Below are 258802 nucleotides of genomic sequence, written 5' to 3'. Positions count from 1 at the left end.
TCCCGTTGCGATATCTACTTGGGAATAAATTTTACCTTCAGACTTTACCGTAGATAAGACCACACATGGCAGAAGGCATGAAGAACAAGCTCCCAGATGTGTTTGAGTCTTCTCCTCTCATGAGTAACCAGCTGATCAGATGCTGTAAGGGCAGTTCCCCCAATTCCTGCTCCTCACATAACTGGGGGCAGCAGGGATGCAGTCATTCTTACTGAGAGAGGAGCTGAAAGGGAGATTTTTATGGTCAGCCTTCTGTAATACATGAATATCCTTCCACACTCCCAGAAGAGAGATAAACTGGCTGTACAGCCACTTTGCACCAGACCAGAACAACACAATAAATCAGAAGTGCTCTGTCAGGGCTGGGGATGTGAACTGTGGTACCTGTTTCAAATGTTTTTCAGCAGCTTTTGATATAATATGTAAAGAAATTACCTACCTGAAGATGCATCTACAAAGCCAGCCAGTTTGTTACCCAGGGGAAGCAGGTACCTTTCATATCACCCTTTTTCCCTTCACAGTGCTTTGGTTTTAGTAGTATGCGAAAACATCAGACCCATCTATATTCAGGCACAGCTTTTGCATGGAAATCTTTGCATAGTGGACAGTTTTCTGGCTTGTTTTTTTGTCGCAAATCTTACAGGAGAAGAGCAGCAGTTTCAAAGACTTTTACAAGGAAGCCTCAGGGCTTGTTTGCCAGACTTCAATGGATATGTTTGGAGCATGGTATATGGAGGTTGAACTGCCCGACTCCCATTAACATTAATAGAGTCAGGAGGCTAAATGCCTGTGCACCATGCTGATGACGTACCCACAGCATCTGGCAAGTAGGCTGCTCCCGTTTCTAAGTCCCTTTGGATAGGATGCTTCCCTCATCTATATCAGGGTGGCAAAGTAAAACAAAGAGGGACAGCCTGGTTTCCTCCATCTAAGACATTCTGCAAAGTACAATAACTGTGGGGGTTTTGCCTCAATTTTAATAAAGAACCTTCCGCTTGCCTATAAACTTCCTTACGTATAAGGTATCTAACAGCATCACAAAAACTAATTTAAAAAAAACATAGCAAACACAGACAACAAACTGCTAGCAGCCTATTGGTTTAATATAAGAGTAGGGTAGTAGTTACATGGGATTCATGGTCCCATGAAAATTCTAGCATATTTGGATTATGTGTGTTCCTTGAAAATTATACATAAAGGAGGTACTTTTCCAGGATCAAACACGAGCCTGTTGCACAGCTGAAACAAGTAGCTAATTTAAAATTTAACCTGTATTAAAAAAAAAAAAAGAAGTTTTGATCCTTCGTTCTCTGTTTATGAACACCTGCAGTTTATATCACACACATTTTCATTGGAAACAATCTGTTAAATCTATAAAATTATTATAGTGTAGTCCCATAGTATGTCAGACTGTGGCAGTACCTTTGATCTCAGCCCCTGGGAAACATTTTTTCATGTGGGCAGCAGCAGCAGCTGTAAATACAATGTTAATACTATTGGGGTATTAAATTTCCCCTTTATTTTGCTGGCTGAAGTCTGAGGGCTTATGCGGTACTACACTTCCCATATAACACGCTTTCAAGTTTCTGAAGTTTCAAGATAATCTAGTAAATGGACCGTCTTAGATACTTTTACAGTGGTGTTACAAGTGAAAAAAGGACCTCTCTGTTTCTTTCAAATCTGGGAAAATATACTTTGGTGATAAATCTTAATCTCTCAACATCTTGATCCTCCCCTCAGTTGCCTCACAATTCACAGCTTTTGTGCTTTAACCTGATTAGAAAGAACCTGTTGGCTAAATTACTCTGTTACAACCTACAGATATCCTGTATGTTTGAGTTTTTCACATGTGTAGTCCCACTTTAATGAAAAAAGTGTCTTTTAAAAATGTTATCTCTGTCCCTGATGGTTGTCTCATCACAACACTAAAATTCTAGATCATATACTGACTTTGCCATGCACAAACAGCACAAAAATCTGCCCTTAGCTTGCCACAGTGTTATGTAGCCTATCAACTGCCAAACACCCATCCCGACTATATCTGAGGTCAATGGTATAAAGATTAGATAATGCTCTGAGCAGTGTAAAGAGTAACTTGAGCTAGCCCTTATTCAGAGAGCTAGACTAATGCTACTCTAACCCCTACAATTCTATTCTGATGTAGCTGCTTTGCAATCTTACTTGTTCTAGTTTTATACTGGGAAAGTTACAAATATTAGGCACTTCTTTTATCTTCCATGTACTGAATGTATATCTTTAGTACGAATATTTATTAAACCACATTAAAAGAAAGCAAACAGCACACAAATTCTGTTAAGCAAAAAGTTACATTTATAGACATATCAGTAATTTAAATGCCTTTTGCCTTTCAAGAACACTTCAGTTAAAAAGTCTTAAGAAAAGTGATTCTACCAAATGCTATGCAAACACTCTGAAGTGTCCAAATTATCTTGATTTAGCATCTCCCATTCACTGCTTTGCATTCTGAATGAGATACACAAGCCACAAGACCTGTTCTTCTTTGCGTGCTCTGTACACACTGCTGTCAAATGTGCATAACGACATCCATTTTTGCTCATTTTCAGATACCACTGTAATAGCCAGTTGTATGCACACAAAGCTTTTTAAATGCATATGCAAAAGCATATGCTGGGTTCTGTGCCTTAGGGCAAATCTCATTTTATGTTCATTGGTATCAGTATGGTTTGGGAATGCAAGGACTGAAGCCTAAATTCAGGGTCTAAATCCAGAAAAAGACATAAAAGACCTGTTAGAGGGAGGGAGGAAGAAAGGCAAGCAGGCAAGTACACTTCCTACCGAGTCCCTTTCCTCTTCAACCTGTGAGTAGCATTAGGCATCCAGCTGAGATTTACAACAGCCAGGAGGCTAACGTTCATGAATTTTTTGTTAATCAGTCATCAGCTAAAGCTTTTAAATAACCACTAGCAAAGATTAGAAGTCAGCCCTCTCTTTTTCCCAGGCAAGAGCTCTAACTGCCCCAGGACACCAAAATAACATGACTATTCTGGCACAAATTCTGTGCACACTCCTCCCCACCTCCTTCCATTTACTTATGGAAATAAGTACATATTCCTTTAAAATGCAGAGCTGTTTCACAGAGAAAAGGCATATTAGAATAGCTTTTACATGTAAGATTGGGGCGAAAAGTGGGCATAAACCCCTTCTGCCGGGCAGAGATTGAACCCAGGCTGCCCACATTGCCTACTCATACTGCTGTTGGAGGAATGAATGAGGACTTCCATCACCTCCTTCTGCCGCTGTACTTCATGCACAGGCTGCACCATTAGTCATGCTAAGAGCATGCCAGCTGGATAGAACCCCTCGGGTGAAACAGACTGAAGAATGCCTTGCTTATGAACCCAAATTAAGCTTAAATGTAAATTACGGCTGGGCCACTCCACACTAAGATAGTTCTGGGATGCCCAGGAAAAAAGAATTTAAAGCCTTCAGGAAATACTGGGGTTTTTACACGGATGGGTGGCTAAAGACAGCTGCAGGTTCAGTCCGCACTCCCTCCAAGCCAATTCCACCTACGCCTGCTCCATTTGAGACGCTGGACAGCCATGCCAGCATGGCAACATGCTGAGGGCTCAGAAAAATCCACAACAGGTAAAGGATTCAGGAGGCTCCAAAGTTACGTTGCTGCTTAGGGGAGTTATAAAGGCTGCAGTTTGGGACACAGAGCCTTAAAGCAAGTATTAGGTACCTTTCTTCTTTCAGATTTGTTCTCTCTTGACTTTCTTCAGTTTATTTTTATGTTGGAAAATCCTGGTAAAAATAATTCAAAATTTTAGGGAGGAAAATTTCATATGACTTTAAATAACTCAGAGGGAAGAATTACATAATTACACTGCAAAAGATGGTGGTGCATAAGAGAGCAACCTGTCAGAAGTGAGCAAAGAATGGAAAAGAAGGAGAAATACAGACTTCTGCAATGAAGTGACAGTCTAAAGTCTAAACAGACTCCATGTAACAACTTACAGGAGAACGCCTGAAACACTACAGAAGACTCAGTGAAAGTATTTCATGGAATCATAGAATCATAGCATCATTTGGGTTGGAAAAGACTTTTAAGATCATCAAGTCCAACCATTAACCAAACCACTACCAAGTCCACCACTAAACCATGTCCCTAAGCACCACATCTACACGTCTTTTAAATACCTCCAGGAATGGGGACCCAACCACTTCCCTGGGCAGCCTGGTCCAATGCTGGACAACCCTTTTGATGAAGAAGTTTTTCCTAATATCCAATCAAAACCTCCCCTGGTGCAACCTGAGCCCATTTCTTCTTGTCCTATCACTTGCTACCTGGGAGAAGAGACCAACACCCACCTTGCTACAACCTCCTTTCAGGTAGTTGTAGAGCACGGTAAGGTCTCCTCTCAGACTCCTCTTCTCCAGGCTAAACAACCCCAGCTCCCTCAGCCACTCCTCATAAGACTTGTGCTCTTCACCAGCTTCCTGACTCTTCTTTGGACACGCTCCAGCACCTCAATGTCCTCCTTGTAGTGAGGGGCCCAAAACTGAACACAGTATTCAAGGTGCGGCCTCACCAGTGCTAAATACAGGAGGACGATCACTTCCCTAGTCCTGCTGGCCACACTATTCCTGGTACAAGCCAGGATGCCATTGGCCTTCTTGGCCACCTGAGCACACTGCTGGCTCGTGTTCAGCCGGCTGTCGACCAACACCCCCAGGTCCTTTTCCACCGGGCAGCTCTCCAGCCACTCTTCCCCAAGCCTGTAGCTTTGCATGGGGTTGTTGTGCCCCAAGTGCAGGACCCAGCATTGAGCCTTGTTGAACCTCATACATTTGGCCTCTTCCCATCGATCCAGCCTCTTCAGATCCCTCTGTAGACCCTTCCTACTCTCCAGCAGATCAACACTCCCACCCAACTTGGTGTCATCTGCAAACTTACTGAGGGTGCGCTCAATCCCCTCATCCAGATCATTGATGAAGATATTAAACAGGACTGGCCCCAAGACTGACCCCTAGGGAACACCACTTGTGACCGGCCACCAACGGGATTTAACTCCATTCACCACAACTCTTTGGGCCCGGCCGTCCAGCCAGTTTTTAACCCAGCGAACTGTATGCCTGTCCAAGCCATGAGCAGCCAGTTTCTCCAGGAGAATGCTGTGGGAAACGGTGTCAAAGGCTTTACTAAAGTCCAGGTAGACAACATCCACAGCCTTTCCCTCATCCACTAAGTGGGTCACCTTGTCGTAGAAGGAGATCAGTACAGTTTTGCTGAGTATTTCCTCACTCTTCTTGCTATACTAGATAGAAAGAGAAGAAACACTGTGCTATTTACTATATAGAAATCAACTAACTGCATTATATACAACGTGCAAATATCTGAAATTACTTTTGTTAAAGTCAATATTTATGGATCTGTGACTTAAAAACATTGGAATATTGTTTAGTAAAGAGTTTTTTCAGTAGTTCAGAAATATGGATTCTGGTCAAAACAACACAGAAGTACTCTTTGCTTTCCCACAGCATCCTGGTATCTGAGTTGGAACATTATGGATGGTGGGTCTGGATGGGTGGTCTACTAGATGAGTGAAAACCTGTCTGGGCCCTGAGGTGCATGCTCTACCTGGAGGCCAGTTATGATTTTTTCAGGGCTTTACCCTAGGACCTTCTTTGTCTAATATCTTTTACAGTGACCTGGAAAAGAGGTCAGAGTTCACCTTCATTGAACGTTCACATGACACCTAATTGGTGCATGCAGTCAATCCACTTGAAGGCATGGCTGCCATCCAGAAGCACCTAGGCAGGCTAGAGGGATGGGCTGACAGGAACCATAAGAAACAAAGCAAAGACAAATGCAAAGTTGTGCACCTTGAACGGATGAAACCCTTGCACTGGTACAGGCTGGGGACCGACTGGCTGTGGAGCAGCTCTGTAGAGAAGACACTAGTGGCCCATAAGCTAAAGATGAACACGCTCTGGCAGTAATGAAGGGTAGCAGTGTTTGGGTTGTACCATCAGGAACATACACGGTGGCAAGGGAATTGTCTATTCCCTTTACTTAGCGCTGGTTAGATCATATCTAGGATACTGTGTCCAATTTTGGGCCTCTGAACAGGAAGGGAAGACATTGATAAACTGGAGCAAGTTCAGTGGAGGGCTGCCAAGATGGCTGGAGGCTGGAGCAGGTGTGCAGGTGTTGTGTGAGGAGAGGTTGAGGTTTGTTCAGCTGGGAGAAGGGATGGCTTCAGGGGGACCCAACAGCAGCTCCTCAGCCCCTACGGTAAGTTTAGCAAGAAGATACAGCCACAACAGTCTATGGCAGGAGGGTGAGATACAACAGGCATAAACTGAAACAGAGGAGGTCCCACTGGAAACAGGAAAATACTCTTTTACTATGATGGCAGTCAAGCAGTGGAACAGGCTGCCCAAAGAGGCTGCGCAGTCACCAGCTTTGGAGGCTTTCAAGACCCAACTGTATCAAGCCCTGAGCAGCCTGGGCTGACCTCAGGACTGACTCTGCTTTGAGCAGCAGGTTGGACTAGAGACCTCCTGGGGCCATTTCCAACCTGAATTAATCTATGATTCATTATACGTTTGAAGACCTTTCCTGGAGCTTTCTAATCACTACCTTCTTTGACTTTCTTTTGTTGGAGCATGAAAATCTTTTAAACTATTTCTAAAAGTACATCCCTTGAAATAACTGTTCTATTCTAGGTAAGTACTGTCATCATATATACATATATATATATATATATTTAAATTCTGAATACTGCAGCTTATTTGAAGGCCTCTTCATAAAATAATGAAAGCAGAAGCAAACCTTTTAAAATGAAATCTAGATGAGCTATGTAGGAAGGAATTAACGCCTAAGGATATTCTGTCACATTTAAACGTAGGAAAGTATAATTACAAGTGCTACAAGTAGAAAACAGAGCTTCTCAGATAGAGAAATTAAGACTTATTTAAGAAAAATAAAAGGAACTGCAAATGCCTGGGTGTCTTAAGTTTCCTTCTTTTGTTACCATGGCTACAATAAAGAATTACCAAAGGAGAGAATTGGATTGGTACGGTATAAAAGATTTGGCATGCTAATTAGTATTCTCCTTTTATTACTCTGATAGCTGCATAATCCAGAGCCATTTCTTCTAAATCATTTAACTTGGAACACTTTTTAGCATTGTTTTGCAAGTAAATGCCAACTCTATTTCTTACATGTTTGTCTGTATTTTTAAAAAAAAGATCTGTTTCAGTTAACATACTTCTGAGGTCTAGATTTCGTCATTTTTTAAACACTGCAGACAGCCATTTATTATCAGCTTTTTAGTGAAAGTATTTTCTTTTGCACAGGTATATTATACAGTATGTTTCCTTTGATATATAACCAGTTCTGTGATGCATCTACACTTTTGGCCACAAAAAACTGTATGTGTATTTGAACACAAGCTTTCTCTATTGAAAAAACAGCCTTTTTAAACTGAAACACATCCAGTTCTTATACCATTTTAATTACATATTTTTATCTTATTTTTCTCACATTATAAAAATACCTTCAAAGCCAAGCTGTCTTTTGTGTGCCTGAAAACTGACACACTGCATTTTTCATCTGAACACCTATATTCCTGTCTTATTTTGTAATCTAAGTTTGCAAGACGTACACTCACAAATAAAACCAAAACCAAGCAAAGCTGTTTACAAATTTAAACAAATGAGAGAAAGAAATAAAATACTTTTCTTGGGCACGGTTATATATTCCAATGTCAAACTGGTTAGTGAAAAAGAACACTAAATGGAAAAATCAAGAGATGAGTTATTTCTATGTGTTAGTCACTCAGCTTGGATGCAGATTTTGATTCATTCTTGGCTCTGTCGCAGACTTGATAAGGGACAAGCTATCTAATCTCTTTTCTGCCTGAGGCAGTAGTTCCTAAAGCTGATTTGCCTGCTGGCTGCCTCAGTCCTGCCATCCTCCCTGTCTCAGCTCTGACCCTGGCTGAGCCATTTCAGTATGAAAAGCCATATGAAAGGATTTTGTTCTCCTCTCTTTGCTTTTCAGGTTAGTTTTCTATAGCTTTAAGGCACTGAAACAGCCCAAAGCAAGGTTGGACAAACGTTAGAGTTAAAGAGAGGATTTCTGGTTTGCCAGCAGAGACGAACATCAACAGCAACAGCCCTAAGTGAGACTTATTTACACTGCATGGGACAGCAACTTCAGTTTCTCTGCCTGTAACATTGACTTAGTGTTGGTTCCCCTCTCTCTTTCTTCCTTACTTACCCTACTTTGTTACCTGTAGGTTTTATTTTTTTTAGCAGTGAGCCGTCTTAGGTTAGACCTGAAAATATTTGTGGACACTTATTAGCTATACATAAAGACCCAATGCATAAAAGCACTAAAGGAATGATGTTAGAGGCAGCAAAAGGAGGCAACAAATGGATTTCTGCCAATAATGTATTAAAATTAAAGGCTTCTGGGAATGTATTTCAGCAGATGTGTAAGAGTATGATAAATATTTGAAAGCACTGGAGGACAGTTAGACTCTTGCTCTTCGTCATTACTATTAATAGGTATTTTTATAGATGCATTAACAGCACAATCTGCAATATTAGGACTAAGCAAACCACAGGGGCTTCCTTGAAAACCTTACTGACCCAAAGACAGAACTAGGGGTCACCAATGCTTGGCCACATTTTCGTCACAAAGTGATTTGTTTGCTGTTATGTCTGGTCTGGAAAGAATATTCTGCTCCAGAAATGGTAAATTGGACAAGTTTATCCAATCAATTCTGCTTACTATTTGAGCAGACAATAATTGTATCTGGCTGCGCCTAGATGACATTAACATTTTTTTCCAAAGCAAAAGGAACAATTGAGGATTTGACTGGAAAAAGGGCCAAACTATCTTTGAATAAGTTGAGAGTTACGAAACTTTTGTAGGGGAAAGAATTGGAAAAGATTTAAATCTGAACAAAACCCCACTGGTTCCCAAGAAATAATGGGACAGAAGATACTCATATTTCTCCTTTTGTAAACTGTCTAGGGACACCAGGCATGAGGTAGGACAGAGCTACTGATCATGTGTATTAGCAGAATGCTAGCTTTTTAACACAGGGTGAATAGGTGCAATTGCCTAGAAACCCCCCAAACCAGTGGGCATGCACGTCCATAGTATGTGTGATCTGATAATAGTTCTTAACAATGCCCATCCACCTTGCAGAGCTCACTGAAATATCTGAACAGCAAGGGGACACATCTCACTTATCTGCATGGGTGGACAAGACAAAGATCTGTGTGAAAGAGCAAACAGACAACGCTGAGTATCTTACAGTAAGCAACGTGAGCCAGACAAGCTCCCCCACAGCAGCAGTCCTTACAAAGACAAATGTTGTGTATAAAATCATATATATATATTCAGATAATTTGTAAGTAACCTTCTTCAAAAGCTTATACAGGCACTTCATGTACATAAGAGGTGTCATTGACTACAGGAGGACTACTCGTGTATGTTAAGCTGAGCCCAGCTGTAAGCTTTTGCAGAAGAAAGCTCTTGGCCCATATGTGAAATGTGGCGGTGACAATGAGCTGCTGACAGTGAAGTTCTTTAAGAAACTCAGATCAGAACTGAGCATTAGGAGAGACTCACTGAGGAAAGGACTGGTGACCAAATGCCGTACTACCCGTACTACTATGAACTTTTGCATAAACAGCAATGACTTCATATGAGAGGTATTTTTAATTTCTTCACAATTTGCTAGTAACTTACAAACACAGAAAAAGCCAACACTTGATACAAAAGACAGGTATTTGGCAGTTACTGCTGTAGCGTCAATCACTTGGCATGCAGACTGAAATATCAGAAGGACACAGAGTAGACAACCTTGAAAATATATTCTTCTATTAATGGCTTTATAGAGCTGACAGAACTGAAAGAATTCTGCAATATAAAGAAAGAGATTCACTAAAACCCATACATAATCCTTACAAGGAACTTAAAACCAACCTGGGAAGTTTGGTGTCAGTGGCTACCTTGAATCTCGTCCACCTCAGGATAAGCAGCTACAGAATCTTTGAAGAAAACCAATGAATATATTAGTAAAGCACTAGAACTGTGATCCTTAGGGAGACTATACAAGAAACCAAGGCGAATTCATTGTTGTTAGCACCATTGTCAATACTCTTGTGTGCAGGGGACAAAGCAAAGCCTCTGTCAGAGGACAGCAGGCAGATCTAGACCTGACCATCTTTAGAAAACATTGCACAGCCTTCTTTGAAAAGCCTTGACAACATCAGTGACACTCACAATTCAAGTACTACCTTTATTACCACCATGTGACAACCCTGTCCCCCTGCCCTATGAAAACAAAGTGAAAAATGACAAGTAGAGTTCTGGAACTGTCAAGAGTATTTGAATTATTTTAAGGTCCATGTAAAATTTTCCTATTAATTTTGTGTGCAAGACGCTCCGGTGTTACAGGGATGAGCTACAATAAAAAACCCAACAAACAGTCTCAGATAAACTTCATTTTAGTGACTTACAAAATAACAATACCACCACCACCCTGACACAAATAATCCTAATAATTTTCAATGTCGAAAATAGATGTAAAAAACCAAGGATTTTGACTCATCTGATGACACATCACATCTTAAAGGGATGTGAATAACTGTTTCTTCAACAAGCAAACATTCAGTCTTAATTTGATGCTACTGTTGAGCATGAAATGGCACACAAGCACAAACATGATAATTGTTGTGTGGCACTAATTACTTATATCACATATTGATGTTCTCTAGTACAGAAATTCAAGAAACTCAAGTACAGATTCTGTGCTTGCCATCCAATTTCCTCAAACCCATGTAAATCTGTAAATAGAACTGTGGAGGAAGTATTTGCATCTAATGCCTGCTTTTCATGGTTATGAATGAGTCAGATATTCTATTAAGTCTTTGGTGTAGGTGGGATTTTCAATGTCTGGGTTGCATATTGAAATACTGCACTCAGAAGAAATCAGTTGTCTCTGGTATAATCACTTTGACAGGAAAAAGGCATTGGCATGGCACTGATGTATCAGGTAGGCACAGCAGAATCTAATCATAACTCTGAACAGTTAAAGCATTTTTCACTCCTGAAGCTAGAAGGTCTTACAATTTGGTTTTTCTCATCTCTAAATGTAATTTCTCCTAAGGAGTGATAAAAAGAAGTGTGAGAAGAAAGGAAAAAATCTATCATAAATTCTTATCAAATTCTTGTTTGCAAGTAGAGTTTTCAGGTCAAAGTCTATAATAATTCCAATCTCTTCACAACATAATTGAATGAGTATTGATTCATTTTAGAAAAAAAAAAAAATTCCTCCATTTCTCTTAAGACTTTTCCCATAGCTTATTTCTGAGTAACTTTTCCATTTTAAGCAGAGAAAAACATATTGGATATATTAATAGGTAAAAAACCATTAAATGTAAATAAATCAAATATAAATACTAAAATCTTTATTTCATGATCACAATTACAACATAAATTATGTGTGTGTTTTTCAGTACCAGCCTATTCTGATTCCTTACAAAAGGAATGTCACTTCTTTGGACATAAAATTATGAGTGATAAGAACTTCTGCAAACCACATTCACATGCATGCTTACCTAAATAATCTATTCAGCTATAAACTTACTGAATGTCTCTTAAAAATTCCTAAGTGTTCACTCATCATATAAATTATTAAAATATAATAAAGGTGTAAAATTGATCCTATATATTTTACTGTCATTTAAGTTTTCTCTCAGTTGCCTTACAGTATCAATCTCCCCTGTCCCCCTAAACTCATTATTTTCTCTTCAAAAAGGGCAAACAAGTAAACAGAAAGAGAATCTGACATATGCATTATTCAGTCAGCTTCCTGTGTTATTTCTTCCTGTAAGTGGCTCACTGAAATATGCACCACAGTGTGTATCAAGGTTATAGCACCTAGTCAGAGAAAAAACATTTCTTAAGAGCTACTATTTTTTTCCCAAACTTTCCACTGAGACCTTTCTTCACCTGAAATAGTTTGCATTCCTAGATTTTATCTTTTTAGTCTAATGACCTATAAATTTCCTAAAATATAGGCAGATGAGCAATCAGTCTTAAGAAATCTGACAGTATAACATTCAGGTGCAAAAATGGCACATCAATGACTCAGTCTCCAAAGAGGCCTCGTCTTAAGTATCTTTAAGGGTACTGTTATAATATCACTGTATTTATTAATAAACTGAATACATTGATTGAAAATACCGTGTTACTTTCAAGCTTTAGCACATGTTAAACCAAGAACCTACATATTTAAGTACCGTTCCCTGAAATTTCAGGACTATAATATTAGCAGTTGATAAAAAAGAAACATGAAGAAATGCCCATGGAAATATACTTGCTGGATGTTCTGCTGGTTATTATTCTTCACAGTGAAGTCGTGTCATGCATATTACTTATGGTGTACTTTCATTGTTCAGTTAATGTGTCTGCACACGTAAATGGGCAAAGGATCTGTATTATGGAATGGTGGAAGGAGTACTGTATTTGCCAAGTTGAACAAATACGAGTGCTATTCAGTGAGCTAAAGATGGCCTGCATGTACAACTCACAAATTGTCAGCTGTCTGTCCCTAATTAAATTCAGCCAACTCTCACAGCTTGGAAACGAAGGCTTGAACAGCTCCAGTATCAGACCAATCATCTAAACATCTAGTCGCTCTTCCCTCTTCTTGTATCCTAAGTGTAAAAGAACGTTATTTATAGCCCAGTACTCCCTGAGTCATTTCTTGGAATAACTGCTAAAAAGGGAACTCTGGGAATTAAAAGCAGCAGAAAAGGACACTTCACCCATCTCCCCTCTTTGTACAAACTTAACCCTCCCACTTGTTTAACAGCCATAAAAAACAGAATTCCCACTGAAGAGAGAAGCTTGCCATGGACTTCCATAGGACAACAACTTGTGCTGTCACCCAATGCTGCATTTAGCATCAGTACTCTCCCTTTCTCTTCTGACAGGGTTGTCACCACAAACACAACATACTTTTACATCCATTAAAGTGCATCCAAACAGTTCCTCTGTCCTAATATCTTGCCTTTTCTGCCTAATCCACCAGATTCCAAGTGGATGCTTGAGTTACTTCAAGGACACCCAGTACTTGCAGAAGAATAGTTAGAGTTTTTGTGAAGTAAACACCTTAAATGCACAGTTTCTTAACAGAAATTTCATATATAACTATATAACCATACAAGAACAATAAAACCTGTCCATCTTGATCTTCCTGCTAGTATTTGTGAGACACCTGAGGTTTTTTTCACATTTTCTGTGAGGATTCAGGCTTTCTATTCCTTACAATAAAGCTTCTCCTCTGGTCTGCTCAGGTTTGGCAACTGAAAAGAACCTACAGAAAAATAGAGAAGAATCAATTATTCAGTTCAGCCTCTTTCCTATAATGTCAAGTAAAAGACATGTTAATGAATGTCTTGTATGATTTTCCGCAACTGCTTTCAGACAAGATAAGAGACAGTTACTTCTAGCAAGTGACAATTCGAAACACAAAGGGTTAAAGCTGTAGACAGGGCTAATATGTGGGAGTCGCTTCTACACATAGTGAAATTCTTTGTGAGTGAAAATGCGTATAACCCCTTCAAGAAAGTGGTACACCCTGATTTACACAAGAAAGAGGGCTCACAGATCGCACCTACTGGAATCCGAAAATAATAAAAAATCAGAAACATGGCTCAGGTCTCACATATTTGTGAGATAGATCAAAAGGTGCCATTCAGAGAAGGCTTTTGTATCTTTTTTCCAAAAAACTAACAATAGGATTATATCAAATTGATTTTCTTTTCCAAAACAAAGACAACTTCAAACAAATCAAGTCATACTGAAGTCCCAACCTTGATTTTATTTAAAGTCAATAGACTTTAGGACATGCCTAAGATTTCAAAGCTTCCAGAGACTTAAACAACAAATCTGTGCAGCACCATACAGATTTACTAGCTGAGGCTTGGATGCAATACAACCGAGGCCACACTGTCTTGTTTCTGAGCTAACCAGTTGAGAGATGGCACTCATTACTTCTCATGCAGCACTATGCAAATGTACTCAAACTACACCTCCCATCAGCTACAGTGTCTTCTCACAGCTTTCCCCAGCGCTTTCATTTCCCAGTTTAAAGTGGCTCGATGGGATCATCTCAAAACCTCCACCCCTGCTGACTCAGGCATGTCCTTAGGATTTTGACATACTGGAGACTCAGATGTACAAAAGTGTTTGGCTTGCTAAATGCATGGGCTGGGCAGAATTTCCGTAGCTAATTACAAGAGAGCAATTCACACAAAAAAACCTTGCCTCCTACTTGGGCAGGGGAGAACCTGGAGAACCCGAATTTTCCAGCACCCCCACTGGGAACAAAGACTGCAGGCTCAGCCTACACCGCAGTCAGTGGGACACGCACAGTGGCAGAACCTGGGGTGTCCCTCTCACACAGGCCACACCAGACTCACAAACAGGGGCTCTGGCTCCTCTGCTTTTCAGAAGGCTCAGCCTAGCAGGGCTGCGAGGTGCACAGCCTGCTTTGAGGTGAGAGAGTGATTTCACAAAAGGCTAAAGGCAAAGGTCCAAATCCAGGACTCCCACCTTCCTAACTAAACGTCCCCACTGTTGCTCTTGTGTTTAGTTTTACCCTGTAGGCCATGAGTTTTTTCTTTAATTGAATGGGAATATAGATTCAGCTGAAAAAGCAGAATGCAACTTCACCCTGCTTTTGCCATTAGCCTAGGGATTTAGGGCAGCATCAGAGAAGCAGGTAGATAAGGAAGCTGAAATCATTCATGTTTAGGAAGATGTGGGATCTAGGCTCTTATGATTTGGTTGAATGACCTGCCTTTAGTCAAAAATAGTATAGCCATATATCAGCATGGCCCTGTTCCTAGCTAATAAGCCCTGCCTCTGGCCATATAAGCTCAGATGTCACATTAATGTAGTTACACTGCTTCGAGACCCAAACCAGTGACTGCACTGACATATGGCCAGTTAGGTGCTAAATCAAACCTAACTGGACTTTTTCCACCATGCCCCATCACAAAATGGATGGGTAACGTCAAGTAACTGACAATGGGGACCTGATGCTGAATCCTTTTGTGGATGTGGCCTTATACAACTTCTGAAAGTGGTCTGGTTCACTTCAGTCTTTGGAATTTACCTTTCATCAGCTTCCTAGTACAAATGTGAGCCTCATCAGTCAAACAACAGATAAAAAATATATGCCTGGTACCATATTAACTTAGCAGACTCACTTGAATGTTCTTGAAATTTCTATTTTTCTTGCAACTTAGTGAAATCACCTAGAAAATTTCTTTATATATGTCTGTTTGACAATGAGTTCAAGGCAAAACAAGTGGGGGGGAAGAATGTCTCCTGAGAAAAGAAGATTCCTTGAAACAAAAGTAACACTCTCAAAGCATATGCCACTTTTAAGAAGTAATTATTGTGAAGAGTTTGTGTGATAGTCTAGTTATTCTTTATTTCATTTGCTTTCCAGAAACTCCTTAGTCTATAAAAGGACTGGAAATTCCTATAGTTAATACTATAATGGAATTTATTATGCCAGCAGTATTAAGCTTGTGTCAACACTTCCATTATAAAATCTTGTTTTTAAGAGTTTGTAACTTGTCTCTATAAATACTGCATGCCCCACTTTATTTCTGAATAAGTCAAAATACTATTGTCTCACAGCGTAACATTGTTGCAGTGATATTACTGATTTTAAATGAACAAAGGTCCTGATTAACAAAGATGAAAGAGGGAAAATAACCTTATTGCTTTATCACTGAACTGTTTATTTTTGCAACAGTGCATTTGAATTTTAAAACATATAAGATTGGCTTGAGGGTTTTTTTGTTTGTTTTGTTTCCTTTTATAATTTAACGGACCACCACTCACATTCCTTCTGTGGAAGAAGACTAGGTTGGTTTTCTGTTGGGTTTGTTTTCTTTTTTTTTTTCTTTGCCCAAAACCGTGTCTGTTACAAAATTATGTTTTGGTCCCAATTTAAAAAAATTGGACTCTACAATTAGCGTGGGGGATGAAGGAGAAAACAGTCCTCATATATCTGCAGAAGCAGATTAAATGGCATAAATAGTGTGAGAGTGGATGTACCATCCTTTCTCTGTTCTACCATACGTGCCTTCTATTCATGGTGACAACAGCAAATCTGATGTTGCACAGGAAGAAAACAATGTTCAAGGCTTTTGAGTTAATACTTGCTGGATTTATGGATTTACTTCAGAAATCTTGACTTTGAAAGGAGAGAAGAAACCAGATGCTGTATGAGCTATAAAGCCCATGGTAATTAGACTGGGGGTAGGGAGCACCTTTCCTGTTGTCACTGAGTGTAAGTGTAAAATATACAGCACTGAAGGCTTCTATGTTTGAGACATTATTTTCTGCGTAATTTGCACTCTTTACCAATCATTCTTTTGTTAATATTTATATGCTTTTTGTTTTCATGAAGCTACCAACATGATAGCAATGACAGCATAGAAAATTAATAAAAATATTGAATGCCTAATGTACATTACACACAAGAATATACAGTAGGAAGACAGAGCTAATTTCATGTAAAAGGTAAAACAGCTGAAACAGACATACTTGCAACCAGGTATGTTTTTATATTAGATGAACAAAGTTTAGCCGATGAATGCACAAATAAGGAAACGCACATATACATATAAAGTAGTATCAGTTTTCATTTTGAAACATCAATACTAGACCTCAGAGATTTTCAATAAGCCAGTGCCAATCTGAAGTTACATTACTAACTTCATGTTATATTTAAACTCAGTGTAGTTTTAGGCCTTTTTTGAATTACACCAATTTAGATAATCAGCCTCAAATTTTATATTCTTACTGATAAGCTTTTACATTTGTAGCTGCCAAAAGAAGTATAAGTTGGGATTTCTTGAAATATGAGTGAGGAAGAAGAAAAAGACATTCAGAAAAACATTTGGATACTATAAGATGTTTTAGGTTAGAAAGAAGCATTTGTCATATCTATAAAGTAGACTAAGAAGTATAAAATTCTCCTAGTTACTTCAGAAACAGTCCTTAAAAACAGAAATAAATACCATTAGCAACTTCAGCCAAAAATTAAAATGGCTGGTAGTGAAATATTGAACATCGATTTCTAATACATGAAAGATGTGCTAAAGTGGAGGACAGACATCTGACCTGGCTTGTATTAGGATTATGAGCAACGATCAGATGAGAAAAACAGCTCATTTCAATCCCATTAACCCTCACATGTCCAAATAATCCATAGACAGTAAAATGATTTCCTTATTATCCTTCTAGCTATAGGTGGCAAGAAAAAACCACAAGGAAGACGCAACCACTGAAAGAACAATTATTCCTGAAGTTCTGGCTTTTCAGGTAATACATGTTGTAAAACCCAGTCTTTGCTGGGCTATATTGTCTCTGAGGCAGTGGAGACACAGACAAAAACACAAATTGTGGAATCCGTTGTATCTTTAAATGGCACAGCACTAGTCCTGCTGATTTGGGAAGGAAGTTGCACTAATGAAGGTGTGTTTAAAAAATCCAGCCAAAACAGTAAAGTATTACATTTCTGGTTTAGTGCATGCCTGGGTTAACTGTGAGAAAGCAGAAGCTTCAATGTCACAAATGCTGCATGCATCATCCCAGCACTTTGTGGAATAATTACCTGAGTGAACCACAGTCCTCCCCTTCTGTGGCAATGCAATTACATGCCAAAAACTTCTACAATACCATTTATTTTTCATTCTGTATACCCCTGGGTTCATCTACATGGTATTATGCCACAAATAAAGTTGTATTTAAAATTGCATTTTGTGTTCCACATTCAGAATTCAAAGTGCCTTGTAAAAAGAAGGTACCATCACCTACATCCAACGGGGTAAATTAAGAAAGGGAGAGTGACTTGCTCAGCATTACATTGGACATCAGTGGCAGCGCCAGGATTATAACACTGATTCCCAGTCCAATAGGTTACCAACTTGACGGAAGGGGAGGAGGAGATGATGTTATTATGTTAAACCTGGAAGCATAGTCTTTGCTTATAATAGCACAAAATCTGTAGTTCAAAATAGCAGCCTCGATTTCTCTATTTTCTTGTAATGCGTGAAATCCTTAGTGTTCTGGTCTGAAACAAGGAGGAGAAGCTTTCCCATGTAAACTGAAAGAGAAATTCATTACTATGTAATCTATTTATCTGTCAGTTCATTAAAGGTGATTCTGGAATATCACAAGATATAAAATATCCACACATTTTAGTTTAGAATATGCCTCTGTCATCAAAGAAAATTCAGTTTTCAAATCACTTGGAGCTCATAATAATCTAACTGCAACCTTGGCAGAGAGTACATTAAGCAAAGATCAGTATTAACTTGGACCATTCTTCCTTTTTCATAGTGGTAAGAAAAGGTTACCATTAAAAGGAGCTCTTTGTAACAAATATTCATACTGGCAGTCTTCTATCTTTTGTGCACATACATTCGTGAAGGAGCTATACAGGTGTAGCACGACGTAAACAGTGTGATCTGCTGTACACAATTTGTATGTTTAGGTATTTATATGCATTCCTGTTTCAGAAGTGCACTCCTGCTCTAAACACTGTGCAGACACATCCATAGAAGACCATGTGAGAAACCGAGCAGCTGACAGACTGTTTGATGGGACCCCACCCACTTCTTAAAAACAGAAGAAAATAAGATGATCTGGATATCTGCACATTAGGGAAAATGTCAATCTAAAGGGGCAGCAAAATCATTAAAAATGGAGATGAAAGGTCTCCAGCCCAGCTCTCCCAGACTGAAGGAGCGCACGGTAACAGCACTAAAATTTCTCTTTGCTTCAGTAGCGTCATGCACTAGAGGTGAAGAGGTGCCTGAGTCAGGCAGCACCACACAACACACAGCGCTTCCCTCGGTGGTTCCCCAGTGTGCCTTTGTGCCTACCCAGCAATAAAGAGGGTCTGTTTGTGTTTGCTATTGGGTGAATGAATCTCATTTTCATATGGCTGATACAACTAACCTGACTGCCGATGTACTTGGAAATGGCCTTAAGTTCTCTTTTACTGTCTTCTAAAAGGACAAAGGTATAGGCAAAAAAACCAACCAAACAAACAAATGTCAAAAAGTTTTCCAACTTTAGGTAAAAAGCTGAATATTCCACAACTAATAAAAAAATAATTTTAAACAACTCTTGCAGAATGAATGCATCACATTATTTTCCTGTTCTTCCCACATGAAGCAATTTATTTTACCCATGGAAAGCTCAGGAAAATGTACTTCACAGTATGTACCTCTGGGAAACAACTTTGCTGGAGCTCCAATAAAAAGAAAAAGTTTAAAACAGCAGAAAATTGAATATAATGCCTCCGATTACCGAAAGTACTACACCCACAGTAAAAATGAAATCAAGCACAACAGGCAAAGGGAACACCAAGGAACTTAGCACAACAAACAGAAGACTAAACTTTCAAAGATATTCTTGATTGCACAGTGGGAGAAGATTGCTAAGAGATGTACCCAAGCTAGTTTTTTAAAAATTAATTTCTGCTTGCTAGACTTGAGTCTCAAAGTATTTATGTCACATAAATGGCAATTGCAGCAGCTCTCTCCAGCTGCAGAGGTTTAGGATTTGCTGACTTAAATAGTAAGAGACTGGAGCTGAAGAAGACATGCTACAAGAATTAGGAAATAGCCAATATATTCAAACTTTTTTTTTTATTTAAAGCTAAATATTAGCCAGTTTCTCAAGTCACAGTAAACTTATATCACAGGCCTGATCCTAAGTTTTTATGCATATTGTATCTTTTAAGCAAATGCTGTCTCTTGAAGTCTTCCTCAGCCATGTGCAACTACAACCAGCTCTTGTCATTACATTCTTGAATGGCTTTTCAGAAAACAGCAGACAGCCTCTCCAAATCCCTGCTCCACCTTGCAATGTTTTCCTCTATGCTTTGCAAATAATAGGCAAAACACAACATGAAACAGGAACAGTTGGGGTATTTGGTTCATTGAATTTAAACATAATGCATGTCTCCTTTTAATCTATTAAATGCACGCTCCACAGTCAGTTTGAATCTGCTACAAAAGCTGTTCATTCTTTCCTTGCTGCAGTTCAGGTACCCAGTATACAGCTTTCCAAGCTAAGGAAACAATACTTGGGCCAGGCCTCCAAGAATTACATCTTATCCGCTCCAAAGTAAATCTGCTCACTCAGGACAAAATGTTTCTGCTCAGCGGCTGTGAAAGCTTTATGCCTACAGACATCATGAACGCTCTCTACCTCCTCCTCCATAACAACATCAGTAATAAAACCCATAGATCACACAACGTTGCTATAACTATAGAAAAGTTCACTTTTCAGTTTACACTGTCAAAAGTCAGGTTCAGCAATCAAAAATCAAACAATAAATTTTGTCTATAATCCCACTATATAATCCCAGAGTCAGAAGCTTGCGTAATATGAAAAAATTGAGTATTTTCAAGTATCCAGGTGGTAGTTAACTCCCACTACTACATTTCTTTAAGATAGAATAACCATCCACTGCCTCACGGATGGGGTGGCACTTCCAGGGTGCAGCCTTCCCCTCCACACTCTTTCTCCACAGTCTCACTGACTGATGTCTCTGAGCTACAAACTTTGCCATTCAACTCCAAAAGCGGTTGTCTTCCTGACAGGTCTCTGAACATGTTCCCCCCAATAGAAGTTCACTGCAGCTTAGTCCCACCAAAGCCCCCTTCCCTTCACTGTCTCAAGAGTTCAGTCCCTCCATATCCAAGCCTGCAATTGCCAACAGCAGATAGTGGTTGACAGGCACTCTCTGCATTGCCCAGTCTTCCTCATGCACTCTATGCTGCCTTTGAAAACAACCAGGTTTTGGCAACTGAACAAATTACCAATGAACAAATTAATACCCATCAACTGAGTTATAATGGACCCTGGATGCAGTCGTAGCTAGCACCGATGCAAAATGAAATGCACGAGCTTGACCCACCATTACGGCTGAGGCCTGCGACTAGTAACTGCAGCTCAGACCAATGCTGTACTCTTTCTGATGGCAGGATGGCAAAGACAGTAAAACATACAAGAAAAAGAAAAGGATAGGAAAAAATTCTGACAAAACCTTCTACTTCTCTTATGACTTGACAAAGTAATGATGACCAGAGAGAACTGTGGGAGCTGAGTTTCCTTCCACAGCCTGAGACAAGCCATTCCTCACAACACATTCAAAAAAACAATGCACAAGATAGCACATTTGGTACCATGGTGGGAATGCATGGCAGATCTCTTGCAGTACAGTATATTCTTTGCCAGGATACTCTCTGTCCCTGGGGGCATTCCTGGGCAAAGCCAGACAGGTCAGTCAGGAGTGCTCCTGCCTTAGTGGCCTTTGCGAAGACTCTTACATAGGCACAGGTGAGCCCCCTTCAGCCTGACAGAGTCAAGGTGCCCATTAACAAGCGGGTCTCTGCCACGCTTGTTTTTAGCATCTTACGCTGCCAGGCAGACTCAGAGCAGTGTAAAGCTCGGCTCATCTGACTGCAGTTGAGACACACACCCTAGCCCTCCAGAGCGCCTCCATGAGTGCCATCAGTCCCCAAACACGGCTATCTGTAAACATCACCTTTCGCCTTGCGCTTAGTTTCTTCAGTCTTCCCACACCTGGCTCCCTTTTCAAAGATATGTTCCTGCCCTCATTTTCCTTTTGCTCAAAGGGGAGATTCTCAAAGACAGTAAAGTCAGGCCCTACAGCCCACTGGCTCCCAAGAGGTCCTAGGTGCTTACCTTAAATTTGTGTCTGTAAAAAGAGTTTCTCTGGCTCTTTCATTTTTCATCTGTAGAGATCCCGAGCTTTTTTATTTGCACAGACTAACTGCTCTTCTCCGCTTACTAATTCTATTGCTTAACTACACTGACACTGATCTGAAACATCCAAAAAGACTGAGTGTTTCGACTTTCTGGGGCCCATTATCACAGCTTGAAGGCAGGGAGAAAATGTATAGGCTCAGGCAGTCCAGATTCACTGCTTGTATTGCAGAAAAGAATATATGAAAGTGAATAAAGCTAAATATTAGATTATAGGATCCTTATTTTAATCTTCTTACATTTTCCTGTGAGACGGAAGGAAATTTAAGTTTTAAGAGACAAAATAATCCTAGCTGAGGAATGGGAGTCCCCTTTCTGCCCCTCTCTACCCATTTTCCTGAAACTTAAAAATAAATCTGCACCTGGCCTCTTCTCTTGCATTTAAGTAAGAGTGCTTTCATGACCTCACTGCTTAAAAATGTCCCACAGGTCACTGAGAAGAAATTTTTCACTGCAGCCATCACTCAAAGCGACCTTCAAGGAGACTACGAGGAGAGCCAAAATTCTAAAATCCGTTAAGACTACTTAAAATAGTTGAATACTAAGCTACCATATTTAAGGCAACAATTTTACCCCACCACACAAAGTGGTTTGACATGATCGAGCGTTGTTAGTATAGCAGTGATATGTTAATGCGGGTATTTATAGAGTAAATTATTCACATAGAGGATCTTGTTCGCTGCTTTTACACTGGAAAGAATGCTTCCCTTACTGATTCAAATGCCACCCTGAAGCATAGGTAAGGGGAACTGCAGCATTGCTTAAATAAATGCTCTGTTTGCTGTTTCACATTCCCATGGGGCAAAACAAATTTATAAGTATCAGGATAGTTTAACTAGCTCTTAATTCCTTTTTTTCCAGGAAGGGACTAGGATGATGTCATTTGCCTTTACATATTCTCTCAAACAGAATAACAAGGACAACTCAGTCTTTGAAGAAGTGGATCCTTTCCACAGTTGACTCCCAGGGGTACTGGTCCCCAACCCTGCATCCTGTGGGTATTTACATACTGGCCTATCTGTGAGCTGGTGGCTATCGTCGTCCTGTGTGGCACCATTCTGGCATTGCTGCCTCTGGACAACATGCCGTAAAATTGCTCTGATGTAATTTCCTAAGTGACTAGCAACTCCAGATCTCTGTTTGCACTTACGATATACTTTTTGTCAGGGCAAAGTACCATTAACAAGTTTGAGAGGAAAAAGGCTATGGTCTTACGCGCTGTGTAAAGCAAAATTGAAATGCAGAAGGACTATTGGTTAAGCTATTTGGTAAGAGTTCAAAGGCTATCACTTATACAAGAAACTTGATCTTACTTGAAAAATAAAGGTGTGATTTCACACAGGATATTGGCCTAAATATAGGCCTTTTCCTATCACATAACAAATGATTATTTCACATCCTTATCTTCGGTTTTTAACTTTAAAGGAATGATTAACAAAGCAGATATGAACCCTTAGAAGCCTATTCTGGGAGAAACTGAAGTAAAAGAATTTGTCATCTATCAGATCATAAACATTACGAGGCAATTCAATACTTAGGTATATCCTTTATGGTGTAAGGAAATACTTGACTCTGTGCTTATTAATTCCTAGTTCTATGACAATTTGAATATCGCAGTGTAAAGATGTAGATTTAATGTTGGTAGAAATTGTATGTGTGCTAATCACAGGATGGCTGAGGTTGGAAGGGACCTCTGGAAATCATCTGGTCCAACCCCCCTGCTCAAGCTGGGCCACCTAGAGCCAGTTGCCCAGGGCCGTGTCCAGACAGCTTTTGAATACCTACAAGGAAGGAGACTCCACAATCTCTCTGGACAACCTATTCCAGTGCTCAGTCACCCTCACAGTAAGAAGGTGTTTCCTTATGTTCAGAGGGAACATCCTGCTTTACAGTTTATGCCCATTGCCTCTGGGCCTGTCACTGGACACCACTGAAGAGAGTCTGGTTCTGCCCTCTTTGCACATTAACAAAGCATATATAGCACATTAACAACGCTTTGCAAAAGAACAATTAGTAACTTATTTTTTATCCTTCCAGCAAATAAATAGTCTGTATGACACTACTGCTTTTAGTGAACACTTCACAGTGCACGCAAGAAGTGTGTTCCTTTTCCTGTGTAAATCATCTTCATTATCCCCCTGCCTTTTTGGTAGTGAAATAGCACATCTGCCCCTTTGGAACACATTAAGCTCAGGTGTGGCAATGGAAACCAAACTTATAACATGATAACCATCCCTCTGTTAGGCAGGGCCTGTACTGAATCTCGACTCTCTCTGATCACATCATACAGAAGACACATTCATTTATTTAAACATGCTGTGATTTACAGCTGCTGCTGAGGATGTTAAGGCCTGTAATTCAAACTCTGGCTAAAGGAGTCCCAAACTACTGATTTCTGGAATTTGGAAAGTGTAATGCCCTTGTACCCTTTCATGAACATCAACCATCACCAGGAATAGAGACAAGAACGCTGAACTAGATGAGTATCTGGTCTGAAGCAACATAGATCTTTCACTTGTTTTCTTATTCACGAACTCCTAATTCTCCATAATCGACAACCGGTTTTCTAAGTGGAAGCCAGCCTGTGGCCAAGGACCACATGCAGATCATGTCTCTCAGACTGCTCCCCAAAGAGCCAGATGCCATAAAACAGTTAAGAAAGGATGCCCTCTCACCCTACCCCCACAACCAAGAGGTGATTGTTTCTGCCTATATCAGAAATCTGTGCTTAAGCTCTGAGATTTAACTACATAACATAACATGAAATGAGACTGTTGTTATGGTTTACTGAATGAATCAGAGCTCTAGTTTCTTAAGCCTCTGGATGAAAAAGCTTTCTTATAGCTCAGATATACATTGTCTTTCAACATTATCTTCAACATGAGACATGAAAAGTAACTAAGTGGGTCACAGGTAAACAGATTTATCTTTGAGGCTTTGAACATGGGGCGTATCCTTTCTGGAGTACAGTGGTGGAATTTGGTACATTTGAATTCCATACGCTCTTCAGCAATATAAAGCCTGCTATGACTTCACGATAACATGAAGCCCTCAAAAAAACCCATTTCTGTCTAGCACCTCCTCACTGTAGCTGTATCAAAAGTCTGCTTAGCATCTTTAAGCAGCCACGCAAGCATAAAATGCTATATGGTAGACACGTCACCTACTTTTCCTCACTGGATAGTATATTAGTCACAATATGATGTCACCTCAAAGGCAGAAATAACTGGGGGGTCCAGCCTTTTAACACTTGAGGACATAGAGAGTTATGTGTTTATTTTACTGTTTTTGAGGGAAATTACTCAACTTGTGACAAAAGGATACACAATAAAAATCAATTACTGAGGGTGAAAAGTAGCCCCTCTTCTGAAATTGTGAAAAACTTGAATGAAATCAAAGCTTAAAGATTATTTTCTTTTTGTCAGTCTCTCAATGAAGCATTTTAAACAAAATGATGCAGCTCATTTTACAATCTTTCAAGTCACAGAGTTGCTAATTGTACTGATCACTGTGTCATGCTGTTCTTCAAAAAAGAACCCTAAACATCATGGCCTTCACTGGCCTACTCTCTTAAATGAGTTTCATGTAGGTGCTGCCTGAGATCCCAAAGCACACCCTGCGGATATGACTGCAACAGGACAAAGTGAGACAGATGATAAACAAGTTTTCTTGCCAACCTTGTTAACTTACCAGGATTCTGCACAGTGAAAGAAAAGCAAGTGTACTAAGAGATACGTGGTTTATCACCCAGTCTGAACAGGAGAGACACGAGAACCAAGCTGGTTTGGATCTGCCTTCAGCCCCGCAGGATCTGAGGAAGGCAGAATGGGCTTGAGTTGAACTGGCACTTCTGCCTTTACTTCACTAGGCAAAATAAAATCTTGCCAAATCAGCTATACAGAAAACCACTCCAGGCTGCAGAACTTCTTGAGACTCTTAGTTGAGAAAGATATGTTTTGTTCAGAAAATAGGCCTGTAAATGGGGTATTCCCATTGATTAACCTCATGCATCTAAGAGAGCTGCCTCAACTGTGAGGGCCAGGCTTTGACTATACTTGATGAAGACAGATGAGCTCAATAAAGACTGACACAGAGCATGATTCAGAGCAGGAATCTAGCTTACATGCTCTGAATCACACTTTTAAAAAAAACTGTCATCTTTCTCCCATGACTGAGCTGTAAACTTATTTTTCTTTTAACAATCTAGGGGTGTTCCAGTGAGGCAATAGGCAAACTGTCTTCTCTGAAAAGCTTTGTCCAATTTCTGCTGAAAAAAGTAGCTGTATTTTTACTCTGTGATTTTGGCAGACAAACAAACAAAACCACTGTCCCTGAGTTTAAAAGGTGGACGAAAGGAGTTTGAAAGGCAAATTGTCTGATAAAGCATCCTGTGCAAAAAACGATATGAAGAGCAAATTTACTCAAACTAATTTAAATATCGTATCACAAGCAGCATCAGAAAAGTAAGTTGGTCTACTTAGCTTCAGAGCTTGGTTTGAATGAGAATCTTGCAATCATGATTCTTTTAGCATCTCTGCATGAGGTTTTATGAGAGAGCTTTTAACAGTAGCACTACTACTGTATCTTCAGAAGTCAAGCAGAAACTAAATGTTTCCAATTTTTGTTTCCAGAGTTTGGTGCAATCAAAATGAGACTATTTAAGCAGCTAGTATCTGAATTGCACATTTATAAAAGTTTCAATATGGTCCTCCGTTAGAAAGGAAATGGGGTAACAGCTTACATTAGCTGATGCAGTAGCTACTAAATAAGGTAGCTTTGTGCCTCCGTCTGTCTTTCCCCTCCACACACTCTGTTGTATCAATCATCCACATTTTTTTTTTCTCCTCTTCTGCTGAAAAGGAGCTGTGAGCCTGTGCAACTGGGCCAACAAAGAGCAAGGAAACTTAAAGGAGTTTAAGAGCCAACAGATCTACGGTTAACGCCCTTGGTGACTAAAGTTTTGGTGCCGCTCCACATCACTCCCATGCTGGCCACGGCTGACAGGAGGGTTCCAGGAATGTGAATATCTACAGAATCCATAAAAACAAGGCTCACCATCGGTCGGCAGCTCCCCACCTATTCCTCTGGGGGGAATAATTACTTTTAGCTGAAGCCATTTATTGGGAATACGATAAAACCTACAAAATGCAGCCTACGTTATTTGGATTTTGTCTGTTTACAGGAGCTACTGTATTCCACTCAGCTGTTTCCACTGCTTAGGCCCACTGGAAACAGCCATTTCCCTCTTTATTCCCAAACATTGATGCTTACATTAATGTAGTTCGGCAACTCACGGCTTAAAACAGACAGCAACAATTTTAAAAAATCTCCACAAAGATGTAAGATCAAAGCTTGCAACTTCTGTTCCACATTGAAAATCATGGGCTTTCTAACCATTTTTGTCAACCTTTTTCTACACGTACGGCATCCTTGGCATTCAGCTGCGATAACCTGTAACTGTGAAAGGCACCGTTGTTTGCCTGTTAGTAATTCATGATTAATATCTTCAGTTAGTTTTTACCACACTTTTTTTTCTTAGAAACAACAGAACATAAACAATAACAATGAAACAAAACCCTCAGAGGAGCGTTTCCTGAATGCTGTGTGTAGCTGTGGGTATAACAAGCCTTGGCTCGCCTCGAGGCCGCAAGAAGTTTATGCTCCTCAGAACACCTGACTGAAAAATTTCATCTTTGGGTAAGAAAATCTTTAGAGGGAGAAATTAAAACCTCTCAATGGGGGAATTTTAAGCAAATTAGGAGAGGTAGAGTTAGGCAATTGTTTCTTCAAGTATAGTGTGAAATAATCCCTTTATGCTAAAACTGTACCTACCATAATAAGTACATTTCTTATGTGCAATTCTGAAGTTTTATATCAAGTATATTTTTGAAAGTTTAAGACCAAATACCAGCAATGTTCAAGGCATCCCAATTAAACCCAGAGCTGTGTGTGCCCCTGTTCCATCCCTTCCGCCGGCTGGCACCGTCCCCGCACCGCCTGCCGAGCAGCCTTGCACCTGGGGCTGACGAAACCTCCCAAGGGAGGAAGGTGTCAGGGAGCTACAGGCCTCACCGCAGGGGAGCTGTCAGCAAATTAGGAGACCGCGGCCATCAGCACCGTTTCTCTCTTGCCCTTTTCTGCTGTATTTCGCCCCAGCGGCCCTGGCCTGGCCCGGCCCACTCACACCCCCTCACCTGTCTTTGCCTCATCCCGCATATTTTACCTCAGCTCAGCCTTTCCCGCCAACAGGAGGTCACCAACATGATTTGTTGTTGTGACAGCAGCTCCCCTGCGCTGTCAGAAGGATATCTTCAAAACATTTTAAGACTCTTCAGGATGCAAAGACCACGTCGAACTCGGCAGGATCTCTAGACCAAGCCTACAGCACCCAGGCAGGACGCCGCATGGGTGTGTCCCATCAGATCACCAGCAGAAGTTATCCGCTGCCGCGGGGCAGCTGCTCTACCCAGCAGGACAGAGGACATGGGCACAGAGCGGGAAAACTGCACCCTTCATTGCTTCGCTTGGTTGGTATCTTTCCCAAATCCCCTCCTTTAAAACGACTGATCCCATCGTCCATGGTCTTTAAACTAGGGAAGAGGTGGAGTGCTAAATCCCCTGAACATCTGAGGGCAGGTGGAAAAACAAAGCCTGGCCAGTGGTAGTGAGAAGACACAGCTTCAGCACAGAGCCAAGGAGGCGGGAAAGAGCTTAACAATGCTTGGCAAGAGGATGGCAAACAAGAGGGATGGTGATTTTGGATCAGATGAGAAAGTCAGCACTGTGAAGGGGGAAGTAAAGAGCAAAGGGATAAGGAGTTCAAATGCAGGTCTATAGCAAGCAATTGGGAAGGAAACCGGTGCAAGAAATGGGCAAGGAAGAAAGTGAGCCAAAGCCAGAGGGGGGCAACAGAAGAAATACTTGTGACTTTTGCAAAACATTACCCTCCATACCCTGTACAGTTCTAGAAATTCCCCATTCTTCCGCTGCCATCAAATACCTACCCCAAAATGCATGTCATGCCTTCTTCCACTAACGAGTGTACAGAGGATGAGGCCTTCTGCATTTCCTACAGCAGAAATTTCTGTAACAGAATGACACTTTTCAATTCTTCTGCTGAATTATGGTGCCAGAGGCTACGATTTCTGTTTTTATCTCAACTTGCTTTTCAAAAGCTCTTTATATCACAAAAAAAGGACAATATTAATGCAAAAAAATCCCCAACATCCCTGCAAAACACTCTTTATTCTGGCCAAAGACTCAAAATTCAAGTAAACCAGGTTTCTTGTGTGACCATAATTCTGCATTCTGAAACAGGGTTAATGTTCAGTCTGGATAATTATATGCCACATTTACTCCAGATATTTTTCTTATTCAGTAGGAGGTTGAGGGTGGGGCAAAACAGACCAGCTAAGACAGAATCAGAAGCCACCTGAGAATTTTCCAGAACTGATATCAGAAAGTCATACCAACTTGCAAAACCTCCACATTTTCATCAGAACTCATTTTCATGATGGAAACAATAACAGAAGATGTTATTTCAATTTGATGGCTTCACATCCACAAAATTTTGAACATTTTGAATGTTTATACAAATAGTACCACATTCCTTCTTTTCTCTTTTTCTTCTTGTAGATTTACAGTGAAACAGAATTAATAAAGCAAGTGGAAGTCTTTGTAACAGAAGACTTTTGTTTTCATAACTGACTTTCAAAATGGTAAGTAGAAAATCACCCTCTTTAACTTTTCCTGTTATTGTCTATCGAACAGATACAAATACGCAAACACACAGAAACATGTATTCTCCCAAAATTAGCATTATTACTTTATTTGGTGATTCATTACAATCTGCAAATCCAATAGTCAAAAAAATAAACTAGGCATAATGTTAAAGCATTTTACAAGCAAAATACTTTACTGTTTCCTTTTCAATTTGCATAGGGTGGGATAAGTGTATTGGTTAAAGAATATAATGTACAGAAGAACAAAACCATAGTTCATCAAACTGTACTGAAGAGTGTTACGATCCAGTGAGTGAACAGTAATTAAACAGCTATAACCATCAATGGAAAACCATACACTTCAACATTAACAAGGCTGCCTTCCCAGGACCATGATGCATCATGAAGGCTGCAAGCCACTGGGCTGCTTTTCTTACGTTGCAGATCATCCTACTTTAAAGAAATCAAAGAGTTAAACAAGCCAGAATGCATCTATCTATGCTCATTTCTTTTCTACCAGAACAAAGGCCAGAATGGTGAGCGGGAATTTTTAAAGTCAGCTTCTGAAACCACTTACAGTAACGTCTGTCTCTCATATTTTCAGTGTCATGGAGCTAGCAAGCTTAGAGCTTCATCCACAAATCTCGGTTTATTATTACTGTGCATCCAGGTAAAAAATTGTATTTTTTCACTGCATAGCAACAAACTGCAAAGAAATCATGCTCCTTTCCCATTGTAACCACATCTCTGTTCCTCCAACTGTATAAATCTGGCTTTAAAGTCTCACAAAACTAAAAAATAGTTGATCTAGGTTGTAATAAAAAAAGAATATTAAATACCTTTGGTAAAAATAGATATATTTAACAAGTTTAGAAAAGCAAATAGTTATATTGTCAAAAGGAGAGTATAAAAATGTACACGATAAAAAATAACAAACAAACAAAAAAATCATCAGCCATAGTAGTAAGAATAAAGGCGCTGTTCTTTTCAATGTTTGCTTCGTTAGCTCACGTTATTGTCCAGTCTTCTTTCTAAAAGGCAGGAGCTTTACTAGAGCATATGGGAAAATCCAGTCCTTCCTACCAGCGTTAGACAAATTAAGTTTAATTCGGAACAAGACAGTCTGTTTTAACCCAAGTTTATACAACAGATAATGCTTCGATTTAGAGTACATAGGAGTAGTTGAACACAGAAAGATTGATTTCAGGTGTTTTCAACCAGAGGCCAGATGTACTGGAGCTGTAGAAATGAGACAGCCAGCAGGATCGAGTCTCCATGATGTGAGCCTTCTAACTTTATTTTTACTCCTAAATTATAAATCCATGTATTGTCAAGAAAATTGTGGGGGACAAAAACAATACATATATTTTAAATCCCTCATTGATGCCTTTCTCCCATCCTTTCACTGGGCCTCCAAATAGAGCTGTCACACAACATATAATCCCAGTTTGGCTTCTCTTCTTTTTAGAGCTCACTGTAAATCTTGAAGATGGAAGATCCCCAAAGCAAACAACTGAGATTACAGAAGGAGATAATGCACAAGCCCCATAATAGAATCAGCCATTGATTGAATGTGCTTTGAAAGAAAACAGCACAATTAAATCACGTTTATCCTTCAGTATTCCCTTTGCACACACAGTCACACTCCTCATGGTGTTCCAAGGGTACATCTGTCAATGACTTATGCAATCCCCGGACGCCAGTCCTTGGCTTCAGCTGAAGAACCTGAAGGAGAAGCAGCCAAGCATCAAGAAAACGGCAAGTGCTTCATCACACACCTAGACTATGAGCTAGCTTGCACTGGAAGCACACCGGATGACAGGAAGCCTATTAAAAGAAATAGGCTTTCCTCAGTTGGATGTCTTCATTTATTCCACTCACTAATTATTATTCTTGCTTTTAGCTCAACCCTTTACAAAATTGGTTAAAACATGCTGAACAGATACTTGCTTTTATCAAAGAAGAGATTCTTACAGTTTCATATTTCTACTTAATTTTATTTAAGGGCTGATACTATAGTTAACCCAATGGAATTATCAGATAATTATATAATATAAATCTATAGCTAAAATTATTTAACAATGGAAATGGACAGATATCTGTTCCTTCATGAAGTTCACATCTACCACTAGAGAAAGCTGAACAAGGAGGTATGGTTGTGATGTGTCTGAACTGCACCAGTAAACAAATACCTGAGGAATGACTTAATAGTTCCGCAGAAAAATATTTTAAAAAGAAAGATATTACTTTTTTACGTAACACCTCATTAAAATGGTAAAAAAATATTTACTATAAATGCAATACATAAAATTTTAAAATATTAATATTGGTGCATTCCTATAGTAAAAATAAATTCCTTAATTGGCTTTCAGTATTTCCAAACATGCAAATGTAAAAAAAGTGCGTACCTCATGGTATTTTTTGGTGACCTTTGTTGGTACACATTGGCACTCATTGCAACTCTGATGACAACAAGCACAGTTTCCACCACAACGTTTAACCAGAAGACACAATGGCCAGAAGATGGTGTCAGTTCGCTTCAGCTCCTCCCTCAGTGACACTGAGAAGTTGCGAGGAGTACAACTATATAGCCGCACCTCCTCCTTTAGGAGGTTGAGATCGACCACTGCAAAAAGACAAACAAACTGGTGCTTTTCTCATTCTTAATCCAACTTCATTGGTGGTAAACCAACTTCAGCAGTGCAGACCCCTTGAGGAAAGTTCATTTTTGTGCAGGTGGTACAGGTTTAGCACACAAGTATCATACTGCAGTTATATGAATACCATGAAACCTAAATGGAATGATCGTTGTATAGGAGTATTCACTAATTATTTTATAATTCTGGCAGAGTTGGTTTAAATAAAACAAAGCAAGCTTTGGCTACTATGTTCCAATAAATGTTTTATCAATTCAACTCTAATGGAGTTCCCTTTGTTCACGCTCATACTCTGAGCTCTAGTGTTGCTATTCTGTATTAATTTTGGATTGGAGAAACACACACAGCAATTAAGAATCCTGCAAACCTCCAAACACATTTCTAATTCATTTGCATAAAGCATTCAAACTTCTTCCCTATTAAAATTTCAATCATTGCTTTGCAAGGGCGATGTAAGTATAAAAAAGAATCAAACCATTTATTTCTAAGAGGAACTCACTTCTATGGACTAAGAACTTCAAGAAGTTCTATCATTATCAGTGAATACTGTACAGACAACAAATAAGTGCATGAGTATGTGCATCTATATAACTATTAGTAGACTCCATTTTTCCCCTCCTCCTTCATATAGCAGCACATATATGAATTTCTGTTGCTTCTCTAGGTTTCATTTTCACTTGATGTGTCTTAAATAAAATACAGCTTCTCCTTGTAAGCATCTAACTTGAAGTGCAAGTTAAAGATATTAATATTTGGGAGCAGTTTCCCTATAAAACGCTTCCACTGTATCACACTAAAGTTTCACTATGCCAATGGTTGAACAGCAAGCTCATGAAAAGATCCGAAACAGGGCAAGCTCCTTCAGGTTTCCCTTAGCTGCATAGCCAAGAAATAACAGGCCTTGAAAGAGGCAGTTAAGACTGGAAAAAATGAGATTGGTTTAGTGAGAAAATTAATACATTTTTTACTTTGGCAAAAAGCAATGTAATTTCATTTATTTCAGAAAAGCCAGAGTATAGTGATCACAATCTGGGACCTTTTGTCTGAACGGTTTCTCTCCAAACCTACCACCATTAAGGAACAGAAGTAATGTCTAATTCACAGGGGTACTCTATCTGGTAAAACAAGAAAAAAAAAAAAAAGAAAAAAAAGAAAAAGAAAACCCTATGATAATATGGCTACTGAGATGACTGAAATAGAGGTCTCAAGCTAAGCAGCAAAGAGCTTTAAACCAACTGTTTTTGAGCTAAATAAAGAAGAAACTACGGAAAAAAATCCCAGTGCATTGATATTACTTGACAAATACTTTATAGTTATTGCTAGCAGTTTGTAAATAAAAAGCTATAAAATAAAGCTAAAATATGTTCCTGATCTGAATCACCCTCTAGAGAAATACCTGTTTTCCCCTCTACTGGCTATGTAAAGAGCCTCTAGGTCACCAAGGAGAACTTCAGCCTATCAAGGCAAGATGATACCTTTCAATTCTATTTAAACACATAAAAAATAAAGAGAATTTAGAAGCTGCATTTCTTTAGCAGAAATGCTCATTAGTACTGTCCCAGAAGCAGATCTTTGGGCAGCAATCTCATTCCATGTTTCTTCAAACATTTCTTTTGCAGACCATATCCATATACCGGTATCCCTAAGTAAGGGTTTATTGTTGTGAAAGGTCAGTTAAACACACTGAAGACTTTTCTCTGCTTGCACTTAGAGTAAATGCCAAGCTAGGGCACTTCATTCCATCACTATCAGGTTAACACAGGCTCCTAAATAAACAATCTGATTTTTAAAAGCAAGGAGTGTGTAATAACTCCAATAAAGTTACTGATAGGACGCCAGCCTGCCTCCCACGCTGCAAGAGCATTCCTTGGAGAAAGCTGAGAAGGGAGCAGAGGAAAAGAGAGACAAAACTTCCGGGGGAGAGATTCACTGTGAGAAATTAGAAATTATTTAAGCTCTTCTGATCAGCTAATAGCTCTAGGCTGAGTCATTTAGAGGGTGGACATGTCTACTTCCATTAATCAAGGACTGTGGATAGGAATGGAGTACTTCTTTCTCCTGTTACTTTTTCAAACATATAAGTCAACTGTCTGAAGGAGGATAAAATACTTAAAACACAATGAGAGAAATGCTAGCTCTGCTAATACTTTCTACTGGTAGATTTCTACAGAGACTGACATGCTTGGTGCAGTGACTTTCAAGAAGCTAAGCTTATGCATCCTAACACAATTGCTGCTCAGCCCTTCACCATGAGAAATTGAACATGGGAGCTGGGTGCTGATACCTCTTCCAGCAAGCCCACCCACCAGTGGGGGAGAGATGCCTGTGTGGCTTTGTGCTTCTCTGTTACCTCCTGCCTACTGAGAGCAGTTGAGGAACGCATCCCTTTCCTGATACTAGCTGTAGTTATAACATAGAGGGAAGGGCAATGCACTAAAAGGAGCAGCAAGTGTATTACACATTTTGTCACAAAATTGGAATGAATTTGAACTGAACCCCTCAGACCTGCAGACCCAAATTTTAAAAAGGTTCTGTGGAAGAACACATCATCACCTCATGGCAGACAGATTTTAGTGTGCCTTAGTGTTATAACAGGCTTCAGGAGAGATGAAAAATGTCACGTTTGGTTTCCATGCTTTACAATGTACTAAGGTATATTGCTATTATACCTCACAATGAACCCTTGCCCTACCTTATGTAATTCAATTTCATTAAAAGGTCTGTGGCAAATTTATCTAGTGCTTATATAATCACTTCTTTGAAGTGTGTGAATGAAGCTGTTATTTTTTCAAAGAGTATCTGTCTGTCCAAAATTTATTTTAACGCACTGTGGGCACAAAGTTAGATGAGAGAATGTATATATTCCCTTAAAAGTGTTTACTTAACCACAATAAAAGGTTATGTGGATTTCCCAAGTGCACTGAGTTACAGTACCTGTTACAATGTGAACATTTAAACACTCCTTCAACTTGGCTTCCACTCATGTATCATGTTTGACACAACAGTCAAAGTTCTTTTGTCTAGCACTAGCTCAGGAGGAATGGAAGTCTCTGCAGTAGCACATGAATGGGAAACACTAAAATAAAAATAAGGGGAGAAGGAAAAAAAGGGGAGGGAAATGTAGATGCAGGTAGGTCTACAATAAAGTCTATTTCAAAAGCCTGCCTTCACTGGCACATACAACTGAAGCAACCCATGTTCACACCAGCCTGAAAGTAACTGTTCTGCATCTGGCAACGCAACTGTCTGGCATCTTCTGGGATGTTATCAAGTGCGCTGGGGAACCCTCTTTCCTGAAACATTTTTCCAGCTGGATGCTGCTCTCAAAGTCAACAAAACAAATTAAATTCTGGTTGAGGCACTTGTGTGTCGGCACAGATAACAGCAGGATGGTTTTCATTTCTAAGCACCATGGAGATGTATACTGGCACCTACAATAGGACAGGGCTCTTACAAAACCCCAAACGAAGAGTAAAAAAAAAAAAGTCAGATAACTATACAAGACAAGTATCTACTAATGACTACGGTTGGATTGTGACTCTTTTCTTCTTAAGCAGGCTTCAGAATATGGTCTAATGATTATACATAGATTTCTGTGGGAAGTGATGGGATCATTTTTTTGCACAATAAAACATTTTATTTTTAAGTATGTTTAATATTATAAAAGAGTTTAGGACTATATTTAGACATCAAAGCCTCTGAACTTGGTGTTTCTTCTTTCCTGGCTAGAAGTTTTTGGAAGCATTTTATCCAGAGAAAACATCAGACACAGAAGTTCTGTGGAATTTAGGTTGTCTAAATATAGTCTTTTTCATATGAATTATTAAGTAGGAGTAGAGGACAATATTCTTCTCTTCTCTATATAAAGTAACATACACTTAATTACATTTTCATTTAATCTAGATGTAAACTGATGTTTGTCTATGAAAGCAGGACAGTAATTTAGCTTTTACACTGAAATATTGCAAAAATAAAACTGGTCTAATTATAGAATCAGAGAGTTTGAAAAAAATCAAACATTTTAGGTCTGCACTTCTCCCAAACATTTCTTAAAAAGGTTTTTAAATGCAGCAAACTTACTACTAGAAGGAATAACATTTAAAAAAAAAAAAGAAGAAAAAAAAGGAAAAAAAAAGGTTTGCTTTCCCTATCTATTGAATAGACCTAACAGTTAATACTATGTCATCTCAACTGGACATATTTTCCGCCTCAGGCTATTACATTACACACTCGGTAATGCAGTCTGAGGGTGGTCCCTTAAAGATAAATGTGGCAATACCGTGATATGTTTATTCAGTGGAAAAATCTATTTCAACATCTAATTAGTAGTCTTTAAAAGATTTACTCTGATAGTTTCTTTCTAAGATATGTCTTGTAGGGAGCTGCTTTTGTCTATATAGATGTTATCCAACACCTGCATTTTAGTTTATGTAAGGCTTCATAAATTACATTTTGTTTTTCTCCCACTTACTGTAGGCTTATGGCATAGATTTGGCAAATACTGAATCTCTTTAATTAGGATAGTGTTAAATGAATATCTGAAAGGCATGGTCCATTCCTGAAAGCTTTTAAAGAGATTTCCTCCTCTTTGACTCTTGATTTAGTTGCTGTGTGCATAGCTGTAGCAATACAGGTAGGGTAGAAGGGTTGATTTTTAGGCTCCGATCCAAGAATTAGCTGTCAAAAACTTAAATTTGAGCTATGAAAGGTTTTACTTCATCCGTTTCCTTGCTGAACAGATGATAATCTAGTTTACGACTGTCAACACAAGAGTCTATTCAGTTATGCTCATATGTTTCATTTTCATGCTGTATGGTGGGCAAGGAAGGAGGTATTGCCTGCATACTATCCATCCACATGGAATCCATAAACATGAAATAGTGGGCAGCATCTGGATGATATGTGTTAGAAAATTCATGAATGTCAAATGTAGATGGAAGAAACTGGCTTGCTGAACAAGAAATAGCTCCACAAGTCTTGAAATACATAATCTACTTTACATCTCATTAAGTTGACAACTGCATGATCAAACTGGACATGGACACAGGGATTTCATGGGGTATCATGGAAGAGAAACAATTAGCTAATTGCTCTCAATTCATATGGTGTAGAGACTGGAACAATTCTAAGGAAATAAACCAATTGTTCACATGATACAGTAAGTGTAAGAAATTACCTACCCCAAACAAAAAACAAAGTTTTTGCCCTCTGTAAAAAAAGAAACCCACAAAGTTAGATTATGTCATGCAGCCAAGGTTCCCTGCTACTTTGTGGAAATAAAGATCTCCCAGGTTCCCTACAGAAAACTACCCCGTCTGCTTCTATTTTTTTTTTACCCCTTTGTTACTTTATCCTGCTAAATTCCTTTGAGTTCAGTTACTGTTCTTTTTCAGATAATATAATGGTGAAAATAGCTAACAACAATGATCTCTGCTGTATTTCTAACATATTCCTTTCTTGGAACTAAAATTCAAGGTGAAGAATGCTCTTAGTTACTGTTTCTTTGTTCAGAAAACACACCCACAGAAAGCTGCAAGGCCAGACAGAAGAGTAATTTACCTCTTGATTTCCTCCCATGAATATACGCCTTTCCAAGAAGTTGCCACGTTGGCCTGTACAAATCTTCCAAATCCAGTTGCCACCGATCTGGTTCAAGGTACCGAATAAGTTCTTCCACAGTACTAAATCCAGCAACGGCATTGTTTAATACATCTAATGGTAAAGCTGATGGGGGTAGCAATGACGGGCTAGGTGCTTCTGTGTGGTGCTGCAATCAAAGCCAAGAGAAGAATATCAGTCAGAGGGTTAATGGATCTGCTTTGATGAAGTGCTGTACTTTATGAAGTTACACAGCTGGGAAAGTTTATAAGTGGCTCGCTTCTTTCCAATGTACAGTTTACCTAATAAGAAAAATGACAAAAGTCAGAAAGTACCTAATTATTCTTCAGCGATAAGTGTATACAAACTTCCACTAGACAGTTTTCCCACTTCTTACATTTCTAGTCTTTAAGATAGCATGCCACTATACCTGTTCTTTGAAGAAGTTCACTGAGTGGCGGACAAGTTTTTAGAAATAGAACAAGGAGTGATTTGAAAATATGGTCCCATTACAGGCAATTACTGTAATCCTCTAGAAATCTGAGGAAACACACATTTCACATGCTGCCTTTCCTATGAAACTTAGCCACAGTCTTTGTCTCTTGTCTTTTAGTGTGAAATATGAACATACCAGACTTCTGGTTTTGCTCACTCTACAATCTGTTTAAAAATTATGCATTGATTTGTATTTTCGAAAGCATAAAAAAAGGCGGGAAGGGAAGCCTAAGCAGGAAGCTGCTGCTGCTCCACCGTAAGTTTCTTTAGGCTTTTATACAGGCAGACATCACTACAGACATTATGTCCACAGTACTACACTAGAGCATGTAAGAGGGATGAAGAAAGATTTGAACACATTGCTGATTTAGGGGATGGGAAGGACAAGAAATCTCGAACTTAAATGTGCAACGCTACATGCATCACTGCTCTCAAGTGTGGTCCCTGTAAGATTTCAGGAAAATTTATTCAATATAAGTACAGTCAGGTTTTGGAAAAGTTGCCCAGAGAAGCTGCACAGTATCCATCATTGGAGGCTTTCGATACCTGACTGGATAAAGCCCTGATCAATGGTCTGACCTCAGAACTGACCCTACCCTGAGCAGGAGGTTAAACTAGAGACCTCCTGAGGTCCCTTGCTGAATTTGCCTACAACAATCCTACAACATAATGTTAAGATCGAAGGACTGAATGTTCCTCCAATAAGTGAACTAACATGTTTCTTGTGCCTTCCCTGCGCAGTGCCTGTTACTACTGCACAATACTTACATACATATGTTTATATACTTATTTATATTTATAAATATCTATTTATATATGTATTTATATTTATATATTTAAGATTCCTCATTCCACTTAGTGACAAAATGGCACTCTCAGTATTCTAATGTGAAGTGTATACATACTGTAATTTTTCCCATCTATAATGTCAGATCAATTGTATTCATTTACCTTTTCAAAATAATCAGACACATTGATGAGAAATGTAACAGTTATGCAGGAAAAAATCATTTAATAGAATAATCCTTGCAACACTACATACTAAACAGCAGTTTTCTAAAATACATATGTTTGTGATAGCCGTATTTCATACCAATAATTATATTTTCCTTTCTGTGCTCTCAATTCTATTAAATATGCATTCTTGGTTTCAGCTAAATGTGTGGTTGAAAGGGCAGCAAATGGAAGTAACCACCATGCCCTTCCTATTTTTTGCTTCAAGGGTTTTTCTCTCTCCATCTTCAAGAAATGCAGTCACTAGAATGATTTCCGCTGCTTTTTAACTGAGAGTCTTGCAAAGGTAATACAAAACATACATCTAGTGTGCTGCTACTATTAACTTTATCATATTTTCATCTTGCTAATCTAGCAGCATTTCCAATAGAGTGAGTGAAGTAGTTTCTTCCCATTCTGGATGAATGTGGATTTCAAAAGTTAAAATATTTCTTTTCCTCTTCTCTCCACTGGCCACATTAAAAATAATAACATGTTGATCCATATATTAGGTTATGATAATAAAGCAACAGATTCTGGTCTATAATTTAAATATTTGCTCTTAGAAAAACATGCTACTCAGCAAGTTTGAAAATAGTGCTGCGACACTATAATTCAGATGGTCAAAAAAATAAATATTCCAAAATTTTTCTTCCTGTTTTTCTCCACGATGATGTATTTGTAACAGTCACATTTCCCGGTTTGAAGGGGTAGGGTTTTGCTAAGGTGAAAAACAAAATAAGGATCAAATGGTAGAACTAGTAGCTGAAGGAAAAAAAAAAAAAAAAATCTCTTCTATCTTGTTTCCAGCTAAAGAATTTACTTCAGTGTCTCACTTCTACTGGGACTTTTTGTTGCCAATGAAATAGATGGATTCCAGATGAAAATCCATTGGTCTAGAATCTATTTCCACATTTACAACTTAGAACATGCACGCTTAGCAATACATATATAGGAACCGACCCATCGACTTATGTTATTCTGGATTCAGTACGCATTTGCCTGAGTTAAAATGTTATGAGGAAATGTTGAATCATTGCTCTTAATGGTAACACAATTAAAGTTGTCATCACTTTCTAATCATTCTTACAGCAAACCAAAACATAAAGAAAAAGCAATTGAAACAGCAAAATTGCACATCTTTGAAGATGAACATTTTAGAATATAGTAGTTAACATCTCAAGATTAAGAATGTTTTTCCCAACAACTTCTTAATTTAGTCAATTTAAATGACAGTTAAAATGTACCAAAGATAATTAATAGATAAATCAAAGATAATTGCTACCATAACTCTATAAATGCTGTAATTTATATTTATAACATAATAACCTTTATGAAATCTCAATTCAATAAAATGTTTACTATAAATGGTAATTCAAATTATACTCTACGTTGCTTTTACTTGCTAATAGGTACTACTTATTTTATAATTTAAACCTTTTGGACAGAATGTTCAGGGCAGCATAATTGGTGCTCCTTCCTTTGACTAAAATTATATCTTGGAATTTTATACAATTTATAATTTCACTCGGTTTTCTCAAAGTTTTTTGTTTTGTGTTCTATAGGCAATGTTTACACCTGCAGTAAGGTTTTACTCTCAGAGAAGATAAGAGGAGAAATGACTTAATGCAAACAATTAAAACTCAACTTCATTGATGGGACATACCCTTTAGAACAAGCAAAATACAAAACTTCAGCATAACTCTGAAATGTAGCATCATAGTTGCAACTTCAAAATGCTGAAATGCTCCTTAAATGGAGTTTGCCTGATTTTATAGCAAGTCCATCACTTCTATTATAGTTCCTTCCAATTAAATAATCTCAGATAAAAATCCATTTGCCTAGAATTTAATCTACATCTCTCTTGACACTTCTACTCTGATCCTTGCTTCCCCCTGCATGCCTTACACAAACTGATGTGAAGCCACTCTTCATGCAGCGCTACTGACGTCAGTACACAGTAGGTCTGAGAGATGCCATTTCACTGCAGAACAGTGATGTGAAAGCCTCACAGGAGAACCACCAATAAGCTCGAGCTGTTTTGCTGCACAGTGTTGATGGAGACAATGATCTTACAAGGAAGTAGCTATCTGTCAACTGTACATCTCTTCTATAGCTGGCATCACCTAACTTACTCCACAGACTATATCGTGTCTCCCCTAACGGATCAGCTAGCACATAATCAGCCTTTGATATAACAGACATCTCTTTATCTGACAGGGGAGACATAACCCAAGACAGCAGACGCTTGCTTAGGTATAGCAGTTATCCAAAATATCTTTCCTGATGGAGACCACTTACTGGGAAGTGATGTTCTCCAAGCTTTTCTACAATAAATACTAATAGACAGTAAACACTTTTTCTGTCATAGCAGCACATCCTCAATTAATACCATGTTTTAGGCTTGACACCACCTTTTTTATTTTTTTGCCTGAGCATGAACAATTTCTGCCAAGACAGATTTGAAAAATACATCAACAAGTTCTGTGTTTTAATGTGATTCCTCTAGTGAACAAAACACTCTATGGTTTTTGTTTTTGTGCCCAGGAAGCAATTTCAATTTACTTTAATAAGAATAAACATGTTTAAAACCAAGATAGAGCCAAACAGTTGCATCTTTACGGTTAGTTAAAATGATTCAGGATGAAAACCAGAGCAGAAAACATAGGGCTTCTGCTGCCCTGTACAACAGCCAAGACTGACAATTAGTGTTGGATCCAACAGAATTTTTGTTAGGTCTGTTTATATTGTATTTCTGTATGTATACTTTACTCTATCAAAACAAATACCTTACAGAATTCCCCTAAGGTGTTTACAAGTGTAAAAGACAGGCAAATAGACCAAATTTAGGCAACAGTTTAAAATATGGGCTTGGAAAAAAGGAAGGAAATAATATAAAGACTAACTTCACAAAACTATCCAGCCCTGAAGATTACATCCCACAACAGAACCCCAAAAGAAACTTTGGGAGTAAAATGCATTTTAGGGTGCTCACAATATTAGTTGTGCCCTATTAAAGGAATCAAAGCTATTCCATCTAGCCTCTTTCTCAAAGGGGAAAGGGTAGGACACACTGATGTGTAGAATAAGGCGGCGACCATCAGTGAAGCGGTAAGTCTAAACAAAAACTGCAATAAATGAATTTGAAATTACCTAGTTGAAGCTCAAACCTAAAGGCTGAAATAGTACATAGCCTAACTCGAAGACTTGTGATTAATTTCTTGTTCTGACACACGTTTCCTGTGTGATCCTGAGCATACTATTTAGGCCATAGCTTCATGGTGTAAAGCATCTGGCAGTAGCACCTCCTTGCTACGCCAGCATGACTGTGTATGTGGCTGCATCATAAACAAGAAGTAATCTTTCTGAAAATGAATATTTCTCATTTCCTTTTTTCTTTAACCGCAATATTATTCACAGCACAGACCTCCAACAGCTAAGCCATCACAACAGAAAGCACAGCGGCCGCTAACACAAACATTTTTAGATTCATTCTCGCACCAGGAATGTCATAGCATGGAGGTTTGTAACACAGCCTTATCAAATCTGTAAAATGAGCATAAAGGCCATTCCTTGATCTCACAAGTTCTGTGAGAGAATGAATACAACAAACATTTATTAGATGCTCATTATTGGTTTACCTGAAGAATCCAGAAGTATTTTAGACAAATAAAGGGTAAAACTTTAGATATGAGACTGTATGCTATAACCCTTCCCGTTCTGCCACTATCCATCTGTTCTTCCCTTGCACTGAACCTGCTCCAAGGATATACAATTCAGAACAAAACAGCACTCACCTACAATCTACACAAGATCCCCTCTTAAGCACCATCGTGATCTAAGCAAACCCTTCCTTTTGCTCCTGTCTCATAGGATAGGACTGCCAAGGTACTGACACTACCCTCTTCCAGTTAAAGGAGGGTCAAGAAGTCATGTTGTTAGTTTGCTGTAGCCAGGAGTGAGGACTTTTATGTTTAATAACGCAATCACTGAGTTAAGACTGGAACAACAAAAACAAGTGAGTCAAATACTTGGCATGACAGGACACTTAAAAGTAGTGAATAATATGTCTAAAATAATTCCCTCCTCACAAAAGAAATCTCCATTTTTTTCATTCCTTGTCTTGAAGAAAACATTATCAAGCAGTTTCTGAGTGAAAACCCATTCAGTTGGCACAGTCTGGAGAAACTATTAAACATTGGTATGGTTTGATCAAACTAGAAGGGACTCTGTAGCAAAGAAAACCTCAGAGGAACCTCCCCTCCTCCAAAAACCAACTAGGATCAGTACTTTGAAAGAAATAACATATTTCTTCTAAAGAAATAGCCTTGCAGCTTTTTTTTTATTATTATACAGGAACACTCCAAGTCCTACTTAGATTTAGAGATATGCTCTTGAGACTAATAGTACATGCACATTCTTGTAACACTCACAATAAAGAAAGCCTATTTTCTTCCCTTATAATCACAGGTAGCCCTCCTATTAGCACCATTAGAAGCTATGAGGGAAAGCAGATACCCAGCTCTTTCTGAGTTTGCCCTGAGGACATAGAAGCTTTTTGACATGACAACAGCTCTTTCTTTTCTCCCATAAGTCCATGCAGTAATAACTGTGAAAAGCCTCTAGAAATCCTGACCTACCTGAAAAAAAGCAAAAATTTTTACTTGCTCACATGTATGCAGTACAAAAAAGCTAATCCATTTGTGAAAGTCTGTCACTTGTAAGGACATCTTCTCTATGCAACATTAACCTGCACCACTGCTATGCAAAATGTTAGTCCTGTTCAAGTAGCAACGTAGAAGAAAGTGGAGATGATCAGTAGCTGGGCCTGTGCACCGCCACCTAAGCAGAGAAATCAAGTTCCAGGATCCTCTTCTTGTGCCTCCAGCAAAGGAATGAAAAAAAGAAGGAGCAAAGGCAGATACTCAATTTATACTGTCAAAGCTGGGGAATAAGGCAAGGATGAAGGGGATGTTTACTTCTGGAGATGGAAGCCAGGAAGGCCAGTGCAGCTCCCATCCATTGCAGCACTTATTTCTTTAGCTGAAGTTACTGTCACAGCAGTGAGGATGGTTGCATGAGAGACGACAGGAGCTCCAGGGCTGCTAAGTAGGTAGTCTGGTAAATTAAGCTCCAGTGGCACTGAAGTAAACATGCATCTCGTTCAGCTATCCTCACTTCAGGGACGTAACTTCTGCTGGTCAAATGACATACAGGTAGGGGTACCAACCCTCCTCAATTTAATCAGCTACTGCACATGAGATCCAGAAGGCAGGATGACAGGCCCTTCTTCCCTTACTGAGCCTCCAGCTCTCTGCCTTTCACAGGCTCCCTAAATTTTCTGTTCTTATGTTGTGCTACAAGTGCTTATCAAAAGCTTGTCCAGCCTCTCTTCGTATGCCTGCAAGGTTTTCCTTTTATCTCACTGAGGACCTCATTTGCTGAGTATCCATGTGTGTGCACCAATTTGCATCTTAAAGCCAGACAGAGATGCCTTTCCAAATTCGACATCGGCATTTTTGTTATGGCACTTTGAGCATCGCTTCCCAAATTGTGCATCATTTCTACCCTCCTTTCCATAACCACCAACAGGAGAAAGGTGACAAGGGAAAGTGAATGCGTTTGTGCCTTTCTGTCTTTGCCTGTCACAGGTGTGAATAAAGGAATAAAGATGTGTAAAAGCGGTGTTGGGAGCAGCCTAACACTTCCTCAGGTTAAAGTTTTGAGATAAATTCTATTATTTTTAAAGTTTTAAATATTCCCCCAGACAGAGTTTCTGTGCAGTTCACAGAGAAGGCCTGGAATCCTAATTGTGCTGGAAACAACAGGGGGATGCTCTCAAGGAAATTAGCAGCATGAAAATAGCACAGGATGTCACTAATCATCAGCCTTCGCCTGGCAAATTGCAGCTTTTTGCCTGAAGCCTGTGCACCCTGACACCCTTTGAAATACACAGCATAGGTGTGAGAGGCACTCTTGTGAAGACAAAGACGACAACATATCTAGAGCAAATTCATAAACTCTCAGTGGATGGCATCAATAGCAATAACCTCTGGAAGCCATTTTAAAAAAAAAAAAACTTCAGTCATTTGGTTAATTCTTTCAAAAAATTAGTTATCTATAATCACATATATGTGTGTGTATATATGTATGAGAACATATTTTGCTTTCTCCTGTGATCACATGTATCGGCAATAATCCACGCTACCTCACTTTACAGGCAAAAAGAAGAAAACTAATGCTCACAGTACCGTATTGCATGGAAGACCTTATTGTCAATACGCTTCATCATGGTAGTTGTCGTGTTTTCTATTCCTAAGAAACACATTCACATAGAGAACGATCTTTACTGGATGCAGTTGCATGGAATTATGGATTTTTTCAGTGCATCTGGTAAGTCTCACAGAAGCAGCGCACACAACCTCTTCTGGATTTCATAAGCACTACAAAATTACTAAATTTCTCTCTCCTGTCCTCCACTGAAAGCATTTGTTATTTTACAAAATGATCCAGTGATCCTTGTATTCTTTTGGGCAAGAACTTTCATTCACTGATTTATTCTTTCGGTTAATTAAGAAGAGAAGAAATATAAACAATTCTGCTTGAAAGCTGTGTTGCCAGCACCTCTGGCAACAGCAGAGGTCTCAAACCATGAAGTGTGCAACCCCTGCAAACCCTAGAATCGATAAAGTTTGGAGATCCAGCCTGATAGCTATGAGAGGACTCAAGTTTTGATGTTTTTCTACCTTTGCCATGGGTTTTTACTATATTTGCATACATTAGGAATTTATGGCTGTTGTACTGAATGGTAAGATTGTAAATATCAAACTCAAAGAAATGCAAGACCTCTCATGACTCAGACATACTGTGACTCAGTGGCCAAACACTCAGCCTTATTCTGAAAGCATGTCCTGATGTACAGAGTTGAACAGGGAGCATTTAAAAACAAACACTTAGTCTGTAATGAATCACATCTAATAGTATAGAACAAGCCATGGCATAGACTATCTCCATGGCATAAAATTTCAAAGTTTAATCATTATGTCAGTTTTCATCTAGAGTCCCTTCCTCAAATAACTTGTCTTTTTTGTTGTTTTCAGATTACTGTAGATATGCAAACTGATTTTAGGTATATAATCCCTGGGTTTTGGTTCCTATAAAGTATACCTGTAGCAGAGTAATATCAAAACCATAACTACTTCCAAAACGTTAGTTTTTAGTGAGCACTATCTTCTTGTTTATACATCTCTCTCTTCTAAATGAGGCTTTAACCAAAATTTAGAGAGCTCTCCACCCTTCATACTAGTGTATATATATATATATGCCTGAAGAAAAACTGAGTCTACCTTTTTTATCCTAGTAACAACCACAAAATATTTTGATTTCTGAACTTCAGAGAAACTTGCATTATAACATTCTCAAACCAAACATACGCAATACATTTAAAACTAACTCGATGTTTATTTACCTTATGCATGTGCACATAGAAGGACTATAACTGCAACTTAAAAAAGTTAAAACCCAGTAGATAATTTTCTTTCTTGTATTATTTGAACACTTAATAAAAATATTTAGTCTCATTCAGACCATGGGCAATACTAATATCTACATACACATTTTAAAGAGTCAAAGGGTGTGTGTGTGTTTATACAGACAAAGTACCTGCTGAAAACAACTGAAAATAGACTGGGTACAGGCAAAATGATGTCCCAAAATAATTTACTGAAGTACAGTTTCTCTCACCCCAATCTCATAAAGTCTTTGGAGAAAATTGTGCAATGTGTCTTTTGCTTGCAGTATGGCGCTAAAACAAGCAAAAAACCCGACGTCTAAGAAATCATCATCCCCAAGTCTGATAGCATTTTTTTTATATTCACAGAACTGTCCTAAACAAATTAACAGCTGCAGTGAATCATTTCAACGTGTTGACTACGCGAGGGAATGCGTGTCCTTTACAAGCATTTGCTAAAAGTTTGGTTGAATCACTTGTAGCGGACATCGTCAGCAGTCTTCTGCCTTGACGAACCTCTGTTCAGGACGGTAGGTTAACACACACACTGTACTGCTTCTGATTCCTGGATGCTAAATTTTGAAAACACCAAATATTTTCCTAAATAGTAACTCTGTCCTCCCTATCTTAGCATCTTCCTATCAACTCTTCCTTACTATGCAAATTACTCATCATAGTATTTAAGGACATTTAAAGTTTATCCTCTGCTTATCTATCATCTCTCATTGTTAAAGGCCACCTGCAGTCTCATACCTATTTACAGGGCAGAACTCTGTATTGATTACTTGCTCTTTTCTCCTCATACTGCTCTCACCGAGGAGCTAAAGTAGGACTCTACAGAGACTCTTCTAAAACTACTTCTTCACTCTGTCATTGCTTCATGGCTTTCTGTATATATCCACTATATCTTTTTGTATTTCAACTCTAAGCTCCCGAGGTAACTTGTTTTTTGTTTTGTGCTTGAATTGTGCTTGTGATTAAGGTGGTAGGGTACTTCATGACTGTTTATAACAGTAATATAACACTTTGCACTAAAATATTCTTTCACGGACATCCAAAGATACTTGAATGCATCTATGAGTAGACAGCTGAATAAGAAGTGTTTTTCAAACGCTGGCATAAATAAACCCTTTACCTTCATTTTGTGAATATAAACTTTAATGCAAAAATGTGTAGGGTCAGTAACAGACATGCATAAATATCATTATATAACCTATGAACACTTAATTCTGTTGGATGAATCTGATTATTTCTTCTTTATATATAGTACAGTAGCATTGCAATTGATATATTTTTGCCCATTAAATGATATTTTCTAGAACTTCCTATTCTGACAAATATTGTGTTAGACCTGCAATTCTGTTCTAGAAGGGAAACCTTATAAAGAATTACATACCAAATACTGAGAGAGAGCAAGAAGGAGAATCTCTCTTCTCAGTATTTATAATGAGATCCTAAAAAAATTTTTTACGGTTCAGATCAAAAGTCATATTTAGTGTACAGAAACCCCCGGCTCCAAGACTTAGCTCAGCTTTCGCAGAAAGGGAGAACCAAAAGAATCCCACCACAGATTAACTTCTTTCACTGAAACTCAAGTTCTGTATACACACCTGTTGTAAGCTGAAATGTAGAATAGCTTTTACTTCAGTTATGAGAAGGATTTGCAACAAAACAATCTGAATTATGTTTAAAATGTGAAATTATTATCTAAAAGGAGGAATATCATTGTAATTGGACGAGCAGTAATGCAAGAGCCTCAGTGCACAAACGAGTCAATGCAAAAAGAGATTCCCACAATCAGACGGCAGTGAGCACATGGATATAGTACAATGAATGTTTGCTCAAATCTTATTGCAAATGTTACCGTGATTATTAATCACTTCATTTATATACACCCCCAAAATTTATACAGGAAACACACTTGCATCTGTTACATTTTTGATTTGCAGAAGGATTTTCGTACACAAAGCTCTAGTTCTTACTTGACAGACAGTAGTTTATAAGGAATAAATAGTCAACATAAGTGCAGCTGTTCTGAATAGAAAAAAGTTTTTGTACATTCTTCTACGACAGAGGATGTGGCCAGCCATAATTAAAGGACATCATGTTTGCAGACCTTTTTTTAAATTACTCATTTTACTCAAAATACGTGAATACTTATAAAAAGCTTAACCAAATGGAACAACAGCAAGTGTTTGGAGTCAGGGCATGAACTGCTCTTTAAAATCCCTCTAGGTGTTAGAAATGGGTAGCTGTTGTTAAGAAAATGTTTACTTATCCCAGTAGGTTCACAGGAGGTTCATCAAACATTAAACACTAGGAATGACTGTTTATTACAACTGGAAAGTGTATTTGGCAAGGACGATGAAAATTACTTCTACAGTACATGCAATTTTCATTTCATCCTTCGGTATACATGTTAAATTGCATTCCACAACAGGTTTCTGTTCATTTCATATCACAATAAAAGGAACACACCCAACATTCCTGTACAGCAGACACTGCAAATCAGAGCTTGTCCTGCCCTGAAGGCAGAAAGTCCTTGAACAAAACATTACTTTGCAGGGAAGGAACCTCAGCTCTGTCCTCATGTATCACTTCTTAGTGTCATCAAACATGTTAGAGATTGACCGTATTTTAAGATTTGTGAAGAAAAATATTTTGTATTGTTTGTCACATTTAAATTTGCTTTCTATGTAACATACACATCACAACCCAAAAAGCATGGTAGAGACTAAGGCTACATTGTCCATGTAAAGATTCTCACACCGTTTGAACAAGCTAGACTTAAAATTTGTGAGCTAGCTTTTATAGCTCTGTACTGATAACCATAGCGTTGTCCTGACATACTCTTAACGTTCAGCTGTATCACTTCTACCTACATATGTTCCACTATCTATACCTCTTAATTCCCATCTCATGTTACCTCATTATACTTTCATATATATTATACACACAAGCATTGTATATGTGATTACACAACAACTAAAAGGCAAAACTAATTGGGAAAGGATGCTTAATACAAGAAATTTAAGAAAAACATTCAAAACCCCCTTGGATTTAGGAGTAAAACATTAAAAGCATAAATGCAAAATCGTAAGTACAGAAGTCCTGAAGTGGAATAAACAGAATTACAGGGGACCAAAACCTGAACAGGAGACATTGTGATCCTGTTACGAAAAAGGCAAATCTCATTCAGATATGTTCAGAGCCGCACCATAAAGCTAGACTACTGAGCTGCCAGAGAGGTCTCAGCTGAAATAGCGTGTCCAGATTTATCTCCAGCACTTGTAAGATATAGGCAGAGAGAAAGAGAATATTCAGAGGAAAAGGCAAGACGGAAAGGAAAACATGAACTATGATAAAAGATCGAGTGATACAAGTTTCTTTAATCTAGACAAGACTAGGCTGACAGAAGATGTGATAACAAACATGTAAGAGGGCGTCAGATGATCAGCTGTTCCCTAGTCCATCAATGACAGGAAAGATTTATGTTACGTGTTAGAAAAAAATTTCATACTATGTAAAGCAGTGCAACAGATGATCGGGGAAATCTCTGAAATGTTCATCCCTGAACTTCAGGAACAGTACAAATATCTAGCAGGAATGAGATTGGTCTACCTACTCCCGACTTAGAGCAGGACAATGGCTCAGAAAAGATCCCACTGAGTTCCCTTCCAATCTTGCATTTCTGTGATTGCATTGCACATCATTTATCTGGTAACCTCCCTGTTTCTAGAAAACATGTAAAATTATGCTGAGAGAAATGCTGAATTCTAGAAACAAATTAATTCTAAATCATTCTAAAATCTGCGCCATTGACTAGCTATGCCCCAAACTCTTCTGTATACATAACCAAACTCTAATACACCTTTTTCCTCAGTGATTTGTACGTGCCACCATTTGTATGTTTTAAACCTTTGGATTTATTCTATTAATGCTGTAACAAAAAGCAATAACTGCATACCTGTATACCTAAATATAGAATATTTGGTAGAAAAATATGTGATTTTTTGTTGTTGCATGTCAACCCACAAGCCCTTAACTCACATGAGAATGTGAAAAACTCTAATTTTTTACTTTAATTTAACTACTTTCTCATGAAGAAAAGTAGGGAGTCCCTGGTTTTTAATATAATTTGGTTCCTTAGCAGCAGCAGTAGTTGCTTTGGCAGTATCATTTACAATTTCTTTGAAGCCTCAAAATAGTATGTAATATAACCCATTTAAGAAGATGGTTTTAGCATCAACTGTAAAATAAAAGTAGATGTATTTCTGCCACGCTCTACTTTTTCAATCTCTATGGCCCCTATTTAAAATGGATCCTTCAAAGACGGTTTGAAAGCAGGCTACTTCATTCTATTTCTAGTAGGCTCCCATGAAATCTTGTGCTGCTTACAGCATGAACAAATCTATAAAAATAGAATAGCTTGAATTTTAAGGCACCACTACAACTAACTGCCTCAGCCTGATTCTTGGTGTTATTAAAAAAATCATTGAAACAGTCTAATTGTTTTTATTATAATGCATAAATATATAATGTTTTCCTTTATACACGCAATTTCTTCTCAGCCCTTTCCTTGACACACGTAAAAAAAAAAAAAAAAAAAAAAAAAGAAGAAAAGAAGAAAGATGACACCTTCCAAGCAATAAACCCATAGCAGTATCAAATCCAGTATGTTGTAGAGCAAATCTTATTCTCTTGAAGACTGCTAGTAAATCAAGTGACTTCCATTAAGCCTGGAAGAGCTTTGGTTATAACACTGTCACTGTCCACAGATGTGGCCGAAATTCTCTCTAACTGCTCTGGTCAACTAGATCAAGTCTTTTCATTTATATTTTTTTAAAAATTACATTCATTAGGGCTTGCTAACATAATATGAGTAAGGGTGGCACCCTCTGTAACAGAAATGATGGAAAAACCATGGTGACTTACGTTCTCAACCAGGCCATTAATCTTCCTTGTAATGTTTTAAACAAGTCTATTCAGGCATTGACAATGGCCCCGATCCTGCAAGCAGGACTGCTAGCACTATCACCCTGACATAAAGGGATCTCCCTCTGCGCGCACGCAGCTGCATCTCCCTTCACGTTACTTCTGTTCTTGCACATTCACCATGCTGTAAAGCTACAAAGTCAAAATGTTTATCTGCACAAAAAAAGGAAGTGCCACACGCTAACGCTGCACTAAGCTCATTTACAGGGTACTGTTCTACCTGTCACATTTAAAGAAGGCAAGTATTTTTTTTATTTCAAAGGCATAATTTTAAGAGAGTTGTAAAGCCTGCAGAGGCATTGCTCATTCTATTTCTCACATGTACCCTTTTTATAAAAGGGTTTTTAACACCCAGTTGAAATGAATATTTACTCACCAAAACATACTTTTTTTTCTTGTATGTATACTTCAAATACTTTCTCCCTTAGTCTCTTATTTTTCTGATTCAGGAACACTGAGTGTTTCTGATGATTTCATGTACAATATATGGAACTAATTACAGAACACAGACATCAAAACCTGTGGTTTTCTAAGCTTTAATTAATTGTGGTTTCACAGGCTGCTATTCATTGCAATCTCGGAAGTGGTTAGATGTGGGGTTTATTATCAGTTTAAAATAAAGAGCCAAAGTGTGAGGCATTGGTTCCACCTGAATTTTCCAGCCCATAAAAAATATGATTTTCTGTGAACTGCAGACATTGTTTTCATTCTGTTGAACCCAACATTACACAAAGTTATTTGCTGCATTAACCTAGCAGACTGAAAGATACTGGCTAACCACAAGTTTATCCTTTGATCAAGACAGAAAGTGTGCTTCAAAACCATATGATTGAAAATGCTCATTCGAATGCTTGACAAAGCACTGTTTCACAAATAAGCCAAATAAGAAGATAAATTAAGATGATATTAAAAAGGCATTATTTACAAGAATTGATCACTGAGCATATATCTTAGTATGTTTTTTCCTGGACATGAGGACAGACATTATGATCTGCTGCAGAAAAGGGGAAAAAAGAAGGGGGGGAAAAAAGCAGCTTTGCAAGGAAACACTGGTCAACACCACTCCCTGAAGGGATCTGCGTGGCTACTTCTGATGGGGTTTCTTCCACCTGCCCTGCACAGTGAAGCCCCATGAGATGACCTGTTTGTTTAAATAAGAATAGAAAGCCATTCTGAAGGTTCTCAATATCAAAAATGAAACGTAATTGAGATGCACTGCATAAATTACACTTATGAAGCAATGTCAAACAAGTTGGGTAAATTGACCGTGATGACTGTCATGCTTTGCCGAAGAAAGAGTCAGTCTAGTACTTGGAGAAAATATTTTCTGTTTTTGTAAACAATTATACATTTACGATACCTAATTGCCAAGAAGATAGTGTTATGTTCTTAGTCTTCTTCCACTGTTTACTATTTAATTTGAGGCTGTTTTGCATCTTTCAGATCATCTGTGCAGTCCCACTGGACAAACATGAGGATTTGAATGAACAAATTAGGATGTGTGAGCACAAACCACTTGTGGAATGGGAGGGAGACAAATTGTCATTTCAAGTACATCACCATAAATGTAATGTAATTTGACTAAATTTAGATGAGTAAAAATTCCCTTTGTAAGTTCATATTCCAGTTAAAAAGTCAGAAGAGAACATTTTGCTATTTAACAATTAAGGTTATATTCTCTCCTCAAACAATATATTATTATTAGATATGGGTTACCTTAGCAACTATTATGTGTTGTAAAACAGAATTTGGAGAAACGAGGATGTTTTAGTAAGCAACTAAAATACTGACACCTCTTTTCCTTTTTTCTCCCACTATTCCACTTCTCCCACAGAATATTAAACCAATTTTTTGAGATAAGAATTGAGTGTGATCTCAGAATGATAACATCAATACTGTTTTTAACACAATTACCATCAAAGTTAAGTTCTTCCAGGCAATCTCTACTTCATTGCTGAAACTGGTCCATGGGGTATAATTCACTTAATTAGGAGAATAGAGGAATAGGTAGCAACTGTGAAATAAGATTTCACTGGGCAGCACATTCTTTTCAGTGTAATAAATGCATATAGAGAAACAATTATTTGCCAATTAATTTATCAATATACTTTAAAAAACAATAATCTATTTAAACTTGCATAATGTGACCATTATTTTGATGATGCGGCCATTGTTCTTCAGACTCCAATACCTAATATTTCCTGCTGAAGGCAATGGGAACTGCTTGTTTAAAAAAATCTGTCTGTCATCAGTCACACTGTCTGTATGACAAAGAAGAACTAGAATCAAAACATCCAAAGATTTCAAAAGCCTATAAATTGGAAAGTATAACATTATCTATTATTGCAATTTCAATAGTGTGCTTATCACTATGTGAGTAGAAATAATGAGTATTAAAATTGCATGCAATAATAAATCCAAGTTGATGCGTTGTTAGAATAACCTTAAAATACAATTATTCCCCTGACAAGACCTGCAGGAATACTATTGGTAAACAGAATGATCCAACCATGACAATTTGGGACTATAACTATTGCCAGTTACCCCTCCTCTGGTAAACTGACTATTATTTTCTCTTTCTCCTCTAAACCTCAATACATGGCAGAAAACAGTAAAGAGCTGCCATCCTTTTCCTGCAGCAGAAAATATCAGTGGAAGATACAAGTGCCTTACTGCAAGGAAGCCATGGCCTATGACAGACTGTTAGTGGAGACAGAACACTGTCCGTGACAGACTCAGAGTGGGGTATAAAATATCCACACTGCAAAGTTCACACGCTGTGCCCTGTGCAAGATGTGTTCCTTCCTGGTGCTCTTTGGGGATTCTCTAATTGCTTGATTAGGACATCACTTTTTGTAAGTATTTAATTAAATTGAGGACAGTGTGGAGTCTTTCATAAGTAAGTATACTCCCATACTTTATTAGGGAATTAGATTTAAAGAAAAATTAAGAATGGAAAGTAATGTTTTTTTCTTAAAACTGTGTTATTAAAATGATTTTCCTCTGGTTTCAGATTTTTATGATGACATCACCTTAGTATTTTGCCACTCTTCCAAGTATTAACCACGAAATTTATGCCAACCCCTACCTATAAATTATCCACTGGCATTTTTGTATGGCACTAGCTTTGTAAATTATAACTTTGTATGGTTTGCTGAATGATGTTCCTTAGGCTTGCATAATTGTTTTTAAAATTATCATTAACTTTTTTTAAACAGCCTGCAGAGAAAAGCTGGTTCTGTTCACACTTGGGCAGCTTTTCATTTATTGATTTTCCAAATACCCCTACAATTTGTAAGAGTTTCAGGTAATGAAATATCAAACATTATCATGGACATTTTATGATTTTTTTTTTCTTCTTTAACAGCATGACAAGTCTCTTTTCCAATTCAAAGAAGCACCTTCCCAATGCAGTTTTTAAAAATATTAGATACACTAGTAAGACATACATAGTTCATAGAAAAGGAGGCAATAAATGACAAAATATAAGGAGTGCGTGCTTAAAACAATGGACAGCAACAACAGTCTCAGAAAATAATCACAAAAATCCCTGTAAGTGTACCTATTATCTACATGAAAATCTGCAAAACCCCCTCACTATTTAGTAGCACTGTTGCATACAAACATTAGGTGATAATTTCTCTTCTGTTTAGTCTTAATTCTAAGAAAACGTATAAATAAATCCTTACCTACAGAGAGGTATGTGCTAGTAGCTCGCAAAAGTAAGAGCCGATTTTGCTTTGCTCTTCTTCTGTCACAACATCACCTCAAAGGTGTTCTTAGGCTTTAAATGAAGTAGGAATATAGCGCTGCTCTGCAATACATACCCAGAACAGTTTGGTTTACTATGGCAGAGCAGAAGGCTGCTGCGGGGCTGACAGTTGCTCAAAGACCTGCACTTGTGCTTCACTTCTGTACAGCGGGCCTTGCACAAGGTTCAGGTTCACCTGTCTCTCATGTTTGCAAAATATCGGGCATTCAATCTGATCACCTCTATCACATCAACGATGTGCAGGTTTGTTCCTTAAGTTCTAATATTTTTAGATATGTTTTGTTAGCAAAGTAGTAAATTACTTCCAAATTTTATATTGTCTTTCATCCATGTAAACACCTAGCTGTAAAAGCAACTCAATTTTGGTTTTAATGATGATTGGCAACATAATTGAAAAACCCTCTGACAATTTTTTCATTTGTCTTTCTACTGTTGACTTGACCAAAAATCTTTGATTTTTGGTGAAAAGCTGGGCTGTACTCTCAAGTGTTTTATACCAGCAGTTTCAAAACACTCTGATGAACCTTAATTCTACATTTATGTTGCATCGAAAGATGTACTGCTATTTTAGGCACCTAATTGCGAGGTTTTTTCCTATGTGAAAGGTGCTTACGACTTTCTTAAGCAGAAAGGCAACTAAAAAAAGTAAATACAGTATTTAAAGTTATAGACATTGACAGAACGCAAACAAGAAGAGGTCAACGACAGAATTTACTTTGACTAAAAGACAAGAATTCCAAGCCAAAAAGGCATTATACAGATGACTCAAGAACAGGAAGAATTTTATTATTAACTTTTGATTACCCAGAACACCTCCCACTGAAAAGCCCGAAGACAAATATGCACACACAAGTCAGAAGAGTTCAGAAGATCAGAGTGATTTTCAGAAGATAAGCAAGGGCAACCTTATTAACAGCTTACATATTAAAAGCCTACATATATGTGGCTAAATGTACTGACAGTTATCAAGTCAAAAATGATTTGCCATTTGGCCCTTTCCCCCAAGTAATAGCAATGATGACCGAGTGACTTTGATCATTTGGCTCAACTCAGTCATCTTACTCTCCTCTGGCTCCCTAGTCATTTTGGTCATGTCAGCCAGCAGGGAAATTCAGGGTCAGTTGCAGAGTTAGCAAAATTTGTCTACAAAACAATTTTAGATTTTAGATGTTTTGAAGTTTCAAAAATAGTGACCTTTTTACATTCATATGAAGGAAAACAAGAAAAAGAAAAATACTGAAAATAAAACATTCGAAAATTCAAATTTAAGAAATTGTATTTACTATGCCAACTATTCACAAAACCATTGAAGATACTGATTTCTAACAAAATTACCTTAGCACAGCATCTGTCTTGTTAAAGACAGTCATGCTGTTTAAAGGGTATTTGTCACACTGTTAGAAGAACATTTAGAACAAGAGATGTCTACCAAGAAGCTCTTAAGTTAACTATGTGCTACCAAAAGACACCAGGGCTACATACTGGACAATAAAGCATCATATTGATTTAATTATCTACACCACTACACTGAAATTCCCCTAACCACCTGACAGACTTACTCAGATGAGAGCTGAGAACTGTTGTATGTGGTGTCAGGGTAGAGTTATTATGGAGTTGCCCCAAGGAATCCTTTTGCAACTGAAAGGGAAGGCCTATTAGGAACCACCAACTTCACAATGTCTGTAGGATTACATGCAAAATCTCTTCCAAAGGCTGTGCCATCTGCTTTCACACCTCCACTTTTCAAGTGCCTTTGAACCTGGTCTTTTGTGCACTAAATCACTCCCTTCAATTTGAAGCCCAGCATTTTATTTCTCCTCATAAATGATTCTTATTATTTTTCTTCCTACGATTTATTGCCTAGCTCAAAAGCAGAGCGAAATGAATAGTCAAGCAGCCTGAGCCTTCTGCCTCTGGAGATGCCTTTTGCCAAACAAATTGCCCTCCATTTTCACATGCAAGGTTTTGTTTCTTTCATTTTGGTTTTTAAACAATTACAGTTCTTCAACAACATACACCAGCTCTCAGGAGCAAACATGGAAGCAACCCTCCTGAATTCCTTCTCCACCATGCTAGCCAGAGATAATTGAAAGAACAGATGCAACAGCTTTGTGATTATCTAGACTTTCCCATGAAAGCAAAACTGAAACCTTTTCAACAAAAATTCTGGCTTCTTCAGCCAAACCTTTCATCATCATCATTAAAAAAAAGTTTTGAGTACTTATGAGAAGCTAACAAATGACAGCTCGTAATCCCCATCTGTAACACCAGAGGCCAGGTACTGCAAAGACAAGACAGGTGCAAATTTTGGTATTCCCATAGTGCTTATTATCTATCCCTTTTCAGAAACAAAAGGATTTCTCTTAACACCATTACCAATACCCCACATTAATCTTTCCACAAAGAAAAACTCTTACCCTGAAGCTACTATGCAGTGTTATTACTCTGTCAAGAATTTTTCTCCTGAATTTAAAGAGATGCTTCCACCAGTCTGCGGAGTTAGACTGTGCAGTCATCTACAGAAGCTGCTCCACAGCTGATTTGATCTCAAATGTCTAGAGCTGCACCCAGCATTCCATTTTCTCCATGCAATTCTGCTGTTCCTAAGAGCCCTTCAGATCTGGACCACATGTAAAAAAAATAGAGAAGTTGCACTGAGTAGCTCCGTTCTGTCCCAAGTTCTTTCCTTTCATTCCTGTTTTCATCTTTTCCTACCAGACTTATGGTAAGAAAAATTAGGACAGTATACAACACTCGATAATTAGTTACTGCCTGTTTTGTTGGGGTGAGGCAATGGATAGGACTGTGGCATGACTAAGATATTCATAATAGATAGGGACATGACATGAATGCAGCTAAAATAGCAAAACTGAAAATTACGGTGCTGCCTGAAACCTAATATCAAATGTACATTTGCTTACCTTTTTTTCCACTAGCAAGCATGTCAGACACAACGGCTCAGTATTTGAAAGCACAAAAAATCTAGGACTGTGCCAGTTACACAGGGGATTACTTTGAGAATGGGACAGAGTCACTTTGCTTTGGAATTTGTAGAGAAGCCATCAGCATGCTTTCTCAAAAAGCTGTGAATAACATGTTGATCCTGGAAATTGGAAAAGGGACAGTCAACTAGACAATTATGTAATACTTAAAACATAAAAAATAAAGGTAGCCAAAAAAAGAAAAAAACAACAAGACAGCAGAGCTAAAAGGGACCTGGGAGAACAGGAAGGTGGTGGTGGTTTTTGTTTGGGTTTTTTTGTTTGTTTTTTTGGTTTTTTTTTTTTGTGGGTTTTTTAACCACATATATTAAGTGAAAAGTAGCTTATATAATATTTAGGAAAGGATTAAATAAAAAAAACCCTCACACAACTGAGACGCTGCACTCTTTAGAACAGATATGATCAATAAGATTGAACCATGTTATTTGAACCAAGTTATTTGAACCATGACTACAGAATAATTTTAAAAGACGAAAGGAACATTTAGACATCATTGTGGAATATTTGTGTTGAGGTAGCACCTAACAGCTCCAATTACATGTGGTCAGTGAGTTTACAGTTTAAGAGTGACACATTTTTATATACATCTATATCCCTCTGAAGTAAAGGAGTTGTTTGAAGTTTCTTTTCTCTGAGGTGCCTATACTATCTGATTTTAGCAAAGGAAGTTGTGAAGGCATGAAGTTTACCTGGGTTCAAGGGGTACATGGACAATTATTTGCAAGGAATGTCTGTTACAGATTACTAAATAGACAAAGCACATAGGCTCAGGGAATCCCCCTCTTCTCAGAAAATAGTTGGTAAGTGGAGGAGTACAGGAGGGATGAAGAACCACATCTGCTTGACTTCCTCCTAGTGCTCCCTGCCATCCATTTATGACCACCACTGGTTGCAGGCTCCTGAGCTAGACAACCTTTAGCTTGATTCAACGTGGCCTGACATTTGGGAAACTGAGAAGGCAATTGGAAAGGCTTAGAAACTTGACATTACTGCTAAGTCTGTTGAATAAGAAATTTTCAAATTCACATGCCGATATACATAACACATTAAATGTTTTAATGTGTTAGTACTGACCGATAAAGACTAACCAGCTTGATTTGATCTTCATTCATTTGTAAAGAACTGTTTTAGAAATGAGATTTTGAGAAGGAAGAGAGAACCTCTTTGAAGATCAGTTAAAGGAAAGTTAGTACAAGTAGACAATAACATATTTTAGGCTAATATTCATAGTTGTTACAGAGTGGCAGTATTATTCTTTTGTTACTTTCTTCTGTGTAATTGCTCTGATTACACCTAGTTCAGTCCTTCTTGAGCAAACTTAATGAAAAAACCCAACCAAAAGACTCAAATACTACTTGAAAGAAAAGTTTATCAGTTAGTATAATGGTAGCCATTTAACTAACGTGAGTAAAACACAATATGAAATGTTCTTCAAACTCTGATGTCAAAATGCAATAAAAGACATTTACTTATTTTAAATCTTGAGTTTTGACATTTAACTGTGTTTTACTACAAGGATACACTCTCATAATGAGGACTCCCAGAATATTCTCAGGACTACAATATTAAAATGTAATGGCTGAAAGTTATTTCTATTAGTGATGTGTTCCCTGCTCACTAGCAGGTGTAAACTTCGATGTCTATGAAGTCAAGTTGAATGACAAAAGTAACACCAAAGGTAACTGCTGTGGTAATCCACAAGGCTGGTAACTCACCCCAGTCCACCTTCCCCGTGTACCATGTATTCTCTTCTGTGCATCATTAATGCAGATTGGATTTTCCACATGACTATCTTTCCGGGATTTGTACACATTTTTTTTTTTTCTATTTTCTCATCAGTTGGCAAAATATAGTTCTTTCAGATTGTTCCCAAACAGAAATAATGTTACTTGAGATCCCACATACACCAGCCAGACCACTCCCAGAGTCGTGACATTCCAAGAGGCTTTTGAAATTGTTCAAGACAAGGCAAAAACACTCTTCTATCTTTAACTTCTCTTGTAGACTTTTTGAAAACACACTTTTTGAGCACACAACATTAAAACTTATATATGGAACATTTGTTGCAAAACACTACAATAAAGTAAATGATAGACCATGTAAAAGTAATACTTACTTTCAAATTAAATAAATATGCATACATAAACTTCCAATGAAAATGCTGAGACATACTAAATAAAGTTTCCAAATAATAAAAGAGTCCCTGACAATATAAATATTTATTTCTAAATGGAAGCCTAATAAAAGCCTTTACTAACTTACAGAAATTAAAGAAAAGAAATTGTCTCATGTATTTGAAACAATTTTCCAATGTGTTTTCTAAACTTTCTCACTTTTTAGGGCATTTAAAGAGGTTAAACACTGTTTGCACTGAACCATCCTATGATCTGCTTTCATGTGGGAGAAGAGGGTTAATATGCGATCAAAGACATAATCTGGGGAAAGGAGCAAAAAGGGCTGCCTGTTTTTTCCTGAGAGTTGCAGTACCCCATCTCTTGTTTATGGCAATAATTTCTGCTTGAAACACGTTGCCAGAGTGACCTAACTTGTACATAATGCTGTTGACGACTAAAAGGAGAGCAGTTTTCCTAAGCTCTTCTCCACCTCACGTGTTTTGATTTCCCCTCAATAGTGTCTTTCAAAAATACAATTTTAAGCCTTATGCTTCATAACCAGAATCAGTTACTTTACTTGTTGAACACTCCTGAAAATTTCAGGAAGAAGTTCTACTGAAGTTATTGAATAGAAAAAAAAACAAACCAAAGAATGACTTTTGAAGTGTGGTAACATAATTGCATTTACTTTTGAAATTATTGTTACTTATTTAGAAACAAGAAAATCAGCTGATTTTTTTCTATCTTTTGCCACAGTGAAACAGGGTGGGATATACAATAAACTTCCAAAATGAATGAATTTTAGTCTTAGTCAAATATACAATGAATTTGTAAAAAAAAAAAAAAAAAAAAGTCTGTCCAAGAAAACAGAATTACTTTGTCCTACAAATAGTCAATGAAACAATTTCTGATTCTTTTTAGCCTGAGCCACTGTAAAAAAGAACATCACAGAAAAATACAGAAGAAATGGTATACACTACATTTACTACACGAGAAACTACATTCAAATTTTGGCCAGAGGGAAAGGAACATAGTCCTTCAGAGTACAAAACTTGCTATCATATAAGCATATTCATTCCTTTTAAGAACTAAATGACAACCTATTTAGTTCAAAATGTCTCTCTTCCTTTTAAAGTCTCAGAAAATCCACACTGACATCTCAGGTTGTGAAGGTCAAGGACACACTTCCATGGACTTTTGTGTAGGCCCACAATTTTGCCAGATTCATTTCTAACCCTGTCTGCAAGTCTGCTTCACATACACAGATTTTTAAATTTTTTATGATGTCCATGTGACAGAATGAGACATGGGTCACAGGAAAACAAGATCTTGTAATTTGATTAGGAAATATCCTTCAGAGATTCCTTCTGCTTCAAAGGTTCCCCCCCCCCCCCCCCCCTTGTAGTCCCAGGTATAATAGCCATCCTCAGATTTGTACTTTTTGTAGTTTTTAAATTAACCTGAAGCATGTCACTCCTATCTATGTATTTTGGGGTGTGCTGGTTTTGGCTGGGATAGAGTTAATTTTCTTCATAGTAGCTAGTATGGGGCTGTGTTTAGGATTTGTGACCAAAACAGTGTTGATAACACAGAGATGTTTTCATTACTGCTGAGCAGTGCTTACACAGAGTCAAGGTCTTTTCTGCTTCTCACCCCACCCCACCAGCGAGCAGGCTGGGGGTGCACAAGAAGTTGGGAGGGGACACAGCCCAGACAGCTGATCCCAGCTGACCAAAGCGATATTCCTCACCATGTGACATCATGCTCAGCACATAAAGCTGGGGTAAGAAGAAGGAAGGGGGGGGCTGAGTTATGGCGTTTGTCTTCCCAAGTAACCATTACACGTGATGGAGCCCTGCTTTCCTGGGGATGGCTGAACACCTGCCTGCCGATGGGAAGCAGTGAATGAATTCCTTGTTTTGCTTTGCTTGTGTGTTCAGCTTCTGCTTTACCTGTTAAACTGTCTTTATCTCAACCCACGAGTTTTCTCACTTTTACTCTTCTGATTCTCTCCCCCATCCCACTGGTGGGGAGTGAGCGAGCAGCTGCGTGGTGCTTAGTTGCCGCCTGGGGTTAAACCACAACATGGGGTGATCTTTAATGTTCCATTTAAGAAATTTAAAAGGAATTTGTCTTTAGACCTCGAGCACAAATTTAATGCAATATCTCATCTCCAGGGAAAGAATTAGTCCAAAAACCTCTCTGATTTACAATGAATTTTTGCCACACACAAAAAAAGAACTGAATGATTGAATTTGCATGCTGGAGCATCTTTAGAAGTTTGTTGATTTATTCAGGCTTAGGTTTCACTATACCTAATCAGTGGAAACTCTGAACACAGAAGTTTTGTTTGAGTCCTTCCCATCATATGAAGGATTTTCACAGTCCTTTTTCACTTCATGTGGCATTGCAAAGCGCTAAATAACACTCATACACTCTCCTGCTGCTTCATACCACCTTGGCTTAAACAACCCTGAAATCGTGTTATTTCCAAAATCTTTTGATTACTTCTTAAGAGAGTGTAGAAAAACCTTTGTTTAGGAGATCAAGAATGTCCTTTATGTTTCTGGATGGATTTTCAGTTATTGCAGCCAAAGTTAAGCCTCTCCTGGGCTTTGGTACTGACATGCAAGATACACACCTGATATCTGTGAAATCTGTGGACTTTTGAAAGAAAGGGAACACTAGGTAAGAGCTTTCCTTTCTCTATTACTATGCACTTTTTCTATTAGTATTTAAATTTTCTTTGCCTTTTTCATCAAACAAGCTCAATTAAGAAGGCTCCACAAACAAAATTAACGTGCTCAACCCTAAAAGAGAACAGCTTAGCCGATTTGGATGAAATAAAGGAACAATTATTAGATAGCCCTAAACAGATTATCTGCACAGTATTAAATTTAGTCTTCATTACTGTTAATAGCAAGAGCACTACTAACAGCATCTCTGCATCAAAGGAAAAAAAAAAGCCTCTCTTGGATTGAAATCCAGGTAGCCATACAGGTACTGCACCAAAATCACAAAACACCTGCCAAGCCACTTTTAAACCAGGTCAGTCATTAAGCAGCTGCTTGGGTTTTCCTCTTCATCTTCACTTGCATAGAAGAGGGTTAAGTCTGTTCTTTGCAAAGATCTTTGGCATGATCTTTGATGACAAATGACATGCTACCATATGCCAAAAAAGAAGGGGAATACAGTCACCCCCAGCTTCAACTTTAACTGGAGCTGCTTTGTTCTGAGTGCCCTGAATAATTAATAACTACTTTGGCAATCAGTCATGCATTCCTTAATGGCACCTCAGGCATCAAGTATCCCATTCACCCGCTCCCCAAGTAACAATGGACTTTATTACATCAAGTTTTCTCTGCCAAACTTGTAACTGACATAATTTAAACTAAACAAGTCACTAGGAAGACTGAAGCCCAAACATATATTATAAGAGTTTATAAGGTTTCCCTCAATTGCATGTGGCTACTATATGGATTAGAGCTGTAACTGAGGGCAAGTGAGAAGAAGGGGAAAAGAAATGAAATATGGATTGTTTTTGCAATAAAGTTCTAGGAGGGTTTAGGTGGTATTCTGCTGCCAAAAAACATGACTTTTAATAAATGCATAGCTGAACAGTCAAAATGCAGAACAACCGCTAAGCAGCCCTCAGTGAATAAAGCAGCTCCCCAGTAAGCACAGACTAAGTGACAGGACAGAGCATGAAAGAGCGACTAAGAATAACAGCTGTGCTGAAAGTAGTATAATAATTTTGAAATAACACAAACTACATTTTCTTCGTAAGAACAAGCTTTTTCAACACTTCCTTCCACTTTACGGTATTCCAGACAAAATTAACTTGCAACTATAGAACAGAGGAAAGAAAAGTGGAGTTAGACCAGAATTATAGAAAGTTCTAGATGTACCCAGGGTACACAATTTAAAATGTAAGAAATTCAAATAATTAAACGGTACTTAGCTAGAACCCGAAGAAAAGCTTCATGTTTTTCTCGGGGAGCATGCTGCCTGTATACAGTACGTGTACTGTTTTTATGCGGTGCCTCACAATCCCACGGTAAACCTCTCTAAAAAATGATGTTGCATCTATTGACAGTGGAACTGCTGCGCGTCCTTTTGAGTGACTAAATCTTAGAAGTAAAGTAATCAGATCAATAGTCGTTCTCCCCCTACATATTCATCATGTGAAAAGTTGGTTTGAAATATAATATACAAAGTAAAAATATATATATACGATAAATTACAGCAGATCTAAACAAAGCCATTTCTCTTGCTCTTTAAAAGACCTGAAAATGTGTCCGGTGCCCCTCTCTGTGTGTGGCCTCCAAATACAGAAACAAGCTTGCACTGTTTTATTTCAGTTTTGCTTCATTTCTCCCCAAACAATCTCTCATTGCTAGTCTACCAGGCATCTCCCCCTCCCCCTCTTGTCAAAAAATGAGGGGAAAAAAAAAATTAACTGTTTAGGACCAATTTATTGAAGTGAATCACTAAGCGAATCAGTTATGTCTTTGCAATAATTATTTAAAATTTACACTCATTCCTATAGCTGACATCTTTTTTGCGGGAAGGGGGGCGGGGGGGGCTGTAAGTTTTAGTTTCTCCTGAAATGTTGGATGAGACAGCATTATAGTTTTAAAGAAAAACACATTTTTGGCATCAGTTTTCAGTTCCTTTAGGTACAAGAAGCAGGTCTAATCCTGAAACTCAGCAATATAGATTTCATTTACAATCTGCAGTCTGAAATGTGAAATTGTATTTTGCATGGCTTATTAAGATAGAATTTTGATGAAAAAGATCACAGCCCTTTTAAAGAGAGATTTGGAAATTAATCCTCACCAACCAATAAGCAGTTCTTATACTGCACCTTTTGGGGCTAGTTCTGAATTCCTACGAGATGAAGGGGGCTGCTCTTGCCTGTTACATATGTGAGAGATAACATGCTTGGTTTCTAAAACAGCTTGTATGTATACTTCTTATGGTATATGAGCTTTGTTAATGGAAGAAAATGGGAAACTAAAAAAACAGAGCTGACATCGTAGGATGCATTTTTCTACTGAGTAAGTGATGTAAATATTTTGAAGACTAAAGAATAGTTTTGCAAGTGTTGATAACTTAAATGCTTTAACACCAGTTTTCCCCATAAAATGTCATGGAATAAACTCAGTCCATTTGAATAGCATGACATCAAGATAATTATACATATACTCTGGTATTTTTAGGTGCCTTTGTTTAATCCATTCCACAGAAATTGGATTATACATAAGTCAGATATGTAGCAGGTAGAATGTAATACTAGAGCTGCAACAACAAAATTTGGCATCAGCCCACAAATATATTTAGGGATTTTCTTCTACCATTTGCTAAAAGCAAACGTACTTACTACATTCTGCCCTCAGGTGTATGAAGGTTTCAACCTGGGCATATTTCAAGTTGGTTTGGAGACTGATTGACATTTTATTTAATTTCAAAATTCATCGTTATCAGGTCATACTATTCTACTCACAAAAGGGTCTAACTCACAGAAGAGTCAAATATGTAGATCAAACCTTCAATCACTTTAGAAATAGTTCTTAATTAGGCCTAAATATTTAAAAATACTTAAGAGAAAAACAACAGAAAATAACATGCATATATATGTGCACACACACGCACGCTACTACACTTCACTGACATAATCATCAGTATGCTAAATATGTAGAAGTTTACATATTGTTGAAAAGAGAAGTGAAATTGTTCTTTGCTTCTTCTCGGTAACTGAAGTTTTGCAAACGGGGAGAAGAGGCAAAAATGGCAAAAGCAATAAGCAAGCCAAATGCATTTTGAGTGAAGCGCATGTCAGTGGGGTTACAACATGGATTCTTTCGATCAATTTTTATATTGAGCTTGCAGATATTTTCCACGAACCAAATACCACAGACCACAGGACTACTTAGGAGATTCACAAAGTGAATTATGAGGAATTTAACAAAAATACTCCTTACTCTCTTTAAATATGGAATACCTATTCTAAAACAAGTCAACCCCTGTTCTGCTCCACGCTAATGTTTCAGAACATTATCTCATCCTTAAAAACCTATAAACATCGTTTTGCTATCACAGAGCTTTCATTTGGTGAAAAAAGCTAACAAAAATCTGTTGACAGTGAAAATAGTCACATTTTGGACAATGACTATTGTTTAATACCTGCAATTTACAAGCATTAAGCAACATTCAAGAGAAGTCTAAAGTACAGTTTCCAGCGAAAATGCAGTGGGAAATGAGTATTATGCATTGTCTGCTTTGTCACTATAATAAAACAATCCAGAAGCATAAGAACTTCTCTGTTTTGGAACTAAGTATAATGATTTGGCTGTGTATGTCTAATAGCAGCTGACTAATAAAAATATTAATTTCTTCAATCTTCTTTGTAACTTCCCAATGCTCTTTCAGTGTCACACAGCTGATACTTATGCTGATTTTTCTTCTTCTCAAAGCTAGAAAAAAATTTTTTTTCACAGTACTGTATTAGGAATGCAAACATTTTCTTGAAGTTTCCACACAAACAACCAAGCCCACAACTTCCCAGTCCAAAGCCATCCAAGAAGAACCACAAGAACACTCAGTTAGTTAAAAAACAGAAACAAAATGTCCTATTCTGGAAGACAGATTGCTCATTATTATCATTAAGAAATAAACAGTAATTAATCCTAAGCTATTAAAAGATTCTTTTGAGCTACCACTTCAAAGATTTTGTTTTCTTGAAATGTTCCAATCTGAAACATGTTACTTACTGGCATAAGAAGTGTATAATGGATGCAGAATCCAGGTTCAGAAGGAAAATATTCATCAGACACAAATCTTATTCTGATCTGGTTTCCTTTGGAGATTTGTCTGCTTGGCACACTACTGGAACCACACCAGCGCCCTAAAACAGTGCCATCACTAGGCTCTTCAACTTCTACAAAGTCATACCTGAACAGAAAAGAAAATCAAATGTTTATTTACTGATAAAATTTCTACAAACTTCCTGCTTTAATCAATGATCTGACTCTGCAGTTTGCAACTTCTTTTTTTTTGTTGTTTTTAATGCTAAAAGTATGCTACCAAAGCCAGCTATTTTAAACTTAGCTTCCAAGTTGCTACTGGCTTAAATACATAATAAAATCATGCAGTGAGGTTAAAAAAATAAAAGCAGAGTTAGCATTTTGAAAAGACCCATGAGTATAGTTTTGTTTGCTCCTTTTATGGAAAGCAATTACAACATGTGGGATAGGGCAGAATAAAGTCAGAGAAAAAAAGACTGAAATTGCCTAAGTGTGGTACAGTAACTCATACTGCAATATCACTAACGGTATACTGCGTGTCACCAGTGAAAGTTCAAGGGCTTTTTGGTATGGAAAACTTGCCCTCTTGCAATACCAGTGGTGAATAAGCCCCTGAAGGTTAAGGTGGCTTAGGGAAACTTGGAAGCACATTTATGAGTTTATGCATATCCCAATGAGACATTTGTTGAGCGAAGACCTAGACATACTGTGTGTCAGAAAGAACCCGATATTCTGGTAATATTGACAAGAGAGATATGGGTTGGGAACTTCAAGAGAATGACCCATATTAAGTTTGATTTAGTTTCATCGGTTTTTAATGTGTGGTCTGGGTATCCCTGGGGATCTGTGAACAACTTGAAATAGATCCATGAAAGGTAACTAAGAAACACCAGCCAACTGGCATCAATAAGCTTCAATATGCCACACAAAGGTCCTTGCTTCCACTGGAAATGTTTAGGGGGTTCCCAAGTCATAAAAACATTGAAAGCCACTGCTCTAGAAGGTACGTCTGGTTGCAGGGCTTTAACCTGTTTCATGTCAGTTCCCCAGCTGCCCACTGACAGAATAAACACCAAGCATTTCAGCTGGGTTTCCCCTGCTGCAGCCTGAAACCCTCCAAGCCCCAGCAGCAGCACAGCCCGCTGCTTCGGGAAGGCGAGAGTGCACCGGTTAAAGCACGGCAAGCATTTGGAAGTTCACAGCTGCAGCTTTCCGAGTCATTGTTTTACTTTTAAACCACCACCTGTATTCTAAGCACAAGCATGACACACCTCTGAGAAAGTTTCAAGATTTCTGATATTTTTGTTCTCTTACATGTGTAGTCATATACTAAATACGTCTCATGGAAATCTAAACTGGTAAATAGCATTCAATCCTTTTCAAGGGCACAAACAGTCCTACCTCTGGCAATAGCAAATACCCATATTTTAAAAAACATGCACACACACTCTACCAAATATGCCAAGCAATATTTAATGTGAAAATTATTACCTCATAAACATTTTCTACTAAAGCTTTTTCTGGATTTTTTTTTTTTTTCAGTAAAGCTAATCTTTATAATGATTCCCAGCTCCCTAGTTAGACAGCAGGCAATAAATTCTTGTGTTGCATGTTTGTGCAAGACTGACTTGCACATTTATTATCTCCGTTTAAAGGACCAGTATTTTCTCCACTTAATTAAAAATGAATGCAATGAATATGCTCATTAACTGTGTTCAAAATCCATTACTGCCATGTACCACAGTTTTAAATCTTTGCTAAACTTATGATACTAATTACTTTATCACCATCTTTTCTTCCCCCAAACAGTAACTAATTACTTTAACTGATCTATCAGTGTTTTCACTTTATGATCAGGTATACAACTTCTTACAAAAACAATGTGTACATTAATTGTACTAAGACTTTAGGGCTCAACACATTTATCAAATTGCTTTTGAGCACTGAATTTTATTTTTTTTTAAGATTGGCTTATGAGGTTTCTAAAGATAATCTTTTTTATTTTTTTAGTTAAGAATATGAAATAATTATCTACTTGTCTGATCTGCAAAGAGTGAAGAAGTCAATCATTATATTTATTGACTTAAGCTTAAGACGTCTGGGGGGTCAGGCATAGTATAGGTGTTACTGCTTCTATATAACTTACAGAGTACTCTCTATCGCACCTTTTGGTCTCCTGGTACCTCTGAAGTAAAAGAGAAACTCAAATTTCACAGTTTAAATCCTAGACCCTTAAAATAAATGCTAATTAATTCCATTACTTGAGAGGTAAAATAGAGGGGAAAAAAAGTATTCAGAAAAACCCAAATAGAATTCAGCTTTCTGATATACATGACAGATCCAGATAATTCTGTTTGTCGGGGTGTTTCTTCTATATTCAATTCCTTTCTCCTTGATCTTTGTATGTGGTATTTCTAAACACGCTGTCATTTCTAATAAAAAAATATTTCTGATTTTTCTGTGTGTTATCAGTGTTACCTTGATTGAGAGGTTTCTCAGTCACCCCACCCTAAAACCATTCTGATCACCAGAAATCCACTTGTTTCCAAGCAATCAATCTGGAAACGCTCTAATTGTTACATAGCACTCACTAGGACTGCACTGAAGTGTGCACAATTACCAACATCACTATTTAAGGGATTTACTAAAACCTATTTTTTAAGCCAATCGAATGCAACTTTCTCATGGCAACATGGTACAGTACATACAGCACAGTTTATAATGATTACACCCTTTCTGCAATGTCTCCCTCAGGACCTGTAGAGGATTTCTGTTCTTTTATGTTCAACAAACAAGCCTGGTGCTGTAGACAAAAATTTCTGTTTCCAAAAGCAAATATGAGATATGAGTATTGTTTTTTTTACGGCTCAACACAGATGTAGGTGTAGCTCCCTACACAACATAGATATTTCACTATCAGCAAGGGGAATCATTAGAAATTCTGTTTACATCAACAGAAAGAAGTCCCTCACATGTTTCCTGGACATAATGACATTTTTAGCCAGTAACTTTATTCCTGTCAGTTATCTGGGCTGAATGTGCTGCAAGAGCCTGCCAAAAGAATCTTCTGTGCAACTAAAATTCCTTGCATTGCACATCTGGACTGAAGTCTGAACTTGCTGTGAAAAGCAACAAAACAAAGTGGTTCAGATGCTTTAGCATTTACAAGATTGTGCTACATAATTCTGCAGCTTCACGTCACAGGGCTGAAGAACAGCGGGGACAACAGCATAGCCATCCAAAATTATTTCTCCATCAAGAGAAGCTTGTACTTGAAATGCAAGAAAACTAGGATAAATAACCAAGAACTGAGAAGCTATTTTCCATCTGTAATGGAGTGAAAAATGCTAAAATGCATGCTGAACCAAACAAAGAATCCTTCTTTTTTTGTGCATTGTACAAAGGAGAAAACACAACCCTCTGACAATGGCTAAAGAAATGCTCTGGTGCTGTAGCTATGTTCAATACATTATTTAAATATTACTAAGTAAAACTGATGACAAAGAGGTAGTCCAGTCTCCTTTCCTGGGATGAAAGATGCTTTTGCCTTTAGTCATGATGCTCAAAATGCCTTCCCTTATACCCGCTGCAGAACATGTATTCCTCTTCCCTATGGCCTAGGTGCCTGGGACCGTGGATTGAATTAACAACCTGAACAAAGACAAGTTATTGGAAAAGAGCAAGGATGTGATGTAAGCGACTCTAAACTTCAATGCCTTTCCAACCAGGAAATGTATTTTCCAAGGGAATAGGTTTTCCTCTCCTTTCTATACATTTTCTGTGGTTTACACTGTCATTTGCTAAACAAATTCTGACAGGCTGTTTACCTTGGCTTGCAGTTTTGTGACCTTTTTGTGGCTTCCCTCTGCCTTCGGAATTCCACAAATACATCAATGAATGTAAGAAGCAGAAACCCATGAGGTAAAACGCTTTGTCCTATCAGTGATGTTAGACCTTTCCATCTCTATATAGATGTGTGCTAGACAAAAATCTAGCACACCCATTAAAACAGTTTGTGAAAGGCGAAGTATATTTTCCCTTCCCCCTTTGATAAGAATCTGTTTCAATTTATTTATTTATTTATTTATTTAAAATGACGAAATAGGAAGTTGATAACAATCCCTGTCTTTTTTTTGACAGTGTCCTGCGGGATGCTGTAATATTTCTGTTCCAACTTGGTTTAAAGCACGTGGGATTCCAAGGTTTTCCTGGTGCCAGCACAGCACACCAAAATACCTACCTCAACTGCAGACCAAAAGCATTCAAGGTCCCCTCGCAGATCACCAGACAAACTGTTGTTGAATAGAACTTAGATGGTTTATATTTGGACAGCTTCAATTCTGGAAACATTGGAGATTACTAAAAACTCTCATCATGAAAATGTCATTTTGATGTTTTTCTAAACAAAATTTTAACACCATTATTCTAAAGGAAAATCTCCTCTTCCACCTCCATTGAAATAATTTTCATTTTGCTATATTTAAATTTCCTATGGAAAAAAATTTTGGGTTTCCACCATTTGACTTAACTGTGTACTTGTATAGACAAAACCGTAAGGGTATTGGCAACACCTTACATAGTCTTCACCTCTTAGATCACTTTTACATCACAGCTGTAAGTAATCATATTGCTCTTTGTGAAATAAACACTATATTTACATACAGAGGAAAGTAAGACCAAATGTTCAACTTGAAGACATTTTATACAATGCTTGCCTGCCTCACTTGCAATAAATTCTGGAGGCCTCCTCCAGTCAACGCAGCTCTCCAGTAATGCTCTGATGGGAAGATTCACATTTATCTGGGTGGAAAAGGGAACGCTAGAGCATGACAGAGGCACTCAAATCCATGGTATCTAATGGCAGACCCAATCTGTTTAACCATCCTTGTTATTCCCCACAGGTCAATGTGCCATACAGTCTCCAGCAAATACGCATGACAAGACAAGGGGAATGCAAAGCTTATGGACAAAGGGAAGAGCCCAGGAAGGAAGAAGGCAGAAGAGGAGAGAGCGGCATGCTGGATTAGAGGAATAAAAGCGGATTTCAGGCAAACTACAAAACCTACAGATGTAGCAACAGTTGTAAAAAGAAGAGTGTCCTGCACCATTCATTCAACAGGTGGAGAACTTTCTTCTTTTCTATTACCAGTACTGCCCCCCTCACTGAGACTAAAGTAAGTTTTCCTCAAAGACCAAGGCACAGAGCTACAAGACACATCATGTGAGATGACAATCAAAATGACACAAAAATTAAACAATTGGTAATAATGAAACTGCAGGTATTTATGCACTATTTTTTAGTTTATGTAAGAGGAAATATTACTTTTGTTATTTTTCTTTCCCTCCAATACGGCCAGGCCAGGTAGTACAACCACCCAACACCCAAGTTTGTAAGCTTCAGAAGAGCTGTTTAATTAATTTATTTGCTTTTCAAATGCATTAATTTACTTCATACTGTTTTGTATTTGTTGCCAGACAACAAAATCTACATGAACCTCAGACTGTAAAATATTGGTCCATTCAGTCCAGTCCTCCGTTCAGTCTGGTAGACAAAAAGTTCCTGAAATCACAAACCACTAGCAGTGCGCATCAGTAAAAATTAGCTATTAATAACTCCACTTGCCAGCCAGGCAGCAGAGAAAAAACTCAAATGATACAGAAACAAATTTCCTGGAGGAAGGGAAGGGAGAAGGCAACTTGGCTGAAATGGTGACCCTGCGGCAGCACCAGCAAATACTCTGTGCAGGGTAAAAGTTCAATAAAAATGATTCTGCTCAACATTATCAGAAACATTTGACTGGGGCTACTTTGAGTGACAGTAAAGAGAAAATGCTGGAAGAAAACTGTTTCTAGAAGACTACCTGATACAAAATTTTAAATATTTGAAATATTCCCTCTGGATTTTGTCTTTCCAAAAGGAAGTTCTGAAACAAGTTACCCAAAATCATTTGACTTCAGTTCCTGAGGCTCACAGCATGGGCAATTCAGCCCTAGCATTCATCTTCTTTAGGAGGGCTTGGCAGTGCCTTCAACTATAAGAGGAAACTCCTTTGGATATCATTAGAGATTATCCAACAATTGGAAAGAAAAAAAAAGAAAAGAAAAAAAAAAGAGTTATGTTCTACAATGTCTGTCATGTTTGATGTTTTAACATAAAAAGAAGAGAAAAGATGATGGAACAGCAATGACTTGACATGAAATAAATTTCCATAGTAGTACCTGTATCTGCTGATTCTACACATAGCTGTGTTTTAACAGTCACTGGAAAGAAACTGCATATTCAGATACAATCCAACTAAATAACTGATGAGGTCAGTTTTTTGTACTCAAAAAATGATGTTTAATTATACACAAATATCACTTCCAGCAATAGACATCACTTCCAGCCAATACTGCAAATGAGCATAAAAACCCCAAGTATCCTGCCATGTCTACATTTTCCATGAAATAAAGATACTCAAGGTATAAACAGAGAACATTTCTAACTGCCATTCACCAAATATGGATTGTAGTTTCTGCGCCAACATACTTTGAATACATCTATTTTAGAATATGCAGTACTGTACATTAAGAACTGCCTTATGGAAACACAGATTCATTCACAAATGTTAGATGGTTGCCATGGCACTCTCATTTAATCTTTCCTCATACTGATTAGTGAGGCTTCTAACACAACCGCACAACTCTCTCTGTATTTCTACCTTGTTATTTAGGATAAATTAAAAAAAAAAAAGCTTAATCCTTGGATTTCAATCTTCTTCCCCTTCATTCACCGTCAGCCACTTTGATCATAGATATACATTTACAACACTGCAAGTGAAAGAGAAAAACAAGACAGAGCTCAAACCCCCAGATTCTACTCTTCAAACATTTGAACACTTTTCATGAAAAGAAAAGGATGGTTTGGTTGTTTGATTTAGAGACATTAACTGTTGCATTACCATTCTCCAGTCTACCAGAAAACATATTTCCATTTTCTGTGGATCTGCTGAAAATTTGAGCCATCACGTGAAGCTGAGACATTTACATTTTGTGTAGTAGCTTTTGTCACCTAGTGAACTAGAGTCAAAGTACTTAATGCAAAAACAACTCCGAAGAAATGCATCTCTTCCCTCTCCTCCCCAAAACCCTCCTTTGTATCAAAAGCTTATTTCAGTGCCAACTGATAAACTGAGTATTGCTGAAAACATATCTTTTCCCTGATGACTATTAAATTGGCACACAAACACCTCTAGCAAATAAATCATCATGACTGGTACCTAGGCACACTGGTAAGTACTTAAGGATCCCATCTTAAGCACATGAATATCCCATAGTCTCTGAAGGCAGCTTCTGCCTTGTGGGGAGAAAAGGGCATTAACTTTTCCACAAGAATGAGAATTGTAAACAAGATACATTGGTAACTGTACTTCAGGCTCTAAAACAAAACAATTCTATATTCAGACAGCAACGCTGTGATTATTTAAGCATATGTTAAACTACTGATACAGATAAAGCATGTAAGTAAGTATTTTCAGGAATAGTGCAACCACAGAATTCAGCCCTAGATAGTCCGTGCTACAAACTAGTATATACTGGTATAACTAACTTCTATTGACAGAGTATTTCAAGCACTTGAATAAGAATCTTATAGAAAGAGACACTATAATCCTGCAGATCAAAAGCGGAGGTAAGAAGGAAAGAAGATGATTTCCCCAACTCCTCCTTTTAAAAGGCCGATTACCGAATTTCTTAGAAGCTACCTACACATATCCTCTTTGTATCAAAGAACGTCAGGTATTCTCAGTGCCAGTCAGGATAAGAAACATGTTTAGCTCTCTTTAAATAAGGATTAAGTTTAATCTAAAAATGGCATGTTATGAGTAGAAGAGAGATACAAACCAGAAAAGTTAATGAAATTTCATATCAACAGTACTACTACTACATATAAAAGGCAAAGATGAATTTGAGAAAATTGGAGAGCTTGAAAAAGACATACTAACACTTGTGACTCAGCTTGCAAATGATGCCCCAGTCCATTTACTTACCTTGGCCTTTATCTTAAAATCCAAAGGAAGAAGTTCCATGGGGAGCAAGTCTCCATCGCTCAGGGTTTCTATGCTATGCTTACCTTTTTCCTATTTGACTACAGAGTCTCCTGTAGCCATATGAAATACAGTGAGTAAAAAAGATTTTCCACAAAACTAAGAAGTCACTTGGAAAGGTTATTTTTCAAGGACTAGAAAATGGTTCACATCTACATGAAACATTTCCTTGTACTGTTTCACCTCCAATCTGTCTGCTTTCTGCCACAAACTTCATGTGTGGACCACAGATTTCTTTAGTACCCTGCACAAGTTATGAATTGAAATAATAATGCATTTAACAAAAATAGTAATAAGATAGAGCATCCTTATTGTGCTGCACGCTAGTACTATTCTTCGCCCCCTGCCCCCAAAAGGAATCCCCACAAAATTTATTATTATTATTATGTACTTATGGTACACCACCACATGGAAATGGCCATCAGAATTCAGGGTCCTACTGCACTGGACACTATACTCTCCAAAGCACATTTTCTTTCATAAAGAGGCAGCCCATTGCCCCGGACAGCGTACCAGCTCAGTATGTATCCTACATCATACAGTACTACACTCTCCAGATTTTGGAGAATGAAATGCTTTACCAACTTTTTCGCAGTACTTCTCTGTAAACTCTGGTATATTTTATCTTGGGAATTACAGTGATCATGATAAATCACATGTTCCTACTGTACAGATCAATATTTTGGACAAAACCAAAAACATCAGGGGAGCTCAGTGTTCACATCAACAGCCAAGGCTGTAAAGCATTCTTTCTAATCTACCATAAAATTTCTACTTCTACTCCCACTGTTCACAGTGGTCAGTGTATCTGTTTCAGCTTCTGTGAATCAATAATCATGTTTTTACCATTGTTTTTCAAGCAGCATTTTAAATACTTATTCTAGTATCCCAAATGGTAATTTTTTTCTTCATGCACAATCCTTATATCCTGGAATGTAGCTATGGCTCCAGTCAATGATGTGAAAAATACTGGCTAAGCAATTTCCCAACAATATTCAAAAGCATATTTTAGAAAAGAACAACAAAAAAGTTCCTAAAGGGCATTTTGAGCATGTGAAGATTTACCAAGGGCAGTGCAGGCAGCACCCCTTTCCCTCAAGCACCTTCTGATGATACAGCAGCATTACACGCCTGGTCAGGTTTCCCCTCTTCCTCTCCCCTCCTTCCTGCCTACCTCAATGGAGGCTGGGGCTCTATCTATGTTTATTTAAATGAAAACATTTTTATTTCTTTAGATCGGCGATACAATAACATATGGTCTCTTGCCTGCTACACTAGCACACAGGATTTACCAATCCAGGACAGACCATTTGTCACGAAGTCCAATATCCTGCTTCAGGACAGGCTAGTAATTGCTACTTGAACAGAGAGTGAAAAATCCCTATAATGTAACTGAGCAGTCGCATAACACTGCATGAGGCAGAAAAAACGTGTTCCCAAGCCTAGCAGGAGATCAGTTTTCACCTGAAGAGCGTAAGGAGTTTCCTCTCACTTCAGTTTACCTAGTTATAAGTTAATGGTCATAAAATCATGCAGACCTATTTTTAATCCAGCCACAGCATATGAATCAAAGGCTAGTCTGAAACCATACTTCTTAATAATTGCTGCTAGTTTACTGGTCTCTCTGTTCTCATGCTACTGTCAGGAAAGGAAGAGATCTATTTATTTTACCTTATAAAACCCCTAGGACACTCCCACAAGACCATCTAACCTTTTTTACAATAAGTAACCTTCCCTTTTGCAATTTCTCATACACATGCATCTTCTCAGCTATCCCAGTGATCAGATGAGAACAGATTAATGTAAATTGCATTACATTTCACTTCTACTTTATCCTAATGGAGTCACATCAAGTGCGAGACAGGACTGTTACTGATTTATCCGACCAACAATATTTGCTGGCAATGCTATCTAACTACCATTTCACGTGAGCAACGTCCTTTGTTAAAATGTTGATGATACACATAAAGAAGCGACCACAGTATCGAGGGAGAGAGGAAAGGAAGAGGACAAGGAGAGTAGGAGAAAAAAGAAAGGCTACGTAACAGGTGAAGAAACACAACTCTCCGTCTAGGAATAGGACAGTTGGTATGTTTGCTATTCCTGCTGATTGAACGAGAGAAAGCTCCTTATAAGCCTGACAGTGAGCCTATGGGCTTTCAGTAACCAGAAAACCTCAGGGAGGGAGTGCATGCTATGTATAAACTGGAATATATAGACACTACAAAGGGTAACTTTAGATTATGCTGCTGGGCCTGCCTTTGCAGCTCGCATTTTTCTTGACATCAGGACTTAAGAGAGCCCCACCAGAAACCGCAGGTGGCTACAGGGTCTGGCTACGTCCCTGAGCTCAGGTGGTGATGGCTCACAGTGCGTTTTTGTGCCCACTTATAACACACATTTACTTCTATTTTTTAATAAGTGGTGGGGCGGGAGCTCCCAGAGTACCCTAGACAGAAGCAAGATCCAGCAGTGCCACACTCATTTGCAAAGAAAATAACTTCAGTCTACACCCTTAGAAACACAGCCAACTACGGTAACGTGAAACAATTTTAGAAGCAATAAATTAGGATTAGGACCGTTTACCAAAATATTTTGATACTGTGGACATAGTTTACTTTATTCAAACAGCTTGCTTGAGACTGAGAGGACCAGGAAGGAATTTTAAGGAGCCTAAAATGTTTTTTAAGTCAATGAGTGTAGTCTCCGGTGTGAAAAAGGAGTAAGGGATTATGTCAACTGCCCACTCATCAGCAATCATTCTTCTAACACTCCTCTGGGCTGTGAAAATAGATTTTAAATTACTTGCAAAGTAATATCCATTATAGCGTCCTCTAGAAACAGTGGATACTAAAAATGAATGCTGGATTTACTGTAAAGGAGGGAAAAGTGGGTGGGCAAGAATGCAGTGATAGCCCCTAAGTTTGTGCATCTTGTCCTGATCACATCTTGTAAGATATGCTGTCCTCCTGTTCTGCTCACAGAAGCATCCCCTTCCTCGTGTTGCACTCTGATTTGCTTAGAGAGTACAATTTTGCAGCTATAAACCCTTTCTGCAGAACTGAGTTTACTCTTTTTGAAGCTTAAGAAATGTGTATTACAGAGTAGTCTCAGTTATACCTGTACTGCGTCTTGGTTTTCCAATTTTTTATCTTCTTTTACTGCCCGCAATATCTGCTTTGTCACCTTTACAAAACTGTTATCATGAAAGTAGTATTAAGCAACTTTTCATAAGCACTTCAGAACCCCAAGGAATGTGTATACTTCTGGATAAAGTACACACCTCTGCCACAGTGTGAACTATGGACAGCAGCTAAACCAGCAGCTGAAAGATGAGTTAGTGTTTGAATCATTTGATAATCAAGAGTAATTTTTTTCTGGAATCATGGAAAATCCAAAAGAAAGAGCTTTCTTAAAAAAATAAAACAAAACAAAAAAAAATACAAGGAACCACACTTTTGTTCAATGAAATCAGAACAGAAAAGAAACAGATTCAGTTACTTCTTCTGATGTGAAAAAAACCACATTTTTTTCTTCAAAACATAGGAAAGCAGGATGCATGAGTCTATTGGACTCTTCCGCATTCATTAAATTGAAATAATATTGTTACAACTGAAATCACATGAAAGACACAACCTTTGTAGTATTAATCTTTTTTCTTTATATGTAAAAGAACATTTTTTTAGACAACCAAAGGACTGGTCTGAAACTAATTTAACTTCTTAAAAACTTTGATCCCCATCCCCCACTCTCATCTTCCATTTAAATCCATTTAGCATTTAAACCTCTCTTGAACTGGTATCACTATTCAGTTGTACTGTAAATGGACTGAGCAACTAAAAATCAAAAACAAAAAAACCAACCTCACAAACACCAGATGAAATTACTCCACCAGCTGCCTTAACGCAAGTTTTATGGTATTTTCTACACACTGCTCCTAAAATGCCACCTTCCTGCCATGGGTGAAACATCAATGTTGCTACCAAGGACTTCAGCTTAAATTAGCTATTTCATAATAATTCTTTCGTATCAGTATTTCAATTAATCCAAGTCACTTGAATGCTAGAACTCATCCCAGCCTTTTAAATTATATGACCTCCTTTCAGACTTTGAATAAAAATGATTAACAAGTAATTGGGGGGGGGGGGACGTAAAAAAGAAATTGTGTTTGAGGAATGAGAGTTCATATGCTTTTTATAATTCCATATATTAATGGAATCAATCCTAATCCAAATGGATCTGACTCACAGAACAGAGCTACAATAAATTTTAACTTTAGTATGACTTCACCTTTGCTGAAGAAGTTATAGCCAATGATAAGACATTTAAGTATCACTGATATGTAGAGTCACCTAAACAGAGCCCAGCCCAGCTATACGTGTGGCATCTCATAAAAAATGGGTGGCTAAAATCAAACACACTGAAATTCTAAGGCAACAGCCGTAAGAAAAGAGCTTTAAGGACTGGTCTTCACTATAATATTCATCTCTGTTCTCAGAGTCTGTGGGGTTTGGTGCTGACTGGATTTTTTCCCAATTTGAAGCCTTAAAAATTCTGAGGGACTCCTCACTGTCTTCTGAATTTTCAAATAGAGGCGGCAGAAGCAACTCCTGCTTCTTCAGAATAGTGGGGGTGGGGGAGGAGGGGAAGAAAAAAAAAAAAAAAAAAAAGAAGCCTGAATCCCAGCAGCCCAGCTGCTTAGCGACATGAGTTGCCATGAACATCGTCTGCACCAGTTCCTCTTTAAATACAGAGTTCATTTAAAGGTCTTTGCCCAGTTATTCAAAGCCATCTTGAACTTTGTACTTACCCAAGAGATAACTTCACCCCCTGTAATCAGAGTCCACCAGAAGCATTTCAGGCTGCCTGACAGTAAGAACAGCCCATCAGTTGTCCAGAAAACCGTTTTCTTGGGAACTAGACCTTGATGAGGAACTCACTATCCTCAAAAGCCCCAGAATTAATACTTACTTTATGTGATGAGTTATATTTTTTTCTGAATCTGTGCTTGATATTAGTATGTTCTTTGCACATACATCAATATTGCCTCTACAATGCACTCAAGGCAAAACAAACAATGTATATTTTTTTTTTCCCTAGGGGGCGTGGAGGGAGAGGGAGTAGAATTCAATCTTTCTAGAAGATGCTGAAGTTCTTCTTTCATGCATGCGTTGATGCCATAAGGTGCTTACATGACAAGGGGCCAAACAAAAGTGAAATATCTCTCCTCTTTTTTACTGAAGCACTTAGGAGTTGCAGTTATGCATCCATATTTTACTCCACATGCTAGATGTACAGATTTGTAGTAATTACAAGAAAGGAAGCTGCACGTGGTGTAAATTACTTGTTGTGTCTTATATCACAGAGAAAGACCTCTTTAGAAAATTACATAACAAAATGTTTAGCCTTTTTATTGTGTTTACCATAACGTATCACTGCCTAGCATGCATTTAACACAATTTATGTCAAAAAAAGACAGCTAAGCAAATATTTTCCTTCTTCATAGCCACTGACTAAAGACAGTGTCTGTATGTTTCTTCTTAATACACTTGTTTCAGTCTTGTCAGACTGAGCCAAATCTTCTAATTTTCTAACCCTTGTCAACAATTTCCCAATGATACATTCATTAGGAACACATATGACTGCTGAAGCTGGTTGGATTATGGTTTCTACCACAGAAACTTGATGTTCCCTGAATGGGAGGGGATAGATTAGGCACAGTTCAGTCACAACAGATCTGAAGTGAAGGCAAGTAGTTTACAGAAACATTAGGGAAAAGGGAGGTAGGCTCTGTATCTTAAAGCATCATCCTAAGAACCCTCAGAGGAAGAACATTCCTGGTATTAAGAGTTAAGTATATAATGTGACGTGAAAAGGAAAAAAAGGTCACAGTACTACTCACATAGATTTTACCCCATGTTAGAATTGACAGCTGCCTTCAGCTTAACTAATTCTCTTCAGGCAAAAGTTCTACATATTGCCCATATTAACTAGACAAGCTTTGGGAATTCTTCCAAAACATTTTAGGTAAATGCTTCACTTATATAACTATATGAACAGATTCACATATGCAGCTGCTAAAAGCCCTCCCTCTGCCCCCCCCCCCCAAAAAAAAAAAACAACACAAAACAGACTATAGCTTATACTTCAAATTATTAGAGGACTGAAGAGAGTCAGGAATGAGTATAGCTATCCTAAAATGAAGACGATAGTCAAATGGCATCTATTATTCAACTATTGGTTGGTTCCACATTCTTTTACTCATGTATTTTATCCATATAATCTTATCTACAGTAATTGCACTTTGGATTTGTGACACATTTCTGTGCTTTATTATATATAATAAAAGTCAAACAGACTGTAATCATCTGATGATTAGAAAGAACAGCTGCAACCACCACTAAGATGAACAACTAGAGCCATTCTGTGCACAAGGAGAGAGCAAGTTTGGCACCCTTTCCTAACATAAGATTTTTTTTTTTTCCTTTTCCTATTGCAGCCTTGTGTTGTAATGTTCCAGTGTCCAACCTACTCACAACATCAGACTGCCTGTTAAAGGCAACTGTAGCATCCATGTTCTTCCTGGAAGAAAGCTAAACCTGCGTCTTCCTGTCACAGAAGAGTTTATCCCAAAGCTTTTATCACTGCCTATTCTCAGAGACAGAAAGCAACAATTTTGGATAACAAGCAACAATTGAGCAAAAATCAGTCCCTCCTGGTCAAGGAGAGTTATGGCATCTCCCTGATGACAGGAGCTGTCAGGCACAGAAGTTTAATGGCCTCATGATTAAAACAGCGTTGAGGGGCTAGCATCATGAAAATAATGACCTGTCATATCAGCTATCGTATCAGCAGAAGAAAAGCTGCTTTTCTTCATCAGAAAGGGTGGACATACGAATGTAAATCCACTATGCCTCTGTTAGCTAGAAATTCCCTTATGTAAGGAAAATTCACTGCCAGTTCTATCATCCAAACAGTATGGCACAGAAGAGCCAGAAGATTGCATCCTTCTCCTTTTTTGTTTGTTTGGTTTGCTGGGGGATTTTTTTGTCCATAACCTTTTTCTTTTGCAAGTCAGCAACTGAAATCAAACAAGGTGTACAAGGCTGAAATTCCTGCAATATTGCAGAGAATCATATATCCGTATTATCAACTAAATAACCGAAATCCCCTCTAAGATACATGCATGGATCTATTTTCCAAGTAAATTGGAGTTTGTGTTCACTTTGGAAAGGACACAGTGGGATTCTTAACATTTTGCCCAGAGAAAGGATACAGTGCATATGAAGTAGAACTATTGTAAAAAAAATCATTAGCTGTATTTTAAGCAATGCAGAAATGAACTGCAGAAATTTCAAGCACATCACAACTGTAAAACCAGGACAAAAATCACCTGGAGAAATACAGGCAAAAGAAGTTGTTTGTTCTAAAAAACCTATAATTTAAACTTTGTTTCCAAAACATACAGAACACAGCAATCGTGTTTAAGACTGGTGAGAATTAGCACAACAATTAGGACTATGCGTGTTAATGCTGTTCCTGGTAAGGCTGGGTAAGGATGGCTGGTCATAAACATAGAATTTGCTGTCATGCAAATGCTTTACCTTAGTAAATACACTAAGTTGAATTGCACGTAAAAACAGAATGGAAAAAAAGCCATGCAGGATCACTCTAATTCAGATTCAGGAAAGTATTTAAAGTGGAGACTAGACTGGTACCCTCAATGTACTTGTAAAATATGATATTCATTCTAGATGAAAAGACCTCACAGAATAGCTTGAAATGTCAGAACTGACTTTGGAGAAATGCGAGCGTGGAGGTCAGGTCAGCCAGATACAGGCAAAAACTTGCCATAGCTTCAGGATACATCTCAGACATTTCTTATTCACCACTACCATTGTTTTCCTGTTATAGAACTACGTTAAGCAAAAAAGTCTTACATAGCTGGATATGTTGGTTTGTCGGTTTGTTTTTTTTTTTTTCCTATGTGTGAGCAATATTTGAATTATGATGAGATTTAAATTATCTCAAACTAATATACTCCAGCATATTCTCTCATCGGCCCAGTGAGCTGACACTACAGGGCGTTACAGTGACAATGGAGAAAGCTCTGGCATTGCACAGAATGTGCAGCTTAAGCAGCAGGTAGAGGAACTGAAAACTGCAGCAATGACCACTGCAGATAACTCATGAGGTCCTCTCATACCCTATAGAAGGGGGAGAAAGATATCCTGGCACAAACTGTACACTGTAGCATAGAAAGTCTAACGTTACTTGGCTGCAGCTTTTACCTAGTTTCAGTCATAGGTCAGAACTAAAGGATCAGGTCACTGTTAGGTATAGAGTTATAATACATTAAATTTCTTGTCATATTTTATTCCGTCCTTTGTTATATAAACTTGCCTCTGGAGAAACTGTTGAGTACTCTACAGCAACGATACTGATTTGTGTGTTTCAAGATGGCAGAAATACCATGGAGTAATAAATAGTATGGGATGCAGTCAATAAAAACCCTTAGCTTTTTTACAGAAGGTACTGGAAAAAAGATTAAGTCATTTTTTTAGGAACTATAAGAGATAAGAAATGCAAGACATTACTTATAAAGAGATATTACTTTGATAACTGGTAACTTACTTGGCCTGTATAGAACTGTTTTACATTGTTAAACTCTGTTTTAGTTATTTCCTCAACTTGTCAATTATTTACATTCCCTTCACATCAAACAAGGTACACTTTCTCTTTCTTTACTGAGTTTGTTACTGAATTTAAATTTCATAGGAACCCTAGCTATGTTTTTTCTTTTGGTTAAAAACAACAATATAATTCTTTTTCAGAAGGTCATATCTTCCAAGCAGAAAAACCCAATGTATCCTCAAAAGTGCACATATCAGTAGTTGCATTCATACACCTTCCTGGTATCCCTGCACAACTGTGAGTACAATAAGATTACGACCAAGTGAAGATTATGAGTGACTTATTACTGTTTCTTAATTTGACCAGTACTTTTGTATTCATCACATTGTTTACTTAAAATAAATGTACTCCCATTAAAATATTACTCTAGTTATAATATTAAAAATACTTTAACTTATCTTACTTTTTTCTTTGCAAGTGGACGAATGAGTCACCCTACCTGGATTTTCTTTCACTTGCCACTTCACTCTGCCATATGCAAAGAAAAGAAAAAGCAAGCTAAGTTTTCATTTAAAGAAAAGAATTATTGTGCAAAGGGAGTGCACTCATCTGAGCAAACATATGTTTATAGTACTTAGTATTTTAATTCTATTTGACATGGCCTTGACAATTACTCCCGTCAGAATTATGAAAGAAAGATATCTGTCCATCTGTTATGAACCTCAGCTCCCAAATTAAGGATAAGTGCAAAAATAATCTCTAAGAAATTAGAATTTGTTGTCACAAGTTGATTCAAGATACAAGAACACCTGAATATCAGTTAATTAGAAAAGCTGAAGCAAGACTCAAATCAAGTGTATATACAAGGTACTCAAAAATAAAACCCCAAACAGAAAAAACAAAAAAAAACCCCCTACTTTGAAAGAAAAATCTTATGTGAAGTACCTCTCCAGGAACACATCAAAAGAGGATATGCTATTCAAATGACATATTTTATCCGTTAATTTACTGAAAAGAGTTCAGACAACGTACCACTGTCCACACATTGGGTTTTTTTACGATGTGTTGCTATGATGGCAGACAGATACAGGATACAGGCGTTTAGGAACTCTCCCCTTTCACCCACCCACAGGAAGCAAATACAATGTCCGCCCCTACTGCCTCACAAAATATCCAAAACATGACCAATCAGATGGCTTGGTTCAGAACTACATCCATCCTGATGCCTGTTATGTCACGGTTGTTTCTCTCCCAAACTACGAAGCCTTTGGCTGCAAAGCATAGGAAGGAAATACAGATTCCACAGGTCCTACAGAAACCTGTGCCAGTGATTGAGCAGGCAGAATACTTATTGAAGTTGGGGAAAAAATAATACCATTGAGGAATGTCAATTAATGCAATACTGTAAGTGCTGTTTTTCATAGAAAACTGAGAACTTGACCACTAAAGGCCATTAAAACATTGTGCCGTAGGGTGGGTTTTGTTTGGTGGGTTTTTTGGGTTTTTTTGAACAGGGATGTTGTAGTTTGTGTCATGACCTGAATTCCACTTCAGGTAACTTGCTTACCCAAATTTTCTCTGTAAAAATTAGACATTCATTCCTCTAACATTCTGTCAAGAATACTCTCCCAGGTGTCAAAGTTTTTATTTGAGAGAGTAAATATTTCACATTTTTATATCATAATGTATCTGTGGCCCAGATACTGAATGCAGAAGGAAAATGGGGGGACCCCAAAGCTTTCAAACATGAAATTCTTCTCTACCAATGCAAAAGAAAATCATAAACTAATACTTTAAAAGATGCATTTTTATAAATATATTGACATGCAGGTGTCACATTTCTGCAAAACTCAAGCAACGCTTTTGTTCCACCCCCTAAACCCCCCTTCAGATTCTTCTGAGTTAAAGGAAAAGTAACTTACTTGCAAATGTCATCTTCTGGGTCCTCAAGCCCAAATCTTTCATCAAAAGTAAGCTGTATCCATACATTTTCGTCTACTGCTACTAATCTCCACACTAGTACAGTATTGCGTGGGTATGTGTGTGGAAACTTGGGGCTGTGAATACTTCCATTAGTAGTCACAGTAATTATCTTCTCATGCTGAGGATCCTGCACACCTATAGTAAAGAGAGAAAACAGATGCATCAATAGTCATTTCTTCTCCTTTTCCTGAACTGTTTGTATAGTATGAACAGATAAAGACACTTTTGTTTTGTTTGCTTTGCTTCATCTTGCAAGGAATTTCTGCTTGGAAAATCTATATCGTATCAACAACCCAAAAGTGAAAAGTATTACTTTGCTGGCAAAAAGTCATTCAAACCCAAGCCTCAACTGCTGTTCAGAAAGCAGAACAGAAGTTCAAGTGGAGATAAGAGAAATGTGACGGCAAACACTTGAATGCAAGACTGGACTCCTCACAGAAGCCCAGCAGCCCAAGGGACTACATCACGCAACCTGCTGGTGGTTTCAGTTCTTTATTACTGAAGAGCGCACAGAGATCACAGGAGGGTACAGGGAGAGGTCTGCTCACACCTACCACCGAAGCGACGGTCTAAATTTGTTTTTTGTTAAAGGAGACTGTCCTACATTTGTTGAGTCCAGTGATACGGATTTTGATGGCTGCCTCCTTCCTGAGGGCTGTATCAGAACAAAGTTATCCTGATACAGGAATGAAACTGGGACATGCTTGGGAATCTTGGGAAAGTCACCAAGTGTAAGATATTAGGCATTTACTGACAAGCCTCAATCGAGGGCATTCCTCAAGATTCTTCACAGCATTTAGACTAAACACATGCAAAATTAAATGAATGTTTTACAATGTGGCAGCAAATGAATTCAAGAGAAATAAGCTAACTGCATTTGATTTTTAAAGCTCACAGTAGCACTGAAACTACTGAAAAGACCTCTTCAGGTTATGGATTCATAACTGCGAGGAGTTACCAAAAGGAAAGGACTCCGCTGGTGAGCAGCAGCTGTGCCTTTCAGAGCCTCAACAACTCTCTTCACAGTAACTCAAGAAAACTCATTCTCGAGTGCCCAATATTCACAGGAATTCACATTCAGCAGCTGGAATAAGCTCATATGGGGTATTTAGCTGCAAAAAAACAGGCATTGACCTAGTATGGATACATTTTAATATTGTCACATATAATGACGAGATCTCTAAACTACAAAATTTGATTCCATCAAATGAAAAACCCCTCCTTATGCTATAGCACATGGCTTTTACTATCTTTGGCGTTTTCTAAAAACCTGTATACAGTCAGGTTTGACATTTCGGTCAGTAAATCGCAGGAATTCTCAGAGTTACCTATTAATTAGTAACAAAATAAGCTTGTACTTTTGTACCGGAGAGTTATTAATACTATTTTGTTTTCAGCTATTCATTGTCTCTTGCAGTTAGATACTTTATCTTATTTTTCAGATCGTTTTATAACCAGGATTATGATGAACATTCATTTGAAGCTATGTAAGACACATGATTCAGTCTACAATGAAAACATACACTGCAATTGCACCTTATTATAGCTACATGTAAAGGCTGACAGCCAAATAAATGTACTGCAAAGAAAAGAAGGGCATAGAAACAGCCGTGCTATTTTAAAAGAATTAATCTATACTTAAATGTAATTTAAAGCCTGACAGACTTTTGCCTTCTATTCTGATGGACTGGTGCCTTCTACTTGTGGTATGAAAATGGTAAATTTTCTTTTAAGTGGAATTGCTGCTTATATAAAACTGATGGAGTGTGGTCTTGCCTTGCAGAGGACTGTCTGTCTTGTGTACAAGTAAGACAGGACAGCATGCAGTAGTAAGTAAAAAAGCACAAAAAAAAGGCACAAGAAACAGATTCCTAATTTAGACACTTCATTGGGCTTTTGTTAGCTGAGTCACAAGCATTTTTCTATAATGTACAGCATGTCAGCCGAGCACTGCACGCTAAACACGGGAGCCAACAATAATAAAAATGACTTTCCCAAAGATTAGTACACCAGAGTGCTATTTCCAAAGTATGCAAAGGACCACCATTTCAGACAAACATGTCAACGTGTGGTGTCTGACGACACTATAGTCAGTCGATCGTTTTGTCTTTAAAAGCACACACAGGATTACAAACCATGTTATATTTCACAACACATTAAGAAAGTGTTTTCTTTTGTATCATCAAGACAATGATAACAACAGCAAGTAAGGACTGTAAGTATTCCAGGCATATCAAATGAGAAATCAATAAAAAGGGGCAAAGGCATATGGCAATTTAGTGAACAGAAGTTGCAGCATCTCTGGGGTCTTCAGCTCCTCCATTTGTAAAGGAAAAATATCTATTTACTTTAGCACAAAACAGTGTTCCATGAACATATCAAATTCCCCCACACAACGCTTGCTCCACTTCAAATATTTGCTCTCGCACAGTGGAATTCCTTCTCTTACAGAAGAATTATTTTGTATGACTACAAAGGCAAGTAATTGCTGTCACTGGAGAATGAAGCTTGTTATTTGTCTTCAGATAAGCCACAATATACCTTTTTATTCATTCTACATAAATCGTACCACTGTACCACAAAAAGCTAGCCTTTTCCTACTGAGTTCATGCATGTTCTGAAAATTTCTTTTGAGGAAGTTGTGTGAAGAGCACAGCTACCTGAATGTGGCTAAGATGAGACTATAGTCTCTATTCTTTGTGGAATGACTTTGCAATTCCTGGCTTTATTTTAGGGATAAATCAGTCCTAGTTACACTTTAGAAGGGAGTAACAAGTTCAGTCAGGTTTACAGTGGTCAGCTGTGTAACTCTAAAGCTATATACATTGCTGCCATGATCCGTCTGCCTTTCCATTAACAACCATCACCTCCACTCTGCCTCCCCAAAAAACGAAGGAAAAAAAAAAAGATTATTACTGTACAGACAGCATTGAACAACCCTGAAGAATCAGTTTAGGCAAGTACTGAGGCAGGCAAGGCACCGCCTCAGCCAGGGGGCAACAATACCACGCAAGGGAAATGGGGACAGGCAAGGACCAAAACAATGTATTTGCATCTTCAGTAAAAAGCTTCATCAGAAGATGGGCAACTGAGATCACCTGCAGTAGAAAGTCCTGGAAACGGAGCACACTAGATGGGAAAAAACCCTAAGCTGACCCAGTGATATGACACAGTAACGCTTATTAGGAAAGGACAGCACACACTTAACAGAGCCTGAAGTTGAAGAACGAGTCGCCGCAGTCGTCTTTGATGTGGTACAAGATGCTATCACCAGATTTATATATCTATCAATGTAGAAAGTCTGCCCCTGAAAATTACAAGATTCCAGGCATTCTGAAGGCACGGCAATGCCTAACCCTTCCACCGACGTGGTAACACAGATGAAAAACCACGGTATCACCAAACAGATCAGCAGATGCCACTGTAAACTGAAATTAAACCCACCAACTAGACAAGCTCATTCCTGCCTACTTCAAAGTAGGTCTCTTCCCCCATGGGCGCAACACATTTCACAAAGATCAGCGCTGACACTTTTTAAATATAGCAAATACCTCTTTCTTAGTACGTCGTAATCGCTACATTTTAGCAAGGGTCATGGGTAAAACTCAGACAAATCACATACAGTTCAGGAGACAGACAAGGAGCTGCAGAAGAAGAGAGGAGCACCACGGGTGGAGTAACAGCCTCGGCACAGATTCACTTAAAGGCTGATTCACTTAAGAGATCACACAGTACTGGTAAAATTGATTTTTAAAACTTTTTGCTAAACCTACACTAATTTCACAACAGGACAAGATGAGCGTACTGCTAATCACGCACTGTTAATATATTATTTGGTGCATTTCATTCAATAGCCCTTGATTACGAAAATCAACTTTTAGGCCTTCAGAAACAGCATTAGCTCACTTGTGGCTATCGCTGCTTAAAAAAAAAAAAAAAAAAGCCAAATTCAAATAGAAGAAAAGTTTCAACTGTAAATATTTACCAATTAATATTAGAGCTTTTTCAGATATGTAGTAAAGTTGCAGTACATGTGAGTCCTCTGCTTTAAAACTCAGAAACAAAAGATGACAGTAACTACTTGTTCGTTACCACAGAACTTCGGAGGGAAGCAGGTTTTTTTAATTAAAGTAATCGAAAGGATTTCCTGACAACAGTCCCATATAATTTTTACAACACTCCACACATGTACAGAAACCGAGACTTTGTAGAAGAAATTCTTTGAAATGTAACATAACCTGCCATTTCTTCCTCTTTCACCAGACTTTCAAAAAGCAGTAAGCCTACTTTCAAAACTAGTAACTCAAAGCATACAGGGGTACCTCTTTCTGTCCTCTGTCTCTGGTTCAGTTGCCTCCAGGCACTTCTTAGCTATTATCTGAATGTAACAGTCAAAATGAAATTTAACTCTTTGGCTGGGTACAAAGGAAAAGCTGGAAAACGGTCTGTTACTGGCAGAAAATTGAGGACAAATAGCTCTGGTATCATTTGTATGTAAAGTGGTATCAGGGCAAAGCCACTCAAAATCATACAAATGCTGCTTTGAAGTGACCTCTGGAGATCTCCAGTCCCAGCTTCTGCTTGGGTTACTATTCCTGCTCACATCACAGCAGGTCACGCGTTTGAGGGTTGGCATTTTCTAGCCAACTCTCAAAAACCCCTGCGGATGGAAACTCCACAGGGCCTTGGGATAACCTGTTCCAGTGCTGTACTGTCTCCCTAGGTAAGATGTTTTTCCTAATGTCCAATCTGAACCTCTCAAGCTGCAATTTTTAGCCATGGGGGTTTCAGAGTTTGTTTTGTTTTTACACTCTGTGCCACTACCAGGGAGAGTTTAACTTGGTCACCCCTGCAACTGCTCCTCAGGCGATTGGGGGCCTGCTACTAGACTGCCCCATAGCCTTCTCTTCCCCAGACTAAACACGCCCAGCTTCCTCATCCTCTACTCACTGCCTGCCACCAACTAGATGTTGAGCCTTCAAGCCTGGCAGTCCAGCAGATTTTAAACCTATCTAACAAGCAGTCTGTTCTTCCAAACCGTTATGCCTCAAGTACCACAAGAAATGCTTTTGAAGCACACAGCGTTTGTTTTCATCATCGCCTTTTCAAGTAGTGAGCAAAAAAAATTTCATACAGGCTTGCTGTATCCATCTCCTAAGATAGCATTCCTAAGTGGTATGGTTTGCGGCTTTTCTGGGTTAAATCTCTGAGACACATCTAACCTTCTGTGGATTTTCCATTTTGAGTAGCTTCTCTGCTTTGATACAGCTACCTGTTTGAAATCTTGACATGATTCTTCAGGTATTAGTAAGAAATAAACATAGAGAGATGTGCGCATGCCTGTAATACACACACATATGTGCATATAATATACTCACATGATGTGTTAACTATCACAATATGATAAATTCAACTTCTAACTAGAAACCTGCTAATTTACACAGACTTACTAACTAAATTAGCAAACGTAACAAATACAAACATATAAAGTATTATATGGTTGTAAAGCAACAAGTTAGAAACATGTAGGAGAAATACTACATCTTGTTTAGATTACTCCTTCCTCTAACACACACTTACCTCACACACTTGAAAAGGCATGTAAAAAACCTCCAGTTCACACAATTCAAAATGAATGTATAGAGGATGGTATTTCGTTTTTAAACCCTACAATTTAACCTATTCCTTTTTTCTTCAGTTACTATTTTGAGTTTAAACTTGTACTGTTACCTTAGGCACTGAATATCATACACTATTTAACTGCTGGCTAAAGGTCTTTCTGCTGAAGCTGTGTAAAGAACATTATGTCAAGGACTGCACACAGATGAAGTGAGCAGAGAAGCAAAAGCTTTCTTATCAGTCTTCGGGAACCCTAAGTTTTGGCAGTTGGCCCAACAGGGAAGGACAAAAGGAAGAAAAAGAAAAGGAAAAAGAAAGAAAAAGAAAGGAACTGTAGTAACAGATTTAATAAAATTTCCGAACAGCTGCATGACTTAACATCTTGCAGAAGATAATCATGACTAATCATACACTAACAAACCTTCTTTGATTCCAAATTGCATCAAGAAACAAAAATGAGTTTATACTTTTACTTTACAAGTTTATGCTTTATAACCTTCAAGTGTTCTGCCAGCCCTTTGCCTAGTACTCTGGCTTCTGCTCAAAGAAGAGGATGGCAATTAAACAGGGGGTTTTGCACACGGTAAATCTTCTTGCAATAAAAGTAACCTCTATTGAGATCTGTTTTCAGACCAAACTCTTTTGGAAGGCAGTCTTGGTCCTGAACTTCTCAATATCTTTTAAAACTAGATAAATACTACATTTTAGCCAAGATAAAGAATTCCTTTTGCTAAATGTTAGATGAGGTAACTTTTTGGTGTTATCACATGCTTAAGATCTAATTATTCTACAGTGTTTCAATAAGCATTTATTCCAACGGCCACAGGTAAAGCCTTGGCTGCACTGGAATCAATATTAAAGCTCCTGCTGATTTGAATATGAAAGGAATTCCGTCTATATTAAACACATAAAGCTGTTGGAATAATTATTTTATAATGGACTGATAATAATATAATCTGCTTTTTTCAGTCATGGGCCAATAATTATCCTGAAAAAAAAAACCGGATTATTAGTATGTTTCATACTCATATAATAAATATACATTCCAGTCATTCAAAAATTAACAAAAAGCTCTGCAATATGACAATTAGCAGTTAAACTTATTAGAGCAATATCCTTCTTTTCTCTTATGGATAAAACAAACGTCAAACCGGTACTTTTCATAATATTTTTTCACATTTGTTCTTGCCTCAGTTTTTTCCTAATAACAATATTATACGGTAAGTAGCTATCACATAACATACAGACGCTAGTCAAGGACTGCTCTCTATCTCTGTACTCTTCCATTAAACTGCTAGCTTGAGAGACTTGAGTCATCTCAGACAGACAAGGCATCACTTAAGGAAAGAAAATTCTGGCCTCTTCCCCAACCCAAAACTATTTAGATATTTAATGAATTATTCCAGAACCATGAGTTGTGCTGGAGGTACAAACGAAGAGGCAAGTATATAACATTTCCAGCAGAAAGTGCTGTGGGAGTTTTATAGGCACTATATTATAGTTAATTCCAGTAAGAACAGAATTATTTGTAGGTGCACTGCTATACAGAAATGCAAAAGTATTGATAACTGTAAGAGCATACCTATTTAAAAGATTACAGATTGGATATTAAAAAGTCTCCTTGCCAAATACAGGCAGAATAAAACACTGAGAAGCTAATCTGATTCCACATTTGTACTTTGTAAGCAAGAAGAAAGCACATCAGGCTACCACCAATGCACAAACTTTTAATTTTTAATGTTATTATTTTCTGAAGAAATATTCTTCAAGAGAAGAATAATTCTTATTCTCTATTTTTTATTAGTCATATATGGTTTGGATAACAGCTAGGCATTTAACTCTCATCTATATGCCACTACTGTATTAGATACAGTAGAAGAATCATTCAAAGTTGACCAGCCAGGATGAATGAGATAGACCTAAAAATACTTGTTGTATGCACAGCAAAAGAACATCTGTTTATACCCCTATTTTTCTTCACTTTAAATGATTTACAATTCATTTACAATACGGTCTCTAAATGCCCAAGTAGTATCTGGGACTGTGATGACAAGCACAAGCCATAACAAGATGTGTAACTACTCGAACTAATTTTTTAGCTCCGAAGGGGGGAGGGATGGAGGGAGAAAGAATGGAAAGGAGAGGAGAGAAAGAGGGGAGAGGAAAAGGAGGAAAAGGAAAAAAAGGAAAAAAACCTACTGTTCTGAATGAATCACTTCCCCTGCCTTTTCAAGGATTGGCAGCTCGTGAACAGCTCCATCATCAACAGTATCAAGGGCAGACAATAGATGTAATCAGCTTAAATACCTGACCTTCACCCATCAACAACATGAGGTCATCACGACTTCCTCATCTTCCTACAACAAGACTTCTCTTAACGTTTTTCTTTTCTGCTGTATTCCAGAGCATCAATTTGCGACATAATATTTTTGATGTTTTCTGTGTCCTATTTTCCCTTCCCCTGCAGAAGGGGGAAACGTTTTACGTATTCTGCGCTCACAGGTCCCTCTATGCAAGTTGAAACAAAGTATACAGCAATGGATCCATTTCCCAGGTGTATCTTGTGGAAGATCAGAACAGCAGGACGTTCAGTCTTACTTAATAAAGAACAGGTAAAATGAGTAGTCCTCAATGACAGTGAAGCTCAGGAAGGCACAGGCTTTTGAAAGCTACTTACCCAGGTTTTAACAAACCCATTATTAAAATGGTCTGGGATAGGAGAAATTGCAAGTCTCCTTGGAAAAGTACAACTGACTATACATGAAAAACATTGTCAATAGAAAAGACAGGCTGTAAGATTTAATGCTGAGAGAGACCAGGAAGCAAGAACAAAGAGTAAACCAGGAAAACGGTTGCCCGGCTGGAGATATGTTATCTCTTACGAGATATAAAAAGTTATTTATTTAATTTATAAAGAAAAAAATGTATTTTTAAAGTCCTATGTTGTTGGGAGGTTTGGGTGGAAAAGTTAGTGAATATTTTCAAATATGTAATCTTTCCAATTCTTCTGCTACTCTAAATAGTTTGGGTTTATTGGGTTTTTTTGGGTGGTGGTTTTTTTTTTTTTCCTTTCCTCGAGGAAACTGATTTATCAAAGCTTTGAAAAAACTGAACTAAATTCTTAAAGGTAAACAAACATCAACAGAAATTATAACTAAAAGTAGTACCTATGGCAACAACAGAAACTCAAATGAATGCGAAAAACATCACACACAAATGCTCAAACCTAGCACTTGCAATTTGTTTTCAGTTTTATTACGACATCACTTACAAGCTACATCCAAAATTAGCTTTGTTAGTACTAGAGACCACACACATGCCCACACAGTATCAGTCAGTCTGTCTTGAAAGACTGTTCATACCAGCCAATGTAGGAAGAGACAGGGAAACAGAGCAGTATTACCCCGATTTTTCAGACTGTGCATGGCACAGACTGGTTACAAGTGCAAGAAAATAACTTCAACAAAACCATGAAATGAACCTGGATCTCCTTTCATCTCAGTTAAAAGCATTAGTTTCAATGCCATCTCTTAAAACCTACTTGTATCTTATCTTCTAATACTAGCTATGGCTCCCTGTATGCTTTTAAATGCTTGTGATTCATGTCCTTTACAGAAAAAATCCTTTAAAATCTGACCCATTTGAAAATTTCACTTGATCTTAAGTCAGACTTTGTTGAAAAGCAAGGCTTAATTTTATGATTCCCCTTTTCTTTATGGTTCCTTCAGTTTATATTGTGCAGCACTTGTTAAGAGCAGATACTAGTAAACATTTGGGAAAAAGATTATCCATGGTCCATGTGGAATTCAGTCTGAATAAATAGACTCTATGGATACGGTATGTGTTAAACAGCTACATCTCATTTTAGGTATTATGCACAATGAAAAATATAATCCTGTCCTGATCGTGTTTCAAGAGGGAAAATAAAGATAAAAACACTACCCTAATCTTTAGAAATACCATTCCTGAAATGCTTTGGTTTGCTTTTGCCATTGTTTTGCTATTTGTGTGGATTTTATTTTTTTAATTCTTCACACAGTAGAGTGCTATAATGATAGCAATTCAAATATTTATGAAGCTCATCAGTCATATGTCAAATTCTGAAAGGAAAGTGTTGTTCAAGACAATTTTGAAAAGTGTTACTGCTTAGCTATATGAAAATATAACTCTGGTTAACATTTTTAGTCAGCAAATTACAGTGATGAAGTTATGTAAGAGAAGACATAAAAGAAAACCAAAGATTTAAGGGGTTTGTATGCTGCAGTTGAAGGCCTGACTGCAGCACACGTAGGGCTAGTTTCAACTATAGAGCAAGAGGAACTGTAACAATGAACCCAATGTGGTATTCAGTTCACTGTCAAAAACGCAGGGGGTCCTAAGCAAACTACAAAGTTTGTGCCAAACTCTTGGTACAGAAATAACATTGCTACTGGAAACTCCAAAAGCCAGCTTCAAGCTGTCTCTTGCTTGCATTACATATACAGAAAATGTACCTCCAGCATATCCTTATGTTAAAAAGGCAAGAGAAACAAAGAAAGTACTACAAAGAAATTATTTGGCATATGTTTACGTATTTTCTGAACTGGACTACACTATACTTCCAAATTCAGAGACGAAAAAACATTACATGTTTAATATCCATTAAAGCAAAAAAGATTTTAGCTGGTGTTAGCCTGCTAAAACAAAGCTTTTGGAAGAATATAGTGCCTTCGTCTCATTAAAATTTGATTGCTAGAAGATGATTTGGCAGAAAGTGACCATGCAATATCAATACTGACCTGCAGAGATGAATGCAATGCAACCGTTATTGAACTGGAAGAACTTCAAGCAGACAGAATTCAGCATAAAATCAAATTTGAAACACTCATTTCTAGTACCTTTGCATGGAAGATTAAATCATGCAACACTCTAGAAAAGTACTCTTCCAGAAAGAGGACTGACGTGTCTAGAAGCAATTCAGAAAGGAAGCACAAGCCCAGCTACAAAAGACAGTCTGACTTTCTGCAAGGAGAAAATGAGAAGGTTTTGTACAGTATAAGATCACCATACGGAGGAAGAATACGTTTTACAATTCCTTCTGTTAGCCCGCATCTCTGATTCTGCTGGTTATTGAACTCACGTGTACGTGAACACCAAGGATATCTTTTATAGACAGACCACAATAATAAGAAATCAGTACTTAGAATAACTGATGATAATTTTCTTAGGATAGGATAAAGTTTCTAGCTTCAGTGAGAGAACTCTTGCCATTCTCTCTAAATTTAGCAAGTAAATTACATGCCATTTTCAGTTAATTGCAAGTGGTATGAGCCTACCTGCTCTGTCAGCCTTTATTCACACCAGGGACTTCATGGAAGTCAGATGAACAATCTTCTCACGTTTGTACACAATTTATCCTTACTTTACCCTGACCTTTCTATTTTTTCCAAAGACAGACCATAAAGGCAGCCATAAGAGATCTATGTCCCATAGCATGTGCAATACAGTAGCCTATTTTAAGTAAAACCGCTTCCAAAAGACCCTTTTGCTAATCTAGTACAGCAGGTGTCCTTGAGGAAGACTAACAGCAGGGCCCTGAGGACCATCACAGTCACAACTTATGCCACTGAAAAGATTATATGCAGCGTTGCAGTCTTCAGAAACCTATTGGTATACTGATTTAGGCTTCATTCCCCAGTACTGCCGCTGTGCACCTTATTTCACATGTTAACATTTTATTTATTCACATACAATTTATTACTTATTTCACACATGAAGCTCAAGCTTTTGTCACTAGATCTTCTGACATTTTTTTCTGCCTGCTTTTAATATCAAAGTCTTCTTACAGAGTTATGTTTAACTTAAGATGAAGAAGCCTTACATGGAATCATCCGAAAAAGGTCCACAGCTGTAGAATGAAAAGCGAGATTTGAAACTCTTAAATCACTCCAAAAGCCCTAGTTTCAGATAAGTTTCCCCTTTGTCAGCCTTTTTAAAACTACGCAAGGGAACTGTCTGTGGTGTTCCCAAGGGTCTTGGCAATGCTGTACAGAGATGTATTCCTTTAACATAGTTTGCTCAATCACAGCATCGCATCAAAAGATACTGTTCAGTTTGAAATCCAGCATGCCAGGTATGCTGCTTTCCACAACAGTCTTATCCTCAGTGTTATTCAGGATCACCTTTAAGTAACAGATCAGTACTCAGCCAGATCTGTCACTTTACTTTTTAAACTTTAACCCTTGCCAAACCATAGCATTCTTCAAATTCTTTGGAAAACACATATAGGCATATGGGAGGGTTGGGGGAAATGAATGGTTAAAATGCATTTTGCACACTTTCCCTGCACTCCTGGAGAACAAGCAAACAGTATAAAATGAGATCAGACCTATAGCCTTAGTAGCGCAGGTTGATGACTGCCCCGAGGTGACTGGCTTCAGTTTAGACAATGCGGCTTTGGTTTAATATTCAATGGTAGAACAAACAGTGACACACCTTAGTAGTGGTCTCTTGCCCAATATGGGTATTGGAAGCCCATCTGTCCACCGATAAATACGAGCTGCTTCACTGATAATTCATCCTAGGTCCGCTGTATGCTAGGTCAGGATATTTCATGAAAACACCTTCCAGTCTCTTCACACACTTTTTGGAAGGTGTTTTGGATGCCTGTTATGGCATCCTCGCTTGAAGTCCTTGAGGTGGAAAGTGGAACTATTAATTTCACAGGCACAGAACTGCATTTGTTAACTATAGTTTGGACACGTTCAATTTAAAGTTCACACCACATTGCATGAGTCTCAAGGTAAGGAAGAAATTAAATCCCAGGACTCTACTAAAACAAGTAAAATTGAAAGGATTTGCCCTAGTTACACTTGGAATCACTGTAGAATGACTTGAGTGTTAATCCCCATGCAGTAACTGTAAAAGAGAATTATATACTTTAAAATAGAATAGAACTGTAGCAATTTCAATGAATTGAAATTGTGCCTTATATTAAGGCACTGCATTTTTCCAAGGCACAGCAGCAGGTTACTATACAGAAGAGAAGAGCTTTTATAAATAACCACATCCTGATGCACATTTCATTTACAATTTTATGCCTAAGAATTCCAATGTGTTCCCAACACAAGGTTTCAACACTAGTAGGCAAGGCCGGTAATTCAATTGCAAAACAAACAAGATAGGAACATCAAGCCCTCAAGCTTATCCTCTCATGTAAGTCAGAATGAACAAAACAATTAATATATGCATAATCTAATCCAGCACCACAATTAGTGGGGCATTTGAATCACTTGGTGATAAATGGTCTACAATAGCTATACGTGCATATCTCAAGCACACGATGGCTGAAGAAGAAAGTAAATATTTTTCATATCTAATCAGTTCCCCTCTGCAGAATTTCAGTAATATCAGTGTCTACAAACTTTGATGATCCATAATTTTGTTTACTTCGTCCACCATAGCACCGCATGAAAAACAGCTCTATACACACAGAAAGTTTAAGACGAATCTGAAATTTGGTAATTCAGTGCTTATTGAAATTTCTGGCCAAGTTAATCTTATCTTCTTATTTCTATGCGCCTTAGCTGAAGTCTCTTTTATGAAAAACTTGCACAATTAAAAAAAAAAAAAAAGTCCAAAGTGCTATAGCAGCTGTTTGAAACTGAAGGCTTGAAGTTAAGATTATAATATGCCACAGGTAAAATATTATCTGCACATCAAAGCCTCGCTGCTGTAAAGAAATATGAAGCACTGGATGCCAAATGTTGACTGCCTGCACTCTGAAGCTGAATAACAGAGTAAAGATTTCTGAGTGAAAAATCAACGGAGAACCTACTTGTTTAGGTTTGGGTTTTGGTTTGTGGTTTTTTTTGTTTTTTGTTTTGTTTTGTTTGGGGGGAGGGGGACACGGGGACACAGTCTTGTTGTTATTTTTATTGTTAGGGTTTTTTAATACAGCGTATTAACATTTTTAAAGTATTTCCGGAACTAAGTACAGTGAATAGTCTTGGTCTCCTGCAGAAACAGACAAGTTAAATAACATCCTTGGTAAATCTGTCTTGATGACTGCCGATTTTACTCTTTGAGGACTCCTTCTTCACTGACTGGACTTGAGGGACGCAATTGATTTGCCTCTTGCTGGTTGTAATTTAAATTAAACACAATTTGTTTGTGTAGTGACAGAAGGATGAATTTAGGTTCTGACAACATTATTCTCTCAGAAGATTATTTTAAAACATGGGCATTACATGCAATTTTCCTGAGGATGCTCAAAAAAAAAAAAACGCAAGCAAGGTTCAGAGTCATTTTTTAAATCAAGAGATGTCTTAAGTTCACCTCACTTAGGTGTAGGTCTTCAACAAGCCTTAGGGCATGAGAGGGTGAAGAGCAGAAAGAGGAGGAGGATTGGTATTTCATGGTATTACCTATTTACATAGAACTAAATGTTATGAAACAGTTGATTCCATTGCAAATGTAATAGTTACTTTGCAGGGAGAAAAGTTTCCAGAATAACCTTTGCATTGAGGTGCCCCTGTTAAAAGAAGAAAGGCTGAGCCACAAGGGATGAAAAAAAAACATACCTCACTTTAAAACAGGACTTCTCTTTCAAAGCTAGTAAATACAGACTTGCTAACAGATATACGTTCCTTCATATGGTACTAACTTTACTCTGGTTTCAAATCCCATTTCCATCAAACCATTATTTTAGAGAGAATTGGAGTTCACTCTCTATTAAAAGTAATTAGACTAATTCTTTATGGACTATGCTGCAGAAGGATACACATGCTGATACACAAAGAACTGATATTTTTTATTATTATTAGAATCTACAAATTGGAAAAAAATCTCTATGCACAGAACTTTCACCTAAACTGTTTAAACATTCTTGGATGAAGAACAGGAGGCTTTATGAGTTGCTTTGCTGCAAAGACAAACCACATGCATCCACATACAGGCATTTATTGAAGAACTAATTAAAAAAAAAATCTTTAAGCTCTTCCATCAATTAAGAATATTTGTTACTTCGCAGCTCAGCAGAAGCAGCTCTGTGGTCTGTAAAGTCTTTTCAGATTTCACTCTGTGGTTTACAAAAAAAAGTTTTCTTGGAATAGGATCTCATCCTAATCTTTTCATTTTTTTATAGCGTGTCTAATTACTGCTAACTGCTCTTCTGGAAGTAACATCAAATCTACTTGTAAGATCCAGGGAGTTCACAGCACAAGTGAAAGTGAGAAAATAATTAAAAAGAACAACAACAAAATAAGTCATCATCTCGTTTTGAAATTGGCCAAATCTGATGGAGGCTGAAGTGATCACACACTCTCAGCTCATGGGAATGCAGATTTGCCTCTGGAAGATTCTTGTTTTCCCAAATTGGAAGAGGAGAGCAGAAACTGTTTCTGATATCTTTGAAGACCAGCTGCAGGCCTAAAACTAATAAAGATGAAAGTCTTTGTGCCCACTTCAGAAGAGATGGATGTGAAATATATCAAATATCAGAGGCATACATGAAATCAACAATGCTAACAGCAGTGTTAAAATGAGTCCATACCATTAGAATCATTACTAGCAGAAAAAACAATTAAGGGTAGAAATTAAAAATGTGGCCAGATTCAGACTGGCACATTCCCCAGCATTTTTCCAATTACAATCCAAGGATATCCTCAGATCAGCATTAACCAGTCTAATCATTCCACTGCCTTGGTGTGGAAACATAAAAAACATGCTCCAGTTCAGCAGGGACTTTGAGAGACATTAAATGGCCTTCAAGAGTGACAAAAAGAATGGGTAAAGATCTCACCGCCAGGAGCCCAAGTGATTCCATGAATCAGGAGCACAGAAAGCGTCCTTCTCACCTCCTGCAAGTTTGGTTTCCCATTTGCTCCGTTGTTCTACCAGGGTTTACTGCAGCTCTGAGAATCCCAACAGTGGGGCCCTTCCCCAGGGTGAGGGAAGTGAGTCCGCCCTGGCACAGTGCTGCTGGTCCCGCTTTCTCAGGTCATCATTATTAGGGTCAAGCCTGGCACCAGCTGCACTAGGGGGCTTCTGGCTTTAAAGTACTTCCCATCTCTTGGCGACACCATATATGCACACCATCAGAAAGCCACTAATATTCTGGTCAATATCTTCCTTTTCATAAGCTGGTAACAAATAATTTATTTAAGTTTGCTGGTCGAAGTAAAGAGAACACCCCATTTATACAGGTATTCATTCTCTGAAGCACAGAGCAAATCAGCTATTCTGGGTGCAGTTTTCCTCAACCACATCACAACCATCTAATGTATTAAAAGAACAGTACTTAACTGTGAGACAACAGACAGAAGAATGAACGTATATTAGGGCATTTCAGACATTCGCCGTACTGATAGGATTTCCTTTGGGAGACTTCGCACAAGGACTGGAAGTTTCCACAAGGGTCTGCATTTGCACTTTGTCCAGCGTTGCTTATTATCCTTACTACTTCTAGAGACTGGTCTAGGAAAATGTTAGGCAAAAGCCCAATTGAAACAAAGTAACCTTTGTAAAGTAAAAATAGTATAGATTAATAAAGGGGCTGGAAGCACAGTTTCTTTCTTTATTTTGGCAATTCTTCACATACAACTCCTTCCAGCCCCCAACAGTCGGAAAATTGGGTTTCAGTCCATTTTCTGGTACATCCTGCAGATGACAGTAAACCTGCTTTATCCATTTGCAAAAATCACTTGCTTTCCTTGCGATTGCTGTTAAAATTCAAGCTGATAACAAAAACACTCCCTCACTCAGAGACATACGCGCCGCTCCCCCGGCACATACCCCTCAAGCTCCAACACCCGGTGCAGGACGGGATCACTAGGGATGAGAAGTCAGCAAAGCCGGACGTCTGCTCACAGCTCAGCCCAAAGTCGTTCATTAAGACAATATTCTTGGACTCGCCAAAGGTACTTAGTTATGTCCATTCAGGTTTCCTATTCTAATAATTCCCTAAAACAGGACAATTTTTTTTTATGTTAGTGCTACTGGAAAACAATGCCACATAAATATTGAGCAACATTGACACTTATCAGCAATTCCCAATTAAATAGCTCAGGGACTTGTTTAATTCATCTTCTAAAGCTTTAACTTTTACAGTTACTGTAAGAAGAGGACAGAAAAAGCCACTTCCTTATTTGTGTTACAAATTTTATTTTAATAATATTTATTCAAATCCTGGTTACAAGCCAAAATAATTGTGTCTCGATGTGAAAAGGCAGGAGTTAAAATAACAAGTTTAAGGGCATTTTGTGTAAATAAAAATGAAAAAAAGCAACTTATGATAAATACTTGCTGTGTCTATCTACTCATGGAGATAAATCCTGAAAGATGATGAGAACCATCCCCTTTTTCAACCAAGCATGTAATTATCTTTTCACCAGGCTCATATTACCAACCAGTCTGGGCTAGGAGACCAGTCTTGGATTGCTAACATAACAAAATCTTACACCTTTAGTACAATGGAATTTATCTTAAGTCAAAGCAAAAAATTAACCTAAAACATTTGATGACTTCCAAAGCTAAAGAAAACCCATTAAACAGGTTCTTTTAAGTGAATTACACAGTTCACCATTAAAGTCTAGATTTTACTATTACCTTAACATCTGAACACCAGAAGTTCATTAAATCTTCCTTTATTATTTTTATTGTTAGTTATTATTATTATTGGGGGCTGAGAGCAGGTAGTTGTTTGCCTTTTTTTTCTCCCTTTTAATTCAAATTACTGTACCACTATTAATACCTGAATGTTTAAATTAGCCATAGTCTTTTGATGACACAATCTACTGGAATCCTTCTCATCTGCTCTTTCCCTCTTTTATTCCATGTACATTACAGCTGGTAACGTGGATGACATCCAGGTGTTATGTAAAACAGCTGCAAATATGTGCTTCTATCTAAGCCTCCAGTGCTTTTACTCATACACAGAAAATGCTTATACTGTCAATGTCTGTGAGATCAGTTCACTGAAAAAAAAAAAAATTAAGTCAGCTGCTGTGCTCGTTAACAAAAGTCAAAAAGAACCCCCAGCTAAACTCAGTTCTTGACTTAAATTTGGAGATCAGTTGGACTTAAATTTGGATATCAGTTGGTTGTCAAGTTATTCATTCAATGACAAAATGTATTATTTGGTGTATCAGTTTCGTGGCTTTTTTTTTCCTGTAAGTTCATTATTCATTGCATTTTACTTTTTCATTCTGATCCACACCTACATAACAGCACTATATAAGAGCTGATTTTCTGTTCTCTTCCAAGGTTTGTCAAAGTTTTATCTAAATCTGCAGTCCTAGTTCATTAATGAAAATGAAAGCCCAATTTCTTCTCCCATTCCATTGCTTTAACACAGAATCATATTATTTCTATTCACAACACACTTTTTAGGTAAACTAAGTGGAAATACTGATTGATCACAGTAGAAAAAACAAAAATAAATGAAACTCAAGCACTAATATGTGCATAGAATACCAACATATTAAGCAGTTTACAGAAGGGGGGGGGGGGGAGAGACACGGAGGGTTTTATTTTAGTCTCATGCAAATACCAGATTTGTGAAGTTGAATATGAAGTATCAAATATCACTGGTTGTACACATGTTATATAACGAAAAATTATATTTGTCCAACACTGAATTAGAAGGTAAACTGATGACAAATTATGAAATGATCCTGTTAAACCTGGTATATTAGACAGTCTATATCCAGACAGTAAAAAACTATTCCAATTTTTTTCTCCACACTCACGCACAAAATGTCATAATTCTATTGCCATCAAAGAAGATGGAAGAAAAAGAAACCATGTCCACTTTTGACTGAGCAATTTCATCTTGAAAAGCACTATGGAATCTTCTTTTTAACTACCTACAAGGCTGTCAAATTTTAATCATTAGTCATCATACCACACTTGTTCCCAAGACTGGTGTCTTTGCAAGGAAAGGAGGGGAAGTGACCAGTAAACATTTTCTGCCATTTATGATGCAGAACCCAGTAAATTACTTTGACCAGATTAAGAAAGATTCTTTTTATTTTTATATATCAGTATACACCCACCCACACACATATACATATACATATATATACACATGCACACATAAAGACATCCTATACGTAATTCTAAATAATCATGTTTGTGAGGATGCCTGTGGGGATGTACTGTATCCTAGGAAAAGCACCCAGTTCTGTCTAAATTGTAGCTCAGGAAGGATCACCTACCTGCCTGCAGCACACTTAGCACCCAGGAGCAATTCTGAGTGAGATATCATCCAAGAACTCTCTGTAACACAACCATAGCTAGCTGCCCAACTCTCTATCACCAGTTCCCGTTTTTTTACTGTGGGGTGGTCTTGCAAATTTTAGCATAAATAAGCAGCTGAGTGTAGTCAGGCACAGCTGAATAATAAAGGTATGAGCGTGAATAGTAAACAAGTTGCTCAGTACGAGGCTGCAGAGAAGTTCTGAATACTCAGAATTGGTCTAAGATTATAGGAAGAAAATACTGAAAGCATTTCTACAAATGGAGTACTGAATTATCCTATTACTGTAAGAGTAACTAAGATCAGACAGAGAATTAAAGAAAACTTTGATAGGTATATATCTCCTGATTAGTGGGGATATAAGAAAAAAGAAATGCTTCCAATGAATTAAGAAGAATAATGTATGCCACAAAGCACAAAAAGAGGCTGACAGTTGCAGTGCTGAAACAGCCAGGGTAATAACCACCTATAGTTTCTCATTGCCACGGGTCTCCATGCAGTAGGACTATGCAAGGAACACAGATGTAATTTGTCTCAAGTTATTTATTTTTCCCTTTGTCAGATCATAATTTTACTGGGTTTGTTTGGGTTTGCAACAACAGTTGATTGCAAAGATTCTCTACTGGGAAAACTATTCCATGGATATTGAGGGTTCTCAGTTTTCCCACCACAGCAGCAAAACTGGGTAGTGCCCTTCCAGGACACTGCTTAACAAGTAGTAACTGACCACTTAACATAACTGATGATAGACTGGGTTATACCTTATACATTACAGTAAAATATAAGTGAGGGTATCAAAACGGGCACCAGTTTAGTTTGTAGAGTAATGGTTTACTGATGATTGTATTTCAGAAAAAAACAGAAGTGTGAAAACATAACTCAATGTTTATAAAATTCTGTATTCATGATAATTCACCAATCTTACCTGCCAAAAATAACATTTTCATTCTGTATTATTCTAGGCTTTTGATGCTTCATTTTTGACAACAAAATGCCATTTTACATGACATAACAATTCAGTATCAACTGCAGTCAGTCACTGACAGGAGTGCTAAGAAGTGGTGAAACTTTTCAGTACATGCATCCTAAATAAAAGGCCTTTTTTCTCCCTACATTATACTCTTTCATATCCCATTACTCATATTTTCCACTTCCATTTCCAAAAGCAGGATTTAAAATTTCTTACATATCAGAGATGATGCTTTACCCTTTCTTCTTATTTTATTATGTTTATGGTTTCCCCCTCCTTTCAATTTTGAAAAATTTTGAAGTGAACAAGGAGGGAAAAAAGTCTCTGCTTTCTTTTTTTTGGGGGGAAAAAAAAAAAGAACCATTTAAAAAAGAGATTTTCACCAATCATTTTTCCTTCTTCCCTCCCTTCGACAATGAATCAATAAGAAAATACATACAAACCTTTTAATAAGTAACTGATCAGTTTTACAAGTTGAAACATTTCTGATTTGTAAGACTGCTTTAAAATTTAGGTATAAATCTCATTACATTTGTTGTTTTCCACTGGCATGGACAAATTAAAAGTTTTCTGCAGAAAGCATGAAAACCACAGATATTCTCATTTAAAAGCAGAAGTTAAAGGCCCTTTTTCTTTAACCAACTTATGCAAACAAAGGGAGATTTCTACTATCCTACCTTCTGCAGATTAACCCTATTTTCCAAAATAAAAACCCCTGAAGTTGCTTTCCATTCTTTTAGTAGATTCATTTGAGCTACTTTCATCTCTCTAGAAAGATAAAAATCTAGTCAACAGCAGAATATAGATCAAAAAGCCTTTGCCTATCATAAACAACTTCAAATTATGGCTCATAAAACAATAACACTCCAAAGTTTATTCACTGTGTCTTTGTTTCAGAAAGGTGTTTTCAGACATTTTTCCTACATGTTCGCCTTCTTTCCTCCTTCTATGTAACTACCACTGACAAGTCTAAAAACAGAGAAACAAAACTATTTCTAAGAATTAGAAATATTAGCATAGATGTCTTACAGTATCAGAATGGAGAATTACTACATGTGTGTGTACAGGTGTTTAATATCTCTTCATTTAATTTAATACTATCTGGGTGCTTCTGCAGCCACCAAGAAGGTGCTGTGCATGCTTTTTGGAGAGAGACAAAGATGAAACATTTTGGTACCAGGTGCCTCCTTCCAGAAGCACAGGCTACCATGTGTGTGCAGCTAGGGAACAGGCAAGCTAAACAAACTATTTTTAAAGCTTATTCTTGCAGCTGTCTTCATTCCCTTAGTACAGCTGTGCAAGCTATGAAATGTCTACGTCACAATTAACTATTTTGTTTTCACTTTTCATCTCCTCCATAAAAGACACATAATCAGTCACTTCTATGCTCAAGCTTGTAATATACATAATTACTACTATACTAATTAAACCGAACTTAACAAGTGCTGTTTAGTCAGAATCATGGTGGTGCTTACAGTGTTAACTAATGTCTGTTGCTAGTGACAAATTACTCTCAGTAGATACTTCATACAGCAAATGTCATTTCTCTTTTGGCTGCATTACTATCGGATAAAGACATCGCTTGTAATTGTTTTTTGAAAAATTTTTCCCAGCAGAAAAATAACCCCAAACTTCCAAACTTTCAAGATTAATTATAGGATACTTATGTCCTGTTCTGCATTGGTGCTGTTCCTATGCTCTAATGGGGGTAACCTAGTAGGATTCTAACATCCTGCTGTTACCTCCTTTTTTCTGTCAGACTAAATGTAAATATTCATAATTTTTGATAGCTGTATTATGTAAATACACTTTTAAAAAAAAGTCCATATAAAATATCTGAGAGCTTTTCCAGTCTAAATACTGCCCCAGTATTTATCCTCACTACTATTTGTGAGGTCTCCGATTTCTGTAATCACTCTTGCAACTTAAACTCTCACCAAGATCTAAATGACGCACGAAGAGACAGCTTCTGCCATCTCCCTGGGGACTACTCTCAGAATAACACATTATTCATAATGATTAAATCTAGTGAGATGCGTTTCTCAGAGTATCAGAGAGGCTGAATTAGCAGCATCTTCAAAGAAAAAAGTCTTCAGAGTAAAACTATTTTTTCTGACCACATCTGCCTGAAGCCCAGCGTAAGTTTAACAGAATAAAATAATTCTGTGTTTGCATCGTTCACAAACAGTTAGAGTCAACTTTTGTCTCACAGAACCCAAGTTACAGTCAGGAACGTTATTATGAGCACACTTGCCATCTGTACTCAAACACTAATGGCGCAACTGGATTGACTGTATATGGACAGAAATGGTCTCAGAAAGATTTGGATTACAAAACAGATAAAATATAACAGATGTGCCCATCAGCAGGCAGGCTGGCATTCGCTCCACAGCAGCTGAAGCTTCCAAGAGTAAGCATACTGGAGTAATTCATCTGTTTTGAGCTTTCAAGTCACAAAAAAAAGCAAAAGTTCAAAAGTACCCTAAATGGGGGGGGGAGAAAAAAAAAGAAAAGTATTTCTTTCTTGGACCATGGATGATAACCAAGCTCTAGCTCTAAACGCTGCAGTATTGTTCTACTCTGGATCCAGCCTCAGCCAACTCATTCTGCAATTCCCGCATGTGCCCCGACTCTATGGTGAACTGGGCAGACCAGCTCCCTGCCCGCAGGGACTCCACGTGCATCAGAAACAGGGTAAAATGAGAGCGAACACCATGATACAAACCTGCAATGAGCAATCTTGCATTACCCATTGGACTCATGTAAGTTTAAGCATTGCAATGCCGCAGGCCCCCAGTATACCCGTGCTAAGCACAAGGCCATGGAGAAAAGCAGATTGCTTTGAAGAGTGGTCCCTCCCCACGCGGGAGGGCACTGCCTAAAGCTCGCTAAGGGAGGCACTGAGCATACCATTATACAGCCAAACCTGGGCTCCTGCTTGAACGAGAGCTAAGCATTATGCGCTTCTATCAGCATCAAAGGGCTACCTTCCTCATGGGAAAATGGAGATGTTTGAAAATCCTGGTAAAATCTCCTTGGGCTAGGAACTGATCAGTTTCCTAAATCCCATGCAAGTCTGTTAAGGCAAAGGGAAGGGAACTACCACCACCTCTTCTAGTAATCTTGTTTCTGAGTGAAAGTTACCAAAGCCAGTAACAGATTTACACTACAACTTTTTTTCACAGTATGTTCAGATAGTGTTCCACTTGCAAAGACCATAATTTATTGTGTATGTCACCATGTTCAAGGGGAAAAAAAAAAAAAAAAAAAATCCATCTTTAAATATTTGCCAAGCTTCTACCAGAGTGGCAGGCACATCTGACAAAGTTTTATCCTACTTTACTAGTTCTGGAAAAAATGCAACAGCTAGAAATACTGTTTCCAAACTGAAAGACAGAATTTTGGAAGAAGCCCAATTTTCTTCCACTCTACCGATCTGAGAATGACATAATGACTTGATGAAGTCAACTGCCAAATACTTCTGAGGCCGACTTCAGGAGCGCCAGATGGCATTATTCAGTTCTTGTAGTCCTGGTCCTACCGGCTGGCTCAATGGCATTAAAAATTTGTTATTTTCCATATGAAATCCTACTTCTGACCAAAGTAATATTTCCACTACAAAAGATTACATGCTTAGAGGTGAAAAAAGGCAGATTGGATTTTGTCTAATAAGTCTCCAGCCTTCAAATTAAATTAATATGTAGTTAGGTGGCAGAATAAGTTAAAATCAATACTGTATTTATATTAAAATTCTAAACAAATACACAATTGAAAATTAGATCTTGCAGATTATATGCACCCCAACCTTGTCTTGCCAGTTCCAACTCTGAAAAATTCAAGTTCTCAGATCATTTCAGTTAATGCCAACAGAGCTTCCAGTTTTATATAAGAACACTTTATTCTACCTACTTTTTTTATCTCACTTGTAAGTATAATTTTAAGGAAAAACATCCAATTCTCTAACAAAAGATTCTCTAAAGGCTATCAGAAATACTGTCTAGAAAGGACCTGAATATCAGAGTCTAATGCCAGAATTTAAGCACTGCAGGAATACGCATTAAAAGCAGCACAGATCTCAGTTTTCAACACATGAGGACACAGGATGTTAATAACCTATGTAAAGGAGACACTTTCATAGTTGCTCTTTTCTCTTCTCAATACAAAAGGAAAAAACAGTAGAATCCACTTTGTTGTAACTGGAACTGGGTTGGCAGAATGAATGCCAGGCATAAGAGCTGCAACACTTGATTTTAGGTTGTTTTCTTGGGAGGTCTGGTCAATTGCTTTAAAAAAAAAAAAAACAAAACACAAAAAAAACAGGTTAAGACTATCAGCTGATAATGGTGCTGGCTATTACTACCCCATCCTAAGGACTGATATCATGCTAGATATTATCTTTGAGACTCAGTATATAAATATACAGAATAAGAATTCAAGTGCACCTGATTTACAAAAGTCATTAATTGGCAATTATTTTTTAATGAGCCTGTTATACAAAGAGAGGGCAACAAGAAGAAAGGTTAAGGACAACATTCTGGCTGCGAAAGAGTTCCCCTCCTATTCCTCCTCCTCTCTCCCGTTCAACTCGAGTGAAAAGTTTAGTTTGACCTTCCAGCAATTCCGCTCTCATTGCTACAAAATCTGCTGATCTTATTTCAACATTCCTAACTCTGCTTTGCTCAGATTTCTGGTGGGCATTTATAAAACAGCACAGATTAACAGTCAAGATCAGAATTAGCAAACTAGCTGAACAACATGAAAATATCTTCTAACATATGGTCTCCAGGAGGCTGCACGTGAACACAACTGCCATTTCGCAAAACGGCCAGCGGTACATGAGGCAGATTGCGCTTCCACCGGCAGCCCAACATCAGACTCTTTAGAGGCAAATCAGTAATGTAACATCTCCAGTACGAGATAACAATTAAGAGGAGACCAAAACACAGACAAAGAACAGTTAGACCAAAAATATCAAACGTTACTGGGAATGTTTCACTTATTTATATAAAACACCCAACAATGTCTTTGAAAGGTACTGAAAAAAATTAATATTGAGGCATGCGGCAGCTGGGGGAAGTCTGGTATTTAATAGGGGATCCTCATTTGCAGGTCTTATTTCTCTAAAGTTAGCATGAGCAAAAGGCAGTGCAGGTTTTTGTTCTTTGAAGATTATTCTACGCTCTTAATTTTGAACATTCTGAAACAAGAAAACAGTGTTGCAATGCCTTGGTATGTTAATAGCGACTTTAATAAGTTATTTATGTGAACAGTAAATCTACAGAATCCCTCAAAACAAACAAACAAAAGACCACATCAATGAGACACATTTCTCTCTGTGAAACAGCTTATTATTTACAACCTCAATTTTGAAAACACTTATTCATGTGCTTAATGTTAAAGACTGCAGTTAGTACCACAAAGGTCAATGAAATCATATAACTAAATTTATATCTACAGAAAAAGTATGCACATAAATGAGTAAAGTGTTTTTAATGGAAATTCTTGTTTTAATAGAATTTATGTAGAAACCTTTATTTTTTTATTATTTTTAGATGACATTTATAAGAATGCCTTAGGTCAGAAGTGGTTTCCCCAAAGATTAATAACTGGTAAAATACAGAAAATGAAGGACGGGTATGTATTTTGGGGGTGTTTGGTTTGGTTTCGGGTTTTTTTTGTTGGTGTTTTATTTGTTTGTTTATTTTTTAAATTAAGAGAATCACTGTAGTTCCTCAAGAAACAGTGCTAGGACTACTGTTGCTGGTGTATTAGTGATTTTAGAAAGTAGCAGAAAAATGAAACAACAAAAAAGTTAATTACAATGGTCATCTCTAAAAAAAACCATGAGAAGCTGAGAGAAGAGTTCACAATAGCAACTGATAAAACTGCATCTGCAACAAGCACCAAGGCACACTCAGGAACAAAGCAATGGTATCACTACAGAGACCCTTTGAAACTATCAGGTCAAACTTCAGCTGTGATCAGAAACAGAACATTAAGACTGTTATACCGAAAAAATAGGTAAGGAGGAGGATCCAGGGAATGTCAGTCAGTCTCAGTTCAATTCCCAGACAGCAAACAGACCAAGTCCTAACAGAAACTACCTCCAGGCACAAGAGCAAGGAGGTGACGTACAGATGCCACCACTTATTTACTCTTGAGCAACCCGTCGTCTATGATGAGATGGCTGGCTCTGTGGATGAGCGGACAGCAGCCCATTTCACTTACCTTGACTTTAGCGAGGCTTTCAACACTCCCCAACATCAAATACAGACTGGACGGGTGGACTACAAGGTGGGCGAAAAACTGGCTGGACCACCAGTCTCAAAAGGTAGCGGTCAATGGTTTGAAGGAGTTTGTATTGGGGCTGATGCTGTCTAATATTTTTACCAGTAACCCAGACAAAAGGAAGCAGCAAAAACTCAATATGTCTGAAATTGAGAAGAAAAAGAGGGACACTGTGGACAGGCTGGAGGGCATGGCTTCTGCACAGAGGGACCTCCACAGGCTACAGGAGCAGCCCCTCAGGAGCCTGTGGAGGGTCAGCCCAGGGAAATGCAGTGGCCTGCAGGGGCCTGCAGGGACCAGGGCAGGCGGGGGCGGCCGCTGATAAGGTGGCAGCTCTGCGGGGAAGGTCCTGGGGGTCCTGGTGGGCAGCAAAATGAACGAGTCAGCAGTGCACCCTTGCGGCAACAAGGGCTAAACACACAGCCAGCTGCACAAGCCCCCAGATCACAGAACTGATAACTCCTGGGGCTGCACCAAGAGACCAGCGAGAGAGACATGGACAAACTAGAGGCAGTTCAGTGGAGGGCCACCCAAAGCGCTCAAGCGTTTGCAGCAAACGATGCAGGAGGAAAGACTGAAAGACCTGGGTCTGTTTAGCCTGGAGAAGAGAAAGCTAAAGATGCATCTCATAGAAGTCTTCCACCACCTAAAGGGGGGGGTCATAGAGGAGACAGGCTGACTCGGGGCACAAGTAATACAACAAAAGCCGGCAGTTGCAAGCTGCAGCAAGACAAGGTCTGACTGAAGTTCGGGACGACAAGTCTTCACACAGAGCATTCAAGCACTGGGGCAGGCTCCCAGGCAGGCTCCAAGTCTCCATCCCTTGGAGACTTTCAAAATTCATCTGGGTAAGACCCTGAGCAGCCTCACTTAACTTAGCCTTGCTGTGAGGAGGCGGCTGGATGAGATGACCTCGAGTCCTCCTCCAGATTAAGTTACTGTATGACTGCAGGATAACTGGCATGCAACGGCTTCATTACAATTCAGTGAAGCTGGAAAGCAGTTGAATTGCAAGTCCAAAGACTACAAATGGACTTCATACTCATTAATAAAACACAGCTGATTTCTTCAGACTCCAAGTACTCCAAACACAGAACCTCAAGCGTGGTTGCACTTGAAGTCTGTTCTTGATTTGCGTTATGCAGCCCGTCTTACCTTTACCTGCAGGCAGATGCAGGCTGGCTCCTAATAAACTCGGTGCTCCAGGCACAAGGACAAAGATCTGCAACATTTGGTGGTTAAGTAAGCGATGGTATGTAAGACCAGATCTTTTCTTGTGTGCTTTTCCTGCGTACTCTTTTAGGGTAACTACCAGGAGTGCTGAGGGTAATCCAGAATACAAAGAACCATTCAGAAAGGCTACTTTTTTGTGTGTGCAGAACTACTGAGAAAAATATGTTTAAGATTAACGTAGAGCTAGATTACCTTTGACATTAATCCTGTAAAGTTTTAAATGGTTTCAACTTCAAATTATATAATTGCTTCATGCAAAACAATACAACAAAAAGTAAAACTTGTTGATAACTTATGTGCTATCCTAAAACATTAGAATAACTTCACTACAGAAAGAACAAGAGACATTTTCTAACAGGCAAGCCTAAAACCCACGTACAAGGAATTCAAGTAGTGAATCCCAAAAGTCAAGGTATCAAAAAGGCCACGTACCATGGGTATTGATTCTTTTATTTTTACCAGCAATAAAAAGTTTCAGTTGTTGTATATACATAGAAAATGTATGCCTATATATTAATGATATGCACTAGCAACGATCAAATGCAGTTTCTTTTCAGGAATGGGGAGGAGTGTTCCCACTTCTCACTCCACAGGCAGACCGAGCGGAATGGAAAGCAAAGCATTTTCTGATGCATGGAACAGTATTACCTACATTAAAAAAAAATTATAAAATCTCACAACTTCTGCCCATACTAAGGACAATCTGCTGGAACTATTATATGCTTATGAAAGAAATCTAAAGTCTTCAGCAGAACTATACTTATCAAAAAACCTCAAGTCCAGTTTTCCCCAAATAAAGGTGTGGGGCTTCTTTCCAAGTAATAATAATAATAATAATAATAATAATAATAATAATAGAATGCTTTAAGCAAAAAATTTAGGGCCACCTTCTTTTACAAGTTGGAACCAAACTCTCTCTCCTACTCTGTAACTCTACAAAACCATTTTGATTCAGCTTTTGCAAATAAACTAAGAATATGAAAGTTGCTTTTGATAAAGTATGAACAGATGTACCATACACAAAATGTTAACATCAGCATGGATGCTATAGCTAGCCTCCAGTTCAAGCCCTTCTATTAAGAACATTGAGCACTTGTATCTAAAAAATTTATAAAACTTACCCTTAAAGTGTAAAGACTCCTTAAGGGAAAAAAAACACCCAAAAATACATAAGTACTTTTAAAAAAAAAAATCTTAGTAATGATGATCTTTTAAAAAATTAACTATAAGGTTGCTTCCTATAAATTGAAGTTTTGTCATTCCCAGAAAAGATTAGGGCTGAATTTTTTCCCTAAATCTCTCCCTCAAACTTTGTGAGAGGGAAAGACTTTACTTTCGTATTTTAGGGGGATACTATATAATCCTGTATGTGAAGGAATTAGTAAATATACCTGCCCCTCTGATAAGAAAGGCAGGTGTTACTTATGGTGTGTGAATGACAGTGGAATGGTATTTCCTGTATTAACAGCATTCTGCTTAATTTTGCACAAACAGGATTTACAATAGGACCAAATACTGAGAAAATTAGAAAAAGATGTGTCATAGAAAGCCAACTTTTTAAACTGCAATTACAAGACAGTCATTCCCGTTTAAGATAATGCTATCTCATACAGCAACATGCATGGATGTCCTGCAAGATATTCTGTGAAGTTTTCCTGAACAGTAAAGAAACTGCTAAAAAATTATTAATGAAATACAACAGCTTTGAAATGATCAAATCTGCTTCACAAATTTAACTAGGTAGAAGAGCGTTTATACACGGTGAAGAAAGAGAAGCGTAAGAAAATGTGTACCCATAGAATTTCTGCTTTATAAACTCAGGAACACATTTCTGGAATTTCAAACACAGGTTTTGCTACAAACATTCAAGGTAAAATTGAACAGAATATTAAACCTCATAGGATTTTTAAATAAACAACATGCTTTGATTCAGAATTGTGACCAGTTCTGCCAACTGACACACTCGTCAGGGTTATAAAGTTATTCTGAAAGTGTGCCAAAGAGAAACCCTCTAAGAATACAACTCTTTCTCTGGAAACAATAGACTTACTGCAAGTTGCAAGAAATGAAGTGTTCTTTGCACTATGAGCATGATGCTTAAAACTGATGCAGACACATTCATCAAACATTTGCAGCTAGGACAAAGAGGACAAGTTCCACATTGTATGGAATTCATAAAAGTATGTGCTATAGAAATGTTTTCACGAAACAAAAGGACAATTGTATCAGTTTCACCAGCCAAAAGACTCCTACCTACATAACAATACTAGGACATTCTATAAAGGCTGGTTGTATTCAGTAAGTAAAATGGGTATTCAGTAAGAATGCAGAAGAAATGAATGTACCTAACTTGGCCTTTCCTGCCACCACTCCAATTCCACCCAAAAGAACAAAAATATTAGTGATTTTTTTTTAATGTAATGTGATCTAATTATGCTTTTCCTTTAAGTTATAATATTTTTCTGCTCACTCTCTGCATGACTTTTGCATTTAACTGGGCCTGAGTACAAAAAGAGATAATTTGGTTGCATCTGAAAGCATATGAACGGAGATGAGAGCTCTATTTCTCTCTCTTGTCTCATTAGGTGTGCAGCCTCTTGAGCTGAAATGGGGAAAATAAATTAAAAATCTTAGTTTGTATAAGCTGTCATCTTTTTGTACTCAAATTATTGTTGAGAAATTGGAAAGTGACGTTACAGGCAGATAGTAACTTATTTCATATAGCTTCTAGCAGTGACCAAAGTGTCTGTGCAAATCCAGTAAGTGAAACATCTACAAAACTCGATGGCTCAGTTTCTTGAACTTATCTTCTCTGTCTCATTCCACGTATCTTATTTCCTCCAATCACTTATATCATATGTAATTTAACACCTACCACCACAAACATTTACTGCCAGCAATTGTTACAACACTATTCTCACAGGTTAATTTCTACAAGAACAGGTCCTTAGACAACAATGATAAATTGTAAAGTAATTGTATGGTGCCACAAACTTTATGATTCTCTAGGCAATGTTAGGAATAATCAATAAATCAGCAATCATGCAGCTTTTCAAAGGCACAGAAAATAAGGAAAACAGGGCTGAAGAAAAATGAAAGCGGCAATAAAAGTATAAAGTAACAAAGATTCTCTTCGCTAATTTGGAGGACTTGGTGGTAGTGGTTGGGGAAGTCCTCTAGACTGACCATACTAAATTAACTCCTGTGCACTGCCAACCAGATATAGTATCGCTCTTTGGACTCCTCTCTTTTCCTACGGTGTGCCCAGCTAGCTGGCAGTAAAGCAGATTTATAGAATAAAAACAAATCGGTATTATTTCTTCCTGACTCTTGTTTTCTTCTGATTATCTTCTGAAAGCTTTGTAATAGAGCCAAAGGTAATTTATAGCCAAAGTTAAACGAAATAAATAACAGGAAACCGCAAAGTGTTAGATTTCTTTACAGAGTAGCACTCCAAAAGGTAGACAAAACAAACTGGCTTAGGGAGGCAGCTATAGTAAACTACGCTTCATTAAACACATGAAGAGTTTAATTCTGTTCGGTAAGCTTTTGTTAAATTTCTGCTTCCTTGAAATCAAATTGGTCATAAAAAAGAAAAAGTGAGGTAACTTTAAAGGATTATAGCAGGAAGGCATCTGTTGTCCCACAGACATTCAATGCATTCATACTGTACTAGTGAAAGGGCTGAGAAAAGTGACGGAAACTCCAATTTTGCAGCACTACAAAGTATAGCGCTATTCAAGCTGTCCTTCAGTGGGACGGCCAAATGAGGTTAATGATTCTAACTTTGAACATGCTTCCCCAAAACCCATGCTGTGACAATTGCTCCTTGGACCAGCACTGCAGAAAAACCATTTCAACCAAATTTTCTGCTATGAATGACTGAAGAAACAGACCAGCCAACACATCCACACAACAGTCCACACAAACTGTTCAAACACTCCACTTTTTAATACATGTGTATTGTGAACACAAGAATTTCCGTCTGCAAAATTACCACTACAGTGCTTCAGCCGCTCTCACCCAAGGTAAGCGGGAAGCTTTCAAGGCCCGTTACTCCTACATTCACTCTTCACAGCACCTCCATTTGCTGTTCCACAAATCAAACCTCTTAAATTAACGTATACTTTCATTAACCTCACATTCCTTCCCAACAAGCCACCAAAAAACATCCACTTATATCTGCTAAGGATATAAATGCTAGGAATGCCTTCCCCCCCCCGCCCAAGAGCCACACTAGGTCAGTCACTTCTAAGGTTAAGCTGGAAGTGACCAAAATTCTGCAGAGCAGGGCCTGACACAGGAACACCACATTGACAGCTAAGAGGATGGCAGGGTTCCCCGTCCTTCAAGTACTCCCATTTCTACAGCCACAATCCTTACCAGTTGTATTGGGTTTGTCTGGCAAGGTTTTGGTAGCAGGGGGAGCTTCTGTAAGAAGCTGCTAGAAGAGGTGGTAGTGCCTCTGTGGCAGCCATGTTTAAAAAGGGGGAAAAAAACTGCTGTGCAACAGCAGCTGGGAGAGAGGAGTGAGAATATGTGAGAGGAACAACTCTGTAGACACCAGGGTCAGAGAAGAAGGAGGGGGAGGAGGTGCTCCAGGCACCAGAGCAGAGATTCCCCTGCAGCCCCTGGTGAAGACCATGGTGAGGCAGGCTGTCCCCCTGCAGCCCATGGAGGTTAATGGCAGAGCAGATATCCACCTGCAGCCCCTGGAGGACCCCACGCCAGAGCAGGTGGATGTGCCCAAAGGAGGCTGTGACCCCATGGGAAGCCCACGCTGGAGCAGGCTCCTGGCAAGACCCATGACCCTGTCGAGAGAGGAGCCCACGCTGGAGCAGGTTTGCTGGCAGGACTTGTGACCCCGCGGGGGGACCCACACTGCAGCAGTTCATGAAGAACTGCAGCCTGTGGGAAGGACTCATGTTGGAGAAGTTTGTGGAGGACTGTCTCCCATGGGAGGGACCCCACGCTGGAGCAGGGGAAGAGTGTGAGGAGTCCTCCTCCTGAGGAGGAAGAAGTGGCAGAGACAATGTGTGACTGCAACCCTCATTCCCCGTCCCCCTGTGCCACTCCGGGGGAGGACGTAGAGAAATCAGGACTAAAGTTGAGGTCAGGAAGAAGGGAGGGGTGGGGGGAAGGTGTTTTTGAGATTTGGTTTTATTTCTCATTACCCCACTCTGATCTTGACTGGCAATAAATTAAATTAATTTCCCCAAGTCAAGTCTGTTTTGCCTGTGATGGTAATTGGTGAGTGATCTCCCTGTCCTTATCTTAACCCACAAGCCTTTCATTCTATTTTTCTCCTGTTCAGCTGAGGAGGGGGAGTGCTAGAGCGGCTTGGTGGGCACCTGGCAGCCAGCCAGGGTCAACCCGCTACCTCAGTATAAGGGCTACATTCAGCCCACATGAGGAGCATACGTGGTGGTGGCTTGTCCTGAGGCTCTAGACCCCCAGCTGGGAGCCAGAGTCCCCTGTGGCTCCTGTCTTAAGTGTGCTTCAATGTCACGAAAAGGTTTAGAAAAGGCACGAAGAATGACAAAGCCAGGGAATAGCTTCTATTCAAGGAACAAGTAAATAATCGACAATTCTTCAGCCTGGAAAAGGCAGGACAAAGGGGTAGTTTCACAGGCCTCCATCACAGAGCAGGTTCACAGAAAAAGGTGAGTGGAGAGAAGTCCAATCACTGAGGAAACTGCAAGCGCAACCAGCAGGTAGCGGGCTCGAAACAAAAGAAAGTAATTCTTTACAGAAATACATGGCTAACTTGTAAACATTTTTACAACAGAGTACTGCGAATGCTGAAAATATACACAGATTGAAGGGAAAGCTGGACATGTTATCAGAATAGAAGTCCACTGTGCACAGAAACTGCCTCTGACTCATGAAGTCTCTGAGTAACAGACGACTGCAGCCTGTGGGGGAATTAATGGATACTATATGCTTACTCTCTTATACATTTACCAATCCGTTTACCTTTGGCCACTACTCAGACAGGGAACACTGGCCTATACAGCCCTCTGAACATGCCTATGCTCGTGTTTTACAGAAAAGGAAGTTACATGTGTATTTGCAGGTTTTTCTTTTAATTTATTCCAATATTCCACATTTCGATCATCAAAAACATTATCCTAAGTGACAGACTAACATAATGGATAAGAATTATATTGATTTTTACATCAGATCAAGTTATAATTAAAGAGTACCTTCTCCTTATTCAGTATAATTAGGCACAATAACATTCAAAAATTCAGAAAAAATGATAAATAGAGTTAATAAATAACATCTTCTAAACTGCATCACAGTTAGAGACATAACTATCTAGTCATGTTGCAGCTCCTCCAAGGCACACAAACCAATCTAGTCCTGAATTAACAAAAATCTCCGATTTGCCCAATCTGCATATTATTTTTTTAAAAAAACAATAAATGCAGTTAAGTAATTTAAATATTTAAAACAACAAAATACTATGTTTCTAGCACTAATAAATCAAGAATTTGCATTCTGATACTCTGACACAGGCTACAGCTTAGTCTACCCAACCTGTATGACCAGACACTCTCCAAGACTCCAAAATACAGGATATCATTCTTGGAAGGTCAAGGCACTAAGTTTTTTCCTCTGGTGAGAAAGGAGATCAAGAACAGTAAAGAAATAATTGATTGGTCCTATTTTTACCCAGGCAGGACAGACACGGTGCCTGTTCTTTTTCAGTTTGATGCAGAGAACTAACTACATATTCCCTGCTGCCTATGATAAAAAAACCACATTACTTAACCACAAAAATACATCCAGTGTTGACAAGAAATTGAGATACAACTTACAAACAAAATGCGATACACATGACTTTGGCTTCCTTCACTGACATTTAGCTGCCAGTATGTGAAAAGGTCCTAAAAACTAACTAGAGAGACTGTAGGCTAAGAAACGTTTGTTTCAAAAAAACGCTCTATTTATAGCCTATTAATTTCAGGCAGATGGCCCTGGATCAATATTTATAGTATTTCTAACCAACAGTTGTTTAAAATAAATTATTTAATCCAAAATTTATTAAAAATAAATTCCACAAGCTTGCAACCTCTGCAGTTTTACTACTGCAGCACCAAGCAATTGGTAGCAATGTGAGGAATGCAGGTGTTGAAGAAGAGGGCAGATGGAAATACAGCCCTTCAGAGAGTTTGCCTCAAATCTATTCCAAGCTTTGAAGATAAGGATATTTCAAACCTCCTCCGAATGGGGGAAGGGGGACAACAAACAACCTTAACTCTTCTCTTTCAACAAGTGTTTGACTAATAGGGGTGGTGGTCTCCTGTGCAAACTTAATATTTGAGCCTGGGTTCAAAGTATTCTCAAGAATACACGAGCTCCTTTTATACAGAACAGACTAGGTCTGCTCTGGTAGTTGAGCATACAGAACCCTCTATTAACTTCTCAGAAGGGCAAACTAGCCCATGCAGAAAATCCTCGTCCCGAGACACTCGGATACTACTGCACAGGGTGGAAATAAAGCCCTTGTAACCCCACTGAAGTGCCCCATAGATTCACATTGCTCTAAAGCAAAACAAAAAACCCCAAACACCCCAAAAACCCTTCTGCCATCCAACTACACTGAAGAGACTTAACTTTGCCAACATGCCTGGGAAACAGTGCTTTCTCATTTTTTCTTGTCTCCTTAAAAGGAGATTTTTCCTCTTAAAGAACATTATCTACATGCCCCTAAGAAGTCACAGAAACCAGTCTGAAGAAAGCAAATGTTATTTTGAATGTTAATGTATTATTTTACTTTCTAATTTAAACAGTTATAAGAAGCACCAAGTTCAGATTTGGTATAAACACATCCAATGCCATTGAATATAAACATCTTCCTTACAGCCAGTAAGGATCAGCATGCCATTTTCGAATGTGCACCCTGACCACAACCCACCATTCTTAGCCTAAACTACTGAAGTCCTTCTTTCCACCATAAGCAATGACTACATGACTGCACGCCCTTCAAGCAGTAATCTCGCCCATCTCAGATACTAATTAGAGGCTGGAACTAAGCTGCTGTCTAAATTTAACAGGGAAGGTCGGAGTTGGAGATCATAATTCTGGCCTCGAGGGCATTCCAGTCACATCCACCACCTCCAGCCAGAGCCCACAACTCTCGCATCCTCCAGCTAAGTCAGTAGCACAGCTTCAGAAAGCTCTACCTCTCTCTGCAAGGCACCACTCTGCAGAAAAACTGTTCTCATTAGCTCTTTGGAAGACATGCAATAGAAAGCCAAGTCACTAGACCAGGTATTTGCAGTTTTCTTCATCATCCCCAAGTATCTGTAAATTCCTAAAAGAATCCCTGAAGAAAAAAAGTCTCAGGAAGCTTGCCTTGTTCTAGCCACCACATACGTATATGTAATTGGGAAAACACCAAGTGTTGAGTATTCTGTTTTTCTCTCTCCCCCCCCATCCTTTATCCTCAGTTACAGTGAAAAATTGGTAGAACTTGAGAAAGAAAAAAAAAAAAAAAAAAAGAAAAGAAAAAAAAAAGAAAAAAGTTCTGTCACAAAAAATGCCATTAGTGGCAATCACTGCATCTTCTTTTAGATGGTTTATAACCTACCTGAAAGGCAGTTTTCAAATTTCTCAGGAACAGCTGTTTGCGGGTGTATGTTAAAATATGTGCTTATTCCCCCAATATAACCCATCAGCATGATTTGTGATATACAACTTTTAATTTAAGAGCTGCGACCTCACTGCTGCTGTATCGTTTACCACGTATCAGACAAAGAAAGCATTATAAAACTGAATTTATATCACAGAACTTTCCAAAATAAGAAATAAAGAACATATCTGCAAAACATTTAAGTCTGAAAGGAAAACAAATACACTGGAAAAAGTTTCGGACTGACTGCTTGGGTCAGGCACAGTAGCTGAAACATCATTGTTGCAGACAAATCAAAGAACAGAAATACAGTACCACTAGAAGGTTTAGAGTTGCATTATCAGTTTTGAACTATATACCATCACACAAAATCCTTAATACAATGCCTTTCAAACAGCTTGTTTCCACATTGAGTTCTTGACTGATCTGCTTATAGCCCAGACTCATTTTGTTATCAGTGACGTTGTTTATTCATTTTATTTCATCTACATTTAAAGAAATGCTCCTCCTTAAAGGATGCCATTTCTCAAGGGAGACACGTGTTTCACACACCCTCACCCTGGCAACGTGCCTCAAGTTCCCTGCGGCCACTGATCTTTCAGTTGTACTCACCGGTCAAACTGATGTAACTTCCAGTGTTACAAAGTACAGTATCTTAAGCAGTATCTTATCTCCTATGCTTAGCTTAGCATCTATAAATATGTTCAGGAATTAGTTGTAAAACCTACATTAAAATCATGAAGCCAGAAAATTTACAAGAAATATTTTATAAAACCAGCTAGTCTTTCAGGAAGCTGAAAACACTTCCCCCCACAACACCCCAAAATACTTGAGGCACAGTTTAAAAATGACTGCCAGTCTCATGCACATAAAGAAAAACATAGTTGTTCTGCAGACTTATAAATGATGAGGATTACAGCATTACCAGGAGAATTAAGTATCAAGAAGACCAAGTGTTTCTGTTTTCACATACAAGTATCAGCTCATCCCTCTAACACGTTTATATTAAAAAAATCTGCAAGACTAGTTTTTCCTTAGAATCAAAAATATATTTAGAGAGAGACAGACTACAAATTTTGTATTTTAAGTGTTACATTTATATTTCAAAATATTTTCTCAAATTCTATATATTCTAAAATGGAAGGAGCCATTCACGACAATCCAGGTTTTACCCAATCTGCACACAACTGTCACGCATTTCTAAATGGAAAAGGTAGGAAGAAAGGTAAACTTCTTAAACTTAGCTGCACGATAATTAAACATGGTGAGCAGTTGTGAGAAAAATATTGGAAAGACAGATTGATTTACAGTTATTAAATCTTGAGAGGAGGACAAAGGGTTTTCTTTGAAGTTTGAGGAATGCAGATGCCGCTTCAACATTGACTTCAATAACTCCTGCTTTGCTATAAGCAGTTATATTTGCCTTACAAGTCAGTCAGCGTATCTAAGCATTTTACTGTTAAAAGATAGGTTAACCTGAAATTGTTCAAATTAAATTTGAATGGTCCACTGAACCCTTAATGATGTCTAATCCCTTCCTTTTTGAGATTGTGGACGTATTTTCCAAAAGGCTGTTGAAAAGACTATCTTCAAATAAGCCTGAGAAGCTTCTTAAGTCTCAAAGAGATTCAGAACAAGAGAGTAACCAGATCCAACTTAAAAACAGTAAAAAATTGTAGTGAATAATTCCACTTAAAGTTAGTATAAAACACACAAAAACTTAAGCCTTGAAAATGAAACAGTATGGTTTATACACATGAAGTGTGTGTCGTAATTTAAATACCTATTCCACAAAATATTCCCTTGCAATAACATCTTTAAAGTTATTAACTAGCATTACCAGAATCTGAACATCTGGTAAAAGTATTAAAAAAGCTTTCTGATTGAAAACCTTCTGAGTACTTTTGCTGACTGCAATGTCAAAATAGTCACCAAAACCTCCTAGTTCTAGTCACAAACTATCTTAGCATTAATTATTAACCACCTTGTTTAGAAAACTTCACATTTCCAAAATAGAGGACCATTAATTTGTAGATAGATTTGGATCCACGTATGTGCTTGCAGATGTAGCATAAGCAATAATGTAAATTACACACAGCTTTAAAGGCAAAATTGAACGTCTTTTTTCCACCAGTTAACAGCTCATAAGACTGCGAAGCACACAACTAATTTAATCAAACACATGTATTTTACTACTTAATAATATTACTTGATAGCATCCAAGAAGCTCTTATTTTAATGTTCTTGGAGAGGCAATTAAAGGCAGCATTGCACAAAAGGGGAAAACACAAACATCCCCTGTGCATATTTGGGTGCCGAAATAATAAAACAACCACATCAGAATTTATTCCAAATGACCATGAACTCAACTACCCTTGAAAAAGAGAAAAAAGAAGAAAAAAAAAAAAAGACAATCTAAATGTCAACAGTTGCTATTACGCTATTAGAGGCATAGGCTTTGCAATGAAGTTTCCTACACAGGGAATCTTCACTAAGATACTGACACAAATTTCTTTATTGAAAGCTTCAGCTTACTCAGCAGACAGTAAGAGAATCATATTGTACTACAGATAATGCACTCTAAATTCTAACGTACACCTACCTCAGCTTTTTATGGTAACTATATTACTTAATTCACTTTTTTTTTTTTAAGGATTGAGGTTTTAATAGCTGTATATAATGTTTTATATATAATAATGCATATATTTATAATTTTTAAATATTTTCGCAGTAGGAAAAGGGGCTAAACTCTTCTTAACCAAGTTTTAAATGTGCAGCAATTTATCCTATCACTTTTGAAAAATGCGTTTGTACACAGCAGTTCAGCTACTGCTGAGCTTTCACAAAATAAGTATGTGAATTGAGATCTCAAACATTCCTCAAATCATCTTACAGGTTAGAAAATGGGATTGTCAGTAGCCAGTTTCTCTAAGGCAGGATTTCTCGTGATGTGAATTTTAGCGTAACTACATTCAGCAAGTGGTTCAAATGCACCTTACACTTGGTTCAGTGCTCGTGGAGAGAGGTTGAACATCACTGAGTTCTCTCTGCTGCTGTTTCTTATGAAAAAGACAATGTCCTGCTTGCTCAGATCCTGTGTAGTCCCAGCACTATCAGCTGACGACTACTGAAATTGCAGCAACCACTGTAATGGCTCAATCTTCTATTATTTTTATGAAAATTGGGTGAGTCTTATCATGAAAGAAGGATGAATACCAAGACCAACAGCACAATATTTTGCATTTTTCTAATTATCTTAACATTAAGAGTGACTTAAGCAAACAGAAAGTTGTAATTCTTTCATAGTGCCCTAGGGACCAGGGCCCTATGGTCACAGATGTGACTTTTACTGCTAGGAAAGCTGTTGATTCTTCAGATACTGTGTCTTGTTGCTACTGATTTTCTTTTTCTAATATTTGGCCATGTTATATTCTACAGCATCTTTTACCAAATCTCTAAAAGGGATGGGTTAACAGATGCTCAGCTGCCTGTACTGCCTACACTGAACGTGCAAATACCATTCTGAACTGTGTTTAATAAACATGGTACATTTCAGATTTTCCCCACTCTGCTTTCTTTACGAAGATAATGGTTAGAACATCAGTCTTAGAACAGATGCTGTAATACGGTATTCAAAGGACTCAGCATAATTGTGTATGGGTTTGCTTTCATGAAGACTGTCTCACACTCTGCATTTCTAAAATTTAAACCAATGTAGAAAGCTAGGTAATGTTGACTGTCAACAAGACTCTCAAGGGAAGCACATAAACCAGTAATCTCTCAGATTACATACTCCTGTCCTACTGGGAGATCCTTAAATGATTATCAGCAGCTTCACTGAAAGCAGCAGTTGATAAAAAGAGAAAGCTGATGTATATTTCACCACTTTACAAGGAGAATAAACTCTTTGTAAGGTCACATTGCAGTCTTCATTTTAAATCACTCTTGGGGGGGAAAAAAAAAAAAGGCATTCAAAACTTTCACCATCTGCTTAATATTCTTTCAAATTATTTTTAAAAAAATTAATCATGCAGGACTTCCTTAACCTCCAAAGAATAAGAGGCAACCCTGATAAAAATGATCATTTTCCCCATTTAAAGATATGTTTGTGTAGGTTTTTCTGCTTGTTTGCGACTCCCTTAATTATCATCCTCCTACTGCAGCTCCCCAGGAACTTTCAACAGACAAACCTTGCAATGTTAAGCAAAAGGGTTAAAACAAGCCTACATTAGAAAACTACACCAAGAATGGTCTGTTGGTCCACTAGTTGACTCGGGACCAATTCTGAGCAGCACAGGCAGCCAGAGAAAGCAGTGTTGTGGGAACTAACATGCAAGTAGGGAAGCTTAAAGCTTTCACGGAGCTACTGCTCAAGTCAAAATTGCTCGTAGCCACCAGTTCGAGTTTTCCCTAAACAGAGAGAACTTCGAAGGGCACTCATGTAAATCAGCTTAAATTTTACTGAATAAAAACTGGTTAGAAATTAATGGGAGTGGGAGGGGATATCAATGAGGTTTTAAGGTCAGGCGAGCCACTGAACCCAGACAGCCCAACGCATGACATGCATCTTCAATCTGCCACTCACCAATCTCAGTTCTTCTCTGGTGGATTCAGCAGATGAACTGGATAAGCTGTCCCTTTTCAAGCTGCTGAACACTGATAGCGTGAACTACCTTTGTTTAAGATCTCTTAAGTTCTCTGGGCCTTTTTAAATAGCTATGCATTATTCTGCAGACTTAGAAAGTGAAGCACCAAGTATTAATACATCATTACAATTTGAGATACAGACAATTAAACTTGCCCCTCTGCAAGTTCAGAGCGTAGAACAACAGGGTTGCCCTCGTATTTTTTTTTCAGGCAAAATGGAAGCAAGGAGAAAAAGTAGAAGATGAAAAGCATGTGCAGCTTCAAATTCCTCCAGTAAATAGTTTTTCCACTTCAGTCAGAAAGCTACCATATAATTTCATGTATTTTTTCAAATTGCACTTTATTCCTCATGATCAGATTTTTCTCTTTTTTTTTTTTCCCCTCTTTGAATGCCTGTCTGTCTAGCTACCACTTCTTCTCACACCCACCTAAATAAATTTTCTTCTTCCTTAGAACTTAAGCAATTTCAATTGTTTTAAGGTTTATTACATTTGCCTTAGGTATTGCTTAGCTAAAATACATCTATTCAGCTCATAATTCCCTATAAATAACTCTGCAACTTTCCTTTGAGCTATGTCCAAGTAATAACAGTACCTAGCTCCAAAAACAAGCTCACTGGAGTCCTCTACTTTAGAGGAGGGAAGTTATAACTGCCCAGCATCTCTGGTTTTCATACAGTAAGTTGAAAGAGTCTTTCTTTGCTACCGCATGGCTTCACAGGTTTTCACTTCACTCCTCACAGTCCTCTCTGACACCACTATTTTCACTAGCTCTTCCTTGGATTGAGTTTCCATGTTACAGTGGTATCAAAGTAATGATGTCATCTTCTATCCATATTTCTTTGTTCTTGGCTTTTTGGTACTCATATTTTATCTGCCTATGAACAAATATTCAGATAAATTCTTCACTTTTGATTCTCATGTAAGTTTTGTTTTCGTGGCCTTCATAATTTGCAGCATTTCCATCTCTTTTTCTGATAAAGATAACAATTATCAAGAAACCATAATACAATGTTACCACTGTGCTTCAGCCTTGCCCTTCTCAGACTCAAGTGAAGTCAGGACTTCCGAATTTGAATTGCCTCCTAATTCAAATGTTGCATGAAGTAAACTCAGCTCAGCAGCAAACTTTTACTGTACTTCCTTGTGCCCTACTCACCTCCTCTATACTTTCCATCTCCCTCTAATCTTCTAATAGGAATTTCAGAGACAAAAAACCCTGATGCCTTTAAAGATGGAGCTTGATCTATTTATGAAACTGATAGTACCTTCTAAACTGCACAATCTGGGGCATCAGATTCCTTGCTTCTATATAAATAAGCTACTTTTTAACCACTAAAATTTGCAACTGTAGAGCATTCAATATTGAGCTACAAATGTCCAAGCACAGAAACAGTGAGGAGCTGTCTTACTAGAAACACTTTTCTATTCCAGTCAACTTACCTGAAATGAATTAAAACTTTTATGGGGTACAGATCTGTGGGGTTGTTTGAATTATGCTTCCATTAGAGACCCACTGCAAAATAAAGTGAACATGCACAGAATTCTGTTCTGTGTACAAGTTGTACATAGTTGACATCGTACACTAGACAACAGGAATTCCCCAGACAGTACTCAAAAAAACCCCAAAAAATCAACACAGAAACAAAGCCCAAACAACTACAACCAGAGCTACTTATTCTGACTCTTGGCTTAGCCATAGGGATCTTCTGAATCTTTCCACATGGCCACGCTATGTACACAGTTTCTAACAAAGTGTTGCAAATTTGACCTAGGGGCAAATATCCAGAGGATACATCAGATTTCATGCTGTGAAAGCTATTCTTTCTCCCCTTCTCCTCCCAGATAGGTGTATATTTATTTGTACACACGCATACACGTGCATGCACTTCCACTTAACCCTCCAGTTCCCGAGTTTGCTTATCTTCAGCAGTAAGAGAGAAAACTGTCACTTTAAAGTTGCATTAGTTCTTACAAAGTGGTATAGATTTTTATTTCAGGACCACCACTTTAATATGACCTTGGGAAGCACACACCACCCTCCCATTTAGATGAGGAATGGGTATAAATATTTCAAATAGGAGGTTACACAAAGAATTATTAAATACTCTGGGTCATATGAACTTGAGTCATGTTGGAATAAAATCCCAAACTATTTTTAAAATATATTTTGATTTAAAAGTACAGATTATCTACCAGCTGCAGATATTAAATGATAAATTTAAAAAATGTAGGATTATCCTAAAAAAAAAAAGTGTGAGCTGATCATGAATAGAGTGCTATATTTCAGTTAAAAAAAAACAGCCTTGCAGATGCATAACCTATCAGTGTTCTGTTCAAAGAAAAAAGAACTAATTCATGAAAATTTCTACCTATGAAACCTTATCAGCGTTACTGTTCTAAATGGCATCTAATGGGACCAAAGCAGGCCTTTTACATGAACATTTGTTGCCACCTTCCCAAGAACTAGTCCTGCACTCAGTGAATTCAGTCACTGTTTTGAACTTGCTTTTAAAGCAACTAACTTGCTTTTTCAAAAGTTAACTAAAAAAAAAAAATGTATTTTTCTTACCTATGAGTAAAAATGGGTTAAAAAGAAAAAAGCATCATAAAACATCATTATCTCATTCATATGTCTATAACTATGCAAATATAAATTTATCAGTTGACTTCACATGGGACTGTATGGCATTAGGACTGAGCAATACGTCAACGGTCACAGTTTTAAAAGGGTGTATTTAAATTCTGTTGTGACTGACGATGTTCCACCAGAAAAGCTGGCAGAAGGCATCATAATTGCCTGTATTTGCAGGTTATCAAATTTCTTTTCATACGTACTGTGGGCTCCATAGGAAAAAAACCAACATTATAAATATATAGCAACAACATGACATCCTCAATAGCAATTAGTGCTTTGAAAGAAAACTCACCCTATGGAAACATAACTTTTTTTTAAGGAAAATTTTAGATATAAAACTATATATATATATATATATATATATATATATATGTCTGTCTATCTTCCAAATCCTTCTCTTGAATATAAGTGCTTCACCCAAAAGTTTTGCCCTAGTACAGATGAATGGTTTACATTAGTTGAACTTTGGAGCCTTTCAAGACTAAAAACACATGTGAGTCCACTCTGAGGTAACATTTTGCCATAATCCAAGATTAGGACTTGCAACTGGAACATACAGTCTTGAATCCCTCAGAAATTTGCTCAAGTCTACACCTTCTTACTTTACAGTAGTGTTCATTGTCCTTGTCCTACAGCAGTTACTTTTGCAATCTCTGGACTGTAGACCTAACCCACAGAAAGAAAAATAATTGTCAACACGGTAGAGAAAAACTAAATCACACAAATCCGCCCCCCCCCCCCCCAGTGTAGTCATATTTATTGGGTTTCCAAAAGAAAAAAGAAATTGTTGTTAAAATAATGTGAGCACTGGACAAGAGCAGTTAACCTTACAAGAAATATCACTGCTACTTTAGGTGTGTTTCCCAGTATCCCACGTTCCTGAAGATGTCAAAAAAAAAAAAAAAATCATTCAAATGTTGTCAAGAAACAACTGCATCTCAAACAGCAGTTTTGAAAGAAAGGAAGCTCAAGTTTACAACGTCACACAACACTACACAAGCACGTTTTCTCCACATACCAGGTGCATCTAGCAAAAATACAGATACATTGGAATAGCAGGTGGTCTGCATCAGAGAAAGTTTAACAGATGTTCCAGTGCCAAAAAAAAATTTTCTTACTGCTGAGAATAACTGCTTTACATTTGACATTCTGAGGAAATTATAAACTGTATTCCAACTTTAAAATCTGTGTTATTCAGAAAATTTCTAAATACGTACCACAATCCAGAGAAAATTACATATTTTTTAAAAATACTGAATAACACAATAATAACAACATAATAACTGAAGCATATGTCAAACTGCTCATAGTTGTTGGCTGGTCTTTTGTTTCTGCAAAAAGGTCTTAAACAAAGGAGAAAACACAGGCTTAATAGTATTTGCGATAAGACGACGTTGAAGTATTAAGCAATGTGTAAAACGCCTTTTCAGCACAGCACAGTCTATTTTATCTTCAAAATGGGCCCTGACAATGGGCTGCTTTGCAGTATAGCAGCATACCTGCTTTTTCCAGACTAAATGCTTTGGCGTACACTAAACACAGGCTGAGGCTGAATGACACCAAATTATTTCAATCAGTTGCAGTCTTAACCTAGCCATCCCAGTTTATCTAGTATTTTGCCTTTCCCAAGCACACGTATTTATCATCTGCATCTGCTCTTCTGTATCTGCCATTTCTTTCATTTTTCCATTCCTCCACAGGAGGGGAACTGATAAACCTTCCCTTTCCTCTTATTTCCATATTCTCCCGGATCACTTCTTACATTCTTTTCCATCTCAGTTTCTCACTTATTCCCTATTTGTCTATATCCTATACAGGAAGGCATAGGAACCACACTCAACCACCCCAGTGCCACTTGCTAATACAATTTTCTCTAGAAATTTTTTCTGCTGTGAATTCAGCTTAGTTGCTCTTACGCATTTTGATTCAGAACCAAAACCTCACAAAATTCTTCAAGCAAGTACCCTACTGCACATCAAAACTTCCCAATATATTATTTGGGAAAAATAATTTTTTTTTTTTAAACCTTCATCTATTGTAACAGAGACAAAGATGTCCTTCAAATCTTGTGCTATTGGCTGTTGGAAATGAGTAATGAGCAGCAAGAACAAGGATGGATGAGAAGAGTGTTATGAAGAAACAACACAAATTAAATTATTTAGCAGCTTAACATTGGACCTGTGACCAGGCTAACGAGGAACACCACAAACATACACCTCATGAAGCAGAGTGAGAGAATCCTCTGTTTGCATGAGGAGAGCACAGAGTTGGAGCTTAACATACTCTTTAGCCAAAATGTTTATCTACAGAACTTCAAATTTATGCAGAGATTAAATCCATTACTTAAGAACACTCAACCACTGCTTCTCCATGGGAGGCCTGTTATTAAGATGTACGTGGTGGGTCTCTGCTGTGGAAACAGCTGATTACAGTAGTCAGGTCAAAGAAGTCAACACCAACACACTACCAAGAGGAGGGGAGCACCACTGTCTATCCAAGGCTAGCCAACACATGCAGAGATTAAATGCCAACTTCTTCCAGCTTTGTTTAATAAAAAAGACCCCTTGGGATCTTTAAGGAGAAAATATTTTCAAGAAACATTTTCTGTGTCTCTGTTTCCCGAAGGATACGCTAGCAGGGACTCCTTGGTCAGAGCCATGTTCTGAGAAGAGGTCCAAAGTAGTATAAGCAGGATCACTCGTGACTTCAGCACGCACCAAGATGGGTTCTCTGTGTCCACAATCATTGTACACAGCTGACGGCTTGATCTTTTTTATTTATTTGTTTGTTTTTTAAACTACTTGTCTGAGGTTATTTACAGCTTTAAAAAACTTGGTCTTTAAGACATACAGCTAAGGAAGGGAAGAAAAGACACACGGCCCAGTGAAGTGAAATACGGCTTTGAAGGCCAACTAAGAACACAATCTTGTGTTACCACATCTTCCAAAGAAGAGTATTGACTCCAATTTCACATGCACATGTGAACTACTGCCTAAAATCAAGAGAGATATGTTTCAATAGTCACAAGTTTGTCATTAATACAACAGTCAAGTATGCATAATTCAGAGCATTTTATCATCAGCAGAGAACAACACAGGCACTGTTACAGGGGGTGACACTGAAATTATCATGCCTGTTACTTCCAGAAGACAAATCATTAAATTTAAAAAAAAAAAAGAAAACCAAACCACTGCAATTTTGTCCTTGTAAGAAGCCTGAAATTATGTTGAAACACCAGGTTTAACTCTAAAATGACAAAAAAACAAAGCATCAAACCAAGACACTCATTCCATGTTTTATTCTGCAAAGGTGACAAGGATGCTGTTTGTTCGCTGTGAGTTGCTGAGACAGCGAGGTTAAGCCAGGTGTCCTTGACACTGCTTCTGGCCTTTGTCATTTAAACCCTTCAGGGAAGGGCTGCTTAGGAGGTAGAGCAGGGTACAATAGTCCCAGCTCAAAAAAGATAAATGCTCATTATTGTATCTGTCGTGCTTTACAGATTTTATGTCACAGACATTAATTACGAGATCCACACCTTTCAGGGCACCTCATTAAGCCTGAAACTTAACATAGTCCATCGTGATGATTATCTGATGATGGAGCAGGTGTTCTGAAGTCATCAGGGTGATTTTGATGCTATAAAGAGATCCTCACACAGGATGCGTGTGGAATGCAACCGCAGCCGCTAAACAGAGTGAAAGAAGAGCTGATCTTTGCGGCAGTTGGGAGAGAGAATTGGCTTTATGAATAGCTGGCACAGACCTGCAACTCTTTTTTGCTTGCCATGGCTCATGAAACTACTTGTGTCAGACCAGACACAGTCATACAGTTACAGGATTTGGTTAGGTAAATGGTGTAACTCCTGCTCTGTGGCCAGAGCAATCTTACACAAGCAGAGCAGCAGACAAGGAAAAAAAACCCTACCCTTTTATTTCCTGGGAAAGAGTTCTCTCTGCATTTTCCACACCAAATCAGTATTGGATCTAAATCCCAAGTAATGGAGTACATAATGTGACAACAGCACTTCACTGAAAGCTGAGATTAATGCAGACATATAAAAATTTAAAACCAGTTCAAAATATTCTTAACAAACCTTTTACTATTTTGCAGGACTTTGCAGGGGGGTTTTTTGTTTTCCTTCCCCCCGCCCCCTTTTTTATAAAAAAAAAAAAAAAAAAAAAAAGCAGTAAGGCTTCTCATATTAGCTTTTGGTAAAAGCGTTTATGGGATTCAATGTTTGCAGTTCCGTGTGAAGTTTTGAATAGAGAAACATTAAGCTGATAAATGTGTGACTAATTCATGGATTATTTAAATAGCATGCACAATATTACACGGACACTACTCAGATTTCTAATGCTAAAGATACGTCCATGTTCTTTTGGTAAATTCCTGCTTTTGCAGGGACAGAGATTAATATTTTGTAACCAATCTGTAATGGAATGGTTTAGAATGTTTAATTTCAAAAGCATTACTAGTTTTGTGTGTGTTTACATATTTATAGGGCTAAAGATTCAACCATATGCATACATTTAAGTTTATGTGACCCAAAATTTGTAGTACATTACACATCACCTTTCACTTTACTACATTTGTTATTTCTGAAAACTTTGCTTGGTTCTAGCCATGTTCAAAGGTTTTCCTTCAAAACCATCAGCTAAAACCCAAGTTTTGCTGTTACAGTATTTTCCATAAAAATATTTTATATACATACATGCATATGCTTTTTTTTTTTTTATATACACACACATATAGGTATATATACACACACACCCCTCTCAAGGAGAAAAAAATCCAGGCCTTGTTTTATTACCTTTTTGTCCAAAACCAAAATACTGCTTCCTAAAAAACAAACTAAAAATGGATTTTTTTTTTTTTTTTCAGGATAGTTATGCTCCAGAATGTCTCCTTCTTTATTTTCTGTTGGGTGTCAGCTACAAAACTAATCTGTATCTTGCAAGTTCCACCAGTCCGGCAACTGCAACAGTGCCTCTTGACGTACCTACAATCCAAACAAGACACCGTGCATAAAAGCAAAGTAGTGAGGTCTGCTAATGTTACCAGTTTTGTGGACTTTCTGTATCTGCAGACCACTATCTTTGATTTTTCAGTCATCCAAGCTATTCTACTTTGCAAGACCACTCCATCAGCACAACTTCTTAATTTCCCCATTATCTTCAGCATTTATTCAGAACATGTCCAGGAGCTTCTTCCACAATGAGCCTATTTTAAAAACGTAACCTGCACTGATAGTAAAAATGTAGGAACACAAAACCAGGTTTTTAACACAAGCTCATGGGCCACAGAATATACACGTTATAATTTAAGCATGTTATTAATTAAAGCAACAATTTAAAGTGAATGTGTGAGACAGAAATTTGTATCTCCACAAGTTTCAAATTTTACTTTTAAGCTAGGAAAGCTGTTACAGATGGAAATGGAACTCCATCAGCCAGTGGTTACATGATCCTGGGGACCGTTCAACAAGCTTTACCCAAAGAAATAATATGTAAAGTAAACTATCACCATTATTAAAGGGTAAACAGCAAAGATTGATGAAGCAATTTGCCAGATACCTTAGAAACATACCCCTCATGGGAAAATCTGTGCCGCTAACTGATCCTGTGTCCCATGCATATCCCAGAATGTTTTACAAGTTACATATAATTTATTGCTCTCTTGCATGCATCCTATCTGAGGGTTTCTAAGCAAGATCAGCCCTAAATGTAAAAACCAGCATTATTCAGGCAGTCTCCTCATATTGCTCGAGCAACCACTTTTATAGCCTGACAGGACCACCTGTGTGAGCTTAACTTTTAGTAATAAAAAAACTAGCATTAAAAAAGTACAAGGAAAGAAAGATAGGAAACATGGAGGGGGAAAACAGGATGGACATGGAAGGGAAGATGAGAGTCCTACAATTAATTTTTTAGATGCAAAAACATCATCCAATTTGTAATCAGCTCTAATTATTCAATGGTTTCTCAGCAGCAAAGGACAGGGTTTCAGGACTCCGGTCATTCTTTAAAGACTACTGACTTAGAAAAGGTAATAATAATGTCAACAAGAAGCACTAAACATAACAGTTCAGTGTATTCACCTTCCTGCAGAGAAGAAGAAACTCATCTCTCATGTAACATCAGACCTTTTAAGATCTGCAGGCATTCTGAACTGTTTCTTCACTTACTGCCTAAACTTGTAGGGTAGACGTGATCCTACAGAGCACTGCACACATGAGATCTTCTGGATACACAGATATAGAACATGAACACAATTTACCAGTTTAGCAGTTAAGTGTTAAGACTGATCCTATAAGCTCTTAGCCAGACATTTAATTAGGATAGACTCCACAGGCTGTGAATGATTCCACTACTTTGTGTAAAGCTGTACGCAAAAGATCAGAGGCTCGTTCTGCCGAAGTATGCACGCCCAACAGGGTCTCATTCCTGGTTTATTATAGAGGAGAACAGAGGTTGAATGGAACAGTGCTTCACTGCTTCACATGCAGGGGACAACATTCACCCTCCTCTCATGTCAACGCAGTATTTTAGCACTGACAGCACACCTTTGATGATAAGGCTTTTCAATTTTACATCTCTCTCTCTATCTCTCTGGTTTAACATCTCCTCAATTTAAAGCAAGAAAACTCTCCTTTTATGGTATGGTACAATGGGTTTATGTAATAGATGGCTTCCACAAGAACTTGGCTATAATGGCCTTCAACAAGTTGCTTACATGAAAACCTGATTTTTCATACACTTGTCATGCAACGAGACTTTTGTGGTCACTGAAGATCTACATGTTTATCCATGCTCCAGTTCTTAATAGGACCGTCATACTAACAGTACACTTTTCTACTTACAAAACAGACCAAACAAGACAATATTGGTATAGACTTGTATGTGGAAAAAAGGAGGAAAAAAAACATGTAGGAGTATCTTGGAAATCAGTGATATTTACGTCAAGGCAAACCGGCCAACTTGAAGGCAACAGCTGGAAATTGGAGTTACACATCACCTTTACCAGAAGTTGCAACTCTCTCATTTATATGTACACTGAGCTTTCAAAATTTCTGGCAACTAATTTCAGCTTTAAATTGGCATAACACTATGACAGTCAACCCCAACCCTGAGTTCAACTGAACTGGGTGAGTTTCTAACTTCACATTGACTACAAAATCAAAATCTCAAAAGCCCCAATCAGAACTGTCTCAATTTACTTTCTCTCCATTCAGGTAAGGCCAAAAATGCTTTTTTTTTTCAGAATGAAAATAATCACCAGAAAAGTCATCAAGTCACAGTTTCCAGAACATCCTTTTTACAGGTCTGTCCTCCAGCTGGCATGCACGTTGAAGCTGATAAAGTATAATGCTGTTTATCCACATTTACATTTGTGAGTTTAAGGCTCACAACATTATATAACAATATATTCATATAACAGAAAAACAAGACTACATTTGCTGCTTTATCTCCACTAGATATGTAACCAAGGACGACTTCATTATTTTACATTCAAATTTATAATACCTCTTTAAAAGGTACCAAATGCATCCTAATATTAAGTATGAAATTATTATTTCGTACTCTCACAGTACATCCAAACTGTTATAAATACACCTCCTGTACTTCATAGATTTATTTTGCTCGTGTGTTTTAGAAACCAAAGCTGTATCAAATTCTCTTGCAAATTTGATGAATTCTTGAGACAAATACTGTGTCTCTGAAGATAGTAAAAAACTTTAAGCATTAAGTAGCTTTTATATTTATTACCTGTTGCACAGGCAAAATTCACTAAGTTTTGTACTTTAGCTTTGTTCTTAATAAAGCATAAAGGATCAGCTGTAAAATAGACTTCTGGAAATCTCCCAGTCAATGGGCCTCAGGTTACAGTTCACTGTAGGCTTTATTCAAACAAGAGGGGGAAAAAAAAGGGGCTGGGGGGAAGAGAAATAATGCTGAAATGAGGAATTCAAGACGCTGAATAACCATCTCCGACTAGAGTACAACTATTTTCTTAAGTTTGTATATATCAAGTGGAATAAGGTGATCAAAAATGCAGCCTATCAACAGCAATACTTACTATCTATTGATACTGAAATGTAAATTACCAAAGTCTAAAGTTTTAAATACAATAAACCCTACTGTATATTTTCATAAGCTCCTGGAAAACCAAGATCTCAAAGCCATGTTCCACATATCTGCACTTTTTCTTTCCTCAGTACAGATTGTTCTTGCAACAGATTAGCACTCACTTACAGAGCAATATAAATGAAATGTGTAGATTTTCATTTTACCCCAAATAATGCCAGACAAGTGTGTGTGTTTTGGGTTTTGGGTGTTTTGTTTTGCTTTTTAAAAAAAATGAGACATCAATTTTTAGAAGACCCATACAAAAATCAGAATTTCACAGTATGAAAATATAAAAGGAAAGTTAAAAAAAAAAAAAAAAAGCCATGGGTGCTGCCATACCTAAATATTGGGTGCATGGTTTCCAGGCGAATCTGGAAACCTCTATTAGGCTACTGTAAAGAAAAATGGGATTTAAACAACAACAACAAAAAACCACAACCTCACCAGTTCAAATCAGTAAATGTACCATGGAAGACTTAAAGCAGACTTGAGAAAATAAAACACTATGGCAGAGGAAGATGTGCTTTTTTAGTGGTTTTGGGGGGTTTGTTGTTGTTTTTTTTTAAAGAAGTCCCTCTTCTTTCAAAGGCCTCAGTGCCCCACTCAAAGATGATCTACTCAGATCCATAAGTGAAAAGTCTCCTTCTGAAGGTCCTAAGGCACTCATTTCTTCTAAAAAACAAACAGGAAGGAAAAGAAACAGGTAATTTTGCTATTCCACTTCTTAAGCAATAGCCTCATAACTTAACAAACACCAGGACTATTTAAGCTTTGGTTCAATTCCACTCAGAGATGTGTTTAAATTCGTCAAATGACATACTCCTGGAGGAATCCTGAAGTGCCACACTATAGCTTTTCTCCGGGAACGTCAGACACGAGGTTTGAAATCCCTCAGAAAAAGGAGAAAACCTTTGCCTCTCCCATCATGATCTAAGACTGAAGAAAGAGCAGCAGATTTCTTTACTGCAAGCAAGAGGTATTGTCACTGTGTTTTGTGGGGAGCATATTTATGTAAACGTGCATAAAGTACAGTATGAGTCCTAATTAAAGCCCAGCTGGGAAGTTCGGCAGAAGAACGTCATCTGCATTTGGAGACAGCTCACATGATGACAAAGCATCACCTTAGCTTGCCAGGAGCCGACTATTTCTGGATATACACACGAGCAGAGCTTTTTAGGTAGTGAGCAACTACTAATAGGAGGAGTATCAGGAGATGTTAGCTATTTCCAGGGTTAGATTATATCCCAGCAGGCAAACATAAGATAGTTATTTTATAATGGTGAAGGTGATATTCAAATACAACCATAAGTACCTAGCCTAGAATCACAGGAGAATAACCCAGTGAAACCTAGAGATTGAAGCAGACTTCCAAACCAAGGTCAAATGCCTTAAATACAACAAAACCTCACCTTTCCTCATGCCCATTCTGTGCACTGTGTGCACTTTAACAAAGACAGACAAAGAAAATGCCTCCATCAATTACTTCAACTTTGAATTATGTCAGTTCAAAAATACTCGTTTCATTACAATTTTAATAAATTAATAACCTTAGCCCCCTGAACTTGAGCAGTAACTGAGGATACTATTACGAATATAAAATTGGCAATAAAATCTATTTTAGTTGAGTCTAACTTACTAATACCCAAACTCAGTGTCACATTCCCTGCCTCATCAGTTTAAAAACAGTACTTCAGTTTTCCTGACCAAAAGCTTCAAAATCCTATTTTTCATACCATTTTTCTGTATCCTCTTAAAAAAACCAAATACACCACAAAAGCCCACCCACACCACAAAACCCAAAACCAATCACTATCGGCTGGGAATGCAAGAGAGGTTGACTCTAAACAGTCAAAACTGAAAGTTGTGAAAGCAAAGGATGCAACAGCTCCCCAGTTCTGACCTTCAGAAGGACCCAGCTTTTCAGCAAACATGAATTCTTTTGTATTGGAGGTGAAATGGCAAATATTTCCTGTTATTAAGGAAGGTTTTGGATTACCTTCTCCTCACTCAAACGCAAGACTTCTGATAACTAACCACAATGACAATAAAAAGACTGTCAAGACTATCCTGAAGCTGCACTAAAAAGCAGGGCACGTTGCTGTCAGAAAGAACAATAAAATTGCACACATGGTCATCACAAAAATCATATTAAGCTTTTTTGATGGTGCAAACTAGTTCAGGGCTCTGACAGCTAAGAATTATTCCTCTCCTAATTTTGGGTAAAAAAACAAGAACCATGGAACATAAAAACTAATGACCTGCTGCTTGAAAGGTGAAGAGATCTGAAAATAAAGACTGAACTTTAACCCTTTGGTGCCACCACAACCAGAGCTCCCACAAATATCCCAGGCTTATGAATATAGCCTTCCTATCAGCTTAGGCTGGAAAGAGCCACTGGAATTTTTAACAAGTCTTTGAATCACCGAAAGGTTTTGTCTTTGGAGCTTTTCATAGATAATTCCACAACTGCAGTTTTATTCCTTCCCCATTTTCAGCTTCAGTGGTAACAGAGGATGTCATCTGCTTCACTGTCATTGAAAGCACGAGGTGGCCTTTAAGTAACCTAACACACTTTTGTGTGGTTCAGAGCAACCACTGATGTTAAGTGCAGACAGACCATAACAATGCACAGATAAGATGCAAACACAACAGGGCTCTCCAGTTTAATAAGCAATCTGATACTTTGCACAGGTAGTCAGGTTCAAATTACTATTTTGAAGCCTCAGTTTGTGATGTATTTGCCTATGTGGGTATAATGCATGTGTTTCTAGATCTGAACCTACAAGATACTTGACACTTTGACCCTGATCTAGCAAAGCACCTGAGCAGCAGCTGAACTTTTAGCACAGAGTCCCTCTGAAGAGCTTCCTGGTCAGGATCAAAGTGCTCGCTATATCTAACACAAGAGAATCACCTTCTACCTAGTAAGCCATGGATGTGATTCTCTCCTAAAACATTAATTAGCTCCATGATGCTGTGTATGGCTAACTGCGGAGCAAGTTTAATATGCAATCCCAGGAGAGAGAGGTCAATAAGACCTTTGAGAAATCGCCTAGGTCAACCTCCTGCCCTCAGCAATGACATCATGAACTAACATCGACTACAAAATCACACAGAAGAGAAAATAACTCCTATAACAGGCTACCAATAACAATTGCAGAAGGCTAGAAATGGAAAAACCATACAAAAGGCAATTAATCTGATACGAGGAGGCAGGAGAAACAAAAACTAAACAGAAAGGGAAAATAGCAAAACGGTGTCCTAGTTTGTAGAGTGAGACTTCACGGAAGACATTTTAGTCTAACATCAATACAAAGGCAGCTTTAACTCAAAAATTTGCAGATTAGTTATTTGTAACTCCAGATAATTATACATGGAATACCCTGTGAACCAACAGATAATTAAACACATTGACAACAATTGAGTTCCAGGAATACACTCGATCCCCTTGAGGCCCAGTTTTCTCTGTTTTAATTCTACTCACTTATTTCCACTTAAGTAATAGCTTTGCTTGCCTCTGGCTGAGCAAAGTTCAGGATTACGCCCCTAATTAACTAGTGGCACTGGGATTTCTATGCCTACACAAAGTAATGAAGAGCTAAGTTGAGAAAGTGCTTCAGAAAGTCTATTATGCCACCGATTTTTACTTCTTTGGAAGTAAATTTTACTTTTTAAAGTAATTTTACTTTCTTGGCTCATCTTAAGGCAAGAGATGATCACATAATTCTTTTCTCACTAATAAAAACTTTCCTGACTTCCACACATGTAAGTAAGGCAAGAATATGAATTACCGACTCCTTCACAAAAAAGATATGGCAAGTGGCAAGTGAAGGTTCACCTGCAAGTAAAGTATCAATAGCCTAGATTTGGCAAATTCATTCTTCTTGTGTGTCATATCATCACTTCTCCATCCCTCGCCCTTTTTTTTTTCCTGTTCAATAAACCTAGAGTGATGTTACCCAAAAAAGTTAATTTTACAGCCAATTCTTTATTCCTTATTAAGAAAAAACATACAGTACCACAAAACTTAAGAGTTTTGCCTGTGCAAGAACTAATAAATGCAAGTACTACCTAACTCTCAAGAATTGTTTTACTACATATTTTCAAAGATTACATAAACACTGGTTAATGCAAGAACATGACCCTGGAAAGAAAGCTCCCTATGTTATGAAAGCATCTGCAAGGTAATCTTAATTCTTGCCTGAATTCCTACTTGTATGGACTGGTTCAGAGAACTTACACACATCCCCACACAAAATTTTAAGCCAAATCCTTTATGGATGTCTCTGCTAACTGCAAATTTAGACTTCTGTGATCTAAACTGAAGAATGCACCATTCTGCATCTGCAGAATGACATGACCAAAGGCAGCCTAAGTGAAAGGGACCTAGCTATCACATACAATTCGTCCTTTCTGAGTAGAACAAAGCAACCTTCCCGAACACTTTAAGCTTATCTGGAATTGTAACTAAATATGTAAAATGCATAAAAGCACTATAATTCAAAATATATTCTTGTCACTTATAATGACACCTATTGTTATTAAAATCACAGCAAGCTGAACATTATGTTTTGACCCAATTAAACAGGCCAGAAATTAAAAAATACTTCAATGGCAAGTCTCACATCTTTCAGTGTAATGCATCTTTGGGAAACTAAGTGAAAATTTTGAAACCTAGCCCTCCTAGTAATCAGCAAGTGCTTATTCTTCTTTCTGTAGGCATTATTTCTTCTTTTTCAGCAAGTGTTACAGCTTTTTCTGCTTAATCTGAAGACAGCAAGCAACTGGTTTAAAAGAAAAGCTATTTAAAACCTTCTAGTATAAAAGTCAGAGTGGAGTACTGTGTGTATCATGCCATAAGTACCTAAACCATTTTTTTAATAGCTAGAAAAGCTATAGTTCTTGTAGTGTATTTCAAGTGTTTCAAATTCTCCAGCTTCAGCTTATTTGCAGTCTTCAAAGCTCTGACGATCAGAAGTGATACAGCTGATGGAAAATTAAACCCCACCTGCACACATATTTTGTACTGCACACTACAGTTTCCCCTAAAATAGCTCACCATTTGCACATAAGAGAAACCTAACATATTTATTACTCTCACTGCAGCTAAATTGCTTCATAAGTAAACTATCGCATTTGTGCCTTCTGTATTACTCAATACAACGGTACTTTTTAACAGCAGTGACTTTTAAGTGTTCTGCATCTGTCTTACGGGGTTGGATAGCAGTCAAACTGAATGGGAAACTTCTTTGAGAAATGACATAATAGACCTGATAGTAGCTACTATTTTTGAAATATTTTCACATGTCATCTAGGTGGGGTTTTGGTTTGTTTGTTTGGGGGTTTTTCTGGGGGGGAAGGTGTTTGTTTGGTCTTGTGGTTTTGTTTGTTTTTGTTTTTTTAACCACAAAAATTAATTATTCTAAGAATATTATTGCTAGAGTATGTTGATCCATTATGAGCAACTGACACTAAATATCCAAGAAGAATTCTGGATATCCTAATAAGTCATTATCAACTGAATCTCTCTTAATAAACAGACATTTTGAAAAGAAAAAAACATAGTCACGAGAGCTTGATCTAAGTGTTATTTTTAGAAGTAAAGCTGAACAAGGCAATTCAGCTTAGAAGAACATGGACTTAAAAACCTGTTTGTTTATCCTATATTTCTACTGGAAAAAGAGAAAAATTACTTTTTTTTGCCTTTAATCCCCCAAACTTCTTTATTTAAACTCAAGTTTACAAAGTATTATCTGTAAGTTTCTGAACTGCATACTTGGAAACATGTAGTTCTCTGGGTAGCTTACAGACAGAGGGAAACACCCCTTCCTGACCATAAAAGGTCCGAGTGCATGTTCTCAAGTGGAAAATGTGTGGGATCTTATTTACAAATGTATAAATACATGCCATTCCTTTGCGATTACAGGCACAGTTGAAAGCCAGCCAGAAAAGGAAGTACTAGCGACTTGATCTGAGATTTCTATTACATTTCACCTAGCATGGTATCACTTCAGCCTATATTTTCATAAAAGTGTAATTATTTTAGTGAATAAAGCCAAATCATATTCTCCAAATAAAGAAAAATACAAAATGTATTTATAGGCATTTTTCAGTTTGTGCACCACACATCCATTTCTTTTCTTTCCTCCCCCAATACCTTTAGCCCCTCCTAAGGCAGATACAGGAGACTGAGGAAGAAGGCCCAGGAGACCAGTACTGGATCCAGCAGCAACCAAGAAACAGAACTCACAGCAAGTGCCTTTTCCCTCACAAAGGGTTTCCCACAGACAAGAACCACTGGCAAGCAGCGTTCCACTGACACCATCCTCAGGGACATTGGTCCATTCTGTTAACGCTGCCCATGAAGAACCAGGCTTGGATCACTGCCGGCTTTATTTAACAGGATCATCCAATACTACTGAAGCAAAGAAAAAATTTCAGCAGAGCATGCATTAGGCTGTTCGTGACTGCAGAGTTCACTCCTCCTCTAGGAATCCCTTGAAGAAAAAAAAAAAAAAAAAAACCAAACAAACAAGACAACTAATAGTTTAACTGCTAGGCTATCTTTAAACATAGAAGGCAATCTTGAAAATTACTTCTTGTAAGTCATCTCAAACACAAAAATGCTTACCAAATAACTTCCCAGGGTCAATTTAAAGCTGAGCTTTCAATTTTACAATTTAAATAGTGCCATGCCATCAACATAAACTCTAGAACTGCAGAATTTAAAAATACTACCAGAAAACAAGTACATGCTACTACCTAGTGCTTATCTTGTCACCTCTACCGGATGAGGTTAATGAGGATTATCAACTAAGTAGGTGTTATTTATTATGTGTATAACCAGGACTTCAGAGCACAGAAGCCAAAGGTACACAAGTGCTCTCTTTAATATACTGTTTTAAGAAAAAATATTTTTTTATTTTGGTTTCAGTCAAAAAACGCATTCCTAAACGCAAAATGGCATCCAAATGCTGACTCAAGAGAAACTAGAAAGATACAGTCAAGTGAAGCATCTGGTGCTCTGAAGGATATGTTTTTCTTCATTTAAAAATAACCAAGAAGCCCTAGAAAATATTCTGTTTAAAAAGGAGGGGGAAGGGAAATCAATCACTATCATACACAAGGTAGACAAAGATACAGCATTACCCATGAAACTCACTGGTAAACTTCCTTACAAATAAAATTCAAGTCAGAAAGCAGGCAAGGAAAAGGACAGGAGACTAGCAACTCCTTTGCAAGATCGAAATATCATTGGCTACACTGAAGAACCTGGTTACTTCTAGGGAAGGTTCCCCTTCAACTGGGGAGCTGAAATAATTGGCAAGGACAATTTACTGTCATGATGCTCAGGCAAACATCTCTAGATCTAATGCAAAACTAACTTCCCTACACATACATGTCCTTCCCTCACATGAATGGGAAATAGATAGCAGTTTTCACCGCCTCCATGCTGCCTTCAGAAAGCTGCGATTTGCCAATGACAATACTGAAAAGGGCTCTTCATATAAACTCAGTAACTAGACCTGTTTCTTTTGCAGGCTGGTAAGGCAGAAGAAATAGTCTCCGCTCCTCTTAAGCAGAGGCCTAATGGAGGAGTAAATTCTGGTCCTGAAGATTTACAAACAAACAAACAAAAAAATCTCCGGGAAGAAAACCAAAGCCAAAACAAACAGAACACCACTTGACACCACAACTTAGTGCTCAGGAAAGAACACTTAAGAAAGTTACTTCACATTTTTACAGTCACCACCTGAATGACAACATCTTTTACCCATATTAACAATGATATACTTGAAGTGGAACATGGAAACAGCTTGCTCCTGTGAAATTTATGGCTTCATCTCACTGCGGTTCCCATTACTCCCAGATCTGAGCACAACACAAAGCAACTTCTTAGCATCCTTCCCATTTGCAGAGCTGCTGTCTGTCCTACTGGGACAGGATTACACTGCTAAGAGGAAAACCTGCATATTAAGAACCTGCAGCAAAAGCACAGAGAACCAGAGAAAACACTATCACTGTATAAATCCGTGGTGTACTGATATCTCGAATACTGCTTGCCAATATTTTTTGATACTTGGAATGCCAGCAGATACATACTCTATATGCATTTTTATTCGTATCTCCTATACCCACATACATGCACGTATGTGCATATTTAATGTAGACATACACACAAACACTATACAGGAGAACAACATGGCAGATCCAAAGCCTGGAGCAGCTCTCAGGTGAGGTTCCACAATAGCAGGTCAAATCTAAAAATCATAGGCAAAAACGAAGAACTAGGTGATATTGAATAAAATGATTCAATAGTGCACGTGAAGCAACCAAAAGAAGATATTTATTTGTTACGTGGTTAAACTTTCTCACCACTAGAAACTGTAGATAGCAGAAGTTTACAAGGTTTCAAAAAGCTATTGGACTACCGAATCCCAAAATTCTGCCTGACCTTAAAAAAATAGCTGACTACTAAAATGCTAGAAGGCAGGAGAATAGATCAGGGAATCATCATTACTTTCCTTAATGGGTACCGTCAGATACAACACGTTGAGCTAACTAGACCTTTCATTTGGCCTGGAATGGCTGCTATTACCTTCTAGATATTTCTCAGGGAGTTGCCCTGGCACACAGGCTACATTACTAGTGCTTTCTTTTAATTTACTGTATTGTAGATCACAGCATTATACTTAACCTTATCTCTTCCTTTTGGCCTCATTACCATTGATGATATTCAAAATGCACATATTATTCCATACCTTTAATTACCTCTCCTTGCCTACCTTTAATAAAATTGTTTCATCTCAAATACAAAGCAATTCTTTTTGAGTATAATCAAGAATAATTTTCTTGAATTCTCCTCAGCCTAATATTTAATAAGCTAATTAACCCTAAGTTTTACATCTTTAAATATTTCCAGATTTAGAAGGTAATTCTTAACTGAAATTTTCTTGGTAAACAGGAATCATGTCTGAGTGAGCTTTCCAAGTTTTCTGCCCATAGCTCTGTTCTGTTTCTCTTCTCTTTCTTAAAGATTTCAGCTGTGCTTTCAAACCCCAGTGCCACAACTGCTACAGCTTCTGTTCCTACAGTTTCCCAAAGTTAAAAGCGAAACATAATAAACGGACACTTAGTCACATCTTTCATGTAAAGATCCCGGAGTTGTGTAAGACTGGGCAACAGAATGGCAATTACGTTCTTACAGATCCAAATGGGGGATAAACAACTCAAAGTAGTTAATTAGTGGCTGCTCTAAACCAAAGGCATTATTGTAGAGCAAGAAAACTAAGTGTTTAGGAAGGAATTTACAGGGACCAAAAGCAATTCTCCAATTTGAATTTGGTCAAAGCAGTGTGTTATTCCTGCAGCAAGTGATAGGTGATCTCAGTCACCATCTCAACCCTCCAGTATAAGTAGGGGGAGAGGAAGAAAAAACAGAACAAAACAAACAGCAAAAAAACCACAAACAATTACAGGAGCACCATCATGTCACATTCAGCACCAATACAGATGGAAGACTATCACACTGTCTCCAAAACCCCTTCATCTAACAATTTATATTTCTTCGGGAGCCTACTCAAGTAGTGGCTAAACCCAGTTTCAAGTAAATTACAAGAACAGAACAGGATAAATAGCTAGATCTTGTGCTTTCAATTGCCCATGCTTTATTACTACCTGAATAATGCCACGATATTAAGAAACATAACTGAAGTGTTACACTGATAGACTGTCATTAAGCGAAGTCCCTGGCAATATTCTTGCATCAAGGAAGCAATAAAAAGGTCTTCTAGCTTCATGATCCTGGAAGATTTCTGCAGGTACTTCAAAAAAGTTGTTAATGCTGTCTAAAGCCTAATATATAGCTACAGTTTGAAGAGTTACAAAACAATTGTTGGAGGTGGCATTATCATCATTATTAATCCTCTGCAGTTAGATTAAGATGTTAAGATTTTAAAGTGAGGTCTTTAAGCAATTCATGTGTATATGAGAAAGCTATGGAAAGAAAACAGAATCATACCAAGCTTGAGAAATTAACAGCATAGAAATATTTTTTCACTGTAAGAAAGATGATGAGGTATCTGAAGCTATTTAGAGAGTTATTTTCTGGACACAATCTCTTTGAATGTAATATTGCTTATTTGAACCGGTGTTTGTAAACAGACATTTGAAGAAGTAAGGAAAAAAAAAAAATGTACCCAGAACCAGTGAACCGGGTACTCTTTTCATGAAAGAAAGAAAATTCAGGAAAGCTGAATTACATACAGAAGATTTCAGTTCTGAAGGGAAGGAAATTCCGCAGGAGCAAGAATTTTAAGACCAGGGCACCCATCTTAAAAGCAAAACACAAACATAATTGTCAGAGAATGAAAGCAGCTTCTTTGAGTTAGACCTCGTTTGCTAAAAAGACATTCTTAAATTTTATATACTATTATTACTTTTGCCTTGCTTCTGTCACTTCCATTTCAAGACAGTATTTATGGAACTCCAGAAGACGGCATCTTAGTGGCAACCCTTCCTAAACTGCAGGGAAAGTACCTACTTACATTACCTAGGCGAAAACCATCAATACCTGTTACAGAAAAGATCCGGAGAAAAATTATTTGCCAAATATGGCAAACATTTGATTGGATGCCTTTTTTTTTTTTTTTTTCAAGACCACATCCTAGTTTTGATCTGATCATTGTAATTCTTTTTTAACAAGCTTTCTTACAGAGTTTCTCTACTGTTTGCTACAAAAGGTAGCAGTAACATAAACAGCTTGGTCCTTTGAACAAATGATCCCATTATGTTCATGGTGTGTTCTTTGTAATCAAGTGACCTTGAAGAGAAGGACTAATTTCACTTTGGTTGGGGTTTGGTTTTTTTGTTCGGTTTTCAGGAGCTGAATCACAGACCACTCCATCTACATGCAAGATCCTTCCTTCCCTCTAGCCCTTCTCTAACTGTGACAGAAAGCAGACGCTAGCTGAGCACTGAAACCCTCATGTTCACCATTATAACTTTTATTTCTGCAAAAGATGATTCCAGGGGCTCCAGGGCTGTTCACAGACAGAGAAATTACCAAATCTCCTCTTCCTCCATCCATATGTAAATCCCCATCTAACCATTTCTGACCGAACTCTTTTTGGCAGGTGCAAGCTGCTGACCTTCCCACTCAAAAATCAACACTAACCACTGTCTGGATCACACCCTTTCCCCTTAGGGCTCAGTTTATTTAAAAAAACCCAAAACCCCCACATGCAAGAAAACCCAACAACACAGAATTCATTAAAGTTAAAGCCACTGTTTTTCCAACAGCCTCGAAATGGTTCCCCTTGCAATTCTTTTACTTCATTTTCCTTCTCCCATCATCTTACCACAGGAATGCACTTGTTTTCCACTACTCCCTCTTTAACCAAACCACCCACTGACTTTTATAATCATTTGGTACATCACAAGCAGGAGACAGCTTTCAATCACAAATGAAGTCAGGCTCAAATTGGCCCTCCTTTTGAGAGATCATAATTAAAAAAAAAAAAAAAAAAAGAATGAGAACTTTCTATTAGATACTGTTGTTACTTTTGAAAAAAGCCACTTTTAAGATAATACAGGGAGTTAGACCAATTGGCTGCCTATGTATCTAGAAACTGTAGTGCACTGTGCCTATCAGGATACCAATGCAACGGACACTCAACGCTCACTCTGACAAAACAACTACTGTTAAAATTTTCAGTGATTAGTTTGGTTTACCTTCTCACAAGCTTCTCTGTGCCCTACAAATAGCAATTATTTACCTCCATTAAGACTGCCTCCCCACGGTTTATAAACATAGGCACTCTTCACTGTAAACACAACTCTTGAAAGAGGGCATAACATTATGTTCCTCCTATTTGGGGCTTTTTTAAGTACACACAGAAGAAAAATTTACTGCTTACCAGTATGATGTATAACACAAGCTCTAAGAAGAGCTCTTCAACCCATACAAATAATTAAATGTTAAGGGAAAGAAAGAAAGAGGTCTTGGTGGAAATCTTGTTTCTCCTCAGAAACATTTCAGGCATTATGAAATCATTCTTTCCAAAAGTGCCAGGAATAACAAAAACAAAATATGGTTGCACTGAATCTATCTTGGCACCAAGGTGCCATTGCACAGTTTGTTACTTTCTCTCCTCTTCCTTTAAGGATCAAGTTCCTAGTGGCAACATAAGCGTGTGCCAGAAAAGAAAGTATTTTAAGAATTTTCAGAGAGACACATAGGATTTTTCTATTGCCATTAAGTTTAATTTCTAAAATATTTTAATCTTGATTTTTAAAAGTATTATCATTTGCTCTTGTTTAAAGTAATAATAAGTACTGGTATAAAGCTGTCTCTTAAAACCACACCTGCTAGCTACACAAAAAGACAAGCAATTTGAAAGGCCGTGTCTAACATTTTGATTTTGGTGCACAAGGAGAAAGCAGAGAAAAACATAGATTGCTTATGTTGAGAATCCAATACTGATAAAAAGCCTAAGAATCTGCTACTGTTATCTGTATTTCATCAGACATATAGATACTTACATGACATTGAAGAATGTTTTAGCATGAAAAACTATCACAGCTGAAAGTATTGGTTTGTCTCTTCACTGCCTGGATATGAACTCTGATTAACATGAAGTGAGAGAGAAAATGCCACAGTATTCATGTCTTTTTACTGAAAAAGTAACCTCCACTTACATTTATCACCATAGGCTAATAACATAAATACAAAGCCAATGACTTACCAATATTGCTTTGTAACAGGCCAGCCTCAGGACATAGATAATGAATCATTAGAAGCTTGCCTACCAGAAGTTTAGCTAAATGACAATAAAGACCTACCCATTCAAACAACCACCACCACGCGCGTCCTATACTTTGAGGAACAGCACCTCAAAAAGAGCTGTCAGTTAGCCATGCTGTAGAAGGACAAATCAAGCCAGTATGTTGCAGTGTTTACGAAAACTAGATTGCAGTCTTTGCTGTTTACAGCTTCATGTCCTGATTGTTACAGTGAAAAAAATCTTCCAACCCCCCCTTTGCAACATCTTTACATGATGCAAAAATCAGGTGATATCTATCTAGCAGACTTATAAAATAAGATACTCATGCACAAAGTATGAAAAAAAAATTTAACGACATTTGGTAATCATCAAAGGAGAGTTACTGTGCTGGAGCCCTTTTGATTTTTGAGTAGAAAGGTCAGCCTTCTACTATAGAAAGAAAAAAGATACACAGAAAGAGAGTTTCTATGCAGTATGGTTCACTGCTAATATCTTTCTTTTTCCCCCTGTAAGTGGCTTTCAAGACTGATTTCCTTTTCACATTTCTGTCTTTACCTCTCCATATACCACTTCTCTATGTTATAATACATCCAATGTTGTTCAACTATTCTGCGAATTGTGGAAAAGACCATTTCTCCCTTAGCATAAAGGCAGAAGCATTTTTTGGCTACAGTTCTTATCCAATTATTTTTAAATTCTTATCAACAGCACAGGTTTTCATATCTGTCCGTTAGTATTTTACTGTAAATGGGGTAGAAGTCCTGTTCTACATACAGCTTGGATTCCTTAGCTTAGGAAAGGCACTGAATGAAAGAGAACTATAAAAGAAAATAACACTTGAAATATGAAAGTATGATTAGCTTTTATCTTTCAAATACTACTTTCCATAAATAAACTTTATTACACTTCAACCATTATTAATTTCATTTTTTTTCAGATAAGAAAGCAATTCACATACAGTAAATGATTTTTATAGCTAGACAGACACAACCACCACAGCAAACATGAATACAATTGCTGAACTTAATTTACATTTTATGGACATAATCAAAAGTCTGAAAAAGAAGTCATCTTGCTAGATGTTTCCTTTTTCCAAGCTTTGAATTAATGGCAATGGCTTGATTTTGCAAATGTGTGTCATGTAATTTTTTCCTAGTAACTAGATCAAATCACTTCTCAACTTCAGCGGAATTCCTCATATACAGAGAAAACTTTGAGTACCTTAGTGAGCAACTCCTCGATATACCTTTACATCTTTTACACCTATCCAAAGTATTGTCAGTGGGGAAGTTTAGGAATTGGAGCTAGTCAGCTAGTAACACACAATTTATAAGGAAGTATTCATACTTAAGGGAACAATAAATACAATAAATTGCTAGTACATAGAATAGCGTGCATTATAGTAAGTTCTAAGTTTAGAACTGCCTTTATATTAAGGATTTGACTAAAGCAGGGGCAGGAGTTAACGAAATGCGTTCGTTTACCACAAATGTTAAGTACTTTACAAAATGTCTTTTAGGGTAGACTTGTAGCTTCAAAGCAATGAATATCCTGCAAAATGATGATGGAAAGGAGCGAATATAACTGAAAAAACAACTACTTGTGACTAAAAACTAACATCGTTCTGTTGTAGCTGTCCCTGAAGTCTTGAGCCAGCCAAGGGAATGCAGTAGAGGCAATAACAAAAAAAAAATACATGTATAAAAAAGAAGGGTGCTGCAATTTATTTATAAAACCATCCACTTCAAAAAACAAAAACATATTCCAGAGTTGTCTTCTAAGATCCTGAAGACAGGCTGGGGTGACAGGACTCAGAAATCAATAGCTACTCTATTCTGTATTCAGTAGCAACATCTGGGTGCACATGCACATTCCAAAACCAGATGGCACGAACCAGCTGCAGCCACACAGGTGAGACATTATCCCTCTGCGGAGCATGTCAGCCACATCCAAGCTGCATGTTGGGCTATGATCCACAAGTTCAACAGCCCCTATTGCCTGGAATTAAATGAATGTAAGAACAGCTGACATGCAGAAGAGCAGGGAAGACTCCTTTCTTCCCAAACCTGAGAAAATGAAAGTGAAATGTAAATATTATTTGCCATGTTACCTAGCATTAGTTGATCTTCATATATATATATAAGATTGCTATTTAAACTATACACTGTCTCATTTATTGAATGTTTGGGGACCTGTGTAATATACTCCTAATCCACTTTTAATACAGTCTAAATAGTTTTAGCTCCAATATTCACCCCTGCTTGCCCAAGCCAACTCAGAACAAGAGATTCTTGCTTTTTAAAAAAATGCAGAGAACATATTCTCATTCGAAATGCAAATACTGAACATAAAGATTACCAAGTATTCCCTGAAAGTGAAGAAATCTGAACAAGTCAATCTAGCCCAAGAATATACCTCAATAAACAGAATTATAACAAACAAAGCATCCACATACAAAAAAGTGTCACAATAAACCACATACAAGTGCACGTAACTATAAATCTGAGTAATTAAAGACCATCTATTAAGCAACTGCTGCTAGAAATAAACGTTGTGCTGTTAAAATTATCCATAAGAAAACTAAGCTTCCCTTCTATGGTGAAATATTTTAAACTGTTTCAGATGAATCAGAACCATTAACAAGATTTGGGTTTTTTTCAACAATGAGCAAGAGAAATCACCTTTATGCAAGGGCATTGATCCAACCCTGAAACAGCATTCTTAACGATAATGATGTAGATTCTCAAACTTAATCTCAGAGAGAAGCTACAGATCCTGTAAAACTAACAGACAGTGTTAGACATACTACAGGTGCATCATCGGTTCCTTTCCCTAATGCAAAGAACTAACCAGGTCCAAATTTTGGTCATGTAATTACATTAAAAGGAGTTACAATATGGAAACATATCACAACTGTTTCATTAGGTATTATCACTACACAGTACCTTCACACGCATCTTGACTAATGAGGCCAATCAGAGCTTTGTAAAGTTCTGGCTGATAAGGCAAGCACGTGCTTTAGAAACATGTTTATGTTTCTACTTGACAACTACACAAAACCATCTTTTCCCCGCACAAGCACTAAGATAATTTTGCAAATCAGGTAGTTATTTAAGTAACAGAGATCTCTACCGGTACACTCACTTTACCGAGGTGTGGCACTCTTGAGGTGTTTGGTAAGATGGAAGATGATCTCAGTAGTCTCTCTTGAAATGAAAGTTAATGAGCTCAAAACCTCTCTGCCAGCCCTGTTTGGACTCAGCCTAGGACACCCGCTTCCCCACACACATACTACTTCTTGCAGGTACTGAGAACAGATATAAAGATCCCCAATGAAGAAACCAAAAAGATGGCTGATCTCAACATCTTCTGCCAATCTTCATAACGGATCTTATGAGAGTAGGTAAAGATCACTGAAAGACTCTACCAGCAAAGACCCTTAGCGGTAATGATACTGTTCATCACAAATTCAATCTCCACTTCAGAAGAAATAACTACAAGGCTGCATTAGCACTAGAGGTAAGTACTTTGTGAATTCCTATACCAGCAAGCACTATGAGAAATACAGTGAGAGCTCAGCAGAAATTTTTAGAGTATTTCAAGTTTTAGACTCTAGTCTGACTATAGATATGCAGTGCTCCCAGGGGCTGGGTATTTTTGAATGACACAAAGAAAAGAAAGCTGGCCCAACAAGAATCCTTAGCCATATTTTAAAAAGTAGCATTTAGGTAAGGTCATATACAACAGTTTCATCTCCTTGTCTAGGAATCATGTTTGGTTTGGAGCCATTACTCATTAGCTCTCAATTATGAGGCTTTACTTCCCTTTCAGGTCCACTATAGTTACACACGCAACAGAAACGTTTGCAGGTATGGGTCTCCCTGCGTAACAACAGATGCACTAAGTAGTAAGACACTGAAGCCTTGAGGTATTAAAATAGACCGCCTCCCAAAACTGTATTTTTAAAATATAAATTGACAATAACGTAAATACAAACCTTTTACAATCAACACTGTAAGATGCAACATTCATTTGAATCACTTTCTGAAGGACTACTTCAAATAACGCACAATCACGCATATACACTTCCCAAGTAACAACTATTATTTTCACAGGCACAGTATCAAACATCTAAAAGATGAGTCAACAGCACTGTATATACAAATAGGTAGCTTCATCCATGTACAGTTAATTACCACTAACTCCAAACTTGCACTCGGTAATGTTATTTTCATTCTGAAATGATCTGCAGATGTTAGTGCATGAAAAGTTATGAAAGGTAGTTGAAGTTGCATTGGTAATAGCAGAGCTGAACAACCACATCTCATGAGAGGGAAAGCACACCGTAGCAGCTAACACCAGTGCCCCTTCCCCAAACTTGAGCAAATTGTCCATACGTAAGCTTACATTTACATTGAAGCCTATAAATAACCCTTCAGAATGTATTTTAACATGCAAAAGTATTAGCTATCCTCTTTTCCATTCCACTTTTTCAGTACTCTCTGACGAATGATGAAACGAGTCACAAGGGTCTCGTGAGTCGACGCACCATAGATATAATGTTCAATGCTTCGGTTTGGTCTGACAGAAGTTTCTGTGACTAGCACAGTTTAACTTGGATCACAGTTGCTGCTGTTCTGTGCAAACCTATTTATATGAACAAAGCAGAGAGCCAAAACGGTTGCTTTGTAATTAGTTCAGGCATGTTTGAATCCAGAAGGGAAACTCTTTTAGTTTATTTTCCCCGGGAACACTACAAAGTTCCACTAGGGCTTTACAGTGTAACCACGCGGATCAAGAATGGCCCCTCATTCACCTAGAGAAAGATCAAATTATACTACTGAATTGTTCTCCTGTTTCTCAGCATTACTCTGAATGCACCGAAATGTTTGAAACACAGTTTCTGAGAATTTGTCATCTGTAGTGTCAAAGGCATTCCTGGCAGAAAAAGAAAGTCTTGTTGAGGGCAAAATTCAGTCAAGATGACTGTAAAACATAATCCACACCTTTGAATTTGGACTGAATATCCACCACTTAAACATCTTGTAAATGACCCAATTTGTTTACACGGCCCTGTAGCTTTTTATGACTTTTCCATAAAGAAGTTATTACATCCATTCCTTTTATTTTGTTTTAGCGCATTTGAATGAGCCCCAGAACCACAAGCAAGTGAAACAGACTCTCTGCAGATGGAAGTGGCCTCATATAACTCACCACTACCGCTGAAATAGTCAGAACAACACTTTCAGTTTGGACATGCCATACCTTCACACACAGCAAAAGAATTTCCTGTGCCATGTGTCTTTTTTAATGTTTAACTATTGTATAAAATGAGTGCTGGTTTCCTGTCAATCAGAGGAGGAACCCGGAGCTCCTAGGACTCGTGCCTCTGATTGGTTTGAACAAGGGTGAAGGCAGGCAGACACTTACACAGTGAACTACGCTGGGGGGGGGAAATAATAAAAAAAGAGAATCAAACTTCTTAGATGTTCTAGTTGCTATCATGCAATGGCTCATCCAACAAAGCTCCCCAAATAACAGTTTAATAAAAGGGTGGACAACTGAATTTTGTGGAAAAGACTATAGCTAAAGATAACAATTAAAACAAGCAGTATTATGCATTATTTCACAAATCGGCACCTCTTCCAGCAAAGTCATTTTCCCACTTCACGTGCTTTTAAGCAAATGATGCTTAAAAAGTGGCCTAGAGAGATTAACAGCTATGGATTGACATGGAAGGTGTGCTAAGGGCATCTCCAAAACCATTTTTCCAGTGTAAGCTACTCTTCAAATATGACACTCCTTGGTATTTTACACCTGGACTTTTCCTTCACAGAAAATTACAACTTTGCTGATATGTGCCAGACTGAGTAATGTTTTAAAGATGTAGGATATCAAAACTACAAAAAGGGCACCAGTCCTTTACCTTTTACTGCCTGAACCTAGTTTGAAGCCCATTTATCAGATTACAGGACCAATTCCCTAATTAACTGCAGCATCTAACCTCCTGCCCCCCCGCCTTCTTACATAATTTTTTGCCAATTCATAACAAGATTATTACAGCAGAAGCAATGCAAAAAGGAATTAAATGTACAGGAAACAAGCAGCATTGTTTCCTTTTCCCAAGACATTCTTTGCTTTTCCCGAGACAGACAGACTTAACATTTCAAGAAAAGCCGCACAAGGGCGATAACAGAGTTTAAATCCAGCACTCAAAGTTATCACCGGCTATGCCAGACATTTGTTGAAAGCTCGAAAGACCTCCCTCGCTTTCCTTCAGTAGAACTGTAGTATCATAGGGAACGTCAAAGGATAGCTACCCAACTAACGCCACCGTTCATCTAGAAAACAGAGTACTAAAAAATTCAAAACACCGATTTCTACTTCCAGCCACAGTGCTGGCAAGGTGTGTGACCAGAGGAAACAGCATCTGCCTCCCTGTTGCCACCTGGTCCTTCACCTGGCTTTATTCAGAACCAGTGCATACCTTGCACTTCATGTAAAGAAATCAGTACAACAGTGATCAAACTGAGCCATGCCTGCATACGATTTTAATACAGTTAATAATCAGTTTTAACAAACTCAAGGAGAAATTTCAGTGTTCTGGGCTTTCAGCGAGTAGATCAACAGAGGTGCTCCTTGCTCTAGAAGAATCTCCTTAAAACATCTGTGTTTGTAATGATACCTTGAATGAATTGACCATAAAGAGCAAGATTAATGAATAATTTATGAGGATTAGTTCACAAAAAGGCATGATGCCACTGAAAAAAGGTGTTACTGGTTACTCCCCTGCAACTCTCCCATTCTCACTACTATAAAAGGATGCCACTGCATCGTAAATAACCTTTGAACATTTTCTTATTTCATGTGCAAATGTTGTTTCTGCCTGTATTGTGTGGGACTGCAGTACATGGGAGGTTAATCCACAGTCTCCTTCCCCAGCCCCAAACACCTGCATATGAAAAATGTCAGGAAGAAAAAAAAAAAAAAAAAAAATCAGCAATTAGCACTGTGAACATCTTCACTGCAGAGTTAACCTGCGTAGTCTCAGATTAGCCCAGCTTGACTGAGAACAGCCACACAGTGAAATAATCATCCAGCAGCTCAAAGAGACTTCACGAAACAGCTGATGAGTTCTTTTAAGATGAGTTGCAGCCAGCTCACCTGATGGTCTAGTTGGCGAAGGTAAAAGCACATTGACACAAGTTGAGAGGCGGCATGCACTCGCAGGGCTTCAGAGGAATCCACAGCAACAAGAAGCCAAGCAGCCTACAAGCCCAGTGCAAATGTGTGGTCAAGCCTATGAAAGGTGAATGTCAAAGTCCAAAATTGTGGGCATGCTTAACGAAAATGGAGTATCTGGAATAGAACTAATTGAACTCAGAAGAAAGACAGCCCTTGCTAACCCTAATGCAGAGGGCCTGCAGGAAGCCAAGGAATTAGTTGGGTTCTCTCCTTTAATTTACATTTTTTTAAAATAGTTCTTATACTCTCTGTGTATAAGACTTTCTCCATGAGGGTCTAGAGTCCTGCCTTGTCTCGTGCAGCCGATCAACTTCTGTGGAAACTGATTAGGTTATGAAAACGTGTAGAGGTCCTATTGTACACATGCTTTGTAAGATGGGGTATCTTCACATAAAAGAAAACTGCTTAGTATGCTGTAGGATCATGCAATTAAGCACAAATAACCCAATGTAACACTGGGGATACGTTTATAAAAAATCTCAGCAGAAGGATGTCAAGAAGAGAAGGTCAGAAGACAGATGAACCCGAAGGCTAGGGTATCTACGGATGGAGCTATGAATAAATCCTCCTGGCATCGCCACCTTAAAATAACATCCTACAATTTAACGAAGCCTCTAGAAAATTTATATTTTAGCTTCACTACTGTGAAGCTTTAACACTACTGTGAAGCTTTTTTTTTGCTGTGCACATTATGAATTTTCACTCACCTACTTGAATAAAAGCATTTCACATTCAAACAAAAGCTGCAAAAGTTTTCCCCAAAAGGGAATGACAGGGCTGAGTAAGTTCTAACATACAATTAGTTTCTCAGAAACTCTGAAACAGCTAGGCACTCATATAGATACCTAAGTGCTACTAAAATAACTCCATTTCTGCATGTTAACTATTCATTTTCTGTTGTGTAACTTTTTCTCAGTCCCACAGGTTTCTGCTAAATGACTACTTCTGTACAGGCCAATTCCTAAGACGCTTACATACCGGGAAGTGTATTTACCATGGCATGCACTTTGTGACTAAAAAGCAAAGGCATGGCTCCCTGGTAAAGCCAAGAGCTATCTCTAAAGCAATTGAAGAGGCTCACTTCCAGCTAAGGAAAGTGGGCTTGCACAGCACGTCCTCTTTCTAGTAATCAGGAACTGCCAGACACAGCAAAACCCAAAAGCAGCAACTACCCAACAGCAACAAAAACCTCCAAAACCACTCTGCTATAATGCACAACCACTGCTGTAGGATGCAAACCAGTACTTTGCTATTACACGCTGACTGTGTAATAATTAGATTCAAAAGGTTTGGATAAAGTTATAAGATATAAAAGACATTATGTTTATGTGAAGACAAAGTTCAACATAAGCCCTTTGGTAGTATAGCTGTCAGTGTCTTAAGGTATGCTTTGTGCTTCTTCTCCGTTATAAAACTTTAACTGCAAAACAAACTAAAAACCCCCAAACAATATGACATAAACCTTTAAAGTCTGGTCTGCAAACCTAATATGAACTAGTTACTGCAAAAATAAGATTTTACGTGTTTCTCCCTCAAATTCCATTCAAGATGTTTAACAAAGATACAGGAAGGCTGGAACGCCTACATATTTGGGACAAATAGCAAAATGGTCTGTGCTTTTAAAATCCTTACTTTTACCTAACAGAAGAAACTGAGAGAAGCAACAGGACTAAGAAGTCCCAAGCAGCACTCTGCTGAATAGCAGACAATACGCCAGAAGTCAACTACAAAGGCAAAAACCAGTTTTTAAAACTTTCTTCTACTGCAATTTATTGCAGTGTTGAAGAACTTCTCTAATTTGCCACACTCCTTTGCTTAAAGTCAAAAGAGGATGTGGTGCAATTCTTCACTCTCCAGGAAAAGGACTTTAAAACATTTCAAAACAAGTCTTGGACTAAACAGAAACAGATTAAACTTAAGAAAAATTGCATCACTATCAAGTTTCCCTTTAGATGACAAGTGCTCATATTTTATACTTCCTTATCTTCTCAAAATGAAGAAAATTTCTGCTCCCCACCAGTAGTCAACACACTGTACTGGCACTCATCAAATCAACAAGAGTCAGCAGAGGTGGCACCAGTTCCCACTGCTTTGAAGTATGTTGCTTTATAAGAGATAATTTTGCAGTCAAATGACTGCACTCAAGCAAAAGCACTGACATTGCCCTCTACAAGGATTCGATGTGCTGCATCACTTGGACACCTACACCTTCTTTCAGGTGTTCAGCCCGAGTTAGATGAACTTAATCAGCAACTCTATGTTGTGACGCTGTCCCCATCCCCAAATAAGCTGGAAGGTCCCTTTGGAGATACACGAAACAGGGAATTCTCTAGGTGGCTGTGAGGAGGCACTTGAGGCCATGCACATGCTGAGGTGACGAGAGAAGCTCCCTCTGGCACTTCAGCTACTCGCTCAGTTCCAGCTGCATCCACCAACTTTTCCCAAGGATGGCCTGAGATAACACAAGTCTCAAACTCCAGCTCAAGAGCTCCTGTTTGTTTTGTTTTGTTTTTAAGCAACCTAAATCTTGTCCATTTCAGAAGATTTAAGAAATACATTATGAAGTGGTCAATTAGTGAAACTTATTATTAGCAGTTTCTATTCATGCAAGGGAAGGGGAAGAAAAAAAAAAAACAAACCACACTTAAAAGAAATTAAGATCTATCAAAAGACAGATCATCACTGGTACATTACCTGTGCTACAGGATTGACAGAAGTCAAATAAGTGCTTTGGTTCTATAAGATTTACTTCAGTGACTCCATTTACTGCTGTTAATTCACACTTGAAACTGACTTCAGGAAAATTAATATTTCTAACTAGTTGGTCCTGGAGAGTTGCTAACTGACCTCAGTTTCTTGGTCTTCTGAAGTCATTCATTACTACATTTTAAATGTACGTGTCACATAAGCTATACACTTCATTGCTTATGGCACCCGATAGTAGTTTCTACACTGTTTTCTACAAAGACATCCTCGTATTTCTCACAGAAATCGTAACAGCTGATAACTTCGCAAACTTTTATCACTTCTTGTCCTACGACAGCCAAGAAAACAGAACTTAGATTTTCCTGGCATCTCGCGTTGTAATCGAATCTAGATTAAACTAATAATATCACATAAACAGGTGCACTCAGACCACCAGAGTTAAGTCATTAGAATTAAGTCATTCACATTATTCAATCCATCAATAGCTCCCCTCAGACATTGTTGAAACTACAGAAACAGGATGAAGATACTACATAAAAACAGCATTCAAAAGTAGACGGAAAAGTAGCAAGAACTATAATAGAAAGAAGAAATAAGTAAACCATCCAAGTAATCCAATTCAATATGCAAGAGATCAAGTTTTGTTCCTCAAAAGAAACTGAGTGATCAATTTTTCTTGACTCTTTACTTCAATGTGGAAAAATGGTAATAAATACAACAGAGAGCCATAAGAGAACTGATAAAGCCACCGAGTACGAAAAATCCTTCAAAGCATAATCTGTTTTTCAACAGGACAAAGAATCATGGAAATGAAATCCATCCAGATAAATGGGAGCCATCAGTACATGCACCATTTACTGCTACTTCAGTTCCCAGAAAATTGTTGCATAAACTTCTTTGATCCTCCAGATGACTATTTACTCTGTTGAATTACAAATAAAAACATTAAAGATAAATATTAATTTTTCAAGGAAATCACATAAAACCTCTTACTGTCAAGCGGAGTTTACAAATAAAACCTGTTCTTAAAGAAAACCTGACTATAACAGACAGCCAATAAAAACAAGGAGGTAGTTTTAAGTGGTTTCAAATGGAGCTACACTGGCCCCACAACAACTATCACACTGAATTCCTAGGAGGTAGCAGCAAAATACTGTGTTCTAAGAATAGCTAATTTACAGTGACAAAGAAATATTTACACTAGGAAATCACCACCTAAAATGACACTCACTATGCAGCAGAAACAAGAGAACTCCTTATGTCTGCATTGAGTAAATAAATCGAGTCAAATTGTAATTTTGAAGTTAATAATAATTTAGCTAGTAAATAAATAAATAAAAAACAATTATGAATAAATAAATCCTTAAGCACATGCTTACCCTTTGTAACACAAGTAGTCCCACTGATTTAATAACTGGTCATAGTCATTTTCAGTATTGCCTTGAAGCAATAGCTACAGCACCCACGTGTGCTGCTGAGTAACACTGTAATCCATTCTACTGCAGAACTTCTTGGCCATTTAGCAGTTTTACAAGTAGAGGACAGAATTTTTATTTGTAGACTGAATGAGTGAAAAATCTCCCTCTCTCCTGACCAAAGATTATTTGGCATGAGAACAGCAATATCTCATTCTCATACTCCAGGGAGTTTTAACCTGCCTCTAGCTAAAAGCTATACAATCTTTAGATTGCAGCAGTGTGTAAAAATCACTCTAATTAAATCAAGTAAGAACTGGTTTGACCAGTGTTACTGATCCCCCAAATAATTAAAATCAGTTAAGAAAAGTCAGGGGTTGGCACTTAGCTGTACCTAAACTTGTGCTAATTTTTAAAGTAAGTTTTGCAATTGAACAACTAGAAAGCAAACGTCAAGTAAGCTACAAGAAGAACTTCGATTGTTTTAAGTACAAACTACCACAGAATACAGTTTCAGGGCACTTTTAAAAAAAAAAAATTATCCTGGCTTTGCATTTGTTCTAAGACATAGTGACTGTATCTTAGAGCATGCCAAATTGCATTGCAAACCAGTTGAAGCCTGACCTAAGGCACCTGTGTTTCTGATACATGTGAACAGAATCTAGTTTGTGTTGTCATGTGTACTTACACCTATTTACATCAGTTTTGCTTCTATGCCATATGATCTACCTTTTACACTTTATCGTTGCACTCGCATTGTTGGACCCCGGTGGCCCGTCAGGGCCCAGCTGCGTTATCCTGTAACAAAGCTCTTAGGGCAGACTGACAGCGTAGCAGGTTTCTTTCCAGTCCTGACAAAGTTAAAGCAAAACAATGGTAATTCTTTGTGTGTCAATATGCTTCATATGCACACCATGCAAATTTAACAGAAGGCAGCATAACAGCACAAGACTTTAGTATATTAGTGCCAAGTCCATTTTGTCACAAACTGGCGTCCTAAAGCCTCTAAACACCAGGTAAGCTGGGAAGGGCTAGAAAGCGAGTGATTTCTTTTCTCACACAGAGCAGATAATTTCCTGTACTGTGCACAAAGTCTGATTGGTTTCCTGTCAGAATAGCCAGGTCTCTGAGTCTTTTGATCACTTTCCTCTGGCCCTTCACAGTTGCTCTGATTAGAGATTGATCCCCATGCTGCTCTTTGATCAGTAGCTCCGGCAGTCCACAGGTGCCATATATCATCACATTAGCAGGCCACAGCAGTATTAATCTCCCCCTGCTAAATTCACCAGTACACTGCATATTCTACCCATTCACAGAGCACTTGTGGAGGTCTCCAAAACTTTGCTTTCTATTAAAAGATATGATGTAGAATACTTCTATCTGGGGAGTCCCAAGTTCAAAGTTGAGAGAATTGAATTAGCCTCAAATCTGCATTTCTGCTTTATTTCATTATAGTTCAGAGAGTTTTGAGAGCTCCCAGCTTGGCCTTTTGTGTTGGTTTGTGCCCAGGGAGAAAGCTCATTCTAGCTGACACGCAAAGTACTAAATTTTTCACACCCCCTCCATACATTAAGCACCAGGGGTTCCATGAATGTACACTAACAGCCTTAATTTTAGATATTCTACACTAACTGTGGTTTCATGCAGTATATAACGTTTCAGTTTGTAAAATATTCTTTAAAATGACTTCATAATAGCAGATCAAGAAGAAAGGCGCTTAAAAATCTGAATAATGTAAATCATATGGAGTTCAGAGGCTAAGCAAATTACACACCCCGAAGCTGCCCTTGCTGTATGAAAGGAGCCTTTCTCCAGCTCTGCGCAGCCCCAGCCCAAGGGAACTTGCATTTGAGAGTTTTCTAAACATTTCAGGTACACTTGAAAGTTGAAAGTAATTCTCATTTCCTATGCAGGATTAGCTCGTTTCCAGCCTGTACAAAACACCACTCATTCACGCACAGACACAACCCCCCCCCCCCCCCCCCCCCCCCGAGAGCTAAGCGTTTAGGGTACAAAGGTGCGCGGGTCGTTGCTTTTTTGGGGGGGCGGGGGGAGGCATTTTGCACCTCCGACCGCGGAGGAGGGAGCCTCCGAGCCGGCGCTGGGCTCCCTCCCGGCCGTCTCACCGCTGCCCTTTTACCCACAGCGCTGCCCCGAAGGCGGCGGGCAGACACCCAGCTGCCGAGCCCCAGTCATCCCGGCCCGGCCGCGGAGCTCCCCCCCCACCCGCGGCCGCCACCCCGCTCGGGGCCGCGCTGCCTCCGCGGCGCCGGGCAGCCCCGCAGGCGAGAGAGCTCCGCGCCGGCCGGGCGCCCGCCCCCGCCCTGCCCCTGCCCCGGGCTGCGCGGCGGCGGCGGCGGAGCTGCTGCTCCTTACTTACCGTTCTGCTCCTTGGCGCCGGAGAAGGCGAACTTGCTGCTGAGGTCGGACTCGGCGGCGGCCCCCTGCCTCCGGCCGGCCAGGGCAGATGTCAGCAGGAGCAGCCCGAGGAGGAGCATTGGGCCGGCGGGGCGAGGGGCTCCGGCACAGCAGGCACTGGCGGCGCGGCACCGAGGCCCGGGCGTCTCTCAGCAGCGCCCGGCGCGGGCTGCGCCGCTGGGGAGAAGGCAGCACTGAGCCTGCTCTGGCAGCAGAGAATTGCAGGGTAGTTTCCACATAATCCCATCCAAAACTTTTTCCTAGAGCCCTTTTCTGTGTCTCCAGGTTTTGTTTTTCTTTGGCTTTTTTTCCCCCCCCACCTCTCTTTAAAAAAAAAAAAAAAAAAAAAAAAAAAAGGATCAAAGCAAAATCTGGACCCAGACCAGCTTCCCAAGGACTAAACAATCCGGGGCCGTGCCGGGCGGGGGCCGGAGGAGCCGGGGCTGGTGAGGGCGCGGGGCAGGCAGAGAAGGAGAGGCGGGGGCGAGCGGGGCCGCTGCTGCCGCGGAGGAGCGCGCACCTGTCAGCCGGCAACCGGGGGCGGGCCGGCGGGGCGGGCAGGAGGCAGGCGGGCGGGGAGGCCGGCCGCGCTCCCACAGAAATACCTTCCTCTCCCTCAACTCAGCGGCCGCGCTGCCAACTCGGGCCGCGTCTCTCCCTTCCCGCCTCGCCCGCCGTCCCCTCACGGCGAGGGCGGCACCTGGCGCGGCCGTTGACGCCCTGGGAAGTTGTCGGTTGGGAAGAAGGAGGCGAGCGGGGAGGCCTCCGCCGCTGTCCCCTCTCTCACGGCCAAATGGCGGCGCAACAGGTGCTGGGACGGGGGCTGCCTCTGCCCCCCGCGGGGAGGGAACCCGCGGTTCCCTCCCCGCGGGGGGCAGAGGCAGCCCCCGTCCCGCCGCCTCAGCCCCCGGCTGCCTCACGAAGGGAGCTTCCCCCCCCCACCCTCCCCCGGTGAGGGACCGAGGTCACCGTGGTCCGGGGGCCAATTTCTGGGTTTGGTAATTAGGGTGAATCGTTGTGCTGACTTACCAGTATTTGTTTACTGGGTTGTTATTATGGTAAATTGGGTTTGGTGCTTGAAAATTTGATGCTTAGTTCAACGTTTCATCTGAAGCGTGTCCTCGATAGTGGGAACCAAAACGAGGAGAGGAGGTTTTATAAGGACTCTGGATGCAGATTATTCTTCTTTTGACAGAACTTGCTGGTTTGGCTACCTTGAAATTAGACCTCTAGCATTTACATAAACAGATGGAAACACAGGTTCAACTTTTTACGGCTGTCTCTCTTGCCGAAATGCTGTGCGGTACTCGGTGAGGTGGTATCCGTAAAGCAGGCAGGGTTGGGTTTCTTTTTGCTGTTTCTCCAGAAATCAGAACTGAATTTATGGCTAGGAGTATCCCCTCATGAACGCTGGTGAGGGCTAAAAGGACTGATGATATTCAGCACCCACTAAGATGATGCTGTGTTGAAGCTTCTCCGCTAGAGCTGACATTTCTGGTTTGCTTGGAAGAGGGTTTGAACCGTGACTATGTGGGTAACAAGACCGAACACTAACTAGATACCGGGAGGGCAACAGAAGCAATAGAAAGGACAAATCTTTTCCTCTCGACTGAGAAGTTTTGGGAGAGTTTTTTTTTAGCGGTGACTTCAGCCCCCATAGCTCTGGGGTGGTTTTGGGGACGGGTGGGAAGACCTGCGTAGCCGTGCTCTCACTCGCTGCCTGCGCCAGACACACGAGAGAAACTGGGTCTGCACGACTGGAGTCTTGAGCACACGCTATAGAAATTTCTTATCCTTTGACCCAGCTCTTTCCATTATATAACTGAGCTGTTTCTTCGCCTCGGCCAAAGTAACCCTTGAGACAGTGATAAACATCCCCTCTGTTCCTAATAAGTGACATATTTCTAGTAGCAACTGAAAGCTGTCCAGCCAAGCTGGGCTGTCTTCTGAAAGGCAGACTTGGAGCATACCGCAAATAGCAACCCTTCCCTTACAGAGTGTGAAGAAAGAAATGTACTGCACAAAGCAGACTATGTAGTTACTTTTACTATTGTTACCATTATTATTTTTTTGGTTTTCACTATTGTTATTTTAAAATGGAAATAAAAATAACATGTACTGCTTTGCAGGTCTTCTACCTTGATGATTACAAGCAGTGGGGTTTTTTTAATCAAATAAATGAAGTATTGCACTGTAACTTAACCTTCATTGCCTGAGGATTTTGTGGGATTCTTCTTATTTTGGGGAACTGATGACAAGTTCCCACTGAAAAACTTGGACTTAATGTCTCACACCGTGTACATGAAAAGCAAAGCATCCGACGTCTCCCATAGCTTTGAAAATGTAGGCTGCATCAGACCAGTGTTTCATCTGGCATCCTGGCTCTGACTTTTCAAAGGAAAATGCAAGAACCCGCATAGTGGATGAATACGGAATAACACTGCCTGGGGAGGATGCTTTCATTCCAAACCCCCTGTAATTAAAGATCAGCGTACGTTATCGATCGTGAAGGCTCTACTTCTTTTCAAAAACGCTTTTGTTGTTAATCTTATCCAAAATATTGTGTATGGTAATCACTATCCTTATAAATGTCCAGTCTTCTCTGAAATTCATGCTAAGCATTTATCACCAGCTACCTATATTTATTTTTAATGTTATTGCTCTCCAGTTTCATCAGGTATATGTATATGTTTGAATTATGAAAATAGGTAAATATAAATCATTTAACTTCTCTACCCTGTTCGTTTTCTCTGTTATAGCCCTATCATATCCTTTCCCAGGTAGGCATTTTTACTACATTTTTCATCTGAATATACCTCTGAGCTTTTCAGAGTCCCATCTATTTTTGTTATGTTTTATTTGGGGCGGGACAACCAGAACATGACATTCCAAGTGAAGGCCTAATCTTAACATATATAGTGAAGACAGAACATTTTATTGTATATAGTATTTCTTATGCATGGCTTTATCTTTTTATTGGATCTACTCATGCAGTGATCCACAGAAGTATTGACATTAAAAAAATATTCTGAATGGTTAGATGATTACAACAAACTAATGTATGTGTAGTTCAGATCATTCCTGGCAGTGCACCTTGCCTTGCCAATACTGAATCTCACTTGGGACAACAATGCCGATGCATCTAAGATTTCTGGTGACTCCAGTGCCCAGTACAGATTTCTCTGGATATCGTTAAGATTCGTTTGCATTTTGCTACCACGATGTTCACGTTCTTTTCTACATCCATAATAAAAATTTTAAACTACACAAAGCTTTGTATTCCTAACTTTTCTCCATGCTGAGAACTGTACTTCAGTCTTTGTCTTTTGTATCGGTCACCATGCCATACCTCATCTCACAACTACTTAGTTTGCACTATGCAGTCTTTTTGATGGTGTATCAAAGATTTTTTTTTTCCCCCAAAGGCTTTGTAATATAGTCTATAAAACTTGTGTGTCAAGTATTTTTAATTTAAATATTGCAACAGACATTTCTCCGTTAATTGCCGTCCTCAAATAGTTTGAGACGCAGACTTTGCTCTGTAGAATAGCCATGCTGATTTGACACATTTTCAGATTGTTTTATGACTCTGTTTTTTTTTGTCACCCTCATTTAGAACTTTTTGAAGCAATTTTTCTTGTACTTGAATAAAATCTGAATTATCTGGATCATCCCGCAGGAATTTATTGTTATTGAGACCTAGCCACCAGAGAGGACAATGGAAATTTGGCCCGTTAGGACTGCAGAAACTTACTGTGATGGTGTATAGCCTTTGTACTCCTGAACTATAAATATCCTTGAAACGAAAAGGCTTTCTCTGTGATTATTATTAACTTAAAGAGTTACCATTAAAATATAGATTCGTCACACAATCTTCACAAACTTCACTTACATCAACAAAAAGAATTCCCTGTCAAAATCACATCATCACAGCACCGACAGAGGTGGACAGTTTATGCACGCTCCAGCCCTTGTCCCTTCACCGCTTTACAACAACACAGATTGCCCACAGTTACCTGTGGAAGTGGGCTGGCATTGGCAAGATGCACAGGTGTTCACAGGCTGCCCTTTATGTTTTGAACGGATACCAAGGAATCTCGACTGGCTTCAGGGGGCTCTAGGTGTCCCAAGCAAGTTCTGCAAGGAAGCATACCATTTCCTTTTCCTATATGCTGTCTTCAGAAAGACTCCCCCCCCCCCCCCAAGGTATGCTACAAGATAAGCATTTCTCTCCTGAGGAGGAATAGGGTGAGGTGCAAAATATTTGGGGGGAAAATAGGAAAAGGCTGAGATATAAACACATTTTTAGGCATGATGTACAACCAAAGGGAAATGTTTCTGGAGCCTTGTAGCTCCACAAAAGCGATTACTTCTATCAAATTCATGTCTCACAAGAGTTAGAGCTAGGCATTTATGTAACTTTGCAAGATTGGGGCCCATTGTTAGGAAAAGAAGATTGATTGCCTTGTTTCCCCACAGCTTGTTTCGTTTCCTGTTATGAATGGGGGGGGGGGGAAGGAATTAATACATATGTACCTGTATATTCCCATATATTCTGAATATACCTGTAGAATCCTTCTGCGGTCATACGAAAGAAAAGAGTATTTTGCAAAGCTTAGCATGAAATTTAAAACTAATAAATATCTGCTCATGCAGACACATAGGCAAGTGTCTGCTTTTGTGCAAGGTGCTCTTGATTTCATTGTAGTTACATATGAATTGGTTGCTGCTGTAACAGGGTTCAGGTTTAAATGCCTATGTTCACATCATGGAGTTATTTTTAATTGTGCAAAGAAGTCTTAAACGGTTATTAAATGTTATGTTTGTACAAAATCTTTTATGGATGAGGGATATATATGAAAACAGAAATTGCAGTAAAACCACTAATTGTCTTTTAGAAAAACAACAATATGATATTCTGCTCTCATGATCACCGAGCAATAGAAAAAGAGACATCTGTACAAACAAACATGACTCTTGTAATCTTACTAATGTGAGATGAAGAGGCTGCGTATGTAATTGCACAGAAAATCATTCCTGCATTAGAAAGTACTCCTGTAACTGAGGTAGCACTAAATTGTAGTGTTTCAGCCTTATTGTCCATTCCTACCGAATTTGTAAACAAGTTGAAGATTTTTGGTCCCATTTCTGTGTTACATTCAAAGATACAATGAAGAAAAAGAGTGAAGTCCAAAGAGGCTTCAATTATGTTAATGCTTATACAGCGCGGGCTGCTCAGACACAGCCAGACAAGAAGGAGCTCTGAACGTGCTTTGGTCACGTGGATCACAACTCTAAATGAAGTACCATTTCTATTTTGTAAATCCTAAAATGAGACTTGGGACTTATAAATACACCTAAAGATAAGCATTTGAACACAGACTTCCAAGCATATCAATGTTGTTCTGCTCAGCATTGCATAGCTGCAGAGATCATTTTTCAAATTGACTCAAACATTTGAGAAACAAAGTCCTTATTGTATTTTTGTGTGATTTCCAGTTATAAGCATTGGTTTAGAGCAGCCACATTTAATAATTCCAATTATTTTATCAACTACATACACATAAGTAGTCGAAGCTACATGCAAATGCAACTTTGCTTTAGGTAGGCTGTGGGAGCTACAACTGGAGATAAGGAAGGAGGCCCACTAGAGGTCTCCCAAACTATTTAGAAGAATGCTACCCACTTCTGGCACCTGGTAACTCATTTGGGTCTTGATGGGCTTCCAAAGTCAACATGCAAAAATTTGGAATGTAGCTCAGTCACTTAGGCCTTGTAACATGTTTGCTGAACTTAAGTGTGGACTAGGCCGAGGCCTGAAAGGGCAGCAGTAACCGGTCTTGAAGTCGGCATTTTCCCCTGGGGCACGTAGGAGTGTTCGGGTGCAAGGGTACTCTCTCAAGATATTCACTTTCTTCACCTGTATGCTTTCAGAGTAGAACACTCCTATGATCTCCAGGACTTCAACCCCAGTTCAGATGCCCCTCAGTATTCCAATGCCATATGCTCTTGAGAACATACTTGAGTAAGTACATGAAGGACTATGCCCAGATAACAGGCTTGCTCAGGTACACGTGAATGTTTGCTTATTTATGACTATGTGTATGATGACTTTGCTTATGTCAGAAGCCAGATAAGCTTTCTGGCTCCTTTTTAATCACATGCCAGCAATTATTGATCAGTAATGTCTTCGGTTCTATCAGCATGCATGAAATCCTGTCATGATCACAACTCAAGATGGTATAAGGCATCTCTGTGTCAGCTCTAAATAACTATCGAATTCTGAATAACTATTGAATTTGGTCTTCCTGCCTGTCTCCCTTTCACTGAGCAGGGCAAGATACAGGTTTGCAATCAAAATACAAATTTTGGTTAGTATTTCCAAGCATTACTAGCTACTGCTATTCCAAAACCCAGTATGTATCCCATAGTTGTCAAGTTGGATAGTTGTATCCAGATTCAGTAAAATGAAGGGTAAACTGTATTATTCAAAACACATATAGATATAAACAGATTATTTCATACACCGGTAAAAACCACTTATAGCATTACAAGATTATTTTTTTTTTATTTTCATACTGAAATGTTTCTAAGCTATTTTTATATGAATATTCTAATGGCTTTGAAAAGGCTTTTCAGAGAAATGAAGCTCAGCTGAAGGTATTTATGGGATAGCAGCATGATTTTGCTACCAGTATTTACAATGCACCTAGCAGTTAACAGTCTGAATACATACTGTCTATCAAATAGAGATACTAAGATCAGTCACATTAGCTATTCAAGTGGATATATTTACATTTATTGAGTTTGGAGTAGAAAAATAATATTTCTTGATTTACTTTGATGTCATAGGTATATTACATTCACGAAAGGATATTATTGATGCTAAGAACTTTGGCTCATGTGTATGTTTAATTGAACTAGATTTTTTTATATATCCATGGCACTTCAGTTTTAGTCTTCTGGTACTCCAGTCCACACAGAGCAGGAGTAATGCTGAGACAATTACATAGCTATGAGCCTTCGTTTAAGTTCAAATTCAGCAAAAGAGAACAGGAATCATATTGACAGTGCCAGCCTCCAAAGAGCAATGTCTTCAGGCTAAACTGAGATTACAGTTTCATTGGTTAATGAAATCCATCTAAGAGGATATTGCAAGCAAGTCCAGAGTTAGAGGAATGTCAGAAATCTAACAGGAGTAGAGGAGTGATCAGGAACCAAAGAGCAGACACATCCACCCAGGAATGATGAGGCACTGGAGCAAATGTGCTTCTACTAGGTATGGAGTATCTGTCCTCCCTAACCCCAACTCACCACATTACATTTCCTCTCATTTGTCCTTGTCTTGTCTTTTCCCTAGTCTTCCTCTCTTTCACCTCTTCCCTTTCACCCTTCTCAATTAATTAGTTACCACTTCTAATGCACTAATTATTTAATTAAATTCTTGGCCTACTAATCCTATCTCTCCACACTTGATTTAAGTAGCAGCTTTCCTAATTCACCTCCTTGCCTTCATTACTGGTCGTCCAATACTCCCTAGCACTCAGAGTTGTCTCCTCTTTGTACTTTGCCCTGTCTTATTTTCTGTCAGTCTCCAATCCAGATTTGCTTACTGTGGCAAACCTTTTTTCCCGTTATCATCTCACAGAATTAGACTTTTCCACAACTTTACTCAGGCTTTCATTGCACTGATTTGTTCGACGTAGGCTAGAGGAGTGAATCACTTGATGTTAAAGACCCAGCATCCACACTACGGATGCATTGGAGGAAATCTTTCAGTAGGCTTCTATAAGAAAGTTCATACTCTGCAAGACAACTATGAGATGATAATCAATGGTAAGAGATGTGCTTCAAAAGGTGTCTTTCTTATCCAAACTAAAGCCCTAACGTAAACATACTCACTATCGTGTCTGCCCCATCAATTATGACATTTTCCCCAGATCTCTCTTATTTTAATCTACAGCGTGTACATCTCCTTATTGACAAAATCTCTCTTCCTCTGAATGAAGAAGCTTCCTTGTTCCACATTGCATGAAGTCAACTGGAGAGAACATATGCTAAAGATTCAGCCCAATCTAGGCTTGTCATCATCTACAGAAGGACACCAAAGTTTTATTCCGGCCATCTGGAGCTTTCCCAGAGAAGAGATGAAGAGCTTCCAAGGAACTGATCTGTAAAATTTAAGACTTTACTGATCCATGTGCAAATTGTAATTTTCCAAGTTTCTTAAATTTGAGTAATTTATGTTAAAAAAAGCAGCAGGCACATGTTTGACAAAATAGTTAATATCACTTTCTAAAACCTGGACCCAGTAGAAACTTGAAAAAAAGCTTTAACATGGGGGGCATAGAAAATCATAAACACTGAGTTTCTCATCAGTTGCTTCATTCACAGAACTATCTGAATTATTTTGGCAGAAATAAGGTTCAAGATGGAACATGGAGGCTTTCATCCCATGCATTTTTCCAAACTCAGAAATAGGAAAACTTTTAAAATATCAGGTCAGCTTAGTAGATGGCAACAGTTCTAATGTTTTTAGAATTCTTATACAGATCTCATTTAATACCTTCATTCATTAATATGTTTTAAAAGCAGGTATAGATTCTACAGGAATTTTTTTCATGAGAAAAAATGCTATTGCCAAAGGCTTAGGAGCTTAATTCTACCAAATTTGTTCTACCACTTCCTACATAAATATAGGTAGAATTTCTGCAGATTACAAATATATTAGAATAATCTGAGATACTAAAGAGCAGCTAAATTTTTACTTAGATATTCACTAGCTACACTGCAGAAGAACATAGAAAAAAGCCTACTTTAGTATTAATATTTCAAATCATACATTAGTTTTTATATCTGGAAATCCAGGTAGTGCTGCAGAAAACTTAAAACTTAAGGGAATCAAGGACTGCCAGTTGGACAAGAGTATAAAGAATGTACGAATGATACATTATTCATACCAGTAAATTCTCATTGTTATTTCCTTGCCAATCCACTGAATGGAAATATACTACAAAGGAAAATAATTTTAAAGCTTTTTCCAGTGCTTCTTCAAAGCTATCCCACTATTAATCACTGGAGTTCACGTCATCCAGTTAAGAATGCACAATATTCCAAAGTATTGCCAACATTTTTCTTTATTGATCAAACACTGGCATCGAATCACAGTATCTCATTCCCACAGCACCGTGAAAAAATAAGAACTTCAACTTCACTACCATCTGGATCACAGATCGTCCCATAAAATGTGTTCAGGTTGACAGTAGGTTTTTGAAGTACTTATTTCGTATTATGTTTCTGATAGTGTTATATGTTGCGCCCTGTCACAATTCATTTTGAAAAGAATACTGCTCCATTACAGTTCAAATTTATAAAAAATACTATTTTCTCCTTAGAAAATAATCTATATCTAGTTAAGTATTTAGAGTGGATTTGTCGACATAAACAGTGATAGTCATTCCCTAGTGCTGCCTCAGCATGCTGGTTACTGTCAAGAGGCTGCAATTTAACCAGGAGCTGAAGGTGCTGAAGTTGTCAGCATCCTTTTGGGTGGAACTCAGTACCTCACAGGATTGGGCTCCCATTCGGAAAGCACATCAGCAATGCCGAGAATGAATTGTGTGAATAGGGGTAGACCTGAAGAAGCCCTTAATCAATGCAAAATATGAATGTTATTACAGGAACATATTTTGAAAGTGTAAAACAGTTTGGAGATAGTAGTTCTTAATCGACACAAAGGGTGCTGCTAATCTACATGGATTTGTAGGATCAGATTCCTAATCCTGCCCACTACACTATTGGATGAGAGCCTAAAAACTCTTCTGCACGAGGAGTCCTATCACACACATAGAATGAGTAAGCCTGTTCATGGCTAAATAAAGCAAATACGACTTGATCTTCTATAGCTCAGCACATTTCTGCTCAATCCTGTGAACCACTGAACTGGGTAATGTTAATTCCATTATATTCATTAAAAAATCAAAAACAAAGCTAAGAGAGAGTGCTGTGTCCTTCATGTAATTGGAAATTAATGAGAAAGTTCAACAGTAGGTTCTGTGCGTTCAGTTCAACTGTCCTTTTTATAGCCTGATGAATGGATTTTGATCTTTTTTGATGAAGGAAATAATGAAAGCTGTATTTTCAGTGCCACACCTGGTCGTGACCAACTAAGTCACACTAAAGCAGAATGATCATTCTGAGAGCTGAGGAAAGCTACAGAAGCTGAGTTGTTGCCTTTTTTGTTGTCCAGTTTGTATCTTCCTCCTCAATGTTCAGGACTCACATGTTTCTGTTCTTTTTCATCCATTTTCTTATTAACTGCATGTTTGTGTACTTATTGCTACCTACAAAAAATATTTTGTCATATAAACTTACCTGTTATGTTTCATATATTTCAAGAAGAGAAGTTTTGTGTGTAGTAAGTTTTAAAAAGTGATTATAGTAATAGATTTCCCATCAGTGTCTTATATCTTATGAAAGCAGTAGGAATTTTACTTTGGTAAAGACAGCAGAGGACAGCCAGTAGACTATCTATGCATTTTATCCCAGTGGAAATGCTATAGTTCAGTAGAATTCTGCTGATGAAAAGAGAAATCAGTGCTGCCTTGCAGTAGAGACTAATTATTATTTTAAGCTCATTCTCAAACTCTTCTACCAGTTCTATAGGCATGGATCATATTTATTCTTCCAGCACTATTAGATCCTCATATTTATGGGGGAGCTGTTTGTGAGGGCAATTCAAACAAATTAGGACTACTCTAGCCACTGAAAGAAGATCATTCAGTCCTCGTGCTCTTTCTTCCTGCAAATCATGGGCAGTCAAACATCCTTGTACTACAAGTACCCAGTTATTGTAAGTGTATGTAACATCTGCAATTTTAGTTGAGACTGATGTATGGCTTTAAGTAACTTAGAATAACGCTAATTGAATAGATGAGAAAAATGTTATTTACTGCACAGACTAATTCAAAACTGCTAATGCAGTTATCAGACTGAAGTCAGATTTGTTGTATCAGTTAATTCATATGTGAATATTATGGTATTAAGAGTAGCTGCTTCATGTTGAAACAGTGGAAAATTCTAAATGCTTTTTACAAAACTGTTCCATTTCTTTTTCCAAGGTTGTTAGCTTTGATTTGTGTTTTTTTATCTAATACTGAGTGAATTTTTTTGCAGGACAAAGTGCATTAACAGCTTAGGCCAGCACTATGAGTTATTTTAGGTAAATCTGCTCATAGAACAATGTTTACAGCTGCTAAATAATATCATTTTGGTTTTCAAGGTTATTAAATCAGGTTCTAACTTGTAATGACACCATACAAAGAAAAGAAGCGATATAATAAACTACATAATATTTTGGAAATTAATAAGCTTGAGAATCTGTCAAGTACTCAGTGCATAAAATAAACATTCACACCTCACTTTGCAGATGTGAACTTCTTCATTTTAATGTACAGCAGGTTGCAACATCCAGAAGGAAAAAAGAAAAAAACAAAAAAACCTTCCAGCAACACATTCCCTTTTCTGTAGTCACTCATCACTCATCCCTGGTATATCAGGGACAGAAAGTGAAGTGAGTGAAGTGTAAGAACCACCAAGTGACATCTGACATATATTCTCCAAGAACTGCTGAAACAGCTGCAAAAATGAAAGCAGAATGGAAAATTTCACTCCAGAGAAATCAGTATGGGGATTAACCAAGGGCCAGCCAATTTGTATGCAAAGTTGTGCTAGCATGGCCGTGCTACTTTTAGGATGTCAGCTTGTATATCTTTGCAGTGCTGCATTCTGCCTTCAGGAGGTATCAGTCCTCTCAGACAGCTTAAGTTTTTTCATCTGGTCCAGCTCAACTTAAATCCAGCCTAATCATGTGTCTCCACGCAACGGGTTCCTCTGGATCCTCAGTTTGAAGATTACAACGATAACGCCATTGTGGGGCAGTCTGCAGTCCCACACGGTACATGGTAGCTCTGTGTGGGGACGTAACAGCTTGTTTGGAACAGATTTCATCAACTGGGATTTTGAAGCATTATCCTAAGATATTATCTAAAATTCCGGGAACAATAGAATTGGGTCAACCCAGCACTTTTCTTGAGATGGAAACCATTCATCCGCTGAGATAGTTCACCAGGGAAGAGTGTTGTGGTGTTAGGACTGTACCTGTTAGTCTATGTAGCTGACTTGTTTGGCTCTAGTTTAGGCTTTCCGACATGGTGCTCTCTTAACAGAATTTTAGAATCATACGTTTTGTCCATTCAATGTAAGTTTAGTTTACTGTCATCTAACTTACACTGCAAAATGTGAAATTCCAGCCTACTAAATTCTCCTGATATTCACATCAGCTGAAAAATAAATGCTTCTGCAGTTACGGAAAAGTCGGTATTAATACAGCATCTCCTATGGTGATTATATATTTTCTATTCCAAAAGTAACTGAGGAGGCTGGTAAGCAGCAGCTACTAAAAATAACCATCTAAGGAAGCAGGTCTCACTGCCTTGCACCCAACCCAAGAAACTTGTCTCAAGGGAATTTCAATATTTGTGTTAATTTTTGGTAAAGCTTGGACAAATAGAGGAGTTTTGCAAAACTGGGAAAAGCGAGTGATTATAGCCCCACCTTAATGGGAGTAGGATATAACATAGTCATTGCCACATCATGTCCTGTGGCAAATTAAATTTGAAGTTCTTATCAGTAAATCCTCAGTTACTTAAAAAAGGTGACTAGAATGATACAAATCAGAAGAGATGTGTTAGTCTGACTTTGACAAGTTAATAGAGAACTACAGGTGATTATATTTCTATCCATTAATTGAAATCATTCAGCACCGTTTATGGCAGATAGAATTTGACAAGCTAATTGGACCTTTTTTTTTTTAATGAGATTACACACTTTGTTGCTAAAAGTAAGAGTGTTGATGTAAAATGCCTCACAGAAATTTGAGTGTATGATGTGGTACAACACAGCATGTTGATTAAAAGACTGGCATGTAAAATCGACAAGGAACGGAAGGTAGAGCTGTTTGGAGCCTTAGGGGCTGAAGGCAGGAACGGTATCTTGGAATAGGTGCTCAGCTTCATGATTCAGCAGATGTGTACAGAACTCAGAGGAGCAGTACTACATGATCCCATTTAAAATCTGACCCTTGAAAGAGTGAGGAATCACTGACACTACTGAAAAGCTAGAATCATTTTATTTACAGCTGTGAAAGGAGGACTGGATGTGTCCCAATGCACATTTACAAACAGAATATAATATGAGCGTGCAGTGAGGAGGGCTCTTATCCAACCAGCTGGCAAATTTTGATTAATTGGAATCACATTGGCCCTCTGAATTAGGATAATATTAAAATTCATTGGTTCTCTGCAAATCAGGAGAGTGAGGCTTCCTGCTAAATGTCTACTCATCAAAAGAGTGCCCAAAGGGGCAGCTGCCTCACCAGCAAACAGAGGGTTTATTATGGTGAACCACCTCTGTTATCCTACACCCTCAGTGAAATCCTTCAGACCTGCCTTTGGCTCTATGACCGACTGTGCTGCTCTGAATTTTGCTGGTTTGGACTCAAAGAGTGGGTGGACAATTAAAAAAAATGGTGTCCTGGTGCCTCCTTTCTCACAATGCCTAGAATGGCCTTTAGTCCAGAATATGAGTTTGAACCCACCTCTCAAGAGCACCTTCCTGAGAGAAAATACTCCTTTGCCGAAAAAAGCCTGGCCTAGTATTTAAAGCTCTATAGTAGGAGGCATAGATCAAAACTCAGTAAGGCTGAGAAAAGTGGTGAGCCTGGGTCTCTGTGCAGTGTATGGTGGCAGTAACCACTGCGTTACTGAGCAGAAAGTAGAAGCAACTGCTCTTCCATCTATCATTTAAATGTATGCGCAGTTAAACAAAGAGATTATAGGTCCTAAGAAGACTTTCTTTTTATGAAAATATTTTCAGCTGTAAACACACCTATCTGACATGCTATATACAGGCAGAGAGGAAATCTTATGTGACTCTCTGGATTTACCTCCTAGCTATCTATGGCAATTTACTTCTCTGACCATGCACTGCTGAGAATCCAAATTTTATGTAGCATTTCTTCTTATGTATCATGCAGGGGAGCCTTTGCACTTAACTCAGGGCCGTAAAGACCACCAGATGACGGAACATTTAAATAAGGCGCTGCAATACTCAATTCCGTTATGAATCTTGTCCTAAAAATAATACTTTGTCTGCTTAGAAGGTCATTTTAAGTTACATCACAATGTGACCATGGAGATCAGGCATCAGGGACTTATTAAAGCTGACATCTGAAGGATTTTCTAAAAATAAGCTCACACTTTGCAGAGAGGATTTCTCAATCACCTTAATCTTGTGTGGTATTTGGGGATAAAAAGACGCTCCAATGACTGGAAAATTTCCAAAAGGGTATCTGGAAAATTGAGAAAAAAGTCATATGATTCATGAATTGGCCATTCATTCAGGAGATTATCCCATCATACTTTCTAGCTGAGGGCTGAAGGAAACAGGCACTGCATCATTCAACTTTCAGGCTCTTTGTCTCCAGGTATTAGATCCCTCCCTGGTACATCAGGAGGTGTCCTCCTACCACGTGAATCACCCATAGGACAAGCATAAAGGATGTGCCTGCTCGGCCTGCCCCAGAGGGAGCCCACTCCACTGCCAGCTTAGTGGTTTGAGTACTCAGTAAACAGAAAATCTGGGTTTAATTATCTTCTCAAGCTGATGGTGGCCTAATCACATCTCCTCCTCTGAGAGGCTATGAGCATGAGACATTCTCTACACAACCTATTAAAGTGATATTAGTGCTTAGCAGCAAATCCCGGTTTCACCGGGTGAGAGGAAGGAAGCGTTGGCTCCCTCAGTCTAGCTAACATCACACAGTGTGGGCAAGGGAATACTAAACCCTTACTTGCGCATTTCTTGCTAGAGTTTAGTGGAAACTATGAACATCAAACTAGGATTTCCCAACTCTGTTTAGTCTCTTCAGTGCCCTGATAAGTAGACAGTAGAATCATGTCCCTGTTTTTTTTCTCTCATGTAATCTTGTATCCGTTGCACAGTGACACGTATTCAACAGGCGTTGGATATTTCTTTTCATAAATCCCAAATTAACAGGTCACCAAATATCCCTTTGTAAAATGTGATTTGCAGCTTCTGAAGACATGGAAAGCATTGAGTACAGGACTTCACTTGCAAGTTCTCCTGATTCTCTAACTCCTGATGAGAGGCGCTGTCATTTCATTGAAAAGACAGTTTCTGTAGTTTCGTATTGGAAAGGACTCATATTGTAGGTGTAGACTGGGAATTCCCTGAAACTATCCTATGGACAGGGCCTCTTCCAGTTCTGCCGGAGAAGCACTTAGTCTCCTGACTGTTCTCCTGGGAGGCCGGCAATCTGCCCAGTCTAGAGTGGTTCTGGACAGAAGCAGTGCTCTGGGCATCTGAAGCACTTCAAGGGCTAATAAAAGGAGACAACAGTAAGTTTAGGTGGTAAATTAAAGCTTGACGGTTTTGTTTTCTTCAGCCATAATGTCAGACAGAATCATGAGTCATATCGGACAGAGGCAGTGCAAAGTATGCTTAATTCATCATTCAGACTGATGAGTATTTAATGAGCTTAATTATGTTTACAAAACTGGGAAAATAACTTTGTTTTTTCTCAGATGGGGAAACTGATGCATAAGGAAAATAAGGAGTTATTTTAATATCGGTGTTCCCTGCTCCCTAGCTGAAGTCAGAAGGCCAAATGCATTTTTCCCTGCTTTTCTGGACAGGGTTTTAGTGAAGATTAAATAGTGAAATTATACAGTGAAGTTTGCCAAGAGGCATAGAAATACGTACCTAGAAGAGACTTCCTGCGTCATCGAGACCTCCCTTACCTGAAGGCTGTATTTTAGGATTATTTTTCTGGAACATTGCCCACAGTGTTCCAGATGAGATTTTCACTTGCTTTAGTACTTCTCCATCACTGCTTGAAATACTAAATCTAGTTGGAAACCTTATAAACTCCTAGTCCTCAATGCCACTAATGTATTCAGATCTCTTCTGTGTTCCAAATCCTAATAGGCCTAAACCTAATAGGCTCATAGCAGAAATTCTTATTAATATCTTTGTCTCTGTGTTTAAGTTTCATACTATTTTCCGTTTCACTATTATTTTTCTAAGCCTCACAATCATTCTTCATGTATAATAAGCTATTCTCTCCTTTCTTCATAATTCCCCCCCAGCTTCGCCATCAGAAAATTTTCCTAACACATAGCCAAAGTCATTAAGGAAACAGAGATCACTTAAGGGAAATATCAATTAAAAACCTGGTTGAAGCGCGTCTCCAAAGTTAGTTTAACACAGTGTAGGATAAATAATTATCTCTTTAATCTCTTGCCACTCACCAGATTACATTCTACTTGTGGGATGGATTTAATCAGCATGGTTACAACCGTATCTTGGAATCTTGAAATGAGCTACACATAATTAATATTCCAGGAGCTCTATACTGGTGTTCAGGAGAGTATGTTTGGATGCTTCTTGTTTGGGAAAAAAACAAACACAACAGTATATACGAGATTATTATTATGTTAAAAAACACATATAACTGCAAATAAAGAAGAAAAAATTGTTGGTCCTAAAGTGCTCACAATTTAATAAGAAGCAAAACTGGGTTAGACGAAAGTCTGGAAAAGTAGTGTCATAACTACCGCATGATACAGTCATTCTTAAAAAACCAAGCCAATAATGAACTCATCTGCCTAAATACCAACTCCCTGCTTATGCTACTGAAAAGGTGTTTCAGGGAGAACTGAAAGAAGCTGAGGGAATGCTTCTGAGAGACCAAATTTTCTTTTATCCAGTATGTTGAAGAGAGGTGCAAATGTGATTTAGGTACTTAAATTTCATTCATGATGGATAGATATTTTCTCACCAAAACTAGGCAATTTTCCTAACTTATTCTTGATGAAACTATATACACTTTACTGAACTTTAATCAAGTAGGTAGAGTTAATTGAGTTCCTACAGGGCCTGCCAGGCAGGCAGCTTGGCAGTAGCAATACGTATCCCTGATGTTTTCACAGGAGGGGTTGGGTTTCCGTGGCCCAGAGGTCTGAAGCAGATCTGGCCAGGCTGCGTTCAAGTGCTGGAGAGCCATAAAACCTGACCACAGCTGTTAATATCTTAGCTTCAAAGAGGGAATCGGAAAGCCGTGTCTCACCAATGCAGGCAGGTTACATTGCAAACCGGTGCCAGCTTGGGTTCACCTTCAGTTGTAATGTGCAGCTGGTCAGAAGCAGCACTGGATTAAGTTTCAGCCTCTTTGCTTGTTGTGGAAATGAGGAGTAGCTGAACGCATGAGGAGAAAGAGACTCTGTCACCTCTGCCTGTGAGCAACTAATCTGAAAGCCCAAACCCACACACGGGCTCAGTCAGGGAAGAAAAAATTGAGGAAGTCCAGCTGGCTTGCCGTGCACGGTGTTCTCAAACACCACAAACACAGTTTCCAATAGGGAACTTTCCTGGAATTTCTGGTTGCAGGTCACTGGAACGAAATTAAAGTTACAAAATACTGGAACTTCCCAGTCTTACTCACATGATGAGTCAAAAGCAGATCCCAAAAGTAATTTGCAGTTAGAAAGAAACCTCTTTTGCTGTACTTGTTAGTAAAGATGACTTCTCCCCGCTGAATGCCAATGAATAAAAATGCTACACAGAGACCTGGAGCTGAAAGATTAATGATGAGAGTTAGGGCCTCACATTAGCATCTACATGGTGCCTTTTGACCAAGGTCTGCCTGGAAATGGCATTGCCTCATGGCCAGATACTAGATTACTGGTTAACCACCTACTTCTCAGCAGTCCTGGCTCTCTTGTTCTCTAGTTCTGTAGTCACATAACATTAGTCCTGCTGCCATTTTCTCACACCTTTGTTCTTTTTAAAGGTGTTCAATCTAATAACAGCAACCTTCAGATTCAGTCACCCTTATATAAGATCAATCTCCGCTCCTTCTTTCCTGGACACCCCTCTCTTGGTGTTTTCAATGTTTCTTATTTCTCTAAACCAAAAGTGTATTTTTTTTGTTGTTAAGATAATGTGAAAAACATCTCATAATATGACAGAATATATAATTTAAAATTAATGTCTATAAATAATAGAAATTAAAATAAACTAGGTTGTTTGACAATGTTGTGAGGTAACCCATTTGAGGATAATACCATGTTACATGTATGCCAGCCTGAACACCATTCAAAACAAGGAGAATGGGTTAAGTGGCCTTATGGCAGGATTCAGCACTAAGCCTCTTGGGGCCATAAAAGTGGACAACTCTTGGATACGTTTATAGAGGATTTTCTTTTTGGCTCGTTTCCCTTCATATGGGCCAAAAAAATAAGTAGGGTCTCAAGATCCTGTCTATGGTGTAATGCGATTTAAAAAGAAAACAGAGTTATTTTTATTATTATTTCTAATTTTTATGTTAAACAACTTTGCAAGCATTTTCTGGTATTTTTCTAATACCTTCTCAACCCTTTGAGAATCCTCAAGATTCAGAATAGTGAGATGATCTACTTTGTATAAAATGTATCCTGCAATGAACCTCTCTAGTGAGGCAGGCCGGTTGTGGGAATGCTGGCACTAGGGACTGCTGCAAATAACCTTGTTATGCTTATAGGTCCTCTGGAGTCTTCTGACAGAGTAGCTTTTGCTTAAAAGCCAAACTTCTCTAAAACTGAGCTGTTTTGTGCAAATACTAACAATTATCTTTTTCTGACACAGTACAGGCTCCTTTGCCTGGTTAATGTCTGTCTATGATTATTACTCAAGCATCCGTGTGAGTAACCCTGTGTATACAAATGAGCAGAAGGTGACCCATTGGACTTGTCCTTCTTGGTGCGTCTGGTTTTATTTGTCTTTGTTCTTGTTTCAGAAATCTGCAAGTCTCCTGTCCTAAGCCTGGGTGTTCTGGAGACTGTTTTTTGAAACACCAGATTTTGCAGGAATCTGTAACCTAAGGATCTGGACACTTCCTTGTGATCTCAGAGACATGGGTAGAGGTCCTCTGCTGCAGCTCAACTGACCTGACACCTGAACTTGTATGCCCTTCTTCCCAGCAGAGTGGCCTGGACTTGGAGCGTCCCATGACAAAAATGCACGTTCTCTTCTGAGATTCCCTTCTTTGTAAATCTTGCTAAAACTGGTGCTCTCCTGATAAAGTTTGACCTTGATGACAGAATATTCTAAACTGGCTCTACCTGCAATCACTGATTTGAGATGAAGGTGTGATGACTTCTGCAGTCTGGGAGAAGAAGCACTGACACTGTTCCCATTTCATTTTAAAAAGCAAATGTCAGTCATTTAGGAAGTCTCTGGTTTGAAGTTCAGTGCCCCTAAGCGCAAAACTAATAAGAAAATACCTGAGTGATAAGACCTTCTTAATCGACAAGACACAAACGATGGCAGCACTGAACAGTGGATCGTGTGTGGTCAGCTAGTTACCTACACAGGTAAACTGTCTAATCACTAGAGCCATGGCTGTGGGCAGCTTGTGTGAACTAACTTGCATACCTGCATTTGCTTCAGATTTCATCTCCTCATCACAAAATCTAAATTGTAGAGTCATTCTATCGACATCATAAATGATTTTCCTCAACACTGAATGTTTTACCAAAGCTTAACAACCATCAGTCAGAGGGGTCTACTTATGTGGTGAATTTTCCTTCATTTGCTCTTCTTACATTTTCTGTGCATAGCATATTTCTTTGAATTTATTTGTCTAGTGACCTTTTCTCTAGGTTGTGTATGAAATGGCTCCTGCAAATACTCTGTGTTTAAAATGTGCGTATCTGCTTTGACTGAACAAGAACCTCAATGTTGATGTTTTTCCCTGCTGTGATTTGAAACTGGCCTTCCATCCATTTTAAAAACTTGCATTTCTACACCTGTTCTTGCCACATACCTTCACTCTCATTTCAGAAAGAATAAAAGCAAGAGATATATATGTATGGCCAAAACTTTTGTGAAATAATGCTTATCTCTCCCTGTTCTTAACAGCTTTTTTTTTTTTTTTTTTTTTTTCCCCGCTTGGTAAACATAACTATGTTTTCATTGCCTTTTGGACTGAGATGCAAGTCAGTATCAGAGCTGCAAACAGAATGCCGAAAACCGATACATTGTTTCTCTGGTTTTGTAGCAAGAAAAAATAAATAAATCAGTAATTGACTTAACAGTCATAACATATAGTGCATTTATGTTGGTAATCACATCACTTAAACTCTGAACTCTAAACAGTAAGGATACAAGCATAAACTTAAAAAAAAAAATCTTTTAAATATGTTTTCTGGGTCTCTCTCTCTCATTGAGACCTTTTCTAAGTTCTTTAAAAGATTTCAGACAAGAGACAGTAATTGGATTTCCAGACCTGTCTTTATTACTTGAGCTAGAAAGAGACGTCCAGAGTCAAATGGTCTAACTTCTTGCCAGAATGGAATCATAACTAATGTGAACTGGCCCTGCTTTTTGCTTCCTTAGGGAAAAGGGCCCTCTTGCATTTAAAAGGAGTCTGATACTCATTCTTTAGAGATGTAACAAGAAATGTATTAGCATTAATTGCATCTTGATCTGCATCAATTATGTACATGCCTATTCAGAATTTTAAAAAAAGCAATCAAACAAAAAAAAAGAATGAGGAGCAAGATTGGGAGCAAAATAAGTATGAATGGTTTTTAAAAATGTGTAAATTTTTTTACTTGTTTTTAACATGACCTCTTTCTAAGCTAGAAATGTCCTTTCCAAAAGCATACTCAGTCTGACATTCTGGTACGTTATTTTTTAGCAAACCTGCTGCTGTCTCAAAGTAGCAGAAATCTGTCTCTTTTTTCCATCAGAGGTTTCCTAAGAATTTCCTAAGAACTAGGAATTAATTTAATTCATTTTGGACAGAAAAGATGCCACCAGCTCCATTACAAAAAAAATAAAAAAAAAATATAAAAAATCTTGGTTTAGATGAGTCTTTCTTTGACATTTTGGAATTGAAAACAGCTGGGAAATTTTAAATGCATGCATAAACTTTCTTTTCTATGTATACAAAACAAACTGCTCCCTTTTTTTTTCCTATAGACTAGACTGATGCATATAGGATATATGACTGATTCGTTATAATGCACTGTTAAATGTCTATAGATTCCTTCATATCCTGAGAACAAAGTATCGTTTCAGACTGAGCTCATATTGCTAGCTCAGGAAGTTTCCAGTATGTCCACTATAGGGCAATACCCTCAAGGAGAAGGGCTCTGATATTTTGGGGATTCAATAGAACTGGGCATCTGAATGGATTCCAAAATACGACAGTGAAGTGCTATGTCAGTGGCTTCACATTCAACCTGTTTGCTAATATGGGAATTTCCCCATTCATCCTTTTGCCAAATCCTACAAGGACTGAAGTGGAGCAGTATTTTTGGCTCAGACATAACCATTAGAGCATGAAACAGAAACATCTCCGAGTTTAAAGTGTTGGTAAGCACGATTATACTGTTAAACTCATTCTGTGGATGGAATAGATGTCAGAGGAAAACCTAATTTACTCTCTCAAATTGATCTGTTATACTGATCAGATTAACATGCAGACAGAAAAGTAAATATATGTTTTAATTCTGATTACACCTGGGGATACATCTTTATACTAGATGGTGCCAATTTTATATGACTGTAAATACCCTTTGAGATCATGGATAGGCATAATTTGGGTTTCAAATCTATTTTTTTTAACATATTCTTTGTCCCTGGTTTCAATTCCATCCTTAGATTAAGAATATAATTTGTACTGTAATTGTAGCAGAGAAATGTGGCATAAATGCTGGAGGGGTAATGAAAGGCTGTTCCCACAGGTTTCTAGCTCACATCGTTTTGCATGACCTTTGACTAATTCAAATGAACTTCAAATAAGCCTACTTCTTCAAATTAAATGTAAACTTTGAATCTCCTTAGAACTGCCAAGAAAAAAATATTCTGGAAATTAATACTACATGATCATCCATTTGAGGGTATTAATTGCACTGACCAATGTCCAGGGAAATTGCTTTTAATCTGCTCTTCTCCAAGTCAAACGTAACTACAGTGAGAGTATTGCACTCACAACAACTTGAAGTTAGCATGATATGTTAAAAATATCTTCAGACTTCCTTCCTTTCCACCCACAGCTATGGACCTGATCACAGCGTACTTAAATCCTGTCTGAATCTTTGTTAATTTCGCCAGAACAACTGGTTATGAAGCAATATTGACTCGCACTGTATATCTAGGGAAGCTGTAAAATATAATTGCAATTATGCGCTGACCCCTTGGTGAAAGAATGAGGTTATATAGTACATGTTAATGGTATCAAAACTTAAAAACAAAGCACTAACAGAAACAGATGTGGCAGGCAGATTTTTTTTTTTCCCTTCTTGGATCAAGATGTTCAAATGGCTAGAAAATGCATTTGCTCCTGTTTGAGACATGCCTGAATTGGTCCTGAAAACCAGTTGTACTGAGAAAGAGAAACTTTGCTGGGACATGACAATCTTCGGATAGCTTACCTAATTTGAGCATAAATTTATAAACGATCTCCATGATGCCTTTCATGCTGATTTAACCTAGCTGTATTTGTAATCTGTTTCTTGTTTTCTAACTTTGCCTGGTAAAAAGTCACTTTGCATTATAGGATAATTTAACCTATGGAGAATGAATGCTTCTGGGGACAGTTGCAGGCAGGTGCCACGTACGGAGACAAACTGCCTGCTGACCCTAAGGGGTTTGGTATCAGATCTCAGCTTCGGTGCTCTGTTTCTAGTCGCCCCAAAGGAGATTCCATTCCAAGAGGCAAATAAAGGAAAAACGAGGATGCTCTTGACTCAGCAGATAATAAGGTATGTTGCAGGAATTCCTGGCTGAGGAAACTGAACTCATTTTTCTTTCCAAGACATCTTCCAGTCTTTGTGATGCCCTTGAACTGGAAGAAAAAGGAGAAGGATGTGTGTCAGTACGAAGTTTTCCATTCCTAACACTGGGCCTATAAGCTGAAATTCTCTCAGCAGGAACAGGTTTGTTTTATATAAGCGAGAGAAGCATTATGACTCCTCAGCTTCCATACCAGGAGTTGCTCTTCCGTATTTGAAGATATTTTATTCTAGTTGCAGTGTTTTATTGTACTCTGCCAGTTTTTGTAATACAAAGCCTCAAAGATTCTTGAGTCTGCAGTGGAGAATTGTAAGACTACAGAACGTGGATTTTCTGGCTAATTAAGAATTTTGTGGGGAGTGTTTTACTTAGTTATAGAACAAGACTTGCCACTCAATCCAACACTGTTAAAAGAAAGTCCTGGTCCTCCCCCCATTCATGGATTTCTGTTCAATACAGGACTGTACTTTTGGGGATCGAGTGAACTTTTTTGTCCTCTTTTGCTTCTTCTGTATTCAGAAATCATCCTTGAACAAATCTCCCTGAGGAAGAGGCCTGTGTGATAGCAACCTGAAACTGAACCTTGAATGAAATGATACTTAAAATTAAATTACTTATTTGTATATAGAAAAGTTGACTGATTAAATGCCTTAGGACTGCCAAGGTTCCCCTGGGTTGCTAAAATGATTTTAGAAAAATTGTGGTTGTTAACATCTGGTTGCTCCCGTTTGTTCGTGTCCAGTCCGGTCTGCCAGGAGAGCCCTCCCGGACCTCCTGCAGCCGGTGCTGCCCCTCTGACTTCAGCTGTCCACTTATTTACTGAGGAGCCCCCTCTTCCAAATAAAAGCGCGAGGCGGTTAGCGTGGCCTAGGAAGGAGCGTGACTGCTGGTGACAGACGTGGCACCAGAGGAATCTGTGTTGTTCTTGGCTGCAGCCACTTCCAGGCAGGAAAACAATAGCTTGTTTTCTTCCTTCATCTCACAACCCCCGGCTTTCAGGGCAGGAATTTAATTATACTTTGGATGGGTGGAAAAGCTATAATCAAATGCCTGTGGCAGGTAGACAGGAAGTTTGCAACAGGCTATCAAAGCAGAAGCAGCAAGAAAAAGACCTTAAGGTTTAAAGAAAAACAAAACTTTTTAAAAGTGCATTTTAAGGAGCAGCAACTATTGTGGCTCAATCAGCACTCTCGGGGTTGATGGCTCTGCAGCCGTCCCTGCTGTCGGGAGAAGAATGAGAAGTCAGAAAGAGAGATTAGCTATGTCTGTTATAAAATACCAGGAAGAAATTGCTTTGTGTTCTCAAATCACAATGTCAAATGTTTGTTAAAATGAAAATCCTAGAAAAAGTGAGTCAGGACTTGAGTCTCTTAAGTGATACACTTTGAAGTCTTCTAAGCATACTTAATAGTTTGTATTTGTTCAAACCTGTGTGAGTCAGAATAATACATGCACTTTTAATGGAAATGCACAAAATATTAACTTTAGTTCTGTTTGAAAGTTGCTGGTAGGGCCTTGCCTTATGTTTATTGTAATTACTATTTTCTTTCCTTAGAAAGATCCTAACTTTTCTCTCAAGCAAAATAAGAGGTAGTAAATTCCAGTACAGAAACAAAAAAGAAATGAAAAAAGGAAAAGCAAATGGGAGCACTTGATTGAAAGTGAATGTTTCTTCATGTGCTCGTATCTGACTTTGAGCACGGAGCCAAGGCCTGGCTTGATGCTGTTTTACGTCAGCATCCACACAGATAACTTCTCTGGAAGAGAAGGAAGTTCTGTATCACCTGCTCTCTCAGCTCTTCATGAAGCACACTAGTGAGTTATTGGCTCTTCTGTGATCTCTCCAAAAGCCTACTAAAATAGGAAAAGACCAAAAAACAAACTTAGTCTTCATTAGACTTTAAATACTGTAGGATGGTGCATCTTTTATCACGTGCCTATGCATCACGGTGGAGGCCTCTTCCATGACTGAAGGTCTGTAAGCCTCTGCTGAAAGAAAATAATGCTGTCATAGACATTTTGGGTTACAAGCATTTCTAATGGCAAATTTTATGTGATAAACATTTTTTTTTAAGTCAAATTTCAGTTGTTTGAGTTTACTGTTTTGAAACCTGGAAAGAACCTGTGAGTTATTTAAATGTGAGCTGCCAGTTTTCATTAAAGAATGGGAAAACTTATAAAAGTAATTTAAACATTTTACATAGAAGGTAACTCCTGTGTCTTGTTCCATATAGACCGGTGCATTGTACCCTCATAAGGCTACTCTCATGAGACCTAGGTCTGAAATTATGGATATGATTTGTATTATGTGTCTTAAAGCTCTAAAATAGATTGTAGCCAGGCCAGCTGTCCCAGTTTCTATGTAAACAAAAATATAACAGCATCCTTACTTAGATGGGAGCTCAACTTTTTCATCTAATCCTTAACAATCCTCTGGATACTTCTTTGTTAATTTCTGTCTCTCCCTGGAATATTAATCACTAACTATAACTAGGAGTGAGATGGAGCTCTCTTTATTACAGTAGTGCTAATATTTACATGTATGTCTGAACTTGTTCATGGAAGTAATCCCTCCAAGGTCATCACCGAGGTCAGGAGTATGCTAACAGCAGTAAATGCAGAGTTAATGTATTTTCACAAAATATCTTCCCTCTCTGATTTGAATACACTTTTTAAAAATGCACTTTATACTTTCACATTGAGAATCACTCTCACAAATTTAAATATTCACAACTGTAAATATAGTATTCAATTAGAAAAGGAATAATCATGACCCAAACTTTCATGAAGAATTAACCCTCTCAGCCTGAAATCTTTCACCTACTTTATACCAGTGAGTGTCTCTGAAACCTTTACTTAAAATAAAAAAGGAAAAAAAAAGAAAAAAGAAAAAGCTTTGCAATACTTTTTCTTCCAATACAAAAAAACAGATATTCAGTAGATATCTGAATCTTCCTTCAAGTTGGTAGTCTAAAAAGGTTGTTTCCAATGAGCTTTCCTGTCTGCTTGTTTGCCTTTATTGCTCTACAGGGATAAGCCAGTTTATTTTTAGTAACTTTTACAATTGTTTAGTCTGAGTTCTTGTGAAGTGATTCAGTCTTAAGGAAACTGATTAAAAGCAATGGATTTTTTTCTTTTTTTTTTTTTTCACAAAGCTTCCGAAAAGACTTGTTGACCAGGAAATTTCTGAAGGGTTGGGTAAGGTTATGAAGTCAATAGCCTAAAGAGGAAGCTGCTGCTGCCAGTTCTGGGTGTATTGAGCAATTGCATTTTCAAGTAATCCGTGTTTGTTTTTAGCTTTTATGGTAACCTTTCATAAGGCTTCATGTGGCCAGTGTTCCTTGTGTAGGGGCAAAACCTGGCTGAGAGCTTTATTTTCATTTTTAAAATCCTTTCTTCTTTTGAGACCGGCACGTAAATAATAATTACTTGTGTAAGCACAATGATGCATGAGTTCAATACTAAAAGTAGGGAAGTGCAGAGTACTTGTGTGCATGGATATCAGGAATATATGCAATTTTAGTCAGTAGTGATGGGAATCTGGCAAACACTTTTCATTTTTCTCACATCCTTTTCCTTTCATGATGTTCCTTTGGGAATTGCTCATAAAGAACTCCAGGCAAAATTTCCCTGAAGTCCCTCACAACATTTCAGTTGGGATTAAAGATTGTGCTTGGCACCAAGTCCAAGACCAATAATGAATACTAGGATGGACCGCTCAGTACACACCGCTATTTATCAAGGTTACGAAGTCAGCCAGCTTCCAATATAACAGAAATTTGAGATTATACTTTTATCTACCAGTTTCAAATAATTTAAATTCAAAGATTTATGCCAATGAGGATCTCTAAAATGCATGTGTGATAAAAGTGACCTTGTTGTTTTATTTTGTTTAAAAAGAACTAATTCTAATAAAATTTAAGCACTGAATAATTATTTTATTATTTGTGGATGTGATAAAGATAATCAGGGAGATACAGACAAAAATATACTTTAAATTCCCATATCAGTAGAAGCTGTTCTTCAGAATTTGTAAGCTTTTGAATAAAGAAAATCAAGTCACGTTAAATGAAAAATTAGACTTCATAAGGGATATGTCCATTACTGTGATCTTTCAAAAACTCTTTTAGCTTCTAAAACATGGAAAATGTGGGGCTAAATGCTCTGCGTGGCTTTGAAAATGTTACCTTGTAGCTTAGAAAGCACTGGAATGAGATAGTATTTCCATATGGAAAAGTTCTGTCACTGGTGGGGCCCTGCATCATTCATCACTTTCTTTTTTCTGTGGAAAACAAGAAGAGGTAAGGAGGGTTGATTGGTCTGAATAGGAGGAAAGGATAAGTGTAATGCCCCAAATAAGAAAGAGGTGGGACATATACTGGTATAATATGTACTGTCTATTTAATATGTACTGTCTATTCAATATGTGCAGCCAAATTCAGTCCTAGCAGCAAGCAAAATGTTTTCAATTTTAAGCAAAAGAAATAAGTTAGAAATGATGGAGAAACAGCTAGTGACTCGAAAGAAGATATAACACCATTAAAAAGTGAATTATCACTGGAAGAATTGAACTAACTGATGAAACATAACTCCTGCAAGTGAGAAAATCCATCAGCCAGGATGACAGCGCAAACAGTAATGCTTTTTGGCTGAGTAGGACTTATCTCTAATTGGGGTCTAGTTTCTCTTGAATTCCATTCAAGACAGAAGTCAGAAAATTTGGTAACTTGAACTGGTAAACTGCATTTTGTAGGTCAATGACATATCTTATCACCATCATGACAACTGCCTGAAAATGTCTTTCTCAGCCTGCAGTCCTGTAGGTAGGTGTTCTGAAAAGTATTTGTAAACTGTGCTTCTGTCAAAATTTTTTCTCATTCTCTTCCTGGGAAAGGCCTGTATTCTTTATTCCTTAGGGTTTATCTAACTAGTGATTAATATCGAGGGAAAAAAAAAAATCCCACAACTGGTATTTCATACTGATGGTTCTGTCACTTATTTAATTATTAAAATCCTTCGAAACACAACTAAAAAAAAATTTCCAGGCACCTTGTCAAACATGCTCTGACCCCTATAAGTCACTAGTAAGCATTACAGCAGAGCCCCTTGCACAGCCCCATTTTCAAAATTATTAAAATGTGGCTATGTTTGTCTCCGAAATGTCATAACTGGATCTGCTGGAGCCTGGAAGCTTTGAACTAAACCCATCCAGAGGACAGGGCTGAGCAGCGGCCACAGGGCAGTGCCAGGCATCGTCGGTGGAGTTAGCTGAACGTCATTGTGAGCAGGCATGGCTTTCCTTAACAAAATCCATTCTTGTTGTCCACACAAAAGGACTGTTGAGGCTGTGAAAGGTTATGAAGAAAAGGTCATTTCCTCTGTGTATACTCTTTCTGGTTGCTCTACCAATGCTTACAACTCCCATGGAAACCAACAGGAGTTGCCTGTTAGCTCAGGAGCAGGGAACGGAGCAGTGAGGGGAGAGTTAGGGGTTTATTTTGATTTTACTTCATTTATCCCTGTTTGAAAACAGGCCCTTATCACATTGTGTTTTGAGAACACTTTAACAGATAAATGCAGAACAATACAGGGAAAATCTGTCAGTAGAGATACGTTCTTAAGGATGGCAGAGAGTATTTGTTTGTGCCTCTTTGCTGACTGAAAGGATTGCAGGATTAATCAGTGCCTGCCCGCCTCAGAGGCCTGCTCTTCTGTGACCGCTCATCTCCCGCACCAGTTTCCATTTTACATGTGATTTCTATCATATCCTCTTTCCTGTAAGTGGCCATTTCTTTAAACTCTTTACCATTCCTCATTGTACAAGCTGAACGATATGCAAGAGAGTCAAAACTCATCTCTGTATCTTCATATATGGGAGAGACTTACCAATACAGAGTACATAAGTGCTATTATTTTCCTGTAAGATATCAGGTTTTTTATGACAATCATCATTTTTCAAAGAGGAACTCACAGAAGGAAGGAGAGGGAATGAAACTATAGTTTATCAGTCTGCTGCTAATGATTCAATCTCATAAAATTTATAAAGTGGGGAAACTTATTGTCAAGCTTTCTAGATGCAAAACATGAGAACTAAACATTTGCTAAAGATGAGAGGTAATTTTGGCAGAGAATAGAGGAGAAAGGAAATTTTACCAGGCACTGGACTATCTTTTCCCTTTTTTTGAGGTAGCTGGAGTGAGGTCATTGGCAATGCTCACCATGTTCTCAACCACAGGGGTTTTTCTGTCATTTTTATGTATAGGGAATTGTGTAGAAAACTGCCTTTATTTGAAAGCTAAACAGATTGTCATTCTTGCTTTTAAAGCTGTCTGCTGTGTAAACCGTTGTCATAATCCACCTGTATGTCAAATTCAGGGATTGCGTTATAATATCTTTAGGTACATGGAGATGCCAGAGACTGTGCAAAAATCTCTTTACTTTGCCAAAGCAAATAAATGAAGGGAAATCCCCAAGGGTAAGGGGCGAATGGAACAGATGTGATAGCTTTACTTCACATTCGCTCTGCCTCATATGTAGGTGCCATGTAAGAGGTATAGTTTGAGTGTTGTTATACTTAGCCAATAGTCAGCAACAGAAAAGTCTCTTTTAGTATGTGGGCAGCTGAATTTAAGTCATATCAACCCTAAGGCTGCTGCAAATTATTCAAGATGCTGAACTCAGGATAATTTATAAAGCTCCTTTTGAGTTGAGGCATACTGATCAAGTATAACATCACTTGAAAAGGGAATTGCAGTTCATCCTTGTAATCTTGCTCTTCTACCCTTTCCACCCTAATAAAGTGGGATTTTTTTCTGCCGCAAAACACAAAAGAGAAGGAAAGAAAAAAGAAGTTGCCAACTGGCTGATTTCCAATTTACATGGATATAACTGAATACAGAACCAGCCCAGTATTTGGCTTTATTTAGAAACACAGGCCCTTGTCCAGATCCCATTAAGACTGATGAAAAATGCACTTCATTGATTTCCCTGACAGTGGATTGAGCCCATTAAGAAAAATGAGTTTGGTGTCAGGGTTGTGACAGTTTCTGTGTAAACTGGAAAGGATGTAATCATTTGTAGACCAAAAGAACATATTTTCACAACTCTAATTCATTAAAAATTAATTCAAAATGAAGCTAGTGCCTGTGCACAGTCATGTTTTTCTTACTGAGCAACATTGCTGGAGGATTATAATGTGTCTCTTGGTTATCAGTCAAAAGGAAAAGAAAACTGTTTGCGAAGACTGGGATTATATTCCCAACATATCAGTCACCGTGGCTGCACTAACTTTAAAGACAAAACCATTAGTTGTGGTAGACTTCTGATAGATTACTCCTATCCCACAGGCTAGGGAGAAACAGATGAAGAACTGTTATTTTCTTTTACTGACACTAAATGGCTAATGTGAAGTTAACTCAAAATACTGTTTTGCTCTGGGGGAAGAATGGCTGCACATTTCTGATTTAGTGTACCAGAGGGGTTGAATTTGCCTTGCACTTACAGTTGGAGTCTTGCAGGATGTGCCAGGGTGTGTGACTGCCGTGCTGCGAAACAGTTTCCCTGCTGGTGGAACCACGGTTGAGGTTACTCATCGGAGTGTCCCTGTCTCGCCTCACTTGCAACGTGACCTCTTCATGCGTCATGCATGCCTACAGCCAGATATTTGCGCAAATATAATTTTTGGTAAGGACACCACGTGCATATACAGTCCTAGGGCCGTACAGAATTTCAAGACTCTAGTTCCTTCTGTTTTGCTCTGCACCACTTAGTAATGTCAATGCAATCCTAGTGCCCCTTAAAATAGGATTGGAACTTCAGCCACCAGAGAGGAACAACATGTCTAAAGAATGTCTCGAATTGGCATCAGCCTAACAGTGAAGCCCAAATCTCAGCTTAGTCCATGCCCATACCTGGCCAGATTTAAGGAAATGCCTCAGTTCCTTAAAGAGAGCAAGAGTCTATGGGCAGATATATTATGGGGAAGGTAAGATTTTAACTTCTTTCTCCAGCAACACAATGTTCTTATGACACACTGAGTTTAATAGCTTTTGAAGAATTTGTGCTTACTGAAGCAGTGAAGGTGATTCTCATGGAAGTGCTGGGGAGATTTTAGTAGAGAAAATGCTAATATTAACTTCACTGCTAGCTCATCTCAGGAAAAAAAAAACACAAACAGGCTTGACAGGGACCTGAGCCTCTCTCCTCATTAACGTAGATAGCCACAGCTGTCAAGTCAAGGGGAAAAAGGGCACGTATAGGGTCTCCATTTATATTCCAGCATCCTTTCTGAGAAGACTGGTTTTTTCTTTTCTTTTTCTTTCTTTTTTTCCCTTTCTTTTCCTTTTTTCTCCTTCTATTTTTTTCTTTTTCTTTTTAAATGCTTTTTTTTCCCTGGAATTTCTTTTTTGTTGCATTTTTTTCCCCTCTTTTTTCTTTACTGGCTAAATTAGATCCCAGCCAGGGTTCAAGTTCATTCAGCAGATGACAAAACCTGACTGCACTTCTGAGCTGAATTCACTGCTGGGATACGTGAGCGTTGCAACTCTGTCCCAAGGCAAAGTCAAACAGCTTAGCTTTGTGTGGCTTTCCCCTGGGACAGAGGAAGGAAGCAGGGACCAGCAGCACTGTCTCCCAGCAGATCTGGGTGGGAGACACCTGGGCGGAGAGAGCTGGAGCGGCTTTGGATGGCTGGATTTCCTTCCACGCGATTGCCGTGTGGTCAGAGCAGGCCAAGGTGTGGGCCAGGTTTGGGTGTTTTGTCAATCAAAGGTCAAATGCAGCTCATATTTGGAGTGAATCATCAGTAAATATCAGTGGCTAGTTTTACGAAAAAAATATATTTTAAAAATAAAGATCTTTTATGTGGCCTGTTTTCTGGTTAATCTAATAAAAGGTTTTGGCTACACTTCTTTACACTTTTTTGTTTGCATTTGTTTATTTTCCACTACTTTAATAACAAAACTGCTGCTCTGAACTTGAGTTGTAAACAGCTGACTGGCAACAAAGTTTTCTTGAAAGACAAGAAAAACAACAATAAAAAAATCCTTTAATCTACACTGCCAATGATATTCCATAACTAGAGCTCAAAATCCTGGTTCACATGAACTAAAAGGGAATTCTTTCGTTAACTGTGACTGAGCAAGGACTGTCCATGCTTTTGAACTAGTCAACAGGTCTCTCTTTCTGTTTGGTTTGTTAGGAAAGTTCACTGGAGCATTTCAGAGGTAATGGTAACATGTCGCATAGAGAAATATCAGTTATATGTGGCTTTTTCATTCTTAGTAAATCACAATGAGCATCTCAAGATTTCTGTGTTTTGCTGTGATCTGTATCTCTGTAAAGCTCCAAGCCAAGGTACTTATTAAAGGGAAATCTTCAGTTAATTTTGATGTCTTTAATAAAATAAGCAGCAGAGTTAAGCATTGTTACAGTGGTCTTAAATCCATCTTATGCAAAAGACTCAGTACCTGAAGTAGATTTAAGAAGACCGTAAAAAAAAAAGGATGTCACATTTTTGGAGTGACCAGTCTAGCTACTGATCTGAAAATTCAGAGAATCCCCTGAATATCAGTATTTGTGGAAGTTAGCCACAAATTTAGAGACAGGAAAGGAGAGAAGAGGCCTAAATACAATGCTGGAACTGTGAACCTGATGCTGGTTCAATTTTATTAAACTACCATGAAAAGAGAGGAAAGGAGGAATGTGAAATTCTAGAAAGGGAAAGGGCATAACATATTTGTTTCATCAAATTGTATACACCTAAAAGATGAGGTGCTAAGAAGCATACAATATGGGCTTGTCAAAACACACCAAGTCAACCATTCTTTGACAGAGCAGCTAGCCTACTCTACAAGTGAATAAAGTAGGTGTGAAATAATTTGACTTTAGTAAGGCTGGACTTTGTTATCTATCTCAGCATAAGCAAACAAGGAAATGTGGTCTAGTTTGAACCTGATTAGTGCTAATTTAACCTCCTTATCATCAGTTCTTAGCTCAACATGATGCCACAATTTGTTCCCTCTCCCTTAGGCAGCATTGCTGACGCCCAGTACACTTCAGTCACCATTCAACGGGGAAAGTCTCTAGTTTGTGACTGCCAGCCTAAACATCTAACCCAAGTGGTGTTACTCATCTCCTTTGTGGCAGTTGTCTAAAACTGTTTTATCTAGAGGTCCTTAATTCTAACCAAGGCTTCACTGATGAGCCCACCCAGGCAGTTTGGAACCGAGTCTCCCATGCTGGCAATGGGTGAGAGAGCCCTGATGCCTCCCACATGCTCTGTGTTACTGTCCAGGCCCTCGTGTGAGAATTGGAGAGTGGGATTGGACTGGCTGACAGTACTCGTTAAGATTAGATTAGAGCGGGTGCGGAGAGGCTGGATTGGGAAACTCCGTAATAGGAACTGAGTGAGGAATATAGCGAGATCATAGTGACTAAAGCCGAGACTAAATTAAGAACAGTTTGTGCAGTAGACAAGGTCCAGGCAATCTGGGGTCAGACAGCCAAGGTCTGGTTGGCAGTGGGGAGGAACAAGGTATGCCTGAGATGTGGAGATGTAGAAGCAGCTGCAAAGGCTGGAAACAGCTCTGGACAGCAAGCTGGTGTGTTTGTGTCACACCATACTGCGGCATGCCGCTGCAGAGAAGAACCATGGCAAAACATTTGAGGGGAGGCTGAATGGCAGCAAAATGTTGCCCATGATCTGTCTTCCTGAGTTTCATGGCTGATACGTAAATTGAGGAGTGTAACTGCAGCGCTGACACTATGTATTCCTTGTGAGATTTTGAGACCAGTTGTCTCCGATGCGTTTGATTTATGCTACCACTTTTCCAGCAGGAAAAATCACCCTCAGCATCTAGCCCATTAAGTGGCCAGTAGGTGATGTCAGTAATTTAGAGCCTACAGATTGTCACAGACTGTAAGGAGCTAGATCAGATGAGCCAACAGAAAAGAGGCATCCCAGGTTGTTAGGGAAAGTTGATGTGACTTATAAATGCTATAAAGCCCATTAAAGATAGATAGACTTCTGCCATCATTGCTGCCAGCAGTCCTATATGAAGAATCTGATGGCTGTCCCTAGTGTCACTGTACAGCGTGCTGACATCTTTACTCAGTTCCTTATGTCAGTATATGATACCATGACTTGGTCTCAGCTTCTGGTTCACATGCCAGCCACAAAGAGACTGGCTGGGTCCTTTGTGAGCGTAGTCTCAGCAGCCTCTGTGGCCCGTCACTGGTCAGCTGCACTCCCAGCAGCGAGGGACTCTGATGGGACAGAAAACAACTTCTGGAGGTTGGTCTCTCACAGATGCTCAAGGCATCTTTGCAGTCATGTTCTCCTAGACATTGGACTGGAAATCAGAAATAGTCACTGTCTGGTCTGTCTTCAGACAGATCTTCTTCACTGGAAGCCTGTGTGTTTGGATCCAGACACTGGCATGCTATCCTAAGACCTTTCTTCACAGACCGTTATTGGGCAGACCAGGCATTGAGCAGGGAAGGATTCAGATAAACATTGGAAAATCGCTTGTACTTGCAAGCCTGAGTGATGTTTTGAATTTAAGAAATGAGGAAAATGGGGAAACCGAGGAAAAACCGTGTTCCTGTGCACTGGGGCAAATACCTATGCACATACACTTCTAGGCAAAGGAGAACAATGATATAAAGAGCCTGGGGTTTCTGGCTCTTATTTACCCAATTCCTCTGCCCTACAGCAGCAGGAATTTGGTCCTCGGAGCTGAGCCGTCATGCTAGACCTGACAGCTGTGACAGCCAGTCTCAGATTATTTCTCTGCAGTCTGACAGTTCCTCTGTGCACTCAGGCTGCCCCATATTCTTCTTTTTCTAGTCTTGGAGAGGCAGGGCAGCAGTGCCCTGGATATGTGCCTTGTTCTAATATACTGAGGTCTATGTACTTTCACAACAGTATTAAGAAAACCCCTGAGTTGAAAATGGCTGGAGTTTGGAAAGGTATTCGGGTAAAGTATAACATCTGCTGGTCCTGTTCATGCTCTTCCCTAGACATCTGCCTGTGGCCACTGCTGCAGACAGACTGTTGTGCTATGGGGTCCTGCTCTCTGAAGTAGCACGGCTGCTTTTATGTAGTCCTTTGACAATCTTCATCAAACATTTAATGACTGCATGGTCTTCATGTAAACAGTACTGCAATTATATTGCTTACAGAATAACAGAATGGTACTTTGACACAATGTAGCTGTCTGGGCAGGCAAACCCCAGCCCTGGTCCTTTAGCTGTTCAAAATGGAATATTTCCATGGCGTTGAACATTCAGAGAGACTGCGGGATCTATGATTTTAACTACTATGTTCAAGATAAGCACTAACATAAAAGACAGATCTTTAATCAAACAAAGCATTTCAAATCCCACTTAAGGACATGAATAGTTCTACTAAAGGCAATGGCTCTGCTGATTGGCCTAAGTTGATATCATAGTTAAGCTATGTAAAGGCAAAAATATAACAATGATCAGATATAACCTGAAAAGGAGAATGTATTTTTTTCAACAACCAGGTTGTTTCCAGCATAAAAATAATTCTCTCTACCAGCAGTGATGTCAGATGCACTAGCATGCATGAGTCTCTCCTAGTTCAAGACAAGAAGGGGAATGTCTTAGAGGAGAGAAAATTATGCTGAGGATGCAGTAAAAAGTCAGTACGTTCTTTAACACCGAATGACCACAAATGCCAAAACCTATGGCATATCTGTTTACAGTTAGACATAAAAAAAAGAATTAGCAGCACAAGAGCTTTCACCACAGCTTCTTGAACTTTCAATGCTAGACTTATTTTTAATGTTGATGTAAGGCACATAATTTACACTGTACATTTTGGGCATACTGTGTAAAATACTTGTTTCCATAACAAGCTGTCACTGTAGGATGAATGGGATTTCTACAGGGATTTCTGGGTAACACATTTTTGGAAGTTTCTATTTTGGAAATTATTAATTGCTATCATAATTTCTGAGAAACCATGTAGTGTAATAACTAGGCACCAAGTATATAATTATGATTACTCTGAAGGGTGTTTTTCAAACTGGGAGGACATGGCCTTTCTGGCATGTTTAAATGTATTCAAACCTCTCAGAAGTATGTTCAGTCAAAAGGGTTCATATCACAGTGATTGCTCCAACCCCTAATTTTCTCCAACATTCCTTATTCTTGAAAAATATCTCCTTAAATAGTGTGTGACATATCTGCGTTTGTGTCTCAGGCACCTGTCCTTGCTGAGTGCTTTCATTCTCCAGGACTTCCACTGTTGTATAGATAACGGTTCTTCTACATTTTACAGTCTTCATTTCACTCCTTACCCAAAGAATCAGCAGTCACGCATCACCAGTTCTTCGGGTTTTCTGAAAGAAAAGTAGCAGAACTTTAATTTTGGAGTAAATTCAATAGTGCCTTTTGGGATCTGCAAAGGCAGATCCTTTAACCTGCATGGATCCTTCACACCGGTGTTAAGTGTGAAAACCCAGGCATTCTCCTGGAAACTGTATTTATTGTGATGGTGTACCTTTTCTGAATTGCTAAATCTGCATGACGAAACAAATCCTAAAGTTATTACTTATTATAACACCAATGTAGAGAATTTAAATTTTTTAGACTAAGATCCAAACTACGCCCTTATACCAAGACTCTGCTGAAATAGCTGTCTGAAAGACAGAAAGGAATGGTGTTCTTTAGGTAGCAGGCACACGATGAATTTTGGGGCTCATGTCCAGTTTGGAGTTGGAGCCCAGGATAGGCACAATTCCTTATAACACCATGACAGTGTGCTAGAAGTGTTCCAAAGACTGCAACTGAGCATCTTGTGGGTTGTAAGAAATTTGCCCTGCGGGCCTTTGGCACCATATGTCTAGCAGGTAGCTGACAGCTGTTCAGACTGAGCGCAAATCAAGAAGAATTTAAGTAAAGAGCAGCTACTACAGTAAAGCACATCAGCAGTGTGATTTAGGCAGAACACATGTACTATGGTGGGCAAAAAGGAAATTTGAATGTGACATTGCAGGCTGCCCTTACGTCTGTCCTCAGGAACATCTAGGTATCTTTCCAATGCAGTCAGCCAGGAGGAATCCCAAAACATACTTAAAACTCTTATTAGCTGGAATTGCCTTGACTTGCAGAACAAGGCATCTGTCTCTTCTTTTTATTATGTAAGCAGAGGAAATAAAGACAGGTACTTAATCCTGCGTAGCACTTTGCATGCAATAAGTGCCTTTCAAAAGTGTTTATGTTGCAGAAAGTTTAGAACGTGTTGTTGAATGACATTTCAATAATAACTGTCTTCCTGATTCTTTTCAATGCACAGCTATATCCTTTATTGATTTGTATAGATATAGCTGCAGTACAGTTAGTTATTCATGAGGCATGCAGTTCATGCCTGTAGCACGTTGATAACAATTACTAATCATGCATTAACTCTTCACAAGTCATTTACATCTACCATTTATGCATGAACAAACACTGCCTCTAAGAACTTTGAAGCTGACAGGCTAATCCTTTTCACCACTGACTTGTATCTCAATTCTTAAATGACAGTAGAATCCACAAAAGAAATTAGGCTGGCACTAAATGTGTTCAGCCAATTAATTACACAGTCCTACAGTTTTACTGAAACACAGGGGTTAAATGTGAGCATACAGGTTAAATGTGGATGCATACAAATAGGCATCTTTTGATTCAATTAATTATTATTTTTTTCCCAAAACTGGTGTGACAATCTTTCTGAACTTTCCAAAAGAATATCTTATAGGTAGAAAGCTTGTAATTTTAAAGAGAGGTTTAGTGGGTCTTTTAACACTATTGTTATATTCTTGTATATGATTGTGTGCAAAACTTTTTTCTAAGGTACTATGCCGACTGTAGGTGTTACGTGCTGCAGCAAGAGTTTAAAGTTACTTGAATGTCACTAGAAAAATACTCCAACACAAGGAGAGGTGTTTCAATGAGAGAACACTTTTTTTTGACAGCTAATACATTTCTGATTAAGCTGTCTTTTAGGAACAAGCAGAACTTCACATAGCAATATTATTAATACTAGGTCCTAGGTTTATTTGCATAACAACAGGAACTACGAATTTAATCACTTTGGAGACTGTTTTGGGGTTGAAACCCCTACAAGAGTTTTTCACCCACTGATACCAGCAATGCAAATCTTATTGGCCTCAGTGACCTGGGATTAAACTTTAATCTCTTTGGCAATGACATTAGAGAACAGTAGAATGAACCAGTGTTCACATACACCGCCCTCTTTGGTCTTTCCATATAACATATTGATATCTGTATTCTAATATGGATACCTCTGCTTTCCATATTGATCAATCCTCTCAGGGATTACAGGACATGTACTCTGTTCTGTTGGGTCTTTTCTCAGTCTTGGGGTCATTGCTCCAGTACTTCCATTTTCGCAATAAGAGAGCAGGGGAGAAAAAAATCTTGAAGTCACGCACACAGCTCGACAGCGCTTTGCATGTGGAGCTCTGTCAGCAAAGGCATAGCTACATAGGAAATGCAAGTAATAAAATGCATAAGCCTGCAAGGAACATATGTTTTGGGCATCTTGTACGATCCCAATTTTCTGTATATACATGACAGCGAAAAGACATGTGGTTGCTTCCCGTGAAGTACAGACATTATTAATATGTTTATGTCTATTATGATCAATATATGCCATTGCTGGTTTGGCAAGCTATTTATCTATCAAATACATAAAGCCTAATATAGCCCAGGCTTATTATACTTACCAGCAATACCATGTTTGAAGGTGCACATATTTCTAATTGCTTTCTCACTTAATTTTAATAAACGAGACACTTCATTGTGCATGCAGCTCTCTCAAAAGTCTTCATATTAGAGCCTCCACCAAAGCATAATGGTCTGAATAGTCTGAATTTGACCCTGTAAGGATCATCTGTCACACTCAGTATCTGTAAACGAGAGAGAGATGAGGGATCTGGAACATTAAGGAGGACAGACTATAATTTTCTTCATCTGATGCTTCATCTGTTTGTTATTTTGTTTGCTGCTGGTGTTGCTACTTTAATTTTCTGTATTTCAAAATGGAGTGATCATCACGAGCCTTTTCAGAAGGAAGGAAATCAGGTACCTTCCACAGTTCTGGTCACTGGTACCAGATGGGAGAAAGCTTTTATACCAAAAACCTGTTTTGTTCCTATTTCCTACCTGATACAATGACCTGAGGATATAGACCTCTTTACAATAGTAGAGAAGGAAAGAAGAACAAAGAGCTTTCAGCATCCTTTAGAAACTGGTCTTTCTTAGGAGACCTATTAAAATCTACATCTTCTGGATTATCACCAAAGCCATCAAGATGTGACAGGTGATTGAAATCAAAACCATCTGTAATTACAAAGCTTGCAGAACATGCAATCCTTTTTAAAATTATGTTTTCTAATTGTGCGAATTAATTCAACTCAATTTATAAGAAAAACTAGTTTGGTGAGCATTAAAACTAATGAAAGATGATTTCCAATCGATGTGGGTCTTGTGGTTGCCTGGCTTTTTAACTGAATTAATCCAAAAGCTACAGCATGGGTTCTCCTTTTGTTATAAATTTTAAAATACATATTCACTTTCCTGAAAAAAGCTCGGTAAAGGCTTTAATAAAATTTTGTCAGCTATTTGGCATTAGAAGTTTTGTTTTTCAGTCATAATTCCTCCTCTAGTAAAGCAGATACTTTATGAATTAAATATGTTTGTGTCTAAAGAATTTATAATAGCTTTCTCCCAGGTGGATTTTCTGATGTCTGGTGATCACTCATGCCAGTCCAGTTTCTTTCTCACTTTTTTTCTTTCTGCAGGAACATTAGCTCAACCTGTCTTCCCAGTCAGCTCTCTTTACAAAACATGCAGGACTTAATATCTCTGAGCTCTCTGCTTTTTTTTTTTTTTTAAATGTGGTATCAATCAGTTGGAAAAAAATCAGAAGTTTGCAACAAGCTGTTTGAAACATGCACACAGAGTGTTATTACACAAAACTCATTACCTTAAGAAAGCAGACTAAAAAGAGAAATAAAACCAAAGAAATTCTATCTTATACAGCTATGACCTATCTTTTGTGTGACTGAACAGCAGAGCTAGACTGCTGGATCTTCAGATTTCCATGTTCCGCTACTGCAAACTAAAGAAAGGACTAATGTCCCTGGGCTGATCATTAGGAAAGGCCTTGTTATATTTTGCCTACAGTTTACACAACTATTTTCTAGGATAACGACCAGGATAACGTCTAAGATCAGGAATTCCTGGGAATTATTCCTGAATCAGAGACGTGAACATGGTTAGATATTCCCGACAGTGGACACAGCAGCAGTTGCAAGCAGCGGGAAGATAGCCAAGTCCACTCCTGCACTCTGAAATGCAATGAATGCTGAGAGAGAGGTAGGTCTGCCCTTATACAGTCATTTAGTAGTAAGAGGATCTCTGAAATACAAAACCAACACCACCAAAACCAACCAGCAGGACCTGGCTCATTACTCATGATCAGCCAGCTTGCTGGTACAAGGCTTTTATAGGAGGCTTTTTTCCTGCAGTCCTTCCCATTTGGGCATTGCTAGGTAGGCCAGCACTGCAATAGGACATCTGGATGGCATGTGGGTTGTCCTTCAAAGTCCTGCACGCGTGACAGCTCTGGCTTCTTCTGGCAAGTGCCGAGAGAGGGAGTGGTGGGAGCAGCGTGTTTGTCCTGTCCCTGCTGGCCTGCCAAGGAGGCGCTGCCAGGTAGGAGAGCAGCTGCCTGTGACCTTGGCCAGCTTTTGTATGGTGAGAGGGGCAGAAGAAGCCTTTTGCCACAGACCCTTCACTGCTGGCGCTTGCTTGAGAGCTGACACCTGACACACTCCATTTAAGTGGATTAAAAACCATCACAGATTATTGAACTATTTCTTGTAATATTTGATATTATTTGCGAGGTGTAAGACACCTAAAGATACTACAGAGATATCTTACCGAAGCAGCTCCCTTTTCTTGTCTTTGTTACATATATCTCACTGTGTGCTCTTATTTAATGTGAACCTGAGGGGTAGATGGTATTTATTTCTATTTTATGCATTGTCCTGTTGAGTGACCACAAATATTCATCCCTCCTTAGGTGTTTACAACCATAGCTGCATCAGGAAGCACTTGCAAATACCAGTGGATTTGCCGACAGCCCAAAGGAGGCAATTAGGTGCTTTGCGTACAAGAGGAGGTAACAGGCCGCCGGGCGCGGTGGCCGCAGGAAGCAGCACGCAGGTAGCGGAGCCTGCCGTGGCTGCAGGAGCTCGGGCTGCTGGCGCTGACAGGCATTCGTTCCTCTGCTGCCGCTACTACGGCAGGTTGTAGGTGCTTGTTCTGCTCCACTGTGTTAAGGCTTTCTTAACGCAAACAGGGGACACATCTGTTCTCATGTCGTAAGCCTATTGCTGTCTTATTTTTCATGCCCCTATCTCCAGTAACACAACAAAAATGCAGAAAAATGGAAATGGCGATCAGTGGGTACCTGGTCTCAAATACGTTTATGCCAGTCCTTCTAGAACAACTACAGCATCTTGGTTTCTATTCCTGAGGTAAAGTTCAGAAGGGTTTTAAAAAAATACACTTACCTTTTTCTTCCACATGTAGACAGTGTTAAGGGAAGCCTCTGGACTTTGCTTTCTGTTTCAGGAAAAGACTTCACTTTGTTGAATTTTGCAAGTTCCTGTGTTTGAGCTGGAAAACTGTGTCTTGAGAGACCTGTGGCCTTAAACTGACCCATGGCAGTAGATTTTTGCACCTGCATGCATGTATGCGTACACACACAGGTATGTATATATGTATATGGCAGTACATGTATACCATGTGGCAGCAAATTCTGAAGGGCATGGAATTATTTTCAGAGTGTGTCTATAATTCAGTTAGGACGGGAACGTTGCTCAGAAGGTGGAGCTGAGGGTACCCGACATTTGGGTATTGCAGAATCTGCACGCTGCGTGCTACCTGCCCTGGCATATGCACCACGTCATGAGCCCACTCACTTCTCATTTGCCAAAGAGAAGTAGATTTCTTCACGTTTTATCTGCCATTACATTACAGTCCAAACCCCAACAGAGCTTCACAAAGAAGCACAGTGAGGATTACAGGACGTTGCAGAAAGCGTCCATTGATCATTGGATCCATCCTGAAGAATAAATAGCATTCTTCAGGTGATGCTGCTCTTTTATCATACTGCAGACTGAAGCTCTGGCAGTGTATACTAGGAGTGAAAAGAAATAAGGCTGGAAGATAAAGAAGACTTGGGAACGATCATGATTTTCAGTGACTTGGTTGCTAAAAAGAATGTGAGACATATGGGAGACGATGCCTTTGAACTATAATGGCAGGGGGGGCATTTGCTAACCTAAGACTACTCGGCTGTGTAATGATGTCTGTCCATTTCCAAAATTTAGGCCAAATAGCTGATGTAAGCAAGAAGTTCGGCAGGTACCTGTATTTCTGTAAGTATGGGGTACACGGAGCCCCAGAAAGAATTCGATGTACGGAATTTCCATCCCATCAGGTCTCTATTTATAATGCTGTTATAGTCTATAGCGATTGGAAAACCAACATCCTTTGTAACAAGGATACGCCTCTACCCCCAAAGCGAACCTGCTTGCTTTTCCACAGGCAAAGCCCGCCATTTTGAAGGAAGCGACGATAACTACTGACTAAATACGTATATATATATACACGCAGCGCTGAACCCCGTCTTCCTCCTACCCTACCCAGCCCCTCTCGGCTAATATTCCCCGTTTCCCGCCAACTTTCGGCAACACCATCGAACGCACCCTCCTCCCGCCAGAGACCGGAGGACGCCTCCCCCCCTCCCGCCTGCTCTTCCTCACCTCCCGTCGCCGCCGGCGGGAGGGCCGAGGGGGGGAGCGGGGGGCCGGCCGGCCCCCCCCCGCTCCCCTCCTCGGCCCTCCCGCCGGCGGCGACGCCGCTCGCCCAGTGCCCATGTGCGGGCGGGCGGCCGGGACATGCTCACTGGGAGGGCGGCGGGCCGCGCCGCGGCTACCGCACATGCTCACTGGCCGCGGAGGGCACCGTCGGAGGTAGGGGCTGACTCCGCCGCCGGAGGAACCGCGCTTTCGCTCCGAGCGGGCCGCGGCATGGCCCGCCGCCGCTTCCCCCGTCGCCACCGGCCCTAATCGCCGGGGAGGGGGGCGGGGGGGTGCCGCGGCGGAGCGTCTGGCGGTGAGCGCTGGGCGGCGGCGGTGAGGGCCGTGGCGGTGGCGGGGCTGCGTGGGTGCGCGGGGAGGGGGCCGCGGAGGAGCGAGGGTCCGTGCCGAGAGCCCCGTCCCCGCCGGGCGGGAGCCTCCCGGGCCCCCTCAGCACCTCGGCCAGCGCCGGTGGCGGCGGGGCCGGGCAGCGCTCGGCAGCGGGGAGGCCGCTCTCTCCCCGGTGCCGGGGCCGGCGGGAGGCCTCGGGCCGGGCCGGGGAGGCGAGGGGTAGGGGGCGGCGGGGGCAGCTCCGCCGGCCGGGGGTGGGGGGGGGCTGCGGGTCTCCGGGGTGGGCTGGAGCATCCCGGTGCCTCCCGGAGGTAGCGGGGAGGGAGAGAGAGGCAGGCACTGCTCCTTAAAAAGAATTAAAAATAAATAAGTAGCATGCAAATGGAAAAAGCAGCTGGTGCTGAGGCATCCGCGAGGTTTCCGCTGGCCTCAGGAAACCGCCTGGGAAGTACCTGTGGGGTGGGAAACATGGAAAATGCCCGGGGTGTCGTGGGGCTGGGGCTGGGGGCTGGCGGGGCCGCCTCTGGCCGAACACAAACCCGGCTCCTGGCCTTTGGGCTCGGTGCTTTTGCCTGTGAGAAGCTAAAATATTAAACTGTACACGATGTAATAAAGCACAGCATTGCGGGTTGTGTTTAGTCATCTTTGCAAGGCCCTTTCAGTGCTGGCTCTGCAGCGAGTATACTTCATGCAAAATAGTCATTTGTGTTTAAATTCTGTACATAAAGTTAAATTTGCAACCCTTTCTCTTAACTGGCATGGAAATGATTGCTGTTTTGTCTGTGCAAGGTCAGAGAGGGCTGGCAGTTCTCTGCCTTGCTAGATGACTGGTTGGTCACATTTAATCATATTTAATGCAGTTGATACATGGCATTTTTGGTGAAGAATTCTGTTTCCAAGTTTCTGAGGATTTTTGAGTTAGGCAGCCTTTGAAGGACATCACATTTATTTCTTAAACACACCTGAGCAAGCTTGCACTTAAATCTTTTACTCACTGTTATTCTCTTAACTTTGGGAAGCTGCTTGGCTCTCAGAAAATTGCCTAAGTTAGTTCCATATCAGAGGTCTACCTCAACAGACTCTCTCTTCCAAGGCAACTAAGATCAAACTTTAAAAAAAAAAAAAAAAAAGTAGTTTACTTTTTGTAGGTATATGTTCCCATTTGCCATATCTAGCCCTACTAACATAAACCTGTTTCTTTTCTTTTGCCACAGACTGAAGGTTTCTCTGAAGCTTAATCTTCAAGATGAAGTTCTTCCTAGCGGTTTTCTTTTTCATGTTGTTCTCCTTATGGGTTGAAGAAGTCTATTCCAAAGAGAAGTCTTCAAAGAAAGGAAAGGGGAAAAAGAAGCAATATCTGTGTCCATCGTATGTTCCTTGTTTCTTTTATACTTTTGTATGATGGCGATCCTGCCATATTTTTAACAGTGGAAGTTAGGTGACAATTGAAGTAGAAGGTGATCGTTTCTGCTGTGAGAATGGGGTTTGGGGTGGGAATGGGAGGAAGAGGGTTTGACCAGCATCATAGCTAAGTTCTGTCAATGAGTGTGTTTCTTCTGCAGCAGGTCCTCTGTTTTAATGAAAGGAAAAACCTGAGCCATAGTAAATCGGTTCTTTCTTTGTGGGGGATTCCAATGCGGTGACTTGCTATTTATGGGGACATAGTAATGTAGTCCCATAGTGCTATGCTGTCTAGCATCGTGTTGCAGGTATACTGAGAAAAGCAAAGAGGATGCAAAACTATCGTGCTGAAATTCAGTTTCTGGTTAGCTTAGTTCTGTAAGAGAAGGCTTGTCCTATGCATATTCTTACTGCATGTTGGATAGAACTAAGGTTTTCAGCATCTTCCATCAATGATTTACAGTACTATAACTTTTATGAAGGTGGATCGATTGTTGCTACAAAGCATGCCCTTATGGAATAATCTCTCTGTAAAAATACAGAAATTATTTGTAAAATACAGGAAAAGACAGAAATTATTCAGGCCAGCTGAATAGAGGACGTATTTGGGGCACCTATGATTACTTGATGTTAAAAATACTCCCTCTTTCTAATGCCTACCACGTTTTAGGTTGTGATCCATAGGACAATACAGAAGTTTTATTTGTGAGGGCTTCTTTTGTGATTTGCTTGGCCAGCTTTGTTCATCTTTTTAGTGTTATGGTGTAAATATCCGAGGAGAAGATCAATGGAATATAATAAGTTGCCAATAAGCATAGAAAAGCATTATGCCTGAAATGATAAAATTGTTTAGACAAATTAAAAAACCTGAAAAATGAGACGTATCTTTGGATTTGAATACCTTAAGATGCAAGTCTCAAATGTGACCCATGACTCATCTGAAATGACCCCTACTCATTCTATCCCCTTTGAATAGTGAAGTTGAGCTCTGTATGGAGCTTTTGGTCTGAGCTACTGTGAGGATTTGTAGCAAGGAGAGAAATGTCATAGATCCCAGGACAGGTGTAAGCACTGAAGTCCTCAGAAAGTGAGTTACACAGCTGGGAACTGAATCTAGATCTTCCATGGTCTCATCGAAGCAGCCAGCATTTCCCCCCATTCTTGGCTTGGTGTTAATTAGAATTCAAAACGTTGATGTCATTTTATCTTGATAAGTGGGTGGATCTTTTTTTTGTTTGTTTTTCTCTGAAGCACGGTATTTCTTGGTACCCTGTTGTTTTTGATACCAGTTGACATTACAGCCATTAAATACAACGTCATTTGTCACCAATATACTTGAAAAGCATTGAATAAATGCTATAGTTTTTGAAGTGACACTTCTATATTCCAGCCAGTTGAAGCTTTCTGCGAAAATACTAGCGGAATCCAGTATTTGTCTGATGTATCGTGTGTGCAGTGCTGCTAGCTAAAATTAATTCCCGTAGCACTGAGCCCTATCGGATTTTCTGAATACCAAGCAAGTTGTCTATATCTTACTTGGCTGAAGTTCACAGCCTGAGAGACAACCACTTGTAATAGGAGGGCTGCAGGACTGCTGGTTTTGTGGCTGGCACCTAGAAGACCTCTCATGTGAAAGAGCAATGAGAGTCAGTTCTGTCTTGCAGCGAAATTACCTAATGCTCTCTTAACTCAGACTACTGATGGCAAACTTTCAATCATCAGCATGTTTTTTATAATCTTTCACAAAACTTCTTTACTTGGTGACAATCTACATTATAAAAAAAGGCTTCGTGCTCTTAATAATTTTTTTCCTGTGAAAAAAAAGTAAGGAATCTTTCCTCCAAAACAAACCAAACCACAATGCAGTGGAGTGCGAATTAAGTGACACCATAAGGGTTGACCAAAAATAGTCTCAAAGGAAGTGACTGAATGAAAAATTTACTAGTAAACCACAAAAGAAATCTTTTAGAAGAATGTGTTGTATCTTTTCTAAAGAAAATAGATAGGATTTTACATAATTTATAAAATTGAATGGTACAAATTCCTAATGAAAACATACATTTATATATTAAAATCTTAATCTACCTTTAATTTGCATTTGTTACTGGTGTAATAAAATTTAAAGCTTAATTGTAACAAATTACTTCCTTTTGTTTCCCTACGACAAGTGAAAAGCTAAATTTTACCTAGAGAGCAAAAAAAGAGAGCAAAAAAAGAGAGCAAAAAAACACACGAGTAATTATATATGGAACAGTATTCTCTTTAGAAACTTTATAATGAAATTCAAATGTATGCAAATAATTTTCCAGCAAAGATTTATGCTGAATCTGATGTTACTGCTTAAGTTCCTTCGTTTGATGTTAAGAAACGGATGGTTGTAAGACTGGTTGTAAGACTTGTTTGGGACTTTAGCATGAATTTGTTTGTATAAAAACGGAGCATACTTGAACTTTTCCTTTTATGGCTCTCCAGAATACAAGCCTTTCACCAAATGCACCCCTCTGGCATGAAATTAACTACTATTAGAATAAGCTGAAAACAAGCTGATTAGAAACCCCATAAAAAGTTCATTATTGTCTCATAAACAGGTATTTGCTTCCTTCAATTAGGAAAATTCTATTTTGTATCTTAGAGCAAAACCTCTTACTTGTGATTATTCATAGCACTGTACTTCTCAGTACATTATGTGATAGTGGCTTGATTGACCATCTTATATTCATTTATTCCTGAAACTGTTTTTCCCAGCTTTTTTATCGAGGGGTTTCATGAAGCTGATGCTTAATCACTTGTTCCTTATTTTGATTTAATGCTTGCTCAGAACAGATGTAAGATTTCACATCCTACATTTAGATCATTTTGCTTCTTACCTCAGGCTTTCCAAATGAAACTTAGAGTAATTATACTTGTGTCTGATTCCTGAATGTTCGTTGATTAACAAAGAAATTGATATATTAGCCCTAAAGTCCTATAATAGGGAGTTTTGTAGCATAAATCTGGGAAGCTGGTTTCCACAGATGCATAGTGCAATAAAATATAAAGCTTTAGTGCAACAAAACTCTTGCCTTTTGTCTCCATGGAAAATATAAAAAAAAAAAAAAAAGAAACTGGTCCACCTCTTCAAGAAAAAAATTTTGTGGATTACAGTTTTCTGTTTATAAAGCTATTTTGAAATTCACTGCACTGAATACAGATGATTTCAATAGAGCTACAGATGGATTTAGTCACTTGATATCTTTTGCTTGATCATAGACTACCCATCAGCTGTATTACTTCTGTTAGTTACCTCTTATTAATTTCTTCATAATTCCTCATAATACCACTTTCTGGTAAACATGTTGGATGCTTAGCTGTGACTTTTTCTAAGAGCACTGCTGAAAAATGTTTTTCCTTTTCTTACTTCATAATAAATATTTCAGTTATTTTATGATGTTCAAGCTGCTGCTGTTATCCCCACGATCGTTAGTAGCCCAGAAGGTCTCTCCTCAAAACTACTTGCAAGATCTCTACACAAATGAAATTATAAGGAAAGGGAAGTTTGCTTATGACAGTGTTATAGAAGGCATAGAGATGTAAGAGTGTCAAATAGCGGCTAACAAAATCAGTTACGACTGTGCTTGTAATCACAACTCTCCCTGTTAATTACACTTTTAGCATGACTCAGCTGTTCACTTGCACAGTGTTCATTTCTGGAGATCCCACAGCGTCTCTAATGTTACGGCAATGCTAAGAGTAGAGCCTCAATCACTAAATCTCATCCTTTTGTCTCGATATCAAGACTCTGCTTTTAAAATAGCATCCCTCCTCACCTTTATGCATTTTTCCATATGGAGATTTAAATCCATGTAGGTGATTAACTAAATACCGTATGATATCTATAAAGACTTTTTTATCCATGAAGCAGGAGTAAAAATCATATTTTGGCTTGTATTCAATAAAGCGTATCAGCTACTTCAGAAACTGTGAAATGGCCCTCTAAGCCCTCCAGAAAACATGGCTTGTGCCATCTGCCAGGGCAGAAGCTTAGAAAGGTCACAGATGCCAAGGTTCAATAAACAGCTTCTTTTAAAAAATAACAACAAAAGACAGTGGAACTAGGGAAAAAAGCCTTTGATGTGTTTAAAACAAGAGAGTTGTATGAAAGTCTGTCCTAAAATTTCTCTTGTTTAACTGTCAGCTTCTGACATGCTTTTCCCATAAAGACTAAAGTAGAAGTTCAAAGTATGTCTTGTATCTTGGATCCTCTCCACCTTCCCATGGACAAGGACTTTTTTAAATTCTCTCAAATATTTGGGTATACATGGCCTCTCTATCTGTAGTATGTGATCATCCCCAAAACGTCAATGGTGGGAAAGTGGAATCATCTGTGTCTCCATTCCCATCTCGTAGAAGACACTGTTGATAGTTTGTGAACATTTTCGTTTGTAGGTATGATGGGAGGGTTGATACAGTTTGTGGGAGAAGGTGGAACGAAGTTGAAAAAAAAGCCTGAATTTGGTCGTGGAGGCAGTTACATCTCACAGCCATTCTGAAGATAAGTACATTGCAGAGCCCAGGTCTGGTTCCTATAAAAATTCTTTTGCCCTATAGTAACAGCACTTGGTCAATGGTTTAATTATTCTGTAGCATGTAACTCTCATGGAAAGCTGTGATCCTGGACAGATAGGCCACATTCCAGGAGGTTTGGGAATTTGTTTTCAGAGTGGATAAACATGCTGGGGAGTAAAAGATAAAGCTATATAAGCAAAACCTAAGTGCTCTTGTGAAACGGTAATTAAGCATGGTAGGCTCGTTCTCATTGAGTAATTCTCCCTCTCAGTGAGCAGCATTTACTCTATTCTGAACACTGTAGTGATGAGACACTACCATCGTGCGGTAAAGTTACAGACTTTGTATTTCATATACAACCTCCAGACTGAGAAAATACTTGGATCTGCAGGTTAAATTACACCCCCTTAAACCTAAGCGCAAGGAAAACCATAGGACTAAATTCTGTTCTCAGCTCTACCAAATGGATGTTCGAAAGACAAATTATATAGAATGCGTCTGTCTCCACTTATACCACCATACAAGGGGGTTATACCAAGATCCATGTATAATCTCAGTACTTACCACATTTGGAAAAAAGACTGGGACAAGGAGCTGACGTGGATAAATTATTTTTAAAATGTCTGTAGTTCTGCTTAAACATCAGGCTGCTAATCATGTTTCATGTCTGCATGCGATATCGGGACACAACAGGACGGCCGCTATGCATGAGGGTTGCTTAGGTGGTGACTGCGGTAGGATGCAGAGATGCCTAAGCTAGGCACAGACAAGCTAACTGTAAGAAAGGGAAGCACGGTTAGCTGGCTGTGAGCCATACTAGTCAGGCTGGATGAAGTACCGTGCTATCCTGGTTCTGCTGGTTTGGGGGCTATCATCTCTGTGGCGGGAAGATAAATCAGCTTGCTTTTCTCAAGCTTAGGGAATAATAAGGCGGCACTTCAGATTACCATACTCACACACTCCTTAAGGTGTCCAACCCTGGCGATGTTGAATATGAAACCAAAGCTGGCCTTAGAGGTTTCTGATAGACAAGGACTTAAGTAATGACACTAACTGAACTATTCACACCACCCAACTTCAGGAAGGTTGCTTACGTGCCCACATTAGGAGACTATGCTCTTTGGTCTATCTACAATAGGAGATGAAAGATGAGTTATTTCACCCCTACAATTCAGGGTTCACAATTTGGGGTGCCCAATCTGGGTTTCTGTTTCAAATTCCACTACGAAGGAACCTTTTGCTTTGTTTACCAGGCTGCATTACCTCCAAATTTAGGTACTGAAGTTACGTACCTAATTTTAGGTGTTTAGCTATCATCAGCTGCGTTTGTGAGGGCACATAAACAGTTATTCAGAGTTCCATAGTTTTAATGTAATTTGAGTGATACCACTTTGCGTTGGAGGCATCATAATTATTCTTCCTAGTAATAGAGATGTCACCCAGTACAGTTTGAAAATGTAGCTATTAAGCATACTAGAAATCATAGAGATCGCTCAGAAGAGTTATATAGTATCTCATTGATTTGTATTAACCTGGTTTTATGCTTTGAGTTATTGCACTCAGAAAATCAAATGCCTGCAAATCAGAACACTGATAGTTTATATCAAGGAAATAGTACTTAAAATATATGGTGAGATGACAGATACTGTGTTTCCCAAAACTTATTTTTATCATTCTCAGATATACACTGCCATGTTACATGACTAAAATGTCAGTTTCCATGACATAGATTAGATAAACTGTACTAAAATCTGTTGTTTCAGCATTATATAGGAAATTTTGCTGGAGATAACTGAACAGTGTGAGTTGGAATACATATTTTTATCTGTCAGACAGTAATCTAGAACTATGCAAAGGCAAAGCTTAATGCTAGATTATCCAAGCTATGCACTCTAAGCAAACACCGACAATAGAATAAGCATGCTACCTGACTGTCTGGACTGCAGTGTATTATAAGATGGTGTGTGAATATGTGCCTGTGACGTGCCTTTTTTTTTTTTTTTCTCCTGGCTGTCATGCCATAAGTATGTTCATGTTCTCTTCTAAAATTAGAGGTTCTTCAGCATAATGGGATCTTAAGACTAGGGATCAGGGCAGTAGGTGAATTAATACAACAGCAAAGGTTCTCCTTCCCACTTAGGTAGAATATTGTTTATATTCTTTTCTCCAGTCATCCTTCTGTAGCACTGTGTGTGATAAGAACTCCTTGTAACTTCAGTGAGCTCTGAGAGACTAAATGTCAGGATAACCCATAGAGATCTAATGTCTTCTGACACATTTGCTTAACACAAACCTAAGGAAGCTCTGTACATTTCAAACCAAGCGTAATATATGCTTCCTTTTGCCATGCATGTCTGCTTATCTAAACTTCTGGATTTTGGTTAGTGAATTATGAAAATAATTATATGTTGCCATCAATTGAAAATGTTAATCATATTCTTCAAAGGCAGTAATAAAATGTGTAGAGCTGCATTGGAAGAGCAGATGGATATCTTACTGCATATCCTGTGAAATACAGTATTTAAAGTCATGCTTTTGTTCATTAATGATGCCAGAAGTAACCTCCCAAAGACCGGAGAGAGGCCAGTCATATCACACAGAGATGTTATGCCAAAAGACTAACTGTACTTTGTTTTCCTTCTGGCTTTTGAGGACACCATTTGTAGAAGTGAGAACACTTTTGAGAATAATGTTTTTCTCTTTTTTTACAGAAAAAGAGAAAACATACTTTGGGTTTGGGTTTTTTGTGTTGTTGTTGTGTTTTTTGTTTTGTTTTGTTTTGTTTTTTTCCAGAACTGTTATTGAGGCAAAATTCTTGTTAAGGCAATTTCTAGCTTTACTACTGCTTGCTTTTAAATTCCCTTTGTAGCAACTGTTGGACTTCTCTTGCCTTACCCTTTGTTTGGTATTCACCGTGTCTTGATTAGAACTCATCAATTATTGTGAAGAATGCTGCTGCATTTCCTACTGCTTTCCAGCAGCTCCACATACATTCAGCACAAGCTGAAATAAATGTATTAAAATTACAACTCATGCTACAACTGGGGGAAATCTGAGGGAAATCTTAGACTAGTTATCAGCATTTCACAAATGTGAACATTGTAGGTTGAATAAGAAAAATTACTAAGTAACTTCGCAGTCGATGTGAGTGGTGTTGTATGGGAATCAGACAGCCTTTAGCAAATTGAAAAGTACTGCTTCTTTTAGGAAGGGAGATCTCAGCTCAAATTCTTTTTCTCTTACGTAGTCTACACATTTGCCTGTCATTAATTCATTCCTGAATGGCCAATTAAGCAGGGGTGGTAGTGGCTTTAGGTAAATATCTTAGTGGCATGAATAGTCCCAGCCTGTTTCTCCAAGCACCTAGCCAATCCCATTCAGTGTTTCCTTAAGTCATTCTGCTCATCTGTCGCTCTGGAAGTGGCATAACCTCTTAACTCACCAAAAGCTACGCACATGATTTATTGATTTGCAGGTGAAAGTTAGGCATTTTGATCAGCAAGGCTCTCTGGAGGAAAACCAGTCCTTGTGACGATGTTTAGTCGCATGAGTGCTATTCGGTGACAGTAGTTTAATGACAGCATGCTGTAAAAGGCCACAGTGAAAATATAACTGATACTCAGCAGAGCTTTTTTTCCAGTAGCTATTCCAACCACTTCATTCAAAGTCACCTTTAAAAAATAGCAATTACTGACTCTGTGCTGCTTCTTCCAACTCAAAACAGCGAATGCGGTTGTATTTCACTTGGTTCTTATATAAATGAGGATAAATGTGTGTGCATTACATGTGTATAAGTTCAAAACACTACCCAGCAACTTACGGAAGATGTGATCATGATGTTCTTTACCAGAAAGCAGCACTGCCACCTGTTCTTCATCCCATCACTGTCTTCCCAATGCAGTAAATCTCCTTTGCCTAATTTATGGTTGACCTTTGAACAAACAGCCTGAACAGGTATTTGTATTAACGTGCAGTGCAACTCAGATCTCACGAAACTACTGCCTTATTCCTCTTACTTGAAGAGACAAATAAACCTGCCAGCTGTATTTGGCTGTCTTTTGCTGTTTGATGCTCACTCATTTAATTTCTCAGACTTTTTTCCTCTTTTCCTCATTGCATTTTATGAGCATCTGTATTTAATTTATGTGTCCATGTTATCCCATGTGTGGTTCAGATTACCATCATCACTATTTAATGAACTTCTTCGTATAATCCATAGCAGAAATCTAAAAAGAAAATAAGATTGAAGTTTGTTCATTAGTTGTTGTTTGGTTTTGCTTTGATATTTCATTAATACCAGGTATATATGATTTTGAAAGAAATCCTTTTCGTTGTGTTAAGGAGACCCTCGTTTTCGAAATATAATTTCTGTAGGCATCTGCTGTAGATGTTTTAGATGTTAAGATGTGCATCTTGCAATGAAGCCATGCTGTATCAGGTAGAATACAATGTACAGAGTGTTTGCCGCCTCCTAAGTAGTTAAATGAACATTCTTTTCTGTCTTGTTCCTGCTACAAAATGGAAAATAATCTTAACATTTAACTTTATTTTTTCCTATTGTCCAATTAGTGGTAACTGCAAAAAAAAGCATACAAAGCTGGTTTATGATATTTCTGTAGCAACCTGTTCATTGGTACAGGTCATCACTGAAAACTGAACGCGAATCTCAAAGTGACAGAAATAAATGACTTCTTTACGTAATGATCCAAATCCAAATCAAATATGAAAAGCCATAAACACAACCCTGGGAGAATTGTTTGAAAGTGAATTTATCAATTATTCAAAGGGGCTAGAACACCTACTGCTATTTAATTGCTTTAATAGTAAATTAGCAGAGGTTTATTGTACACAGAATAAGGAGATACTAATGGAAGTTAACATATGTTCCTAAAAGTAAAAAATTCCTTGTTTTGTTAGTAGACCATTTATCTCTGGATAAGTGCTGATAGAACAGGTAGTTCACCTGTGTGGTTGTTAAATGCGGCAGCAGTTTTAGTGTGTTTGCAAGGGGTGGGTGGGGAATTATGTACTGCAGCCACTTAAAGCTGCTCCACAATTTTTTCTCTTCCTGTGTGTTATAATTTAACCTATACTCATGGATACATACTTTTTGGTAGCTACATCTTTGGGCAGCCTTCAGAATCTATATTAATCCTGCTAGCAACTGGTGAGTAGTCTGAAATTTCAAGGAGAATTGGGTGGTTGTTTGCTCTCTTAGCTGAATTGGTGTACTTTTCTCCTTCATGTATAACGTCAAACAAATACACGCAAATGGTTAAACAGATATGCAGCTTTAGGTTTCAGAAATATCCTGAATACAATAGGGAAAACAAAAATCTGATTGTTTTGTTTCGGAAGGATAAAATGCTCAAAGGTTATCAAGGAGACTGTGACAGAATAAAATGCAGTTACGTTATCATAAATGGCTGACATGTTTTTAATACTAGGGAACTCCTTCATGGTTTTATTTATAAACATTTTAGCTGTTAAATGTTAACTGAGGAGATTAAATCTCATTGTGAAGGCACAGTAAGTGCTACCCAGTCAGCAGATCTTGTTCAATTGCTCCTGTTGTTTCCCTTATGGTTTGAGTTAAAACAGTTGATTTTAATGAGCTTTCATAAAAGCTCTGCAAGGGCTAGGATCTGGTCTCATCTCCAGTTTTCAATCAAATGGTGATAACATGCCATGGTGACAGTTATTAATTAATTAATTATTTTCCCAGTAGTTATTAAGGAAGATGCTGAACAGGAGCTACTATAATGGGAAAGCTTAAAATCGAGAGGTCTGCTACACTCATACAACTTTTTTTTTTTTTTTTTTAACTGGCCAAAAGCCTTTTGGAGAGTTAATATTTTTTTCAATAAATGTTTGAATAATGGAGAAGTCACAGAGGACATGAAGGAAACTGAAGGATGAGAAGAAAACTAGCAGTGAACCGAGATGTTATAAAGAATAACCCAAAGGTCCGTCAAGCTGACATTGATACGGGAAAGAATAATGAAAAAAAGAAATTAAGCAGGGTAAAGGAGGCAACAGTAGCTGATACTGATTATGGAAAACATTTAGGAAATAAACTGGATCATTTTCTAAAATATGTTCATACATTTGTTTGCTAGAGATGATAGTGTTGATGCATATGACATGCCTCTGTAGGGAGTTTGTCTTATTTTTAAATGGCATCTTGATTACTAAATTATAATGACAGAGAGTCAGCAGAAGAGTCGTCGTAAAATGGATGGAAAAGTGATTACAAGACAGGATTCAAAATTGGAAAACATCACTGGACAGGTTCTACAGGCAGCATATAAATTCATTTACATGACATTATCAGCCTGCTAAGTGTGTAAAGTACATGGGGTGGGGACTGATGCACCCTTATTGCTTGTTATTTCACTCAATTTCCTGTTACTCTTGTAGCTACATTTACCTGTCACAGGTTCTTTTTAATTTTAGCGCTGATTTTAATTTAACACCCAACACAATAACAGCAAGGTAAATGGAGATGTTTAAATTCCCCCTGTCAAACCAGAGGAGAGTCCAAGGCCTCGTTTTCCATAACAAAGCTTTTATTAGCACTTGACAAGGAGATTATGCAATGGCTCCAGCTCTGGGTGGAATAGCTGGCGCTGGCCTGCGAGAGCAGGAGACTGCCAAAAGCCTCTGCATGGTTTGGCACCTACGAAGTGCCTGTCAACTTACTTATGTTCCTAATCTGACAGTCACTAAAAATAGTTCAGGTGGCTGCTTTCTACTAAGGAAGAAATCGCCTCTCTCTGGATATTTGTTTTAGGAGGGAAGGGAACAATTAGTGAATCGCAGTTTATTTATTTTCTCAGATTTACAGTTAAGAGTATATAGGAGAGCTTTGACTTTTGTTTCTTGAAAAATACTGAAGCACCACAAAGAAAGGAATACAATATGGCACCTGAAAACAGTGAACATATTTTGCTTACAAAATGGTATTTGTGGCATGACTTTAAAATGACTTAAGTTTAAGCACACAGTTGTTTCTGTCTTAATAGTAACTAATGCACTTTTTTTTACAGCCAGCAATCAGCTGAAGACCTTGCAAGAGTACCAGTTAATTCTACCAGCAATATCTTGAATAGGCTATTGCTCAGTTATGATCCCAGGATAAGGCCTAATTTCAAAGGTTTGTCAGATATTTCAGCCTTTTTTTTTAATCTTTGGAATTTAACTTTTTCTCTTTTCACACATAGAAAATTTATGTAGAGATAATATTCACAACCTAAATTTGTTTTGTTTTGTTTTGTTTTGTTTTTTTTAAATGGCAGTTTCCCTAGATAATGTGAAACTGCAGAACATATTTACCCTTTTGAGCTGAAAGGTGATATGTCAGGATTTCATGATCATAATAGCATGTGATGCTTTAATATTATTATTATTTTATGAATTTTTTTAAGCAGGATTAGATTTTATAAAATAAGTTTTTTCAATGTCTTTTTATCTCTATCTTTTAGTTAGACTTCAGTAGTGTCTCCTCTTTACAGTATTTTAAAACACCAAAATTCTCTATAGAGATCCTTTAAGATGACTTTATAGAACTTGGGATCAGCAGTATCACTATTTGGAAACCATCCAGTTATTAAACCCTTTAAAGGCATGTTAGTAATACAGCTTACACACTTTGGGATTTCAAACAGGCAATGAATTTAAACACGTTCTCTGACTTTAAAACATCTCCCTGGTAGTCAAGTGTTGTAGGAATCTTCCATGTAGGCAAATCCGATTTCTTTACATATGCAGAAAAGGTTGGAATACATATTCGCTGCAGAACCTTTAAGAACTCATACAGCTGTAAGTTACGCTTTCTAGGAATTAGATTATTTCCCTGCTAGAAAAAGACATAGACAGTTTTATTACATATTACAGACACTGCAGTTTACATAAGTCAGTTCTTTCTTTTTAAAACTTATATTTAATTTTATGTACATTAAGAGACATTTGCTTTTTTCTTATTCTCTGTAGAATCTTATTTATATGTTTTCAGCACTGAGCCTTGTCACAAAGAATAAATGTCCAGCCTCTGTTCTACCTGTTCTTCAGCATGATAAATCACAAAGCATATTGCAGATTTCTTTATATTTTTGATAACCCTGCTGGCAGTCTGGTAAGAATCAAGATGGAAGGAAAAGGGAGGACACGCAATGTTAACTCACAGGGAGGTGGAAGAAAAAGAACATTTTCTGACAAGTAGTTTGCCCATGTTAAAACGCTTCTCACACAGGAGTGATTTTCTTGGACGGCGCTTCCTATTCAAATCTGGAAGAGATAGTACACTCTTGGCTACTAGTGGTGTGGTGGGTGCTCTGTCGCATGCGTCAGGCGCTAAACAAAGTATGACGCTTATTGCATAATCAAAAGCACCACGTTTAACTGGTCTGATTTTTAAAAAGAAAAAAAAAACAACAAAGTGGTTTAACTGAAAAAAGTGGAATTTTATCTTAGTGATCTTCTGGTGAACCAAGAGAACGAGTTTGAATTTATGTATTAAATGTACACTGAAATATTGTATGCAGACAAGCAAACTATTAGATGAGGCATGTATTACTTTGTATTTGCTTACTTTGTCAAAATAGTCTTTATATATTGTTATATCTCTTATTGCTGAAAACTGGAAGAATTCCACTGAATTAAGTACTTGTAACAGTGAAAAGGAGATCAGATACATGCATCTAGTGTACATACTGACACTCTCAACATATAGGTGCTAAATAAAACCAGTGGACCATAATTAGTTCTCACAACCATCAGGCCACTTCTCCCTGCTTCATGATGACTCTCTGTTAACACCAGATTAAATGACTGCCAATCAGTTCCCGCAGCATGACAGAGGGCAGATGTAGCAGCTGTCACACCATCCCTCTTCAACCTCAGGAATCCTGGCTGTGGAAAAGAGGAAAAAATCCAGTCCATCTTAATATCTTCATAGCTGCTGGCTTCTAGAAATTTTTCTTGGCAGAGTGGTAACCATTGTAAAATGGAGCGGCTTTCTCTTGCACCAAGGCTAGGTAGCTGTAAAAGCTGCATGCAACAATTTTTATCTGCCTGTATTCATACTTCACAGGTATGTACTTGACTTGCACAAAGAAGTATCCTCTTAGAGTATAAGTAAATGTGTCATCATAAATCATAAACAGGTAATTTGGGATGGCAGATCATCATTATGACCTTGACAGTTAAAAGTGCCTGCCGCTGAATGTGAATTGCCTCTATCCATTACACTGCGTGCAAAAGTGATACTGGATTGTGCATTCTGTGATAACAGAAAATCATGGAATTTGAAAATTATTTAAATTTATGATCTGTGAAATGCTTTAAGCTTAGCACTCTGGACTAAGGATTTTTTTCTCTGTTTTCTTATCGCTATGTTGAAGAGAGGTTTTGTGATTTCCATTGACTTCCAGTGGAAATAGATTAAACCACAGCTTTTGAAAACTGTGTATGCTAACTTGAAAAGATAAAGTTGTGTGACCCTATAAAAACAAATTTCACATTGTGATACTGGTATAAAGGAACTTTAATGAAGGATAACATAGCTTTACTGGATTGTGCAGTTCACTAGAAACCTTTTTTTTTTTTTTTTAAAGGAATTCCAGTCGATGTTGCAGTCAACATCTTCATTAACAGCTTTGGGTCAATTCAAGAGACAACTATGGTAAGACTGAAATGAAATTAATATAGCGCACATGGAGATTTTCTTATTAAATTAAATTTCAGGCTGAGGATTATGAACTATAAAGCAGAAATAATTGTTATGATTGTAGACACTGAGAATTGAGTTAATGGGGTTAGCGATAGACTGACTGTGCTTTATGTCATAAACCTATTAATCTGTTTCACTCTATATTGTTCACACATTGTCATAGCTTTTAGAATCTGATGTACATGAAAGGAAATCCATGGTTTCTAAGATGCAAGAAATACACTTATTTCTGTAAGTTATTAAGTTCAGGGGAATTAAGTAATCTTCCTGAGAGTTAATATGTATGTTGATTGGTGTATTACTAAAGAAAATACTAGGACTGTATATGAGAGAAAAAGAACATACATGCAGAAGGCTGAAGCATACAGGTTCTCTGTTTTATGTAGTTCTGAGGATAGGAGTAAATCGTGGAGGAATAGAAGGAGAAGGAGTAAAGGACTTGATCAGCAATAACCATACTCTTACTTCTGTTTATTTGCTGTGTGAGAGAGACAAACTGAGGAGTGAAGTGTATAAAAATGTGTTTCCAGTTCAGTCAGAAAATTTCAACGTGTCAATAACAGCACGAAATAAACCTCATTACAGCCTTGACTTTTTTGTTTCTGTAGGAAATAATACCAATTTCAAAATAAAAAGTCATTTCAGCAAAGCCATTCCAAATATTTTTGGACTTGAAGATCTTTTTGCAATGGTATTTCCAATAAATACTGTCAAAAATATTGCAAAAAAATGACATTTAATTGTTGAAGATGTTCTGACCTGATCGGGGTTTTCTTTTATGTAAAAAAGAGGGGAGCACACCATGTCTTGCCAGTATGCGGGAAGCCACAGCCAGGGCATGCACTCAGCAGGGGAGTTCTGAGGCGCTCCCTGAGCATCCCATCTGGAAATATCTTTGGTGATTGGTGATGGGCTGCATCCAAAGCACTGAGGCAGTTCCCAAAACCAGGCTGCTCTTTTCAATGGTGTGACTAAGGCAGCATTCCTACTCATAATGGCAAAGAAACGATAAACCATAATACAGCTAATAAATAATAAAACACCTGTTGGTGTCAGTGGAAGTAAGTACCCACTTAAAATTCAGAACCAGCTTATGCAATACCCTAATGACTTTTCAGTAGGACTGCAGAGCCTCTCAAAGTTAAACATGTGTGATAGCTGAAACAGCTTTTGAACAGCTTGGCGAGAAATTTCTGTTTCCTTAACTAGGAGTGAATAAAGATGTAGATTTGATTGCAAATGATAGTAAGTCAGCTAATAGCATTAGTGGGAAGTGATATTAAAGCAAAGAATGTAAGTATGCCGAAGATACCTTGAGATTTATTTGCTGAAAACAAAAAGGGGACTGAAGTTTAAAGAGGGGCAGGGAGGAAGAGCAGGAAAGTAGGAGTGAGATAAGTGTCTAAGATGGCAGGTATATTAGGCCAGATGGTCCTTTCAAGTTTTGGAAATTTATTGCATGCTTTAAAAAGTTACTTTTACAGAGGCTTTTTTACAATTCACATAGATCCAAATAGTAACAAAACATGAATGTAAAGGGTGTGCTTCCCCCCAGAAAAATTAAGTATGCTCTCTACAGCAGTGCATGTATGCCTGTCTGTGAATTCCTGATACGGTCACTCACAAATTTACTAGGATGTTCTGTAAGATAAGTCATGCTTTCCTCCATATTTCAGAACTTTGAACACCATCCTTACTTTAATTTATGCTTTTATTTAGATTTCTACGTCCAGCTGATTACCATGATAGCTAAGCATGTTTATGTGAAGTTTGGATTACTTTGTGGTTGCCTTAATGTATCACAGGAAGCACTGACAAAAGAAATGGTCGATCTATATATCTTCCATATATCACTTGAGAAACTCTTCCTGCTGCAGTGGGCATTGGGTCATGTGGATGTTCAGGAACCACTGCTCTCTTGGGGATAGTGTCGTACTTGTCTTCGGATGATCTGAATAATGCACCAGAAACAGTAGAAGCAAGTCCCTTAGACTAGGAAAAAACTTGTACCTCCAGAATGACAGGAAAAGTGTTTCCTGGAGCTGAGGCACCAACTCTGTGAAGGACCAGAGGGGCCTCTTGCATTCAGAAAGGAGAGACATTTGCAGGCAGAACAGAACAGCTGAAAAAGGTTCCTCAGTGTTGGAGAAGAGAGTGGCTGTCCGCATCTCTACTGTCTCAGGTGTTGGTGTGAGTCGCAAGGAATATTGATTTCTTGACTGTCTCTAAAGTTACCAGAAGCTATTGAACCGGTTGGAGTGATATCATTAGTGATACCAAAATCTGTGAAATAATATATTTCTAAGTATTTGTATTTCAGTCGATGAAGTATCATGATGATTCTTGGCTCTGTAGCCACTTCTGGCTGTAATAGCTGAATTCATAGGTTTTTGCAAAATCTATGTGGGTGTAAAGTGTCCTGGTTTAGCCATGCTAAAGGGACAGTTCCTTCTTTTGGATGATGGAAGGGTGGCGAAAAATAACCATGGGTGCCAGGTGATTGGAAGTGAGGTGATGGTAGAAGGCTCAACAAACAAATGTGTAAAGTGCCAGTGAGTAAAGGCCAGTGAGCATGCTGATCTCCTTTTGTTCAGAAGGATGTTAAAAGAGATGCAGAAGAAAATATCTTCAAAAAGATGTCCTGTATCACACTCTTAGACCCCTCTCTGAAATAGCCAACTCTGGGCTTAATGTCTGGAACTTCTAACTAGTCAACAGGCTCCCACAGTGTCCCTTGCCTTGACATCATGGTGGCTGGTTCTGATAGTTCCGCACATATTTGAGGAATCCCACAAAATTATTTTCAATTATTTTTTGCTTGCTGTCCTTCTGGTCCCATGACGATTGCATTCTTAGCTATGCAGTTGGCTCATCCTCAAAAAAAGGGCAGAGATTACCTCCCACAGAGCTAGAGTCTACCCAGTTTTAAGAGAGAAGGGAATTTCTTTATAGAAAAGCATCGACAGGTTTGAAGTAATACTGGTTTGAAGCAGGATAGGACCCACAGTGTGGATCCTATGCCCAGAAGCCTCTATTGCTTTAATCAAGCCCTTATGAAGAAACTGAAGGGCAAATGTTCACTCCGTGTCTAGAAAGGGTAGTGTTCATGTTGTGTTGTTGAATACTCAAGAGAATTGTGGCATTTTCACACACGTATCAAACAAGTTACCTGGAAAAACTAAACAAAAAATGAGTTACCTACAGGGTGAATAAGAATTTGTACAGCTGAAATGGAGAAGAGCTTATACCAGAGCTGCTGCCTTCCAGTAAGCTCCCTTTATCTCGAATCCTGTAACTTGTTCCCTTCTAGCTCATGAGACTTCCTTGTCTAGCATCCCCATGCTAACTCTGCTTCTGATTTTGCAGATGTTTTTTTAGACTGCAGATTTGTGGGATAATATGGTGATTATGTCACATTTAGAAACTGTTATAGACTGAGCGACCAGTCAAGGATTCCTGGAGATAGATCCTTTCTGGTATAAATACCCATAGGGCTATAATATTTCAGCTGTGCTGATGATCTAACCCTCTGTCTACAGAATCTATATTTAAGGTTTGTACTTGCAGTGTAACCTTTCGTCACTGACTCAAATGGCAAAACACTACTTCCTCCTTCTCCTTTAAAACATTGCAGAATGGTCTTTTTAATATCTGTGTATAATAGGAAAATTTGATTTCCTTATTTTTATCTTAAGAATGCCATTTTCTACTTTATTAACAGACAGTGCTATTATGTTTCCTTTCTTTGTACGAGTGCAGTTCATGTAGGAAAAGCCTTTCATGATCTTCTATGTGTTCCAGTTTGCAGAAAGAGATGTATTGGCTATGCCTGGTTTCTGGCCTGAGGAGTTTTTCTGGCCACGTGCCCACTGTTTAGTGGGTTGCATTTGAAATATTTCCTAGAATGCCTCCCCTTTCAACCTCCCTGAAAACAACTTGCCTTCTGTTGGAGTTTTGTGGGAAAACAAAGCCCTGTAGAATACTTCTCTGATTCTTTTTACCTACCAGGTCCTCTTAGCTCTAATGCTGATGAATATCTCTTCTACCCCGCCTTGGTTTCAGGCTTTTTAATTGCTGTTTGACTCTCCTTTATTAAAAAATGCCGATCATTCTGCAGTATTCAAAGAATGTTTGTAAAATGTATAGGAGGAAGACTGTGTGCTTCGTGTAGACGACTTCTTCAGCCCCTGTTGAACCTAATTGTAGTGCACATACTGAATCTTAAAATTCATTGCCCAAATTTGAGAGAACTGGTTGCAGACTTCTTTCAAAATAGATTTATACCAGATCATAGTGTATGCTGCTGCCAGATGCTATAACAATTCATATTCTTCTAAAAAGAAGCCCTTCTGCACATCATTGTCTGGCTAGCCACAGTTTTGTATCCTGATATCTCTCTGCTTCTTTGCAACATTTTCTGTATTGCCTCAAGTATGGTGGTGGCCTTCCTCTCCAAGTTTCTAGTCATGTAGGTAGGTCTGAACCTACCTATTTTAGGTTAATGGGATTTTTCTTCCATTGCCTTAAATGGGAACAGAATCAAGTTCTTAAAATGTCACAACATCCCGTTGTTTGGTATATTTAAATCCCTTTGTGACAGAGCAAGGAAGGAAATAAAATAGCATCCACCTGATCTTACTTCCAATTCTTATTTTGCCAGTGCATTCTGCTTTTCAGTGATGTAAACATCTTCTTCTGAATGGGTAAGCTGAAGGCAAGCATTGGACACTGCTTATCATTTGCCTGTGGCTTTGAGAAGGCATTTTATTTTGTTAAAATTAGGGGAATGCTCTTGTTTATGGGGAAATTAATTTTGGTGTAATGAATAGTGTAATGCTTGTGAGCATGAACGGTATGGAGTACTTATATGGTTTAAAGTAATTGTTTTCACTGAGACAATAAGTGCATATGGAATGGGAACTTCAGCAAGAAGCAAGTAAAGTGAATTTTCAATTATATACATATAATTGAAAAGATGCTTTCTGAATCGTAATTGACATACTGGGTCAGATTTTTCCTTTGGATGCACACAGCTTTCATAAGGACAGAACGCGTGCGGGTATCGTTTTGTCCTGAGACACATGCTACTCCAATTCCCGAAGGCAAAATTAGGTTCTCATTGAGCATGGCTCTACTACTGTCCATCTTTGAGAAAGAGTCCTGCTGAATTCAGAGGGAGGTTTCCTCTGTGCAAAGTCTTGATTTTGTCTCTTTGAGACCTACTGTTTCTGCTTTCACACATGCTACCTCAGTACTTGTGTTGCAAGCTGGCATCAGTTTTCCTCCGTTACCACAATAGTCCCAAATCAGTGTTACAAGGTCTGGGACTGTATTCTGGGTGTGTAGTGTAAAATCTGTTGTCTGCCTGGTCTGTGTTCTGCTTTTATAATGTGATATTTTGCCATCAGTGTGCCACTTAACCAAATGCAGAATAAGCTGGAATTTACACTCACAGGATATCCTGATAGAAGTGGTATCATGCCTGCTGCCTGCAGCAATTTAGTGTAGTCAAACTATGGCCTACCTGTGTCCTGCTGCATGCGTTTCTCTATGCCCAGGTAACAGAGGACTAATATCAAGGAGACATAAAAATGATCCTGGGGGGACAATTTCACCCTTTGTAAAAAAAATGTTACTGTATTCAAAACATGAGTGAGACATAATCTACCAATTTGTCATAAACTTAACAATGTCATTTGAATAGTGATTACTAGCTTTGTGACAGAAAAATCAGGGCATAAATTGCTTTTCTCTTCAGTCTGATAGAGTGGTTTTCTTTCTCCTTGGGTTTTTGGCTAGACGTTTGACTCATCTAATATTTATGCATTCTTCCTATCAGGATTATAGAGTCAACATCTTTCTAAGACAGAAGTGGAATGACCCCAGACTCAAACTGCCCAATGACTGGAGAGGTTCAGATACGCTGACAGTGGACCCAACAATGTTTAAATGTCTTTGGAAGCCGGACTTATTCTTTGCAAATGAAAAAAATGCTAACTTCCATGATGTCACACAAGAAAATATCCTCCTTTTTATATTTCGGGATGGCGATGTCCTAGTCAGCATGAGGTATTTTATTGATATATTTCTACTCTTTTTATAAATTACTTGATATGAGATATATGTGCTGTGTTAGACTTAGTAATATAGTACAGTTTATGACTAATATTTAAATTTATATCACAGTTTGTAAACAATACTACAATAAATTAAGTGTGTGTAAAGAAATCGGATGACGATGTTTTAAAGAATGTCAGTTGATAGCACAGCAAGTACTAGAAATTTGAAGTGTATGTACATTTGCATGTCATGTTAAGCTAACACATTAAGTAAACCAGTATTATTAGAAACAATATTTAAACCATTTTGTTAATTGCTTGGATTCCTGGAAGCATAATGAAATGGATAAGATATCTGAAGTAAAGCCTTCAGCAAAACAATATAATTTGCACACCACTTGAATTTCTACATCAACTAAAGAAAATTATGATTACTTACTAATGATATAGGGAAAGGCAGAAATTAAAAAATTAGTGAATATAAATGTTTTGTAAAAGTACTGGGACATCATCCTGATAAAGTTCTATGCCTTACTGGATATAGATTTTTTCAGAAGACCCAAAAATATTGTTTAATTTCATTGCAGTTAATGCATACTTTTTTGTGGTTTGACTTGGTTTATCAAAGGTATACACCATGCCATAAAAATAATCATCCACTGAAAACAGTAAATTGGTCAATTGAAAAGGATCTCTTAGTGAATTACAGATGTGGAGAGTTTATAGACACAATGATTTGTAGAGATTAGGCTCAATTTCCTAACAGTGAGTGAATTTGCTTCTGGTGTGAACTGGAACATATTACCCTGATAGAGGAAAAAATGATTACGCGAATATACTGCAACTTTACCGTTAAGAGGGAACCACTTCTGAAATTATGGTCGCATGAGCTATTTCTTCCTGGAGTAGAAGTGGCTAGAAAAAAGAAAGAAAATAGGAGAGTCTGGGTTCATTTTTGCCCATTCAAAATCGGGATGAGAAAACTCAATTGCAAGACTTCTGCTGACAGTGATCGGAAAAGAAAATATATTGGGCAATCAAAGCATTTCATCTGGCTTACTCTGAAGGTCCTAGTTCTGATTTCAGTTGTTTATGTAGCAGGTTTTGAAGTCTGTAGAAATTAATATTTCAAAATAGAAAATCACTTTCAGCTATAAAAGAAACTTCCCATTTGAAATAGCAAATGTTAAGTGAAACACTGCAACTTTTTTCAAATATTTTTCCAGGTTGCAGCTATTCATAAATGAGCTTATTTCAGTCAATAGGTTGGGTTAGCAAATAGTGAATATTGAATGAATACTAATAGAAGTGTTTCTAATGGAAAAATTCTTGTCTGAAAACTTCCAAATAACAAAACCAAATTCAATAAAGTTTGAAATTAATGTCATCCTCTAAAAGTATTCTGTTGATTTTAATAATACAGTATGTTCATAAATGATGTGTATGCAGGTAAGATTAATTTTTTGAGGGACTGTGGTTTGGTGACATGCTACTAAGATTTTCAATTTTTTTAAATATATTATTGCTATGCCTTGTGTTTTTAGTTTACAGAGATATTATCACATACTAATGAAAGAATCTCCAGTTATCAAAATACATGAATGACAAAATGCATGTGAGAGAAAGTTCTTGCCTGCATAAATAGTTAAGAGTTAGGAAACTGAATGTAGGAATAAACAGCTAGTGCTCACAGGAGGGGAAGTAAGCAATAGAGTCCCACAGAAAAGTCTCTTCTGGGTCCTGTGCTGTTCAACGTAAATCATATGGAAAACTGTGAATTGGCAGGCACTTTTAATGATGCCAAAATATTCAGGATAGTAAAGATAAGAGACAACAGTGAGAATTACAAATTAGTCTAATGACTAGGCAACAAAGTATGAAATTCAATATAAATAACTGAAAATGATGCACGTGGGAAAAAAATATTTTAACTTTACATAAAAACTGATTGGTTTTGAGGTGGTTATTACCATCTACGAAAATGACCTCTGGGTCATAATGGCTAGTTCTCTGAAAATGTCAGCTAATGGCTGAGTACTTGTTGAAAAAGTGAATTGAATTCTAGGAAGTATTAGGGATTAAATAGAACGTCATGCCATTATAAATTGATGCTATCCTTGCATCTTGAATACAAGGTGCAGTTCTGGTCTTCCCACTGCAAGAAGGGAGGCAAGGATGGTCAAAATATGGAACAGCATCCTTTATAAAGAACAGCTAAGCAAGGCCAAACTTTTCACACTGGAAAAAACCAAGATAATTGAGGTGGTGGCATAGAGGTCTCTAAATCATGAATGGCACAGAGAGAATGGATGGACATTGATTTTTCACCTTCTTTTCCAGTAAAAGAACTATGAGGCAGGCTCAAGATAGATAAAAGGAGATGATTAGAGTGTGTGCAGCTTAGCTATGGCATTCCTTGCTGCAGGTTGCTGGGCATGTTTAAAGTTCACACAGGTTCCAGAAAGCAACTGGAAGCAAAGCAGCTTCTTGGAGGGAAAAAAAAAATCTGTCGATGTCCCTTAAATACTGAAGCATCACTTCTGGTTTATGAACTCCTTGAGGTGCAACTTTTGCGAGGCTGCTGGATATCTGGTGAAATGTGCTGTAGTCTCATATTCTTCTTCAGGAGTCTGCCGTTGGCCGCTGCTGGAGACAGGACTCTGTTCTGTATGGACCTTTGGTTTGGTTATTCTTACGACCTTTATGTATTTTGTCATGTATTAGTAGGTCTCTAATTTGTGAACTACTATATGTTTAAAACTGCCTATAAAATTTTATTCTTGGACTACTAGAAATAGCTCAATTTCAAACTCCTACTTATTATAACTTTAATTAAATTTTTCTGCTATTTTAGAAGCTGAAAATCAAATACCTATGATTTTTTTTTTCTTATTGCAGTCTGCTGCTTACATGGCAGCTCACACTGTTTTTAAATTCCATTTCTGTATTTTCAGATTGTCTATTACTCTGTCATGCCCTTTGGACTTGACCTTGTTCCCTATGGATACACAGCGCTGCAAGATGCAATTGGAAAGCTGTATGTAAATCAGTCTGTGCATAAAAACAATTGCCTTCTAGGCATGCCTGAGAATCAAACAAAAAATGATCAATTCTGTATTGTTCATGTCAACATTTTTAATGAATCTTGAAGTTAATTTTCACTGGTTCCTACCATCTTACATTTCCCTATCAAAAATACTTCTTACAATTATAGCACCATGCACTCTGTTTTTAGCTTTTGCTATCAAACATAATGACAATTGATGAGTTTTATAAAAACATTTACAATAAACTTAGTAAAATGGAAACACGTATAATTTAGAAAAAAGAATACATGATTTCCCCAGGTAGTTTTAACTTCCACAACCTTTGCTGTTTTGTAGGTAGTTGGGGTCCAATTTATCCCCTTGCATTGATGATGCAATTTGTTTGAATCTCTTTTGATACAGTACTGCAGGAGAAGTATTTGATGCCAATAGATTGAGAGCATTTAGTATGAAATCTTTTGAAAGTGGTTTCAAGATATGTTGTGGATGTAGTCGGGCATCTCTCCCTTACCAATCCTTCCCTGGTCTCTAGGTGATTTGATCTTATGAAGGGGCAGCCCGGTCTCATCTCTGAAGGGCTTCATGCCATGCTGGAAGTTGCAGCCAAAATGTTTCCGAAACCCGTCTTCTTTCCTGTTCCTCAAGTGCAAGGGTGTCAACTCCAGTACAGCCTTGTCCCAATATTCCAATCCTTGGTGATCCTGCTCTCACGGCAATCTGTTTTGCTGAGTAAGGACAAGTGTGAAGCAGAGAGAAGGAAGGTGGCTTGCTCCAGCCCGTTCCTGCTATAATACAAAAACTTCATGCAGTTGTTACTCCACCAAGTCTGGTGGGGAAGGTGGAGTTAGGGAAGGGAAGACAAAAGCAAAGAAAGAGCAAGGTTAATCAAAGCTGAGCAGGGCATCCCAGTGGGGACAAGGGTAATAATAATAATGATATCAGAGCTTTACACTGTAGTTTTTGATTGCCAGCATTTACCTTTAGAATTGTGATATGTCCATAGTAGTTTTGCCCATCATTAATATGTACATGCATTAGCTGAAGTAAACTCTTATGGTAAACACAAACCAGTTTGGGATTAAACTGGAATTAGACAGTAATATTAATGGAAGTTTGCTCAAACTTTCTCAGTCTGGGTTGCTTTACAAGCATTGCAAGGTATAGTTATTCAAGGAAGAACTACTCATAAAAAAATACTCAATAACTTTATTTAAACAACCTTATTGTCTCTCCAGGCTAAGTTGATATATTCAAATACAGGAGGAAATTGCTCCTTTGGAAAGACAGTGTGCACTAAACTTTCTTCTACCTTTTAATTCAGTTGTGAAAAGTAAGAATGGTACCCATGACCTCCAGTCTGTCCCTCCAGTTCCAACAGTGGACTTACTTTCCCTGTTAGCCATTGACAGCTTTATTCTGCTTCAGTTATTTTCAAATCAGTATTTTGTTTCTAGTTGCTAGATTTCCAAAACAAAAAAAGGCCACCAGCTGTTACTAAGCTGTTCTCGTATCTGCAGGTATGATTTTCACTGTCCAGTAATTGGTATCATAAAGGATCTGGGCAGTTTTGTGATTTGCTGTATGTTATAAGGGGGTGAGACTGATTTTACGAATGAAACATTAGAACAACTAATTTTTTTTTCATATTATCTTCCATCATGGAGCTTTGAGATATTGTGATTTTTAATAAGTAGTTGTGAATCTTAGAGAAGTTAGCTTATGAACAGTTTGCCTTTTTTAATCACAGCTGTTTTTCAACAATTTTAAAAATCTGTCTAATGCCTCCAGGAAAAAGAACAGTTCTTTAAACATTTTTCAGAGGCTTTGAATTGCAAAACGCTGCATTCCAACTCCATTTTTTTGTTTCCCCATCTCTGTTCCCATTTAACACACACTATCTCTGTTTGAATTAAGTTACTCCTTAATAAACAGAAGGTAGCAGAAAAATGGCATGTAAATTCATGATTATGACTGTGTGTTTAATTAATATTGCTTTATGCCTAAATATTGTGAGCCTAACTTTCACTGCCTCTCACTTTGTGGTGTTGTATATATCATGATTTAGACACTCAGGTGTATACTGAAGTCTGTCTGTACTCAGGAGATCACGAAGGCACTGAATTGATTTCAGTAGGACTACACATCTGCTTAAAGTCCTGGTCAAGTATTTCCTGAATGTCAATGCTTTCATGAATCAGGGCCTTTAATCTGAACAACTAAGCGGAAAGGTTGTTTTACACAAAAGCCGAGATTCATCACAGTAATTGAGTTGTTAAATTCTTTTGAAGTTACTAGGACTTGTGAGTGCTGTTGAAGTTCAGTATATTTTTCCTGCTTTGCTGAAGTAGAGTATGAATGACTATGGAGGATTCAAAGCTGTGGAGAATAGAGCTTTGCTTTCTTTGTTTAACCAGTAAGCACTGTAACAAACACCTTTTAATCAGTGTAATATAGCTGATAATGTAACGTTCCACCCACCAAGTCCTAAGTTAGGCCTACATAAAAATTCAGTTGTGGATTATTTCATTTTTGTATTTAATTCTTTGAACCGGAAATAGAAAGAAAAATCTTGAAAGAAATGTGTGATACATATATGCTAGATTTTCTTGCAGTCTACTCTGATTGAGAGGGTTCTTTAAACGATTACTATTGTTTTGTTCTTGCAGTTGGTTACACAACTGATGACTTACGGTTTATCTGGCAGTCTGGAGATCCTGTACAACTAGAGAAAATTGCTCTGCCTCAGTTTGATATTAAAAAGGAGGATATCGAATATGGTAACTGTACCAAGTATTATAAAGGCACAGGTGGGTAATATAAGTGATTTTCTTGGTAAAAAACTTTAAGCTTCCTTCAGCATTTAAGGTTAATGGTTAATACTCCAGTTCATGTCTTCTACATTCTATGGGGGAAAATAGATTACTTTTAACAAGCCAGTAGTTCATATAATAGTAACTATAATTACTGCAAACTAATTCAAATATAGAAATTTCTGGGTTGAAGATGAGATTAAATGTTTTTCTTGGTTTTACTTACATGTCTTCTGATCTTACTATCACCATTTTGTTTCTGTAGTCCTAATACCTTTTTATGCTTGTAAATTATTATCTTTTCTGATAGGATGTTCACGTAGAATTATGCCAGTTATTATGCCAGAATTATGCCAAAGTAGGATAATTTTGGTTTTCTGGTTTGACTTTTGTTCCAGAAGTGGATAATATTAAAGTGTAACTTCAAATGCTTCGCCCTGCAGGTTCTTCCTTTCTCTAAGTGTTCTGGAAAGTCTGTCGTTACAGAAAGCTGCCTACAATCCTCAGACCCGTATTTATTCAATCCTGAGTTTATTCCACACTTATTTTCTGAGTGTGGGCACAAATTTATTCAATGATGTCTGTACTCTGGGTTCTAATGATTTATCTTTTCTACCTTGATTGATTCCTGCCTATAATTATATCCAAACTACTCACATACTGTGGCAACCGCAAGACTTTCTACAACAACAGAAGTCAGCAGGTTGTATTTTAGTCAGTGCTCTTGTGTCATATGAATAAATCTCCCATTAAAATTCAATGATGATGGTTGTGGTGCTGCAGTTTCTGAGGATCCTCTGCAAGTTTCTCATTGACTATTCAGCTGAAGTCGAGGGTCTGTTACTTGCAGTTGCTCTTGAGCTAGATCCCACATCTGAAGAGACCTCAAGTAACCTTAGTAGGTCTCAGAGTTAAGGAATTTAACTTGAAAAAGGTAATGAAAATTGAAATGAGGTTTGTTTTTTAACTGCAAAATGAGTGAGTTCTTAGCCTAACTACGTAATTCAGCATCTCAGGTGATTTACCATTTGTAAATAATATGAAGTTAGCTGCCCTCAGGAAAATTCTGCATTTGTGAAAGCACAACCAACCAGCAGTGACTGCATTCAAATCTAAGTCTGGATATGGTAGAAGTTTACTTAGCAGTGAAAAAAATATTTTATTCTTAATTAAACAATGAATTTACTGAAAAAAATAGGCTATAAAGTAGTGAAAAATTAAAGGGATGGGTCTTGCAATTCCCAAATAAAATTCATACAAATGGGAAAATTGGAAGACTTACATTCTATTTGAGAGAAAAAGGAAATACTTACTCAAGATTGCTATCTTGTTATTGAAGTTATCGTGATCATTTTGAGTTTTTCCCTAAATCTAAAATTAAACATTTAAAAAATCTTTAGATATTTTAGGTATTTTTAGGAACCTTAAAGAAAAATCTAAGAATTGTACACTTTACCATTAAACAGGAAAGAAGATCAGTAGTGTTCTCTCAAGTTCCAGTACGTTGTGACCACAAGCTGAAATGACACTGTGCAAAGTGCTCCATAAAATGGTCACATTTTGTGTGTGTGTATGTGGTTTGAACATTAAAGAAAGAACATTAGAGGACTGTCAGAGTGGGTGGAGTGACAACATGAAATTTTTAAAAGTTTTCGTAATTCTTTTATTGCAAATCCTTTTTGTTTGAAAATTAGGAACATCCACATTAATCTCATAATCAAGGCTGGAATTAATACTTCATTAATGTGAATGGAATGTTTTGGCACTCTGAAGTATTTTTAAAGGTTGTTTTCAGTAATCAGTGGCTGTTTGATTACTTTAAATTCTTATATTGAAGGTATTTAAAAAAGCAGATTGTGCACACATAGTTAAAATGAATTCAGTTAAGAATTTTGTCAGGTAATCAAGAGGCAGTGTTGCACATACAAATTTTCAAAATTATGGCTTATGTAGGAGATGCTTGCCAATCGCAAAGAACTTTACTGCCTGTTCATGTCAACTGATGTTTTATCATACCTAGCTAAGTAGAAAGAGGGTCAACAAATTTGGGGTGACTTTTTGTGGCAATAAATTGAATATTTAAATTTGCAAATCGCCTATTCTTTGTTTATCAAAATGTGTGACAGATCCAAATAGGTCCTCTCGAGCTGCATGGGGAGGGGAATAGATAGTATTCTCTGCCTGATGAAAGATGATACAAAGCCATACAGAATGCATTTCTGGCATAAAGCAAACAAATAATGATTTTGAAGGTCATCCCTCATTTAAAAATAAAACCTAAAAGTATCTGGAAACTTCAGAAATTATAGAGGGGAAATTTGTCAGACAATGGATCATTGAAGAGCATAGAATGAACTATGAAATACCATATAGTGTCTTCTACACAAGAAAATTTTTCCTTAATATTTTATTGTTTTGTTGTTTTGGTTATTGTATGCTCAAACAGCACTTTCAGTATGACACCATTCTACGACACTTAATTGATAAAATACAGAAGATAAATACATACATTTTTGACAGATCGTATCTTCTAAATAAGCTTTGCACCAACTTTATTTGTAGATATAGACTGATCTGAATTTTGAAATTGCTGTCATATAACATAGGAATGCTTTTTCCTTGTGATGGAATAGTTTATGAAGTTGTTCTTACAATGCTGTTGTGTTAATATTAACATAAAAATGCCAGTTCTGCTAATTGCCTGAAAATATGAACAGAATTTGTTTTCTGGTTATCGGACTTCCTGATCCACCTGTTATCTCCAGCAAAGCCTCTAATATCTGCAGCTTTATCTTTTCTGGAATTCATCTTAGCAGATATCTTAAATGTTTGGGTGATTTAGATCCTCATTTTAAAAGATTTGAGGCAGTATTCTTTGTTTTCAAAATTCACAGTATTTTTAAAGTCTTTTTTGAAAAGTCTGTACCAATTTTAAAAGTCACCTGTACCGGCTTTCAGTACCGGGGAAATCTCTGCTTAGAGTCACATTCAGATCACTTCTTTCCATTCTAAACTTTCTACACTAATATTTCTTAATTCCATTTTTTGCACAAATTAATGCTAAGCAGGAATTTCAGATGAGCTTAAGCTAGTATGACGGCTAGACCCCATTGGTTTTATCTGGCCTGCATATTGAAGCCAGCATCAAGATGAGAGTCACTTTAACTGCCTGTTACTGATGTGCTGTGAAAAGACGGAGGGTGCCTTACAGAGCACAGAGAGTACCACATGCCTGACCACACTGGGCTGTTACATAGTTCTGTGTTTTGAACATTTTTTTTTTCAAATTGAACTCTGTGCCTTTATGAAGAAAATCAAATCATTGAACTTTTGCTCTTAACTTAAATAGAAAAAGGCCTAGAAGATACGGATCTGAAGAGATTGACCTGCAAAGCACATTAAACATTAATGCATTTATTTCTTTAAAGGTTATTACACTTGTGTAGAAGTAATCTTCACTTTAAGAAGACAAGTTGGATTTTACATGATGGGTGTTTATGCTCCTACACTGCTAATTGTTGTTCTATCCTGGCTGTCATTTTGGATCAATCCTGATGCAAGTGCTGCAAGAGTCCCGCTGGGTAACCTGCGTTTACACGTACCGTCACAATCCACTTTAACACCATTGAGCCATTCTCAGTTGCTTTGACAACATGACACTGGACACTGAAAGCAACTTCACTTCCATTATCTGCTCATCATTTTCACTGAAACCTCCTCATTCCTAGTCCTGTAAAATCCACCTCCACATTGAGACTTACTTGATAATGGTTCCAGCACTTATGTGATACGCACACTGTCTCTACTCCCCTCAACCCAGACAAATCTGATCTTATCCACGTACGGGTGACACTGCAGACACTGTGGCAATATGCAGTTTATAGGAATTTGAACATCTGAATAAGCAGTAAGAAAGCAGGAAGACGAGTAAGGCTCTAAATAGCGACCTCTTGGAGCAGTTTTTCTGAAGAGTAATAGAAAGAGAATGATGTCTGGAAGAGAATTAACATCCTTGTTACCTGATTGGTTTTATTTCATTAGAGACTCAGTTCATGAGAGTACTTCAGACTCATGCTTTCATTCTGCTCAGCACAACACGGTAGGCAGGCCCTTAATTTATTATGAGACAGTAGGACACAGAGTTAATCAAAACAATATTATCTTGACTAATTGGATTGTACACGGGACTCCAGCTCTGGGGTGGCCAGACCTGCTGACCCCAAGAGCTCAATGAAACGCAAAGCCAGGCTTTTGCATCCTGACGCTTCTCCTCTTTGGATTCCCGTCCCCATGCCGTGACCTCTCCTTCCCCATGCTCTGGCCTCCCCATGCTCCCCTTGTCCCTGACACTCCTCCACGAGTCCATACCCTTTATTTTCCAAATCTTTTCCTTGTCCCAGGAGGTTCAGCACACCTGCTTTCAAGACCCCACAGGTGCAGTTGCAGAATCCCTCCAGCCCCCTGCCTTCCTCAGAAACCTCTTGCCCACACTTGAACCTCCACACCCCCACAGGACCTGAGTCCTGTGCAGCCTCACGGGAGCCGATAAGAACTGGAGACCCTTGGCGTCAGGACCTGCCACATCACCTTACCAGTCCGTGTCTGTGGTTGGTACAGTCTTGCAGTAGCGGGTAGCTGAAATGCCTGGGTTAAAAGTCAGCTGGCGTGGGAAGGGTGTCTGCTGAGTTTTGCCAGGTGGAAAAGTGTCCACATAGCCCATGGTCTGAGCCCCGCTGCTCCCATCTCAGGTTGTCTATCGTGCCTTTTCCTCCTCCCGTGATATGACGGGCAAAATAAACTAAGAGCTGTAAAAAGACAAGAACCATGACCAGAGTGCTACTTCTGGCTTCTGAGTCAGTGTTGGCTACCTTGCTCTAATTAAATGTAACAAAACCACTATTTAATTATATTCATTGTATCTTTTTCCTGGGGGGTCTGTTTCAGAATACAAATCAGCTTTATTTTTCTTGACCTTTAAAAATATTAATAGTTACTTAGGGAGGAGTCACAATGTATATCAGTTTGATAGCAAATAACAAATACAATCTCTTACCTTGAAAAGTAGCAAGCATGCATTACATAATATGACACATAAGACATTTTAAGGAAAAAAAAAAAAAGCCAGGCAGGGGGAACATGTAGCATGCCTTAAATTAAAAACATGATAGAAACAAGAACTGGAAATATTTTTCATGTAGTGAGCTCCAATATTATCAAAACCTGAGCTGTATTTCTACTTTTATAAACCTGCATTTCAAATAGCTGAGCAGACAGGCTTATTAATTACATATTAGATTTATAAGAGGTATAGTGCTGATTTATGTAACATGGATGTCTTTGTGACTAAACATGCATGCTTATTTATTGTTTATTTATTTCCATTTATAAGTGTTTATTGGCTCCTTTTATGTATTAGCATTTCTGAAATAATGCATTTTCAAAGCTACTAACCACTGGCCGGGTTATGTGACTTTTCCTGACTCCCCAGAGCAGCAAAAACCACTAAGTCGGACCATCGTGAGTCAGAATTTAGTAATGCAAGTTGATGACACTGTCACTGGGCTAAGTTTTATGTTTCTCCAGTTTGCAAGGGGGCAACAAACTAACTGTTCTAGCTACATCCTTGAAGGTAATTGACCTTGAAATCTAACAAAATTAACATTTTTGTGTCAAGTGGATGATATCTAATCCCCAAAAAGTACTACCAATGGCCACTACACTCTCAATGGCTAGATACAAATCTCATCGGATGAGAAGCTACTTCAGATTTACTTAAAAATATCTTAATACAGTCATCCTTAGAATTAAGTGTAGTGGGTACTGCTCCCCATGGCTAGGCATCTCAGAAGTGTCCAGGTGATTTAGGGATACAAGATACTTTGCAAACCAGTAAGCAGAATATGTTTGTAGACTGCTTAATGTTCTGGAAGAAGGATGTATGTTTGTTTGAAGAAAAAGCCTTTGTCCATATAGGAACTAATTAAGTTGCAAGCCCTGTAACATTTCACCCAGTTTGATCATCCGGTGGTAGCGAAGTCCACAAAGGACTGGTACTTGGACAGCTGTGGCTAAGCAATGTCAAGGCTGATACCCCTGAATGTTTCTTTCTAATTAAATGCTGGTGTTTCACCTTCTAATGAGCCTGACAGAGGACTCTTCAGTTCTTTACAGGTGGACAGTGTGCCAGCATCTGTTTAAAAAATTCCTTTCTTTCCTTCACTGCCGTGTGATCCCTAAAGGGAGTAAGATCTTCCCTGGAGTTGTAGGGGTCTGAGGGATGTCGGACTTCTGTCCCCATGCAGCGGCCTGACAGCGTGGAGCGTTAGTCCAGAAAGCAGGTGGGGGTACGGCAGGGTAACTGAAGACTCGGAGTAGTGATGATATATTCCACACATACAAAGGACAGCTAGATCTGAGGCCAGGCATGCCCCCGCCCCGTCACTCCTGTCCTCAGTTCTGTCTTAGTTCTAGTCATTTCATTTTATAAAATTGTAACACATGTAGGGTCTCAGAGGGAGACATAAAGATATATGTTAGAACTGTATTATGAAGAAGGATTGGCAAGAGTATGTCTTTTAGTTTATTAAGTTTAATGAGAGAAAAGAATATATTAGAGATATCAAATTATACGGAAAGGAAGACAGAATATTACCTTTTTCAATAACGTTAGTGAGATGAAGCCAGACATTTTTAAAGCAGTAATATGAACCAGAAAATACTGTTTTATACAGCATATAATTAACCTGTGGAATTCACTGCCAGGAGATAGTGCTGAGGCCAGTAAGTTTGATGGATTCAAAAAAGGGAGATTTATTTATCTGGCAGTACATGCTGAAGAGCTTTGCTGGATTGGCACTTTCTGATATTATCCACGTGTAACCTTAGACAGTATTTTTAAAATAGTAGCTCTGTACAATCATGCATTAGGCTGGGAGCTAACTAACCTTACTGATAAGCTAAACTTTGTCATCAAGTGGGTTGCCATGCTAGGGGCAAAAATGCAGAGGTATTTCCTAAAAAAGCCAACTTTCCCTTTACTTTGCAAGTGTAGAGGAAGGAGCTCTGTCCCTTCTCTTTAGTGCTCGCTGAGAAGAAAAGGGGGAATTTTTTGTTTCCTTTTTAATTTTTCTTTTTTAAATAAGTAATCTTGCACTTTATTTATTCATTCTCCTCACTCAGTTTGAGCCCTGGGCTTTGGACTGTGTTAGGTAAGTACCTAGGGCAGCTGCTGCTGGAGGTGCAACTTAACAACTCTGGTACTAGGGTCTCCAAGGCCATGGCAACTCTGATCTGGCAGCAAATGGTTGCTTAATAGACTATTTCTGTGCCTCTATCTCATTTTATTGTTACCTTGAAAACCTAGAAGTTTCTCAGACTCTGAGAGTGAACTTTTCATCCTAGGAATCCAGGCAAATGGAAATTAGTGGCAGGTCACCATGACCTCAATTGCTCTACTGAACAAATTGATGAAAGCACCACTAAAATCTTTTCAGCTAGTAGAATTTATGCGTCAGTTTTGTAGAATTAAATCCAAGATTGTGAGAGCTAGTATTTTAAGCTCTACAAAGTGGTTGTAGAAATGTTTTACGCACCAGACATAGTACTCTCATATTAAGATAATAAACACTTTTAAAATTAGTAGGAAAAAAATTACAATATCCAGCATGTCGAGCGAGTCCATATCATTGGCTAATTTGGTTTTTCAGGGTAAGGGTAGTGGCTGCCTTTTGGAAGTCTAGCATAGACATGGCATGGTACTTGATACACTACGCTGCTAGAGAACGAACAGAAAGCTGGGCATAGGCAGAGGTGTCCTTTATATGTTAAGAGGCAATACAGTCTTATTTGTACTTATTATTGCAGTTCATTATGATCCATAATTAGCGTTCAGCCCAAGACAGCTGGTGTTGGTCAGAGAAAATAAATTTATAAAAAAGGAGACTGTTCTATGCTGACTTTCGATCCTTATGGGCATGTTTATACTTGAATGCTTCAGATACAGTAGATCGAAAGTAAGCCAGAGTGAACACTGAGGTTTGTTTGTTCATTCAGTATTTGCCATGTCATTATGATCTGATGTGGCACATCTGGCCATTCTGTATTATCCCAGTGGACAAAAAAATCCAGCTTTGCAATGATATGTTGTTATTGTACATTTCAAAATAAAACACCATAAGATCCTGTATTTTAAAATCATACGACTATAATGATGTCTTCAGTGTTTTAGCAGCTAGTAAGTTGCCCATTTGAGATTAATACCAGATAAATTATCATATCAATCTTATTGGAATCCAAATGGGAACAGCAGTGAAATAATGATATGTTATTTATGATCAACTAGAATTGAATACTTTCATAGGCCAATATAGATACTTTCAGTTTTATTAATATTTTCACATCCTCAGTTATTTAAAATGAATCTGAAGAAAATGATCTCGCTATGAATTGCAGGTTTTTTCATGCTTTGGATAGCACACGTGACCAATATAAGAAACATAGTTAAGACTAACTGGGTATCTCCTTTTGGCCAACATTTTCTATAGCTATTGATTACATTTCATGAAGCCACCCACTCATAACTAAAGAAGATTTTTGTCATTAGCGTTCACAAAACCAAAATGGGACATTATGAACTGGGAGGGTGAAATACGTTTTCCCCACATAACAGCCATTTCTAAAGTTAGCTTTTTCCAAATGTAGCTGTTCATGATAGTTTTGCCATTTCATCGGAGCCTCTTTGAACTCATCAGGCTTGTATTTTGTCTCTTGCAATGTGAGCCCTGTGTTGATGGTGACATTTGGAAGCCTTGTAAGGAGCAGCGCTTGTTGAAACCTGGTTTGACGATGAGTGTGACCTTTCAACAGCCTTTGCAGATGTATTTTTTTTTCATGATAAGGGCTTCCTGAAAAGCCCTTTATCTAGAAAGCTTCCTCTAGATCCTGGAAGCTGAAATAGGGAATGATTGTAGACCCTCAGTCACCTCAGTGTTTTCATCTTCACAGTGAATTGGGAGCACAGACTTTTTAATGTGCTGGTACAGTTTTGCTCTTTAGCAAAAACTTCCCTTTCACCTAAGTTTTGCATATCACACTTGCGGACATGTCATTCAGAGAATTGCCCCTGCTGTAGCACAGTTCAGATTTCTGCGACAACAGTAACTCTTCAAGTCTAGTTTAAAGGACTTGGAGTCTTTTGATTTAAGTATCATATATTTCTCTTCCATTTTGCCAGACTTAGATGCACGTTGTAGGATAAGTCTCTGGAAAGCCCATTTCCCCCTTGCGTGATGTGTGACGAAGCAGGAAAACCACAGCAACCAGTTTAGCCTCACTCATTTCTTTCTCCATTTATAAAATGAAGGTACTCATTATTAATAATTCATCACTAACTGCAATATCCTACATGAATATTCGGTTTAACTTGTTCATTAACTGAAGGCATGTGCACTGTGTCTACCTGCTGCAAAATACACCGACCACATTGTGAAGTCCCATTCGCTGTTACAAAACATCATTCAGTGTTGTCTGTTTCAGAGGAAGAGCGCAGCCGGTGTCAATAAGGGTAAGTTTTCTTTAATCAATATATCGTTTTTCTTTCCGTAGGTATTTTCTCAGTGCTCAGCTTGGCATCTGAATGTACCACTCTTGCCGCTGAACTTCCCAAAGTGTCTTACGTGAAGGCCTTAGATGTCTGGCTGATTGTTTGCCTTCTCTTTGGGTTTGCATCCCTGGTGGAGTATGCGGTGGTTCAGGTAATGCTAAACAATCCAAAGAGGATTGAAGCCGAAAAAGCAAAGATTGCCAAGACAGAGCAAGCGGAAGGGAAGGGTGGAAATGCTCCCAAGAAGAACACTGTGAATGGCACAGGGACGCCTGTCCACATCAGCACTTTACAGGTAGGAGCTGCGAAGCTGCGTATGCAAAATCAGCATTATCCTCTGTTAATGCAATTCCAGGAATATACTGTCGTTATAGTTTCGGGTAGTGCTTAATCTTAGAAGTGGCCAAGACATTAAAAACTTTCCGGTAATTAATGGCTAGCAATCTGACCAATTGGTCCCTAGTGATTTGGGATTAGAGGTACTAAATGAAAAATTTGTCTTTTAATATCCTAGCGCCATGGTTGCTGCTGAGCTTCAGGTAAATAAACTAGCAAGCAGCTTTACAGTTGCTATTTTTCTCGTAATAAATAGCAGCTGTCAAGCCGTAACTATTCAGAGGACAGGACGCTCAGTCAGTATTTGCTGAGAGCGTACTCAAATAACACCCGTCTCATTGCTTTCCCTGGGATGGCCACAGCTGCACCGCATTGCATGTCAGGCATCTCTGAAGCCAGGGATCCAGAAGTCTTGGCATTTGTAAACAAAAGATAGGTCTGTTTGTCTGTCAAACAGTTCCTGCATTTCTTCTGTTGCCAGATACAGTTTATGGGTAAATTGGTCAGATCTCATTGTCTGGATAAAGACGAGATGTACATCTTAGCTCAGGCCAAAGCTTTCCATCATGATAGAAACACAACACATCCTGGTGTTGTATAACTCCCCCTTTGTGCTCCAAGAGTTATCAGACATCCCAGGCCAACTGCCCTCAGTCCTAAGTGATATATAAATGACATTTACTCTACAGAAGAAAATACGTTATGCTGCAATATATGAAATAGAATTTGGCTTATAGTTCTCAATGACTCGGCAACTTAGATGTGTAAAATAAGGCTGTTAGGCCAGATCCAAGTGATAATATTGGTATTGTACAATGTGACTGCAAAGCTTCTTCTGCTGAATTACTGACTCTCCTCGGTGCGTACACCCTTTAAGGTGCTTGCCATTGTCATAAGGAGAATAAAATGACAACTTTTATCACCTATGCTATCCTTCCATCTTTTAGTAAATTTTTTCAAAAAGGCAAGTTTGGGTGTACAGTGCATTTTAAGACTTAGAGGAAGGGGAGTCATTGTCCACAAAAATTAAGCAACGTTCCCCATGAACGGTGTCTAGCAGTAGGCTGGAGATTTTTAGGATTCAGACCTCGGTCTGCCCTCCAAGATCTTGCAGTGTCTCTCCTCCACGATCTTGCAATGTCAGCTCCAGCATCTCATGTTTGACCTGCACTTTTCAGGGCCTTCCCAATTTGTTATCAGAGACCTTTAACATTCCCATATCTATAATCTCTGCAACAATAATCTGCATTGGATTCATATGGCGTCCTGGGCATGCGTAGCTTCTGATGATCTTTATACAGACAGTTACAAAACATTTGTTTACCAAGACATATTGGAAATACATATCACTGCTGTAAAAGCTGGTCATGTGGCTAAGTGGTCACCACCCCTCACGGCTAGTGATCCAGCTTGTACCCAGCCACCTGCTTTGAAATATAGCCTACCTGAGGAAGGGTGTCCTGGGCTGGTAATTTCTGGGAAGATCACCAGGCTGAGATAGAAAAAGGTCCCAGACCGATGAATCATTTGACATCAGGATGTGGTAGGACAGTCATGCTAGATTCTATACATTTGAATGCTATAAATCTGCCTGGCTGAAAACTCCCTCTCTGAACCAGCTACCGTGTAGGAGTGCTTTGAAAGTTCTCAGCCCTGGAGAAGCCTGTACTAAACTCCTAAATCAGAACAGGTCTAAATCTTTCAGTAGCTCTGGCTCCTAATCCAAAACTAGGCCTGCCCCACAAAATTTGGATCGTTCCCGTACGGACCTAGTAATGATCAAGTAGAGAATGCATTTTTCATGTGGCAAATATGCAAGGGAGGGAAGCATTAAAGAAATAAGTAATGGAAAAAAACTGTGTGTTGAAACGCATACAAAATATGAAACAAAAAGAGGCCAGAGGCTATCCCAGAACTTCAGGAGCTGTTTCTCATCAGGGTTGTGTAGGATTGTGTGTGAGGAGAGAGTGAATGCTGTGCTAAATGTCTGGAAAGACTTAGGCGAACCAATGTATAGCTTTAGGAGAACAGGAGGACAACTTGGAAGTGCATCCCTGACATGAGTGTGCATCCTATAGAAATGTTCGAGGATGTTCTCTTTCCACATAGGAGGTGATACTAAGGCAAAAGTGACTGAGGGCATAGCTGGAAATCTCACCATAGATAGGCCTGAAGCAGTGGATAGGCCAGATGGGGCTCAAAGGTAAAGCCAACAGGAAAGACCTGGAAGCAGAAGACTCCAAGTGGGGAAAAACAGAGAGCATGAAGGCATGGGGAGGATCAGAGGGAGTGCAGGGAAGCAAGTGGGGTGATCAGGCATCCCTGGTTCCAGCCCTCATGGAACAACTTGCTTTCATCTGCTAGCTCCATTTGTGAAAGATAAAAATGTCATCTGGTCTGGAGACTTGGCATGTTTGATATTAGTAAAAAACAAGCCATAACAAAAGCATGTGATCATACTTAAAATTACAAGTGGCTACTGTTCCTTTTTTGTGACATGAAATTGGGTAAAGGGATAAACTTTTCATTGTATCTTAAAAATCGAAAGCTTGATGCCATTCATAATTGAAGGTGAGGAGAAGAGATCCCCTGTAGCAGAACCCGTAAGGGTCCACCTGGAAGTTTTCAGCGGAAAGCACTACTGTGTCAGTAAAGTCAGCGATCACGACTGATAGTCACCAACAGCAACAGTGAAGATGGCAGGATGAAAACAATGCTCACAATCTGAGAATCAGCCAAAGATGGAGAAAGCCTTCCATGGATGCATAGCTACTTCTCTCCACCAAATCCCGGGTACTGGCTGATGTAAAAGCTGTATGTTGCCAGCATACGCCAAACCCCGGAGACCATGCTTTATGACTCATGCCCCCTCCAACAAAAACCCTTGAAATGTCAGTGCCATTTTAAGCCCACAGGTTTATCGATATGACTATCTGATTAAAGTCAAGTGGTCCATCTGGCAAGATCAACCTGAATCTGTAGAAAAAGGAGAAAATTCAACATAAGCACTTCTGCTGTGTTTGCTAGGAGCAGCACCAGCTATGCATTTACAGGCAGGAAGCCATGAGAAAGAACAGTTTGGCTCCCTTAGCTCATAGCGGCTGCAGGTGGATGCGCTTCTAAGCAGAGGAGAAAATTATGCAACCTGGTGGTAACTGCTGGCACTGGCTTTTTATTGGGAATCCTCAGTAGGAGTCCGCATGTGTTTCCTAGCAATGTAACATCATAACCGTGAGAAAAACAAGCAACAAGGGAAATGTTTGGAAGATCAATCAGTTTCTTTTTGCTTTCACTGGTGTCGTGATTACAGGGAGAGATTGCACTGTTAACTATAACAACGCCCCTCGATTTGAAAAGTCACATTTTCATCAAGCCCATTTATAGAAGCTGTCCCCCACAGATAATGTGCTGATGACTGGAGAGAACATTTGCTGAAAGAATCGCTCTGGCAGATGATGAATAGTGCTATGCAAGTGGTGGTAATAGCTCTAAACCCAGTTATTTTTAAAGAGAAGTAGTGCTATTGTTTGCCTTATCTTGTCAGTGCCACACCTAGGCTCTGAAACCTGATGTGAGTTATGTTCATCTCTACTGATTTGTAATACACCTGACCACTGGTGGTGACCTGTGGTGACCTGATCTTCCCATATTGTCTTTTCCCCTCGAATGGCACTCCAGACTCAAATTTTTCTTGTAGAACCACCAGAAACCCAGTTTACGTTTTATCTTGTACACAAAACCACAGGCTGCAATCTGTTTTAATAGTTCCTGACAGCATTTCAGGTACAGCGTAGGTACTTTCTGCTCTAGTGACTCACGTATCCATCCTTGGAATTAATTCAGAACACGATGGTGAAAAGGCCCCGAGCAATCTGCTTTGAGCAGGGGGTTGGACTAGATGATCTCCAGAGGTCCCTGCCAACCTCAGCTATGCTGTGATTCTGTGGTATTTTATATATAAATATTTTTTGTGCTGTACTTTGCCGCTAGCGGGGTAATGAGAATTTGCAAGGAATGTAATATTTGGAATGTGATGGCAAATTCCTGCTGAGCTGCACCAGAAAACATACTCAGTCTGAACACACACTAATGCTCAACGATCATTGCTTTATTGATGATCTACATCTATCATTATGGCAAGAGCAAGAGAAGAGCACAAAACAAGTAGAAGAAAGATTAATGACAGAGTTTGTTAGAACTACTCCTTCATCTTGTGTGGAAGACTCTTACACAACTGGCAGCACTAGTGACAGATTTGCATGCCAAAAGAGGTTGGGTGCAGCAGCAGAAATGATTTTATGGCAGAGAAGAGGTGCTGTGTAGGGCAGAGAATGCTGTGTTACAGTAGGGAGGCACTTCAGCCTGAGGGACGCATGCTGAGCGTGAGAGGCTGCCAGTGCTGTAGCATGTTTGAAGCTTTGCTAGAAATTATGGACAATACACTCATGCTCTCAAAAATTCTTCAATCCAGAATGATGGCATTTTATATTACGCTTCATCCTGATGGATAAAGAGGACTTGATCACAGGATGAACAGTCAGTTGAAAAAGATCTTTATTCTATTTGCACGAAACAAATTTAGTTGAGTCCTGATATTTTTGGTGCTGTGAAAGGACAGACTTCACAAATTTGAAAATTATTTTTTCTCATCTGGGGGGAAGAATTTTAACAAAAAATGTGAACGATGCTGGTGAGCTAGCTAACAATGTTCAAAACAGCTACAGCCCAGAAGGGAAGCTGTAATAATTTAAAAAGCCCAACAAACAGCACAATTGAAAACAAACTCCCCAAAGACTGAAAACTAACTCAGCTTCAAGCATTTCTCTTTTCTTCTCACTAGCAAATGGAGAAATTGATAGCAACTAATATAAGTTGAAATCCAGAAAATAGGTGTAGATAATAGGTGTAGGTACCAAAAGGGATATATGGTTAGCATAGTTGAGGGCAATAGGAAGTTACTCTGCACGTATAGCAAGAATACAAAAACTAGTAACAAGAGTATTGGTCCAATACTAGATAGAGATGCTTTAAGTATCAAAAATCAGCAGAAAAGGCAAAAGTGTTGAACAAATATTCTGCTCTGTATTTGGGGAAAAGCCAGTTATATTCAATCAGACGATGAAACAGCTTTCATTGACAGTAGCTAATGAGGATGTTAAACAGTAGCTATTAAAGTTAGGCATTTTACAATCGAGATTTCAGCTTAAGTTGCATCTAGGATTTTTTAAAGAGCTGGTCCATGAGTGCTGTGGAACATTAATGTTGATTTTTTAATAAATCCTTTAAAACTGGGAAGGTTCCAAAAGACAGCAAGAAGCTAACAACATCGTGCCAGTACTTTTAAAGGCTAAGTGGCATAACATGAATAATTATAAGCCTGACATCAATCAGTGGAAAATATTGCATAGCTAACAGGGGGCTGGCTAATAATTATTATTCATGAGTATTAATTATCATTAATATTATTCATAATTCAACCCCATGTTAGCTAATAAATTTAAATGGGTCAGTGAAATTAAAGCTGATCTGTGTGTTTATTGATTTAATCAAACTGAGTATAATTTTTTTAAAGATTATCAATTAGGTTGACAGAGGTAATGATGTGGAGATAAGAAACTCTGAAGAACATTTGACTTGGCCTCATATGTCGGCCTGGTTACGTCATCTGAATTATGCAAAATCAAGGTTAGATTTGTTACCATCTGTAAGTACCAGCAGTTAATCAGACTAACTATAGTCATGCCTCGTGACTGAAAATTGAAGCCAAATAAATTCAGGTTAGAAATAAGGTACATATGTTTGTGAGGAACAAGGTCATGGAAAAAATTCTTCATTCTGGATGTTTTTAAAGGAAAATCTGGTATAAGTAGTTTGGGCAGTGAATGTGGAGAGTGATGAGGAGCACCAGAAGCAGCAGAGACAGCAATGGGGAGCTAGTTCCCCCTCCCTGCCAGTCTGCGTGCACAGGCAGCACTTCTTTCTTCTTCTCTTTCCCTGCTTTCTTACCACATTATTCCCCTAACTCCTCAAACGAAGGCTTTCTGAGCCAGATATGGCCCTGCCGCAGCAGCACACACGGCGCAGCTCTGGACACCACAGCATCAAGGCAGCGGCAGGTGCTGAGCTTGGCAGTGGGCACCCGTCAGCCTGAATTTTGTAACAGGTGAGAAAGGGGCCTTCTCGCTTCTAGGAGTCATTTTTAGGTATTTCTGAGCTGTTCATCAAAAGGCAGGTATCCTGTTCAACATACCAAACCTAGACAAGGTGGCCCATTCCCAGGAGAAACGGGAACTAGGTCTGTGTTTTGGGCCAAGCCCCCAGAACCATGGCACCTTTCTGTGCCCGCCTGAGCCCCCCGCCTCCGTGCTGGAGGGAGGAGGAGCAGCTGCCTGGCTCCATCGGAGGCCCTGCACTATTCCAGCAGCCTCGCCTTCCCAAACAGCTGCTCCCCATCCCCTGCAGGGGAAGAGTCACAGATCTGGTGGAAGCATCCTGCGGGCTGGGTCTGGCCCACGGATCATGATGCTGAGGCAGGGTAAGGCAAATGATATCAAATATTTTCCAGAGGCAAGTTCTGTGTCAGGATGAAGTCAAAAGGATATAACATTTATCAATGGTTTAGTTTCTTTACAAGTCTTCAGTGTAGTACTCTAAGATCAAGTCCTGTGGTATCATTTTCCACAGAAATGGTTCCTGCAGCCTTTGGTAAGTGTCAGGAATTTCTAGCATAAACCAAGACAGGAAGAATAAAAAGCAGATAAACTTTTAATATATATTATGCCATTCTGTTTAGGGAAAGCTGTAGGTCAACTGAAGCGAATTTAGATTAAAACAACAGAAATATTGGAGAGTTGCAGAGATGCATAAGAAGAAATTTTAAAATATGTCTAGGCAGCGACTGAATGTAGAAAATAGAAACACACTGGATTTGTAAAGCCAGGGAAATGAAAGACATTCTTTTTAAAAGTAGCATGTACTTACTAAAGAAAAATTTGGGCCAGGTTGCTCTTACAAGGGAAACTGTGTCACCCTGATAAGTCAGTCCTACAGCTGACACTAAACTAAGCAGAGCTCTGTGTGAACATGCTGCGAACAGTCCTCTGCTTATAAGGGTGACCTAGAAGCCATTCCCTCAGTTCTCTGTCCCGCCAGTGAATGAGAACTGACTTGTGTCAGCCTTTAGGGGAGCACTCTCCTAGATACTGCAGTTGGAACAGGAATATTCTGTATTGTAAAGGGGAGCACTTAGCCTGCAATTAGTGTCACTGAGTTTTACAATATATCAGTGGTAGTATGAGGCGTGGACTACAAGTTTGCAAATCCAAAAGGAGGCTTATAATTTCATGTATGATTCTATTTCTTGTAATGGCCTTACAAAATCTTGCTAGTTTTGACCACGGAAAAAATGTAATATTCCTGTGACTCTTCAGTTAACATGCACCCCAGTCCTGCGAGTTACCCTTTCATCGCACAAGGGTCTGCTTTCTACTTTATTACCCATCTCGTTGGGTGTGATCTGATTGGAAGGAACCTCTTGCATCACTGAGTGGCAGCCCCCATGTCACCCAGGGTCATATAATCGTGTTCATACATGTCTCAATCACCACCTTACTAGGCAGTTTGCCCCTGCTACTCCAGTACTGAACACTGTCCCAGACTGTCGGCTCTTTGATGACTGGGAAACAGTTGCAGGAAATTTGTATATATAGTTTTGCCTTACCGTCGTGGAACACCTATCTTGTTTTTCTTTTTTTACAACCTGTAATCTTAGTTTTGTTATGTAACCTGCACCTCAGTTTTAGTGCATTGGTTTCAAAATTTACTGTTTTCCTGAGAAATATAAGTCTGGCAAACCTGACAAGCCACTTCTGGCTGAGGGAATAGTGCCGTGCTTCTCTTCCACTTTGCACCAGAATCAGCCTTGTCAGTTGTGGGAGTAAAAGCCCCAGGTGAAGTTTAGGTCTCTTCCTGACTGCCACAATTCCTTTCATCCAAGATACCTTGACAGTTGTCATAGAGAGGCTAATAATGTTCTCCAGAATGTTTTTCATTCATCCAGAAGTCTGGTACTGTATTTCACTATTATTATTTTAATTACAAAATGTGATAATGCAAATATCCTGAAGCATCAGCCTAAGACTGCAGAAAACTCAGAGCTGGAGAAAGCTGAGAGTAAAATGCCTGAAGGCTTTGTGGAGGAGAGATAGGCTACTTGGAAGGAGGGATAGGCAGCTTTTGGAAGAACTGAGTTTTAGCATATCTGTGGCTCCAGGAAGCCCTAGTGAAACTTATGTTAATGCCAGTTGCCCATGTGTATAACCTGACCTGTGAAACAGCATTTTTTCCAACTCTCAGGTTATATATGTGAACAAATGGCTTTATTAATAATGCAGTTAACTTTCATAACCTGTATTCTTTTTTTTTTCTTTTTTTTCTTTTTTTTCTTTTTTTTCTTTTTTTTTTTTTTTCCTGCTTTACTGTATAGTCCGATTGAAATGAAACTTCGAGAGAGATTTACCCGAGTCACAAAGCGCAGTACCTTGCAGGTAGTCTCCTCAGGCTCCCTGAACAGTCTGGGGGTGGTCCTCCTAGACATTTGTTGTACCTGAAATACAAACTTTATAAAATCCAAGAAAGCAAATGTAGGAACTTTTTTTTTTCCCAAAAAAACACTTGTACTTTGAAGGGCACCAAATACTTTTTTCTTTTAAATGTTCATTGTATGTGCCAGTACGATTGGTCTGTAAAAGAGAATCATTCACCTGGGGTTACCCCGTGGCACAGCAGTACTTGATCCCTGAGAGCACTGACGGAGCTGTAGGAAAGGCAGGTATTCAGCTGCTGGATTTAGATTTCCCAGTTTCACAGTTCTCCAGTGTACCGATGGGAAACACTGAGAACGGAGTCGCATCTTTGTTGCCCGTCTTTAGAGAGGCACCAAGGACTGCAGGTACAAAGAAAGTGCCTCCTAGCCATGCAAGGTGGTCACGCTAGGATGAGATATAGTATCTTGAGCTGGCTACTATGTAGAACCAGAAAAGACTTTAATTGTTGCATCAAACACTGAATTTTAGGGTTAATTCTGACTGTAGCTTCCAGGCCTCAGAAAAATGTAAGTATTGAATAGTATCTGTCCTGCAGGTTCATCAGCACAGAACCGATTTCCAAAAATACTCTCTACAGAAATATTCTCTCCCCTACTATCATCTTAAAAGGAAGGAGTCTAACTATAGCAGGTTGCACAGCATGAGGCACCTTGTGCATGAAAAATTACACAATTATGAATGTTTGGATTAGTTTATATGATTGTCTGATCATCCTTAAGTACTTTATAACGCAACCATTCAGCAAATTAGGCTGATGTAATATATCCCTATCAACAAGTAATTTCCTATATGTTTGTTTGCGGTGTTCTCTAGCAGCTGCATTAAGTTTGTTAATGAAATATGGTGAGTAGATCATGATTCCCCTCACTCTTTATTTCGTAGGTTGGTGAGACCAGATGCAAAAAAGTTTGTACATCGAAATCTGATCTGAGATCCAATGATTTCAGCATCGTTGGAAGCTTGCCAAGGGATTTTGAATTATCGAATTATGACTGTTATGGGAAGCCCATTGAAGTCAACAATGGGCTCGGGAAATCTCAAGCCAAGAACAACAAGAAGCCTCCTCCTCCCAAGCCTGTCATTCCATCAGCCGCAAAGAGAATCGATCTTTATGCAAGAGCACTGTTCCCTTTTTGCTTCTTGTTCTTCAACGTCATATACTGGTCCATATATTTATGATAAATCTTTTATTTATTTTTTTCATATGTGTAAAATATATCCCATTTCATTACCCCTTCCCATTCATGAAGGCCACTGTGTGAAATTTATTTGCATTTGCAAAGCAATATGTTGCATTTTGATGCCATGCGATTGTACTGAACATATGGCATCTGAATTTTGAATGAAAGCATGACACTGCAATGTCTGTGCTCTGACCAACGTTGTATATAAATGTACAGCATACATCCTGCTTTAGGAATATATATGAAGGACAATGCATACTACATTATAAAGCTGAATAACGCTCTTCAGTTATTAGTAACATACAGAGATTTAAAGTGTTTCTGACAATGAAACTGATGTGCACGTTGAGTATTATTAAAATAAGTATTCTAGTATATGTAGTATTTAACAGCTTTTCTGCTGACTTCCAGAAGGAAACAAAAAACCCAAACATCTTGTTCTTGTATAATTTTAGATGGCATTGTTGAAGAAAAAGCTAAGTTGTAATTCATATTATTCAGACTTTGTAAGTAAAGGCAGCATTGAATAGGCTGATCTTGTCTATGTGGAAAAATAAAGATCAGAGAATTACTAATTTTGTAAAATCAGCTCATTTAGGAAAAAAAACAATTGTATCCATCAAGCAGGCACACTTCAGTGTGTGAGAATATGCTGACAATAAAACATTGGGCCAAATTTTGACTGCTCTTTCCTTAGGCACAAACTAGATAAAATATGTCAAAAACAAACAGGCCACTTTCTCGACTAAAGGTATCAGGAGTTTTGGAAAAACATCACAAGATGCAGTTCAGTATCAGGTTATATTATAGTTTTTTACATTACTCTGTCCTCTGGTTCATCTTCTGTAGTGTCTGGCAAGCCTGCAGTATATAAGTCCCAATTTTTTTGTCATTGTATTGGATACATCTTACTTGATTTGTTTTGTTTATCCCCTTGAAAGCTTTCAATTTAAACAAACCGGTTGTTGTCAAGATGAAATCCCATTTTTACCACTGGTTATACTTCTTGTGTTTGCCTGTTGTACCACAGATGACCAAAGCTAACATCTAGCCACCAGTAGAAGTGAAGAAGTGTCTAAAGGTCTAAGGGGCTGAGACTCTTAAATATATCGTGAGTCCTTGTGCCTATGTGTTAATTAATGGCTTCCCTCAACAGCTCATTGATTTGGCTGCTGCTTTTTGGAGAATAAGGTCCTATGCATGCATCTGCTCTGATAGGAGATGGCTCTCCATTTTCCAGAGGAACCCCCGTGACATGGAGACTACAGAAACATGACGTGTGTAGGGCAGGACCTGCGGTCTCCCGTGGGTGCCAGGGTACACCCCTTCCTAAGGGCAAGTCATGAGATGAAAAGCAGCCAAAAGAAAGCTGCCTGTACGTAGGCATCTGAGTAGCATGTGTTCCCCGGGAACGCACAGGGGCTGTGCCTCAGCCCTTGCGAGCGTGCCATAGGGAAACATGTTTCTTCTTGTAAAACTGGGGCACCACAGTCAGTTAAAATATTAAAATAAGGCGGTCCTCAGTAACTTGGCAATTCACAAAAGGAAATACAGATTGTTGGCTCCTCGTAGGTGAGGAAGGGACAGAATTAAAGACCTGGAACCTTCCCTAGTGAGGAAACAGACACAGTCACACTTGCGCTACGTTTCTAGCTCATCCAGGATGTGCTGAGCCAATGCAGGCCACAAGTGGACTGTTAGATTACTTGGGTATTGCCCACCACGTGAACGTTGTCCATGTATGGCGAGCCGGCACAACCAGAAGGTCGGAAGTGGGAATACGAAAAGAGTGAAGCGTGCCATGCTGGCTTCACTGGGCATCCGGCAGATCTGCACGTGCCCAGGGTTTTTTCTAACCACTGCCACTTTGTGATCAACACACTGGTTGCAGTGATTCATGTTTGGGTTGAAGAGATCTGCTCTTCAGAATGCGGTCACGCACTTTCCGCCAGCTTCTTGGCCACTTCCTCAAGGAGATTTCAGGGAGCCACTTTACCAGGCGGCCACAGTTTGTCCTTTGGATTTCTTTCCGATCAGAGGAAATGGAAGGGCAATCTGAAATGTTACTGCACCACGTTGAACCAGAGGAAAAAAAATTTATATCTTTAAGATCCAGTTCACAGTTTCAATATTTCCGTCTGTCGAAGGTATTTACAGAATTGTCAGAGACTCTGAGAAGCAATAAGGATAATTCAAAGAGAGGAAGGAAGGGAGGGGTGATTTTTTTTACATACAACCAGAATCCTATATTTATAGACGTTATTTATTCTCATACTTGTATTTTTTCTTACAGTACTGGAAGGCGAGAAAATAATTATCCTGTGTTGGAAATTACAAGAATTTTGGAAGATAATTTTCTTGTTAGAACTCTTATTAAATGATTTATCTGTAATTAATGTCCACATTCTATCTGTATAATCTCAATTATAGATTTTATTGTTAAATTAATCTTTGTTCCTTCTTGCTTTCCTGCTTACTTGGTGGCTTTTGTGTTTTATCATAAAACATGTAATCAATAATACACTCTAATTGTTTTCCACCTCACACAAAAGGAAGCAAAAGGAATGTGTATTGTTAAGATAAAGGCTTTTTGTTCATTGCAGCACAAAAACTAAGGACAGAAACAAAGTTTAAGAGCAAATTTTAAACAAAATTTAAAATAAAACAGTATCAGCTATATTTTTTTTTTACTTACACTAGATGATATTGCAGTATTTGTATTACCTCAGAATATATTAACTTGTCCTACTGAGCAGTAATAATTGATTTATTTTATTTTTCTTCTTTCCACTAAAGGTCACTGAGAGTTTTGCATACCATATCGCATTGTGGTCCTCCAGCACCCTCTAGTTGTAAAATTCTGCCTGTTGACTTATTTCCAGAATGAGGTGCAAATATAAAACCGTATAGGGAGTGTAGGATGTTACTTGATAGTGATAATATGAAGGGAAAAAAATATTAATAAATTAAAAATAAATGGGCATAAAATCAATGGACAGCTATAGAAACTTGCCATGCAGTATGAATTTAAAAGTGTAGAAATTAAGACATTCAAGTAGTAGCAAAGGTGAGACTCATGAAGTACACATTAGTAACTAGATTAACTAGTCATGATGTCTGAACAAACTACATGACAGCAAAATCTGTTTCTGAGGGAGAGACCATCTGTGTTTCAGCTGACATTTACTTTAAGTTCTCCTGTTTACTGGTAGGCGAGTTACAAATTTTCGTTCTACCCTTAACATAAACCTCAGTATTTTCTTGGCTCATAAGCATCGAGGGGTAGTCTCCAAATAGTTCATTCCTTTCTTTCAAAGTGTTATGGCTCTTTAGATATCTTTCTATTTCAGGATTTTAGAATACATTCAAACACTGCATCAGGAATTTCCATGGAGATGAATTAATTCATTGCTTAACTGCATCCACAAATTTAAGCTATACAGTAAGTAAGGATGTGACTTGAAAAGTATATAAGCTGCTATGTGTTAATTCCCTGTTAGGATGTGTGAAATGTACTGTGTGGAGTAATCCACACCTTACTTTCTCGTGCTGGTTCTACTCATGTTTGACAGCCAGTTTTAGGAGCAGCTCTGTAGTGGGTTTTGGCACCTCCTCTTTTTTCAGTCTCACGTTAATTCTAGCTGAGATGGTGTATGTGAGCAGGCTGTCTTTTGAGTGAGGAAGAGAGTTTATTTCTGTAGGTGCAGCGTACAGAAGATTGACCGCTTGGAAACATTGCCAAGCAGCTTTCATTCTTCAAAGTCTTCAAATTAATTTGGACTTTGGAACAGGAAATGTGTGGGGACAGAGAGGGCGTCTTCAGTGCCCCATCAGCCATTAAAGAGACAGTGGTAACACTGCATTTTGGGGTAGTTTCAATGAGTGTGACCCACAGAGATTGGTCTGGCTGCATAATCATTTTGAAAGAAATGCACTTACAGGTAGTCTTTCATTGAAAATATTTCACTCTGAAGAGAGACAATAACTTACTTAAGTAGTCTGTCACAGCTATTAAGGTAAGCTATTAAGAGACGTTATAACACAGCTGAGAC

The 258802-nt window shown here is 38.5% G+C and overlaps 2 protein-coding genes across 5 annotated transcripts; one reads left to right on the top strand and one right to left on the bottom strand.

Moving 5' to 3' along the window:
• Nucleotides 1-29715: 29715 nt before the first annotated feature.
• On the bottom strand, nucleotides 29716-164838 carry PDGFC (platelet derived growth factor C). 2 transcript variants are annotated; one of them, XM_087736754.1, is made up of 7 exons: nucleotides 164768-164838; nucleotides 164210-164452; nucleotides 86220-86415; nucleotides 67547-67727; nucleotides 37854-38061; nucleotides 32046-32263; nucleotides 29716-31362 (listed from the first exon to the last, which is right to left on the bottom strand). In XM_087736754.1, exons 2-7 carry the CDS (start codon nucleotides 164325-164327, stop codon nucleotides 31246-31248), a joined length of 1038 nt encoding a protein of 345 aa, XP_087592880.1. In that variant the 5' UTR covers nucleotides 164328-164452; nucleotides 164768-164838; the 3' UTR covers nucleotides 29716-31245. The 2 variants fall into 2 exon arrangements, with proteins under 2 accessions (XP_087592880.1, XP_087592879.1); XM_087736753.1 differs by lacking the exon at nucleotides 164768-164838 and having other exon boundaries at nucleotides 164210-164580.
• A 42278-nt stretch (nucleotides 164839-207116) lies between these two features.
• GLRB (glycine receptor beta) lies at nucleotides 207117-257502 on the top strand. Of its 3 annotated transcripts, none has more exons than XM_087737568.1 (10): nucleotides 207117-207254; nucleotides 208646-208799; nucleotides 220427-220533; nucleotides 222992-223059; nucleotides 228947-229176; nucleotides 232121-232203; nucleotides 234880-235020; nucleotides 238452-238604; nucleotides 244627-244919; nucleotides 254449-257502. In XM_087737568.1, exons 2-10 carry the CDS (start codon nucleotides 208678-208680, stop codon nucleotides 254743-254745), a joined length of 1494 nt encoding a protein of 497 aa, XP_087593694.1. In that variant the 5' UTR covers nucleotides 207117-207254; nucleotides 208646-208677; the 3' UTR covers nucleotides 254746-257502. The 3 variants fall into 3 exon arrangements, with proteins under 3 accessions (XP_087593694.1, XP_087593695.1, XP_087593696.1); XM_087737569.1 differs by lacking the exon at nucleotides 207117-207254 and adding an exon at nucleotides 207261-207396; XM_087737570.1 differs by lacking the exon at nucleotides 207117-207254 and adding an exon at nucleotides 207261-207416.
• The last annotated feature ends 1300 nt before the right edge of the window (nucleotides 257503-258802 follow it).

The sequence above is a fragment of the Nipponia nippon genome, unplaced genomic scaffold (genome assembly GCF_047370975.1).
Source record: "Nipponia nippon isolate SJK-2023a ecotype South Korea unplaced genomic scaffold, ASM4737097v1 scaffold_6, whole genome shotgun sequence".
In the NCBI taxonomy this organism is placed as follows: Eukaryota; Metazoa; Chordata; class Aves; order Pelecaniformes; family Threskiornithidae; genus Nipponia; species Nipponia nippon.
Note: the sequence above shows the minus strand (reverse complement) of the source record. Positions and strands in the feature narration are given on the sequence as shown.

Coding starts and splice junctions, on each gene's coding strand:
- PDGFC (XM_087736754.1), bottom strand. CDS start 164,327: ATGCTCCTCCTCGGGCTGCTCCTGCTGACATCTGCCCTGGCCGGCCGG. Junction 38,062..67,546: donor ATTATACACTTCTTATGCCA/GTAAGTAACATG, acceptor CTTTGATTGCAG/CACCACACAGAAGCACCTAG. Junction 32,264..37,853: donor TCATGGGAGGAAATCAAGAG/GTAAATTACTCT, acceptor GTCTTTTTGCAG/TGGTCGATCTCAACCTCCTA.
- GLRB (XM_087737568.1), top strand. CDS start 208,678: ATGAAGTTCTTCCTAGCGGTTTTCTTTTTCATGTTGTTCTCCTTATGG. Junction 229,177..232,120: donor GATGTCCTAGTCAGCATGAG/GTATTTTATTGA, acceptor CTGTATTTTCAG/ATTGTCTATTACTCTGTCAT. Junction 235,021..238,451: donor CAAGTATTATAAAGGCACAG/GTGGGTAATATA, acceptor ATTTCTTTAAAG/GTTATTACACTTGTGTAGAA.